The following is a 280,984-nucleotide window of genomic DNA, read 5'->3' as shown; positions in this document are numbered from 1 at the left end:
GCTACTTAGTTGATGGTGAGTCCCTCCATCATAACAAAAGGCCAAGTACAGTTCCAAGCACAGTTCCCATAATCAGGGTAATAACAATTTATTCTTCCTGCCCCAATAACAGAGACACTGGGGATCCCACAGCAGCCAAAGTGACCATTTGGGCAGCTATGGCCTCATTCTAGGCAGGGTGGGTGTGCCTATGCAAATGAGATCGGCCCCTAAAGTTCTTTTCCACAACTTGCCACACCTCACCACCAGATGTCAGGGTGGAGCTCATCCTGACACTGCTTACACTTACATTAAAGAAATCCACTCCACCTTGGTTTAGGAGAGAGACCACTGATTGACCAATAAGAATCTGGTGTTGCAGATCCCCATTGTGCAATTATATTTTCTTCTCCATTGTACGTACAGCTTTTATTTTGGTGAGTTTTGCACACAGATGCAGAAATGTGGACTTGCGCAGCCGCTGCTCATGAGCCCAAGCCTTCATTGTTGCAGAAGATTTTTGCCCTTGGGAAGGATGTAAGATGACACCATATAATACACTTACTGAATATTTGTGAATCAGCTTCTACACACAAGCAATGACATGTGAACATGGGATTGTAAGGGCTGGATTCACAGGCAAGATAAATGCAGCAAAAGGCAATCCTAAAATTTGTGAACTGTTATGAGACTTCACATAGACAAATAGTGATGAGACTCTTTTAAATACTCAAAATGTGTGACGCAGAGTTTGATGGAATGTAGGGAAATTATTTCACTGCATCAAGTCTCCTGTAGCAGTAAAGTAGCACCGGGGCAGCAGGTTTTTATATTTTTTGGTGGCATCCAGAAAAGGTCCAAGGGAGTTTTGCTGTGGGAGGGGGCTTGGGGTCAGTACCAGGTTTACAATGGTGCCAATGGCACCGTGGCACGAGGCTCACCCTGGGAAGGGGCCCATTACAGACCCCTCTAACCCATCCACATAGCCAGGTCTGGCCCCTCGCCTGGGGCAGTCCAGCACACAGGCCTTGCTGTGTGAGCAGCTCTCAGCCAGCAGGTTCCACTCGCCTGAGGGGGCTCATCACCCAGCAGCTGGGGGCCACCATGCAGGCTCAGCAGGGCTGCTGGCCACGGGGCCAATGGGTGTGGGTGGGCTCGGTGGGATCTCGGGAGCCATGTCCCAGGGATCTGCCCAGCTCTCCAGCACCGCTCTAGCTCTGATCTGTCTCCGCTGCCTGGGACCTCTGGGGCCCCACCTGCCTCCCCAGGGAAGAGCCACCTGGGACTGGTGCAGAGGCTGGGCCAGTCTCAGCCAGTCACAGGGGACAGTGTGGGGGGCTCAGCTGGGTGGGTCCTGCCAGGCATGTGGGTCCTGAGGAAGCCTGGCCCGGGCAGGCTCCTGCTCCAGCCTGGCTGATTGCACCACTCCCAAGGGGCCGGAGTTATCCTGCCCCGGGACCAGCTCTGGCTGCGCTGCCAGCTCAGCCTGGCAGACACAGTCACCTCCCATCAGGGCCGGTTATTGTGGCAGGGGGTCAGGGTATGGGAGAGTAGGTCTTTAATGGGTCTGGGGGGGTGCTGGGCAGTGGGGAGATCTGTGTGTCAGGGTGCTGGGAAGTTTGGGGGGTCAGCGCAGGACACTGTACAGTTGGGAGGGGGCACTGGGCAGTGAGGGGATCTGTGGGGGGGCTCTGGGCAGGGAGGTGCAGGGTGCTGTGCAGTTGTTGGAGGGCTGTGGGGGGTGTTCGGCTAGGGGGGAACTGGGCAGTGAGAGGAGCTGTGGGGGAGTTCCGGGGGGGGGGACTGTGCTGGGCATAGTGGTCTGTAGGAGGGCACTGGGCATGGGGGTTTGTGGGGTCTCTGGGTGGTGTGGCACTGGGCGTAGACGGGCCCCTTCCCAGTGGTGTGGCACTGAGTCAGAGGGTGCTGGCAGGGGGGTAGCATGGTGCAGCATGGGCCTGCCCCCAAGAAGAAGAAGCATGATGGCAGCCCAGGGCCGGGCTGGCCAGTGTGTGTCTGGCAGCTCCCGGTTTGTAAACAGTGCCCTTGTACTGGGCGGGGTGGAGTGGGGCTGTCCCTGCCGTGCCATGACCCATCTCCCATGGCCCCCGGCCAGCCCCTCGCTGCCCCCCTACCCCATGTGCCCGTTGCCCCCATGGGGGCCCACAAAAGGTTAATCCAGCCCTTTTTGGGGTGCAGGCTCTGGGATGGAGTTGGGGTGCAGGAGGGTTGCAGGCTATGGGGAGTCTGAGTGAGGGGTGCAGGCTCTGACCTGGGGCAGAGTCTGAGGGCGGGCGCGTCTGTACGCGATTGCACCGCAGTCTGCCTCCCGGCCGGAGCAGGAACACAGCCCCGCAGCCCGATACAAGCCAGGAGCTGCGGTGCCTGAGCACTGACAGTCTCGGGATTGGGCGGCCTGGGCCTTTAGGAGCCCGGCCCCGGGAACCCGCCCTCTGCGCCGGGGCTGACATGCAGCGTCCTGGGGGCAGAGCGAAAAAAGCCTCTGCTCCCCCCCCCGCCCACGATTTGCGAGCACAGCAGGTGGCTCATCCCACGGGGTCACTGTCCCCCCCCTCCCCAAAAGGGGGTTTTGTCCCCCCACAGGGTCTGGCAGCCTCCCCCCGGGCTTAACCCCGGCTCCCACCCCCGATTTTCCCCCTTCAGCCCCTCTGCTGCCGCTACCTACAGTAGCTTGATCCCCGCCAGTAAATGTTTTGCCCCTGCCCAGATCCTGACCCCCCCCGCCGCGATTTGCCCCCCTTAATCCTTTTCAACCCCTCCAAAGGGGAGGCAGCGAGAGGACAGCGGCAACCGCGAAGGTTACTGGGCATGCTCAGTTCGGGAATGGGGCGAGGGAGCCGTTTGTGCGCGGTGCAGGGCGCGCTGCAGGCCGGCCGGCCCGCCGGGGCTCTCACTCCCCCTCCCCTCCTCCGGCCCTGAGTCCGGAACCATGCTCCTGCGACTCCGCCCGGACCCCATTGGGTGCGACACCCCAACCCCGTCGAGGCCGCTTCCGGCGGAAGGAACGCGAGGCCATTGCGCCCGCCGCGCCCCTGCTTCAAGCGCGGGCTGACCCGCGGCCGCCGCGAGACTCGCACAGCAGCGCGTGCCCGTCCGCTGCGCCCCGCCTTTCCCGTTGGCCGCGGGGGATGCCGTACGAGCCGCGGAGCCGCCTGGTGGCGGAGCTGCTGCTGCAGGCGGATGAGGGAGCTGGCAGCATCCTGTGCCTCTGTTCCCGGGCCTTTGTGGAGTGAGTACGGGCCCCTCCCCCGGACCTCAGCTCCCTGGGGCGGGCCTGGGGGCGCTGGCCTGGTGGTTAGCGCTAATGCAGGGACTGTCTCTTTCCATGGGGTGGGTCTCTCCCTGTGCACCGGGGGGATCAGGGCTTCGCCTCTCTAGTGGGGTTACGAGAAATGTCAGGTCAGCAGGGGAGATACCTGTGTGCTCCAAAGCAGGGCTGGGCATTGGACCCGTCCAAAAATAATTGGTCAATAGACTGGCCAAACAGTGGTCCAGTATTTTCAGTGTGTCGAAAATGATAAAATATTTTAAATTGCTGTCATATAACAACAGTAACAAAAAGAGCAAGATCAAGTCTACAAAATTAAGTTGACCTATGTTACATTGATGTACAGGTACTGCAGTAATTACATTGTTTTTGCATGGTTTCAGAGTAACAGCCGTGTTAGTCTGTATTCGTAAAAAGAAAAAAGAAAAGGAGTACTTGTGGCACCTTAGAGACTAACCAGTTTATTTGAGCATGAGCTTTCGTGAGCTACAGCTCACTTCATCGGATGCATGCTCCTTGTGTTGGCGGTGCATGTCCTCACTAGGAGCGGTTACCAATTTAACTGTCAATGTAGGGCATTGTGGGATGGCTTCTGAAAGGCCACAACAGTCAATCTAAGCAAAGTAGTGTCTACACTGACGCTGCGTCAATCTAACTACACAGACTTCAGCACTATGCTTAAGTTATTAAGTTGGTGTGATGGGCAAGTTACATCGGTGGGAGCTATATTTTAGTGTATACACTTAGGTCAACGTAAACTCTGTAATGTAGACCAGAGCCAAGTCTTTTTGGTCTCCAATAGGCTCCGCCTTACTACAAACAGCAAGTTATTTAACTGTTTCAGAGTAGCAGCCGTGTTAGTCTGTATTCGCAAAAAGAAAAGGAGTACTAGTGGTATGCATCCGATGAAGTGAGCTGTAGCTCACAAAAGCTTATGCTCAAATAAATTGGTTAGTCTCTAAGGTGCCACTAGTACTCTTTTTTTTTTATTTATTTAACTGTGTTATTTTAACTCAGAAAAATCTCCAAAAAGAAAATAATTTCTTTACAAATGAAAGAATAATTATTATTTGCATTTTAGTCATGTTAGGTGGCATACAAATGAGAATATTATTCAAGACTGAGCAGTGTCAAAGAAAAATAAAATTTAAGCAGCAATAAAACAAACACCTAGCAACTATAAAAGAAAAAAGTCATTTTTAAATGCACGTATGCTAGGTAGGCAGCTGGTCAACTCTTCAAGCATCCTTCTTTTTTTAATCTTAATTTTCTTTGTCAACTTCAGCGGCTTCGTCTATATCTTTGTCCTCATCATTGCATTCATCGGTATCTCCTTCTTCCTCTTTATCTGATGAATATTGAGTCAACTTTTCATCTACATTTTATTCTCCAATCTTACATTGTGATATGTTGTCACCAGCTTCCCAGAAAGAGGATGTCTTCAGTTTCTGGGTTTTGAATGGATGGTTCCCCAAATGGACCAGTTTTGTTTTGCACATGCAGTAATATATGTATGTGTTAAGAAAATCTGCCATTATAGCTATAGTGCAAGGAGGACACAGCCCTTTCCACCACAATTGAAGGAGATTTGATTCCATGTTATTTTATGACTGAATGGGCTACCTTTTGCTTTATACTTTCTTACCTGTACATTTGACTATCCTTTACAATTTGCAGAAGCCACTATGAGGTCACCAGTTGAAACAAAGTAATCATCAGTAAGGTCTTGGCCCTGGAAGCAAAGGTCAAAAAGCTAGGCAGCGTTATCTGTGGGAATGATCACTTGATTTTTCTGTTTTTTTTTTTTTTTTTTTCCCTTCAGCTTTTGTAAGTAGACTGTGTTTTCCCAAATATGTTCTTAAGGAACTCATTCTTGGCATCAGACAACATAGCACTATTTTCCATATTCGGAGACTGCTGAATTGGAATTAATTTGCAAACTGGATACAATTAACTTAGGCTTGAGTAAAGACTGTGAGTGGATGTGTCATTACACAAAGTAAAACTATTTCCCCTCCCTCGCCCCTCCCCCAACCTCCCCCCCCCCCCCCCCCGTTCATGACACATTCTTGTCAACTGCTGGAAATGGCCCACCTTAATTATCACTACAAAAGGTCGTCGTCCGTCTCTCTCCCCCCCCCCCCCCGCTCTCCTGTTGGCAATAGCTCACCTTACCTGACCACTCTTGTTACAGTGTGTAAGGTAACACCCATTGTTTCATGTTCTCTGTGTATATAAAATCTCCCCACTGTATTTTCCACTGAATGCATCCGATGAAGTGAGCTGTAACTCACGAAAGCTTACGCTCAAATAAATTTGTTCGTCTCTAAGGTGTCACAAGTACTCCTTTTCTTTTTGCGAATACAGACAAACAGCTGCTACTCTGAAACCTGTCATCTTATAGGCAGCACATCAGTAACATAGAATGTTTGTATTCTCATTTATCAACTAAAAGTCCAAGCAGCTTTCATGTTACTCTGTTGTAGGTCACAACCAAGATAACCTTCCATGGATTCAATTTATTGATTATATTTTTAAACTGGTTAGCGATATATTGGGCTGTGTGGGGTGATGCTCAGTTGTTTACTGGAATGAGTAAACACTTGTTGTGGAGTTGTTATCATGAAGGTGATGACATCCTTATTACAAATATTGCTCCAGACACTAGAGACCTGTGAGGAGCTTTTGCTATAAAACCAACTTTCTCTTCCTCACATAATTCTCTTTGACATTCAGAAGACTGCCTGCACGCTGCTTCCTAATAGGTACTTTGTAAATTGGACACTATTTATGAAAAAATTCTAGTATATAACGATCTTTATATTTATGCCATTTCATATGGACATCCAGCAAACATACAGTGAAATTTATTTTTCTGGTCATGGGACATTCTACCCAAAAATCTCTTGATACCAGTTTGATGAACATTGGAAGACTTTCCGTTCATCACACGTTCTTGTCAACTGCTGGAAATGGAGTGGAAGTTTCTGATGCTGAAGCAGATGAGGTAGCAAAATTCTTATTAGAAGATGAAATGAAATTAGCTTCACTTTCATTGTCACTTATATCACTGTCTTCATCAAAAGATTCCATGCTTAATGATGGTGCTGCCGAAGACAAAGCAGAAGGAGAATGCACAGAAGAAAACCAAATTTTGATGCAGGCCAGTTTTCCTTTTTTTTTGTTGTTTGACTGCAATAATCTATCTTTGACAGCAGCTAGACATATACCACAAGAATTCAACAAATGTTTCCCCATTCTACCTACATGTGTCACATACTCAGAAAACCAGAGATTGCACTTAACCTTGGCAGTTGTTGCATGTTCATGTCTATTAAAATAAAATGTCCCTGCAAATGATTTTGGCTTCCCCTGACTCTGCATAATAGATTATCAGGTATCTCTTAGAACTGAATGGCTATGCTTAGATTGAAATCTATTTCTAACTCCTGCTGTTCTAGAAGATTCCAGACAATCGAAATGTTTTTGGGCATGCTGCCCTCTCCCTCCTAGGACCTTTGCAGATTCTCAGATCCCATGGAGAGCAGATGGCCTCTCCTCCCCACAGCAAACATAAGGGACTCATAAGCAGCAGTTGGAGGAGGAATAGAGCAGGATTTCAGGAAGGGAGGGGCCTCTGCAGAGATGTGATGTCAACACTCCTCATTAGCATAAAGCGTTTTATATTCTCAGCAAGATTTGTGTGGGAGGGCTTATGAAGGATTTTTGTTGAGGGGAGAAATGGGGGGTTATTTACATGGGCGTTTGGTGTGGGTGGGGAAAGTGTTCTGGGGGGGCTTAATAGCTGTGATACTTTAGTTAAGGAAGAGGCTTAATGGCTGCGCATCTTTTCTCTGTGTTGGAAGAGGAGGTTTAATGACTATGAACGTGCTTCTTCCTCCCCTACTCCCTTCTAAGTTAACTTCTGTATATTTGTCTGGTCAGTTTAAATCATAAGCTCTTCAGGGAAGAGCCAGAGTCTTAACTTGTTTAGTGTGCTGTCTGAAACGCCACGTACATTGATGACGTTGTGTACAAATAAAGATATCCGTATGTACAATGTTTGTTAAGATTCCAGCCAATCAAGCTCAGCTTTCCCCCAGTTTACCTTTTTCACCAACAGATAGCTGTAAGCTGGCGTGGCTGTCCTTCGGCATCCACATATGGCAGGGGGAGATGGGGCGTGCCTCCTCGCAGTTTAGGTCAATTAGAGCCTTCTCCGAGCACAGGAAAAAAGGGGGGAATTAGCAGTTCTCAAGGGTCCTGTCCTTCAAATGGAGTGGGGTCATAAATAGTCTGGGCTCTAGCCTGTAACCAGGCAGAGCGGCAACAGTCTCTTTGCCCAGCCATTAAGGAGGGTGGGGCAGCAACCACCCAAGGCTCTGGCCTGCAATCAGGCAGATCTGTAGTACCAGCCCAGTGTAGGGGCTCAGGTACGGGGTGAGTGTCACATGCAGTCTGTGGGGGCTCAGGTATGGGGTGAGCTGGGGAGCACAGGCCTCCTGGCCTACAGAGGGGGAGTACTGCCACCCCAGTGGTAGGATGGTAGGAGGGACATGGGCTTGCCCAACTCCACTGTGTCCCAACCCAGGGCCCTGTCAACGGTGGAGCAGTCCGCCACTGGGTCAGCAGGGATCCGCCTATGACACACTAACCTGATCTGAGTCTCGCTCTCCACCAGGCTACTGCCTAGTTCCCCTCCATTGCATCCTTCTCTTCCCCATCTGGCATACCTGTGTCCAGGGGTCATTCTCAGTCTCCCCGGGATACACTGCCAGGGTTAGCCGTAGCAGTTCCTCCACGTCAAGAACGTTGCGGGTCCCTGGAACAGCAGCAGCGGTTCTGCTTGGTGCTCCACGCCAGCAGTGGGGAAGAAATATCCGTCTCCTCCAGCAGCTCCCTCCTAACTGAGCTGCAGGGCTGGCCTTTTACATTTCCCCTTCCTGTCCTGCCCCTCTGTGTCTGGCTTGCAGGTCGTGGCCCTCCTGATTCAGCCCACCAGGTGGCTTGCGGTGCTCCTTCCATGTCCACCTCTGAGGGGGGGCCACACCTCCTCGCTACAGTGGCCTTAACAAGTGAGTGATCAAGACTAAGGCTGTCAAGCGATTAAAAAAATTAATCACACGATTAATCGCACTGTTAAACAATCATAGAATACCATTTAAATATTTTTGAATGTTTTCTACATTTTCAAATATGGTGATTTCAATTACAACACAGAATACTAAGTGTATAGCGCTCACTTAATATTTATTTCTGATTACAAGTATTTGCACTGTAAAAAAACAAAAGAAATAGTATTTTTCAGTTCGCCTAATATGAGTACTGAAGTGCAATCTCTTTATCATGAAAGTTTTGAATGTCAAATTATGTACAAAAAAACTTGCATTCAAAAATAAAACAGTGTAAAAATTTAGAGCCTGCAAGTCCAGTTCTACTTCTTGTTCAGCGAATCGCTCAAACAAGTTTGTTTACGTTTACATTTGCAGGCGTTAATGCTACCCGCTTCTTGTTTACAATGTTACCTGAAAGTGAGAACAGGCATTTGCATGGCGTTTTTGTAGCCAGCATTGCAAGGTATTTACGTGCCAGAGATGCTAAACATTCATATCCCCTTCATGCTTTGGCCACCATTCCAGAGGACATGCTTCCATGCTGATGGTGCTTGGAAGCAAAAAAAGACGTTAATTCAGTTTCTGACTGAATGCCCTGGGGGGAGAATTGTATGTCTCCTGCTCTGTTTTACCCGCATTCTGCCATATATTTCCCTTTTTATAGTAGTCTCGGAAGATGACCCAGCACATGTTGATTTTAAGAACACTTTCACTGCAGAGTTCACAAAATGCAAGGAAAGTACCAACGTGAGATTTCTAAAGATAGCTACAGCATTCGACCCAGGGTTTAAGAATCTGAAGTGCCTTCCAAAATCTGTGTGGGACAAGGTGTGGAGCTTGCTTTCAGATGTCTTAAAAGAGCAACACTCCCGTGCGAAAACTAGAGAACCCAAACCACCAAAAAAGAAAACCAACCACCTGCCGGTGGCATCTGACTCAGATAATGAAAATGAACATGCGTCAGTCTGCACTGCTTTGGACTGCTGTTGAGCAGAACCCGTCATCAGCATGGACACATGTCTTCTGGAATGGTGGTTGAAGCATAAAGGGACATGTGAATCTTTAGCGCATCTGGCACGTAAATATCTTGTGACTCCGGCTACAACAGTGGCATGAGAGCACCTGTTCTCACTTTCTGGTGATATTGTAAATAAGAAGAGGGCAGCATTATCTTCTGTAAATGTGAACAAACTTGTTTTGTCTTAGTGATTGGCTGAACAAAAAGTAGGACTGAGTGGACTTGTAGGCTCTGAAGTTTTACATTGTTTTGTTTTTGAGTGCAGATATGTAACAAAAAAAATGTACATTTGTAAGTTCACTTTTACGACAAAGAGATTACATTATAGTACTTGTTTGAGGTGAATTGAAAAATACTATTTCTTTTATCATTTTTACAGTGCAGATATTTGTAAGCAAAAATAATATACACTTTGATTTCAGTTACAAGGCAGAATACAATATATATGAAATGTAGAAAAACATCCAAAATATTTAATACATTTCAATTGGTATTTTATTGTTTGACAGTGCAATTAAAACTGTGATTAATTTTGATTGATTTTTGTTGAGTGAGTTAACTGCGATTAATCGACAGCCCTAATCAAGACATTTGTCGGCTTGCTAACAGCACCGTCATGCAATCAAAAGCGTAGTCTGCCACCTACATCAGGGCATTTGTGCTGGAAGATCTGACAATATTTGACTGGTCAAATAGTAGGCAGCCAAGTGACTGCTCAGTTGACCATCTTGACAAGCCTACTGTGAAATGCAAGCAAGGCAGGATGATGCTAGCGATGAGCTTGGCATTGTGTTAGCGGCATTGGGGGTGACAAGGCATATTCCACTCAGCACCCTCTCAGAAGAAATCTGAGCACTTGGGCCCTGATACTGCCATAAATGACCACTGATCTTGCAAGGGGCACCCCAGGAACAGTTGATTGCAGGATTGGGGCATTCGGTTTTCCCTCTATCTAGTAGGTGGAGGAGGCCCTTATTTCTCAGTCAGTCTTTATAGCTTCTTAGCAGCTGCATTTCCTGTCCATCTTGTTCTTGCTGATTTATTCTGAGATTCATCAGTGGTGTTGCCTTTTCATGGTGGTTGTGTTTTTCTGTTTCTTTTTATGCCCTTGATAATGATGATGTGTTTTAATGTTTGGGGTTTTTTCATTTGTTTTATAGGGATCGAAAATTATACAAATTAGGACTAAAGGGGTTTTATGGTAAAGAAGACTATGACAGTACAGGTAAAGTATGCTTGATAATTAAAGACACCAGGGTTGATTTTAGTTCAAGTGGCTAAAATAATTACTAATTATGTATTAAATATGTGCTTTGTGGTAATATGTGTAATTATGTGGACATGTGATTACATTAGTTATTCAGGGTGCGGTAATGCTGTATAGTTACTAACCCATAATCATACTAATTTCTCATCCATTTCTTAGTGCTTTTGCCAAAGAGGGCCTTTCCGGCATAAGGATAACATAATTATTCCTAAAATGTACATTGTGTTCTGGCAACTGTTACTTCCTCTGCTCTGATTGGCTACCATCCTTAGCACTCCCCATCAAGATGCCTACATGAACATGATTCCCTTGACATCTGATTGCCTCCTTACTATCCTGTCACTCCTACCTGGCCTAAATACTAAATATTTTGTAAAGAAAAAGCTCTGCCTAGAGAGGAGGCGAAACTTTCCACACACGTTGAAAAAGAGCAACAAAGTGGAGATTGAAAGAACTTGGAGTTGTCAGAGTGCTGGGGTCAGAAGTGGAGGCAGTCGTATTTCTTTTAGGTATATGGATGAGTTCTGGGGTCAGTCACCAACCAAAGCATAGAGGTGAAAGGAGAGAGAGCACATTTTAGTAGATGAACTTGAAGATGATCCTTGTTATCTGCATAATAAATATACTCTGGGCTAAGAAACTGATTTTTTTTAAATGCTTAAGAATCAATTTTTGCTACAGAATTACAAATGTCTGCATTTAGCCAGCCTCATTAATATGCAGTGCCTACTTTGGCAATTATTTTTGTAGCTCTAAACATATTTGTAATTATGTCAATTTTTTTAAATGTAAAGACTGAGAGAAGAGCAAATGGTGAATTGATAGCTGGCTATATCCTTTTTGAGGTGATTTAGTGACATTCTTGGCACACCGTGTTTTGTAAAATTGCATGATCTTTGTTAACCCATTTACGGTACATTTGTAAAGTTACTGACCATCTCCCATGGTTTAATGCAGCGGCTCCCAAACTTGTTCTGCCACTTGTGCAGGGAAAGCCCCTGCCGGGCCGGGCTGCTTTGTTTAGCCTGCCGCGTCCGCAGGATTCGGCCGATCGCGGCTCCCACTAGCTGCGGTTTGCTGCTCCAGGCCAACGGGAGCTGTTGGAAGCGGTGTGGGCCGAGGGACGTACTGGCTGCTGCTTCCAGCAGCTCCCATTGGCCTGGAGCAGCAAACCGCAGCCAGTGGGAGCCGCTGTGAATTGCACCCACAATTCTGTGTCCCCACTCCATTCATGCTTTTTCCTGGGAATTTATTTTGAGTGCAGTTCATTTCAGGGGCAACAGAGGCCCTTATTCTGTTATAATTAATTGAAATAATTACATCATTCAAAAGTTCAGAATTCATGTATGTATTTCTTGGCTGCTGTGTTAAAAAAAAAAATCAACAAAAAACCCTACATACCCTGCAGATATGTAGTCACTTCAGATGAGTTGGAGATAATTCGTTTTGCTGCAGTGATCAACTACAGCAAGAGATGGAGAGGGCTGTGCCTACTAAGCAGCTTTCAAATGTTGTTATAGAATGTAACTGGGGAAAGAAACTTGAGGTGCAGATCTCCTGATTCTGCATCAGAAAGATACAGAGCAGAGCTGGGTAGGATTGAAACCAATTTATGAAATTTTGAATTAATATCACTTGTTTATAGGAGAGGAGCAAATAGAGGAAGAGAAGGAGGGGAATCATCATCCCAATGTGACAAAAAACTCAAACAACAATCATTCTTTGGGCCTGGAAGAGGATGAACTGGACTCAGAGGCTGAACTCATGAGGAGTATGGGATTACCACTTCAGTTTGGAGGACTGTCAGCTCACAAGGAATTTGTGGTAAACCCCAGTTTGCTGTGCTTTTTATGCATCTTTGTATTTCCAGACTCTGAGCTAAGAAAGTAAATTGAACGCTGTGTGTGTGTGCGTGTGTATCTGTGTGTTTCTGCATACATGTGAAGAAGCTGGTCCACAGAGCAAGTTGTAGGATTAGGAACTGATTAATTTCTTGAATGAACAAATTTGTGAATAAACTGATCAAAACACAATATTAAAAACAGTGGTACACAAACTGTGGGACAAAGGAATTGAATGGGAAATGAATACACACTACTATTAATTTATAGAACACTGGTAAGAGTGGTGCTTTATAAAGTGCATGTTAAAATAAAGTATGGTATGAGGGCTGTGAAGGAAGTAACTTCAGTGAAAGATGGGTATTCGTTCTCTGGAACCAACTTCTCAGTGGTTCAGCTTTTGCCTCTGAAGTGGCCATATACAATCTGAAGAGCAGGTTTGAGTTTCAGTAACTCTCATGTTTGACTTTTTTCAGATTCATAATAGAAAAGTTTGGTTCTAAAATATAGGTACTTCCAAAGATGCTTGTGTGTGTATATATAACAGGACCATTAGGTAACTCTGGATGTCTTTTATCCAGCAGGCATTAAGAAAAAATGAGCAAGGTTTCCTTTGCAAAACTTGGATCACAGCATTTCAGTTCTAGCTGAACTTTGACAGCAACTGAAAATGGGTTTCCAGTTTAACAACTTGAATACTGCTTGTTCTTTTGAAAGTCTCAGCCACTGATGCAAATGAACTTTGAAGCTCCTTTCCTCAGCAGTACAAAGCTGAGTGAAGCTGACTGTGATTCAGAAATAAGTTTGGGGGTGTACTTCTGTGTAGGATAAGTTTTTTGTGTAGCTGTTGGCCCTGGTAAGTTGTACTCAATGTAAAAGAGGATTATTCTCTTCCCATTTTACTGCCAAATTAATAGTTTCATGGATTTAGCCAAAGATCCACTGTCAGGCACCAGTGAAACAATTTCTTGATCTCTGTTGATGGCTTTTAAAAATGACTACAGGCCAAATTCACTGCTTATGTAAACAAGCATTCCTGCACCAAGTTGGCCATCTTATTACCTTTTTCCTCCTGTTAGTTGTTTCCCTGTCTCTTCTCCTTCACCATTAGATAGCTTTGTCAAGTTTGCCTTGTATTTTGGGCAGCATGTGAAAGGGTTATTTGCTGTGGCAGGAGTTCATTTCTTCCCCTGCTCTCCTCCAAAAGCTCCCTTAGTATCTTCTACCAGTAATCTCATGAGTAAGACTACGATTTTGTCATGGATATTTTTAATAATAGTAATGGACAGGACGGGCAATAAACATGGAAGCCATGACCTGTCCCTGACTTTCACTAAAAATATCCATGACAAAATGGGGAGGGAGAAGGGTCCAGCACCCTGCCCCACTGCATGCAGCGGGGGCAGGGAGCTGTGGCTCCCCTGCCCAGTGGCTGGGAGCTAGGAGTGATCCCTGACTGCGGGGTTGGGAGCCGGGGCAGGGGTTGGGGGAGGGGTGATCCTCCACTACCTTTGAAGGGCTGGGAGCTCCGGGATCCCCCACTCCCTGCAGTGACTGGGAACTGCAGGATCCCCCACCGCCCGCCGAGGCTGGGAGCTACGAGGGAATCCCCTGTCGCCCTGCAGGGCTGGGAGTTGGGGGGGAGGCCGCCACCCGTGGCAGCTGGGAGCTGCGGAGGGTCCCCCATGGCAACAGTGGCTGGGCTGCTGCAGGGGCTCAATGTCACAGAGGTTGTGGAAAGTCACAGAATCTGTGACTTCTGCGACCTCCATGACCTACTCATAGCTTTACTCATGAGGGAAAAAATACTTCTGAGTAATGAGTGGAGGGCAGAAGCAGGAATGTCCCTGAAGACAGAAGAAGGAGGAAAGAATAAATTCTTCCTTGTGAGTTACTTGGTTCTGGGCATTTTTTAAAAACACATTTTATTTCTTTTTTATTTTTAGGCATCAGAAAATTCCAGAAAGAGAAATAAGATAGTGAAGAAGAAGAAGAAAAAGTTGCAGCAAAAGCACTTGAATGAGATCATGCGGGAAACCTGGAAAGAAGATTGTGAAGACCATAACCAGTCTTTTTCAGATGATCCAGCTTTATATACAGAACGAACTGAGGAGAAAAAAACATGCCAGCTTCTGAATGAGGACAACTGTGAAAATAGAGATTGCCCTATTAATGATGCTTTACCCAGTGAGCTGAAAGAGAAATGGGAAAAATATTGGAGTGAGTATGGAGAAGGTCTTCTGTGGCAAAGTTGGCTGGAGAAGCACATGGAAGTAGAATTGTCTGAGAATGCACCTACTTCTGAGCCTTGGAACTCTCCTGACACCAAGGAAAAGTGGAAGCAGCATTATAACGAAATATACTGGTATTACTGGGAACAGTTTCAGTACTGGGCAAGTCAAGGATGGACTGTTGACAGCCCACATAATGATGGCACCGAAATCAATGCGTATAAACTCGAAACAGGTCTGCCAGGAGAAGTAGACTGTGTTAGTACAGATGCTGTATCTCATCAAGTGCTGGACTCAGAACTTTCTTCTTATCCTCCCTCCACCATCAGTTGTAAAGAAAACCCTAGCTCATGTGATGAGCACCACAATGAAATCCTCTCTGGGATTAGTAACATAAATCTGGATTTGGAGGAAGTGGAGGAGAGCAAATTAACCCTAACAGTAATTCATGGTGGCCATCAAATTCTGAGTTCCACCAGTAGTACAAGGCAGTGTCCTTGTGTTTCTAGCCAGAAGGAATCATGCAATGGAGGAACCACGGAAAGTGCATCTTCTGGAAATAAAAGCACAAACCAATCAGGTCCGTGTAGGATTTGCTAATATTGATTCTGGTAATATTCCTCCAGATGTGTGTGTATCTCTGGATGTACTAGAGAAGTGGTGGGATAGCAGTATTAATGCTTCCTTATTTTAGGTCTGTCTGCTATGCAGCTGCTATACTATCCATATACGGGAAAAGCTGTATTATCTGGCACTTTACAAACCAGAAAGCTCTATAAACCGGCATTTCAGGAGGAGGTGTGGGGCACGGGCTCTGGGAGGAGTTTGGGTGCAGGAGGAGTTTCGGGGTGCCAGATCTGGGAACTCCCACCCTCTTAGTTAACTGGAATTTTTGGCTTACTGGCACCCCCCCCCCCATTTCCCCAACATGCTATATAACAAAACTTTTACTGTAAAAACACAGACCAATTGGCTTCCCCCTAGTATATATCTCACTCAGTAGGTTGGAGTAAATAGAACAGAAATAGATGTTTTAATAAATCTGGCCTGTGAAAGATCAATTTTGAAGGAAAGTCCTAATAAACATACAATCCTTTCTTCACTCCATCTTCTCATATCTGCCCCAAAATGCTGTACCTGAAAATTTGGGTTTTGTTTGATTCAATGTATGTAATATCACAAGGCAGCTGTCTGCTTACTGCACTATAAACTATTAGCTATGAACAAATCAAGTTGGTGGTACTATATAAGCCAGGTGGGCAAACTATGGCCCGTGGGCCACATCTGACCCGTCAAACCATTTAATCTGGTCCTCAGCTCCAGCCAGGGAGCGGGGTCAGGGGCTTACCCCGCTCCACGTGGCTCCCAGGAAACAGCTGGCATGACCCCCCCCCCTTCCAGCTCCTACGTAATACACAGAGGCGTGGCCAAGCGGCTCTGTGCGCTGCCCCATCTGCAGGCACCGCCCCCGCAGCTGCCGTTGGCTGTGGTTCCTGGCCAATGGGAGCTGCAAGGGCGGTGCCTGCAGACAGGGCAGAGCTGCGTGGCCGCACCTCGGAGCTGGAGGTGGGACATGCTTCCGGGAGCTGCTTGCGGTAAGCACCGCCTAGAGCCTGCACACCTGAGACCCCCCCAAACCTCCTGCCCCAGCCCTGATCCCCCTCCCACTCTCCGAACCCCTCGGTCCCAGCCTGGAGCCCCCTCCTGCACCCCAAACCTCCAGCCCCACCCCAGAGCCCTCACCCCCGCAACCCGGAGCCCCCTCTCACACCCTGAACTCCTCATTTCTGGCCCCACTCCAGAGCCCGCACTCCCAGCCAGAGCCCTCACCCCCTCCCGCACCCCGACCCCCGATTTTGTGAGCATTCATGGCCTGTCGTACAATTTCCATATCCTGATGTGGCCCTTAGGCCAAAAAGTTTGCCAACCCCTGATATAAGCCATAGTTGACCAACACTGACTAGTGGAAATGCCAATTTATTTTGTAATATTGTCATGGACTACAACCAAAGTAGGGGTGATATATCGCATTGGGAGAGTGAAGCTACTTGTCACTGCTGGTGCTGGGAGGATTAGCTTGGAAGAGGGATGTGCTGATCGCTGGAAGATGCAGTATTGTCTGGCAGCTGAGACAGAATGCTGAGAGCTGATTCCAACTTTCTAGCATTCATGTGTCTTGGAGTGTAGGGAAAGTATCCCTTTTCCTTCTTCCGCCATTACTTCTGCCTGCCTGCACTCCCCAGAGGCAGCCCATATAACCCTTTTGTACTGCTCTGTGTTTTCTTCTGCTTAAGAGGAAGGGTGGAATATGCAAGAGCAGCCATGGCTGAGGTGTTAGGAGAAACACCTGTATTATGCACTGCTGAGGAGTGTAGATAGCGGATAGATTTTCCCCCTTCTCCTGGCAGCTTCACAGAAACACCAGAGGCAGGAGCTTGGAGCCAACTCTCAGCAGCCTCCCCTCTCTCTCCTTTCCTTCTGAATGCCCTCTATTCACCTTAAATTGCTGCCCCCAGCCTTGGGACTGCCAGTGGGTTGTTTGAGTGTTGCTGTGAGTTCTTTAGCCAATGTCACTGCACTATCCTTGCAGACTTGCTCTCAACCATTAAGATGAGACATGGGATGAAAATCCTAACTTATTAACTTGCAGTTATTTTTTAAAAAGGACAGGGAAGCCACGTGGGGATTGTCCTGTATAGACTTTTCATATATGGAAACCTTTGAGTCTTTAACATTGATGTTGCCAAATATGTAAAGGTCCTTTGAAACAGCAGAGGAAACATAGCTGTTGGTATGTTGAGACTTAAGGTGGAGAAAAGCAAAGGTACATGTGGTTTGGTAATCACTTGTTTGTCAGACTCAAGTACATAATAGTGTACTTTTTTAAAAAAAAAAAAACCTCCAAAATATTTAGTTTTTTGTAGACTGGAGAAGAAATGATTGGACAAACAAAAACAGTGCTGTTTTTATGCCTCTTTAGATTCACAGGAGCCATCTAGACCAAATTCAAATGACAAAAGAGGATCGCACAACAATGATAAGAAAGAAGACGAAGAAGAGGAAGAGCCACCTGAGTATAAACATGCAAAAGTCAAGAGAAGGCAAGTAATAAATTAGTTTTTTCTATTTCTAAAATCTGTTTCTGTGTGTTCCTCTGTATTAGAACGGCTCCTAGCACAATCGGGCACTGATCCCTGATTGGATCTGTTGGCTATTCCTGCAATGCAAATAATAATAATTGGCTTTCCTACCTCCTTACCTTCCCATCTGAGAGCATGGAGCTTTCATGTTGGTTAGAGGTCTCTCTTTCTTTATTCCAAGGAAAGAATTTAGAGCCCTGACTTCCAAACTCTAGGAGAGGTGTATATACACACTTATCACCAGATTGCTAAATTGGATGGGGTGCACCTTCTGTTAAGAATGGACTTGTTTTATTTGTAATTGGCATAAAAACCTGCTTTTTTATTTTGGGGGATGGTGAGAGAAGGAATGGGAACAGTATTAAGTAGTTACTAGTTTAGGTGGTGATGCTGATGTGTTAGTGTCATTCTAGTAGCATAAGAACAAGAAATGCTTATGCCTTGAGGTAGAAAAAGCCTATTGTCTCCATTCATATGGACAGATCGCACTTGTCTAGCTTGTGACTTGGAGGATATAAATGGAAAGGTCACTGTGTGTGATACTTACTGATGTGTATATTAAAACTTCATTAATACTTGGGTTTCTTCATGATGTAGCCTTTAAAACCCAGAAGATGAGAGTACAGGCTGTGGAGTCAGCCAGAGTTAATGGGAATTTTCCTCTCTTAGTAGGAACTGTAATAAAAATGGTGACTTTTTATAGAAAGTAACCGACGTCTGGGTTTCTTTATAGCCATGAACTGGATGCAGATGAAAATCCTGTTGCGGATCCTGAGGAAACCTGTTCTCTTCTGGGATTCAAGCATGGTACAGGACAAAAGTAATGACTTATAAGCAAATTCAGTGTCCCTCCCCCCACCCCCCGAAAATTAGCTCCTTTTACGCACTAGTTGCCCCATACCTGTTGTTTTCAAGTGTACCAGCAATCTCTGTTCCTTTTGACTGTTAAGTTATTTGAAAGTTATTTTGAAAATTAGTGTTTGTGCTTAATAAAACTATAGGTTTGTCTTTGGGTGATTGTAGGAGTGGAAAGGAGGGATGCAAAGTGTTAAAGGTGAATTAGAGAATAATAAAAGTGCTTTGAAGTGAAGGTAACAAATAACAAAGGTTTAAATTAGATGGCATCCTAAAGTATAACTCCTTTTTTGTTAAAATGCTTGTGGTTTTATAAATATGAATTAGTCTCTTAAATTCTCTGGTCCTGAGGGCTCTAATTGTTAATCAGCTTTTAAAAGTTGGTGTCTAGTTAGGAGCCAGATAGGAACTTATAGCGGCTTCATTATATTAGGACAAAGCCACTGTCCTGTTGATGCAGATGTTGACAGTGTTTTCATGATTAAATAAAACAGTTTCCATTGGCTCATGGCATGGTCTACAAACTTGGGGGGAGGATGTTTTAGTTTGGCTCCATCCAGTATGGAATCCATTTTACTTGGCTCTGGGGCTGCTGTAAGATAAGGTGTCACTAACACACACTGTGTAATATGCAAATATTTTCATTTTATGGGGAGATCTGGATAGTTAAATTTGTATTTAGGCTGAAAAGCGTAATTTTAAGATAATGTTTGGCCTGTCAACACTGACAGTCTCTCTCAAACATTTCATAACAGCTGAATCCCACATATTTAAACTTCTGTTCTTAATCCATTCTTTTTGATTGCAGATATGGGGGAATTTCAAACTTTAGCTGCAGAAAGGTCCAGTATCTGGACAAAAATGCAAAGCTCAAATCCCAGTTCTTGGACATGCGCAAACCAGTGAAGAGAAAAAACAAACACCTCTTCTTCACAGAAGAGTCAGAAATGTTGTCTTGCCAAAAAAGTAAAACTTTGAGTAAGGTATAAGTATTTCTTATACGTTTATTTATTAGCACTGTTATAGCAAAGCGCCCTAACCGCAGTATCATAGATGTATCCGTGTTTTTTCTGATAACTATTATTGAACTGTGAAAATGGGAGTGTTTAGGCCAGTAAAAATCAAATGAATACACGTTATTAAGCATCAACCTGTGTCTCTTTATTGCTTACACATCTTTCTTTAGTCAAAAGCACTCTAGTCAGGAAGCATATCAAAACAGTGAAAAACTCTTCACTGAGTTGTTTTGAAGAATGTCACTTTTTAAGAATGTCATCTTAACAGCCATCTTATATAAACAGCTTTCGTTACCTCTATATTCCTCATTTGTTCAGTAATGTGTATATATGTTTATATATATATATATATATATATATATAGACCAGTGGTGGGCAACCTGCAGCCCGCGGGCCAGACGCAGCCCATCAGAGTAATCTGATTGTGGGCCACGAGATATTTTGCTGATGTTGACCATCCGCAGGCACTGCTCCCCCCTCAGCTCCCAATGGCCGTGGTTCTCTGTTCCCAGCCAATGGGAGCTGTGGGAAGCGGTGCCTGCAGGTGAAGGGGCCGCAGGGACATGCTGGCTGCCACCTCTCACAGCTCCCATTGGCCGGAAACAGAGAACTGTGACCGCTGGGAGCTCTGGGGGGCGGTCCCTGCGGACGGTCAACGTCAGCAAAATGTCTCGCAGCCCACAGTCGGATTACCCTGATGGGCTGGATGCGTTGCCCACCACTGCTGTAGACCACTGAATTACCTGCATTTTTAAATGCATGTGTTTTGCATTTTGAAACACATGCATTAACAGTGAGGAAAAAATATTTCTATGCTATAATGAATTGTATACACCAGCATAACTTTTATATTGCACATAAAAATACCCCGAAAAAACTTTTTCCATTCTCCTGTCCATCACCAGGACATTTGCTATATCGTTGCTGTGATCACCCAAATCATTGATTTAGGTTTCAGCCAGACTGAACAGAAGCTACTAGATTGTTCACTATTGTAGACTGTAGCCATTGATGTTTAGTCATCACTTTTTCTCCCTTGTTATATTATTTTGATAACTTCAGTATTCTTGTTGGGTTTGTTTACCTGTACTTACTTTAATGTAATCTCAACCTTAACTCTATTTTAACAGATTTTTTGCCTTGGAATTTGTAACCTATTTAGAGAAACTTGTTTACAAGTGATTTTTCTAGTTAACAACCTCCTTTTTAAGATCTGTTATCTCACGTTCTTCTAGGGCTCACAGGATTTCCAACTCTCCTATTGCAAAATTTATTTTCTAGTACTGGTGGTTAGTGGTGTGTTGGACCTTAAACTTGTCACTAAACTCACTGATCTAAGACTGAGTATTGCCCACCCTGCACCTGAGGCTAGTGTAATTCTAGGGAAAATTCCACTTTGGTGGGATTAAGAAAGAAATATGTGGCTATTTGAAAATAGCTATATACTTCCTAAGGTTTACATGAGGGGGGCTGTCTCCTGCTGAGGTAAGCCCAGTCTTGCAAAGACAATAGCAGTAATGTTAAGGTTAACCATATGTGGAGATCTTTGAAGGATCAGGGCTCCAACTGTTAACATTAGATAAGGTGTTCTGGTAGTTTTTTACCAGGGCATTTCACATTGAAGATTTCTCTCTTTAGAAGAGAGAGAGAGAAGAAACTTATTTTGATGGAATTTCCTACTACGCACAGCCTTCCCTAGGTACAATTGAGCAGATGAGGCAGCTAACATGGAGCTAATTTACATGCACTTTGTAGCCTTCTTAAATGCAGTTCACAGGATGAGACAAGTTAACTAAAAAGCTGTAAATTTGGCCTACACATGCCAGCAAGTTTTTTATACTATATTTTCATCTGTAATGAATTCTGTGAAATTGGATTATTGTACTACTTATATTAATTAATTGCATGGATTTTGTCTCTTGCATACACAGAGAATGCGTATCTAAAGTTGTAAAGGAAAATGTGTATTATTATGTAGTATCTGAAGAATTAATCTGATCATATATTGATTCATTGGCCCAAAGAAGCAGTTTTCACATTCACTTTTAACTGTGCAAACTTAACATTTTCAACAGTTTTTTTTTTTAGGGTAAATAATACGTTAATATGAACTATTGCTATATCAGTGGAAGAGACTTTTAAACTATTGGTTCTCAACCAGGGGTACGTGTACCCTTGGGGGTATGCAGAGGTCTTCCAGGGGGTACATCAACTCATCTAGATATTTACCTAGTTTTACAACAGGCTACATAAAAAGCACTAGCGAAGTCAGTACAAACTAAAATTTCATACAGACAATGACTTGTTTATACTGGTCTGTATTGTATACACCAAAAAGCAAGTACAATATTTATATTCTAGTTGATTAATATTATAATTATATGGTAAAAATAAGAAAGTTTTTCATTAATAGTGTTCTGTGACACTGTATTTTTACGTCAGATTTTTGTAAGCAAGTAGCTTTTAAGTGAGGTGAAACTTGGGGGTACACAAGACAAATCAGACTTCTGAAAGGGGTGCAGTAGCCTGGAAAGGTTGAGAGCCACTGTTTTAAACTACCTTGTTTCATCGTATGATGGTGCAATCTAATTATTTGTGATACTTGACCATTCCAGGTAGAGAAGTTCCTAAGACAGGTTAGTGAACCTATGGAGGAGACTATGTCCCAGGAATCCTTTGCTCAGGATAAGGTGCAGGGCTACGCTACAAGCAGTGACTCAGAGGAACAGGAAAGTTCACAAAGTAATAATTTCAGTGCGAAAAAGCATGACCCGCTATCTTCCAGAATTGTTAGTTATGAACTTGGAACAAATAACCTTGAAGAAGAGGAGAAGGAAGATGCAACAGCAAGTGGCTCTATCTCTCAGAGCTCAGGAAGACAGGAATGTCATTCTGGACGACAGCTAGTTGCTCTGGATATTCCAGATTATCTTCAAGTAGAAACAGAAAGTGTGAGTCAAGGTACGTACAGTTTTTAATAACTGGAGGCAAATTGGTTATAAACTTTATCCTGTAAGGTTTCTTTACCAAGCTATTTGTCATTTTATATTTACTTAATGAAACTTACTATATTCTTAAATTTTTCAGTCAAAATCTTGCAAACTGAGATTTGGTTTGTGCAGTGCAGGTGAAGATGGCTTTGGCATTTTTTCTGAATAAATTCTGACCTTGCCACTGTTTTTAATAATGATTCTTTGGGGCTTGTTTTAATGAACAGCGGTTCGTCAATCTTCTTTACTCCCAGTGAACTCCCTCATTGCATTTGCATTGTTTCAGTAGTGAGGCAGAGTCCTTAGTAGGGATTGATTCAATTAAAAAAGAAATGTCTGGACTGTCAGAGTTTGGATTCTTGGATATGTTATTGCACTGAGCCTCAAGGAACATATAATGTGTCAATACTAACATTACTTTATTTTCTAGAAAAAAAATAATCCAGTATTTTATGAGCCTTTTTTTTTTATTTATTTAACACTTACTATACTCCAAAGGAATAGGATTACTGAGGATTTCATATACATTCCATTATTTCTGTGATTGTAGTTTTACTTATTTTAATATAAAATTGGTATTACATAATTCTTCTGTGTAAATCAGCTTTGATTCCTGGTTTAAATACAAAGCATAATTCAGTTGCTTATATTTGGTCACTAAATTGCCCTTTGATTTGGTTAACAGTTGTTAATTATGCAATGTCAACTATCTTGCCATCTGCTGAAAAGAATGGTAAATCTGCTGAGATTCACCCCTTGGCCAGTTAACCAGTCAGCCTAACAGTTAAGTCAGGGAAATAAGTACAGGAACCAAGCAGCCAAGGTAACTAGACTTGACACTGGGGAGCAGGAGGATTTGACACTGTGGCAGGGTGGTGCTCCAACTGTAAATTCACCCCAAGTTCCTAATGCCACTCTGAGCTCTCATTCTCTTCCGTTTGCCCTGCCAATCCAAACCTTCCACAAGATACTTCATCAGTATTCCCCTTTCTGTCTTAATAATAGGTTTGTGGCCTAGTTATATCTGTACTGCAAATTTGGTATGGAACCACTGCAGCCTGCACAAACATAACCATGAGTGTCTCTAGCTCAAGTTACCAACACACAGAATCCTGCAAATGACCCCATATGGAATCCAGCAGCGTGCTTAGATAGTGTTATAATTGTTGCCGTATATCTACTTGCATACTACAGCCCGCACCCTTGGAATGAGGGATTTCTGGAATGATGCTAACTTTGTAATTTGGTGTTTTCAGTTGTAGCTGAACCAACCGAAAGAAGAAATCCCCAAAAGAAGAAAAACAAGAAGAAAAAAAAGAACAGAAGCACACCACCATCTTTACCTGCTGAGATTGCTGCTGATCCTGAGCTGACCAAATACTGGGCACAGCGTTACAGACTGTTTTCTCGGTTTGATGAGGGGATTAAATTAGATAGAGGTATGTTATTAGCTGAAGCACGCAAACATTGCAGCGTAAAGGTATTTAAACCTGCACTTTCATCATCTGATAAGAAACAACAAAGCAGAAGTGAATAATAATTTACATCATTGTGGAATGTATGAACAAATTTATAGTGAGCTGGTGCAGATTAGCATAGCTCATTGATTTCAGTAGAGCTATGTTGATCTCTGCTGAGGATCTGCCACATATGTCAGACCTGATCTTTTCTGAAAATTGTGCTGCCTGTAATTATACCATATTCTGTTTGGTTAATTTGTGTCAGCAGTGGTCTTCAGAAATCAGATGGCAAAAGGTGTAATCTGTATATGGCCAAATAAACTTCCGATGTTGAAATATGTTGATTACATGTCATGTTTGCATAGTAAATGCTCTAAATTTAGTCAGTTGCTAAAATACAGCTTTACGTAGATCAGTATGGGTTCTCCAAGGGAAGAAGTCATAAATTTGCAGAAAGACTAGTGATTGTAAAACAACTTCTTGTGGTTTTTTTATCATCTTATTTCAAGCAGTCCCCATTTTCAAGCAGTCCCCATGTAAATATAAGGAGAAATATTAGGCATACGGAACTTCAGTTATAAAGATCCATGTTCTGTCTTCTCTGCCATTTTATTTCAGCTCTGTTTCAATTTTAACAGAAATTCTGGGTGTGTTTGTAACAGAATGGCATTGTTGTGACTGAAGTGTAAACCATATCTTTTCATCACAGTCTTGTAGGGCTTGATCCTATAAGGTGCTGAGCATTTTGGCTCAATCTAGCACTGAAGTACATGTTTAGCTGTAATTACATGAGTAGGCTGACTTTAGTGGGACTACTCCTGGACTTAAAGTAACCCACTGTATCGAATTAGTATTCAGAACCTTACAGGATCAACCCCATAATACCCTAGTAAAATGCATGGTACCAAAGTTGCTGGGCTTAATTTAATGTTCAGCCTCTGTTTAGTTCTTTTGAATGATTGATTTTGGAAACAATTGACAAATTTTCTCTCCATCCCTTCCCACACTGCCTCCATCAGAGGGTTGGTTTTCTGTTACACCTGAGAAGATTGCTAAGCATATTGCAAGCCGTGTCAGGCAGTCCTTCAACTGTGATATAGTAGTGGATGCGTTCTGTGGAGTTGGAGGAAATGCTATTCAGTTTGCCTTGGCATCAAAAAGAGGTAATAATCTGTTTGTATAACGTGATTTCCCCACCCCATCCCCTGTTCTCTCTGCAAGTAGTCTTGATACTGGCTTTCTACATGTGTTTTACCTTATTCATTATGTTCTACTGCGATATAGCCTATTGATGAATTTTTTTACTCCAGCATAAGCATGTCATAGTTTATATATTTGAAAAAAACAGGGCTGCTCTTGTATTTCTGCCGGGCATATTTTAATCAGTTTATTTTAGCCAAAGATGATCACTTGTTGCATTATTCAAAGTTATTTTATTTATCACGTGGTCTAGTAAAATAGCTAACCTGTATGATGTGTATATCCCAATCCCAAGTAGACTCCCATAGCTCTGTAGGGATTGGGCTGGGATGATTTAATATAAAAACAAATAACACAGGGGCTACAATACTGATTAAAATTAAAATGAATAATACAAATTAATGATGACCCTCCATTTTTTATTTGAATGAAGCTGCTGCAAAATTTCCAGTCTCCCACATCAGAGTGATACAGAATCTAAGGAATTTGCTCCAGAAGTTAGCTCCATCTTGTAACAGACTTCCTGGGACAATGCCTGTGACAAACTAAGGGGCATCGTTGACTGGCTCTGAGCAAAATGCCATCTAGTCTTCCCTAGCCAAAAAGAGCTGAAAAGAATTTGGGAGGAAAATGCTCTTCACTCTAACAAGTTAAGAAAAACAATGTATAAGATATGTTCACAAGAATAGTTTTTCTCAAGAAATCATTTATCAGGTTTAATAATTCCACAGTCCCCAAGAATCTTTTAGGTTTTTTTTATTCAGTTGATCTGATTCTGATGAGGCCCAGAAAGTTAAGCTAATCAGCAATGTATGTGTCAGGAGAACAGCTTACAGCTTCTTGTTTCCATGACAACTGTGCAGTATGCAATTGTATGCCACTTATAAGCACATTACATATGGAGTATAAAATACTGCCAGTAATAGGAGCACATGCTGGTGCAGCTGAACCAGTTGCTGCAAAGTAATGTTAATCTAAAATTAGCATATTTTTACATTGCTAATCTATTGCTACTGCACTAATGAAGTGAAAGCAACTTCTTCAGTGAAAACATATAATACTCAATATTCCACTCCATGGAATCTGTCACTAAACATTCATGGGTGTGAAGCAGATTCATATTCTAGTGCTGAATATTTTCTGGGGAAGGCAGGTGATGATGTGATCTATGCTAAATTTGGCAGCTCACGTTCAGTTATTTCTGTAACAATTCTTTTCATCTAAACTTAGTTTTTTTCTTTATATTTTGTGGCTGAGTTTTGTGTAAATGTTTATACTATATCAGGTGCGCACAGTTTCAGTTTACTTTTCAGAAGAGTTATTGATTAGTGTCATCTCTTGCAGCCTGTCTTTCATTTATTCTTGGGGTAAGATCAGCTGCCAGCCAAGTAGTTTGAGCCATGTATCCTAAGGGGTTTTGCTGGTGTCAAGGAAAGGAGTCTTTGCCCTCCCAGAATGCATTACCTACCAGGGCTCCAGCCCAGTGTTGAGTTGGTGGATCAACATAGTAGCAGATGCACAGTTCCAAATACCCCAGGTCAGGAATGCACAGGGAGCCATTGCAGGACTGGGCTTCACAGCATGCAGGGTATATACAACCACAGCCGGCTTTCCCAAATCTCACCTGCTTTCCCTCCTTCATACAGTGTGAAACTCTACTGTTTCTGCAGTGTCTGGGAAGCTCTGCTTTGCAGTGTTGGAGGGTAAGAATTTGCCCCTTTGAGGAAATAGTTTGGTGTGCTTTAGCAACAAGATTGAGATAATTGGCTGTTGGTATATGACAAAAGGTATACATATTTATAGAAGTCACGATTGGGAACACAAAATTAGTGGGTTTATAAATGCGTTCTGCACCTGAGAACTACAATATAGCACCTTAACCAAAGGAACATCTTGTTTTGGCAAGCAATATGGACATCTGTCAGCTTGTGTGTTTCATAGTGTTAATTCTTTTTCCTTTCACCTTATTTTCAGTGATTGCGATCGATATTGACCCTGTTAAGATCAGTCTTGCCTGCAATAATGCAGAAGTGTATGGAGTAGCCGATCAGATAGACTTCATATGTGGAGACTTCATGCTGCTGGCTTCTCATATAAAAGCAGATGTTGTGTTCCTCAGCCCCCCGTGGGGGGGTCCTGACTACGCCACGGCAGAAATCTTTGATGTTAGAACAATGATATCGCCTGATGGATATCCTTTGAAAGTCGTATGTTCACAGCAATAGCTCTCACACATTAACAAGAGCTTCACTTCTTTTAGCAGGATAAAACAATGTAGGATTCTTTGGCTCTGTCTTGTTCTGTTGATAGTTTGGGCTCTTTTGAACTTGATTTGGAATTGCAGGTGCACAGCACTCTTGAAAATCAGGCCTTAGATGTGTGAGGTTGGATACCCAAAACTGAGGTGCTCAGAATTAGTGGACACACTTACGAAATTTGGTCCTTGGTGACTTGCCCATGCAGAGAGTAGTGTTAGAGCTGAGGTTAATGCTCAGGAGCACCTAGGTTCAAGATCGGTGTGCAGTGGATGTAGATCACGTGTCTCCAAAAATGATCAAAAACAGTTGTTGATGTCGCTTTTGATTTTTTTTTCTTCTTTCAGTTAAAAAAAAAAAATTATGAAGTATATTTGTTTGAAAACATGATCTTGTTGCTTTGGATTTTTCATATGTTCCCTGCCTCTGTTTTCTTCCTTGAGGCCATGATCTTAAGTGACATGATCTTCTTCACATTAATCAGTTGCGGTGTTGCAACCAGAGGATTATGGGACAGATTTTTTCTCCTTCATTAACAGAGGATTTGGTCTTATGGATTCAAATGAGGAGTAAGCAGCAGGAACATATGAAGACTCTTAAGCAACTATTGTCTTTTTCTCATGCAAATGTACTTAATTATTAAAAATAAAAAAAAACCGAGTGGGTGAGAGTAGGCAAAGTTGTCTGAAAAGCAGACTTCTATTTCAAAAAAATTAATGAGACTGTGGTAGGTCTTTAAATCAGTGCATCACTGTTAATGACATTTGTCATGCTGATAATAAAACCAAGATATTCTTAGTATTTTGCTTTGTTTTGATATCCGGCTTTTTGGCAAACAAGAAAACTTTTTTTCATGTAGGCAGCAATGCATAAAGCATGTGATAAGACCCATCTGCAGGCTATAGAAATACATCAGCTTTCTAAATTATAGTAAAAAGCCCCCAAACAAACATAGTGCCCTAATTACCTATCTGCATGTTTATTAGGTGATATGATTTGTATCAGATTTTTAAAAATACAGGCAATCTTTAATTAAATATAAATAAACTATACATCTATTCTTAAGATATTTTGTTCAAAATTGAAAAAAATAACCTGTTTTAAAAGTGTAAAACAGATAAATTCTGTTTTAAAAGCTAGAATTTCTACTAGTGTTTCCCCATTTATAAATTATTTATAAAACATTCATCGAGTACTCCTGAGCTCCTTTCTAGTGTATTAAAATATTTCATATCAAAATATAAATTGATGTAACCAGACAACTTTCCCTAACTCAAAAAATTACCTACAAAAACACATGGGCTGTGTTTCAGAGTTAGTTACCTATTTTCTTATTGTTTTATGAAAAGTACATCCTATTTATTTAGAATATTTTTCCAGACTGTCTAAAACATAGCAGATGACTGTATCCTAGGAAACCAATCAATAGCACAAAGCAGTCTTATTGTTACTGGATCATTTCTGTACTGATATTTTGTGGCATCCTGGTGGCCTCTTGGTAACTTTATATTGAATGTGTGTGTGTGTATAACTTTAAATTTATCTTTTATATATGCGTGATTAATTAGAAGGATCAAGCCAGAATATGGGATAGAAAATAGCCAGCAAACGAAAAATGTGCCACAGTTTTAACAGGTACTATTTTCATTTTAAGAAACCATTTTAGTGAAACACTGACACATGAAACACTTCATAACATCTGGGCAAATTTATGGAATGTGAGGAGTTTATCCATTTTGGTAGTGCTAGGTCTGACATTTCAAAAGAGTATCTAATGCGTAGCACCAATAGACTAATTAGAAGAATGTAATGTCTCTAATCACTAGTTTGGGGATATTCTAACATAGCAAATGAACCCATGTGAAGCTTTTATTTTTTCCTTTATTGGTCTCTACATTTGAAATTTTCAAGCTGTCCCAGAAGATCACAAACAACATTGTGTATTTCCTGCCACGCAATGCTGACATTGACCAGGTAGGTTATCGTTCACAAGCAGCTTTCAGAAGCAACTTTGCTGATATAAATTGATTTTTGTAACCTTATTCAAATGAATCAGTTGTTGTAGTACAGGCCTATAGTTGATAACTTTTACCTTTACAACATATCTTAACATATTGGGAAACTGGATAGTGAATAACTCATGTCAGTTTGTTTTTCCTTACTGCATTCTAGAACAACAGTACGTTACTCTCTCAATTTTGTGTGCCGCTCTCCTCCAAACTCCTCTATGCTTCTGTCAGGGTGTGTAACTAATGCTTCTTCATATCAGTCAAACCAGTTATAGCATGTGTCTTTAACCAGCGCTGGACTTGAGGAGAGTTGTTGAATAATAAAGCTCAGTATTCAGATTTTCAGTACATAAAGAAAGCTGAAGAAAATCATTATACATCCTGGAATACCAACTTGAGTAGTGTCTTAGGTAATGTACAAAGTAAACATGTTTTGGGCTCTAGAATATCAGTGTGCTGCTAGAAGCAGAGCTGACATTAGTTACCTATGCAATTGCTTGTTCACATATAGGAAGCTCGTGAACATAAATGACTAGATGATCCAGAGATATGAAAGATCATATAAACAAAATACTTGTTCTACCAGCGTACACTTACTACAGGAATTTTCATTATTAAATTATGTCATGTGCAATGTGAAATTCATTGGCTATTATGAAGTGAGCTGTAGCTCATGAAAGCTTATGCTCAAATAAATTGGTTAGTCTCTAAGGTGCCACAAGTACTCCTTTTCTTTTTGCGAATACAGACTAACACGGCTGTTACTCTGAAACCTGTAAAGTGGAACAGTTATTGTCAGTATTAGTAGAAGCGAAATAACCCCTTTTGGTTGGGATATACTAATAACATTTGGTAAATTGGTATAGTGGATGTTCTGCACTGTATCTCTTCCAAATGATTGACTTAATCTCCTCTCCTTACAGTATGCGTTAATCTATACAGAATTTGTAGTTTAAGGCCAGAAGGGACCACTGTGATCTAGCCTGACCACTTGCATAACACAGGCCATAGAACCATCCTGAATAAATTCCTGTTTCAAGTCCAATAGCTGTGGTTGAACTAGAAAAATATCCAGTCTTGATTTTAAAATCTCCAGTGATGGAGAATCCACCACAGTCCTTGGTAAATCTTTCCAGTGGTTGATTATCATCACTATTAAAAATGTGCACCTTATTTCCAGGTTGAATTTGTCTAGCTTCAGCTTCCAGCCATTGGATCTTCTATATCTTTGTCTGCTAGATTGAAGAGCCCTTTGTTATCAAATTTCTGTTCCCCATTTAGATACTTGTAGATTGGCCAAGTCATCCTTTAACCTTCTTTTTCTTTGTTAGACTCAAGGATCTCAGCCTATTTAGTATATCACTATAAAGCGTGTTTTCCAGTCCTTTAATCATTCTTGTGGCTCTTCTCTGAAACCTCTCCAGTTTTTCAGCATCCTTCTAGAATTGTGGACACCAGGAGTGGACACACTATTTCAATAGTGGTTATACCAGTGCCAAATACAGAGGTAATATAATATCTTTACTTCTACTCCATATTCCCCTGTTTACACGTCCCAGGTTCACTTTAGCCCTTTTGGCCATAACATCACACTGGGAGTTCGTATTCAGCTGATTATCCACCATGACCCCCAAGTCTTCTTTAATCACTGTTTCACAGGATAAAGTCCTCTTATCTTGTACATATGGCCTGCATTCTTTTTGCCTTGATATAGACCTAACATTTGGCCCTACTGAATGCATGTTGTTTGCTTGCACCCAATTTAGCAAGTGATTCAGATTGCTGAGTATTAGTGACCTGTCCTGTTCATTATTTACCATTCCTGCAATCTTTTGTGTCATCTGCAAACTATCAGTGGTTTTGTTTTCTTCCAAATCACTTATACAAATGTCAAGTAGTGTTGCACCAAGAACCGATCCCTGTAGGACCCCACTAAAAAAATACCCTCTTGATGATAATTCCCAGTTTAGCTACATTTTGAGATGTTAATCAATTTTTAACCAATTTAATATGTGCCATATTGATATTGTAGCATTCTAGTTTCTGAATTTAAGTTCAGTGCTGTACCAAGTCAAATAACTTACAGAAGTTTATTACATCAATGCAGTAACCTTTATCAACCAAACGTGTAATTTCATCAAAGAGAGATTTTTGTCAAGTTAGATCTTGTCAAGTTAGTTCTCCATCACTGGAAATTTTGATTCAAGATTGGATGTTTTACTAAAAGATACGTGTATCATAGAATATCAGGGTTGGAAGGGAACTTAGGAGGTCATCTAGTCCAACTCCCTGTTCAAAGCAGGACCAAGAATTGAAACAAGAATTGTTTTGTGGAAATCCTGTAGCTTGTGTTACCCAGCTCAGACTAGGTGATCACAATGATTCCTTCTGGTCTCGAAATCTATGAATCATAATAGAAGTCTTGGGCAGAGTCAGGAAAAGAACCCAGCCCTCTTCTGTCTCACTTTACTGCCTTAACCACAAGAGAACGTCCATACTCTTCTTAGAACTTTGTCTCATTCACTGTCCATCCTGTGCACTGAATGAGGCATGCCTGCTGTAGAACAGATAGTTTTTAACTACATCCTCATATACTATTATGATGCATGGTGGCTGAACCATTTGAGCTGAAACTTTAAACTAAAATCTTCATCTTGAGGCAAAGAGCAAGCACGGAAAACTTCTGCCTGAAAAATTAATCTTTGGCAGAGTTTTATGAGCAGTTGAAAATGGAATCATATAGTGTTAGGCTCCCTCATCAATAAGCAATCACTACCAGCTCTGTCTGTAATGTGAAAAGGTGTTTGGTAAGTGTGACCCAAGGTGCCTAGGGTAGCCCACACTGAAAAAGGTCAGGCTGCAAAAAGGAGAGTAGATTCTCCTAAAGCTGGTGGTTAACACTGTAATTAGATTCACCAATCAATCACAAACTGTGCTCCTGATCTCCCACACTGGTTATCAAGAAGCTGAAAAAAAGAAATTAGCCCCCTTTATTGCATTCCAGTTTCTGACTTCCAGTCAGCAAATAGGTCCAGCAAAGTGAGAAGTTATTTAGAACTCTATTCTAAACTGTATTTAAAACTATACAAAATGTTCTTCCGATCCCCAGAGGGCCAGCCACATTACCAGATCAATACTAGTTTGGATCTTACCCAGAATACCACTCTGCCAGCCAATCCTTTAGTATCTAAAACAAAGGCTTATTAGAAAAGAAAAGAACAAGAAGAGAGTTGTTAAATGGTCAAAGCAATCAGAGAAGCAGGATGGAAGACAAAATGGAGGTGATGCAACTGCCTTTTTGTACAAGCCACATGGCAAAGGATATATCCTCTGTCCCAAACACAAGCTCACAGCACATGGGCATGGAAAAGTTCTTGGGAGTCCCCTGTCCACAGACATGTCCAAACATGTCCTGCTGACTTAAAGGCATAGCCCCTGGCTTCTCTCAATGGGTTCATTAATACACCTGATTACCCTTGATGGGCCATCAAACGGGCTAGATAGTGCTGATGCCAGTTTGTCTGAGGGTGTCACCCAGAAACACAGCACAGGTTTGAGATGCAGATATATTACATGTATTTATAACTCATGATACAAAGATGATACATACATATAAACAAGATTATCATACTTAGCAAATCATAACTTTGCCACTGATACCTTACATGGCATATCTTGTAAGATTCATTGCAATTTTAGAATATTAGTATCAATAATATAAATGACAAGGAGTCCGGTGGCACCTTAAAGACTAACAGATTTATTTGAGCGTAAGCTTTCGTGGGTAAAAACCTCACTTCTTCAGATGCGTGGAGTGCAAGTTATAGATGCAGACATAAATATACTGACACATGAAGAGAAGGGAGTTACCTCACAAGTGAGTAATGAGCCAGCCACTCCCAGTCCCTATTCAAGCCCAAATTAATGGTGTTAAATTTGCAAATGAATTCTAGTTCTGCTGTTTCTCTTTGAAGTCTGTTTCTGAAGTTTTTTTTGTTCAAGTATAGCTACTTTCAAATCTGTTATAGAACGTCCAGGAAGATTGAAGCGTTCTCCCACTGGCTTTTGTGTGTTACCATTCCTGATGTCCAATTTGTGACCATTTATTCTTTTATGTAGGGACTGTCCGGTTTGGCCAGTGTACATGGCAGGGGGGCATTGTTGGCACATGATGGCATATATAACATTAGTAGACATGCAGGTGAATGAGCCTCTGATGGTGTGGCTGATGTGGTTGGGTCCTCTGATGGTGTCACGAGAGTAGATATGGGGACAGAGTAGGCAAAAAGGTTTGCTACAGGGATTGGTTCCTGGGTTAGTGTTTCTGTGGTGTGGTGTGTAGTTGCTGGTGAGTATTTGCTTCAGGTTGGGGGGCTGTCTGTAAGCGAGGACTGGCCTGTCTCCCAAGGTCTGTGAGAGTGAGGGATAGGTTGTAGATAGTTGATAATGTGCTGGAGAAGTTTTAGCTGGGGACTGTACATGATGGCCAGTGGTGTTCTGTTATTTTCCTTGTGGGGCCTGTCCTGTAGTAGGTGACTTCTGGGTACCCGTCTTGCTCTGTCAATCTGTTTCCTCACTTCCCCAGGTGGGTATTGTAGTTTAAGAATGCTTGATAAAGATCTTGTAGGTGTTTGTCTCTGTCTGAGGGATTGGAGCAAATGCGGTTGTATCTTAGAGGTTGGCTGTAGACAATGGATCGTGTGACGTGTCCTGGATGGAAGCTGGAAGCATGTAAGTAAGTATAGCGGTCAGTAGGTTTCCGGTATAGGGTGGTGTTTATGTGACCATCACTTATTTGCACTGTAGTGTCCAGGAAGTGGATCTTTTGTGTGGATTGGTCTAGGCTGAGGTTGATGGTGGGATGGAAATTGTTGAAATCTAGGTGGAATTCTTCAAGGGCCTCCTTCCCGTGGCCATATGATGAAGATGTCATTAATGGAGCAGAAGTAGAGGAGGGGCGCTAGGGGACGAGAGCTGAGGAAGCGTTGCTCTAAGTCAGCCATAAAGATGTTGGCATACTGTGGGGCCATGCGGGTACCCATAGCAGTGCCACTGACTTGAAGGTATAAGTTGTCCTGAAATCTGAAATGGTTGTGGGTGAGGACAAAGTCACAAAGCTCAGCCACCAGGTGTGCCGTGGCCTCATCAGGGATACTGTTCTTGACAGCTTGTAGTCCATCCTCATGTGGAATATTGGTATAAGGAGCTTCTACATCCATGGTGGCCAGGATGGTGTTTTCAGAAAGATCACCAATGCATTGTAGTTTCCTCAGAAAATTGGTGATGTCTTGAAGATAGCTAAGAGTGCTGGTAGCGCAGGGTCTAAGAAGAGAGTCCAAATAGTTAGATAATCCTGCTGTAAGAGTGCCGATGCCTGAAATGATGGGAGGTCCAGGGTTTCCAGGTTTATGGATCTTGGGTAGCAGATAAAATACCCCTGGTCGGGGCTCTAGGGCTGTATCCGTGTAGATTTGTTCCCGTGCTGTAGCAGGGAGTTTCTTGAGCAGATGGTATAGTTTCTTTTGGTACTCCTCAGTGGGGTCAGAGGATAGTGGCCTGTAGAATGTGGTGTTGAAGAGTTGCCTGGCAGCCTCCTGTTCATAATCCGACCTGTTCATGATGACTACAGCACTTCCTTTGTCAGCCCCTTTTATTATAATATCAGAGTTGTTTCTGAGGCTATGGATGGCGTTGCATTCTGTACGGCTGAGGTTATGGGGCAAATGGTGCTGGCTGTTCACAATTTCAGCCTGTACACGTCTGCAAAAGCACTCTATGTAGAAGTCCAGTCTGTCATTTCGATCGTCCGGAGGAGTCCACGCAGAATTCTTCTTGTAGTGTTGGTAGGAGGGTTCCTGTGGGTCAGTGCATTGGTCAGTGGTGTGTTGAAAATATTCCTTAAGTCGGAGACGAAAGTAGGCTTCCAGATCACTGCAGAATTCTATCATGTTTGTGGGGGTGGTGGGGCAGAAAGAGAGTCCCCGAGATGGGACAGACTCTTCCGCTGGGCTAAGTGTGTGGTTGGATAGATAACAATATTGTTAGGTGAGCTGAGGGTAGCCCCCTGTGGCCCCCTCAGTTGTGTAGGCCCCTGTGGTGTGTAGGAGTTTAGATAGTTTACTGTCTCAGATAGCTTACTGTTTCAGAAACAGACTTCAAAGAGAAACAGCAGAACTAAAATTCATTTGCAAATTTAACACCATTAATTTGGGCTTGAATAGCGACTGGGAGTGGCTGGCTCATTACAGAAGCAGCTTTGCCTCTTCTGGAATTGACACCTCCTCATCTGTTGTTGGGAGTGGACTACACCAGCCTGATCGAATTGGCCCTATCAGCACTGGTTCTCCACTTGTGAGGTAACTCCCTTCTCTTCATGTGTCAGTATATTTATGTCTGCATCTGTAACTTTCACTCCATGCATCTGAAGAAGTGAGGTTTTTACCCACAAAAGCTTATGCTCAAATAAATCTGTAGTCTTTAAGGTGCCACCGGACTCCTTGTTGTTTTTGTGGATACAGACTAACACAGCTATCCCCTGATACTCAATAATATAAATGGTCACCCATATTCCATACATTATCAGAGTAAGTACTAATGCAGAAGGATTATTCCGGAAGAATTGTGCCCATCCCAGTTTATAAACAGCAGGGTGTTTAGAATGTTTTGTTCAGGATATAAGAAGACAAACAAATTATTTTTAGTTTTCATTCCTTCTTCCCCTCACTATTACTTAAATAACATTACGTTTGTTTAGTGCTGGAGTGTACAAGGTGGCAAAACACAAAAAAGCAAAAGAAGTAGAATAGGCAGTCCCATCCCCCAGAGAACTTCTAATGAGATTTATCATACAGGATCAGGCCACTGGTCCTTCAAGTCTGGTATCTTGCCTACAGGAGCAGCCAATTTCTAATTTTATTTATTAACTGGAGGGGGGTGGAAAAATCCATAATGTACCAAGCCAATTTGTGCTATGTTGTATATGGCAGGGCAATTCCTAAATGATCCCAATGGAGGTCAGTTACACCCTGAATTATAAGATTTTATTACCTCTATATTACGATGAGCAATTACAGACATTGTTATTGGCCATATAACTATTCATCTCCTTTTTGGTTCCACCTACAATATCTGGCTCTGCAACCTGTGATGTTCATTCTGTGTGGAATTCACAGTGTGCAGCATAAAGTGTTTCTTTTTATTCATTTTTAAATTTAGTCTGCCATTAATCTTTAATTTAGTGCTTGTTTTATGTGAAGGCTTGGAAGGATTAGGTTTTTACTGGTAAATATCTATGAACATCGATTTCACTGTACGCATACAAACTGATGAGATATTTCTGTTGATAATCAAAATTTAGGCAATGTAAGAAAAATGCTGCTTGAGAAGTTAGAGTTTAATGTAAGGCTATTTACTTTGTCATCATCATGTCAACATATACAATTTGTGTTTTACGTTATAAAGCTTCAGCTTTTTGAATCTCAACATCTGTTGTTATTCTATAATTATTCTTATCCTGATTGTCTGCCCTCCCATAATTTCCCACAACTGTGAAAATTTAAAATTGATAACAATAAAAGCTAAAAATAATGTGTCAATTATTTTTAAAAATTGAATTCTATCAAGGCCATTTGTGTGACATCTGTAATTAGGAAGCACTAGTGTATATATACTACTGTATCCCTTGATAATCTTTCATAATCTTGTTGCTGTTCAAAAAAGAAAAAGGAGAAAAATGCAAGAACAGATGTTTGACATTATATTTGTAGAAATGGAAAATGCTTCACTTCTCTCTCTTACCATTTGGGAAGGTTATCTTCCATATATGCACCTAGAATTAATACTCCTTATCAAATCTTCTCCATGTGCTGGCCAGTGTAGTAAACGTCCTTACCCTAGATGGCTATTTGGAGCCTACTGCCCTAGTAGATGGCAGGTAGAAACTTCCAATATAAGCAGTATCACAGCATGAAACAAGAAGCGGGAGAGGAAGTACAAAAAAGCTCAAAGGGAATCTTTGCATAGGATCGCTCATTTGATGAATGAGAGTGGTCAGTTCTTCAGTGCCCTAGCACTGTCACACGTTGACACTGTCTGCCGTGTTAGCCATGCACAAGACTGTAGAGTATTAAAATATCTGGAGGCTAAAAGAGGCAGATTAATGAAATAAGATGAAATGCATGGGCGGCTAGTGACTCGACTGTTGGGGGAGGCTAGCCCCCAGCCCCTCCCCTTGTGCCCAATGCCCTGTCCCTCCCCATCTGCCCCTCTCTTCTGCCCTTCCCTGTGTCACAGGAGCCCAGAGCACCCCCACTGCGGCCCCCAGCACTGGGCGGACAGGGGGCAAGGCCCTAGTCCCGGTGCGCTGGGCAACAGTGCTATGGGCCCTGCCTATGATACCCACTGCCCATGGTCAAATGTTACTTTTGAGGAGAATAAAGATGGGGAAAACAAATAGTTGTGTTGGGGAAACTCTGATTTGGACGTTTTAAACAATATTGGGTGACTAGATTGTCTGACCTTCTAGGTTTGCAAAGAAAACTTTAAAAAGCTAAGTTTGATTCGTACAAATTCTTTACAGACTTTTTTTTTAAGATTTGTGTTTTCCAGAGTCAGAAAAAGGTGTGGTTTTAATTTGGTAGCTCTCATATTATTTTATAATAATAATTTAGGCATTTAGGTGCCAAAATTTCTTTTGAGAATGGAAGTTAGGCTCCTAAATCACTTAGGAGTTGCAACACTAAATGCCACAGCGCCTAAATACTTCTAAAAATCTGGGCCGTAGCCCCTAGTTTAGACAGTGTACTACACCTTCAAAAGCATTTTGTGTGTCTATAGTCAACCTTAGGGAAGAGCTGATACACTTTTCCCCCAGTCTATAGTCAAGTGTTTGGGCCTTGTCTACAGACAAATTGCACTGATTGAACTAAGCTGATTTTAGTTAAATTTGATTTAGTTAAAGGTGCAAACCCCTGAGCAAATATACTTTTTCTGATGTATCCAGTTTTAAACCTATATAGCTTGCACCTGTAAACTTACCAATGCAGACTAAACCAATATAAACCAGGTGTAACCATGGTGCAACTTTTCCTATGTCTACACGGGGGGAAGAGGGTATTTTTCTTTTTACAACTAGATAGCCGTGTTGCTGGAAAATCCTAGTACAGATAAAGCAAGTGGTAAGTTTATTTTGCTCTAGCTGGTCAGGTTGAACTCCAGGTTCATTTCTAGGATTCATCTTGACCAGCTACATTGAGGTAAAACTGACACTTTCCTTTTCTATACTAGCTGTGTGTTTAATAAAAAAAAAAAAAACCCAAACCCTTAGCCTAGTGTCGATGGGACTGCCTTTGTGTGCTGAGTAGGCCTTACTGGTAAAACCCTTTGCCTTAAATTTGGGGCTTGTCTACACTACTGCTTAAGTTGATGTGTGAAAAAGCTACCCCTCTGAGCAACGTAAGTGGACTTAAAGCGGCATCCACACCGCGCTGTGTCGACAGGAGATGCTTTCCCACTGATCGCTTCCGTCTCTCATTGAGGTGGAGTAATTATGCCTAGGGCTCCGTGTCTTGTCCTGGAAGTTGCGGAAGTCACGGATTCCATGACTTTCCGAGACCTCTATGACTTTTGCAGGGGCCAGTTTGGCTGATCCCAGGGCACAGCCACACCAGCCACTGCTCTAGCGGCCCCCGACAGCAGTCCCGGGGTAGCCAGATCATCCGCAGTCCCCAGCCGGCTGGAGCAGCTGTGATCCACTGGCCCTGGCAGCTGGTGCGACTGGCCCTGCGCCCCCACCCCTGCAGCGATGCCCCACTCCCTGCAGCAGCCCCCCTGCCCACTCCATCCCAAAATTTAGTCTCAGGTGTTTTTAGTAAAAGTCATGGACAGGTCACAGGCTGTGAATTTTTGTTTATCGCCCATGACATGTCCATGACTTTTACTAAAAACACCTGTGACTAAATCATAGCCTTAATTATGCCGATAGGAGAGCACTCTCCCATCGGTATAGCGTGTCTTCCACAGACACGCTACAGTGGAGTACACTAGCCCTAGGTAAGGTGCAATTTATCAAATTGTTTCTCTTCTGTTAATTCTTCTATCTCTAGAGGGAGCAGTATTATTAATAAAACATGGGGAAAAGTGTTAAAGAAATTTACAAGAAGCTTCAAATCAGCGGCACTGCTATGGGTACCCACATGGCCCCACAGTATGCCAACATTTTTATGGCTGACTTAGAGCAATGCTTCCTCAGCTCTCGTCCCCTAATGCCCCTACTGTACTGGCACTACATTGATGACATCTTTATCATCTGGACCCATGGAAAAGAAGTCCTTGAGGAATCCCACCATCAACCTCAGCCTGGACCAGTCCACACAAGAGATCCACTTCCTGGACACTACGGTGCTAGTAAGCGATGGTCACATAAACACCACCCTATACCAAAAACCTACTGACCGCTATTCCTACCTACATGCCTCCAGCTTTCATCCAGACCACACGATCCATTGTCTACAGCCAAGTTCTACGATACAACCGCATTTGCTCCAACCCTTCAGACAGAGACAAACACCTACAAGATCTCTATCAAGCATTCTTACAACTTCAGTACCCACCTGCTGAAGTGAAGAAACAGATTGACAGAGCCAGAAGAGTACCCAGAAGTCACCTACTACAGGACAGGACCAACAAAGAAAATAACAGAACGCCACTAGCCGTCACCTTCAGCTCCCAACTAAAACCTCTCCAACGCATCATCAAGGATCTACAACCTATCCTGAAGGACGATCCATCACTCTCACACATCTTGGGAGACAGGCCAGTCCTTGCTTACAGACAGCCCCCCAACCTGAAGCAAATACTCACCAGCAACCACACACCACACAACAGAACCATTAACCCAGGAACCTATCCTTGCAACAAAGCCCATTGCCAACTGTGTCCACATATCTATTCAGGGGACACCATCATAGGGCCTAATCACATCAGCCACACTATCAGAGGCTCGTTCACCTGCACATCTACCAATGTGATATATGCCATCATGTGCCAGCAATGCCCCTCTGCCATGTACATTAGTCAAACTGGACAGTCTCTATGTAAAAGAATAAATGGACACAAATCAGACGTCAAGAATTATAACATTCAAAAACCAGTTGGAGAATACTTCAATCTCTTTGGTCACTCGATTACAGACCTAAAAGTGGCAATTCTTCAACAAAAAAACTTCAAAAACAGACTCCAATGAGAGACTGCTGAATTGGAATTAATTTGCAAACTGGATACAATTAACTTAGGCTTGAATAGAGACTGGGAGTGGATGGGTCTTTGCACAAAGTAAAACTATTTCCCCTTGTTTATTCCCCTCCACCCCCACCGTTCCTCAGACTGTTCTTGTCAACTGCTAGAAATGGCCCACCTTGATTATCACTACAAAAGGTTCCCTCCCCCGCTCTCCTGCTGGTAATAGCTCACCTTAAGTGATCACTCTCGTTACAGTGTGTATGGTAACACCCATTGTTTCATGTTCTCTATGTATGTAAATCTCCCCACTGTATTTTCCACTGAATGCATCCGATGAAGTGAGCTGTAGCTCACGAAAGCTTATGCTCAAATAAATTTGTTAGTCTCTAAGGTGCCACAAGTACTCCTTTTCTTTTTACAAGAAACTGTTTTGCTTTTTTTAAATCCCATCAAATTTGCCTGCCTATGATTGTGATCTTTTGTTACAAGAATAATTTTTCATGTGTTGCATTTTTAGGTCAAATTGAAGATGAACAGCCCCAGTAAAATATGAAAGACCTGTTTTTAACTTTTTTTTAAAAAAGATTCTATTTATGCTAATTATAAATCTTAATTTCCTTGTTTTTAAGCACTCTTTTAGGGCTGTCGATTAATTGCAGTTAACTCATACGATTAACTCAAAAGAATTAATCGCAGTTTTAATCGCACTGTTAAACAGTAGAATACCAATAGAAATTTATTAAATATTTGGATGTTTTTCTGGCCTTTTATATATATTGTATTCTATGTTGCAATTGAAATCAAAGAGTATATTATTTTTGATTACAAATATTTGCATTGTAAAAATGATAAAAGAAATATTATTTTTCAATTCATACAAGTACTGTAGTGCAATATCTTTGTCCTGAAAGTGCAACTTACAAATCTAAATTTTTTTTGTTACATAACTGCACTCAAAACCAAAACAATGTAAAACTTCAGAGTCTACAAGTGACTGAACTTCTTCGGGGACAATTGTATGTCCCCTGCTCTGTTTTATCCGCATTCTATATATTTCATGTTATAGCAGTCTTGGGTGATGACCCAGAACATGTTGTTCATTTTAAGAACACTGTCACTGTAGATTTGACAAACACAAAGAAGGTACCAAGGTGAGATTTCTAAAGGTAGCTACAGCACTCGACCCAAGTTTAACAATCTTCCAAATCTGAGAGGGATGAAGTGTGGAGCATGCTTTCAGAAGTCTGAAAAGAACAACACTCCAATGTAGAAACTACAGAACCTGAACCACCAAAAAAGAAAATCAGTCTTCTGCTGATGGCATCTGACTCAGATAATGAAAATGAACATGCGTCAGTATGCACTGCTTTGGATGTTAATTGAGCAGGACAGCATGGACGCATGTTCCCAGGAATGGTGGTTCAAGCATGAAGGGACATATGAATCTTTAGCGCATGTGGCACGTAAATATCTTGCGACGCTGGCTACAACAGTGCCATGAGAACGCCTGTTCTCACTTTCAGGAGACATTGTAAACAAGAAGTGGGTAGCATTATCTCCTGCAAATGTAAACAAACTTGTTTGTCTGAGCAATTGGCTGTACTTCAAGAAGTAGGACTGAGTGAACTTGTAGGCTCTAAAGTTTTTTACATTGTTTTATTTTTGAATGCAGGTTTTTTTGTACATAATTCTACATTTTAAAGTTTTTAACTTTCATGATAAAGAGATTGCACTACAGGTGACTTGAAAAATACTATTTTTGTTTTTTTTACAGTGCAAATACTTGTAATCAGAAATAAATATAAAGTGAGCACTGTACACTTTGTATTCTGTGTGGTAATTGAAATCAATATATTTGAAAATGTAGAAAACATCCAAAAATATTTAAATAAATGGTATTCTATTGTTTAACAGCGCGATTAATCACGATTTATTTTTTTAATTGTTTGACAGCCCTACACTCTGTATGTGTGACATACTTCATGGTGCTGAATCTCCTTGCATCACGATTTTAATGCACCGAGTATATTTTCTCTTTGAAAATACTAGTTCTGGATTTTTTTTTTTAAAAAGTATCAAAACTATCAATCAAACGATTTAACAAGACTTGGATTGAGAGATCACTTTAATTGGCTGCTAGTTGTACGTTTACATACCGTAGCACAAAATCTCAGCTGGAAAAACTCTTCCGGAGAAACAGGTTTAAAAAAAAGGATGAGAGTCACAGCTTCAAAGAGACTTCCTTGTTCTCTTTAGGGTATTTGTTTTGTTTGTTTTTACAGTTTCCAAAATCAAGCACAGTGGAAACTCTGTGAACATTCAGATAGTTGAAGAACCCCACTGACTTCTTCTGGTGACTTGTTCACTTACGGTGTTTTTTCAAATCAAGTAGTAAAACCATCAGGATCAGGGAGCAGAACTTGCCCCTAAGGTAGTAGTGCTGGCTCTTTTCATAGCTTGTTTTTTCTTTAGGGGATTTTGCTACTCTCTCTTGAAATATTGCAACCTTTTATACTTGCTGAGAAAGAGCATATTGTTGAGCATATTGTACTTGTAGGGGGAATTCTGTGCCAAAAAATTAAAAATTCTGCACACTATATTTGAAAATTCTGCATATTGTATTTGTGACAATAACACAATATAATTATGCCAGTTACAATTATTTTGGTAATTTATTTCAAAATATCTGTCCGCAAGTATGTCTGTACCAGAATCTTCTTTTTTTGTCTGCATTGTTAGTTTTTTTTGACAAACAGATTCCTGATTATGCATATTAATATAGAACTTTGTATAATTCATTTAAAAAAACGCCCTCCTCATATGTTCTATTGAGATTCTGCATGTGACACCTCTGATTAAAACTGTAGGATTTTTAACCTGGCAAAAAGAAAGCGAATTGGAATAGCTTAATAAAACAATGGGAGAACACCTAGTGCAAATCATCCACAGTTGGTAAAATTGGCTTTCCAATTCAAGTATCAACTTACTTAATATGATTTTTTTTACCAGCCTACCCAATCTTGATAGAGGCTAATTACCAAGAAACTTGTGAAATTTGGATTATCACTAGCCACTCTGACCCTGGTTAATTAGCTTCCATGATACTGTATTCTGAGCATTTGAGTATCCTATTTTTAATTTTAAAAATAATGAAATCACAACAAGGTCAGTAGTTATGAATGAATATTTACTTTAGAAAAAACATTTTTTTCCTTTTAGCAAAAAGACAGTTTATAATGGTGTGTTACCATGAATTGTCCTTATTTCTTAACACGGTCTGTTTTCAGTTCTGTAAATAGGGCATGCAATTATAAAACAATTAAAAACAACTGTTACAAAGTGCCCTTAGTCCAGTAAACAATTTTCACAGGTTAAAAACAATTGTGTCAAGTTTTATAAGAGTATTTATTTTTGGCAGCCTCCGTTTTTGGGTGCTCAGCTTGAGATCTTGAAATCTGATTTTCAGAAAGTGCTAAGCATCCGCCTTCTGAAAATTGGGTCCCTTTAAGGCAAATGTTCTCCAACTGTGTCCCGCCAGGGGTGGAGCGGAATATATTCTGGGGGCAGGGGCGTGAGAAGTGTTGGGGGGGGAAAACGTACGGCGCACATTTTACCCAAAGCAATGAATAATTAGCTAAGCTGATTCGTCCAAACATATCAGGTCCTTAGATGGTGCTGTGCATTTGACTCTAGATGGGCTGTGCATTTTGATGGATTTCTGTTAAGCTTGCACAGCATTATACAAAGTTATCGCCATCTATATGTTAAGCCATTTGCTAGGATGTAGTGCGAACATTTAATCGTAAGTATCAACGGCAATCGTAGTTTTGCTTTTCCTCTTATTACAATGGATGATTGGCACTGTTTGAATTAATGCCTTACTGTTTTTAATATTTAGTGAGAGTTGCATGTTGATTTTTTGTTTTATCTGCATATGTACTTACGTGGTGGGGGGATAAACTATTACAGACACAAAGAAGGGGGGCATTTGAGAACCACTGCTTTAAGGTGTTTCAAATTGGGTACCCAAAATCACTAGTCCCTTTGGAAAATCTTGGTCTCAGCATACAATAATTAACCTGCTGTAAATTGTCTCCCTATCACTGGATTTTATTCAGCCAACTCTGTATTTTTTCAGCAAAGGTGATTGCAATCTGTAACTGTCAAGACTAATGACAATTCTGGGTTAACAACCATGAAAGCACCCTTGTTCTTCCCACCAAGCAAACTTTCATTGGCCGTCTAAAGTAATCGGCACTGATTCTTTTCAACATGAAAATGTTACAGGGGTGGGAGAAGGAGCAGGATTCTTTTCAGAAAGCATCAGTAATAATGATTTCCCATTTTGCCCTTCTTTGTTACGAAAGGTGAGGGTGAAGGTGATAGGGAGACAATTTACAGCAGGTTAATTATTGTATGCTGAGACCAAGATTTTCCAAAGGGACTAGTGATTTTGGGTACCTCAACAATTAGACCTGAACAACCTGATAAAAGCCAAGAAGGAAGTGTTATGTGGGGGGAGGAGGACATGACTAGCTGAATCTAGAATGAAGACACTCCTTAGAGAGAGGGAGACCTCCTCTCCTTTTAGGGCCCTAGCAAAGAAGGGCTGAAAGAAACAGAGGTTAAAACTGTGATGTTGCACTGTACTGGGGCTGGTGAATGGGTTTAGAATAAAATGCAGCCTACATACAAGAAGAAAGTGGGTCAGTTTCTGGGGCATCAGGACAGAGCGTGGCCCTGTCACAGACGGGCAAAACCCACTTACCCCATTATTCCCTTCTAGACTACATGTTTTTTTCTGAAGATGGTGACAGCTGCAGAGATGTTAAGGCAAACTACAGAGGGAGCAAGACCACAGAAGGAATGGGAGGGCACTAGGAGTTGCCAAGGAAGTAAGGAATTACAAACAGATGTGGAAAATATCTGGATAAATTAGCTTTCTATACAGCTTAAAAGATAGCAAAGTTACACAAAGTTAGTTGGGAAAATGGCTTTTGTGTGGAAAATCCATCTGTGGCTTAACCTTTACAGAGGAATATACTAAATCCTAACAGACGAATGCTGAGAAAACTTATCTTCTAACTACCAACTAAACAGCTCTAATAGAGAGCTTTGTGAAACAATCTAATGATTTAACATAAATCAGCATTCGTACACTGCTTTATCAGGTTGTTCAGGTCTAATTGTTGAGGTCTAATTAGTTCCTTACCTCCCTAGCCTCTCCTTCTGATTAGCTAATTATGCAATCAGCAATTACTGGGGGAACCAATTCAGGCTACAGTGATCAGAGTGCTGACCCACCTGTCACATCTCAGCACTCTGTCACACCACCAAGTCAGTCTTAACTGGCTTTAGAGTGCACTGCTTCGAATAGTGCAGAGTCTACACTCTCACTGCATTGACCAAAGTAGGTTGACCATTTGGTTTGAAAAAATAAAATTAGGTGGTTTGTTCTCTTGCAAAAGCAGCAGGGTGCTTTGCACAAATTTTCAGATGAGGTCTTTCACCTGTGTTGTTATCCTAATAAGCCAAATAAATCAAGATAGTATTGAGCTTCTATTTGATATGTTAAGACGAGGCAATACAGGATATAGTGGTATTGTTAAAACCTTTCCAGTAACTCTACAAATAAAATATCTTAATATTGTTCAAACAAAAAGGAAACTAGTAAAAACTTATTTGAGAATCAAAGTGGGTTCCAGACAGACAAATATCTATGTAAATCGAGTAAACGTGTGGTTTCAGAGGGAAAACGCTTCTATGTTAAATTGTAAGGCCAGAATGTCACTCTTTCCTGGGGTTCTGAAGGGTTTCTCGTATGTTGCCTTTGTGCTGATGATTCATATTGTTCACTAAAGATCTTCTGAAGCTTCTTAACTTGCTATTCACTATTTACATTGTAAGATATTTGCACCAGCAGTTTATCAGTAAATACTGAAGTAACTAAAGAACAGTGGTGTAAAATATTCATCAAGAGGAGGGTGGACTTTTGCTTTTAAGCATGAAGAGAGCCTATTTTAATGTCTATATCAGTGGCTTCCCAGTGCAATTTTAACAGAACTTTGGCTTCCATAAACTGAAACGTAATTTTTTTTATTAAGGAGAAAGGTCTTTTCCTGTTAGTTGCCACAAAAACATTCATCAAAATTTATTCTCTTCAGCTGACTTTTTTTTTTTTTTTTTGGTACAGCATTTTAGTTTACTATTATAGAAGAAAAGGAGCAGTGCTACTTTTTGTTTTATTTGGGTAACATCTAATGACTTTCTTGTGCTTTAGCTTTTAGCACTTAAGCAAATCTCATTTCTCTTTAACTCTGCTTTATAAAAAGTATTAAACGTCACAAGCAATAGGATAAGGTGAGGAAAAATGAACACAAGAGACTTTACTGGAAGGGGAGCTATTAATTGCTGACTTGTTGGCCAAATAAATCATAATTATGTAAAGCTGACAGACCCAACAAAATATTCATGTTTGGAATAATAACCAGAACAGCATGACAAAAATTGTCAGGATGATGGTTTATAAAATGGCTGCAGATAAGTTATTACTCAGTGGCTGCACAGGAGTTCCCTCTGAATTTAAGGAAAAGATTTAGGCAAACTGCCCAGGGATATCAGCTAAAGTCTCTTGTGCAAAATAAAATCCAATTCTGTTTCATTAAACATGCAGTGAAAGCAGGATTTCTTTTACAAACATAAGCCAAGACTGTAGCTGTCCACAAATTTCAGTCCACATTTTCCATGGCAACATTAACATCTAAAGCATGAAATATCAAATTCTAGGCATGCACCCACTGCATTTTTTCATAGAATATTTTTCCATAGAGTTTAAGTCGAGAAAGGACCATCAGATCATTTTGTATGACCACCCGGTATATCACAAGCTATTATATTTCCTCCATATACCCCTATATTAAGCCCAAAGGGTTTTCTTAGAATAAGGCATTTCAGTCCTCAGGATACTAAACTGGCAGAGAACAGGACAGACTAAAGTATCACCAATGCTTGAGGCCCCTGTAATGACAGGAACTTGATTAGGTGAGATATGTCTGCATGATCCCAGCGGCCAACCTCACTCCACAATGCAAGGGAAGGAGGAGAAACTCCCAAGGGCCCTGCTAGTCCTTCCCAACCTAAATCTGGCAATCAGTATGTGAGCAAGACTCACCATCCAGGCATCTAGAAAGAGGAATTTCTGAACCACCTCAAGAGCACTGGTCCATCCAAATGGTGTCCTGTCTTCAGTTGTGGCCAATCTCTGATGCCTCAGAGGAAGGGGAGAACAAGTAAACCCAGAACACACCTAGCCAGTTATGCGTTGGAGAAAAAAATTCCTTCCTGACCCCTGCAGACAACCAGCTGAAGCCTGAAGCATGAGATTTGATTATAGTCTATCTCATGACATACAAGGCATAGAAAAGAATGTTGTGTAATTTAACCCAGCTTTCAGATGTTATATGACATGCATTTCTATCTCTGAAGCCTTGTGATGAGTTGGTCCTTAAAACTGCTGCTGATCCCCTTTGGTTAGCAATGCTTTTTAGACAAGGTCCAAGACTAAGACATAGCAAAGCCTGACTCTCTGACCTATATAGAGAAATATTTCTTATAACTTCCCTTCTGAATAGTTAAAGGCAAAGAGTGAGAGTGAGATCTTATGTTAATTTGAATGTGCTGTGAATGGCACAGTAGAAGAACTTAGATTCATAGATTTTGCCAGGTAACTATACTTACTGTACTTTGCTTTTAAAATGTGTCTCATCTATAAAACAAACTCAGGTGCTCTAGTATTTAATGAAGACTCAAGACAAAATAGAATCACAGGATCAGTTCTGGATTTCAAACTTGCTAAATTTCAAGGTGCTTGGATCTGAGATTTTGGTTTGGGCTTATCTCAGTTTTTAAATAACACCAGAGTTTTGAGGGGTTTTCATACACTGTTGTTATTCTTCATTGGGTCTTTAAAGTATTTACATGAAAAATGCTCCCTGCAAGGATGGTGAGTAATTGGAACTTGGTTGTGTTCTGTGTAAAGCCCAAAGCAGTTAAAGAATATTAACTTTCCTTAGCAGGTTAGGATTTTTGTTAGTTTCTAGATTGTTAGAATATTAATTTTTAATTTGCTATCTACATATTGTATAAAGTGACATGGCTGCCATAGCACTGTTGTAAGATTCTTGTAAAATGGCAGTGTGAGCAATCAAAGAAGTTGGGCATTTTAGGGGAGTCTATGCATCGTAAGTCCAGCTAGTGGAGGAAATTGATGCCTAGATTAGCTGCTTTAAGGAATTTAGGTCGGAAGAAAGTACGAGAAAAAGAGGAGGACAGAGAAACATTCCATGCTGGATCGTGTACTCTCAGCATATATAGTAAGTTTGCACATTACCTTAATTGCTAACCTAAAAAGAGCCATACTTTTTAATCATTATCTAAGATAATGTAGCTATCCAGATCTACTTTCCTGCTCATATTTCCTTTTTCACATCCCATTATATTATATTTAAAATCTAACTAGAGTAGAAAGGAGAAGTGTCAAAAAATTGTTTTGTTTTGTTTTTAAAATAATTTTATTAAGAATCATAGGAGGTGCATGTTGATATTTCTAAGAATAATGGAAGACGAAAGAACAGAATGTTTTGAAATAACCAAGGGGGGAATAGGGATTGAGGAAGGCAGTGATTGCAGTTTTTAAAAGCATTTGTCAATTAGTGTGTAGTTAGTCTTGTGTAATGCTGGGTTTTTTTGGTTTTTTTTCCCCCCTATAACTGTCAGGGTTCATTGAACCCTGCTGATTTAGAATTGCCAGCAAGTATCTTGTACATAATTAGATCTCCAGTAATTTGTACGTGAACATAATTGGAAAATGTTCTTAGATTTTTTTTTCCTGCACGCAGGTTGTTCCATATGAGTCGGCAGCACCTCTGTACTGAATTCTGTTTGTTTCTCTGGACCTCCCCTCAACAAAAAGAAGGTTGAGGAATTAGCATAGAGTGTAGATGAGCAGGCAACCTGTGTAGTTCATGGCAATCTGGAATCCTGAGACTTTTATACTACATTTTGTTTAATTTCCCTATATTGCTTATACTTGTATATTTAATTGGCTTCAAGGAACCTTGTCACACTTTGTTTAAAGTATTTTTAGTGATTGACTGAAATTGTAACTGTACTCATCCTGGATCTAATACTATGAAAATATAAATAGCCACACACACTGTAATTGTTCAAATGTGCTTCAGTACGTGTTGCCTTTCTTCAATGCTTATGTCCTGCATTTCAGCTAAGTCCGACATTTTATTTTTCTTTATTTAGTTGTGTAGTTTCCATTTGCTTTATTAGGAAGCTGGAAAAATTGAGGAAATCAGTCCATTCTTTATCTTTATCAGACATTTTGATTAAATGCTTCTGTTGTTTAGTAGGAATTCATTAGTCATGCACAGAAACATTTCATGCTGCAAATTCTATTCCTAGTGTGCTGAAATTTATATTGAAATGCCTTTTTGCTGGCATTGTGTAGGTACCTGCTCTCATACTGAGTAGTCTTGTCCAAAATATTGATGTAATAACTTAAACAAATCTAATTACAAAACATATGTATTCCAACAATTTTTAAGGGGGTGATTATTGCTTTTTCTTAAACAGAATTCTTAAAGAAGAGTAGCACAAAACTAACATCCTTAAATTTGTTTTGCCCTTAGATGTTAACAACTTTGCCATTAAAATTTCAAGTAAGAAAAAATAAGTCAGAACATTTAATATTCCTGACCACTTGCCAAATTCAGATTCTTGTGCTATTTATAAATACCTCAGTCAGCTTCTGTTTTTTTGCCTTAAGTATTCGGTTGCATTTTGACAAGAACAGTGTTTTTTCTTATTAACATTAAACTGTGGGATGAAAAAGCTTTTAAGGCTTTTGTTTTTGTCTGCTGCTGTAAGAAAGAAAATAAATGTGTTTCAGATTAATATGTGATAATTATTGATTTCCATAAAAAAGTTCAAAGTAGAATTTAAATTAATGTTATTTCTTCTCTATTACAGTAGCTGTTTTTTTACTAATACAAAAATAAGAGGAAGTTCAGCATGTTTAAATATAAACTCATGTATAAGTCTCAAAGGAGTTTAGAAGAGGTAACAGTGCATACTTAACTTTGCATTTTAGCAGCTGCTGCCATGGACTTCTTGGTCTAAAGGTCAGTTAAAATCTACTGCAGGCTTGTAGTTCATGACCTTAAAATTTTAGTCAGCATAGAATCACTTTGTACATTTGCTTTCTTGGGAGCAATTTGAATGCAAAACTGATGCAAAGACAACAAAGTGTATCAGATTGGGTGCCACCCAGTCGTTTAACAGCTGCAGACAGACTGCAGCACATGTGTGGAAGCACATTGAAATCAAGGAGGCCTTGCATCCACACAACTGCCTGCCCGTGCACATTGCCAGATCAGGGTCTTAAAGGGTACCTTTTCTTTTTTTCTTTAAAGATACATTTTCAGTTACGTTCCCTATATTTTTTCTTTCCTTCTTGTGGTAGTCCATCCCATGTACAGCTGTAATAAACAAGTATTTCCTATTGCTCACACTTGGCACACTGTAAATATGAAGTAGGAAGAACACAATTACTGAATGCTATAGTCATAGAATGAGAGTACCTGCTGCAATAAGTTCTCTTTGCTAAGTGTCCTGTAAATATTGCTTTAAAATTAGTGGAGCATTAAGGATGTTCAAAGCATAGTAACTGAACATCAGTAGATTCAGTAGACATTTTGCCATTGACTTCAGTGGGGCCAGGATTTCTATCTGGAACATTTAGCAGCAGTTAATTTGCTAACTGTTTTATTCTAAACATTGTGTGAGACCTTTTTAAAAAAAAAAAAAAGTGTCTAGTTAAGGGCTTTTTTGTGACACATTTTTCTCATCCCCTATTTTTTCTTGAGCAGTCAACTCCCGTGCCATCTTTCATCCTTTCCTTGATTAAAATTTAGCTCTCATAATCTACAAAAATTATGGGATTTTGGTGCCTTCCTGTTGCTGTTTGCTGCAAGTGAGATGGGCAAGCTGCAGTGCTCTCAAAACTGAGGGTCCTGTACCCCAGGATTAACATTTCTGGTAACCACTTTTAAATAACACTGAAGTGTGAAACAATAGCAAGCATTTTTCCACATATGTAGTCCTACTGTTTTAATAGCTATGAAGGAGGAAGATTTTTCAGAGGCACAAATGGCACATAGACACTAATCAGCCATTGTTTTGTTTGTTTGTTTTACATGTTTAAGGAGGGATTTTTTCACTGTTACCAAGAAGTGTGTCCCCGTTTTAATAGTAGCAAAGAAAACACTTTTGATTGTTTGGTTATGTGGAGATGAATGAAAGACGTGTTTTGAAATTGCTTGTTTTTCTGGGAGTAGACGATTTGTTTTTATTCTTTTTAGGTTGCTTCCTTGGCTGGACCAGGAGGGCAAGTTGAAATAGAACAAAATTTTCTCAATAACAAATTGAAGACAATAACTGTTTATTTTGGTGACCTAATCAGACAAGATGTATCCTGAACTCAGTGCATATATACCTAAGTAAGAAATGGATCACGGTGTTCTAGACTTCCTAATAATATAGACTTGATTTCCCTTTGTCTCTAATTGATGGCTTTGGTTAAATTTCTTCTGTTTAATTTTTTTCTCCTTCCTTTTTTTGTTTAGAGAAATATGTTTTCATCCTGTTCATTGCAAATATGTCAATAAAATACTTTTATAATAAGATTTTCGACATTGATATATTTCTTTAATTAAAATAACAAAATGAAACTTTAGTAGTTTTCATTACCAAAGATCTTATTGTAAATCTAGGGAAAGCTGCCTTCAGAATAATACATGTCACAATACCAGTCTAAGAGGAAAACTGTCCTCTAACTCGGCTTCCCCTTCTGAGGTGTTTGCAGTGGCTGTGGCCCCTGCAGGCTTCAGAGAGAAAAGCCATAAGCACAAGGAAAGGTCTGTGTCTTACTCCCTCTTATTGAATGTCTCATTGGGGAGCTCAGCTGGCTCTGTGGGCAGAATGTGGTCCCAAGCCAGGTAGGGTTGGCTTGGCCTCCTGCCCTGGGAAGGGAAAGAGGCAAGCAGGATTGGAAATGAACTGGTTCCAGGGCAAACAACCCCCCTCACCCATCTCTGAGGGGAGAGAATCTAGAAGGGCAGTGTGCCAGATGGAAGGTTGCACCTGAGTCCCTATAGACCACATCAGCAGCCACATTCTGTGGAGCTCAGCCATCTACTCCCCCTTCCCTCAGGCTGTAGATGGAGGGCACTGGACACCCCATGGGACACTGCCAGTGCCAGGAAGTGTGGTAAGGGGCCTTTGGGCCCAGCTCCCTCTCCTTGCTACCACTTCTATATCAGACCTTCAGGATCTCTATTGATATACCTGAGGCCTCTAGGAGAAACGCAGACCCATGTGGCCCCCGTACAGTAGAAGGGGGTAGAATCGCTGACGATTTGATTCTTGAACACCAGTATCTTCCCTGAAAGATCCCAAGGGGACCTTGTTGGGGAGAGAAGACAACAAATCCAGCTTCTTTCAGGGCAGGGGATTGCCATCCATTTATTTTTCTGAAGGAATGTCTGAGCCAAATGTTGCTTCTCTCTCAGAAGCAAGATCATAGGGACTGTGACACACAAACCCATTTGTGTTCACTACTCTGTGTCCGCAACTCTTGTCAGGCCCAACATACTCACTACACATGCCACACTGTTGTCATCATCTATATCTAAAAAGATGTCATGTAAGGCAGTGGTTCTCAACCCAGGAGAGAACTCAGGACTGGGAGGGTGTTGGTATCACCCTGCAAGCTGGTGGAAGTCGGGGTGAGGCCATTGTGCTGTGTGCACACGGCTGGTGTCAGGGCTCTGAACCAAAGCTGTGCAGCACAGAGGCACCCAGGGTTCCACAGCAGACAGTGGCAAAACCCCTTCCTAGTCTGGGTTGAACCCCAGGATGTCACAGGAACAAATTCCAGAAAGACTAAATCAACGCTGGTTCCTTTGTTCACCTTCATGTAGTGCAACGTGGTAGATAATTCTCCATGAATAGTCCCCCTGCTCATCTTAGAGTGCAGTATGGCAGATTAACAGAGAGAAGACTAAGCAAGAGATCTGTGCTAATTCCACTGGGTTCACAAGATTAGCTGTGTATAGTACATTAGTAGATCGTCCGCAGGTAACACAAGTCAGTGCTAGGGGAATTTTGGATAGCTATTGCAAAAAGCTTTATAGCCAACATAAAGAGAGAAAACCTCAGTTAAGTCTAGTCTACACTATCAATAGGAGCATATCTTGGTGTCTCTGAAAAGAAGGGGGGAGCTAAGAAGTTGCCAGAAATATGAATATTAGCAAGCGAAAGTTGCAGAGAAGAAACACCAGTGTACTAAAGTTAGGATCAAACCCAGCAAATTAAGACTACTCAATAAGATCAAAAGCTTTCTCTTCCAGAGGAAGTGCAGCTGCTGAAGCAGACATTTTTACACAATACAGATATCATTACTGAAAGTGCTTGTGCCATCAGTTTGTTTCTTAAATCAACCTAATCACTGGATATTGAACGTTATCACTGTGAGATGGGGCGGCTGCCCCTCACTGGTATGTAAGGGGTTAAAGCCACTCTGGGGAGGCTGTGCAGGAGGCAGCCAATAAGGAAAACGCTTGTAATGCCAGCCAATTAGGAGAAGGTTTATTGGAGGAGTCAGTCAGGGCCAGGCTGGCTCGTATAAGAAGGGGCTACTGAGCAAAGCGGAGTTTTGAGGGAGGAGGACGGGCTGCTTAGGGGGCTGGAGCACCATGGAAAGAGGAGCGCTGGGCAGGGTGGCAGAGTATCTGAAAGCTCCAGGTTGATGGCTGCCAGACTGAGGCCCTGACACAAGGGCAGAGGAGCTGCTAGGGCTGTGGGGGAAGTGGCTCAGGGAAGGAGACAGTGGAGTTGGAGGAGGGGCAGTACTTGGCTGCTGGCTATAGAGTCCCTGGGTCAGGGCCCGGAGTAGTTGTTGGGCCCGGGCTCCCCATTTCTCCCCCCCGCCCGCCCCGGGCACTGAGGAGAGTGGCCAGTGCATGGACTGCAGTCTGCCACTGAGATGAGTGGCTAGAACCTGAACTGCAGTCTGCCACTGAGGCAAGTGGTTGGGCTGAGGCCTGTCAGTCTCCCGGAGGGGGGAAAGAACCGAGTGGGACACAGCCGGAGGGCTGTGTCCAGAAAAGGACAACATAGTCCGGGGAGTGACGTGGGTCCTGGACGAGAGATAGGAGTGACAACGGGCGAGACACCATCACCAGAGGAGGGCGCACTGGCAACCCCGAGCCAATTCCCAGGTTGACCAGCAGGAGGATCCACTGTGGTGAGTCAAACCCAGTTACACACTGTCTATTTTAGATATGAAACTAAGAAAAACTGATGTGTAGTTGCAATTGGTGTGATTTTTTTTTTCCACTAAGGCCAGGCCCAAAGCCTCATCCTAGTGCCCAATCTGAGTAAGGGGGGATGTGCACTGGGAGGTTGTGGGAGGAAATGCTCAGCAACAGCTACCACAGTGCCTTGGCATTTCTACCTCGCTTGCCTTGCCCACTTCCACCAAGCTCTGTATAGTATCACAGATGACAAATGGGTTCTAGAGATCCATAAGTCATGACTACCCAGTCCAAGTTTCTGTCCTTTCCTCTTTCCCTATCCCTCTTTTCAGAGACCTGCTGGATCTCCCCTTTGAGCCTCTCTCAGAATGCTGTTTGTGCTACCTCACCCTTAATATGGTCTTTGTGGGCGCCATAGCGAGGCGAGTGAGCAAGCTTCAGGCACTCACGGCTGAACCTCTCCATACATAATGTTTCACAAGGACCTGGTCATAGGAAGAGGTCTCAATAAGTTTTTGTTCACATATAGTCTTAGAGTTCCATTTGAACAAATCAATTAATGTACCTGTCTTCCCTAAATCTCCTGCTGTGCTGGAGAGAAGAAACTGCACTCACTGGATGTTCCCAGAAACTTACTTTATTATATCAATAGAACTGAACTTTTCAGACTTGTCTCCTCATCTATTTCTAGCTTTAGGTGGCCAAACAAAAGTTCAGCCTCCTTCATCACAGAGAATATCCAAGTGGATAACTCGCTGTATCTTGACTCATCAGTTGCCTAGTGTACCTCTCCCGCAGAATATTAACGTGCACTTTACAAGTGCTCAGGCAACAGCCACCAACTACTTCAAGAATGTGCCAATATCTGAGAGATGCAAGGTGGCAATAAGGAGTAAACCACTGACCTTTGTCAAGCTCTATGACTTGGACGTAGCTTCCAGACCAGATGCCAAGTTCAGGAGAGCAGTATTGTCAGCTGTTCGACTGATGCAGCTAAAGGTTCTTATTCCCACCATCCAGAGGGGATGCTTGCTTGCCAGTCATCTACAGTGGGATCCACAATGAATCATACTATAGGATAAATAACTCTTTCTTCTTCAAGTAACTTTTAAAAAAAAAAAAAACCAAGGAGGAATCCGGTGGCACCTTAAAGACTAACCGATTTATTTGGGCATAAGCTTTTGTGGGTAAAAAACTCAGTTCTTCAGATGCAAGATGTGGTTCTTTAAGATGATGTTGTCCAGGTAGATCCCAGGACCTACCCTCTCCCCTACTTTCAGAGTCTTCAGCAAACACGGGCTTTAAATTGTGAGGGAAATGGGGAAGGGTTCTGCTCTTTATGCCCTTAATCCGGGAGCACCAAGCGATGTCCATGAGCCCTCACAGACCTCACTTGGTGCTCCTGGATAAGGAGCATAAAGAGGAATGCTATTCAGAATACTCCAATCTGATGCTAATGAGCCTCATGTGGACCCAGAGTGGAAACCACCCTGACGACAACATCTCGAAGAAGATTTACTGTTGGGTAAATAACCGCTGTATCATGTGTCAGGGGTTTTAGATTTACCTGGAAATAATTTGCTAGCAGTTCACCAGCCTAGTTTGTATCTGAATGTTTTTTTGACATTACTCTATAAAGAGGGGGGAAAGAACTGTGAGAGAAGCTGGAGTTGTATGGCTATTTAAAGGTGAACTGTCACGCAAAAAAATAAAAATTTGGGGGCAAGTATTCTCTTTTTGTACAGTGCCTTGCACAATAGATTCCTGGTCCATGCCCATGCAAACAGGGCTGACGTGACCTTTGGATATATAAACAGGGGAGTAGTGACTAGGAGTAGGGAGGTGATTTTTACCTCTTTATACAGCACTGGTGAAACCAGACTGGAATGTCTGGTATCCGCATTTGAAAAAATTGACACAGGCACAGAAAATAGCCACAAAAATGATTTGAGAGACTTAAAGAGCTCAATCTGTTTAGTTTATCAAAACAGATTGAGGTCAGTTAATTACAGTGTAAAAGTAGTTTGACAGTGAGAAAATACTGGGTCCTAAAGGGCTCTTTAATCTAGTGGTGAAGGCATAATTAGAACGTATGGCTGAAAGGGCCAATGCTCCTAGATTCGGACTTTGTGTAATACAAAAACCCATACTCCTTACAGTGAAAGCCACAAGATCAGACATCACCACCTCCCAGATTCATTTGGCAGCCAGAGCCACCTCTCCACAAAGCCATTATTTGCCTCCTCTCCTCTCGGAACAAAAGCACCTCCTTATTGGATTCCCTTCCACTATCACTTGTTTCCTTGTGTCTTTCTGCACTAGTTCTTTATAGACCTGCCATCAGCCTCTCTGTCTCTACTAGCTCTTCCCCTTTCCTTCTCAAAATTATCGCTTCTGACAGCCCCATCACCCCTTCTGAATAAGTCACACTTGGCCTGTCCTCACTTGCTAATTCTCATCCAATCTGCATCCTGTTGCTCCACAGGAAGGTTATGGGGAACGTGGTCTTTGTCCACCTCTCTGACCACATGAAGAACATTTGAATCAAGAGAGGATGAATTCTGGCCAGAATGCTTGTTCACTTCCTAAAACAACTAATGCAGTTCCCAGGGGATCCAGAATGATACAGCTGGACGGATCTTTCAATAATGGATCTAAATTTGTATTCGCTAGATTCCTATCAAGCTCAGAATCAAATTCAAAATTGCTTTCCTCTGTTTAAAAACTAAAATTTGCTTCAGTCTACCTCTGACTTTATATCCCTCTCAATCCCCACACCCTCCTTTTATTTTGACCACCTCCCTTTCCTTTCCCTGTGATTCTCTCTCTCTACCCTCTAAGTACTGAGGTTGGGGTGGGGGAATAGACTTGAGATTCATATTTAGTCTGAACTAATTCACCTAATTGATAGTTTTCGTCTGTCTAGTTCAGGCATTTCTAACATGCCTGTCACTGGGATATCTTAGTGCTGTACAGTGTACTAGAGAGATGGATTTTCAGGGGCTAGCAAATTTTAGATTTCTATTTCCAAATGCAACTAGTTTAAAACACTGTAAAAATGCAGCTAATATACATTATTCCTGATTAAGGACTGTAGTAAGCCAGCCAGACTCAGTACTGCTCCATGCTTTGGTTTGGAATGGGGCTCTAAACCCCATCACACACACTCCCCCTCAGCTCCAGAGTTGCAGACGCACTTTTGTTGACAGACCTCTCCCCATCTCATGAAAAGAAAATGTCAGTTTCAGCTTGATGTGCTTTGAAGTGGAACAATTGCAGAGACCAGTACCACCACATGATTCAGGAGTTGTGATCTTTTATGGACTGTAGCCATCATAGGGGTGAATGGACAATTGCTAGCCAGAACAGGTAGAAATGTAGGTAGAAATGTAGGGCCTCTGCAGCCCACTTTACAGATAGGGTCTCCTTCTTGATAATCAAATGCGCAACTTCCCATGGGAACAATTTCCTGCTAAGATATAGGACAGAATGTTCCTCTCCTCCCACTTCTTGTGACAGTATGGGTCCAAGACTGACAAATTCATCTGTTTGCGAAATAAAAGGGCTTGAGAAGTCAGGGTGAAACAAAACAAGTTCCTGGATCAGTGGCTCTTGTAATACCTGGAAGGCTTTGTCACAGGCTTCAGTCCAGAGGATCTTCCTTGATTAAACGTCTTTCTCCAGAGGCAGCAATCAGGCAAAGTCAGGGATGATCCACCTACGGTTTCCTGCTAGCCCCAGAAGCAGCACACTTGTTTCTATGTAGCAGGGAATCGAGCATTCTGACAAAGCCTTCACCTTTCCCACCAGTGGGCATAAACCCCCCCCCTCCCCGCTTTCCTCCCCCGTCCCCCTCCCCCACGCACTGTTTCTCAGGTAGTTCACAGTTGGCCAAACAACGTTTAGCAGGGTTGGCTGTCAGTCATAGAATCATAGAATATCAGGGTTGGAAGGGACCTCAGGAGGTCATCTAGTCCAACCCCCTGCTCAAAGCAGGACCAATCCCCAATTAAATCATCCCAGCCAGGGCTTTGTCAAGCCTGACCTTAAAAACTTCTAAGGAAGGAGATTCTACCACCTCCCTAGGTAACACATTCCAGTGTTTCACCACCCTCCTAGTGAAAAAGTTTTTCCTAATATCCAACCTAAACCTCCCCCACTGCAACTTGAGACCATTACTCCTTGTCCTGTCCTCTTCTACCACTGAGAATAGTCTAGACCCATCCTCTCTGGAACCACCTCTCAGGTAGTTGAAAGCAGCTATCAAATCCCCCCTCATTCTTCTCTTCTGCAGACTAAACAATCCCAGTTCCCTCAGCCTCTCCTCATAAGTCATGTGTTCCAGACCCTTAATCATTTTTGTTGCCCTTTGCTGGACTCTCTCCAATTTATCCACATCCTTCTTGTAGTGTGGGGCCCAAAACTGGACACAGTACTCCAGATGAGGCCTCACCAATGTCGAATAGAGGGGGACGATCACGTCCCTCGATCTGCTCGCTATGCCCCTACTTATACATCCCAAAATGCCATTGGCCTTCTTGGCAACAAGGGCACACTGCTGACTCATATCCAGCTTCTCGTCCACTGTCACCCCTAGGTCCTTTTCCGCAGAACTGCTGCCTAGCCATTCGGTCCCTAGTCTGTAGCGGTGCATTGGGTTCTTTCGTCCTAAGTGCAGGACCCTGCACTTATCCTTATTGAACCTCATCAGATTTCTTTTGGCCCAATCCTCCAATTTGTCTAGGTCCCTCTGTATCCTATCCCTGCCCTCCAGCGTATCTATCACTCCTCCTAGTTTAGTATCATCCGCAAATTTGCTGAGAGTGCAATCCACACCATCCTCCAGATCATTTATGAAGATATTGAACAAAACCGGCCCCAGGACCAACCTCTGGGGCACTCCACTTGACACCGGCTGCCAACTAGACATGGAGCCATTGATCACTACCCGTTGAGCCCGACAATCTAGCCAACTTTCTACCCACCTTATAGTGCATTCATCCAGCCCATACTTCTTTAACTTGCTGACAAGAATACTGTGGGAGACCGTGTCAAAAGCTTTGCTAAAGTCAAGAAACAATACATCCACTGCTTTCCCTTCATCCAGAGAACCAATAATCTCATCATAGAAGTCCTGCTACCTGGGATGCCTATAGGACCACTGTGAGACGTCTCAGGTCATCCCCCCAGGTCTCACTATAAATGACAAATATAATTGAAATAAGTGGCCATGTACTGCCTGTGTGTTCATAATACTTTTTCCATTAACCTCCGGAACATAGTGGCGGCCCCATGCAGACCAAAAGGCATGGTTGTAAACTGGAATAAACCCATGGATGTATAGAAGGCAATCTCCTGGGATTTGAGGGTCAGGGGGATCTTGGTCAGATTGAGAGTGGATATATACCTGGTGGCTTCCAACCTATCCAGCAAGTCATTGACACATGGCATGGAATAAACGAACTTGGATACTGTGTTCACTTTTCAAAAGTCAATGCAAAACCTTGTTGAACTGTTTGGTTTGGACACCAGTACTATCGGACTTCACTGCTTCCTTTGTGACTCCTTGACAGTAACCTGGGTCAACATATTCTGCAGTTCCTGCCACACCGTTTCCCACATTCTTCCATGCTTTTCATCCTGGTTTGGTTTTTATATGGTGAGACACCAGGTGAGGCCAACCTTGGGTTGCGGAAAATATGGACGGGAAGGTGCTGAGGAGTTGATGTATCTTCTGGTCCTGCTCCCGTAGTAATGCTTATCTGATTGTTATTGTCTCTGGGTGGGGAACCATCATAGCCTGGGGGCTGAGCTCAAGAGGGAATGGAATGGCAAGGAGTCCCTCCTGCTCTTTCCACACTTTCAGCAGGTTAACATGATATATTTGAGCAGTGTGATGCTGTATGGAATATGGGTGACCATTTATGATATTGTTGATACCAATATTATAAAATTGCAAGGAATATGACCAGAGGTATACCATGTAAGGTATCTGAAAATGTTATGATTTGCCAAGTATGATGATTTGTTTATATGTTTGTATCACCTTGTATTGTGAGTTATAGATATGTATGGTATATCTGTATTTCCAAACTTGTGCTGTGCATCTGGGTGACACCCCTAGACAGACTGTCATCAGCACTGCCTAGCCTGTTCAATGGCCCATCAAGGGTCATCAACTGTACAATGGACCCATTGAAAGGAACCGGGGATACCGCTTATGAGTTAGCAAGGCATGTAGTATGCCTGTGAACAGAGAATCTAAGGCTTTTCCATGCCATGTGCTGTGAATCATGTGTTTGGGACACAGGAAGTTCAAGCCATATGGCAAAAGGAATATAAAGGAAAGCTGCATCTTCTCCATTTTTGTCTTCATTCCTGCTTCTAACCTCTAGAGTAACTTTTCTATAAACAAAAAGAAAAGGAGGACTTGTGGCACCTTAGAGACTAACAAATTTATTTGAGCATAAGCTTTCGTGACAAGTGGCAATTCTTCAACAAAAAAACTTCAAAAACAGACTCCAACGAGAGACTGCTGAATTGGAATTAATTTGCAAACTGGATACAATTAACTTAGGCTTGAATAAAGACTGTATTTTCCACTGAATTCATCCGATGAAGTGAGCTGTAGCTCACGAAAGCTTATGTTCAAATAAATTTGTTAGTCTCTAAGGTGCCACAAGTCCTCCTTTTCTTTTTGCGGATACAGACTAACATGGCTGCTACTCTGAAACCTTTCTATAAACGAAGCTCTGAACAAAGGACTCAATGACCCATTCTAGTTGTGGATGTGTTCCAGAGGGACTTTCAAGCCAGCAAACTCACCAATAGTGCTAAGAACCTGACTCTCCCTCAACCCCTAACAGGTATTCTCTGACCGTTGTCTGACTACACCCCCAAATCTATTAAACTTTGCATTCTGACCCCCATTAACCTGCAGTGAGACCCATTTTGGGGGGGAAGGGGAGGGGTCCCTTCTTGAGGAGTCTAGATTCCACCTCCCAGACCTGCCCTGAATTGCAGTCCATGTATAGGGAATCCCATTGGAAGTGGCCCAGTTGTCCACACATGAGGCAATTGCCAGACAGTGTAGGGCCTCTGTTGCTTGTCTCCTTCATTGAACGGTGTTCCTGTGAAAGTGCCTCTAACCAGGCTGGAGCCTCCCTCCTGTTTCATCTCTCTGTGGGGTTGAACTCCCAAGGGCAGACTCTGCTCAGTTGGCCAACCTTGGATTGGGAAGCCAGGTTTCTCTTGCACCTCCCCTTCTTGCCCTTCTCTGCATTGGCCATGGTTGAGCTAGGGCTCCCCTTTGGTATTTCTCGAACCAGGTCTGGCAGACTGCATGTAATTTTGTTAGTGTCACTGCCTTTGGAAGACTCTATGGTTGGTGTCACACCACCAACTTCCATACTCTGGGTGGGAGAATTTAGAGAAACTGCTCCAGCTCGACTCTTTTTGCCACCTGCCCCCTTCTTTTTTCTTTCTTTTTTTTTTTCTTCAGGCCAGAGCCACCACCAGCAATGTTCCTTTAGAGTTTGGGCTACCACCCTGGGTCAAGCTCTGGCCAAAAATCTCCCCCACCGGAACCTCTGGGAATGGGCCTCACCTGAAATGCCAAAAGCAACTGGGATGGCCACCTTTGAGTAGGAAATACTCCTGTGTTGCTGTCACATCAAGACTTTGGTATACAGTCTGAGCCATCCCTCTGAGATATGGGCAAATCAGGACCGTCCAGCTCTCCACCAGCCAACGGTCTCTAGTGTTACTAGGAACTCTTTGGGCTCAGCATCTGGTCCCATATTGTTTCAAAGGGAGGTCTGGAGCCAGGCTGATGTTAGTTGCTCTCACTGGCAGATTAGCAGCAGGCTTTGGGGCTGCAGCAGCGTCACCTGCTGCTCCCTCGGTTGTGTTGCCAACTACCTAATAAGCTTGCTGCTGTTGTTGCTGCTGAGCCTGTTCCTTTTGTTGCATTGCCAGTTGTTGCAGTAACCAAGTCTGTTGTTGCTGCAGATTCTCCACAACCCATTTCAGCAATGTGTCAAGATCCAGCTCTACAACCCCCTTCACTTTTTATTCACATGCCTCAGGCTCCCTTCAGGCCCGAGGACACCCGCTTGAATTCTCCATCAATTTTGTACTGGTGGAGTTTGATAGCTAGCTGGCTTAGTGGTCAGGCAGTGGTTTCATATTTCTTTTCAGTCTGTCCATCCTGGAGGGCACCCTACTAAGTCATATACAGGGGGCCTCAGTCTCTCCTGTGTGTCCCCTCTTTCTCTCAAGACAGGGGCAGCATGGGGGACCCAGGCCCTCCCACTCCACCAGATCCCGACCCAGGACCCTGTTCCCAGTATCCAGACTGCTCATTGGTCCATGCTTTGTCTGCCAGAGGACAACACCATCCCATTCTTTGGGGCCTCTTGTAGGTTCTTGACACCAAAGAAGTGTGGGAGGAAATATGGACCACTGCTCCCAGAGTGGCCTTACCAAGGCTGCAGTTGCTCTGCTACAACTCCAGGCATCAGCTGCCTGGTGCAGCCTGTAACTCTTTCCTCCCTCTGACTCGGCTTCCAGTGCCCTTTTCAAACTGCCCCTCCACCGGGAGCATGTTCAGCAGCTAGGGAGGGGCGGTGCCTCCCTGACCCAGTACCATGACATGCCTTCCTCTGGGTTAGTGTGTGATCCGTAAACCCCATCACATGGACAAAATTTATTTCTCACAATGTTTCCTTAATTACTACCTCATTGTCTTGACTGCAGGAGTTTGGAGTTGGGGAACAATCGCATGATCTATCAGCTAGCAGTAACACTGGTATCTGTTGAAGTAAATCAGAGTTGTGTAGCATAGTAAAGTCTGCCACTAGGATCTGGGATTATGATTATATAATTGGAAATCCGAGCTAAATGTAAACAAAACAATGGTATCTTTGCAATTGTGTGTCAGGTTCGGAAAGTCTATAGTACATTGTTTAAACATTTTTATAATTTAAAATCAAATGACAGGAATAAATGCTGTAAAACAGTATTTGGGACTTATATTAGCTACATTAATTTTTTACTTGTCAAATGCATTAAGATGTCAAGTAATATATTCAGCTAAGTGAAGGGTATAATCTATTCATACAGTGTGCAAGTACGTGCAAGGATGATACTGTACAAAGTCAGTCAGGTGCAGAACCCTCAGAACTCCTCAAATAGCCATATAATTTTTCCACCAACCCTCTCCCCTTTTCTAGGCCATGGCCACCTAGAAAAGGACCTAATCTGGTGTTATGGGGTCTTGAAAAAGACAACTAAATTTGTCTGTAACTGCAGGACATTATTTTAATTTACTAATAAAAGAGCTAGGATATTGACCTCAGAGGTTTACAAAGACGTGGCCAAATCCTAAGCTATGGCCAAGCAGTGGTCAGGGAAGCTGAGGAGGCAGGAGCAAAGATGTCCTTTGCATACCCTAATCCTGGTCTGGTTTCCATCATAAAGAAGAGGTGCTCTTCCTTATGCTGGCTTTCAAAGACACCCCTGCCCCACCCCACCCCAAGCTGTTCCAGCAGCTAAGAATTGCAATGGCCATGCCTGTTCTCCTCAACCCTACTCTGACACAGGTGACTAGAAAGGATAGGCGGTGTTCTAGGAGGAGCTATAGCAATTCTACTCCACCCAAGGATTACCCCTAAACTGGGGGGTTGCCCAGTGACCTGCAGAGCTGAGGCAGTGCAAAACAGCTGTAGTAATGTAGAGTAAGATCTGGCCATTTGACTATTCTTCCTGTTAACCTGGCAGTTACACAAAAATTCAGGGTTATCTTTAACATTTACTCTTCTTTTAACAAATATACCAATAGTGGTGTTGTCTACCGGTTATATCTGGTCTCTGGGGAGCAGGGCTCCTGGCTCTGCAATCAGCTCTTTAGCTGCCTTTGTACAAGTCAGACACAAATAAATTTTCAAATGCCTTCCTTCTGGCAATCAGTGGAGGTTTTGGCCAGCCACTCTGTGGTGCTCTGAAAATGGGGAGTTTTAAAGCAGTTCTAGATACCTGTGTTTATTGAAAATCTGCTGTACTGTATGCATGCTATGTGGGTGTGCAACTTCAAAAACTCACCAGTATATGGTTTTGTGGTCTTCTGACAGGTCATTCTCCTTCTCCCTAACTGTTACAAGTCCTTCTCCTCCCCTTCCAAAGTCACCCCAGATAATACAACAGCTTTCTCATGGGGACACCTGTGGTCTATGGGGACAGCACAATGAACTCATCAGCACCTGGATGGAAAGAAATTCCTCATAAACAGGGGCTGTAAGGTGGTAATAAAGCACTTTCCCCCTTCTTTGTCCTAACGCTGTAAAGGCAGAATGTGCAGTACAGAGAAGGATGCTTCTCTGCATTTATACTACAGATTGATATACTTTGAATAAATTACCCTTGTCACATCTTAGGACACTGCCATCTAGACCTCTGAGGGCTTGTCGCATTTTTGTGCCAGGACAACCAGCCGTTCTTATTCTGGTAAATAGCTTTTGTCCCCACTCAGCTTAAATGTGAAACAGTCATGGCTTGAGAGCAGGACAGGTCCCAATGGCTTAATTATCTTGTACCAGGTGCCATGACCTAGACAGCTGACATGTAGGGCAAAGGTGGTAATGAACTGCATGCTGAATTCTTGATATATAAGTACTTCAAATGAAACTCTCCTCAGAAAAGGTTAAATGCAGAAAGCCTTGCCCAGTGATGCCACAAGAGCTGACTACAGCAATCACACCTGGATAGGGGATTGTGTGGGTTACGCACTCTCTGGCCCAGATGTAGACTCAGAGAACCCATTTCCAGTGGACATTAGTTATCACTGAGCCTATATGTGGAGTTGCTTTTTACTGTAGAGCAGCTGGACCAGTGGAAGGGGGTATGTTATGTTCCTGGCAAACAAATAGTTAATTACAACTCAGGCTCACACAGATGCTCCTGGGAGGGGTCAAGAAAACAAGTGTTTCAAGAGCAGGAAGTTGGAGGTTTCCTGGGAGAAGGCCAAGAGCCTGGGTAAGAAACCTTGTGCTGGGAAATAGTCCTTCAATTGTTTTTTTATTATGCAATTCTCCCTGAGAATGGGACCAACCTTGTTTTTATGCTGAATTGCAATTTACAAGGGATTAATGCCCCAAGCATTCACCACAAGTACAGCTAGTGAAGCCTCATGTAATGAACACTTTCCATGTGACTATGCCATGCGACTTATGGCACAGGGCTTTCCCCTATGAGTGTATGGGGGGCAGGCAGGATGCAGAAACAAATTGTATTGTGAGAGCAGGACACAGAGACCCAGCCTAGAAGGAGCTGCTTGCTGGCTAAAGCTGAACACAGTGGTGCCTGGGCTGGAGCGAAGAATCCAAGATGATTTTGTAATCTCAGCTGTGCCTGGTTTAGTGAAGTGAACTTTAGAAGTGACTATCAGTTTGATCACCATGAACCATGTAGTTTTCTAAGAGATACATTTGAACCAAACAGTGTAGCCAGCTGGGAACTTGTGAACAGAAATAAGCTGCAATGAGGATATAAGGCCCTGGTGAAGAAACTCCAAGTGTCAGGAATGAGAAGGTGTAGCTCTGCCTGCTGAGTCTCCTGGCAGCCTGTGAGCACAGCTGAGCTGCAGCAGGGGCTCCTGATTGATGACACTGCCTGACTGGTAGAGGGAGTCCACAACTACTGTTCTCTCACTATTCAATACGTACACCTGCAGCTGTGCTCTCCTGTGGGCCTGCCTTGCTCTAGTCCTGATCCTGGTTTGTTTGTAGCCTTGCTCCTGTTCTGCTCAGTCTGCTCCAGCTCTGATTCCAGAATCCAACTCTGACCCCTGACTTTGGTTCCTGACTCTGGCTCTGGTTACTGGCTGCCTGGCTCTTGCGCCAGTCACTAGGCCTAACAGCCCATATCCTGGTTTGTGACACCAAGGACCAATGCTGACCACCCTACCAGTCAACTGGTTGGATGAAGAATGAAAACAACTAGCCTGCATGGGTCAAACAGATTATTTAAAATTCCTCGCTACTTTGTAATTCAGATGTTTATAGAGGAAAGTGCAGATTATTCTGCTAGAATGATACAACCTTTGAGGGGAAAGATTGGGGGCAGGAGCGTATTTGGACCACTTTAAAGTGGTTGCTTTTATTTTTGGAGGCTGCCATCTTGTACAGCACTCTTAATTTGCAGCTATAAACTGATGCCAGTGTCATCTTCTAATAACTTAAACAAAACACTGGACACAATCCACACTGCTGGGGGTGGAGAGAGTGTATATGTGTCTCCTGCAGTTTTTTTGACAGGTTGCCTTTTGCTTTAGATCATTCGTGAAGTCATTTAATCTCCGTCAGCAGTGTTAGCTATTTGTGGCTACAAAATAGCAAGAGGCAAAGTCAGCATCACTACCAATTATATAACAAAGCTTATCACAGGAAAACAGTGTCATAGTTCAATGTCAGTCATATATTCAATAAAAAACAGCAGTGAGTGACTCACAAAAGTAGATGTAAATAACACACAAATTACAGCAAACTATTCTTATTCACTCCTGGGAAGGAAAATACAGAATAGGGTGAAAGCTTTTAAAATATTAATATATTTAATGACCTGTTACAGAAATCTGATTATTCTACCTTGATGTCAGTGGACTTATATCAGGGATGATTCTGGCTCAATATGCATATTCTAGTAGCTAAAAAGAGTGCTCTGATTCTTTCACCCAAAGGCTCCAGACTTGCCACACTCTTGCAAATGCTGATACCAGGCATTAAATTATGCTGGATATAGCAGGTGATTACATGTCTAGTTTGGGTTTTCACATAAAACCTACGGCTGTTATGTTTAAGTGCTATGGCAGCTAATGCCCCATCTCCACCCTTTTCTGACTGGGGTAGATCCCTGGGTGTTCGTGTGCGTTGTCCAACGTGAATAATTATTCCTATGTCTGTGCGTGCTTGGAGCAGGAGTGGGGGAGAGAGGGGAGCTTTGGAGTGATGCCAATGAGGTGGAGATTTTACACATGATTCAGAAAAGAAATTATGCAACCAAATTTAGATGATTAACAAAGAAATGGAGCAAGTAGGACAAAACTGTTTTGAAGTGATAAATTAGCATTACATGTTAAGCTGCTTGCACATCTGGGCTGATGAGTACAACAGGGGTGGGTAGTGTACCATTATGCTCAGGAGAAGCCAATCACATGGCCTGATATATTCAATGTATGTATGTGGCTGATGGCCAACCAGTCTGTTTACCCATCAGTCCAAAGAATACTATAAACGTGACCAATGTCAACCAGTTGGCCACTCAGGAAGGACAGATTGGGAGCGCAAAGTGTAAAAACATTGCTCGTGGAAATAAATGGACAGCTAGTTTGTTCACAGCCAGAAAATCACAACCTTGTGTGAGGCTACAGAAATATTGACTATGTGGAACCACATATGCTAGTCTCCTCAGCCAAATCAAAGGTCAATAGTAGGTGCTGATCTCCATTACTGCAGCATAAATACAGAGTAACTCACTGGGCCTGATTTTTGAGTCTTACCAAACTGCACTTACTGCAGGACCAACAGAAGAAGTTGGAGGAGGGCAAAACTGGCTTTATACCTATGAGCCTGGGTACCTAGGGCCGCACTCATTAGAAATGCCAAGGTCAGGCAGGCTGCAAAAGGAAAAGCAGATACTCCCAAGGCTTGTGGATAACACTGATGTTAATCTCCGCAACCAGTCACAAACTGTGCTTCTGATTCTGCACACTGGTTATCAAGAAGCCAAAAAAAGAAATCACACAGTCCCCTTTATTACATTCTTGTTCTCTAGCACCCAATCAGCACCTAGGTTCAGTAAAGTGAGAAGTTACTTAAAAAAACTTTGCTTACGTATACAAAATGTTCTTCTGACCCCAAAGGGTCATCCATGTTACCAGATCAGTATAGGTTTGGATCTTACCCAAATACCAGGCTGCCAGCCAATTCTTCAATGCCTACAACTAAAAGTTTATTATAAAGAAAGAACAAGAAGAGAGAAGTTAAATGGTAAAGCAATCACATATAAACAACGATTCGAAGTCCATGTATCAGGTTCTTAGCAATATTGGTGAATTTGTTGGCTTGAAGAAAGTCCCTCTGGAACACATCCACAGCTTGGATGGGTCATTCAGTCCTTTGTTCAGAGCTTCGTTTGTAGAAAGATTACTCCAGAAGTAAGAAGCAGGGCTGAAGACAAAATGGAGATGATGCAGTTGCCTTTTATATTCCTTTTGCTATGTGGCTTGTACTTCCTTTGCTCCAGACACAAGCTGTCCAGCACATGGCATGGAAAAACCTTAGAGTTCTGTCCAGATGCATGCTCCTACGTAACAGTAGGGTTCATTGTACAGTTGATGTCCCTTCATGGCCCATCAAGTAGGCCTAGTGCTGATGCCAATCTGTCTGGGGGTGTCACCCAGAAACACAGCATAAGTTTGGAAATAAAGATATACTGTATATATCTATAACTCATAATACAAAGGTGGTACAAACATATAAACAAGATCATCATATTTGGCAAATCATAACATTTCCATAGATATCTTACATGGCATACCTGGTCAGATTCCTTGCAATTTTACAATATTGGTATTCCTAATATTCTAAAGGTTTCAGAGTAACAGCCATGTTAGTCTGTATTCGCAAAAAGAAAAGGAATACTTGTGGCACCTTAGAGACTAACCAATTTATTTGAGCATAAGCTTTTGTGAGCTACAGCTCACTTCATCGGATGCATCTGATGAAGTGAGCTGTAGCTCACGGAAGCTTATGCTCAAATAAATTGGTTAGTCTCTAAGGTGCCACAAGTACTCCTTTTCTTTTTGCTAATATTCTAAAGTGTCCCCCAGATTCCATACAGGATCACATCATCATCCTGGCAGCTTCTAGTTTTTTGGGGGTTGGTTGGAGGCAGGTTCAGCCCATGCATTAAGTTCCAGCACCCAATGATGGCTCTGCCTGGGGCTATTCCAGGAGTTGGAAATACTGGAATACAGTGGATGCGGCCGGAGCACCTTTGTAAGCCCTATGACCACAGGGAAAGGAAAGCTGAGAGGATGGGTGGTACAGAACTGTTCTACTCTACCTATAGATTACTCTTGGGGAAAGGGGGACTCCCACGTAGCTGTTCAAGCTGACTTCCTGGCTGCTTTGCATTGCTGGTAAATTACTCTAGACTTTCATCCGTGCAGTGGAGATCAGAATCCATCTACAGAAACTGATAGGGCCAGGTTCCGAGCTTCTTGTGTCCTAAGCAGGATTTATTGGTCTCTCATCTGTGCCCAGAGGAGATGGGAGAAGCCTGAGAGCCCTTACAAGCATCTTAATGGGACATCAAGTTAGTGTCATGTGCTCATAAAGGCAGATTCTGGACAGTTTATAGATTATAATTACTTGGAACAAGAACAAGTTTCACATTTTTACTTCAAACAGGAAACAGTCTGGATAGTCTCTTCATTTTACTTGCTTCACTCCATACCTCTTAGCTAGCCCTGACCTAACCTTGACTGCTTTTCCTAGTCGAGGCACACCCATGTGGGGTTAGGTTTTCCCTCCCTAATCTAAATTTACTTTAAATGTGTGTGTGACATGAGTATGTTGCATGTAGACACTCACCTTGCTATGCTCATGTTTAATTCCCAAGACTACCTAAGATTTATGTATGCGGTAAGGAGAAAATAGATTCATTAGTGTCAGACCAGACTACTGACTGATATCAGAAGAGACCTGTAGTCTCTCTCAGGTCAGAGTGAAACTATCAAATATGCTTACTTTGTATTTGTGTTGATGTAACATCTAGAATCTCCCATCAGAATTAGTGGTCCATGCTCCCATGTGTACAAACACTGCCCCTGCCCTGATGGGTTCTAGGGTTGCCAATTCTGGTTGGACAAATTCCTGGAGGTTTAATCTCATGACATAATATTTAATGGAATATTAATCTTTAATTCCTGGAGACTCGGCAACCCTAATTAGCCTAAAATAGCAGCATGAATCACATTCAAGGCTAACATGCAACTCAGAGGGTAAACCTGTGTATACCATTCAAGACAACTGGTGATCTGTTCTTTGTGTGATATCTTAATCCAGCAACATAAAAAGTTCTGATTTAGTTGTGGATGGTAGAATGAGCTAATTAGAATATCATCATCATAGAGTTGCAGCCCGTCTCACCAGGTCTGGGTTTGGTTTATAGTGTTTTGACCAGTGATTCATATTATGGTGAGCAGATGCCTGTTGTGCAGTGAAGAATCACCTACGGGGAGTTTGTCATGTTTTTTAATGCCTTCTGTAACGGAGCTCTTTAAATGACGCTTGAGTGCGGAAATTTGTCAGGGTTCTGGATTAGTGGAAAGGTTTTATGTACAGATTAGTGCAGTGAAGGAGCTCAGTCTTCTAGTGGGTGGTTTTTGTTTTTATTAAAATTTGGTTTGGATCAGATAGTGTAAATAATTGGTATTCTGAGTTTACTTCTGCAGCTTGAGATCCATTCAGTTGCCTGTATAAGCAGTTGGGGCTGGTTACCACAGGCGTAAAGCTTTTAGGTCTCTTCCCTAAATAGTCTATAGTGTCCCAATTTTTAATTCATTGCATCCCATAGAGATCCATTTCTATCTTGTCTCTTCTGCTACTTATTGTTGACAATAGTCTTGGTGATTCGTTTACTATTTTATCTTCCATCCATTAACACATTTTTACACTATTTTTCTGTGTATTTGAAATAACACTTTCATTTCAGTGAAGAAGTGGTTACCAGCCATTGTGCCAATTCAGCCTCTTGTGAGGTGGTGCTGAGCTTACTCTAACCTGCTTTAACGAGAAGCTCCTGTGCTGGGCCCTCATGCAATAATATTCCATTTTCTAGTCAGATGTGAATGCATTACACAATGCATCTTAGCCTACTCCAAATCCCAGTAGGGTAAGTATGAGAGACTTCAGCTAATTGTCAGACTGGTGCTAAGCAATCTAAAATGTACTATAGTTAGCACTTAAGTAAATGGAATGGAAATGGTGAGCCCTGGGCTAGCATGTCTGAACTCTTAACTGAAAAAGCACAAGATCAAATCCACACAGACACACCCCTGGAACCCCGACCTGGGATATTCTATCTACTACCCAAGATCCATAAACCTGGAAATCCTGGGCGCCCCATCATCTCAGGCATTGGCACCCTGACAGCAGGATTGTCTGGCTATGTAGACTCCCTCCTCAGGCCCTATGCTACCAGCACTCCCAGCTACCTTCGAGACACCACTGACTTCCTGAGGAAACTACAATCCATCGGTGATCTTCCTGATAACCCCATCCTGGCCACTATGGATGTAGAAGCCCTCTACACCAACATTCCACACAAAGATGGACTACAAGCCGTCAAGAACACTATCCCCGATAATGTCACGGCTAACCTGGTGGCTGAACTTTGTGACTTTGTCCTTACCCATAACTATTTTACATTTGGGGACAATGTATACCTTCAGATCAGCAGCACTGCTATGGGTACCCGCATGGCCCCACAGTATGCCAACGTTTTTATGGCTGATTTAGAACAATGCTTCCTCAGCTCTCGTCCCCTAACCCCCTACTCTACTTGCGTTATATTGATGACATCTTCATCATCTGGACCCATGGAAAAGAAGCCCTTGAGGAATTCCACCATGATTTCAACAATTTCCATCCCACCATCAACCTCAGCCTGGTCCAGTCCACACAAGAGATCCACTTCCTGGACACTACAGTGCTAATAAACAATGGTCACATAAACACCACCCTATACCGGAAACCTACTGACCGCTATTCCTACCTACATGCCTCCAGCTTTCACCCTGACCACACCACACGATCCATCGTCTACAGCCAAGCTCTGCGATACAACCGCATTTGCTCCAACCCCTCAGACAGAGACAAACACCTACAAGATCTCTATCAAGCATTCTTACAACTACAATACCCACCTGCGGAAGTGAAGAAACAGATTGATAGAGCCAGAAGAGTTCCCAGAAGTCACCTACTACAGGACAGGCCTAACAAAGAAAATAACAGAACGCCACTAGCTGTCACCTTCAGCCCCCAACTAAAACCCCTCCAACGCATTATTAAGGATCTACAACCTATCCTGAAGGATGACCCAACACTCTCACAAATCTTGGGAGACAGGCCAGTCCTTGCCTACAGACAGCCCCCCAACCTGAAGCGAATACTCACCAACAACCACATACCACACAACAGAACCACTAACCCAGGAACCTATCCTTGCAACAAAGCCCGTTGCCAACTGTGCCCACATATCTATTCAGCGGACACCATCACAGGGCCTAACAACATCAGCCACACTATCAGAGGCTCATTCACCTGCACATCCACCAATGTGATATATGCCATCATGTGCCAGCAATGCCCCTCTGCCATGTACATTGGTCAAACTGGACAGTCTCTACGTAAAAGAATAAATGGACACAAATCAGATGTCAAGAATTATAACATTCATAAACCAGTCGGAGAACACTTCAATCTCTCTGGTCACGCAATCACAGACATGAAGGTCGCTATCTTACAGCAAAAAAACTTCAAATCCAGACTCCAGCGAGAAACTGCTGAATTGGAATTCATTTGCAAATTGGATACTATTAATTTAGGCTTAAATAGAGACTGGGAGTGGCTAAGTCATTATGCAAGGTAGCCTATTTCCCCTTGTTTTTTCCTACCCCCCCCCCCCCAGACGTTCTGGTTATACTTGGATTTATGCTGGAAATGGCCCACCTTGATTGTCATGCACATTGTGGGGAGAGAGGTCAGTTTGGATGAGCTATTGCCAGCAGGAGAGTGAGTTTGTGTGTGGGGGCGGGGGGGGGGTGGTGAGAAAACCTGGATTTGTGCTGGAAATGGCCCACCTTGATTATCATACACATTGTAAAGAGAGTGGTCACTTTGGATGGGCTATTACCAGCAGGAGAGTGAGTTTGTGGGGGGGGGCGGAGGGTGAGAAAACCTGGATTTGTGCTGGAAATGGCCCAACTTGATGATCACTTTAGATAAGCTATTACCAGCAGGAGAGTGGGGTGGGAGGAGGTATTGTTTCATGGTCTCTGTGTATATAATGTCTTCTGCAGTTTCCACAGTATGCATCCGATGAAGTGAGCTGTAGCTCACGAAAGCTCATGCTCAAATAAATTGGTTAGTCTCTAAGGTGCCACAAGTACTCCTTTTCTTTTTGCGAATACAGACTAACACGGCTGTTACTCTGAAACCTGTTAACTGATACAGTTGCTTGAAAAGACTGTATTTGGCAAACATAAGAGTAGGCAAGATACAGTGTGAGATGGCTGGGGAAACATTGTACTAGTCAACACACATTTGGGTATAAACACCAAGGATGGAGAGGATTTATTCAGTGTGCAGTGTAGTAGTAGAAGAATGGAACTAGGAAAATAAAAATGTATCTGACCAGCAGGAAAAATGTATTGTATTGTGCTGGGGAATGGCTTCCAAAGAGAAGATGTCCTATCACTTGGGGAATCCAAAAAATAGACTAAACCAAGCACTAGCAAATGTTTTGTAGGGAACATTCCTGCTTTGGTCCTGGAGAGATGGATTGTGTGGTGTGTTTTGTTTTGTTTTAAACAGTCTCCAGGGGAGGCTGTATGTGCATTTTATTACCATCTCCTATATGTGCATAGGGGATACATTTCTATAGGGCCTCTAAATTATGATGTAGTCCTGCCCTATTTAATTAGATTGGGGTAATGCACTTTTTACAGGGCTATACCTTGAGACTGTTCACAAGCTGAAGCTAATGCAGAATGATGCAGCCTCCTCTTAAGTAGAGTTCCATTTGCAGAGCATGTTAGACCAGTGCTCCTTGACCAGCACTGCTTTCCAGTAAGCTTCCTATAGAATTCAAGGGCTTGGTTTTGACCTCCAAAGTCATAAATGATTGTGATGTGATATCCTGCCAGATTGCCTGTCTCCCAATGATATACTGAACAGAGCTGGAGGTCCCTCAGGAAATAGGAGGGAGCTGCTGGCAAGATATTCTCTGCAAGGTGTCCTCAAGTTTCGAACTTGCTCCCCACCCTTGGTTTGCTAGAGCCCAGGTTAGTTAAGCTTTGCAGCGTGCCCGGAAGATTATCTCTGCTGAGAAGGGTGTGGCTAGAGCTAGATATACTTAGGGGCTTTTGTTTATGTGGTGTGTTAATTTATGGGACAGGCACCCAAAGCACTAGGTGGATGCTTATTTTTAAAAATGTGAAGTAATAGTAAATAGTACGTAACCGCTATGGCATTCTGGGAAGCCCAGAAGAAGAGCTCTGTGTAAGCTCAAAACTTGTCTCTCTCACCAACAGAAGTTGGTCCAATAAAAGATATTACCTCACCCACCCAGTCTCTCTAAGGATAAGCTCAACACTTCTTCCCATGTTTGGCTGTTCTTAGGAGTCCTCCCTCAGGGCTGCTCAACCCACACCTGAGCCCAGCAAATTGCTCCCATCCCTCACTTATAAGCAGGTGGCACATGCCTCAGTGAGTCAACAGAAGCCTTTTAACTCTCTTCCAGCAGGAGCCACAGTTGTTACCCAAGTTATATTTCCCGAAAACACTACCAGGCGGTTACCCAGCTACAATTTCAGTTGTTATCCGTATCGATCTAATGAACAATATGATGCGGGGGGAGGGGAAAAGATTTAATTAAAATGTTTCTGTATCACTGAGGAGGATTTCTTTCACTATTATATATAGCTCAGTGTTTTGCAATTGTACTTTGAAAGTTTTGAGTGGAAACTTATACAGTACGTGCTGTTTTTCCTAGCAGTGAGTCAATAGGCAATGCCTGCTGGTTTTATTACTCTGTGGAGTAAGGAGCGCTGAATTTTGCCCTGCTGTGAAACACTCCATATCTTCTGACCGGCAGCAATAATCCCTTGCTAGGTTGCTGTATCATTTGTAAGTGCTTGTGCCCATTGTGGTTTCTGAAAAACAAGCTAATGGGGAATCATCAAACTTTTCATGTACGCAAAACAAACCTATAGTCTGGGTATGAGACGTTTCAGCCCATGAGGTAAATTGTCTGGAAAGGGCCTGAAAAGAGGAAGACTGACTGAGTCTTAACTGTAGTACTGTTACATTGCAGAGTACTTTTTGTATAAGAATGGCTTTTTTTAAAAAAAACCCCAATATCGTATGAGAGTGGCAGCAAGATCTAGTGCCCAGGGCACTGGACGAGCAGTCAGGAGAATGGGTTTCTAGTCTTGGTTCTGCCACTGACCTGCATGTGACCTTAGACAAGTCACTTCACCTCTCTGTGCACCTCTTTGTCCTCCTGCCTTTTGTCTATTTAGACTGTAATCTCATTGTCTCATATTGTTTTGTCCAATGCCTAGCATAATGATCAGGGTTAGGGTTTATTATAATACAACTAATTAACATGCTATAACACACAAAATTACGTTGACCACAATGACAAATGTTAACATAGTGATTGCTATGTAAGATGTCTCCGATAATTTGATTATTTTAAGAGTAAGTCATCATTTGTGTATGCCCAAGTCCATAGGAGGGGTGATATCAGTAATACAAGGGCATAGCCAGGGAAAAAATAGACTATGTTCAAATTGTAACTAAAAATTACAGGGGAAGAGGGCAGCACCTTGTCAGCAAATATGCTAGCATGGAAGATATGTATGTGGATTCAGTGGATAGCAGCTCCTGCATATTGGTTATGCAGAGGCAGCAGCCACTATTCCAGCTCACAGGATGGATTAGCAGCCACACAGGAGTTGCAGTGAAACCCCATAGCCCTCCGCACAGACTAAGGGAGTAGATTCTGAGCCATTAGTTTCTTAGCTAAAGTTCATTTACAAGTGCTTCATGCTTGTTATTAGGGTTGTGAAACTCACTCTGGAAGAAGAGGACAGGAGTAACTGATGACTATTTCAGCAAAGTTTCCCCTCTATTCCATCTCCTCATCAAAATCTTTGTTGCCCTGATATAATGCTTTCAGCACCTGAGGTGAATGGTGAATGCATGTTATATCATTTAAATGAAAGAAGTAATGGGCCAGCTCCTTCATTCCTTGCTCACTTAAAACTCCCATTAACTTCAATGAAAGTTTTGGGTGTATGAGAAATGCTGGCTCAGTTTAAGCAGATGTTAGCCACAGTGATATTCAAGGATATGCATTGAGCACTATATCTGAGGGGAGGATAAAGACCCCTGTGACACAAACCCAAAAATTAATTACTGCCAGCTGTATTTCTGGTTACTCTCTCCAGTGTCAAATGCTACTATTCTGAAGAAATGCTGCCATCCAGTAATAATATGCAGCATTGAGTGCTAAAATAATTCAGCCTGTCCAGCAGATATTATTCATAGTTTATTGACTTGTGCAGGAAAGCCATGGATGCTAGTTTTCCATGCAGTGATGGGCAGGCTTTATGGCAGGTTGGAAAAGAAACCATGTGACTTGCCATCCTCATGTGTTCTGCAGCCCCCTATGCTTGGTCAGTCAGTCACCTAAGACTGAGTTGAGTGAGTTTATGAAAGGAGGTGACATGACAGCCCTGAAAACTGATCTACACTTAAAGCATGGATGGGGCAGTGTAAGCTTCATACGTGCCTGAACTATGGTTTGCATAGGAAACACTAGTAGGGAATGAAGTCCATTCTAGGTCCATTCAATCCTTGTCATCTCTGTCAAGAAGGGTGGTAGTTGTAGTGATGGTTTTATGATATGGACCTTTGTATTGAACTACACTGAGATCATCAGTTGCTTCCATATAAGCCGCTAAACAGCCATGAAACTGCAACTACTTCTGGTTGCTATTGACCCGAGCAGGATTTGAACTGGTGACCCACAGGTAAAAGAGACATGCTCCCATTAGTAACCCAGAACACTTCCAGCCTGCTCTACTCACAGGAATTACTCCTCCCTGAACAATAACTTACAAGTACATAATGCCTTTCATTCAAAAGGTCCTCAAGTGTTTTACTGTTTGTGCACGATCAACACTACTGTGGGGAAGGGGTGCAACCAACTAGCGCACACCATCCTGCCCAACACTAGGAAAAAGACTTTGGCTAAACATACTGGGGCACCGATCCTACCCTCACAAATAGAGCTGGTCAGCATGTGGGTAGTTATACAGACAAATTTGACTTTGCAGCAAAAAATTGTGGCTGACAACCAACCAATTTTTCAGAAATGGTTCTGAAATTTTCAAAAATTTAGAAATGCTGCTGTGGCGCCTCATGGAAGTTGTAGTTTGGGTGTCTCATGTGCCATGATGAACCAAGGTCTCCTCTCTTGCCGAGCTGCTTTGGTTCATCGTGGGAGTGAGATGAGCACAATGCACCATGGGAGATGTAATCCAGCTGGGGAGCCCAGCCCACAGAGAAGAATGGGGGTGTGAGGCATCCCAATCACGTGTGTGTAGCATTTCCCCAACAGCAGCCAGTTGGGAGGGGAGCGAATAACAGGGGGATGCAGAAAAAGGTGGAGGAAGGAGGGAGGGAGAGAAGAAACAAAATCCCAGTCTTCCTACAGTCATGTACAATCTCCCTCAAACCTCTGGCTAGCACTCTTCAGCTTTGTTGCTGACTACGAGGTGCCCTTCCATTAGTTTCCCTCTGAATGCAACTGCAAAGGAGTTTAGAGGTGCTTACAGGTCTATTAATGTGGGTATTACTCACTGCTGTATTCATTTTCTTCTTTAAAAAATAAAGTCTCTCTATTAAAACAAAGACCAGGCTAACCCTTTAGTACAGGGGTGGGCAAACTTTTTGGCCTGAGGGCCACATTGGGGTTCTGAAACTGTGTGGAGGGCTGAATAGGGAAGGCTGTGCCTCCCTAAACAGCCTGGCCCCCACCCCCTCTCACTTCCTGCCCCCTGACTGCCCCCCCTCAGAACCCCCGACGCATCCAACCCCCCCTGCTCATTGGCCCCGACCACCCCCTGCCCCCTATTGAACCCCCCCTGCTCCCTGTCCCCTGAGTGCCCCCACCCCTATCCACACCCCTGCCCCCTAACAGGCCCCTGGGGACTCCCATGCCTTTCCAACTGCCCCCTGTCCCCTGACTGCCCCCCGGATCCCCCTAACCCTTATCCAACCCCCCCCACACTCCCTGCCCCCTTACCATGCTGCTCAGAGCACCAGGACTGGCAGGCACGCCATCACGCAGTCTAGAGCACTGGGGCAGGCTGGCAGCTCTCGCAGCTGCACTGCCTGGCAGGAGCTCACAGCCCCGCTGCCCAGAGCGCTGGCAGCACAGCGAGCTGAGGCTGCGGGGGGAGGGGGGACAGCAGGGGAGGGGATGGGGCTAGCCTCTGTGGCTGGGAACTCAAGGGCCGAGCAGGACAGTCCCGCAGGCCGGATGTGGCCTGCAGGTCGTAGTTTGCCCACCTCTGCTTTAGTAAGTTACAGATAAAGAGTACATAATTTGCCAATGTTCTTTTTCCCAATCTGGACGTCATAGTTTGCTTTCAGAGGATGCATGTAACTGGGGCTTTGGAAGACACAGATGTATGTCATGATATTATTCTGGGTTATCATAAAGTATGTTGTTCAAGGCATAACCAATTCCCGTACTCTTTCCTCATACCGCACTAGCTTTAGGACTTCTCCAGTTAGTGAAGTTTTGTATTTTAAAACTTGAATATTTCATATTTTCAGGAAGAAATTTTAAAAGGAAACACACACAATAGTTTCCGATCATCAGGTTTTTTGGGTGAGTCATGCGCCTGCCTAGCTAGATAAATGCACAGGACATCCTGTAGCTGTTGTACAGTTTTTCTTTAACTTCTAACACTTAAAAAAAACCCAAACAAACAAAAAAAAAACCACACACACAACACAAATAGTGAATCAAGGCAGAGATAAGGGCAATGGAATTACACTACCCACACCAGGCTTGTGCACACTTCTCCACTTGAATCTCCTCCCGAGAGGAGGAGGTCAGTCAACCCTGTGTTGTGGCTGTACCACCCCAGTCCCTGCACCCATGCAGCGCATTCCAGGAATCTGCATGTGTGTCGTGTGGGGACTAGGGTGACCAGACAGCAAGTGTGAAGAATCAGGACCGGGGCAGGTAATAGGAGCCTACATAAGAAAAAGACCCAAAAATCGGGACTGTCCCTATAAAATCGGGACATCTGGTCACCCTAGTGGGGACAGGGACATTTATATGTGGTGTCTCCCTGGAAAGCAACAGAGAATCCAAAGACAAATGCAGCCGGAGGGAGATGAGAGAAGCTGTGTTCACTTTTCTGTGCCCTCCCCCTGCTGCTGAACTGTGGAAGAGATTTCAGAGACAACCAAAGGGAAGGGAGTCCGCAGCTGTATTTCTTTCCTGGAGTTCTGCGGGCAAGGAACTAATAAGAGGTCAGAGGGCCCCTGAGGACATGTGGAAGCATAAGATGTCTCTGCCAATGGTTCAATCCCCTGGCAGATCTTGTCAAGTGAGGTGGGGGGAATCCATGGATTTATAGAATCATAGAAATGTAGGACTTGAAAGAGACCTCTCAAGGTCCCTTTAGAGGCTAAGCTCCTTGTTTGTTCTGTATGAGGAAGAGAGAGTCCCTATCCCTGTAGGAGATTCTGCAGGAGATTCTGTGAAGGGGATGTCAGAGTTTTCCATCTACCTAGGCCTTTCTCTTGATGCTGATATAGGGATAAAGCCAACCAGACCACCAGTAAAAATGAATGAAACAAGATATTGTCTCATGCACTCAATGGAGGAGGGGGGAAGGGCAAACTCTAAGAATTTCATCCACATACCTGGTTTATGTAGACATAACAGAGGAAGGAGAAAATATCAAAACACCCTGATAAGATGGCATATGATGAACTAGTCAGAGATTTTTGTAATAGATTTGAGGCACAAGTAGCTTTCATTTATGTATAACACAATGTCAAAAAATTAGAAAATCTGTCTCATAAATAAAATGGTGACTTAAGAGGGGCAATTACAGACGAGAGTCTAACTATAAAGACTTTTTCTCCATGCCATCTACTTGTATCACTGCTGTGAATGTTACTGTCAAAGAACACCTGGAATCTGTCATCTTAATATGCAGTTTAAATGCCTCCTCTCTCAAGTGGTGGTGTGCCCACCTTTGGGTTACAGGAAAGAGTATCCATAGGTGGGAATGATTGTTTCCCAGTACGTTCAGGGAGAGATGTTGTGTGTAACATGTGTTCTTGTCTGTTGGGCTTTATTGATAAGTGGCTGTTTTATCTTGAATCTTGGGCGGAGGAGAGGGCAGGATTCATCCAAAAATACCATCATATCAATAGCTGTTGATTTGTTAACAGTTTGCCAAGCCACCGCTTGTCTCTGCCATGATGCCTACAAGTCACTCATGGGCCCTGGTTGGCCGCTTGTAAGCCAGTGGTCTGAGTGAGCTCTCGCTTGCCATCTATTGAACTGTCATATTCCTAGACCAGGAGTTCTCTGGGGCAGGGATTCTTTGTTTTTACTGTTTGTACAGTGTCTAGTACAATGGGGCCCTGACTGAGACCTCAAGGTTCTACCGCAGTAATAAAAGATATGTGGAAAAGGAGTTTTAAACAGATTATCTTGAGTGAGTGATACTGGTTTCCTAACTTCTCACTAACAAAAGAGGATCCACTGAGGAATTTCCTTCTGGCCATACTACAGCCTCCCTCAGAGACTTTGCCCCTCTCTGCTTTTCTTCTCATTCCCTTTGTTCATCTACCACCAACCTCCATCCAGTCCCCTCATACTGTTGGGTCATAGTCTTCTATCTGGGACAGCCTTGTATCAGCTTCATTGTCTCTGCCTCTCTTCAAATCTCATCTTAAAATTTACCTTTCTATTCCCTCTTAATTTTTCCGCACACTATTGTTAACCCTCTGTGTTTGTTCTGTAAAGTCTTGTGAAAGACACTAAAGGAAAAACTTGTACCATATTTCAGATGGTATTTTTTCATAAGATTACTTATGCAGCTGACTGTAAATGTTTTATTGGTTACTGTAATAGCACTTTTATAATGCTTTCATCATTTAATAGGTCTAATCACACAAATCATTAATTCTCTTTATACATCAGAGATCACCTAACAAAACTAGTTTAGGAATGTGTTTATGAACAAAAGATTCAGATTGTATGCAGTGATGACCTGACAGTAATCTAATTGGTTCACAAAAAATAAGCATGTTTCCTTGTTCCTTAAGTAAAAAAGCTTTTAAAAGTTGTCATGCATGTCACACACAATTCAGTTTTTTTTGTTTTTTTTTTTAAAAAGCGTATGCTGTGATGGGCTTCTCACAGCTGTTACAGTTCTTCTAGAAAGACACCATTCTTCAGTGCACCTAGAATATACAGAAGCACATCATGCATGCAGTATGCACAGAACTTCAGGTGTTTATTCCTTCATAATTTTATGGATTGTTTTTGTGTAACATATATGCTAATATATACATTGCTAGGGCTACTGCTTAGTCCAGTTCAGTATTCACAAACAGTTATTACCACCTGATGGTTGGTTGGCTTATGTGAAATAAGCTGTCACTGCTCAGGTCCCAGGTGTCAATGCAAACCACCATCACGACTGGCAGCTTTGTTAACAGTCTAAGCAGAGAGGCCAACAGCATAGAGACTGAACTGTACTCTTGTACCAAGAGATGGCCCCAACATGAGGCATCTCAGTGGAGAAGCTTGGAGCTTCACTCTCCAGGACTGTTAATCCAACATCATTCATAAGTAGGTATTCAGATTTGGCTTCCATTTTGTGGAATTCTTCCAAATGCTGTTCGCTTCTGCAGAGTGTCCAGTCAAGCTCAACTAGTCCCTGACCAAACCTGTTAGCATTGGTGTAGGAGTGCACAGGCCCCCTGTCTGGAGAACTCTATGCTATCACCGTTGAGCCCTTTATCCATTTCCTTTGCAAGAGGATGGTGGGATTGGTGCTCTGAAAAGCAGACTTGCAGGTGGTCCTGTAAGCATGTAGGCCAATGACATGATCCCTGTGGCCCAGGAACAGGGAGACTGGGATCAGGTGGAGGCTTGCAATGTATTTACAGGGCTCCTCCACCAAACCTCTGAGCTGTCTATCTTTATTCCAGACCCTGAAAGTTTATTTCAACAACCAAGCACATGGTGGCTACTGGGAGGAAGACCCAACTTCCTGCACAGGTGGTGGAGGTTGTCTTAGTGCACCAGAAGTTGGTCCTTGCTGATGTTACATAAATGAGAGACCCCCAGGTCTCTGGCAGGCAGGAGTGGGTGGACCCTATGGTGCTTGCCCAGTGCGTGGGGTTGTCCACCCACCCCATGTACCACATGGTTTGTTCCAGAGGTGAAAACTGCCCTACCTCTCCTGCTTTTCACGAGTGAGTCCTGCAAGAAGGTGCTTCCTGCCAGCCCTGTGCTATGAGCCCTCCTGACCACCCTAGCCAGCTTAATGATAGTCTGCACCATACCTAGATACTATCTCTAGGTGCTCAGACCCCAGGCAGTGCATTTCCTTGTCTTCATGTCCCACCCTGATATCAAGTGGTGGGATGTTCTACCACCTGTGAGGGTGAGGAACCCTGGTGGGCCATCCCCTATTCCACCCTGGTACCTCAATGAGCTAGGGATATTAGTTAGCAGCTCCTGCATGGAGTGAGGAACATGCTTCATGTGGCTGGCACAGTTCAAATGTCCCCAAAACCTCTCCTTTTTTCAGAACGAAGGAGACCCTGGCATATGCTTGTCACCAGTGCACTATGTTGCAGCTCCTCTAGAACCTCCTGTTGAGGCTGTAGGTGCACTTTTCCCCATGTCTTCATTTGAGCACCCCTCATTTATGTACCACAAAGTTATGCAACCTCCTCCTGGCACTGGCTGCCAAGATGGACATATCACTATCCGTTTAGGAGGAGGAAGCTCTGCAACTCCTATGTATCCAGGCAAAGTTCCTCTGGGCAGTGTCCACTGATTCGTTGGATTCCTTCCTGGAGCAGTGAGTTCTGTTTGGGGTTCTCTGCTTGGTATCTCCATCCAATAACCTCATTTTGGATTTACAACCTGCATTCCCATACCTGTGTGTTTCATTTATTGTCCCCTGTAAACACATGGCCTCCTCCCAGGCACTCCCTTGTGGCTCCAGGGAAGCCCTGAAAGTGACTCTGTGCCTCAGTTTCCCTCTTCATTCTTCAAATAAACTCAGTACAATCTTCCCAGTCTCCAGCCTCACTCCAGTCCCTCTAGCTGAGGTCTTGCTCTGCCCTGTTTCCTTTGCTGTTTTTTAGGATTCTAGCTTCTGCCTGGAGACATCATCAGGATCAGCCCTCCATCATTTGCCCAGCCTTCTCTGGCCCTCCAGCCAGCAGGTATTTCGTTCTGCTGCTTTCAGCACTTTCTGGCCAGGGCTCTCTGGCCTGGGGCAGTTTGTGGGTGACCTCTTGACTGTCTTCACCATTCCGATCTGGCTCCACTGGTCAACCAGGGAACTCACCGCTCTCTCCTTCAGGGGCATCCCCTCCCTGAAGCTCTGAGCCCAGCCCAGCTTTTCTCTTCCTCTGAGCTCTCTTTACTTTCTCCCTTGCTAGACTCTGCACTCTGAACTCTCATTTACAATTCCCAGGGGTGCCTCCTCATTACACCAAACTAGGGTTCATCTGGATTGCAATAGGAGTGCTGAACCCGATTTCATGTAATGGGCCAGCTACCCTGTTCCATTCCCCATTCTAATTCCTGTGGGCCCTCCCACCACCACCTCCTAAGATTTAAACAGGCCAACATCATTAATAATAAAATACCTAGCTCCCATATAGCACTTTTATCAGTAGCTCTCAAAGCACTTCACAATCTTTAATGTAATTATCCTCACACACCTGTGTGAGGTAGGGAAGTGAAATGGGGATAATAGCACAGGTGGGGAACTAAGGCCCAGGAAGGCTAAGTGATTTGCCCAACGTCATAAAGGAAGTCTGGGGTAGAGCAGGGACTCTAAAATCCTAGGCTTGTCCACTAACCACTTACCCATACTTTCTCATTCACAAGTGCTAAAATCACAAAAACTTTGAAAAAAAAAATCACCCAAGAATTCAAGTATAGCAAACGCTCTCATTAGGTACATCTTGATCTTTCTTTAAACAAATAGGGTTACCCTTGTTTGCGTGCCTTACAGGATATGATTCTAAGTTACCATAGCTGTGTGATCACTAGAATTAGTCAATACTGGACTCTTGCCAAAACTGCAATTAGTAATTCCCTTTCAAGAACTCATGCTTTGTTGAGTAAAGCAAGGGTATAGTTGTTTGGCGTTCAGTCTTTAACTGCAACACAGATATTTTGCTCTGGCAGGAACCAACCACAGCAAATGTTAAACCCCTGTAATTAATGGTGTCCCTTTTCGTATGCTGTACCTTAATTGTACCCTTACATGAAAACATAATTGACATTTCCTTATTAGAACAATGAATTTAATCATTTACTAAAGGGCAACTTTGGACATCAAGGCCATGTTTCCAAAAATATTTTTCAGACCCAAAAGAGCTGGGTGGAATTTGCACATGGCAGGACATGTCCTGTGCACAGGCTGACAACAGCAGCAGGGCCTGATTAAAGGCTTGACTTCACACCAAACATCCTGTTTGTTGCTCTTACCATATTGGGTGCTGTTGCTGTGTGATAGATTTCTCCACTTGTCCAATCACTAACTGCAGATCAGCTAGGAGTCAATGGAACTTCTGCTTCTACTGTAAAGTGGGTGACTAGTGGGTATCAGAAGAAGCCAATGAGCAATTGCAGCACATTGTGCATTAGTGACACCCTGATCAGAAGCCTTGTATGGGACCCACTTTGATCCTAACTTGGGGCTAAGCGGAACATATCTGCTGCTGATTGATGGCAATTGGCGGCAAAAGGGATGAATGAGGGTTGAACATGGAAAGGGAGAAAGGAAAACTTATTTAGGAAGTGGCCTGGGGGAGGGCCAAAGTAGATTATGTAGCACAAAGGGCACCCAGGAGAAAAATGGCGTGAGGATGAAGTGGACCGGGGGGGAGACAGAAGGAATCGATTGTCACGAAGACGTAAAAGGTTGAGGAGGATGGGACAAGGGGAAAGAAAAGTTAATTTGAAGCAAAACAGACCCTGAAACCTAAGGAAGCAAGATTGGCATGTGCAGAAGAAGAAAGTGTGGGGGAAGAACAAAATAAAGGAGCCACAGTAGGCCAGCTTCATCCCTGTTGTAACTCTACTATAATGTATGAGTTAAACCAGTGAAGAATTTGGCCCACTAAGTGTCCTGCTGAGTCATTTTGCAGGGATAGCATCAACCTGGATCTTCTTGAAAATGGCTAATCCTACAGGGTGTGTGACGAGAGGTTATACAGTCTAGTCATAAGATCTGATACAGATGTTTTCATTCAGCCTTTTTTCCTCTCTTACAGATGTAAGCAGAGTCAGGATGAGCTCCACCCTGATATCTGGTGGTGAGGTGTGGCAAGTTGTGGAAAAGAACTTCAGGGGCCGATCTCATTTGCATAGGCACACCCACCCCGCCTAGAATGAGGCCATAGCTGCCCAAATGGTCACTGTTATTGGGGCAGGAAGAATAAATTGTTATTACCCTGATTATGGGAATCAAGGATAGTGGAACTGTACTTGGCCTTTTGTTATGATGGAGGAACTCACCATCAACTAAGTAGCACTCGCTAGGCAAGGGACATGGGTTCCAAAACTGTGAATTGAGAGAGTCTGGAGACAGGTATTAGTACCTGGGGGTGTGGGCCTGAAACATCAATTGCACCTCTGTCTCGCTCCACTGTGGAATGTCAGAGCTAATTTTGGGTCTATTAAGAGTCTAGCCACAGTTACTGTGCTGAATTCACTTTGGCCTTATGGTGCACCAGCACTAAGGCTCCCACTACTACAAACTGAAATCACTAAAGAGCTAAAATTACTAAGAGCTGAAATCACTGAGCACTGTGTCAAGTAGTGGGGAGCTTGAAGATCTAGAGTGCAGTGGAGCCATTCATGGAAGGGCTGGTGGAGCAGTTCATGGGATGGCGGGAGATGCTTGTGTGATGCGGAGCGGAGCAGTTCGTGGGACGGCTGGCAGAGCAGAGCGGCTTGTGGAGTGGATCAGAGTGAAGCCCTGTGGAGCTGCGGGACAGTCAGCTTCAGGTCACATAAGGTGCCCCTTGCCTCTTCCCCCCCTCACACATGCACATTTTTACCCAGACTGGGGAGTAACACTCTGCAGATGAACTTTTGAACTCTGGGGCTGGACTTTTGGGGTTGTTGGACTTTTTGGACTTTGGGTGATTTTTGGATTGCTGGACTCAAGAGACATTTGGGTTGTGGGACTCAAGAACCCGAGGGAAAGGACATGGCCCAATTTGCTGGGGTGGGTCTTTGCTCATGGTTTGGTTGATGAACCCTAGTTGTGGTGTTTTCCAATTTAATGCTGATGTCGTTTACCTCATGTTATTAAAGAGTCTCTGCTACATCGAGACTCTGTGCTTGCGAGAGGGGAAGTATTGCCTCTTGGAGGCGCCCAGGGGTGTGTGTAAGATTTTCCCAGGTCACTGGGTGGGGGCTTGAGCCAGTTTTGCATTTGCTTTGATGAGAGGGAACCCCTGTGTACTGAACCCAGCCCTTGCTGCTATCAACTCGGCCTGGCAGAAGATAGTTACATTAGGTAACGCTCTGAGTAACTTAACATGTATGCCATAATGAATGACAAACAGATGTGGTAGTGGCATGGAGGAACACCCAAGATCTGATTCCTTAGCCTTCTGTATTGCAGCAGACATGGTCATGAGCTGGTTATGTGGCTGCTTGTCTATTTACTAGCAAACTTTAAAGAATTGTGAGCCACATGGGATGTGCAGAAGGCAGCCCTACCACTGAGTGGCACAACTGTCACTTGGCAGTTCCTTGGTTGTCAGCGTTGTTTAACAGTAGCTGTCACTACTACAGTAGTAATAAATTTCTTCTACTGCAGTGGGAGCATTGTGAACTATTCCTCTGATCGTGAGCTTGACAGATCCACTGGTTGTTGCTCAGTGACGCCCTCAGCATGCTTGACAGATACTGATTTGACACTTCAAGGCATGCAGCTACTTCAGAGGTCCAGTTACATCTATCCTTGACAACATTTTGCATTTATGCAAAGATGGTGGGAAAGTATAGTGACGCTTTGCGCAACATCACTGAGCTACGGGACATCATGTATGACAGTGTGAGCAGTCTGCACGTCATTTTCCAAGGCCTCTGATTTTTTAAAAAACAAACAACTTTTGTGTAACTATTCACCAGTCCAGCCAGTGACAGAATTTCTGGGATTCTTCAACAGTTTTCCTCTGTTACTTTATAACTCAGCCAAGCAGATATTTACCATGAACAATAGGCTGCAGATTACAAGATACAAGACATCTGTTATTTTTCTGACTAATCAGTGTGTTTATTATAATAAACTGGAGAAAATGTCAGATATTGATCAGTCCTATAATCTACATCCAAATCAAGGTACGTTTAATAGAAGTCATTTATAAATCCAAGAGAAGAGTAAAAATATTCATAACTTTTAAAATATTCTTTCCGGGCTAAAGCCACAGTTGAAGGGTAGACTAACGGTCTGACTGCAGTGTTTATGAAACCAAGAAATATGAAAACAGGTGAGGCCAGATTCTCTGGCCCGCTTTACCCCATTCAAGTTCCTCCTGAGACCCAAAAAGGATGGAGTCTAGCCCTAACTCATTTGCTGGGGATATCATGCATGTTGGGGGAGTCTCTCATGGGTGTAGTCATGCTAGCCAGCTTCTATGCTAACCTCCCTGAAGCTCTCTGCCAGATGGCTTTGATGGGAAGTCGAGAGGTAGGGAGGAGTAGTGGGTGGAGCAGTGCCCTGACTATACTAAGTGGGAATATAGTCCTTTAGGGTCCTTTGCCTGCTGGTACAAATTAGAGCAGCTCCCAGGCCAAAGAATGGCCCCTTGATGCTACCCCTGTGTTCAGCAGAGAATCTGGCTCACGGTAATATTATCTGTTCACTTTTAGCAGAACCTGTAGAATTGGAAAAACTTAGGCAAACTAGATTAGCCAAGAGGTTTTAGTTTATTTGAAATGTACATAATGCATATGACACTTTCTGGTACAAGTTTTCAAAGATGGGCCCAAACATTTTATGCTCAAAAAAATGAATGTCTGGCCATGAAACCCCACAGCTGCATGTACAGCAGTATCAGTGTTCCCCACAATTTCATATCTACCCTTGGCATATGTGGGGTTTTGCACAGTGCATTTGTGGACACCCTGGTTACACTTTGGAATATTTGATCCTTTGAGTTTAACTCTTTTTATAATGAGTAAAAGGATTTACAAAAAGGAGGGCAGGAAATCTGCTGGTGGGTTATGCCATTAACTTCATCCCGGTAGTGTGAAATGTGTGACCTCTTTGTGGAAAGCTGGAATGAATTGAATCTAACTTTAAAATATGGTCCACAGAGAGAGCAAGTCAGCATATTTGCCAGTTAGAAATCTCTGTATAGCAGAAATTAATTTAGTTGCTCAAGTATCTCTTGGAGTATGAAGAAGTCACACTTCTTCGACAAAGGCCTCAAACTGGAAAATAAGGAGTTATTTTTATCTTGTAACCCTTCTGCCAGGTGGAGTAACAAAGGCAAGGTTCAGTATCTAGGGGTTCATCTTTACAACCACAAAACAGAACCTGTTTGAGCCCCCACCTAGTATTCTGGGAAAACTAAACACATGTACAGACACACACACACACACACACAAGCACCTCTAAGAGGCAGTACTCCCCCAGTTGCAAGCACTGAGTCTCTGTCTAGTAAAGAGAACTTTTTTAATAAAAAGGAACCCAGCATTAACTTGGGAAAACACCACAAACATGATTTGAAAGTGTATGATCATGTGAAATCACTCACCACAGAGTCCATTGGGCAGTGTCCTTTGCCTCTGTTTCTCACCTTGCCGTGTGAAACTTTGACAACAAATGTTCCTTTAACATATTACTCCCCTCTCCCTCCACTGCACCCCACTCACAGTTGCTGTCCTGGGTCAGTGAAGACCCAGAGTTCAGAGGTGCAGTCACTTGCCCTCCCACTGCAGAGTGTTGAGCGATGCCTCAGCTGCTGTGCCGTTCACTCTACCACCACACTCTGCTTCTGCTGTCTTCCTGCTGCAACATCATATTCTGAGATGCCACCACTTAACCCAGCTCTGGGTGATTTCAGAGGGTAGTGGGGAACCTCACTGCTAGTGCAGGTTGTTTCATTTTAACACTGTCCCACAGCAAGTCTAAGACTCACTGTCACTTGGTTGCCAGTGACTTCAACTCTAGTGATTGCTGAATAAAACAAGGAGACTCAAATGAGTCTAATCAGCTCTGTCTTTAAACATTGGAAAGGGAACAGTCAAATGGTGTCAGAGCCCATACCACCAGGTAGGAACAGCTGTCCCAACTCTCTCTGGGATTTGGCATCCCTACGGCCCTTGCTTAGCGAGTGAGGTTCCTTTTAGGGGGAATCCCTCAATCAGGACAGGCTAAGTACAGTTCTGCTGTCCTTTACTCATAAAAATAAGGATAATATTTCATTACCCCTGCATTCAACACTAAAGTGACTTGTAACCCAATACCAGCCAAAACTGATCAATTTGGCAAAGCAGCTCTCTCTGCTGCATACATAAGCTATTTAGGAGTGTTTATGCAAATATGGTCTATTCCTAAAGTCCTTTCACACACCACCACCACCACCCCAGCTCAGAGATGTCAGGGAGAGCTCACTCAGACCCTGCTTACATCTTTATTATGCACATCATGAGTGACATGTGCATACCCTTCAGATACAGTTAGTTTCCTCTGTTTCTTAGACAGAATTATATTCATGTGAACCGAGAAACACATGAATCCACTTCTCAGTTTCTAATGGATCCCAGGTGTGGCATCAATTTTCCTTTATTATTATTTTTTTTATGGTATTCCTGTTCTACCAAAGACTCTTCAGTTAATCTGACATGCCTGGAAAAAGGCTAGTCATATGTACTGTAGGGTGTGTGCAGGCAGCTTCCTCTTTCTCTAGGTCTATTTCACTAGTGCTATGCCACCAAAGCCTAGCTCATGGCAAGCTCTTTTAAAGCTGGTTGCCAGTGCTGGAAGGATTTACTTCAGATAACCAACAGGCTATCCACTCACTTTGGAGCTGGAAGAAATAAACAATGAAGAATTCCTGGCCAACAAAAAAGATGGGGGAAGTTGAATCCAATATTAAACATACCCACAAAATCACAATCTAACCAAGAAGCTAGCTGTTTCTCAAACCTCAGAACTAGGGACTCTCCAGGTAAGCATTTTTTTATTAGGGAGGAGTGGTACAAGGGTCACTAGAATTAACTAGAATGAAGGGTAAATTTAGGATGTGCATTAGGAACATTTCAATACAATGAGATCTAATAGGCTGTGGATTAGTCCCACCATTGTCTTTGGGAAAGATGCCAACTTTTCCTGCTTTAACTGTGTAGAGTGTATATAATTTTAGTCTGTCTGATGTTCAAAAAGAGATTGAGTCAATATATAGATTTTTTTTCCTCCCTGAAGTATTTAAAAATGGAGTCATTTTAACTTCTTAGAGCAGTGGTCCAGAATATGAACTAGTAGGCTGCAAATTTCCATTAAAAATAATCAAAGACATTTTAGAATAAAGGGAGTACAAATTAACAGCTAGAAAATTAACGTGTTTGTACTCCTAACCTTTTAAAAACAGCTAAATAGATTCCCTCCCCACCACTACCAATTTTTACCCAGAAAAAAATCTCTGATAGTGACTGCAGAATATCCATGCAAGTATGTGTATGTATATGTTATCCCCATAGTGTTCAAGCTTGAAAATAACATTTCTTTACTAGATTATTTTTCCCTTTTCTGTTTTCTTGCTTCTCAAAAATCTCCTCTGTCATATCAACAGCACATTTAGGAATAGTATTTGTAAATGGTCTTGTGCTTTTTGGTAGTTGGATGGCCTCCTCTAAGACATCCACACCAAAATGTTTGTCATGGAAGAAAAAAATGCCAAAATACATTGCTCTTGCCTCTTATCTTTTGTCTTAAGAGGGGGGAGAAAAAGAAATCTTGGGGAAAGACTGGATTTTTTTAAATTGAAATCCAGAAGACATTTTCTACCAGACTATGAAAACTGATAGAGTATAAAACAGGTTAACAATCTGGACCTAAACTACTTGATAATTCTTCAATTAAAAATAAAACTAAGAGAAATAATGGAACCATTAACCATGCAAATAGTGGAATTTCTATAGGAAAAAACGTTCCCACTTGTTGGCACTGTTGGACTCAGATTTCAAACCCCTAGCTCAGTCTCCCACTCTCCAAACCCATACATTTTAATGTACCTTTTTATTGAAGCCCAATCCACACATTGAGCTATGCAAGTACTCTGCCTTTCATTTAATAGCATGTTTTAACTGTCGTCCTTACATTTTCGTGTGCTCTGCATTGCTTCTGACTGCCTGTACTCCTATGAAGACCTTTCAATCTTTGCACTTTTGTTCAATACAATGATTTTCCCTCCTTTTTAAATTAAAGGACGAACCAGTCTAAGTGATCTCCCTCAAATTATTGCTTTGCCTATTCCACATATGATACTATCACTAATATCCTATGTGTTATTCAGTTTTCCATATTCAAGGACACCTGCAGAAGGCCCTCAGATATTCTGGTGATAGAGGGGCCATATAAGACCTTAGATAGACCTTTTCATTTTTTTTGCCTGTGTTCAGGTTCTATATTGTCCAGTACGTTCCTTCTTTTTCTTCCCGGCAGTGTGTACATTAGCCCATAAAGCGACATAATGTGGACAATAATAAAATCACTATCCCCTTTTTTCATACCTTATATAAATGTTTACAGTCTGGGGGCTTAATCCAAAGTCTATGGGAGTCTTACCAGTGACATCCATGGGCTTTGGATCAGGCCATCAAAACATAAAATCTATTCTGGAAAACGAAAAGCGACTCCTCAAATATGACAGTCTTTCTCTCCAGCATTTCAGTGATAGATTTGGGGTATCTCTTTTCATGTTTTCCGACCTACACAAGTTGTTCTATTATTTAGACTTTTTGACTAGTTTTAGATGGGAGACCCAATTAAAGTCCACCGTCACCGATAAAATGCCCCTGAGATGCAGAGCGGACCTGAACAAAAACATTATTAATGTGTTTTCATGTGATGAATATGTTTGTATATGCAGTTTCTTGCCTAGCTATAGTTCCTGAGATAGGTATGCAACTACCTTCTTTATCAGATAGGAACTCTATTACTTGACCTGGGAAGATTTTTCTGCTAAGGATAACCACACGTCTGTTTACTTTTCTTACAAAACACGGAATATATATCCCAAATCCAACCCCTTTTCATGTTAGTCAAATCTTCTTGAAAAGATGTTTCTTGTTGATAGAATCATGGAAACATAGGGGCTAGAAGGGTCCTCAAGAGGTCATCTAGTCGAGCCCCCTGCACCGAGGCAGGATAAAATATCCCTAGATCATTCCCGATAGGTGTTTGTCTAACTTATTCTTTAAAATGACAGGGATTCCACAACCACCCTTCCGTTGATGCCACTGTAGCATAGATGCTGCCTAGAGCGCCCTAGCTGTGCTGCTGCAGTGTAGACATACCCTGAGTGGCAGTATAGATGTCAGGGATAAACATCGGCCCCAATTTTGAGTTTCTGCATTCTAAGTGAAGGAGAGGAGACAAAGGTGGCTTTAAGCTACCTGTATTTCAGCATCATTTGGGGACTGATTTGGAGCTGCTTTAACTTTATGCTCAGACTGTTATAGCCTTCTAGGGACCAAGCAACAGAAAATAGCTGGCGCTCAATGTGGTCTAAATACATCCCCTCTCGTTGGTGCTTCCTGTTGGCTGGGTGTGATGCTGCAAGCTGTCCTGCCCCAGGCACCTCCCATAGGTTGTTGACCTCACTAGATGGATCTTCAGTGCTTCAGCCCTCTGGCCAAGTCACACAGTCTAAAATGGATTAACCATTCCAGGGTAGCAAAAGTCCCACAAACTGTCAGCCCTCACCAGGGTCTTCACCCTTTAAATCCAGCTCTGTGCTTGGGCTTCTAAAGGAGATTTGTCCCCTTCTTGGGGTTTAGACCACTTACCCAGCAGCTGGTGAGGGAACCCCGGCCTGCCCACTACTCCAGGTCCCAACCTAGGGACCCTATAACAACAGCCATGTACCACTGCCTCCAGTTCACTGCTGCTATTCCCTGGGCCTTTTCCCACATAGCCCCTTTCTCTTCACCCTTACTTCAGGGCTGTGTCTCTCAGATCCTCCTCACGGAACGCAAGTGCCATGAGAACCTGTCTTCCAGGTCTCTGTCAAGCACCTCTGACTAGCAGTGAGCACTTCCTTGCTCCTCTCATCCCAGCCAGACACTGACATGCTCAGCCCCTGCAGCTCCTTTTATCTGAGCCTGTTGGCCTCTGAATGGCTGCTTCTATACAGCCTCTCTAGGCAGGCCTGACAGACCCACCTTAGCTGCTCCTTTCTTGGGGCACAGTGTGGTAGGATCATGGGGCCTCCAGCAGGAGGCCTCAAAGGGCCTGGTACACCCTGTCACAACCCCTCCCTCCAATTCCCTACCCTGACACACACACGCACACACAGCCTGTGGCTAAGGACTGTGTCATAGACTGGCATGGACTTGCTCCTCCAACTGTGTACACCAGCAGGTAGGCCCCAGGCTCAAGCTGTGGAGCTAACAATAGTGTAGTTGTTTGGGGTCTGTGTTCAGCCTCCAACCTGAGCCCAAACAACTACACTGCTATTCTATAGCTCTGCAGCCCCTGGCTGGTGAGCCTGAGTCAGCTGACCCAGGCCAGCCATCCCTGTGCTGCAGGTCTTTTATTGCAGTATAGATGTACCCCTGGAGGCTACTCCACCTAGAGTTGAGGGATGAACAGGCCCTTAGCTAGCTTTAAAATTGGAGAACTGCAAAGAAGGCATAAAGGTACCTTTGCTTCACCTTGTGTCCTGCACCTAATACTGCTCGGCTACTCCCAAGATTTGGGCCTGCTGTAGTCAATACCCCAATTTAGTGCTCTGCTTGAGAATTCAAAGTCAGAATTTCAGACCACTTTTAATATTATTTAATCTTTTGTGCTCGGAAGTTGTTTGCTCAGTAAGTAGACTTATGCCTTTCTCCACTTTTAGAGTTTGAGTTGCAGCTTCTGGATTTCTTGTCCAGACCTCCCTGCTTGGGGCTTGATAGTCTCTAGGGGCTGATTCCACATCAGAGCAGTCTTCTAGTGAATCCTAATTAAAAATTGGTAATTGTACCTTTGGGTTCCTTTCCAAGCCTGTTTCCTGTACATTTTAGAAATTGCCATGTTTAAATGTTTGGCAGGGTTGATGGTGGATTTCTGGTGCCCATCATCAGAGTCCTTTACCTTACTGGGACATGTGACCTCCCTCTCAGATCTTTCAATATATTTTTAATTTCTTATTAATAAATAAGAGCCTATTATGGGAGCAGGAGTTTCTCCTCATGCCGATGAAGAAAACAGATTAGGTCTCTGACCAGTGTTGGACATAACAAGCAGAATCATGGTCAAAACAGAAATGTTTCCATCCTATTACCCACCATAGCCTCCGCTTACATTTTCCCCTTCAGATTCATAAGACGTTGGAGCAGGGATTGCCATTTACTATATGTTTGAACAGCACCTAGAACAATGCGGTCCTCTCCTGGTTAGTCTCTAGCTATTACTGCAATATTCATGTTTAATAGTGTTAACAGTTTTCAGAGTAACAGCTGTGTTAGTCTGTATTCGCAAAAAGAAAAGGAGTACTTGTGGCACCTTAGAGACTAACCAATTTATTTGAGCATAAGCTTTCGTGAGCTACAGCTCACTTCATCGGATGCAAAGTGTTAACAGTGCTGCTCTGCTCAGTCATACCTCACAAGTTTCCCTGGCTCAGGAGGGACAGTCTTACACTTAGTAAAATATTTAACTTGCATTCCTTCTAAACTCTCCCAGACTCCTTATGTGCTCCGGGGGAGCTAAAATAGTTTATTATCCACCAGGTGAGAAAGGGAATAGGAGAAACTGCCTGGACTTTCCTTACTGCCCCCTCCCCCCAGGTGTGTGCCGCCTCCCCTAATTTAATAGGTAGAAAGAGGGAGGGAAATAGATGGTTGTGACGGTCTCTAAGAGCAGAGTACGCCCTCCTCCTCCCATTAGCCAGAGGAAGGGAGGGTTGAGGGCTGTTCTAGTTAAAATGAAACCAGCCAACAGCAATGATCTTCCTCCTCCTGAAATCCCATTCTCATCTATCTCATCTGCTGGTGGAAATCTCTCTGGGGATCTTGTTTGTGTCTCTGCTTCAGCCCCTCCTATGAAACCCTCCCCCATTGTTTTGATTTATTAATCAAAAGCTGAACAATACTTTTTATTTTTATTAAAAATTCTCCCTTCTCTCCCCCCCCCCATACCCTTTACTGATATTTATGCAAATCTCCTAATACCAGGAAGTAAACTGAAAACTCTCAGCCAACCCACTGAAACCAACCGAAGTTCCTTTTCTGCAGTGCACAGGGGTGGCCTCAGGCAGACTATAGGCTTGGCTGCTCTGGAGTCTCTCTTTCTCTCCCAGCTACAAAATCCTGTGGTCTTCAAAAAAATCAACGTGTAGCTTTTCCTCTTCCCGAGGATAATCCGCTAATTTAATTCTGAACTACACCCTGGCTCCTACCCCAACTCTGTGGCTGAAGTAACTGTGGAGTTTACTTGCTGCTTCCAAAGTTTCACGCTCAGGGAAGTAAGTGTCTTTCTTTTGTCTCCTAATTTGGAAGTGGCTACTGTGTCCAGCGGTAATTTCTGTGATCCTTTCAAGGCAGTGGGAAATGTAGGGAACAGCCCTGTGCTGGCAGGGTACGGATTAATAAGACTTCCTCTTTAATTCATACAAATCGTGGGCTTCCGACATTCCTAGAGTTTGTCGGAGTGAACTAGTGCTTCTCTCTGGTGATTCTTGGAACCTTTTTGGCAGCTGTCCCCGTTGCTTTGGTAACAGTTTGCTTACAGTTTTTTCCCACCTGGATTTACCTTGCGGGTCAGAGGGAATAGACACTTGTTCATAATAGACATTTGTTTGTCTGTTGCATAAATAGCTTGTCGCAGGAGGCTGGGTTTTAGTTACGTTGTTAGCTCTCCTATAACACGCTGTCTTTAATTACATTAGGAGAGTGGTCACTTTGGATAAGCTGTTACCAGCAGGAGAGTGAGTTGGGGGGGGGGGGGTGAGAAAACCTGGATTTGTGCTGGAAATGGCCCAACTTGATTATCATACACATTGTAAGGAGAGTGGTCACTTTAGATAAGCTATTACCAACAGGAGAGTGGGGTGGGAGGAGGTATTTTTTCATGCTTTGTGTGTATATAATAAGATCTTCTACACTTTCCGTAGTATGCATCCGATGAAGTGAGCTGTAGCTCACGAAAGCTTATGCTCAAATAAATTGGTTAGTCTCTAAGGTGCCACAAGTACTCCTTTTCTTTTTGCCAATACAGACTAACACGGCTGTTACTCTGAAACCTGTCATTAGAATTTTTGAGATTTAACCTCCCCTACTGGTATACTAATCATTTTAGGGAAAGCTAATCTATAAATACATGTTGACATCTTCCTCTGGTCTCCCTTGCCCCCTAAAAATGAAAAGAGAAAACCCAAAGTTTTCAGGCAGGAGAAAGAAGGGGCTGGTTGAGTGCATTCTAGAATTATTAGTGAATTAGCTAAAGGGTGATTGATTTGTCCGGTCATGGAACCTGATCTCTCTAATTAACTGAAGTGAACAAGAAATATTAAGGTTTCAGAGTAGTAGCCGTGTTAGTCTGTATCCGCAAACTCACGAAAGCTTATGCTCAAATAAATTTGTTAGTCTCTAAGGTGCCACAAGTCCTCCTTTTCTTTTTGAAGAAATATTAAATGAACCTTGTGTTAAGGATATAGCCAGTTCAAAAGAGGAAGTGTGACACTAATGGGCAGCTTGTGTTTCTGCCCCTTCAGTGAACAGTTCTTTGAACCTCAGATACAATTTATAGTACATTAGTTAAAAGGAAGTGAGAGTTCTTTTCAGCCTGGTTAGCTTTTCCTTTAGCCCAAGGGAAGGTGTGTAGCTGCAGTCTAAGCTTTCCTGTATGGTTCAGCTTTTAAGGAAATACAGCAATTTATTTGAGAAGACTTTAGAAAGGGATTATATGTGATGGTTTGTTATGATCTTCAAGGCTATATTGATTATTCAGCCAATCTTGATTATTCCTAATTAAAAACAAACAAAAAAGCCGGAATGCCAGAAAGAATGTAGCATTACACAATGCATTTTTTCTTAGTCACTCTCACAAGCTAAGACAATAGACTTGATTTAACTAAGAGAGAAAATATGGCCTCTGGATATTCTGTGTTTAAACTCTGGATTTTAAACCTACAAGTGTACAGTAATTTCTGGAGCATCTTCAAATTAAAACTGCTTCCTCTTAGCTAGATATTAAAGTGTGCTCCTGCTTTGAAAAAAAATGAAAATGGTATTGTGACGTTCCATGTTTAGGTTTCAGAGTAACAGCCGTGTTAGTCTGTATTCGCAAAAAGAAAAGGAGTACTTGTGGCACCTTAGAGACCAACCAATTTATTTGAGCATAAGCTTCCCTGAGCTACAGCTCACTTCATCACTTCATTCCATGTTTAGTGTCTCTCACTGGTTTCCAGTCCAAGTCTGCTCAGTTTCTAAAGTAAAAAGATTTTTTTTTTTTAAACTGCCATACCTGCAAATTCTGTCTAGAATCTGAAAGTCCAGCTGGTTCCTTCTCGGTCAAACATCCTCAATATTCTGCAGTTAGAATTTAGTTGACAGTCCCTGTTTTTTTCTCAAGCAAGAATAAAATTCAGCTCAGTAGTCAAAATTAGTTTGTCATTAAAGTAAGCAGGTATATCTCTGAATACACACAGGGAACAAAAAAGTTGAAGTAGAAGTTGCTATTTTTACTTTCATTTTTCACAATGGAAGAGCACTTTAGATATTTTTTTTTCAGCCAAAAACTAAACAAACACTCTTCTCTCCCACACTCCCTGCAAATCCCCCATCCCACCCACCACAAATTGAGGGGGAACTTTTTACCCTTGTACAGTATGATTCCTGCACGACCCCTGGAATGCCTGAACGCTGGCTGCAAATGGTTGTAATGTAATATCTGGTGGTAGATAAATTGTGGAACACTTGCCAAATGATTATAAAGAAATCTGCAAAGAGAACTGTTTTAACAAAATAAAGATTAAATTGTGTTGGGGAGCCTAATTTTCAAGAAGGGTTAATCAAATTGCTTTAATGTGAATCTTTCCTGTTCTAGTACTGGATGCAGAGCAGATGTGATGGTTTTATACGTTTAATAAAGTGGGGACTTCACATCTTTATAATAAATAGTGACAACATTACAGCAATAGATTGGAAGAGCCAAATAATTTTTGCAGTAAAAGTAGAAACAGGATGAAAGTCTCACTGATGAAGTGGGTTTTAGCCCACGAAAGCTTATGCTCAGAAAAATTTGTTAGTCTCTAAGGTGCCACAAGTACTCCTCGTTCTTTTCCTTGATAATGCTATCTAACATGAGTGTACGGAATCACAGGAGACAATTAAAATTCATGGATTCTGCAGCCAATAGGTTTCACATTCTGTTGACCTATTTCAAGATTAATATCTTGTATCCAATGCCAGCTTTGTAAGTTACATAATAGTTAGAAAGTTTTCTTGATTTAATAGGATAAAGATTTCTTTCATCAAGAAACTGTTGAGATAATGTCTTACTGCAATGATGATGTATAACAAGCATTTTAGCAACTACTGTAATTTGGTAGATGTGAAGTGGTTCTGCTTTTCCTGTGTATTCCTCTGGGTAAGCAAGACTTTTTGTTGTAAAGGTGCCCAAAGAATTGCAGAAAGGCCTTTTTAACAATATTTTGGTCACTAAAATCATTCAATGACTGTTTTTGTTGATAGCGCTTTTGACTACAATGATACATCACCTGCTAATACTAGGCATTTTATACTCTAGTAGCATTCCTGTTTTCAGGTCTGCTTCACCTTGTCTAAACTATTGGATGGATTTTCTACACATCTACAAATCTTTGTGCATTTATTAATTTATATATACTTTCCCCATAAAACATTGCATCCCCCTTCTCTCTCTCTCTCTTTCTCTCTAGAAATGAGGCACCGTGTTCTGTGACCCTATCAGCTCTCATAAGCTTAACAGCAGCATGCTTGATCAGTTTTTGTAAGGGAAACTTTATAGCTTACCCAGGTCCTTCAGAAAGTGATACGGATATTTCAGTTGGGAGATTTGTCCCTGAATCAGAACTTAATTGATGACCCAAGATTGAATTAGAGGCTGCTGCCATCTCTTGAATGACACAAAACTAAGGTCCTCCTGGCCACCTGTGGCCATTAAAGATTACATAGCACAATTCTCAAGACAAGAGGCATTGCACTTGGTGTCCTGGCTAAAGTGCAACTTGGGTAGTAGCATCCTACGTAAAGTTACCCTTAGTTTTATTAGATAATGTACTCTTCATGTCTTTTCACATGGCAACGCTGCACTAGGGTTGTGGGGAGTTAAACAGCTAATCCCAGAAGTAATTGCATTTTTGTGGTAGAAAAGAAGTGTGTGTTTCCGTACTTCATTTTGAGTATTTAAGTGTTTTGATCTCTAGGCTGAGAAGGTACTCACTTTGGGCCAGATTGCTGGATCATATTAAAGAAGTTCTGTATTAAAATCACAAATGAGTTTGATTCCCCATAGTTTAAATTCCAGGGTATTACTAATTAAGAGGTCTCTTGGTTTTTGGTACTGTTTCTCTCCCTCTATGTGTTAAACTTGCAAGCTGCTAATTGCATTAGTACATTCTAAGACAGAGTCTGTTCTCAAAGCAATTCTTTGTAATAACAACTACTCACACAGAGAGAGACTCAAAACAATACTCTGTAACAACAAAAACAGCACCCAGAGACCCCCCGCCTTTTTGTTGTATTCATCTTGCTTTGTTAACAATTGTGATTAAAATAGAGATAGAGGATGTATGTGGATGGATGCTTGGTGTGGATAATAACTGAATGATCAGGGAGGTGCCAGCCTAAGAATTCAGTGTCCATCGGCTGAAGAAGGCGTCAAGTGGAAATAACCAGAGGTCCCCCGGAGGGCAGACTGGAATCCACCCAACAGCCTCAAGGATGGGAGAACCAAAGAACAAGATAACATCTAGCAGCACGGAGCCATCAGGAATGTGCTATGTGCTGATTGATTCAGCAACAGCATGGTGAAGCAATTCCCATAGACTGGCACAGGAAGAAATTCCTATAAAAATGGACTCTAGAAAGTGAGAACTTTGGGGTCTGATTCTGCAAACCAACTTCTAGGAGCATCAGATGAGCATCTGACAAGGCCCTGCTCCCTCCTCACATCCAGGCCACCTGGCCAGTGGCTTGGCATGAGCAACTCTAAGGCTGGTAACTATGATAACAACCTTGCAGAACCTGTGTGTGTGTGTATGAATGAATGTGTGAATAAATATGAGATTGAATGGAATGTTATAGCTATAACTAACTGCTTACTATGATTCTTTCTGTATTCACAATAAATGTGGTATTTTGCCTTTTGCCCTTTAATAAGATCCTGCTGGTTTTTGTTGGTATAACATTTTGGTGGAGAATTGCGAAAGGGGGAATATTGGTAAAAAACCTCAGTTATTGTAAATATTGGTGTGCACACCGCCAGCTCTATTGAGCTAGGCATTTCTATTAGGTTAACCAGACCTGCTGGCCTCCGGGAACGTAGCAAGGGAAAAGCGCATAGATTAAGCTATGATTTCAGAATCTAGGCTGTGTCACTTGCTAAGTAATACCAGGAGTGACAAAGAGACTGAAATATCCATGTTAAGATGTTTAAAAGAAAATAGGGTAAGCCAGTACCAGAGGGAGGAATGGAGTCAGAAGGAACTCCAACCTCACCTTTTGTTAAAGAAATTACACCTTTTAAACAAATCCTTCAAAAATTTGGGCACAGTCCTTGGACTAAACAAGCCATAGCTGATGCCTGCACAATTTCGGACCTAGAGGGTAGATTGGCTCAGTATATCCTCATAGACAAACCTTCTAGAGCTGCCAAAAGAGAGCAGCAATTTGGTTATTGTGGGAGGCATGTAAGGATTCTTACCTCCGCTTGTCTTCATGTAAAGAGGAAAAGGCACAAACAGAAAAGGGAGCAGACAATTGGAAGGTGCTGGCTACAAATACCCAAAGTCTGCTGAAAATAGTGAAAGAGGCACTCCAGGAATACAAAAAGAGTGGAAAAAGTTAACTCTGCAGAGGTTGGAGGGACGCAGGTAAAGGGGGAGAAGGTCCTATGTACGGCACCCCCAGGCATAATTACAAAGAGAAAAGAGAGTAAAAAAAAAAAAAGTTAACTCTGCAGAGGCTGGAGGGAATTAAGCAGCTAAACTTTGTGAAAATGTTAAAAAGGAAAAGTGTTAGAGCATTCTTGGTTTCTTTGCAACCATTCTGAAGGAAAAATGGGCCCTTTTCCAAAGGAATATCTGTAAATTAGCCAGGCAAAAATAAACTATCTGATTAAAATCATTTGACTGGACAATTTAGTCAAATTTGCTAAAAGAACATAAGAGGGTTCTATTGGAACTTAACTGCCTCAAATGTATAAAGGGAATGTAAGATGTAAAAAACAGAGCAGTGTGGAAGGGATGTTAAGGAAAAGAAAATGTGTATGTATCTATCTGTGTGTGTGTAAATATGTAAAGTTCTAAGGACCAATTGGTTTTGTTTTTGTTTTAAATAATGCCACTAAAAATCCATTTGACTCTTTAATTCAAAGTTGCAAAACTGACAGACCTTTTTGCTAGGCACAGGTAATTAGTGTTGTTTGGCCTTGGGATTTGGCATTTAACCCTTAAAAGGTAACTCAATGCTTTACAAAATTTAAAATGTTTTTAAGTTGTGGCTGCAGCAAGGCAGTCAAAATCAGAAGAATAGAAAAAAAAATTCTGGATTCTTTTTGTTTGTTTTTTTTTGTTTGTTTTTTTGTAACAAAATAGCAGATGAGAGTTGTAGTAAAAAAAAAATTAAAAAAGACAGTGCCCCTCTGAAGCAACAGCAGGGGTGAGGTGCACAAAACAAAAAGAAGCAATGTTAGAAACACTGAGTCTTAAAATGGCTGAGTAATCAGACTGTCACTTTGATAAAGGTACATGAAAACTCTAAGCAAAAAAAGAAATAGTTACACCTTATGTAAAAATTGATATGGATAATGTTATAAAAGTTAAACTATGGAAGGAATGTGCATTTGCCCCAGAACATGTGCAGGGTATATTGTAGAAGGGGCAAAAGAAACGCAAACATACCATGCTACTTAATTAAAATGCTATTAGGGCGCCAAAGGGAGCCATAATAGGTTGGGTTTTCTTTTTCAGATTGCTGTGTGTTTTGGAAGCAGAAGTTAAAAGTAATCAAAACTCTGGTGAAAGTTGATTGTGTCCCTTTTAAGATACAGTCTCTGAGCTGCTGATGGCTTTAAATCCAAAAGCAGGAAGTGTCTGTGAAAATGCAAATTATCTAAATGATGAAGGAAGGAAAGAACTAGCAGCACAAAGGAGCTGCAGATAAAGGACATACCTAGTCAGCAAACAAATTGTCGAAATAAAAGGCATGGGATAACACGATAAATTTAATGATAAGTACCCCTGTAACAACGTATAGTGTGTATGATTTTTGGAAAAACCCTTTAAGGTCATATGGTAATGATGCTTCTCAGCTATTACCTGTAAATAAACTTAAAGCTTAACACAGCAGGAAAAACATTATAAACTTGGTCTGCTGTATAAGAAGGAAAACTGAGGTACCCCACCTCAGGGATTTAATGACTAAACAGTGGGATAATTTCCCCATAACCCTTAAAAGATAAAAGCCATTGAAACCTGGCCTGCCTATAGAACAAAAACAGGAAAATGTGCGGGCAATTCCTGTTTTGCTGCAATCAGCAAGGGTATTTGTAAAAGAAATATTTTAAGCAATAATCTGCCACCCCAAAAGGGGTAGAAACATGTTCTTTTTGTCTTTCAGAAAATCAGGAAAAGCTGATGCCAGCTGAAGAGCAACCCAATACCATGAATCTACTGTCACAATAGAAATTGTGTTTTGAGTTCTATGTTTTGTCTTGTTGCTAGCACAGTTGTGTGTTTTAAAAAAAAAAAAAAACTAAAGACCTGCAGGTCATTAAAAATAAATTAAGCTCTCTGTCCCAGCTACAGGACAGCCTGATACAAAAACAAGTACATGCCAATGTAGACTTGGTCCAAATTGGTCTGGGTAACCTAAAAGCCCGATGGAATCTTTGGAAATGGCTTAATACTACCACATGGCTTATGCATAACAAAAAAAAAAAAATTAGAAATAGGAAACTACACAGCCATAGCTATGGGATGCACTGAAATGCAGATACTTGCCCTAGCTACTTTGGAACATGAAATGTTCTGGGTCATATTGGGAAATATTAAAGGTTTGATGCATTTGTTGAAACAAAGAAAGAGATCATTGTTTGACACTTATCAATATGAATGGATGCAATACGTTTCCAGTATTGTAAAACCAGACTTGTTAATGGGAGAAATTGTTGTCAAAATTGCACACCAACAGCCCCTGGAGGCAAAGGTATTGAAGGTTAGCCCACGCCCCATATTACACATGGGATCTTTCTGGCTACCCTGGACCTCGAGCCAGTGGGCTGGGCAGGGAGGGAAGCTATTGGACACTAGAGGTTGTACCGAATGGACTCCTCAAAAGTGGGTGTGCCTCACCTTGCCTGTTGCCCCAGAACCTTGTAGTAAAGATACATCACTAGGATCATGTATGTGGCATGAATTGGAATCACAAACTCAAATTGCCTCACAGTACCTTCTCTTGAATAGGCTACATAGAAAGTGACACTGACGATTATAAATCTTAGTGTCAAAAGGGGGATTATGTTGGATCATATTAAAGAAGTTCTGTATTAAAATCACAAATGAGTTTGATTCCCCATAGTTTAAATTCCAGGGTATTACTAATTAAGAGGTCTCTTGGTTTTTGGTACTGTTTCTCTCCCTCTATGTGTTAAACTTGCAAGCTGCTAATTGCGTTAGTACATTCTAAGACAGTCTGTTCTCAAAGCAATTCTTTGTAATAACTACTCACACAGAGAGAGACTCAAAACAATACTCTGTAACAACAAAAACAGCACCCAGAGACTCCCCGCCTTTTTGTTGTATTCATCTTGCTTTGTTAACAATTGTGATTAAAATAGAGATAGAGGATGTATGTGGATGGATGCTTGGTGTGGATAATATCTGAATGATCAGGGAGGTGCCAGCCTAAGAATCCAGTGTCCATCGGCTGAAGAAGGCGTCAAGTGGAAATAACCAGAGGACCCCCGGAGGGCAGACTGGAATCCACCCAACAGCCTCAAGGATGGGAGAACCAAAGAACAAGATAACATCTAGCAGCACGGAGCCGTCAGGAATGTGCTATGTGCTGATTGATTCAGCAACAGCATGATGAAGCAATTCCCATAGACTGGCATAGGAAGAAATTCCTATAAAAATGGACTCTAGAAAGTGAGAACTTTGGGGTCTGATTCTGCAAACCAACTTCCAGGAGCATCAGATGAGCATATGACAAGGCCCTGCTCCCTCCTCATGTCCAGGCCACCTGGCCAGTGGCTTGGCATGAGCAACTCTAAGGCTGGTAACTATGATAACAACCTTGCAGAACCTGTGTGTGTATGAATGTGTGAATAAATATGAGATTGAATGGAATGTTATAGCTATAACTAACTGCTTACTATGATTCTTTCGGAATTCACAATAAATGTGGTATTTTGCCTTTTCCCCTTTAATAAGATCCTGCTGGTTTTTGTTTTTATTGGTATATCAAGATACCCACCTCTGCTGAGGTACTATGTGGAAGACAGCAAGCACCTTTCCCCTCTTTGTGTGGCCTGTGTAAGGGCCAGACATAATTGTAGCCCCTTTGCTCAGGGAAACTCAGGGTCTGCTCCCTCTTTTTTTTTTTTTTTTCCTATGTGAGTTCCTATGAAGCTGGGCCAGTGCAGCTGGTGGGCAGGCAAAGGGTGATGGTGGGAAGGAGGAGGGGGTGTAAATGCCACCTAATGCAAGGGTCAGACAGGATTTCTTGCAGCAGCCCCTCCTGAGGTAGCATGGCTCTATGCTGCCCCCAACATGAGACCGTGCCTTGATGGTATCAATGAGCCCCAACTTCGTGTGAGATGGTGTTGCTATAAAGTAGAATAAAAAGAAAATCCATAGGGTGCGTTTTGTAGAATTCCTGCTGATGACTTGTGCTCATAGTGTAGATATTTCCATGAAAAAGTGCTGAGCACTTGTTTGAAACATTATGCTAGAGAGATCTATTCTTCATCTCTGTTTGAGGACTTTCAGATACCCATAACCCCAGGCCAGGTCGTGCCTTTAGATGATGATAGCCACATGGAGTGGGAAGGAAGCTCCCCAAGAATTCCTTCATGGGGCTTTTTCCTGTGTTCTTCAGTCAGGAGAAGGGAAGGTCTGGCCCCACAAATCCTGCAGATCTCACAGGATTCATGTGGAATGGGCTAGACTTCCACTTGAGGCCAAGGAATCAAGTAGTATAAATGTATTTAAGCACAACCTTAAAAAGAAACCAAAAAACACTCTGTATGAAATTGCTACTGGCCCTTTAGGCTTTTGAGTAACTAGCTGCCCTTTTGTGAAACAGTAGGGATGGGTGTGTGTGTGTGGTTTTTGTGTGTGTGTGCTGATCATGCTCCTGACGCCATCAGTGACTGCAAGGTTTTTCCCCACACGAGAGTTTCTACCCTTCTCCAAAACATAGTTATGTATTTAGGGATATAGCTGGCAAACACCTTCCAGACAAGATAAGATCAGAAGCAGACCACGGCCCAGTGAACTATATAAATTATTTTTAACAACATACAAGTTTTTAGATCAACCCCACTGATGCAACTGTCAGTACCCATACACCATGTAGTAACCTATTAACTATTTCAAAAATGTTTTAATTTCTATCAACAAAATTCCAATGACGGCATTGAACACTCTTAGTTAAATTGTTCTTCAGAGAAGGATGGGAAATGCAGTGATCTTTTTAGCCTCATTCAAATATGCTTCCGTTAAATTTGATGTCTAAAGCTGCAATTTCCTGTGGGGAGTCTGTCTCAACAATCCTCAGCACCTTTCCTTAAGATTACTATCCTGGCATAAATATAGAGGCAGAATCAGTTTTGTGTGGTGTTTGTATGATAGATATGAGAGCTGCTTGGTCTGATATTCATAATGAACCTCTATTTAATGTCCAGGCCTAAAGAACTACTCATAGGGATCAGGATGCTAGATACATTACAGTGGGAAATATCCTCTACCCTGGAGGATAGAGATGACATTTTGACAGAAGCACTTGGTGGGGAGAGATGTTGTTATGAGAGTACAGCCAAATTCAATGTTCGGGGGAGGAGGAGGAGAACAGCACTATTTGAACAGCACATAGACCTTCAACCTATGTATCCTATGCGTTAGGACTGTATTGTCTGTCTTATTTAGACTGCAAGCACCTGGGATAACTATAATGTATTCCTTTGTACAGCACTGAGTACCTCATCGTACACTGTTCCAGGTACAATGACAACTCCCAGTCTAAGCAACATGTCCTCCTGCCCCTGAGGCCTTTGGTGCACATAATCAGTGGTGACCTGGAGCCAGTTCGCACCGGTTTGCGCGAACCAATTGTTAAATTTAGAAGCCAGTTTAGAACCGGTTGTTAAAGGGTTGGGCAAACTCTGGCTTGCAGGACCGTCCTGTCCAGCCCGCCTGAGCTCCCGTTTGGGGAGGCTCCCCTTGAGAATCCCTTTTTACTAACCCGGCAGCGCTCCGGGTCTTCGGCGGCACTTCGGCAGCGGGTCCCTCAGTGCCGCCGAAGACCCGGAGCGAGTGAAGGAACCGGTTCTTGAGATTTTGGCAGCTCATCACTGGACATAATGTAAGGTCAACACTGCTCTTCCTGTCTAAGCTGTGGGTGATATACTAAAAAACTCTCACCTACTTTGCTCAGTTACATTTTCAAGTTCTATTTTTCTTTTATACGTTCTTTTGATTGAGCCTATTGTCTCAGTGACAATAACAATTGGATTTTTTAGTTCTTCTAAAGAACACCAGTTACAGTGTAGACATGTGAAATATTGAGCTGAACCATGCTACAGTACATACTAGGAATTAGTGTGCATGGTACATTTGCACTCCGAGCTTGGCATTTTCTGTAATGTTTGTTTACATTATTCACATCAGTTTATTTACAATTCAGACTTGATATACGTATAAAGGGGACTGATTATATCTTGAAAATGTGTTTTCCATCTTCTTTATTGTTTAGTGGAAAGCAATTCAGGGCCTTCAGCAAATGTACATATTGGCACAGCAACCCTATTGTTCATATATTCTGGTGTGTGGGGTTTTCATTGTGTACTTTTATTGCTTTTTACATCTTATTCATTGTTTGGTACAGGCACACCCATGTAGACCTGTTTGATCAATAGACTTTTGACCATGCTTCATATGTTAAAGACTTTTGTATTAGACAAAAGAAAAGGAGTACTTGTGGCACCTTAGAGACTAACCAGTTTATTTGAGCATGAGCTTTCGTGAGCTACAGCTCACTTCATCGGATGCATAGCATATCGTGGAAACTGCAGAAGACATTATATACACACAGAGACCATGAAACAAAACTTCCTCCCACCCCACTGTCCTGCTGCTAACAGCTTATCTAAAGTGATCATCAAGGAAGGTGAGAATACCTGGATTTGTGCTGGAAATGACCTTCCTTGATGATCACTTTAGATAAGCTGTTACCAGCAGGACAGTGGGGTGGGAGGAAGTTTTGTTTCATGGTCTCTGTGTGTATATAATGTCTTCTGCAGTTTCCACGATATGCTATGCATCCGATGAAGTGAGCTGTAGCTCACGAAAGCTCATGCTCAAATAAACTGGTTAGTCTCTAAGGTGCCACAAGTACTCCTTTTCTTTTTTCTTTTTACGAATACAGACTAACACGGCTGTTACTCTGAAACCTGTATTAGACAAATGCTGGAACAATATGGTTCTGCAGAAGATAATGTAGAAATATAGTCTTTTCCCCTCCATATACTGTCGTATGTGACTGCATTATGGCCTTCCAACAAAATAAATACTAAGGAGCAACAAGCGCCATTCCCATGGATACGTGTATCATTAATTTATAAAGGTGAAGTTTGTAAATCCACAGATCTGTATTACTGCTGCTTTTGATTCCAATTGTTCAGATTAGATCTTGGTACAGAAAATATTCAAGCATAAGTTTTCCAGTGGTATAAAATTGAATGGGAAAAGATGACAATAAAACTAATATATCTAGCACATTTATCTGACGTGGAAATTCTCAAACCATACCATCTGCAGGACCCGGAGAATCATGGAGATTATGCCCTTAAGGTCCAAATGGAAGGGACTGTACTAGGCTGGAGCAGCCCCTACAGCTTAGCAGACTGGGAGTGGCCTGGCCAGCCCTTTTGGGTAATAGGTTGAGTGCTTTTGTGTAACAATGATTCATGTATGAGAGGAAAGGAGATGGAGAATATAGTTTAAGAGGATTGCCGGGATCTGAGTCTTTGTCATTGAGGAAGTGAAAATTCCTTTGGTAAATACTCAGGAAGGGGAGGGAGGAGAAAGAGGAAGTTCGTCATTTGGATGCTTGGGGCTCAGCTGTTTCAATACAAATTGCAAAAATGATTTGAATCTGCAGACAGCATGGTAACACCACATGCAAATGAAATTCAAAATAGGCTTTTGAAACTGCAAAATACCAAGGAACTTCTAAACTCTAGGCAGAGGCTAGACAGTCGTTCTTATAGCGCTGGAGGGGTATTTTGTTTCCCCCTTTGCTTCTCAGTGCGTCCCCTGCTCTTTACGCTTTGTTTTTGTCGTCATTCTGTGCTCTCCATCTTCTTTTTCCTCATTCTGACCTTGCAAGCAGTATGGCAGCTCTTCTTCTCTCTGTCATATCAGTTTCCCCACATTGCCTGAAAAATATGATCGAAGCAGGGAGACAAGCACCGATCTGGGAAGCATTAGCATACGTTAAGCAGAAAGGGGAACCCATCTATTCTTGGTGCTTGGCAGTCCACTCTGACTAGTTTTCAGCACAGTGGCTGAAAGGAGAGGGGTTGAGTGGCAGTGTGCGGCATTCCCATGCTGCTGGCAGGGCCGGGGGAAGCAGTGATCAGCAGTGTTATCACTAAGGCTGATGAAATGCATTTGCCTTGCTGTAGAACTTGTGACAGAAGCGGTGTGCTGTAGTGGAACTCTCTATCCTCTCTGCCACGGTACCTATCAATACTGCTTGCTGAGCATCCTTAATGCTGTGCTGCTTTGAGTCTTTTTATTAGTTGATTTGATTTTTTTTTTCTTGAAAAACTACAACGCCCTTTTGCTTTTACCCAGCTGTAGCAGTAACCTCATTCTGCTGTCTCTCTTGGTGTTTTTTATTTTTAAGCTCTTTCGCCATTCCGGGTGTGTTGTTTTTCTTTCCCATCTGACTTGATCCTTTATCCTCTTAGGGCCTGCCTACAGTACAGGTAACTCATCTGACACAGTTACAAGAGCTCTTGATTTATACCCCACACTTCAGCTTCCCCCCCCCCCCAAAAAAAAACCTTATCGACCATGTTTGTAGGTTAACGCATCTACCATACTGCCTTATTCTATGTGTATCACACCTGTGCAGCTATTCCAAAGTGCCTCAGAAGGAGCTAGGGGGCCTGAAGGATGTTTCATCTTGTGTAACCCTGCACTCTAAGACAGCCTAAGGAGAAAGGGGGACCAAGCAAACCAGTGACACAGCCGTGATAAAGAGGTCCTAGTGACGCTGCAAGCAGACTGTGCACTGCGCCTGTTAGAGAAAGGTAGCTATGTGCCATTCTAGCCACTAGCAAGAGCAAAACACTTCCAACAGGGTATTAACTATGTTGTGTGTAGGCACAAGCTATCTTTGGAGCCAACCGTAGCCTGGACTATTTATAAGTTGTTAAAAACTGTGTGCAGACAGACAAGGCTTTGTCCAATGTCCGCTGCCTCTCCTATTTCCCTCCTGTTGCTTCCCCCTTCAGGAGTTGCTCTGGTAAGTTTTGCTTCACTTGTTCACAGTAGATTCTGTCCTCTGGGCAAAGTGAAACTTACCAAAGCTGGTAATTGCACTGTGAAGTCAGCTGCTGTTTTACAGAGCCAGCACCCTGAGAAGCTGTTACTGGGAAGGGGAAAGAGAGGAAGAGCAGCAACAAGCCGAAAAAGCACTGACATGTGAGGGAGCTGGAGAAAGGTGTCTTCTATGAGACGCTTCTGCTTCAGTGGGGGAGGTTAGCATATCTGGCTGCATTATTCATTATTTTTATTACCAGAGTGCCTAGGAGACATGGTGGTGGGCCAGAACCCCATTGTGCTAGGCACTGTACAAACACAGAACAAATAGGTGCAAAACTAAGCATAACTGAATTAAGCAAGAAAATTTGAAATAAACATTAGACTTTTCTGTGACAATAATGACGTGGGCTGTATTTGACAATGTACAGCAGAGTTTTCAAATAAATTGGAGAAATGTGTAACTTTATTTTCACTTTAAATTGACCTGATTTTTTAAAAAACATTATTTTTTTTAATGCAAGTTTTAATGTTCTAAAACCAGACTGAATTATAAAAGTTATTCTAATGGAAGTCCACCCGACCCTTCACTGCTCGGTGATAATGTATAAGTCACTGGAAAGAATGCAGGGCAAACTCTTGCTCTGTGTTGCTTAAAATCTTGCTCTAAATTGCTAGGGGCACTGAGTGGAGTAAATGGGCAGAAGGAGTCTCTTCTGCCCCAATGGCACCTGCACATAAACAGGGAGAGCTTTCAGGTGAGTGCTCCCCATAGCCTTGTTATGCCCCTACTAGTGCTCCGCAGTCCTGTCACATAACAAAAAGAAAAGGAGGACTTGTGGCACCTTAGAGACTAACCAATTTATCTGAGCATAAGCTTTCGTGAGCTACAGCTCACTTCATCGGATGCTTATGCTCAAATAAATTTGTTAGTCACTAAGGTGCCACAAATACTCCTTTTCTTTTTGCGAATACAGACTAACACGGCTGCTACTCTGAAACCTGTCTCATAACAGAATCCTAGAAGGAGCCACTTTCTTCTAACATTGAATATGGAATGTTTTTAATAATAATGAAATTGGTGTTATTCCTATCACTAGTCTGTCTCTCTGCTTCTGCCTAGAAACTTCCCCAGTCCTGCCTAGCTTCTTGGTACAGATTTAAAGAAACAGTAGGTATAGGCCTGGCCTACACTTAAAAGTTAGGTTGACTTCACTGTGGTGCTCAGTGATATTTAAATATCACATCTCTGAGCGCCATAGCTTCGCTGACCTAACTCCCAGTGTACATATCGTTAGCCAATAGAAGAATTCTTTCATTGTCTGCTCAGAGAGGTTACCTACAGGGATGGAAAAACTCCTTCCATTACTTTAGGAAGCATCTATGCTACAGAGCAGCGTGGTCACTGCAGTGCCGGTAATTTGGATACGGCCATATTCTGAAAGAGGCATGTTAGGCTTGCTTGGAGGCATGATCAGGTCATTTTTTCCAATGTGTGCGCAGACGGGCAGCCGATGGCTCGTGGACTGGCACTGGTCTGCAGACCACCACTTCGAGTAGCACTGCTCTAGGGTGTCCAGGATCACTTTTCCTGCACATGGCCTCTCCTCCAAATCATGGAGTATGTGTGTCTGTCTCTCCGCACTCCTCCTCCCTCCCCTGCCCCGGGCAGCCAGCTTTTTTCTTCCTTGGTCCTGCAATCAAAAATGACCCCTCTGCTACAAAAGCATGCCCCTTTTGTTGTTCTTCCCTGCCCAAAGCCTCCTGTGTCTTTTTAAACCAGCATTGTCACCTCTCTCCCTTTCGTTCCCCTGTTAGGTATTTTTCACTCTCCACTCCCCACTTTCTGCAGATAAACTTGGTTTTCCAGCTCAGGCACCCTTCTTAGCATATCCATTGTTTGGGCAGTGCCTAATTGTTAAGGTTAATGTCTTCTTTTGTTTGTTCTGTATCTTCTTCCAGATAGGGTGGGCGATATGTGTTAAGGGACCTTATTAGCTTATAACTGACTACATACTGAGGCAGTTAATGACAGAGCGATTTCATAAAATTAGAATTAATGAATTGTATGTAGACAGAGTCCTCAAATTGTCATATTTCCTACTCTCTACTCTATATTGGATCGCTCACTGGGGCCAATATGAATTTTGTACAGAGACCAATACTGCATCCGATGAAGTGAGCTGTAGCTCACGAAAGCTTATGCTCAAATACATATGTTAGTCGCTAAGGTGCCACAATTACTCCTTTTCTTTTTGCGGATACAGACTAACACGGCTGCTACTCTGAAACCTGCCTTTACATAGTAACTAAACTTTTATTTATTATTTGTTCGGTATCTTATTGTCACACTCGGTAAGAAATTCTGCTCCCCTTTAGGCCACCACTATTTCTGCCCATTGTTTCTCCACCTTCCCCATCTTCCTTTATCTGTTTCTCTCCCTCTGTCTTGTTATGTATCTAACCTGTTCTTCCTTCTACATTTCCTTCCCAGCAGCAACCCCAATTCTGATTCTTGTGATACAGCTATAAAATTCACTCTCTTTATATACCCTTGCAATGCAAACTTGAGGATTAAGCCTGCAAACACCACGGAGCCTACTTTACTACTTAAGGCCAGGCTCCTGCAATTTGTTGTGGGTAGGCAGACTGCAACTCCCACATCAAGCCCCATCACCGTCAACGGCGCTCCATGTCCGTGGGTCATTCTGCCCAGTTGTAATGAATTGCAGGACTGGGCCGAAGACAATGGGACTATTGGTGGGAATAAGTGATTGCAGGAATAGGCCCTTGAGCATGAAAAAGAATCAGAATCACTACAAACTATTACAATTGCATTGAAACCAATCATCATAGCTTGTGAAAATGGAAATAAAAATATTCAAAGACTGAAAACAAGAAATGGCCAGTCACATTCAAAATCATAACAGTGGAATATTAAGGCTGATTCATATAAAATCCATCTGACATATGAGTGTTCCAGTTTCTGCAAATGGGAAAAGATTTAGCATCTTCCAATGCAAGAGAGAAACACATGTGTGACCATTAAATTGCATCCTGAATCTGGCTGGAGAGAGTTCCATGTAATTCAGAACTGTATTTCAGAACCCTTTATTTTAACCTAGCAAAACTTCATGTGTGTAGTTTTAAGCCTTTTGCAAAAACCAAGTTTTGTGCTAGGCTGCCAGACTTGAGGCATCAACAATTTGCTGTCCTCTTAACCCACCTTTGTGGCTATGTAATAATAAAACTTGGCACTTAACATAGTTTTGCAAACATTAATCACCATAAAATACTGGAGGTACTATGTCTAGTGATTGGAACATGGGACTGAGTCACAGCTCTTGGATTTTATTTCTAGCTCTGCTAATGACTCCATATGTGAACATGTACTTCACCCTTTTGTGCCTTCATTTGCCTGACTGGAAAGGGTGCAATAATACTTACTCCCCTGAGGATGGCTGTGAGAGTTAGGAGTAAAACCAGCTGCCTCTTTCTTCCTTCACCACCACCACCTTGGAAGGCTCTTGTGCAGTGGAGATGGTGTGGGAGGGTTGCTGTCCGCCTGTCAGCACATCTCACCACCACCTGCCTGGGCATTGCTTTGCCGGAGAGGGTGGAGCTGGGTATGGGTGGGAGATATGCAGGCAGTGTGCACATTCATTCTTAAATCCCAACTCTTAAAGAATTTCAGGGGTTTTGTTTTAATATTTTGTCTACATCTTCCAATTCATGTAGTCCTTTGTCTCATTTGGCTACATTTGTACTGGTGGCTGAGACAACTTCCAAAAGATTGCTACAGCTTACTTAGCTGAGATAAACAAGTTATCAACCTAAGCAGGCTACTGTTTCATGCTTTCAAGGGATTATTATAAACACAGTTTAAAGTTGTGCAAAAAAAAAAAAAAGAGTTGTTTATAAATTAACTCCCCCCAAAAGTCATACCATGGAGCTCAATCTTCCTCCAACAGAATTCAAGGGGGGTTTTGCCATTGACATCAATGGGGGTGAGTTCAGGTGCCTCTAACTTGACAGCTTGCACAGTTAATCAATACTCTGTTTTTACATTATCAGTAACTAAACTTTCATACAGACAGAATGGGAAAGTAAGCAATTTTTCAGTAATAGTGTGCTGTGACACATTTGTGTTTTTATGTCTGATTTTTGTAACCAAGAAGTTTTTAAGCGAGGTGAAACTCGGGGTATGCAAGACAAATCAGACTCCTGAAAGGGGTACATGGTCTGGAAAGATTGAGAACCACTGATATAGAAGAATAGTTTATTGCTACTGGTATTTCATGAAGTTCTCTCAAGTTCTACAGAATACCACAGTGCCTTAAGGCCCATAAATTGTGATTTCTGTTGCCAGTTTCTCACAATGATTTGTTTAAACATTTAAAAAAAAATAAAAATTCAGGACCATCTTGTGAACCCCTTACTCCCATTGGTGAGCATTTATATGCATAAATCTCAGTGTGACTTCTTGTATGTTTAGGTGTTCACCAATAGGAGTAAGGTATTTGCAATTTGTTTCTAAACTTTAACCCACTGATACAACTAGATTCCAATCTGGATAATCCAGTGCCAGGAATTTACTCTTCAATTTCAGTTGGAAATGGAGTTTTCAACCTAATCAGTTGTGAAATATTGTTGTGTGCCACTAAATACCGCTTTATTTCACTTCAATGTTGGATGCATTTTAGTGGTGGGGAAAGTGATTCCATGTGTGTAAAATATAGTTTTTATGGCACTTTAAATCTGTAAATTGCTTTGGGATCCTTCCTAAACGTCGTTAGTATGATGATACAATTTTGTTTTTACCAGTGGTCTATTTTATCTGATCCCTTTTGAAGATTTGGCTAAAGTTGTTAATTCTGTTATGACAAATTAATACCTTATTTCCCCTTCCTTCTTCTTCTTCAAGAACATTAAATACAAAGGAAAAAAGTAAAAAAAGGTGTAATTGCCTAGGGACTGGTGAAATTGATTCATTGGTGATATTGATTCAAAATCCTGGAGGATGCAGTTCAGGCAAAGAATTGCAATAAAATAAAGTGTTACCACATCAGAAAACAGATGTTAGCTTATCATAAAACACAAGTTTAATATTGGTGCCAGAAATGACGACATAAAGCTGGAACATGTTCCTAATTCTTTAAGTCCATAATTCATAAAATCCATTATGTAATTCTTTACGAATTTCTATAATGTTAACAACATGGCAACCTCTCTGTGGAGAGATGTTATTTTAATATTTTATTAAAAGAAACAAGGAAAAGCTGAATTTATGGTTCATATAAATTCAGTTGTCCTTCCCTTTAATTAAAGCTACTTTTATTTCATTTCCAAATAATCTTTCCATCTTTCAAATTGTAGTAATGACATGATTATAGGTCCTATTTAATACTCCTTGTTTATGTTTTGCCTGGGTAAGGAATGATATCAGGTCAAGTTTCTAACGAGTCTAGACAAAAGGTGAGAGGGATTTATGGAAAGCCAAAGGAGTTTTGCCTGGGAAGGAGTTTTCTTTAGGTCCTTGTAAGAGTTACTTCCACGTAGAGATGGTCTTGTTGTTGTTGATTTCTATTATGGTAGTGCCTTAGTGTCCTAACCAAGATCGGGATCCGATTTTGCTTGGTACTATATAAACATAAAGTACATGTATGAGTAAACTGCAGTCAAGAGGTGTGAGTGCAGAACTTGTAGAAATACCCAAGCTTGCTTTGATCAAAACTAATTCAAGTAGCAATAGCAGCATGGGCAGAGGTCACTTGTGTACATATTGAGGGTCCTGGGTGGATGGGCTAGCGTGTGGAGCCACTTCACTGCTATTGTTACTCAAGCTAGTTTTGATCTAGCTAGATCAAAGATTGCTCAGGTATGCCTACAAATGCTGCAATCACACCACCCAGTTGCACAGTAGCGGGGAGAAAGTCCCTGTCCCAAAGAAGAACTGTAATTTTAGATGCAAAGCCCTCTTAATAATTAGTGTCCCAAATGTGTGCATGGCTTCTTAGTAGCGTCCCTTACATCCAAGACATAGTTGGAAAACTAAGTCAGTCTTTGAAATGAAAATCATTTATTTTATTGCGTGTTGAATGAATTGTGAGCACTATAGTGCGCACATCTTTGCTGCTTTGTGTGTGATAGAGGTCTTCTGGTTTATAAATAGAAATGATACAGTTTATTATATTTCACTTCCTGATTCACTAATGAATAATTCCCTGTCAATGCTATGTTCCCATGAACTGTTCTTTGCTCTGTTCCTTTTTAACTGCTAAAAACTCCAATTTCAGCAATCCTCAGTTGTCTTCCTCTGTGCAACATTGCTCAACTCCAGGTTATGCAAGTTTTAAAAAAATATTTAGCAGTCCAGTGGCTCCTTTTACCTTAGTAACACAGTGAAGGACAACCTTCCACTGTAAATATTTGATTAGGCTTTTTATGAGCAAATGAGTGATTTGTTAAGAATTATAAGACTATAGCTTGAATCTTTGTTTTCTACACTTAGCTTTATCCATATGCTCCATGCTGTCTGGAAATACATAGTAAATTATCAGAGGGGTAGCGGTGTTAGTCTGTATCCACAAAAACAGTGAGGAGTCCAGTGGCATTTTAAAGACTAACAGATTTATTTGGGCATAAGCTTTCGTGGGTAAAAACCTCCACTTCTTCAGATGCACAGTAACTTATGGTCCCTGCCCCAGACAGCTTACAATAAAAAGGCCCTATCTTGTTCCCAATGAAGTCAGTGTGAATTTTCCATGTGCACAGGATTGAACCATAAATGAAATGATACTGTCGAATAAACAGGAAGAAATTTGGTCTGCAATCTGTGCATATATCATTGGGAGATCATCATGGAAAAGTGAAGTGTTTAGATATTGTAGTGATGGGTTTTATGCAAGTATCAAATGATCTAATAGATTTGTAATTTTAAAGGTGCATAACATGGGAATTTTGGATTTTGACTTGAGTGTAAGCAAGTTTAAGAAAATCCCATGGTACCTTCATAACTTATTTCTCAACCTATATAATCCTTTACTTTGATGGAGTTACACTAGGAATTAATATGTCTCATTGTTTTTGGCTGGCTCCAAATATATACATATTAAAATATAATTTGGCTTTATCTCATTTTTCCCAGATAAAGATTAGGAAAAGTGCAAGAATTCTAGAAATGTTGTTATCAGAAGAGAGACCAGGTACAGTAATGGACTTCAGAAAGACTCTAACTCTCACTAAGGTTGCCAAGTGTTTGGTTTTTGACCGGAAAGTCCAGTTGAAAAGGGAACCTGGCAGTGTCTGGTCACCATGGGGCAGAGGGAGGCACCGGGTCATTAACCTGCACCAACTCCTGCTGAGCCGGCGCCGCCATCTCCTACCTGCAGGCAGGCGCAGCTCCCGCGCCAGTCCTGGAGCAGATGGAGTCCTGCTGGGGGTTGGGGGAGAGGGAAGAGGTGGAGACGATCCAGTGACAAGTGGGGTGGGGGAAAGCAGCGAGTGATGGGGAGGGGGGAAGAGGAGTGGGTGGGGGGCAGGGCCTGGGGAAGATGCAGAGCAGGGGCGGGGCCTTGGGATGAAGAGGTGGGGTGGAAAGGCAGGGCCTCAGGGGGTCTGGTTTTCAGCCACTAGAAAGTTGGCAACCCTACTTCTCATGTCAGGGGGACTGATGTCACAGGCAAAAGATTCTTGGGACCAATTCAGATCTCATGTAAAATGGTGCAAATTCATTAATTTCAAGGGAGCAGCCCATATTTGCACCAAGTCTGAGTACGGGGCTCTGCCTGGTAAAGTCTGAGTAGAGTTCAGCCTTCACTAACACTTCACATGTTGAATGGACTGCTTGTGGGGCGGGGGAAGCGGAGGAGGGGAGAAGCGTGATATGGAAATACAGTGCCCTTTAGTGTAATGTTCTGTGGTGCATGTGTGTCTGCCAGGTAAGGGATTGGATTAAAATGAGGAGGGAATATGAGGGTGGTGGGCTGGGCCAATAAGAATGAATTAAATAAAGAGGGGATTAAAATAGATGAGACTGGAAGTGAATAATATATGCATAAGGATTTCAGCAGAAAGTCAGTCAATGTTCCAGAGGCAATGTTCTGAAAACTAGTGTAAAAGGGAGATGTAGGAAAGGAAACAAGGTTTGGGTGAAGATTGACTCAAAGATTTCTGGGCTTGGGTGCCCAGGGAACGTCCTGAGTTAATGAGAATGGAATCAGAAACATGCAGTAGGCCAAAAATCCTTTTTATGGGCCATGGTGGAATATAGAATCATAGAAATGAAGGGCTGGAAAGGACCTTGAGAAATCATCTAGTCCAGCCCCCCGCGCTGAGGCAGGACCAAGTCAAGTTAGGCTGGGCAAACACCTGTCAGGGATGGTCTATCTCCAGTGATTCCACAATCTCTATTGGAAGCCTATTTCAGAACTTAACCACCGTTTTAGTCAGAAAGTTTTTCCTAATATCCAGCCTAAATCTCCCTTTCTGCATATTAAGCCTATTACTTGTTCTCCATGTCCGCTGAAGGTAGGACAAGAATTGATCACAGTCCTCTTTATAACAGCCCTTAATACAGGGTGGGCAAACTTTTTGGCCTGACGGCCACATCAGGATTCCAAAACTGTATGGAGGACCGGGTAGGGAAGGCTGTGCCTCCCCAAACAGCCTGGTCCCCGCCCCCTCCCACTTCCCACCCCCTGACTGCCCACCTCAGAACTCCCGACCCATCCAACCCCCCCTGTTCTTTGTCCCCCTGATCGCCCCCTCCCGGGACCCCCTGTCCCAACAGCTCCCCCTAGGATCCCACCTTCTATCCAACCCCTCCTGCTCCCTGTCCCCTGATTGCCCTGACCCCTATCCACACCCCTGCCCCCTGACAGGCCCCCCAGGACTCCCATGTCTATCCAACCACTCCCTGTCTCCTGACTGCCCCCCGGAACCCCCTGCCCCTTATCCAACCCTCCCGCTCCTCACCCCCTTACCATGCTGCTCAGAGTACCAGGACTGGCAGCCACACCACCTGGCTGGAGCCAGCCATGCCGCTGCGCAGTCTAGAGCACCGGGGCAGGCCGGCGGCTCTCGCAGCTGCACTGCCCGGCAGGAGCTCGCAGCCCCGCCACCTAGAGTGCTGGCAGCATGGCTAGCTGAGGCTGCGGGGAGAGGGGACAGCAGGGGAGGGGCCGGGGGCTAGCATCCCTGGCCTGGAGCTCAAGAGCCAGGCATGATGGTCCCACGGGCCGGATGTGGCCCGCTGGCTGTAGTTTGCCCACCTCTGTCTTAATATATATGAAGACTGTTGTCAGCTCCCTCATCAGTCTTCTCAAGACTAAACTTGCCATTTTTTAACCTTTCCTCATACGTCAGGTTTTCTAAGCCTTTTATCATTTTTTGTTGTCCTCCTCTGGATTTCCTACAGTTTGTCCACATCTTTCCTAAAGTGTGGTGCCAAGAATTGGACACAGTACTCCAGCTGAGGACTCCCCAGTGCCAAGTAGAGCAGGACAATTACCTCCTGTGTCTTACATAGGATACTCCTGTTAATACACCCCAGAATATTAGCCTTTTCCACAAATGCACCACATCGTTGACTCATATTCATCAGATGCTTTTCCAGAAGGACTACTACATAGCCAGTTATTCCCCATTTTGTAGTTGTACATTTTATTCCCCCCCCCCCGCCCCAGTGGAGTACTTTGCAATGTCTTTATTGAATTTCATCTTGTTGAATTGAAACACATTCTCCAATTTGTCAAGGTCCTTTTGAATTCGAATCCTGTCCTCCTCCAAAGTTCTTGCAAGCCCTCTCAGCTTGGTGTCATCTGCATATTTTATAAGCATACTCTTTATTACCCAAGTCATTAATGAAAATATAGAATAGTAACAGACTCGGGACTGACACCTGCGGGACCCCACTGGAGAGAGATTCCCAGTTTGACAGAGAACTATTCATAACTACTCTTTGAGTGTGGTCTTTCAACCAGTTGCATACTCACCTTACAGTAACTTAATCTAGACTGCATTTCCCTAGTTTGCTTATGAGAATGTCATGTGGGATTGTGTGAAAATCTTTACTAAAATCAAGGACATCACAACTACTGCTTCCCCCATCATTCATTAGGCCAGTAACCCTGTCAAAGAAGGAAATTAGGTTGGTTTGGCATCGTTTGCTCTTGACAAATCCATGCTGGCTATTCCTTATAACCCTATTATCCTCTAGGTGTTTACAAATTGTGTGTTTAACAGTTTGTTCCAGTATCTTTCCAGGGATCAAAGTTAGGCTGATTGGTCTATAATTTCCTGGGTCGTCTTTGTTCCCCTTTTTAAAGATAGGTACTATGTTTGTTTGCTCTTCTCTTGTCCTCACGGACCTCACCCATTTTCCATGAGTTCTCAAAGATAATTGCTAACATTTTTGAGATTGCTTCAGCTAGCTCCTCAAGTACCCTAGGATGAATTTCATCACACCCTGCCAATTTGAATACATCTAAATATTCTTTAACCTGTTCTTTTCCTATTTTGGCTTGTGTTCCTTCCCTCTTCTTGTTAATATTAATTGTGTTGAGTATCTGGTCACCATTAACCCTTTTTTGCGAAGGCAAGCAAAATAGGCATTAAATGTCTCCATCTTCTTGATGTAATCTATTATTAGCTTTCCTTCTGTGCTAAGTAGAGGACCTACACTTTCCTTCATCTTTCTCTTGCTCATAACATATTTAAAGAACATCTTCTTGCACCTTTTATGGGAACTGGCTTGAATAAAACAAAAACCTAAATGTTTTTTAAGATTTGAATTCATGAACCCCCAAATTTACTCCCTCCCTATGGCCCCCCCACTCTACTAACATTCGTTCTTACCGTTGTGTTAGGCAGCAGGTTTAAAAGTATGCTGCCGGATCCAAGTAAATCTATGCTGAGCCCTAGTGCCTTGATTTAAATTTTTCTGTTGTGTTCTCTGGAGGCAGATATGCTACAGACTGCATCAAGTGACAGTGTACCAGAAGTGTGATACTTTTAGGGCCCTCAAAGATGGAAGTGAGCCCTTACTGTGGAGTTGGTCCTTATAACACAGGCAGGAGAGAGCTGCAGTACTGAAAAACAGGGTCCTAGAAATACTCTGGTAAGAGGAAGTGGTCTTTGCTAGGCTGGACAGGAGAAAAAAGGTCACATGAACTGAATTTCCAAACCTTTTAAGGTTTTCCCATCACTACTTTTGCCTAGAAAAGGAGGCTTCAATATTTGAATAAATCTCTTTTAGATGGTTATGATGGAGACACCAAGAAAACAAGGGTCATCACTGGAAAATTTTAAATCGTGATTGGTTTTTTTCAGAAAGACATACTCTAGTTCAAACTTGAATTAATTCAGGGAAGTCCTCTAGCCTGTTTTTATACAGGAGGTCAGCCTGGGGAGGCAACTGGTCCAGTAGTCTTGAAGCCCTGGGCTCCCAGGCCCGGAGGCAGTCTGTATGGCAGGGCTGCCCAAGAGCCCTAGACCCTGGAAGCCCATTGCAGGACTTCCAGGCTCCCAACTCTGTGGCAGAAAGGAGTTCCAAGCTCTGTGCTGCGGAACAAGGAGCCTTCATTCCGAGAACCCAGTTCTGGCTAGAGCCAATTCTCCCTAGGCTTTTGGGACTTCAAGGCACCTGGACGCACTGCAGGGAGCCAGAAAGCCCTGGCATGGTGAGGCTACCTGGAAATATGAATCCTGGAAACCTGGAGGACCCTGGCTCCAGTGCAGTATGAATGGTGGGGCTCTCAAGCAGCACGCCACGTGGGCTGGCAGGGAACCAGGCAGATTTCTGACCGAAACCTTCCCGTGATTCACTAAAATTCATTGAATCTGATTTGCTTTCATGAGACATTTTGGGTTTAATGAACCAGCATTTTCCAAGAAAATTTTGTTTTGTTAGGAAATTTCCAACCAGCTCTATGTCTGGCCTTATAAACTCTGAAAAGAGAACAGAACAATCAGTGTAAAAAGCCACACTGAGAGAAAGTGGGATGAAAGTGGGAAAAGACTAGAGAGAGAGAGAGAGAGAGAGATTTTGTTTTCAGCTTTCTAAGGGTATACTAATACAATTTAAAATTATAAAAAGATGCACTTACCTGTCACTTTAATTTAACCTTTTTGGAATGTGCAGGTGAAAAATAGGTTGTTTTCAATTCTAGATTCAGAGTTCTAAATGCAAAGCATTGCCCAATGATGACTTTTTGGATCTTGGATTTTAAAAAAACAACAACATTGTTCCTTCACAGCAGATTGCACAGTTAAGATATGAAATATAATTCACAAAAACAAATATTTTAGTCTCCTGCAACAGGCAGGCAGTAGAAATAACTGTTTAGATGATTATAACTTTAAACAATAAAGAGTTATCCTACCATCTGTAAAGCTTGCAATGACATATAAATGTCTTGTTTGTACAGTAAGTATCCATATAAATAGACATTTATTAAGAGTTATCTATATCTTATCACAGCTTTGGGATTGTTTAGTCAGCTCCTTGAATAGTTACTATTAGGCAGTTTGCATACTGTATGTTAGTGCATTTACTAATTGGAGGATATTAATTTTATAACAACTTTTAAAAAGCTATTATAAAAATATTTTAGTCAGTTTATACAAAGATTAAACTAAAACCACTCTAAGTGATTGAAAAATGTGTTGGGATTTGAGAAGCATTTTAGTAAAAAGTGATTGGTTAAGAAAAGCCCAGGCATTCAAGTTGATTTAGGAAACAGTTGTTAACTCACAGCATAATTAATATGTATAACAAACATCACTAGAAGAGGCAACCATAAAAATATTGAAAAATGTGTAAGATATAGATGACTGAGATAGATAAGCACTTAGAGGAAGCAAAATATCACAGGCTACAGATGCGGTAGTGGATGGACCTGTAATGGTCATGTGATCTTCCACTATGAGTATTAGGCTAAAATATTTGTGGTTTTAGTTAAATTACATTGCTGGTACTGAAGCAAAAGGCAGATAGAACAGCTGTGTTTGTCAGAAGGACAGCAGCTTTTAAAATCCAAACAAGCACATTGTAGGCAGTTTCTGGTCCCTGATATCTGCTTGAAATCAAAGAGAAAGCTAAGCAAAGAGAAGAGATAAAATATTACTGGACTGAGATGATATGCTGGCAGATGATAATTGTCTTGAATTCTTTTTGAATCCTACATCTTTGCAGGCATCAAAAGAAAGGTTGGTGATTATGAAACAACCTGTTGTTAGAGGAAGCTCATAGTTATCTTTGATGTGTGTTTGAAAGAGAGCAGTCATGTCTTTTAACTTAATTTTACCTTTTAGGCCACGTAATAAAATCAGATGCTTTTATTCAATGATAATTTAAGTCAAATTACTTAATTAGGTATCTGCTTATAGAAGTTATCCTCTCTTATATAGTTTCTTCTTATCTACATGTGCAGCATCTTTCATGTCTAGAAAAGTGGACAGGAAAATTGATTAAAAGCACTGATGAAAAGTAACATCTCACCTATTGTAAAACATTGTGGGAATGAGAAACGTCTGTAAAGGGATTGAAAGTATTTCCTTTGTTGTACAAGTGATTCTTATCTCAGAAGAACAAATACTCTAATCTGTAACAATGTTGTACTTCTGAACAGCTGAAAGCTTATCAAATTCTCCTTTTAATACCAGGAAAAAAGCACTTGCCTCTCACAAAAGATTAAATTTACCTGATGTGCATTGAGGTAAATGGGGAAAAAAGTCATGCAAATAAACATTTTACACTAAATGCAATATTCATGCATAAATCCACTTTCCCCATACTTTCTACAGAAATATACTATAACTTAAGAAATAGATACGCTTCATTCATTACATATTTCACTACTTTTTGAGTAATGTATTTTTACTGGGGTTGACTGTTTATATTTTAAGAGTTAAAAGGTAATTGCATAGTATCAATATTTTAAAATTCATCACTTTTAGCATATGGCTGGTCAAAATTTATCTTACAATGTCTGCTGTTAAGATTAGCTTTATGGAGTTTTTATTCTCATGCCATTCTAAGGACCTTCCTGCTCAGGTGCAAGAAGTCTCTTTGCTTTCAATGTATAATGTTTATCAGCTATAACATCTTGTTTAAAATTCCTATCTCAGCATCTTTACCATTTTAAATGTCTTGAACTCCATACGCAGTGATGCATAAAATACTGGGAATACCCATGGAAGTACATGATCCCAAGGCCGTGGGAGAATTCATAGAAACTCTAATTTCACCGTTATAGTATCAGAATAAAATACAATAAGTGGTAAAATTCCTAACATGTCTTTAATATTTTTCAGTTGCTTTATGTGAAATGAGGTTTTCAGAATCTTCATACACTTAATTAGAAATCCTGTGAATTAATTTGCCTGAAAGTTAAACGAGCACTTCATTTACCTTAATCTTAATTTTTCAACTGCTTCTTTAGAAAGATTTGAGAGACTAATTAATAAAGGACAGGTAAAGGGCTCAATCCTATAAGGAATTGAAATCCAGATCCACAAAGGTATATAGGCTCCTAACTTCCATTGGACTGGAATTCTTTTGTGGATCTGGCCCAGGGTACCCCTAACTCCCACTGAAATCAATGGGAGTGAAGAGTGCTTAGCGCCTCTTCGGAGGCGATTAGTATCTTGCAGAATTGGACCCTCAATCTGTAACACATTTGTGTTCTAGTTTATCATTGCTAAAAGAATGAGGAGTACTTGTGGCACCTTAGAGACTAACAAATTTATTTGGGCATAAGCTTTCGTGGGCTAAAACCCACTTCATTGGATGCATGCAGTGGAAAATACAGCAGGAAGATAGATATACACAGAGAACATGAGAAAATGGGTGTTGCCATACCAACTATAACAAGACTAATCAATTAAGGTGGGCTATTATCAGCAGGAGAAAAAAATCTTTTGTAGTGATAATCAGGATGGCCCATTTCCAACAGTTGACAAGAAGGTGAGAGTAACAGTCGGGGAAAAATTAGCATGGGGAAATAGTTTTTACTTTGTTTAATGACCCATCCACTCCCAGTCTTTATTCAAGCCTAATTTAATGGTGTCCAGTCTGCAAATTAATTCCAATTCTGCAGTTTCTCATTCGAGTCCGTTTTTGAAGTTTTTTTTGTTGGAGTATTGCGTCTTTTAGGTCTGTAACTGAGTGACCAGAGAGGTTGAAGTCTTCTCTGACTGATTTTTGAATGTTATAATTCTTGATGTCTGATTTGTGTCCATTTTAAAAAAAAAGAAAAGAATAAAGCTTATGCCCAAATAAATTTGTTAGTCTCTATAACAAACAAGTACTCCTCGTTCTTTTGGCTGATACAGACTAACATGGCTACCACTCTGAATCTTATTGTTGCTATGAGTTTAATCTTGGATGATGTATCTGAAGTATATGTTACTAGGTGGCTGAAATTTAGTTGTGTGTGCAAAATATTCATCAAATGCTTTTACTGTCACCATTGTGAATGACACAATTACAACTAATGTTAACATCCTTTTTTAACTTTTGGGGGGATGGATCTTCAATCTCTCTTCTTTCCCCCTCCCACCATAACATATATTTAAGGTCCCTGCATTACATTAATCCTTTCCATCTCCAGTGCATATAAGGCTCTGAACTGGGAGTCAGGGTTTATTTTCCCTGCTCTGCCACTGATTAGTCTTTTTTAAATCAGTGGGTCTACTCACCTGCTTAAAGTTAGGGCATGTGCTTGACTACTTTCATGCCAGTTTTTTATAAGTCTTCAACTTCAGGTTGTGGTTTTGTAGGTGCAAAATTGTGGGCACGGGTGTTAGTTAACATGACTGAATACCCGATTTATTCTGGGTGCAATCAAGTAGTTAGATATCTAATAATCAGATATGCACACACAAACGCCAGCTTGCCTACCCATCTGCATGTTTGTCATGTTCAAAAGTGCAAGTGAGTTTTGTATGCCCACAATTAATTGTGCCTGAAAACTTGGAGGGTGTTCTTAAATTTTGAAATCCTAAAAGCTTCTGTTAGTGTCTCAAATGAAAGACGATGTGTGTATATATATACACCATATGGAATTGGAGATTGGGGGGATTTCCAGTGGAGTTTTCACAAAGCAAAAATGAAAGCATTAGAGGTTTCCTGTTATAAGAAAAGATTCCAACAGAAATGCGGTCTCTCCACCTTACACTGGTGAGTGGAAATGCTGCAATCATTGATATGCCAGAACTGAAAACTGCACTCACTTTTCTTGTGGAATGAGGGCCCTTGGGCATTTTTGTTTTTAATGTAAGAGAACACAAGTGACTAGGTGCTTTGGAGATCAATGAGCTCTCAATTGGTCACTGAACTTAATGGTGCAATGACCAGTGAGTTTATTCATGGACACCCAAACTTTGATATCAAAGGGCCACATCTAATTTCCACAAAACAGGGCAGACTGCAGCTACCCTCATCTTTAATGTAGAGGAAGAGGTGCAGCCCACAGAGACTATAGGTCCCAACATCAGGGCTGGCTCCAGGCAGCAGCGTTCCAAGCAGGTGCTTGGGGCGGCAGTTAGAAAGGGGCAGCAGTGTTTCCACGGCAGCGGCAATTCGGCGGCAGCTCCTCTGCCCCGCCGGCCGTGGCGGCAATTCGGCGGCAGCTTCTCCCATTTGCCGTCCGCAGCGGCACTTTTTTCCACTGCTTGGGACGGCAAAAACTGTAGAGCCGGCCCTGCCCAACGTGCAGTGCTCCATCTTGACCTGGGTGGAAGGCTACAACTGGTGGGAGCATAACCTGTTGTGCTGTATTCCGTGAGGGCTGCCTCTCAGGCCAGGTCTACCCTTGATAGCTGTATTGGTATAACTATGTTGGTTAGGGGTGTGATTCTTATTATAAAAATACATAAGCCCTATTGTGGATGCAGTTATACCACTGTAAAAGTGCCTTATAGGATATGGTGCCCTTGTGGTATGGAACAGTTATGGCACCTTTACACTGATATAACTGTATCCACACTAGGAGAGTTGTATCTCTTTAACCATATCAGTATTGTTAAAGAGGCACAACTTTCTAGTGTGGACAAGGCCTCTGTACTAAAGATGTGGGCAGACACGAGACCTGGTGTAGAATTCAATGGGCTGCTTCAGCTCCTCAGGCTGTGCTTTGGCCACCCCTGGTTTACTTGCATCTGTCGGTGCCCCAATCCCATGTCATAAGGCTGTTTGACATGTAAACACTTCTTTTTGGTGTCTTCAAGGCAAGTCCTGTGACAAATAAAGATAGTTACTGCCCTACAAAGGAGGAAGATAATTTGTTGCAGGTGCTTTCTCAAGAAATGCGTAATTACTTGGGTCGATTAGCAGTTGGGTTCCAGTTACGTAGATACTAGCAGCGGTACCCAGACCGTCCTATCTTGAACTGACATAAGGACTACCTTGATACAGAACGTATTGGGGGAACTCCTAAAGCAGTGGTTCCCAACCACAGGTACATGTATCAATACTGATGCTTGAAGCTTTTGTAATTGATGCTCAGCTATTGTGAATGGAAAGAAAATTTTTGTTACATAGTCAGATGATTGCATGAAAAGCTACTTGGTTATATAATAACACATTTTTGTTTAATACCTTTTTATTCCAACAGGAAATATGGGATGTATAAAATCAAAAAGAAAAGAGACTCTGCATGGAGATGGGCTAGATTTGAAGAACCAACCAGTACGTAAAACTGAACGAACTATTTATGTGAGGGATCCAACGTCCAATAAACAGCAGAGGCCAGTAAGTAGATAGTCTCAGGGGAGAATTCCAATAGCAAGATCAAAGCATGACTGGCATGATTTAAATTTAAATAAAAAACGCATGTAGAACCTAAAATTAATCATTTTTGTCTACAATTTTGCTTTGTAGTGCTGTGCAACCTTACCGTCAAAGGGTATGCCATATTTTAAAAAGCCCTTGGCGGTTTATTTCTTTGTAAATATTGGCTCTGCCTTCTTTTTATAGAGAGAAAATACTCCCTGATGTGATACGTTTGATGCTTTAAAGGAATGCTGAGTGACTCTGAGGAAGTCTGAAATAGTTTAGAAATAGTTCTAAAAGCAACAATATCTTAGAAGCGTTTTGCACTTTTAAGCTCATAAGAATTGTAGAGCGTCAGAATTTCTTTATAAAAGCACCACCTCTTCGTTTTTAACGTGTAGTTCTGCACTGATAAGGAGTGCACTGTTGCATGTAGTTCTAGTACAGCAAACCTTGACTTCTCACCTCTCTCCATAAGCATATATGGACTGAAGGGCAGCAGAATGGATGCAATTCTGCTGTATAGGGCAGAGCAAGCCCATTGAAAACCCCTGTGTGCTGTGGAGCAGTGCTCTATCCACAGTAGTGAAGGCAGGCCACTGGTGTAACTCATGGGTCTGCTACCATGCAGGTCCACTAGTAAAACCCCGCTCCTGAGTAGGGGGAAACACAGCATCGCCTGCCAAGTATTTCTGCAGCCAGGAGGGGGAAGGATGCCATGAAATCTCCTGTGCAAAACCCTACAAGACGATCTTGTATAGAGGAGAAGATATGGACCTATATGCATTTTTCACCCTAAATTGGCAAAATATAAGGCTTGTTACCGTCTGGATAAAAATGAAATAATTCCTTTTTCTCAGTTGCTTAGTCAGCAGTAAACATGTTTCCCTACATCTCCACTCAGTTGGCCAGATCCTCAGCTGGTGTCAACTGGCAGAATTCTCAGTAAAGCTATGCTGATTTATACCAGCCGGGGTCTTGACCAGGTGTGTTTTATGAATGAAATCTCATGGACAGCAACACTGGAAAATTGCAGGCATAAGAAAATCAGATTCTGCAATTTTTAAATCGTTACATTTTTTTGGATTCCCCCCACCCCCCTCCAGAATCAACTAAAAGTAAATATTTTTTATAGGGCTGTCAAGCGATTAAAAAAATTAATTGCGATTAATCACAGTTTTTATCACACTGTTAAACAATAAATTTTTGGTGGTTTTCTATATTTCAAATATAGGTGTGGGGCTCTGTCCTGGGGCTTCTGCCCCCCGCCGACAATGCCTGCCTCCCTGCTAAGTATGCGATCAAGGCATTAAAAAAAGTAATGCAATAATTTTTGTTTTCAGTTAATTGCAGGCGTTAACTGTAATTAATTGACAGCCCTAATATTATTTTTAGCTTTCTGAGGGCAGCTCCTCACACTGATAATTATTGCTCTGTCGGCCTGCTAAAGTAGCTTTGTCAAAGGTCAGTGCAGCAACAGCAAAGCTGTGAATTTTCCACTTCACTTTTCAGCTTGGTGCGGTGTGAGCTGATAAGTTCAAAGTCTAGTTGGGACTTCTTCAATGTTTACTTTATCATTTGCCTTTAAAATTGCCCAGGAAAAATAGCCACATGCTTCTTTTTAATTAAAGTTTTGTGGATATTGTCTTAGAAATATTTAAGATGACGCCACACCAGCTGAAGAATCTTTTATATATTATGTACTGTGCATATAATATATATAATCATAGTGATTTACAACTGCTTAATTAACAAATATTTTGTTGTAGGGGAATACAGAAATGCACCTTTTACCAGGGCAGAGATTCTGTAAAGAAGGTATGTTTCCATAAGAACGTTAACAACTTGTGATAGCCGTATACGAACAAATATAATAGTAAGAATGTCACTTGGCTTTCTGCATTAATAGACGCGGAGGAGCATGGGGACATTGTAGTAGCCTTGTATCCTTATGATGGAATTCATGAAGATGACTTGTCCTTCAAGAAAGGAGAAAAAATGAAAGTTCTTGAGGAGTAAGTATAGCAGTGTTGGCTGTACTGTACGTTTTCTCTGGATATCACTACATCCCTATATAGATGTTGTTTCTCTCTCTCACACACACGCACGGACACACGCACGCGCGTGCGCGCACACACACACACACACACCCACACACACACACACGCTCTCAAACTAAAGGAAAAAAGCTCCTTTCCATGTGAAAGTGAAACTGGGTCCTTCCTCCCAGCCCCTGTAACACTTGGGCAGTTGATTGGGTGAGGGTTGTAGTAGTTTGCTCTGAAGCTGACCCTCTAAAGTTTCTGAGATAACTGAATTTCAGAGAAAAATGCTGTGTTTTCCCCTCCAGCCCAGCCAGGGTCCTCAGCAGCACCACAGAAGTAGCTGAATAACCTTTCATTATATTTTGTTTGCATGTTGTGATTACTGTTGTTGTTTTGTGTTTCAGGCTTGGAGAATGGTGGAGAGCTAAATCTCTCTCAACAAAGAAAGAAGGCTTCATTCCAAGTAACTATGTAGCAAAAGTAAACACCTTGGAAACAGAAGAGTATGTTCTTCTATATTTCAGTGCATTTGAAACTTTCTTTTCCACCCTGTTGCATATCCTTGGGGGTAGAGAGAAAAAACCCTAACTCTTTCAAAATACTTTTCAGGTGGTTCTTCAAAGATATAACCAGGAAAGATGCAGAGAGACAGCTTCTAGCACCAGGAAACAATCCTGGAGCATTCCTTATCAGAGAAAGTGAAACATTAAAAGGTAGGCAATGGATTACTTTGGGATTGATACCAGAGTTAAAAATGAACTCATGATCAAGAGCTGAAGTTGGCCCAATATGTTATGTTGTTTGCTACATATATCAGTGAATTCAGTTAGACTGTGGGAAAGTCTCCAAAGGAAGTGAAGGAGTCCTATGGCTTAACACTTAAAACCTACCCAGAAAATATAGAATAGAAATAGAGAATGTACTGTGAGAAATGATCCTATATAGGCAAAGAGAGTGGATGAACTAGGAGGTCTTTTCCCTTCTGAACATCTGTGATACTGTGACTCCTAGGATGGGTTAGATGATAACTTTAAATGTGAATAACAGTTGTCCTGTTCTGTAAAGCTCTTGAGATATCAAATCTTACAAATACAGGTTTTATAGTACACTTGTGGCACCCGGGGGTTTGCACTGTAGGTAGAAAATCAAACTATATTTTTATAACAGAAGCCATTATTTATACTGAGAAGACTAATGGAGACACCAGACTAGAATTTTCAAAGGAACCTGAGAAAGTTAGGCACCAACATCTCATTGATGCATCTAGTCCAATATGTTGACTCCAACAGTGACAGTACCAGATCCTTCAGAGAAAGATGCAAGAATCCCTGCGATGGACAGTTATGAATAACCTGCCAATAGGGCGTAGGCCTGGCTTGATTTGAGTAATTAAATGTGGAGGCGGCTTCATTTTTTTGGAAGACAGGATTAGGGAGGTAACTAGATTAGCAGACTGAAAATGGAATGCTTGTGCTAAAATAAGTAAATGGGTCAGTAAGCTAAAAGACAACATCTGAGCTAGCTAAGATTAGAGGGAGAACACCCAGGGCACCATTTGCTGAGAACAGGATAACAATGGACAAGAGAAGTTGGGAGCATAAAGATGAGGTAAAGAGTAAAGTCGAACATGGGTAGCGCATGGACAGAGCATTCTGCACTGGGATTGGTTCCTGCAAAGTAACCAAGCCAGTCCCAAAACATGTAATGCAATATACAGTGAATGTAGCGCAATTTCTGAATGTATATAAAGACAGGGAGTTTGTGTAATTTGGATTTATGGTATGCCATATACCCACTCCCTACGCTTATGCCCGATCAATTCAAGTGTTGTTCATGTGCCAATAAAGAAACCTCAGTGACAAGTCTGGAGTCAAGCTGAGTTCCTGGATACATGTGGATCTTGTGATTCTTCCCTTCTGCGTGCCCCAAACCCCCTCCTCGCTAGCCTATTCGCAGCATCCAGGGGCTTAAGGCACACTGATTCCTTGTACTCGCCCTCTGCCAGGGTGAATTTCAGCCTGTATATCAATTAGTGAGGTTGGGCTAATCCTGCAGTTGCTTCTGCACATGGTCCCACTGAAGTCAATGGGGCTATGCCCAGGAATAGGAATAGCCATGTAACCGTCTGCACAACTGAGCCTCAGTTTGTCAGAATATTACCAAAAAAGAAAGAGAGAAAATTAGTGTGAGTATCTCCATTGGTACTGAAGCAGAAAAGTCTGACAGAAAATTAGCTTTCTGGGTAAATTTGGTACCAGCAACAGAGCCTGCAGTTGCTAACTTCTTCATGCCAATCATTTGGGATGATTGCAGAATGCTTTTTGAAGTAAATAGTGGACAAGAGAAGCAGGGGGAAAATTTACATGTTTGTTGCATATATTAATATTGAACTACAGCAATGTGTGCAATATAGGTGTCCTATCTACTAAACAACATCTTTGCACTGTTTGTCCACAGGCAGTTATTCTCTCTCCATCAGGGACCATGATCCACAGCATGGTGATGTTATTAAGCACTACAAAATAAGGAGTCTAGACAATGGAGGATATTACATCTCTCCAAGGATAACATTTTCCACCATCAACGATATGATCAAACATTACCAAAGTAAGTTAAATCAGTCAGTGGCTTGCTTATTGGATATTAGGCGTTGTTTTCATTAAAGCAAATAATCAAAATGCTTTTCTTGTTCTATTTCAAGTCTTTCCACATTTTTTGTAAAAAATCCAAGCACTGAGAATTGTAGCAAGATATAATATTAGCCTTGATTCTGACCTCTGATATGCCTGTGTAAATGAAGAGTAACTCCATACAAGTCAATGTCAATGTTACACCAGTGTGAAACTGGTACTAGAGAATAATCAGGCCCACTGTGAATAAGTGCTGTTTTTGTAAGTGTAAACCGATATATGTGGACATTATGATATGCTGGAATTCTAAATATTTCTTATACATAAATGTCTTCCAGGATCGTATCTGGTGATTTATATGAAAAAAAAATCAACACTGTAATTTTCTTGTGCCAACAATGACATTTTTTGTGAGTGACTTTATGTTGGGAATGCAAAATTCCCGTTGACTTCAAAGGGAGCAGGAATTGGGTCTATAAACAGTAACCTCTTATAAAAATGTCTACAGCTGCTCATTGAATACAAAATTTCCATTGCCTATACCTTCTTGGGGTCAGGAAAAGGAGATTTGGGGCCATTTTGTAGCTGAAAAAAATACAAGGTTGAGATTTTCAAAGCCAGACTGGAGGTTTAGCCACACGATTTCGATTAATTTTAATTTATGATGTGTTGTAAATCCCCTGCACTGACTGGAAAATCTCAACCCTACTTAATTACATTTATTTTTTCTTTGTAACTGTGCAGTGACTGGAGAAGTAATTATTATCTATTTAGTGTGTCTGGGTGGGTGGCTACTGTATAATTTAAGAGCTGCGTAGAAATGTAACAAAATACTAGGCTCAATCCTGATATTTATTGAAGACCAGTGGCATCTTTTCCATTATCTAGATTTCACGGGATTGGAGCCAATATTTCCTCTAAAGGGAAAAGAGAAAAAACATCAGCATCCTTCACCAAACAGAACTTAGCTTACAAAATACTACAGGTGTAGATTACTTGTCTACAGCTTGGCTCGATGCCTTTTGGTATGAAACACCTCACAAACTAAATAAATCACTCTTTTTAAACTGACTGAGCCAACACACTGTGTTCATTTAATGTCATCAGAGAGATGCTACTATAGCGAAAACTCTCCCATCTTAGAAGGCAGCATGGTTTAGTGGCCTGAACATAGGACTCAAATCAAGAAATTCCTGAGTTCTAGCCATAGCTCTGCTATTGACCCTCTTTTGTGAAATTGTGCAAGTTACATAGTTTCAAACTCAAATGCCTAAAATTAGGCACCTTAATAAGTGAGTCTGTGCTTTAGAAATGCCGAAGTCAATGGAAGTGGCACGTACTCAGAACTTCTCCTGATTTGGATCACATACTTTACTAATAAGATTTTCTTTTTCTTAAGCAGTATTTCCAATTCTGTCTTCATTAACATACTTTCAGCAGTTAGAACATACATTTTATTTACCTTGGCACTATTTATCTTAGTGCACTGTTGAAGTGAGAAAAGCAAATCTAATGACGATATGAGCAATAACAATCTCTTTGCATCTGCAGATATATGGCATCTAATGCAGATCGCACATGTTATAAATTGGCTCTAGAATTCAAGAAATTCTAAATCCCAGTATGGAAAGTTAAAAATAGCATGAAGGTGATTGTGAAGTTGGTGCCAGTCGGCAGTTGCACATACTTTACTGTAGACACGTAAATGTAATGTAATTACAAAATGTAATGGATTTTCTACTTGGTTTTTCTTTTGAAAAATAGAGCAGTCAGATGGTTTATGCAGAAAGCTGGAAAAAGCATGTGTTAGTCCAAAACCCCAAAAACCTTGGGATAAAGATGCCTGGGAGATTGCACGGGAATCAATTAAATTACTGAAGAAACTTGGAGCTGGTCAGTTTGGAGAAGTTTGGATGGGTAAGTTTACCAGCCTTTGGTTTGCTTAGCGCTTTGAAAAGGATCTTTAAATATTCAAAATGTCACTGAAATATAAATATATACAGTGCAGTTTCAAGGATCCAGATTCATCCCTGGTGTTGTTACTTAGATTTCATTGGAGTAACATCAGGGATGAATTTGGCCCAATATATATATATTTGCAATCAGCATATTAAGTCCCAGAAAATGCCCTCTCATGGGGAAAACCAGTGGGAGCGGTAGGGTGGGCAGTCAAGCTCCTTGTAGAATTTTCTCTGATAGCTTTTGTGGGGAGTGAGTTCCCCTATGGAAGAAACTGTGGTTTGACTCTCAGAATTCATGGGTCTCACAGGATCTGCCAGACCCTTCTGTACTGCCTCTTGATCCACAGTGGTTCCCCCTGGTTCCCTGTCAGCACACATGTAGGAATTATGCTGATTGCTTCCCTTGCAGGTAGAGATCCCTGGAACTCTGCCCTAAAGCCTTACACTGTAGGGCTATGCAGATTATGTGTCGTACCCACTGTCAGGCTTTTTTTTTTTTTTTTTTTTTTTTAAAGCCGTGGTGCAATAGTTTTCCACTATAAGGGCAGTTCTACAGGAGAAAAGGTTTGCCAGTATAGCTCTAACGGCAAACCCTCCTAGTAAAGAAACAGCTCATACTGGCGGGGGTGGGAGTGACTTTGCTGATACAGCTTGTACCGACTTCCCAAGTGAAATAAGCTATACCATCAGAATAACTTTTATGTCAGTATAATTGCATCTACACTATGGCTTCTGCCAGCATAGAAATGCCCCCCCCCCCAAATCACATTCCTAACCAACATTCCTGGCAAAAGTTTCTAGTATGGACCTGTCCTGAGCCTCAGGTCCTTGATGTGTGTTATGACTTTGCTCTTCTTTCTTCCTCTTCCTCTAAATTCTAGTGTTATTCATAAGTAGGGCCCTGTGTAAATCACCGTTTATATATTTTTGAAAATTCACTACAGCGTAAATAGGAAAGTATTGGATTTCACAGAGTTTGCGCTTTGTCAGTTTCAAGGAGGGAAAGTAATATTCTGTGCAGTGGTGTTGTAGCTGTGTTGGTCCCAGGATATTAGAAAGACAAGGTGGGTACGGTATTATCTTTTTATTGGACCAACTTCTATTGGTGAGAGAGACACGCTTTTGAGCTTGTCTCTCTCACCAGTAGAAGTTGGCCAAGCTCAAAAGCGTGTCTCTCTCACCAATAGAAGTTGGTCCAATAAAAAGATAATGCCTCACCCACCTTGCCGCAAGTAACGTTAGTCAATTTCAAGTCAGTGCACACAGCACTCCATTCTTCCACACATGTGCACAGCACTGTAAGCTAAGGTAGCTTTTTAGACTTTCTTGTAGACATTTTCCTTTTATTTATATGATATATAAAATCACTGTTGGGGAGCATTTTCACGATTTCTGCACCCTCCATGAAATCATCATTTCAACAGGGCTATATTCATAAGGGCCTCCCATTGACACCAATGGGACTCTTTTAGCTTTATAAACTACATGATACCTCAGGTTTGGTCCAACACGTTTTGCTAGATGTCTCTACCTTTACAAAATACTCTCTTAAAATCAGGGTAAAGGTGTTTATTTGAACACTTGAAATACGAAACAAAATGTGTGTTAGTGAATAATGTGCAAAGCTTCAGCATCTCTTGGTAAAGAGAAGATTGGAAAGTAGCACATAGGAATTGTCATACTGGATCAGAACCAGTGATCTGTTTAGTCCAGTATCCTGTCTCTGGCTTTGGCAAGTACTGTCTGCTGCTCAGGAAGGTGTAGAAACTCTGCAGTAGGCAGATGTTAGAGTAATTAGCTCCGGTATTGTTTCATCTTGGTCTCCAAAAGTTAGAATGTCCTGAAGACCCAAAAGCATGAAGTTTACTATCCCTTCGAAAAAATGTTTAGCATTAATTATGATAACCCTAGTTGTTATTGTTATCCATCTAAATATACAGTTCTTTTTGTTCTTGGCTTCAACGACTTCCTGTGGCAATGAGTTCCACCGTCTAATTACACGTATGTGAAGAGTATTTACTTTTGTCAGTTCTGAATTTTCCACCTTTTAAATTTCATTGTATGTTCCCTTGCTTTTGTGTTATGAGAACAGAAGTTCCTGATCTACCGTCTCTATGCCATTCATTATTTTATATACTTATGTCCCTTCTTATTCATCTCCCTTTGGAGGAAAATCAATCCAGTCTTTCAGTCTTGATGTCCCTAATGCTACTCCTCACCCTTCTCTGAATCTCCTCTTCACTTTCATAGGTCATCTTTAAAGAATAAACATTTTCACGTTTTTAAATAATAAGACACAGTAGGCAATGCATTTCTGAGCAATGAAAGCTAGTCGGGAGGTACAAAGCTAGTCAGGAGGAACAAAGAGTGACTCTAGCCACCCAAAAAAGCATGACAGTCTCATAGGAACACACTATTTGGAATACTGTTGTTTTGAAATGGTATGTGTATATATAAAAGTAAAGATCTAGATCTGTATATTGCCATGGGTGTGGCATCCTTGATAATTAAACAGAAAGGTCTAATTCAGTGATAAATTTAATCTTTGACTATAAAACATACTACTTGCGCTCTGCTTATATAACTGAATTATACGTTATGACTGAATGCAGCTTTTATCTTCCCCCATGAGAAGAAGCTTGAGAAGGCCTCTAGCTGTGAGGCTCATGAGTGATGCTTACTCACTAGTTAAGACAAGGGTCAGCCATTGTGCATTTTTTCCCTGTGTAATACACCAGGTCAATAAATATTGTGACTGACCGTGAACTGCTATAGAAAAGTCAGTGTGGTATGTTGTCATCTGTTGAAATTGCAGCTAATTTCAGGAAGCTACTAGTTCTGCATACACATGCACAAAAATTAAAAGGGGGTGTTTCTGGTTCAAGATGTTTCCTCTTGTTTATGTGATGATCTTGACATGGGCTAAACATTTTCCTCTGTGGATTGTTATTACATTATGTGGGAAATTACTGTACTGTGAAATTGAGTAGCGTGTTTCCTCTCACTCTCTGCATCTTTTCTGAAGCAAGAGAAGCTGATTTGCATGGTGGGGATCCTTTCTGAACAAGTGTGATTAATCTTAGAACTGAAGACATGGTAGCTGGAAAAGACCTATTAGGTCACCTAGCCCAGGCCCATGCCAGGACAGGATTGTACTAAGCACCACAACCTCATTTATTAATAGTCAGCTCCTTAATGCTTCCCTTAGTTTGGAAATAAGATGGTTATATTCTCTGAATGATAAATTACTTCTGCCTTTATGGGACAAAGATGATTCTTTTAAGCAATATTATGTACCAGGTACAAACCACAATCGATAGTTTGATTTCTGAAGAACTTTCTGTTAGTAGAAGGAATGTAACTAGTTTTATAGTTACAAAAGGGTGGGAAGGAAGAGGGGTGTGTGAGAGAGAGAGAGGGAGATCACATCTGCTAGCAGCAGTGTTGTTATGGGTCTGTCAGCATCTCTTTGTTTCATTTTTATTCGAGAGTTTATAGTTCAGTCGTAAACATTCCTGGAGGGTTTGAAACTTGGTGTAAAAGGCTTCATCTGTGATTTCTTTTGGGTTTAAAAGAAGTTGGCTTGACTCGTAGGACAACTCAAAACACACAGGGGATCTGGCTATATCTCCTTTTGAATATGTACATGGAGCGGTGCCCTTTGCTCTCTTTGTATGCCTGTGCGGGGAATAGGTAGAACTCTGTTGTTTGTGCACCAGTAGTGCTAACCACCCCAATGTTTGCATGGCTGAGCTGGGTGTGGAGGTGGAGTTGCTGTTCCACTTCCCCACTACAGTGGTTAGGAGATGTCGACTGATGTTGAGGGAAGTGCATGCTATACGCATTGAAAGGAAGCAGAGGAGTCATTGCTCACTGTGCTCCCGGCCAGTGCCCAAGAAGTATTCTACCTGTTTCAGCCGCTATATAGCCTGAGATGTTCTGTGGTTTCAAGACAACCTTTACTTCTGTAACTCAGAGTAGGCTCTGAAGATACAATTTTGCAGGCAATTATTGTTTTGGAGCAGGGAATGAAAGGGCATATTGTACCGGTTAATTCACTAATCTTTCATCTCTGGTTTTGGAGATCTGTTTTGAAAATCCCTTCTATTTATAATGGACATCACAAATCCATATTACAATTTGCTATGATTGAATGTGTGCAAAAGTGTAGTGGAAGTTTGGCCGCCCAAGACCTTGCTCCAGCCAAAATGATCATTCTCTGGGCCATATTTAGTCCTGAAGTAAATATGTGCTACTCCACTAACTTCAGTGGGATTGCATTCTCACATGTAGAGAAGTGTGTAGCCCTCTCATGTAAATGGATTGGCAAATTCCCCATTCCTACATGTCATTTCCAGCTCCACATTTCATTTTAAAAAGCATTAACTGTATGCTGAGTTACTACTCTCCACCATACAACTGACCAAGATTTTTAGAGTGTTGCGTTAGTGCATTTGTACAACAGTTGCATTGACATGATAGATCTAACCAGCACTATAGAACAGTGTGTCCATGTTTTATGCATTATTGTCCCCAGGTATTTACTGACATGAGTCATAACATACTCTGGCATTAATAATTAAGTGAAAGCTCTCAGTTAGGCTAAGAGAAAAGTTAACATAAAAGGAGTCCTGATGGTTTATTTTATTAATGAGACACATTGTTCTTGCATCTCAGGTGTAAAGGTTTCTTGGGTTTGAGGTAGTCTGGATGAGAGTGTCTGTCTGTAATATTGCACTCTTTTTAGTATCTTTTTATACAACTATTAAAGAAGGGAATGGAAAATTTCTTACTGATAATTTCCTTTCTGCTAGTAGCATTTCCCGCAATTCTGGGTATCTAGGTTGCTCTCCTCTCTCTGAAGCTCAGCGAGACAGATCAGTGTTTTGACACTCCACAGTCTGGCCATGCTCATTTGCTCCTGCTTGCTATTGTATGAGTTATTCCCAAGTTGTAAAATATGTATATCATTATTAATGAATTTCCAGAGATAATGAAATAACTAAGTATAGGCGGCAAAGAGTCCTGTGGCACCTTTTAGACTAACAGACATATTGGAGCATAAGCTTCCGTGGGCGAATACCCACTTCGTCAGATGCAGTAACTAAGTATACTAGACCAGGGAAGGTGGTCATACGGTAATGATTCCACTTACATCTGACCCTTGCCTTTATAAGCCATCCAGAGTGGGTTGAAGATGCTGCTAGCAAAAAGGAAAGGATCAGTAAGCAAGTTACCATTCTGCAATCCAGTGTCTCCACTGTTTCTGGACATCTGGGAAGTAGCGAGCAGTGAACAGATGTAGAAAGGGTTATGAACCAAAAGTCTCGTAGGAAAGCAGCCTCGTAGGAAAGCAGTACCCCCCCTTTTTCTGAGCTTGCTCAAGAGTCTCTAATATTTCTGGACCATCACCTGCAGCATGTTCCCATGAAAGAAGACCTCTGCAGAAGATAGAAGATCCACCTTGTAGAGCTTGCCTAATGAAGGTGTTAGCTGTAGACCAAATGGCTGCTTTGCAACTTTCCAAAGTGGACGCACTTGCTCTTTCCGCTCTGGAGGTTAAGTATGTCATCAGGTGCTCCTTGATTCCTTATGGGACAGGAACCTCTGATTTTAGGCTTCCACCTAGCGATGGAAGACTTGCTCTGAGTCCCTGGCATTTTGTGTGGAAGGACACAAATAGGGAGCCCGATCTTCTCATGGATTCTGTATGCTTCAGAGATTTTCAACACTCTTTTGGTGTCTAAGATGTCCCACACCTTTCCAGTTGGACAGAATGAAGGATGCACAACCTCTTACGAAGTGTGGGAGGAGGAACTTACCTTGGGAAGAAAGGATTCTGGTGTGTTGAACGCCACCTTGTCCTCTTCAAACATGCAGTATGGCTCCTGTATAGATGAGGCTGCCAGCTCCAACACTCACCTGGGGGACATGCCAGCTACTAAGAAACAAATCTTAATGGTTAAATAAAAGACTGACCCTGAAGTCAGAAGCTCAAAGGGATAACTAGTCAGGGCCCTCAAAGCTGGAGGAAGGTCCCATTTCAGAAAGAGAGGCCTGACCACTTGTCTGGCTAATTGTACTGCTCAGAGGAATGGGATTACCTGTGGATTGTCTGCCAGGGAGCCCAAGGATCCTGCAGATAGCATGCTAATAAGGGCAGACACTTGACATACATCAGTGCTGGGCTGAAGGCCTCTGTCTATGCTTTCTTGAAGAAAGTCCAGAATGGTTGAAATTCCTGGATTTCTGGGATTTCCATTGTACTCTTTGGCACCAGTAGTTGAATCTGGACCAGAAATAGGAGTATGCTCTTAATATCAGTATTCTCCTAGACTAAAACAATATCTTAATAACTATGGAGGACAGACTGAATCCTTCTAGCGTTTCCCTCTGGTCAGCCAGGCTATTAGTTGAAGCCGTTTTAGGTACAGGTGAAAGATGACCTTGTGAGAGGATGTCCGGTCTCCATGGACACTGGAGTGGGGGCTCCAGGGTCATCTCTGTCAGGTCTGAGAACCAAGGACTCCTTGGCCAATGAGGAGTTATCAGTAAAGTAGGCTCTGTGGCCAACTATGCAATAAGGCATCTGTCTCCATGGATCTGGGGTCTGCCTTCCTTGTGAAGTATTTTTGCCTTTTTGTATTCATACAATTTGGAAACAGGTTGATTTGAAGGGGGGCCAAATGTCTGAAGGGTGAAATCAAAAACCTCCTGATTCAGGTACCACTCAGAGTTGTTGACCCTGACCTGAATCAGTGGCCCTGTGCACTGCTGACTGTGATGGGGCTCTGATCAGGATGTTGCCCAGGAAAAGGTGCAGATGAGTCCCCATGCAATCTGAGTTTGGCTATTACCACCTACAACCTCTTTGTAAGAACCTGGGTGGGGAGACAGGGGCAGGCTGAATGGGAGTGTTGGGAATTGATAATGTTTCCTGCTGTAGATGAACCTCAAAAGTCTGCAGTGGCATGGGAATGTAGAGATTGTATCAGCTAGGTCTACTGAAGTCAAGAGGTCCCCCTGGAGCCAGGATGACACCACAGAGGCCAGGATCTCCAACCAAAACTTAATTGTCTTCATCCACTTGTGGAGTCTTTTGAGGTTGGGAATGACTCTCATACCCACTGTGTGCTTCTGTACAATGAAGAAGATGGAGTAGAACCAGAGAATCTCTCTTCTGAGGGAACACACTCTCACTCCCACATCCAGAAGATATTTTGTTCTGTATCAGGCTATGTGGTTTTTGGCATTGTAGGAGCTGGGTGACTGGAATAAGATCAAATCAGATCAGATGGAGCCCGCAGCTCAAGGAAGTATCCCAGGCTCATTGTTTCCCTGACCTACTTGTCTGTGGTCAATGGAAACCCTTCCCTGAGGAAATTGGAAATCCTGCCCACTAGCTCCAACTCAGGTAGAAGCCTATGTGATCTTTAACATAAAGTGGATTTTGCGGGGTGGGGCTGAGGTCCCTCTGGACTTCCCCCAGACCTCAGCTCTACTGTATTCCCTCAGAGAATCTGTTGCCTCTGTGCTGGTATCTCTGTGAAGATGAGGAGAGAAAGCAGCACCTCTCTGTGAAGGCTGATCTATATTCTCTACTGAGGGCCTTTAGTGGGGAAGGGAGAGACTGTTTTGCAACACTGCCGGCCTCCATCTTTTCTCCAAAAAAGGAGGGAGCCTGTGAATTTGGCTGAGCACAGGACGTGTTTAGAGCGAGTATCCACCTTCCAGGGTCAGAGCCATAGGTGGCGCCTGGCTACTGAGTCACAAGCCATGGCTCAGGTTGAGAATCTCATTGCATCCATTCTGGCTCAGGCTGAGAATCTCATTGCATCCATTGAGGCATCAGCTACAAATGTTATTGCTAGGGAGAATTTTTTTTTTTTTAAAGTGGAGCCAAAGTCAGGGTGATCTCTGTCCTTGAGGCTGTGAGATCTTCCAGCCAGGAAAGAGATGCTCCTGCAAAGCAGGTAGCTGCCAGGGATGCTCAGAGGGTGGTGGAGGAGGTTTCAAAGCCCTTTTTGAGAGTGGCCTCCATCTTTCTGTATGTGGGGTCTTTAGGGTACAACTCTCCTTCTGAGTGAATAACCGTATCGCTGGGGAGGGAGGTTACTTTGGTGTCTCAGCAATGGAGCCCTTTGGCTGCTGAATGTTACAGAGCCTGAGGTCACACTCGCTAATAGCTTGCCCTTATCAGGCTTGTCCATTCATTCCTAATCGGTTCCTCAAGGAGGAAGAAGGGGTATTGCAGCCTGAGGGGAGGATTTTGAGAAGAGAAATATGAGGCTTACTCTCAGGAGCCTGCTCGGGTTTCACAGTCAGACAGTTCACCTTCCTCAGTGCGGGGGAGCAAAAGGATGTGGCGGAATCGAAGGACTAGTATCTCTGGATTTTTTTTTGTACTTTTTAGCTATTTTAATGTTTTTTAACCTTTAATAGGACACTTTGGGAATATAGAAGTTCTGCTGTGGCTTTGGTGAGACCTTTTTGTGGCTTGCCTTCCTTTAGGCCTGGAACCCTCTCGAGAGGTCTGTCTGAGAATCCTCCCAGTGCTCCCATTCCCCCCCAGGATTGCAGGGGAGAGGACGTCCTTGTTCTTGGGAGAGAGAGAGGCAGGCTGATTAGAAGCCCTATTTCTTTCCTCAGGGTGCACAGGACCAACTTTAAGATGTGGCAGGGTGGGGGAGACAGGTGGTTGTGCAAGCCTCTCCTCTTTGTTCTGCAGAGATTCCCTGGGACTTACCTGACTCGAGTGGTCAGGGTCCTCCTCGCTTTTGGAGCCTCTTCCTCCTCCACACTGGGGTACTTGGTCCTTTTTTTCCCGGTGGGAGTTGCCGCCTCAGTGGGTCGCAGACCTCTGCCTGTCCGACTTGCAGCCCCAGGACCTAACACAGTTAGACACTGACGACTGGGTGCAGGCTGGCATAATTCACCCTCTGCTGAGCTTGGGAAGGCTCCCATGTAGAGAGAATTGGTTGAATTTGACTCAATGCTTTCTTGACCACTCCGCCATGCCTGTAAGGGGCGGAGGAACCAGCAGGAAAATGCTGCAGCGGAGGCTTAGGGAGTGTTAAATCCTTGAGGGGTTAGCCGACTCCGGGAGGAGGAGGAAGGCTGAGAAGGAAGAACACTTCTCCCCACTGCCCAGAAAATGGGCAGAAAATTTAAAACAGAAGGAGTAAGGACAGGAGCAAAAGGAACCACGCTGTGGGCTGCTGTGAAGGCAGAGAATCTGGCCGCAAGCAGAAGCTGAGGGGGCATGGCTATACATCAAAACACTGATCTACCTCTGTGTGCTGCTGAGAGGAGAGCAGCCCAGGTGTCCAGAATTGTGGGAAGTGCTGGGCTGCAGAAAATAAGCTGAGCCACAAAAATACCTTCACTAAAATGAAGGATTCTAAAAATGTACCAGCAAAACTTGTTGGCACAACTGATGAAGCAGTATATAATTTCCCGTTTTACATGCACAGATGTGGGATTTTGCAGGCACCAATGGATGTGTTTGCAAATATCACGGGGCATTTTTACAATTTACACACATGCTGAAATTTTATCACATAGGGTCTGACTTAAACTTTAAAAAGGAATTAAGTTTGGAGTTAAAGCAGGAATTTCATTTATCCATCTCCTTTATATCTGTTTACTGAAGGTAGCTAAAAAGAGTGGGTGATCACTCATATCCTATCACAATAGCAGGACACCCTGGGGTGTTTGGTAGACCTTGAGCCCGATGAACTTCCGTCAGTGAAGACAGTGGAGGAGGGCCCACGGTAGCAGAAAGTCTGCTGGGGGTGGGGGAGAGGAGGCGTTTCCAGTAACCCGGGTTGTGGCTGGGGAGGAAGTGGCATGATTAAGCTAATTCCCATTACAACCTCTGCCAGAGGAATTCCTTTGCAGCCTCTGCTGGACATTAAATCTGCTGTCACCTGGGGCAGGTCCTAAGGAAAGGGAAAAGTAGAAATGCCACCTGTCCACCCTCACTGTATACACATAAAGGTTTATGCAAATTCAGGTTGTCTGTGCAGATAGAGCACAGCTTCAGAGCAGCCAAAACTATTATGTAAACGGTAGAACCAGGAAATTATTATTATTATTTATTATTTGTACTGCGGTAGTGCCTAGCAACTCTAGTCATGGACCAGGACTCCATTGTGCTAGGCATTGTGCAAACACAGAACACATAGACAGTCCCTGCTCAACTTGATGTCACTGACTTGTACAGACCCAAACCTGAAGTCCCTGTGTAATCCACCATTCAGTGTGTATGTGTGTCACATTCTGTGCCAGCTACATAGATAACGGGGGCTGGTAAGCTGCCTTGCAGTGAGTCAAGAGCCTGAGTACCAGTCTCAGGGCAGACTGTTAGGAAGCAGGGCACAACCCCAAATTGGTTGTGAGTTCTATACTTAGATTTTACCAACCAATTATCAAATGCATAAATGTCAATATTACCTTACAGTATGGGCTACAGCTGCTATAAGTGAGATTATTGCATGCAACAATTCACCAGCTTTCAATATAGTCTAAACACAGTCTGATAATTCTAATACCTATTTAACAATACTAACACACAGGTGAGCCAGACTGATTCCAGCTGTGTATCTGTTAGTGTTCAGTCGAGACGTGGGGATCTTGGCATGAGCTGGGACCTGGTCTGCCAGCCTTGCATGGGCCTGCTGCAGCTGCCAGCTAGTGACATGGTCCTTTAGCTCAAATCCTAAAGACTTATGCTCTTAACTTGTGGGAACCTAATTCAGTCCTCAGCAATGACCAAGTTGATGGTCATTGCACTTAGGGAAAAATCTCTTCAGGATTCAACCTGTCAGAAGTGAGGCGGCTTCATGCATTATACACCCACTGGATTTGAAAGGCTTTTTGCCTGAGTAAGGAATACACAATTGGACCCAAGCACATTCTGAGATAGGAACATGAAGTCTGGTTATCGCCACACTTCTCTTTCATCTGGTTTGCTCTGCTCTATTTGAGAAAACAAGTGATTTTTCTCTCCATATTTAATACAGGGCTATAGAGGACCTACTGGACAAATAACTGGCCTTGCTTTTTATTGCCTTGGTCAGGCTTTTGTTTGTTCTGTCACCACAATAGGATTATGCTAAAACAGACTTTATTTATTCAGGGAGGTACTGAAGTCAAAGAAGCATAGAAATGTAGGGCCAGAAGGGACCTCTAGAGGCACTGAGGCAGGACCAAATGTATCTAAACCATCCCTGCCAGGTGTTTCTCTAACCTGTTCTTAAAATCCTCCAATGATGGGGATTCTCCAGTCTCCTTTCAAAGCCTGTTCCAGAGTTTAACTACCCTTAATAGTTAGAAAGCTTTTCAGAATATCTTTCCTAAATCTTCCTTGCTACAGATTAAGACCTTTCTTCTTGTCCTGCCTTCGGTAGACATGGAGAGCAATTGATCACCACCCTATTTATAGCAGCCCTTAACATATTTGAAGGCTATCAGATTCCCCCTCAGTCTTCTTTTCTCAAGGCTAAACAATGCCCACTTTTTAAAACCTTTCCTCATAGTTCAGGTTTTCTAAACTCTTTGTCGGTTTTTTAGCTCTCTTCTGGACTCCCTCCAATTTGTCCACATCTTTCCTAGAGTGTGGTGCCCAGAACTGGACAGAGTATGCCAGTAGAGGACTCCACCACAGCTGAGTAGAGTGGGACATTACCAACTATGTTTTACCTACGACACTCCTGTAGATATTAGCCTTTTTTCTTGCAACTGCATCACATTGTTGACTCGTAATTGATCTGTGATCCACTATAACCCCCAGATCCTTTTAACAGTATTACTGCCTACCCAGTTATTTCCCATTTTGTAGTTATGCATTTGATTTTTTTTTCTTTCTAAGTGTAGTACTTTGCACTTACCTTTATTGGATTTTATCGTGTTGATTTCAGATCACTTCTCCATTTTGTGATAATTGTTTTGAATCCTAATCCTATCCTCTAAAGTGATTGCCATGTTTGTTTCAATATAGCAGAAATTGTTAAAATACAGCATTATCCTCTTTTAGCTGAGAAGAATATTTAAGACCAATTTTCCTAAATGTAAGGGGACTGTTGCCCCCTTACTAACATTCAGTGGGGGTGTTTTAGTTGCTAGCTCCCAGTACTAAAAAGGGGGAAGGGTTGATGGGGAATCAGGACCCTGAGACTGGCAGCCCCCAGGTACAATGGGGAGAGGCCAATGCTCCAGGTCAGCCTGAATGACAGGGCAGGCAGGCTAATCAGGGAGTCAGGAGGCCAGGGAGGTCCCGTCCTCCGTGTGATCTGGATTTGCCTGGGTCAGACAGAGTGGGGCCGAGCTGAGCTGGGGAGCAGAGCTGTGCCAGATCCAGAGAGAGCAGACCCTGTCCTGGGAGCAGAGCTGCAGCCCCAAAGCCAGAGGCACAGCCCAGAGAGAGCAGACTTGCCCTGGGAGGAGAGCTGCAGCAACCAGAGCCAGAGGGGCCAGAGAAGCAGCCCAGGAAGCAGGTCAGTGCTGGGAGCAGAGTCACAGAAGCAGCCTGCAGAGCAGACCTGTCCTGGGAGCAGAGCTGCAGCAACCAGAGCCAGAGGGGCCAAAGAAGCAGCCCAGGGAGCTGGAGGCAGAGCAGCAGCAGCAGTGCAGAGACAGAGTGGTGGAGCTGGGGCTGGAGCAGTCCGGAGCTGGGTGCGGTGAGCAGCCGGGGAGAGCGAGGGGGACCCTGGGCAGCGGGCCCAGCACAGGGAGACACCTCAGCCAAGAGGCTCTGCAGGCCAGGCTTGGATCATAACCCCAACAGGGCAGGGGCGACACTGGGAAGAAGGGTCCTACCACTTAGAGCCTGAGAGCGTGTGGCCACCACCAGAGCAAGTGTCCAACCCACAGCATCCCTGCAGCACAGCCAGGGCCTGAGAAGGGGTCCTGGGACTTACAAGGAACAGACTGTGAACGGCCCTGACGTTCCAGAGACACTGTTTGTGATGTTCCCTGCCACAGAGTGGGTTGATGTGTTTCCTTTAACCTTTCCCATTTTTCCTTATTCTTTTTAAAATTAATTGTTGATTAAATAACTTGCATTTGCTTTAACTTGTATGTAATGGTCAGTCGGTCAGAGAAGTGCCCAGTGCAGAGAGAGTACCCCGGATTGGGGATACCCTAGCCCCTATCCTAGGCGACCGCAGCAGGGTTGGAGGTCGAGCCCCCGAGGAATCCTGGGCCCAGCCTTGTTGGGGTTACGAGGTTTCTGCCAGAGAGGAGAGTGGAAGGGGAGCCCTCAAGGGCAGGGAGGCCACTGGGTAAAGGAAGTGGGAGCGAGGACTCAGATCCTTTCGCTAGCCCACTTCACTGGGGTAGTGCAGAAGCCAGAAAAGTTCCCCACAATAGCGGGACTATTCCCCCGCTTACATAAAGATGGAGCCATGTGCCTGCACATCTAATGGAAGAATTTGACCCTTAATTACATTAACAGGTCATCTTGAAGTGCTTGTTTCATGTTTTTTGACTGCTGTTCAAAAGACAGTCTTTCCTATAATCTCAAGTGAACTTTTTTATACAATGTGACAGGCCTTAAGCCTGCTTTCAGAGTTCCTTTTTTGTTCTCTGGAGCGGAGGGGAGAGACGATGTGGTGGTTAGGGCATTAGCTTAGGACTTCGGAGATGTCGGTTCAATTCCTTGCTCTGCCACAAACTTCCTTTGTGCCCTATTGCAAGTAAACTTAGCCTCCCTGTGCCTTAGTTCCCCATCTGTAAAACAGAGATAATCGTACTTCACAGGAGTGCTGTGAGGACAAATACACATTCGAGTGTGAGGTGCTCAAACACTACCATAATGTAAGGACCTCAGATAGATAGATAGACTAAGGAACCCTGACTAAACACACACCCTGGAAAAAGCAGGGCTTTCCTAGATTCAGACAGTGCATGTTAGAAAACTAAACAAAAGTCTAAATAGGAAAAAATATCTTTCAATATAGATTACCTGTCGTCAAGTCCCCTAATGAAAATAAGCTTATACCTTGTGGTGGAAGAGTCAAAAAATTGTTCAGGTGTTTGTCAGGAACAAGGATTTGGCTCTGGGAGTGTGAAGGGAAATACCCATTGACTTCAATGGAAGCAGAATAAGGGCTTGGCTACACTTGCGAGTTACAACGCAATAAAGGAGCTCCGGGCGCACTAGCTCACTACCTGTCCACACTGGAAAGGCACGTAGAGTGCTCTGACTCCACGGCTAGAGCACTGCTGGTACTCCACCTCGGCGAGTGGAATAACATTTGCTGCGCCCCCGCTGGAGTGCCGCGGCGCCAGTGTGAACGAGGTGTTGCATTACTCCGCTGTGATCAGCCTCCGGAAACATCCCATAGTCCCCTTAAGTCAAGTGGCCACTCTTCTCATTGTTTTTGAATCACTACAGGAATGCGGATATGCCCTTTCAAAGCTCCATTTCTGACAGCCCGCTGCTTATCTGCTCCGAGACAAAACAAGCCATTTGTGTGGAATGCTGTGTGTGAGAGAGAGAGAGACAGGCGGGGGCGGAGGGGCCTGCTGCCTTCTGAACTTACAAGACGGCATGCTGACATGCTCTCAGCCCCCCAAAAACCCACTCTCTCTCCCCCCACATACACACTCCCTGTCACACTCCACTCCACCCCACCCCACCCCCCATTTGAAAAGCACGTTGCAGTCACCTGCATGCTGGGATAGCTGCCCGTAATGCACCACTCCCAAAGCTGCTGCAAGTGCCGCAAATGTGGCCACGCCAGCTGTCAGTGTGGACAGACTGCAGCGCTTTCCCTACTGCGCTCTCCAAAGGCTGGTTTAACTCAAAGCGCTCCACATCTGCAAGTGTAGCCACGCCCTAAGAAAGAGCCTTTTCTATGTGCAACTACTGCATACGTTCCATGTTCTCTGTGTATATAAAATCTCCCCACTCTATTTTCCACTGAATGCATCCGATGAAGTGAGCTGTAGCTCACGAAAGCTTATGCTCTAATAAATTTGTTAGTCTCTAAGGTGCCACAAGTCCTCCTTTTCTTTTTACGGATACAGACTAACACGGCTGCTACTCTGAATACTGCATATGTAGTAGTTGATTTTACAAGATTGCAGTCATATATATGAAATCAGAGCCTGTTGTAAAATGAATACACAGCATGAGGACAGTCATTATTAGTGTATATTACAGTGCTGATTTTAAGTTTACACTCTGAAGTACTTGGGATGAAGCCACATAACCGTCAATACATAGAATTAAATATTTTTATTGAATCCCTGCACTAGAATTTGGCATTCACACCTCAAGTGACACAAAGAACTAGTGGAGATTAATGACCTTTAATTTTAGTACAAATATTGGGCCCCTTAAAATAGAATGGCTTAAATTCTGGCTCCTTCAAAGTAAATGAAGAAACTGCCATTGATTTCAATTGGGTGAAAATTTTATCCAAATTCTCAGTGATATTTTTGAAGCTTTGTTCTTTCCTCCTGCCCTTTCAAATAGTGGACATTCTGGAGTAGGATTTCAGCTTTAGGCACACACAGTTGGACAGGCAGATTTGCAGGCACACTAATTGAATATCTTTGCCTGCCCATGGCTTTGCAATTTGTGCACAAATATTAGATGTTCACACTCATAAGTGAGGTATGCACTTCAGTGTAAGTACATAGTTGCTCATGTCTAACTTCACAAATCTGGCTTCTTAAGGGTTTTTATATTAATTATTCTGTGTACTAATAACTTGTATTTTCAGAGCAAATGAAAGTCTCATGTTACTACCCACACATGCTATATAATGAAATTACTGCTTTATCTCATACTGAAAATGTTAAATGAAATGAAAACTTAAAAAAAAAAATTGTAGTACCCAATTGAGAAGTGATACATAAAATGGTGTCAGATCTCCTTAGATTAATTTTGCCCCTCTTACACTCAGATTCTCCTGGATTTACTTACTTTACTTACACATTCCCCAAATGTAGAGAGTCTAAGTGCATGTTAACTTATATAAGAAGGAACCAGTTAAAGATGTAAGGTGAAGTAGCCCCCACCTCCTTTAACGTTCACTTTCTTGTGGCTCGTCACTGTGCAAAACAGACTGAGGGCCTGTCTACACAGTGAGTTAGTGTGCTGCAGGTCAGGGTGAATCAACAGCACACCACTTTGCTGCGCACTAATTTGCCACATAAACGCCACACCAGTGCATTAAAAGTCCTGGAGTATGGCTTAGTGTGGAAAGCGCAGAGTTAGTACATGGGAAGCTAGTGCACTGCAGATTTACATAATGGCTTTCCATGAACTAACTCACCATGTAGACAAGCTCTGATTTACAGTCACTCTACTAATGTGTAAGGGAGTTTAAGTAGAGATTAAGGAGTTGCTGACTTTCAGGTAGACACACAAACTGTGTTGAAATTGTGCAAATTGTTGTTGGGTAGAGAAATGTAGCTGGTGTGCCGAGTCATGAAAGTTTACCTCTTCCTGTACATGTTTTTTCAGTGTTGAAATATTAGATTGCATCACAAAGAGATGTGGTCTGGTTTTATTAGTGCACTTGTGTTAAGAATGGCATGTTTAGAAGGAGACTTTATTTATCTCACTTCAGTAAAAATTAAATAACACAGGCTTTTAAAGATTGCTACACCTGAATAAAATATTACTTTATCACTAAAGTTTATGTATTAAGAATATTATACATTGATTCCATCAGAAAATATTCCTTTATCTTCCTTATCCATGTACTAATCTTTGTACATTGATATATGGGTAATTAGCATATTTCATGAAATCTCAGTTCAATACGTCATATACTTATTTTATACCAAATTATTTCTCCAACTGATGCTGTCTGTACATTTTTAATGCAGTAGTAGTACTAGGAAGGGCAGCACTGATACTGAATTAAGGCAAAGCGCTGTCTGGCCTTAATATAGGTTTGCAGGGAGGCTTGTTAGGACTTTCCCTTTATTCTTGGGCGTTAACATACTTTTAAAGTAATTAAGGAAAGCAAAATCCCCCCACATCCTGGGCAAAAGATCACCTGACAAGCAATAATGCAGTCTTAAACCTTTACCTGAGTGCTACAGTGTTTCACTCCTGACACATAATTTTAAAAATGTATTTGGTCACACAGGAGGTTCTATTTCTGAATCGTTTATAAGGGGTTAATAAGCAATTAATAAATATTATAAACATGTCTCAGGTATGAGTAATCTTCTTATAGGGACATAAGTTAAAGATGCGATTAGAAAGTTATAAGCAAGCTAGTGACCTGCTGAATTCTATAACAGTTAGTTAGACATTCATTAAACTAGGGATCGGCAACCTTTGGCACATGGCCCGTCGGGGAAAGCTGCTGGTGGGCCAGGCCGGTTTGTTTACCTGCAGCGTTCGCAGGTTCGGCAGATCGCAGTTCCCACTGGCCACGGTTCACTGCTCCAGGCCAATGGGGGCTGCAGGAAGCGGCGGCCAGCACGTTCCTCGGCCCGCGCTGCTTCCCGCAGCCCCCATTGGCCGGGAACGGTGAACCGCAGCCAGTGGGAACCGCGATCAGCCGAACCTGAGGACGCTGCAGGTAAACAAACCAGCCTGGCCCGCCAGCGGCTTTCCCTGATGGGCCGCGTGCCGAAGGTTGCCGATCCCTGCAATTAAACTATCTATTGATCATTTATTTACCTTTTATGAACTATTTATAAATGAAACCTTAATATAGAGAGTGATCATTTTATTTTTAATTTGATTTTTCAGGTAAATGACTTGCAAAAATAGATCATTGCACATTAACAGACCCTCTCTCCATACATCGATATGTCTTGTTGCAAAACATGGTATGATTATACTACAAGTAATTTAATTGTGCTGTGTCTGGACACTTCTCACCAGGTTTATACCATTCATGAAGTCCAGCCTGGTTTATGAGCTCTCCTAACAGTCAATGCGCTGTGCTGAATGAGTTCTGTGCCATAATAATCCCTTCCTTTTTAGGTTACTATAATAATAGTACAAAAGTGGCTGTGAAGACTCTGAAGCCTGGAACTATGTCTGTGCAAGCATTCATGGAGGAAGCCAACCTCATGAAAACACTTCAGCATGACAAGTTAGTGAGGCTGTATGCTGTAGTCAGCAAAGAGGAACCTATCTATATTATAACAGAATTCATGGCAAAAGGTGAGAGTTGTTGGACTCTGTGAGCACATCTTAATAAAATGTCAAATCAATCCCTAGTAACAAAAAAGGGGAGAAATAATTGTGTTAATTTTATATTAAATGATCAAGTACTTGTTCCCATGGTATAAGAACTAGGGGCCACCAAATGAAATTAATGGTAGCAGGTTTAAAACAAATAAAAGGAAGTTCTTCACTCAGCGCACAGTCAACCTGTGGAACTCCTTGCCTGAGGAGGTTGTGAAGGCTAGGACTATAACAGGGTTTAAAAGAGAACTGGATAAATTCATGGAGGTTAAGTCCATTAATGGCTATTAGCCAGGATGGGTAAGGAATGGTGTCCCTAGCCTCTGTTTGTCAGAGGGTGGAGATGGATGGCAGGAGAGAGATCACTAGATCATTACCTGTTAGGTTCACTCCCTCTGGGGCACCTGGCATTGGCCACTGTCGGTAGACAGGATACTGGGCTGGATGGACCTATGGTGTGACCCGGTATGGCCATTCTTATGTTCTTATCTACCTTAAGAGAGGACAAGAGTTTTCATTTTATGCTTATGTTGTGTTTTAAGGTGCATCGTTTTAGAAATCTCTGAAGAGCTCTAAAAATCTTTTAACAAATAATAAACATATCACTTATAATATCTCGATGACTTTGCATTATGCATCCAATACTCATGTTTTCTGCCAAAGTGGGTGAACGCTTTGAACCATATGCTGCAATCCCGCAGTTAAATTCATGAAACGTCCTGTTGACTGCCCCTACAGGAAGGAGTACTGTACCATGCTTTTATGAATAATTACTGCACAATGCTAGTCAGGGCTGCAGAATCAAGTCCTGTGTAAACAGATATTTTAGTTGTGTTTTACTACCATAAGGCTCAGCTTCCTTTGAGTTAGACATGCTTTTTGTGACTTTTTAAAATTTTGTCCTTGATAATTGTGGGTGATACTCTGAGGGCAACTTTGCTGATATTCCTTAGAACGGGAAAAAATCAATCACTCAAATAAAAAAAAAAGACTTAAACAATGTTGAACTCAGGAGAAGCTTGACTTTTTAGTTTTGCACCTCAGAAAGCTGCATAGTTGATCAACTCAGCTATTGGATCAGCATTGTTGTTATCGCATGTAAAGAACCATATAACTAATTGTGGCAGACTTAAAAATATGTTAAAACAAAACATAGACCGCTAAAGCTCAAGCATGCGGAAGGTAGTGAGGCTGGCTATAGACTTATTACTTTATTTTACTTGTGAACTGTACTGATTTATTCTTTCTGCATTGAAACAGGCAGTCTGCTGGATTTTCTGAAGAGTGATGAAGGAAGTAAATTACTGCTTCCAAAACTAATTGACTTCTCAGCTCAGGTAAATGGTTATAATATAAAGAAAACTAAGAAGCATTTAGTGTCTTGGAGGCTGAACCTCATATCAGGCACTGCTGAAAAAATCTGTTGTTGTAACAGTGGACTTCCAAGACTTTTTGGTGTAATGAAATAATGTTCAGAGCGATTTTTGTGGGAGATAGAAAAAGAATAGATATTTCACAGAGTGTGTGTATGATTAAGCCTACACGTTAACGTTAGTATGTCAGTTTTGTTGTCAGTGATATGTCTAGTTTGTTTGCAGAAGGGAGGATTGTTTTCAGTTCTAGCAGATACGTGTAAGGGGGTAGTACTAGTTCCATATATTACATGCATTTGCAAATCTTTAAAATAGGGCTAATGCATTCTTTTTCACCTTCCCTTGAGCTGAGTCAGCTGGTAAAGAAATTCTGTTAAGTGTAATAGATCACTTTCAAACTGATTTTGGAGTAATTTTGTTCGATAACTGAAATGTATGAAGGATGGTTCAGAATACCAACCCCTGATTTACTAAACCAACTGGCAGCCCCCAGGTACAAACGATACATGGGATACCTTGTGCATTGTGGGTAAAACTTTCAAAAGCACCAAAATTACTTAAGAGCCAAAAATCCCACTGAAAAGTCAATAGGGCTTATGCTCTTCATGTTTTGAATGTTTTAACATGTGCTACTAACTTACAATAGTTGTTTGCTTCTGGTAGGGTATTGTTTTTTATGAGTGTTAGACTGGTACAGACTCTTTATTTTGTAGCTTGCTGTACTGATTTGTTACAAGGCATGAGGAAAGGCAGTAGAAATATTAAATAATGTAATACAGTATTGGTAATGACAATCAAAAGTTTAATGTAGCCAGTATATAAATACATATGATTTGGGCTTATCATGGATACCCAGACTGGTACAAGCCAATGCAGTGAAGCCATTAAGTTGTAGGCCCCAAGCTTAAAACAGACCCGTGTTTGGGACTGCCTTACTCCACAACCATTGGTCCAACGTGGCTGCAGGTTTGCTAGCTTCTCTGAACTATCCGTGGAAGTCTCTTTGGGGTAATTTCAAGGAAAAACTATTCAGGTATGAGTTATATATTTATACTTAGACTTTATAGATAGAAAGGGACGTATAGAGACAGAAAATAATAAAATGAAAAACTGGAAAACTATAATGTAGATGGGAAAATGTACTATAAAATACATATACTCTATGGGAGAGGAAAAATATGTGAATTGGTAAGGCTATCAGAGACACAAATGCAAACATCAAACCCCATGTGAACTTATAATCTGCCAAAAAAACCAATGCAATTTTGGACTGCATGTGCAAAGGCATTGGATGATGGACTGGATAGGTTCTGGTGTATTAGAGTTCTGGTGTATTTGGAATATTGTGTTCAGTTCTGGGCACCACCTTATCAGTAATTTAGGGCCTGGAAAAATTGATTTATGGTGAGGAAAGATCTAAAAAGCTAATTATGTACAGCTTGGCTAAGCAACTACTAAGGTGGTGGGACAATGATAACTGTTTACAAATAACTGAAGAGTGAAAACACCTGTGGGGATGAACACTTAAACCTTGATCTTGCAACGAGTTCCATGAGAGTTGATCCCCGGACCCAAGCAGAGCCCCATTGAAGTCTGGGCCTCAGAGATTCAGTGCCTTATTTACCCTCCCACCAAATAGAACTAGGTGTAAAGATTAAATTTTTAAAAAGGAAAATTCAGGGAGAATATTGGGAAAAACCTCTTGAAACTGAGATGTGGAACAGCCTCGGAATGGATGTGCAGGAAACTCTTTCGGGACTTTTAATACTGCAGTGAACAAAGCACTAGAGCAGTGGGTCTCAAACTTTTGTACTGGTGACCCATTTCACACAGCAAGCCTCTGAGTGCGACCCCCCCCCCCCGATAAATTAAACATACTTTTTTATGTATTTAACACCATTATAAATGCTGAAGGCAAAGCGGGGTTTAGGGTGGAGGCTTGACAGCTCGTGACCTCCCCCCATGTAATAACCTTGCGACCCCCTGAGGGGTCCCGAACCGCAGTTTGAGGACCCCTGACCTAAAGAAATGTACAATAAGGATCGGTACCTGGAATATGGAAAGGATGATGGACTATTTCTAACGCTAACTTGTTGATTAAAGTCCTTTAATAAAAATCATCATTCTTTAGGGCCTAAGACAGACATACTTTATTTTCAAACTGTGTTGTTCACCTTCTAAGATATTCAGCTTTAAATAATGGTAACTTCACAGCAAACCTGTCAGTAAATCTAGTGGTACAAACTCAGGTATCAAGAACACAGACTGTACTAAGAATGGAGGGGTATGAAAAACATGTTTAATAAATTTTTCAGGATGTGCCTGGCTTGTGCATTAGCTTATGCTTCCGGCATTGATTCATATCTCCATGCTTATCCTGAGCGAAAAGAAATTGAAAAGCTGTGTCTCAACATAAATAAATAAAAGGAAATTCCCATTCAACTGCTTAAGCCAAGACCAGCACATTTTGCTTTGGTTGACACAGACTTGAACTATGTGTGACAGTCAAATTCACACCACTCTGGCAGGCTCTGTGCCAGCTTATTCCAGCTTCTCAGGAAAAAAAGAAAAAGCAGCAATAACATGAGGTTTTCTCTGTGCTTGTACAGTCACTTTGCTGTTGCATCATGTTGACATTTGTCACAAACGCACAGCTCTTGGGGGGGGGGTACTGTTTTGTGAATACCCTAAAATAGCTGTGTGTGTGTGTGTGTGTGTGTGTACACAAACTATTTGAGAGAACCAGCGCTCATTGCAGAATAACAAATTAACCAAGGGCTTATGGTGCAACAGGAAGAGAGTAAACAGGAAGCATCCAGAGGAATGGTCGTGGTGATCTGAAATGGTCTGTCAGATAGTGGGGTTTAAGAAAGAGAGAGGATGTGGTCATTGTGACCGACCGACAGCACAAAAATAGATACAGCACTTAATGGCCCTTAAAACCAAACACTTAGTTTAGCATTATTTGGTGTAAATTGAGTTGGCATTTCCATCACAAGCCCCACTTTCAGGGCTTTATAACCCTGCAAGTTTAATTCACAGTTGTTCAGGGAAAAAATCTTCAATCATTGAAAGGAATGATTTAGATCTACAGAGGTTATAGTGTTTTGGTTGTTTCAGATTCTTTTTAAAACGGAACAAAAACATCTATCTAAAATAGGCCTAACTTTAATAGCTGGCATCTTTCAAGCAAACAGTTAAATTCACACCTGCTGTAATTGTACTGAAGCCAGTGGAATCACATCAAGGATTAGTTTAGCCAGCAGACCTTGGTTTGGGTTGTTGCCCTTGGATTTTTGATTGTTGTTTTAAATGGAACATTGGGCTTTCGCTGTAGGAGACCTGAGCTGAAATTCTGGCTTGGCTCACATGTACAATTATTTTGATCTCTAAACCTAGAGCCTAATAATACAACCATAATTCTGCTGCTTTGTTAGCAGAGCATATAAGTTCATTGAACCACCCCCAAATAATAATAGCTAAACACATATTTCATAGTACACGCATGCCCAGTGCACCTTTGTTTTAGTGGTCACCTGTAGACTTCAGGAAACTTTCTGCTGCCTATCCTTAGCACACACATTTAAAACAGTCATTTCTTTGTCAAATAAAAAAATGAAATGAAAAAGAAACAACAAGCAACTTTGCAACTCTTCACTGAGAACTAAGTCATACAAAGTTTAAATCTTTAGTCGCTTTTGCTTTAGCTTTGCCTAAAGAAAATTTATTAGAAATTTTTAAAATGGGAAAATTTTACCTTCACCCTCTGGAAGGGTGCTGTCCATGTTCCAGGTTGTGGGGGTGATGGGGTTGTTTGAGGAGGATGGAGGGAGGAGGTGGGGAAATCACCTTTTGCTACAGTCCAATCACAGAGATTTTTTGGCCTTTAAGGATGAATGTCATGAGTGTGTGAAACCAGAGTGTTTTGTTATAAAGGCATCTGTTTTTCAATTTTACCTACAACTGATGCTACTAAGCACCAACATCAAAACAGGGTACAAAGAAAAGGAGGACTTGTGGCACCTTAGAGACTAACAGATTTATTTGAGCATAAGCTTTCGTGAGCTACAGCTCACTTCATCAGATGCATGCAGTGGAAAATACAGTAGAGGGATTTTATATATACAGAGAAGATGAAACAATGAGTGTTACCATACACACTGTAACGAGAGTAATCAGGTATGGTGAGCTATTACCAGCAGGAGAGGGAAAAAAAGGGTACAGAGTCTTTTGTTGAATTCAGCAATATAGAACTGGGCACCAAAGATGTAGAGTATGCCAGAAAGGATGTTTGGAATAATAATGGAGAACCAAAAATCAGAACTGAATTGTCTTTCACAGATTCCCTTGCTAGCTTCTTGTTATACCACTATTTGTCTTGCACAGCTAGTAACACATCAGCTGACAATTTCCTTATTCTGGTGCTCAGTCGCTAATGCAATTTACAAGAAGTACCACCTCCTGTAAACTCTTCTGCTTGTCAGCAATGTTATTGAGCAATTCCAAGGTGCCGTACATTCTTTAGTCTCCATTCATCAGTTTGGAAACTGTACATATTCCACCACCTCCTTTTGCAAGCTATGCTAGCAAAGCTTGTTAATATAACAGTCCGAAGCTAATCAGCATGCAGAATGTTTATGCTCTCCTGTCTCCATTCACAGCTGACAACCGCTCCCCGCATAGCAATGTTAACTAGCACAGCTAACAAGCTCTATTTGCTTCATTAGTGGATCTTATGCTTGATCCTAAGCTAATGGGCTCCTGAAGCTGCCAGGTGATGACATTTCCCTAGTTTCAGAGCTCACATGTGCTTGTGTTTACAAGCTCCATAACCTCTTGCTCCAAAGCTAGTGACCCAGTGTACTTTATAATCTCCTTCGGCTTCAAGAGCTAAGTTTCCAAATTCCTTTAACCATTTACTGCAGTTAGCTAACTGCATACACATACAGCATCCATCTTTAACTGCATAGATAACTCTTAACAGAATTCCTACTGAATGTGCTGGGTCCTCCATTTTGAAATGTTCAAAGCATTGTTATTGTAACAATAATCTTATTCAGACCTGTTTAACCACCCAGTTCGAGTTTGTAAATTCATTGTTCTATGCAGTGTAATTGTAGCTGTGTTGGTCCCAGGATTTGAGAGAGACATGGTGATGAGACGATATCTTTTATTGAACCAACTTCTGTTCATGAGAGACACAAACCAAAAATCTCCAAAATCTTGGGTCAATGTTCTAACCCTTTTTCAGTAGGAATAAAATAAAATAAACCGGAAGAGACATGTAGCAATTATTTTGTCATCACTCTTATCCAGCATTAGAGGTCTCAGGTTTTTTTTTTTTTTTTTTTCCTGTTCCTTTTTTTTGGTGGATAACATTACATTCTGGTAAATGATTGCCCAACAAACTACTCTGTTTCATCTTCCTTAGTTTTGTGTGGGTGTTTTGCTCTGTTTAGAATACAAAGCAGCTGACCAAAGCTAGAAGAATACAGCGCAGCCTTCCCTGCCCATGTTTTTGCTCACCTCTTTAACATAAACATTGATACAAAATGAAAATAAATATTATAAAAGGCCTCTTTAATAAGTTGTAAAAACCAAAACAAACCTGGAGTACGTTTCTGAAGAGCTGTAGACTGCCATCATTGTTCACCATGCTGCTAACCAATTAACATCTTGGTCACACCAGGATTAAATCTTAATTATTTTTTTTACATAAATTAAGTCCACTTGATCACTATTTCTTCCATTGGCTAGACATTTGTGACCAGAATCCCAGGGCAGCCAGCTGAGGTCCCTCAATTCTGCACAGAACTGCACAGAATGGGGCAGGCAATCCCCAAAAATGGTGGATATTCCAATCCTTAGATTTACCAAGCCAGCACAAAACAGTTTCTATAGTACCTCACTGGTTTCTCAGAAGTCAACAACACAGTTCCCTTAAAGTAACCCAGCCTCAGACCTCCACCTAGACACCCAAGTCAGGTATGAGGGGGATTTCTGAAAATCTTATTAATCATATAGAAAAGGTTCTACCAATCCCAAAGGATCAGATACATTACCTCCCAGGGTAATGAATATTCCAGACCTTTACCAAATACACGCTTACAGCCAATTCTTATTAACTAAACTAAAATTTATTTAAAAAGAAAAGGGAGAGAGAGTTGGTTAAAAGAACAGTATACATACAGACATGAGTCAATCTTGAGATTCAGATTCATAACAGAGATGGAGAGCTTTGTAGATGCAAAGAGTTCTTTCAGAAATAGTCTATACGTTATAGTCCAATGTTTGTATTCAGGGTGGTCCAGTCAGAACTGGGATCTCAGTCTTTATGGCTTGGCTTAGGCTTCTGCTGTGTGAAATCTCAAGCAGATCTGAGATAAAAAGGAGTGGGACCCAAAGGTCTTTTATACAATTCCAGGCCTTCTTTGACAGGTCGGAGTCCTTAGTTGAACAATAGGCACCCATGTGGACTTTGAAGTGTGCCCAGGTCCTAAGCATAGCTGGTAATTATTCACACAGATCAACATAAGGCAATTGCCTGTTTTTCCACCATTGGCAGATGATTTGCTGTACATTTCAAAGAGAGATGAATACAGCGATATCCTATATTTACAGTTCATTTAAATGTTAAAATGTTCTTTTGATCTCTGAATTGACAGAATAATGCATAGACATGGAGCGTTTGATTACATTTTTCAGAATGGTAGCCTGAATTACCTTGTTGACCTCTACCAATATATATGTAAATACACAAAAACACAAACATTATCTCCCCATACGTTTGTAAGGGTTGAATTTGAGTCATTTATCCTGCAGGATGCTTAACCCTTTCTGGTCATGCATCACAACATTACTTAAAGGAATCTGGTTGTGGTTAATTCTAGGCTAATAAAAATCCCATTTAGTGTGATCAGTACCATGCCCCTTCACTAAAGGCCCTTCAGGACTGGAGGGTGCTCTTAGAACAAGATAATGATTCTCTTCCTCCCAACCCCCCAGCCCAAAATAGAACTCTTCCAGAGTTATACCACAAACAGTTTAAACCTCAGGTTTCAGAGTAACAGCTCATGAAAGCTCATGCTCAAATAAATTGGTTAGTCTCTAAGGTGCCACAAGTCCTCCTGTTCTTTTTAGTTTAAACCTCAAAATCCAGCTGCGCTATTGGCTTTTTTTACAACCTAGACACACCAGATTCTCCCTGTGTAGTGTGGCTGCTTTGCACTGCCCTGTCAGTTCACTCAGACCCTGAAGTTTGGTATATCTGTCCCAGGAGTATGACCCCAGTTTAAGGGTGTCTCTAGTAGTATACAACTGACAATGGCTTTTATGACAGGTTTCAGAGTAGCAGCCCTGTTAGTCTGTATCGGCAAAAAGAACAGGAGGACTTGTGGCACCTTAGAGACTAACCCATTTATTTGAGCATAAGCTTTCGTGAGCTACAGCACCACTCTTCTCCCTGCTGCAACATAGTAGGGATAAGGGAATATGGCTGGGATGCCCCAATTCAATACTGATCCCCAGCTCTGTCTTCAGACTCTCAGAGCAGCTCTTTGGTTACTCTGTCTCTGCAGAATCAGGATAATGTACAGCGGATAGTTAAGCCATCTTTACCCACACATTCCTGACTTGCAATCTATACAGTTTGACAGTAGCAGAGGATAAGAACCTTAATTTTAAACTTTTTTTAAAAAGCCGTTTATTAAATCTAAGAGGGAGAATTTAAAGGCTCATCTGAAAGATGAGGTTCACATAGGTGCAGTGGCTGATTAAGGTGCTTGACTACAATCTTGTAGGTCAGGGGTTTGAGTCTTGCTTGATCTCATACTAAAAAGCCAGCTCAGGTTCATTCATGCAGCTGCAAATGGGTACCTCATCCATAGGGCAGTCAAAAGCAGTTGGGCATGATCCTGGCCACATTGCTCCCTTGTGTACCCTTGGCTATGAAACTGACATGTCTTAAGAGTGTCAGCCTGAAGACCCATTGACTTGGGGGAACTTTGAAGTGAAACAACAATACTGAGCCCAATCAAACACAGTTTGGTAACACCAGGAATTCATATTTTTTACATACAGCCTAGAAACAAAAAAGGAGCATGTGTTTAACATGCCATTAAATGCACATTCTCTGTAAGTTAACATGCCACAGACAGCATTGCAAACCATGCTGAAATCACATGTTAGAGAAAACACTACTGCTAAAAAGATTATATACCTTTCTGGAAAGGAAACCATAAGAACAGAAAGAGGACTGTGTGTGAATTGAAACACAGCGCAATCAGGGCTCCGAGGTTCTTCAGTCTTGTCTGCTCTTTCATGCTACTTGCTCCAGCAACATTCAGTACTGTCTGGTTTATCTACCATTATCTTTCAGCAGTCATTTTATTTAGCACTCGTAATAGTGCTTTTCATTTTGAAACTGCTCTACATACACTTACTAATTAATTTTCCACAACACCCCTGTGGCTGACTCAAGCATCTTCCCAGTTTTACAGAGGAGGGAACTGAGACAGAGATTACAGTATGAAGCTAGTCTAAGATCACAAAACAAATCAGTGGCAGAGCTGAGAAAAGAATGCTGGCTCCCAGTCCTATGCAATGTTGAGCCTGATTTACTGTGTACTTTTCTATGTAGCTTTACAGTAGGGAGGCTGATTTATGGAATGGTTTATTTCTGCCACGGGATGCTGGATTGTTCAACATTCTGATGCTATGTACATAGTTTTACTGTTTGGAGATTGGATTTTATTTTTAAAAAAAATATTGTCCTGGAAGCCTGGCAATAATTATTTAAAGGGGGGGAATATTATTTGTTTAATAATCATAGTCATGCAGTATATGTGGAAAGTGTGGAAGTACTCCATATCCTAACTAGGGTTGCCAACCCTCCAGGATTGTCCCGGAATTAAAGATTGTCATGTGATGAAACCTCCAGGAATATGTCCAACCAAAATTGGCAACCCTACCTACCATATAGGCAATAAAATCAAAACCAAAACCAACCTCATAGTCCTATCTAGAGTTTGCATGTAGCTGAACAACAGCTGTTTGGCTGCTGATTTTTGTGTGTAAACTATCTTTACGTGAGTGGGCGAGAGTGACTTCATTTTCCCTTTTCATGCTCATTACTTGATTTTTACATATAACTCCCATGGTTTGTCAATGAAACTCAGTTTATTATTATTATTATTATTATTTATTGGAATATACAGTTTTTTCAATGCTTGTGGAATCTCCTGTTTAGTGGTTGAACCTCTGTGTCACCCCCTCCTGTGGACAATGGATTATGCCACATCTGAGCATTGTTTATTTGTGTAAAAGTATAAACCATTTTTCAGTTAGTTTGCTTCTCGCCCTCTCTTTACTCCTGGGGGAATTCTCCGCCAAAAAATTAAAAATTCTGCACACAATATTTTAAAATTCTGCAAAACTCTGCATATTTTATTTGTCAAAATAATACAATATAATCATGCCAGTTTCAATTAATTTGGTAATTTATTTCAAAATACCTGTCAGCAACTATGTCTGTAACAACAGACAACAAAAAAGATTCAGGAAATGTTTTTTTTTTTTGACAAATAGATTCCTTACTAGGCATATTAAAACAGAACTCTTAGTAATAATTCATTTAAATTACAGTACAGAAATGTATTTCCCTCACTTCTCAAAAGCAGTGCTCTAAGGCTTGGGGAAGTCCAGAGTAATGGAGGAGTTGATGGAGAGGGAAATAATTGCTGGGAAGGAGTCTGGATGCATGCATGATTTGTGCATGGTTTTTGAACTTCCACGTGATTCAGTGCAGACAAAAGATTGTCCTGAAATGTCATGGAAAAAGAGTAATTTTGAGTTCAAAATTGTTCAAAATGTATGGATTCTTTTTTTTTTTAAATAAAGGGCCAGATCCTCAGCTGGTGTAAATCAGCCCTATTGATGTCAAAGGATCTGGCCCCAATATTTTATTGTGTTTTCTTTTCTTTTCTTTTTTAAGTTCCTTCCTACAGCTTTACTGGGATATTGCAGGCAGGCTTGTGGAAGTACATATAAAAATTAAAAGTCCCCATCACAGTCTGTATCCCACAGAGTTGTCCTGTTCACTATGCCACATTGACCGTTCCTGTTAATGTGTGCAGGGGAATGATAGGAAAGTTGATTCCTTCAGTGACATTGGTGCACTTTTCTGCCTGTCAGCTGAGTTACTGTCAAACCAGATAAAACTGACATCAGTACCAATTATAGTTTGCTCTCTGCTTCCTCCCAAAACCCAATTAATCCAACTTTGTGTGGGGCTAGGGGCACAGAATTCACTATCCCAACTTATGGCCAGCCTGTAGGTTTCCGAAAAAGATCCTTTGCAGCAAGTAGTGCAAGCTATAGCAGCTACTCCTTTCATGTTATTTGTGGATATGAAAAATTCTCACACATGCATTCTGTTCATCGCAAAATATTGGTAAAAATCCTTTTTTTTGGTTCAGCATGAGAACCTTTATTTCTGTTTTACAACTGAAACTGCACACACTTGTATGAAAGAAGCAGCACTGCAGCAGTACATTGGTTTATAAGAGAATGCTCACAGGGTGGGGTGGGGGGGAAATGCTGTTATTTTTCCATTGCCTGCCCCCAAAAAGAGGAACAAAGAGCGTGCAGTTGCTGTTATAAATGCTTGCCAATGCACTTGGCTTGCCTGTCAGGGACTTTTTTATGAGATTAGCAGAAGTGTCTAATTTTTTTTTTTTTTTTAATTAGAGTCAGATGCTCTGTCTGGCACAAAATGGAGCAAGCTCCTGTACACCTGTGGCAGTGCAAGGGCAGCCACACAACATGCAGACTGGTGCTAACTTTCCAGCACTGACAAGGAGACCGCTAATGCATGGGTGGATTGGGGTTGGAAAAAGTTTCCTATGTTCTCTTCCTACCCCAGCATACCCACAGAACAGACAGCCGTGTTTTCCCCATACAATAGGAAGGGTATTCTAACATACCATCCATAGGAATTTTGGAATAGCAGTATCAGAGCAGATTAGTCTGTATAGTCCGGGCTCCTTGTTCGGCAGCGGCTTTCCAAGTGTGCAAGTTTTATTGTCCTCTACAGCAACTAGGACAAACTTTGGTGGTGTACGAGTATCTCACCCTGTGTTTTCACAGACCATTTTAAAAATGAAGTAATGATCTTGGCAAATTCTGAAAAATCATCTCTGATAACTGCCAAAATATTTACCACTTTTAATTTGGTTTGGATAGTTATGAAACAAAATTACTATTTTTTTCTTTGTTTACCTATGAAATTAGGGTACATAAGAGCAGGGTTTTGCCAAACATTCCTAGTGTATGAACAGATGCATACAGTAAATGGGAATAAGCACAAAGCTAGTTGACGTCTGTATGATAATTTTCTTGAAAATGTTCAAATTTGTATTAGATATTATATTAGCAACCTGTGGAACTCTTTGCCAGAGGATGTTGTGAAGGCCAAGACTATAATAGGGTCCAAAAAAGAACGAGATAAATTCATGGAGGATAGGTCCATCAATGGCTATCAGCCAAGATGGGCAGGGATGGTATCCCTAGCCTCTGTTTGCCAGAAGCTGGGAATGGGTGACATGGGATGGATCACTTGATGATTACCTGTTCTGTTCATTCCCTCTGAAGCACCTGGCATTGGCCACTGTCGGAAGACAGGATACTAGATGGACCATTGGTCTGACCCAGTATGGCCATTCTTATATTCTTATAATTTGCAGTTTTGCTTACACTTTAAAGTCTGGTTTCAGAGTAACAGCCGTGTTAGTCTGTATTCGCAAAAAGAAAAGGAGTACTTGTGGCACCTTAGAGACTAACCAATTTATTTGAGCATAAGCTTTCGTGAGCTACAGCTCCGATGAAGTGAGCTGTAGCTCACGAAAGCTTATGCTCAAATAAATTGGTTAGTCTCTAAGGTGCCACAAGTACTCCTTTACTTTAAAGTCTGCTTTCTTGCTTAATCTCCCATTTAAAAGGGACACTTTGTAATAGGAAATCCATACAAAGCTTTTATTTATTTATTAATCCTATTCCATTTTATTATTTGAACATGTTAATTTATCACCAGTTTTTCAATAGGGAATATTTGGGGAAGAAATCTCACAACATAATTTTAATATTTCTTTATTAGTATGAAGGCCCTGATTCAGGAAGGCTCCTAAACACATGCCTAACTGAATTCAGTGGGACTTAGCATATGCTTAAATTCTCTGCCCAATCAGGGACTGTAACTGGATGTGGCTGTGGAGGCTCCAATCCTGCACACACTTATTCACACAAGCAGTCCTTTTGGAATCACTGAGCTGTCTATTGTGAGTGAAGATTTGCAGGATTGGCCCGTACGCTGAAAGCTTTTCTGGGCAGGGACTTTGCCCCCATATATATGTAAAATGCTCAACACATAGTTGATGCTATAATCATTAACGAAGGGGTCCTGATGTGGTAAAGGAGAAGAGCTCATAGTTGCTCAGGATGGTACAGTGTGCTGCAAAAATACCAAAAATGAAAGCACTACTCTTTTTACAGATTGCAGAAGGAATGGCATACATAGAAAGGAAAAACTATATTCATAGAGATCTGAGAGCAGCTAACGTTCTGGTTTCGGAGTCACTGATGTGCAAAATTGCTGATTTTGGACTAGCCAGAGTAATTGAAGATAATGAATATACAGCACGGGAAGGTATGTATTCATGTATATTTTTCAGCTCTGTAAAACTCATTCTGTTAAGAGCCACAGATTTAGGCATTTGTTTAACATAAAAATGAGAAGCACATAGCACAGTGTGAAAAATGCCAGAATAATTTGTTAAATACGGTGTTCTAATGACAAAGCTGTTCTTAAAAATTACTCTGTCCCCTCATTCCAGATTGTTCAAACTAGAAAGTTTATGAAAAGTAGTTTGTACCTGCTTTAAGCAACACAATAAATTTTACAAATCAAACTAATTAACTGTTCGGCATAACATAGCAAAGCTTTTCACCTTGTTGAATTAGACAATGAACTGAGTTTTTCTTAATTGCTAAGAGAAAATGTTAGTATTCGTTTTATCCTCAAATGCATAAATGAGACATGCTTGAACATCCTTTCCACAATAGAGGTGGTAAGTAGAAGTGAGAGGATTTTAAAATATGGTTAGATTCGCTCTGCACCAGCTTGCTTGTGTAACATAGTTGGACATGAAACAAAGGATTAAATCAATTAAACATTATATTGGAGGTGTAGACCTGCCTAATTCTGCATTTCTTACAAAGGCAAAACTGCTAGGGAAGTCAAGATTCTATATATGGAGTGGAGTTAGTTAGGGGTAATGACAGCGATGCAAACTATTTGAGTGGCACAACCATTACATGAAAACTCTCATCTTTTGATTCTGAACTGATAAATGTAGGGGACAACAGAGCATAGACACTGGTGGGTTGAAAAGTGATGTGTAATTTTTATTTTTTCCTTCTAAATTTGTAAGTAAATGTAGTTGTGAAAGGTGTTGGGCTGACAACACAACAGAATGAAGTCTTCAGTTCACTCATGCAGGAATAGCATTTCATGCCTGCGAAAAGTTTTCCCCACACTATCATTCCAGTTGGTCTGAAACAACCTCTGGGGTGAGAGAATAGATTAGTTCAATCTCGTGCCCATTCAGGGTGGGATTGTAAAAGGAAACTAAGGAAGTTAAATACTGAGTTCCTGACTCCCTTAGGTTCCTTTGAAAATCCCAAATTCGATTCTTAACTTCTCTGAGACTTCCAGGAGACACACAGGGTGTGTGAGAGTACATCGTGGTGGCTCCATCTGAGCCAGCTTATAGTACATCTGTACAGTGCTTCGTTTGCAATGAAAGAGGTGCTAGGACTCAAGCAATTTTTTTACATTCATAACTGATGCAGCAAGCCCAGAAGTGCCGGGGCTATGAACTGCCAAGCCTAGAGGTGCCAGGGCTCAGCCCTGGCACAAATTAAGCACTGCATCTGTACAATAACTCTTGGACAGGAAGAGGAGCTAGTACCTTCTGAGTCCCCTAAGATAAAGACAGGATTTTGTACTAAATGCTCACTGTATACCCTATACTTAATGGAAATAATAGGTGAGTCTATAAGATATGTTAGTAGTTATATTTTTCAAGCAACATATGTACTTGGTTAATTGAGAATGTATTGTTTCTTAGGTGCAAAATTCCCTATTAAATGGACAGCACCAGAAGCAATTAACTTTGGTTCCTTTACTATTAAGTCTGACGTGTGGTCCTTTGGAATTCTTCTGAATGAAATTGTTACCTTTGGAAAAATCCCTTATCCAGGTATGGACATTTGTTTATATATCATTACATGGTATTCATATTTTGATGCTCTTTTGAAGAGTCACAGAAAATAGTTAACTGAGGGGGGGAAAGTGAATCTCTTACAATAATGGCAGCATTGTGGATCTGAAGGGTGCATACTGCAGGCTAGATCAAAGAATTTTGAAAACTCTCAGCCATTTTATATGTACCTAACACTGCATGCAACTTTGTGGGAGCTTTAAATCAGCAAGTTATGTGTAATCTAAAATACAAACCCTGCACTGGTTTATGTACTCCAATGACGTTAAAATACAAACCCTGCACTGGTTTATGTACTCCAGTGACGTTAAAATACAAACCCTGCACTGGTTTATGTACTCCAATGATGTTAAAATTGTCGTAAATGCTGACTTCCAGTAACTGTCACTAAGCCTGATTTCCCAAAGCTCACTTCACATGGTTTAATGATCGACTAGACCGGTGATATTACACGTTCTAAGACTGTGTATCACTGCTATTTGTGAGTAATGAAATGTTGCTCCTGAAGAGGTGGAATTTCAAATGAAACCAACTAAGCAATTTTGCTGTTACATAAACAGCCATAATATTTTGTCAGCATTAGACGCTACAAAAGAACAGGAAAGCGGAATCTAGAGAAGTGCTGATTTCCCATTGGAATATTGGCACTTCGGTGATAAGGTAGCTGGGACATAAGGCTACGCGGGAGGTTTCTTACATTAGGCAGACCTCATTAAGCAACCTAATGTTGATCTGTTTTTCTTTGAAGATATTTTTACAGGAAAATGCATTAGTTACGTAGTTTCCCTGGGTTAAGCAAACAGAAAAACCTTGTATAAAGGTGTTAAATAGATAGATATGACTAACAAAAACCTTCGTTAACGCACAATGAAGGTTGCCTTGTGGTACCTCATGCCTTTCCAGAACGTCAAGCACAGCAAAACTCAAAACAGCTGAAAACCAGGAAATAAAGAGTGAAAGTAATGGTGACGCTAACACAGCCTTAACTCTCCACTCTGGAGCTGGCAGGAGCCACTGGGAATTATTTGCATGCACAGCAGCTCTGTTCATGGCGTTGGTCTAGCTGTGTGGCATGGTGGCAGGATTAGTTGGACCAACTTGTGTGATTGTGATATGAGAAGACCGGGGGGGAGGGGGGAACACGGCGGCTATTTTTGTGTGGGAGCAGTTAAGCTTTGCTCCCTGTCCTCTTCCCAGTGTGAAAAGAGGTGCCTTGAGAGATCCAGTATGCCTCATTTCAGCAATGGGCTATGTAGCTTATGCCAATAGTGGGGCAGAAGTGTCTTCTCGCCTTGGGGACAGTGAGGTGGGGTACGAGCATGGTCTGTGGGTAAATGGAAGTATAGTATGAGATGGCATCCTGTGTATAAGGGTGAAGGGGCTGTAAAATTTAGCAGAGGTAGGGTTGTTTATGTGGCGTGGGCTGTGTTTGAGTAAAGGGCAGGCGTAGGTAGCTCTTCTTCAGTACATCACACCTCAGCAAATAGAAGGTGTTAGGCTCTATCTCACATGGTGACGTGCCTTGTCCCCTGAGTGTTCTGCACTATCTACAAAAGCAGAGTGCAAGTATAAATGGTATGGGTGTATCGGGGAGGATCTCAAAGAGGGCAGAGTTAAGGTTGCATTAGCACAGACTGTATTTCCTGGTTTTCAAAGGTTTAAATTTGTGTTATTTTCAGGGTTTCTAGATTCTGGTACACAGACAGGGAGCAGGGAGAGGGGTTCAGACCATGCCCCGGAGAGGCAGGGCCCCCAGATCCCAGTGCACACACAGGGGCAGGGAAAAGGTCTCAGACCACCCAGAAGGGCAAGCCCAGGAGGGGCCAGGGAGAGAGTGGCAGGACCCCTCCGGTCCTGGCACATAGATGGGGAGGGGGGCAGAGGGAGGCGCTAGGGGCCCCTCCGAATCCCGGCATACACAGCAGGGAAGAATGTGAGGCTGACAGCCCCCTTTCTCCTAATCCTCCCACTGCCACCTATTGTCATGTCCCAAATCCTACTGTCCATCCCCACCCTGACCTGAGCCCGCAAGCCCCACTCCCTCCCCTTGCTGCAGCCCTAAACACCCCTACCTCATTCCACTCTGCTCTTCTACCCCTTAATCTCCTCTCATCTCCCTGCACTCCCTACATCCCCTGCACTGTGCAGCAAATGTATGTGTCATTTCTTTTGGAAAATAGTATGATCCACTTCTGAATGATCTGCTGTAGTCCGATTATATTTCCCGGAAGTTAAAAACAAAAAACCAAGAACTGTCACTGTGCAGAAGCACATAGCAGCAACATGCCTACAGATCTTCCTCAGACTTCTGCCAAGGGTACAGTCTGAAGTTACAGTGCTGGGGTTTAGCTCAGGTTCTAGGTCCACCGGAGGTCTCCTCGAGCCATCAAGGTCATGTGAGACCAGGCTGGCTGGAAACTCTCTTGCCTAGTCTTTTTCTGTACGTGTACATTGCAGTCTGTTTGGCCTGCGAGTGTTTGTTGTTCCATTCTAGAAAGCTAGACTCTTCCTTTAATAATGTTTTCAGTATTGCTTCCCCAAAGGGGAAGTGGATGCCATGCACTAACTGAGATAAATTGTTCAGTGAGCGAGAGCCGCTGGGGGGATGACCAGAGCCATGGTTTGAGCCCCAGGTGTGTGCAAAAAAAAAACCAACAAAAAAACCTGGTAGAATCTGTAGACTTTATGAAATGCTTTTTTCCCCAAAGGGCTGTATCGAGGGAGCCCCTTGCTCAAATGACCCCACATATGGACCATTTCCCTACCCTGTAGCTCCATGAGGCACAGGAAATTTCAAACCAATCTAAGTAAGCAAGCAGAGTTTAGAACACTTAGAAAAGTCAGCCTTTAAACAGGAAGAGGTTCTCAGCCTTAACTATAGCTGAACTGGTGCTCCACCACAATATATAATTATTCATCTATTTCCCCTGGCTCATGCATCATTTATCAACTCCCACAAGCACTCCAGGAAGCAGAATGCCATCGTGTAAATACACACTGAGCTTCACCTTTTGAGGTTCTGAAGAGTTCACTTAAGAATCACCCATCTTCCTGAGGGAAAGTTGGGAAGTTTAACCACACTCCTATGTACCCACCATCTGCACTTACTGGATGGTATAGTTTTGAGGAAGAAGAATCCTAGAGGCCTTCCATCTTCCTTCTTAATATATCCCAGGGTAGTTGACAGCTGCAGATACCCATTCAAGCACAGGAGTTCCCAGCAATGCCTTCTGCTAGGTCCTACAGCTCTGGCTGTTCAAACTCTGAAAACACTCAAAGCACCACTGTACAAGCACTTCGGAGCTTTGCGTCCCAGACTGCGTGAAGCTTCAAAGGGCTAGAACAGGGAGTTCAAGCCCCGCTGGGCTAGAATGGTGGGAGCAGGCCTGCCATCCCCAACTCCATTAGGGGGGCCAGACTTTCCAGTTGCTCCTCTAATGAGAAAGAGGGGACGGGTGAGTCTCCATCAGATTAGAATAGGGGGAAAATGTACTGACCAGGTCACCTCCAGAAAAGGTAGAGCGAATGTAGGTATGTTCAGTGCTCCTGAAGACTCTGATCCAGCAAACCACTTAAGCACATGAGTGGTCCCATTGAAGTCAAGAAGTACTGAAGTCAGTGGGACTGTTCACATGCTTAAAGTTAATCATGTTTAAATGCTTTGTTAAATAAGGGCCTGAATATGTGAATGGGTAGCAGGCCCAGCAGACACCCACTCAACATACTAGCGTGAGTTAATCAACCATTAGGCGCCACTTCCTCAAGAAAGTATCAGGTGGAAGTTGTGTGTGGTTGGACGATTTGTGGTATCCTCCCTAAAGCTGAGGTAGTCTGATACATATGTTTATCATAACTGAACCCAAACGCTTAACATTTTGAGGGTCACCCAATTTACCTATCCGTGAGTATCGTGAAGTTTGCTATTAAGATGAATTATAATTGTGAAATGTAAAAGGAGTGCCTGGGTTTGTGCAGAGATATTAAAAGAAAAACCTAGAACCTCATAAAAAATGTGTTTAAAAGTTTCGCAACAAATTCTATTTTCCATCTTTACCTCCATAAAAGCAGTGCCATGCTGCCATTTATGCTTTGTTCCAGGAAAATATGTGGAGTATATTGACAGTACAGTACAGCGTTCCACCCGTTTGATTTTAAACTAGTGAGAGAAAAGGTGTCCTTTGAGAAAAGTCTGGACAATATCCTCCCCGAGGACTTTTTTTGTTTTGTTTTGTTTTTTTTAAAATACCTAACACCCAGTGCAGTCTGATGCATCCCACTGGAAAAATAGTAATTCTTTGCAGGTATTTTTATGAGCTACATAGATAATTCATATATGTCAGGGATGAATTAATTGTTGCCAGAGATTGGAAGGGGAACTCCAACCCTTACATCACACTGTTGGCAGGTTTTAAAAGGCTCCCAAGAGCTTTCTCCAGCACAAATCTGCACAAACTGGTGTGTGTGTGTGTGTGTATATATATATATATAATAATCTTTGTTTCATTTGAAGAATTGAAAATACAAAATCTCCTGGTTTATATTGAAAATGTGATATGAAGAGCCAGCATGTAACCAAAATAACTGTGGGACCGGCAAACAACTGCGAAAACACAGCTTAGCACATTAGTTGGGTTGGATCAAGTCTAGGATATAACACTCCAGGAAGAAAAGTACGTCCTAACTTTGTCCTACCAATATTTAGTAGCCAGGCAAAGATAATCCCTCAAGAGTAGAAATAATAAATAGTATAAAATAAATAAATAAACATAATCAGCTCTAGTAAGAATACCTTACAACATTTTTTTACTAATAGTTGAAAACTAGCTAACTAAATCTAAGGTCTTATATGCAGTCAGTTTAAAGCTCTGTGAGATGGTTTGAATTATATTTGACAAGGGGTTAACACCAGTGTGAAGAGAGCATAAACATACAATTTGGCAGAAAGCATTTCCAGTCAAGAAAACTGAGTTTTTATGAACTCTGTTTCTAAGTTCAATGGCTATTTTTCTTCCTGATAATCTTGAAGTGATTAGTGGGACTTATAGTTACAGAAACTATTTTGAAATATAAAATGCAAATATCTGATTTTGTAGGCAAACAATTTGAACCAGTTGTTGAGAAACTAATTTCCAGCTGATCGTACAATATGTCAAATATTGGATACATTCAATGGCATCATCTGCTCTCTATTACACGTACCTCCTTTCAGATCTAGATTCTCCCTCCATACCTGTGGTCAGTTACTCCTAACAATCACCAATACTGGATGTTAGTAAAATAAGAGGGCTCAACATAAGGAATTGGTTCTGCATCCTGCCAAGTTTAACGGCTAACGTTTGTTAGCACTGCCTCAGACTCATAAGTTAGCATCCTGTATAAGATTATGACCCGTGTAAGAGATGTGCATTCAGGATGAATTTCAATTAAGTAATATATGGTTCTGGTGAAACTGTTCATTAAGAAACAGTCTACCCATAACAGTGTCTTGGAAAATTAGAGACACACTGCTACTCCTTTATATCTTTAACTTATACCAGAATATATGACAACCAATCAAGCTGTATAGCTGGGAAATATTATTTATTCAGTATACACATTTGTGTACGTGCTCATGTTGTGTCTTGGCACGTGTACTTAAAATGTGTCATTAATAAATGTTGATTAAAAGAAAGAACTCCCCATTATTCTCTTGAAAACTAGAAATCATGTTTACAGGTGGGCTTTTCACAAATTGGCTGAAGCACAAAATGGGCGTATTTGCCCCATGCATTCAGAATGTAGCAGAACAGTAAAGGTGCAGGGCTTGATCTGGCAAAATGCTGAGCATTCTAGCCCTGATCCAGCAAAGCACTTAAGTACATGAACATTCCCATTCAATGGCACGATTCACTGCTTAAAAATAGGAACACACTTACGTGCTTTTTGGGATTAGAGCCAGAGTGCTTAACACCCGGCAGGATGAAGCCCCTGGTGAGCAACTGTTGTTCTTGTGCACTGACGCTCATCAGATAACATTATTAAATCGACAGAAATAAAGTCATTGTAATAGAGCATCGGAGCATTCTGCATGGAAGATAAATGTCTCATTGACTTGCTCTCTACTTGTATTTTCCGTAAGCGCCTTGACCTTTGCTCTGCATTTGTGTAGCAGCAAGAGACTCTTGTCCTATGACGACATCCAATTTCACTGATAGTCTCAAAAGCAAGTGCATTTGCACTAGTGTAACTGGGACCATTTCAATGCTTTTCACCATATGGAAAAGTGAATGCAAATATTAAACATGGGCCCAAATGAAGAGTTCTGATCCAGATCCAGATTTCATAGCTGAGATCTATTTTTGTGCTGGACTGAAACCAAAACCCTGGATCCAAACATCTCTGAAATTTGGAAATGTTTGGATCTGGATCTGAATTTTCCGACTCAGGCCCATTTCCAGTGTTAATATTTAAGAAATTATTTGCAGGGAATTAAAATATAAATGTTAAAAAATATAAGAACTCACCTTACAGGCCTGTAAGAGAGGACAACCACGACTGTTTCTTTTAAAAGGAAAAAGCACTGGCTTATTCATCCAATAAGGTACTGGATATTATAACTGTCATTTATATAGACATTTTGAATATAAAAAACAAAGTTGCCAATGCAGTTGTAGAGTGCCTGCACAGCTTCCACTACCTTTTAGGACACTACGTCCTGCTTTCCTAGTGTATGTTGACTCACTTTATGGAGATAAATGGATTTACCTCCTCTCTGCCCCTTTTTGAGACAGTATGGACCCCACAGACACATGGAGAGAGCAGACCCTGTTTTCCATGCATCCACAGAGAACTAGGCATAATTTGGTCCTCCGTTAGCAAAATAAAGCCTCAAACTCCCCTCCATATTCTCATTTGAGCATATTTCCTTTGTTCTGTCTGGTTGTCCCCAGCAGCCTTGCTGCAGTGCCCTTCCTGTAGTTTAGAGACCAAACAAGTGGTTTCCTTTATTTCTAATACTACTGTCGTAAATAAGCTGGCAAAATGTACTGTTGAATACAATGTAACGCTATCCCTTCCACCTAATGAATGTGTTAATCTCTGAAATGTGCTTAGCTTTGTTCACCTCGGAAAGATCCACTTCATTCACATTCAGATCTGCCATTTGATGGTATGATTTACCGACACGCTGTTAACTACTCCCCCTCTTGGTGATCAAAAAAAGGAACTTTTTATTGGCTGCATTCTGATCGGCTACACCAGAATAACTCAATTGGTTCTAATGCAATTACTTCAGAAATGCACTGGTGATCTGAATCTGGCCCTGTACACGTTATTAGCTAACTTTTGAGTGCACTTTGATGGTTCCCCTTGCCTAGTCAGGCTGCTTTTTTCCCTTGCATTTCAGAGATGATTTTCTTCTAAGCTTATGCAGAATACAAAATAAAGCATCTGAATCTTGTTCTCCTTTTGATGTGATAGGAAAAGCAGCTTCTGCCCAGAATGCTGTGGGTATAATGCGCCTAACAGTTCTCATTAGTTCTGTGAAAGTCACTGCTCTATCATCCAGATTCCTAATGCTACATTTGGCATAAGAACATAAGAAAGGCCACACTGGGTCAGACCAAAGATCCATCCAGCCCAGTGTCCTGTCTACCGACAGTGGCCAATGCCAGATGCCCCAGAGGGAGTGAACCTAACAGGTAATGATCAAGTGAACTCTCTCCTGCCATCCATCTCCACCCTCTGACAAACAGAGGCTAGGGACACCATTCCTTACCCATCCTGGCTAATAGCCATTAATGGACTTAACCTCCATGAATTTATCCAGTTCTCTTTTAAACCCTGTTATAGTCCTAGTCTTCACAACCTCCTCAGGCAAGGAGTTCCACAGGTTGACTGTGCGCTGAGTGAAGAACTTCCTTTTATTTGTTTTAAACCTGCTACCCATTAATTTCATTTGGTGGCCCATAGTTCTTATATTATGGGAACAAGTAAATAACTTTTCCTTATTCACTTTCTCCACACCACTCATGATTTTATGTACCTCTATCATATCCCCCCTTAGTCTCCTCTTTTCGAAGCTGAAAAGTCCTACCCTCTTTAATCTCTCCTCATATGGGACCCGTTCCAAACCCCTAATCATTTTAGTTGCCCTTTTCTGAACCTTTTCTAAGGCCAGTATATCTTTTTTGAGATGAGGGGACCACATCTGTACGCAGTATTCTAGATGTGAGCGTACCCTGGATTTATATAAGATCAATAAGATAGTCTCCGTCTTATTCTCTATCCCTTTTTTAATGATTCCTAACATGCCATTTGCTTTTTTGACTGCCGCTGCACACTGCATGGACGTCTTCAGAGAACTATCCACGATGACTCCCAAGATCTTTCTTCTGATTAGTTGTAGCTAAATTAGCCCCCATCATAGTGTATGTATGGTTGGGGTTATTTTTTCCAATGTGCATTACTTTACATTTATCCACATTAAATTTCATTTGCCATTTTGTTGGCCAATCACTTAGTTTTGTGAGATATTTTTTGAAGTTCTTCACAGTCTGCTTTGGTCTTAACTATCTTGAGCAGTTTAGTATCATCTGCAAACTTTGCCACCTCACTCCAGATCATTTATGAATAAGTTGAATAGGATTGGTCCTAGGACTGACGTTTGGGGACCACCACTAGTTACCCCTCTCCATTCTGAAAATTTACCAGTTATTCCTACCCTTTGTTCCTTGTCTTTTAACCAGTTCTCAATCCATGAAAGGATCTTCCCTCTTATCCCATGACAACTTAATTTATGTAAGAGCCTTTGGTGAGGGACCTTGTCAAAGGCTTTCTGGAAATCTAAGTACACTATGTCCACTGGATCCCCCTTGTCCACGTTTGTTGACCCCCCTCAAAGAACTCTAATAGATTAGTCAGACATGATCTCCCTCTCCAGAAACCATGTTGACTTTTGCGCAACAATTTATGTTCTTCTATGTGTCTGACAACTTTATTCTTTGCTATTGTTTCGACTAATTTGCCCGGTACTGACGTTAGACTTATCGGTCTGTAATTGCCAGGATCACCTCTAGAGGCATTACATTAGCTATCTTCCAGTCATTGGGTACAGTAGCTGATTTAAAGGACAGATTACAAACCATAGGTAATAGTTCCTCAATTTCACATTTGAGTTCTTTCAGAACTCTTGGGTGAATGCCATCTGGTCCCAGTGACTTGTTACTGTGAAGTTTCTCAATTAATTCCAAAACCTCCTCTAGTGACCCTTCAATCTGTGACAATTCCTCAGATTTGTTACCTACAAAAGATGGCTCAGGTTTGGGAATCTCCGTAACATCCTCAGCCGTGAAGACTGAAGCAAAGAATTCATTTAGTTTCTCTGTGATGACTTTATCGTCTTTAAGTGCTCCTTTTGTATCTCGATTTTCCAGGGGCCCCACTGGTTGTTTAGCAGGCTTCCTGCTTCTGGTGTACTTAAAAAACATTTTGTTATTACCTTTTGAGTTTTTGTGTAGCTATTCTTCAAACTCCTTTTTGGCTTTTCTTATTACATTTTTACATTTAATTTGGCAGTGTTTATGCTCCTTTCTGTTTACCTCACTAGGATTTGACTTCCACTTTTTAAAAGATGCCTTTTTATCTCTCACTGCTTCTTTTACATGGTTGTTAAGCCACAGTGGCTCTTTTTTAGTTCTTTCACTGTGTTTTTTTTAATTTGGGGTATACGTTTAAGTTGCACTTCTATTATGGTGTCTTTGAAAAGTGTCCATGCAGCTTGCAGAGATTTCACTCTAGTCATTGTACCTTTTAATGTAACTAACCTCCTCATTTTTGCATAGTTCCCCTTTCTGAAATTAAATGCCACAGTGTTGGCCTGCTTAAGTGTTCTTCCCACCACAGAAATGTTAAATGTTATTATATTATGGTCACTATTTCCAAGCGGTCCTGTTATAGTTACCTCTTGGACCAGATCCTGCGCTCCACTCAGGACTAGATTGAGAGTTGCCTCTTCCCTTGTGGGTTCCTGTGCCAGCTGCTCCAAGAAGTAGTCATTTAAAGTATCGAGAAATTTTGTGTCTGCATTTCATCCTGAGGTGACATGTACCCAGTCAATATGGGGAAAATTGAAATCCCCCACTATTATTGAGATTTTTATTTTGATAGCCTCTCTAATCTCCCTTAGCATTTCATCGTCACTATCACTGTCCTGGTCAGGTGGTCGATAATAGATCCCTACTGTTATATTCTTATTAGAGCATGGATTTACTATCCACAGAGATTCTATTTTTATTTCATTTGATTCTACATTTTCTTTCACATATAGTGCCACTCCCCCCTACCCCCACCCCCGCACGACCTGTTCTGTCCTTCCGATATATTTTGTACCCATTCCATGTGGCCATTCTCTCTCCTCTATCGGACTAGTTTACAGCTCCTGGAAGCCTTCCTCAGGTGTCACAATTTTCACAACAGGCTTTGGTTATTTTGTGGTTTTAGGGAAAGAGGGGCAGCTGTAAGTCTGAGGGAAGATGGAAGCATTCCCTGAAAGCTCTTCTCCCAGCTTCTCTGGATTTATCCAGCTTCCCCCTTGCTTTGCTTTGCTTCCCTGTAGGCTGTATAATGGAGAGAATGACAGAGACTGTTTGTATTTGGAGGAGCAGAGGCAATTATTCATTATCCTATGCTCTGAATGAAGCACATGGTAGAGAGTGAATGATCTTGTAGTTAAGATGCCAGACAGGCACTCAGAAGATCTGGGTTCAATTATCAGTTTCATCACAGATTGCTTGTGTGTGACTTTGGCCAAAGCATTTGATCGCACTCTGCTTCAGTTCCCCTTCTGATGAGAATACTACCTTTCTCTCAGCTGATGTCTAGCAACTCTTCAGTAGTTACAGGTCACAGCAGACTTTCTGTTCACGGCTGATTTTTCTAAGTACTCTAAAATCCCCATACATAGGCAGATTGCCTTGAAACTTACTGTGCCCCAGCAGGGGTAGGAGTAGTGTGTGGCACAAGTTTGGGGTCATTTGCCCAAGAGGTTCCGAATATACAGGTCTCCTCCCAACATAATCTGTTATAAAACTGCCCTTACGTGCCCACAGCTTAAGTGCAAAGGAGAGAGGGAACATGAAGTATCTGGTACCAGGATACCACTCTAAAAATCCATTAATAAAAAACTTGGCTGTTTTGCTTGGTTCTGTAGTGTGCCAGTGTAGTCGCTGCTTTGGTTCCTATCAGCTGGTGCTGTCTACCCACCACCGATTTTGTTATGGACTCTCCTACCTCTACATGAGATGAAGGCTACTGGCATTCTTCATACCTGCAGGAGTTACACAAAGGCACTTACAACAGAGCTGGAACTTGAATCCAGGTCCTTTTATCTGACAGTCCCAAGCCTCAGTCTTTGTACTGCACTGTCTTTTGAAGTACATGTGTGAAACTAGTCACATATGCTAGACTATTAGCATAGAAACGGTGTGTAATGAAAGGGTCAGGGACAATAGAAAGAGCTGGACGTGTGATTAAAGGAATGGGCTAGGATGCGAGACCTAGGGTCTGTTCCAGCCTCCACTGTGATGGTCAGCAAGTCACAAAAACCATATAATTAGATGGTAGCTACTTTCAGAGCCGTACCTTCAATGCTGAGAGGCGTAGGCTGAAGGATGGTGTTTTTTTTTTTAGCTAAACCATTAGTTTGGAATTGAGCAGCCCTTGGTTCTAGTCTTGTGCAACTTTGTCCAAGATTCCTCAATTCCCCAGTAAGCTCAATTCCCTTGAGCTTACTGCAGGTTGCTTACAGTTCAGGAGACAATTTGGGCAAGTTTAGCATTGAGACTTTTGAGGCTCTTAGAGAGAGCCCTTAGTCTCACTCACCCTGTCGTCTGCAGTTGGAAAAGTAGCAGGAAGAGCCATAGCGGGATGTCTGGGGAGGCTGCAGGGTGGGGGAGCCATTTTGTGTTTGTGTAACATAGTTCCCTAGGTTGGATCTATGACTCTCCTGAGTTGTAGAGTGAAGGGGAAAGCAAGCTCTGCAAGTCACTTTCCTCACCCCCAAATGGCAGCTTCTTGAAGGACATATGTAGTGCCATGCCCCATGCATAAAGCCTTAAAGGAGGGGGGCAAAAAATAGGTGCCTGGCAGGCAGGTGGAGCTTGAGCCAGAAAGGAGAGCTGAGAGTAGGGAAATGCTGCATGCCATCATTTTGGGAAATCATGCATTCACAGATCTGACCCTTAAAAGAGCTAGGGGAATATTTTTTGGAGACACTCTATGCCTAGGAGCCAGTGGTGTGCTTGATGTGATCATTTAGATTACATCTCTGCACTTCCTGAGCAGTAGATGTGAGGAGAAAGAGAACCCTGCAATCTCTTTCCCAAAACCTGCTGCACCCTACACAGACATGGGGGATCTGAGTGTGGGTAGGGTTGGTGCCCTGATGGGAAAGGGTACAGAGCTCCCCTTGTCCCCCACCCTACCTCTTTGTGGGAGAAAAGATTATGCCAGTAAGGGAGAGGCATGGCTAGACTCCCCTTCATATCTATTGGTACCTCCAACTATGGGACCCTGAGGAGTACCTAGTCCTCTTACTCAGTCATGCTCCCCTCAGTAATTCCATTTTCTCAAATTCCAAGGGAAATCCACATGCAAGACTTAGTTAAGCCTTGTGCCCTGTCAGCCTAAGGGAGCAGAGGGTGGTTCTGCGAAGTCTAGAGCATTGTCTTTGAGACATTCCACAACGGGAGAGCTCTGAGTGCAGGGGTTCAGCCATACCCTGTGGTCTTCCAGATTGGGGTAGTTTAATTCCCAAAATAAAATGTCAATCCAGCCACAGGGGGAGATAAGGCTTTGCGGTGACCTTAATTCTGCCCCTTTACACATAGCAACTGAGACTAAAAGTATCTCACCCTCCCTAACTCAACCTACCATTTAGTATAGCCCAGACAAATTCTGACTCAGCACTTCCACTCAGCCAGTTCAGATGACCCTTGGTGTAGCAAACAGGGAAGTTCTGTGGCCTGGGGTATGCAGCACAAGGACTGGATGAGTACCAGCAGCACTGCAGAGCTTAGCAACTGTGAACTGCTCTGTGCAGTACAGGCCTTTGTTCAGTAGACACTGAGGAGAAAAGAATAAGGTACTGTGATCTCCCTCATGCACAGAGGTTAAGGTTATATCAAAGTGTCACCTTAAAAAGATTTTATCATTCACTGCTCTGCAGGAGTCACTTATATTTGGGACTTATATTTGTGGGATAATACCCTGGTATCAAATTCCAAAATTATGTCCATTAGAGAACTCCACCAGAGTTCTCCTGTGATGATACGGTCCTGTGTGGTAGAAGGGAGTTCACCCCTACCCACCTCAGTTCCTTCTCCCACTCTTGAGCCTCCTGCTGTTATACAGAATGCTGAAGCACAGGGGAAGGTGGGCAGCTTATGTGAATGCAAAGAACAGTTACAAGTTAGTAACCTTTTTCTGCTCTAAAAGCCTCTCTGCATTCCCACTTGAGCAGCTGGAGAGTAGGCAAGAAATTCTTAGCTAAATACCAACTGTAGCACCAGATTCCTATATTGGGCCTTGAACCACAATGGTTAGGGAGACTTATGGAGGGTACAGCAGCTCTCCTAACCTGAGTCTTTAAACCAGGGACTAGTAGTTTGCTAGGTAAGACTTAACAGCATTCAACATTTCCTATTCCAATGAGGTTGTTTGGCAGTTGGGTCTCACTATTTGTAAAACAGGGGAAGAAATGATAATTTAAGAGCAGCAACGGACAGATGTCACAAGGGGAACTTAGAGGCTTATGTCCCCCAGTTAGGCACCAGTGGCATTCACAACATCTCTGTCCAGCTGCTGTGCAACACTGTACACACAAGTGTCCAGTGTTAAGTCACTGGGGGAGCCAGACCTACATAGAGTGTCCTAAGTCTTGACACCAAACAAACAGCTCACTTAGGCTTAGACAGATCTAAGTTAATACCAGGATTCACATGCTAAGCATGTCTCTTGCCTTTGGCCACGATCTAGGAGGCATGCTTTAAGTAGAAGAAGGGGGGCCCTGTTTATAATCTTTAACCCAGTGACAAAAGCACTCATCCAGGTTGTGGGAATCTCAGTTTCAACTGCATGATCTGCTTGAAGCGGAGAAGGGATTTGAAGAGTGCCCTATTCAGTGGGTTACAGTATAATTTGCCACCGTGTATAACTTAAACAAACAAGGGCCCTGGAAATTGAGCTTCCCATGAAAGTGCCCTCCACACTTGGCTACAGAATCCCTCCTACTTGGCAGCCTAAATCTTCCTTGTGAATCCCACCCCAAACCTTTAGCAGCTAAAGACCAAGCACCTATAAGGCATGGAGATGAAGTTCCCTGGAGTTGAATAAGGTTGCCAGAAAAAAAACACAGATTGAGAAAGGTGGATATCAGACTACCTTAATCATGAAGAGACTTTTGTATGATGGTTTATAATGCTAAAGAGGTAGAGTGACCATCGAGCCCTAAATTCACTCATCTTCAGAACAGATGTAATTGCTAGGAGGAAAGTTATTTTGATTAAAGTGCTTGAGAAGTTCAAGCCAGAGGCTCATAAGGGTCCAGTAACTTTGTTAGGGCAAGACTGAGGTCCCATGATGGCTAGTGGGACTATCTGTGCCAAAGGGGGGCCCTAATGCTAGCACTGAGGTCATTGCTGGTCTTGCAGCTTTCAAAAAGGGTTTTCAAGGATTCCTGTATGTAAGGCTACATAAGTAACTGAAGGTGGCTGTGCGTCTCTTTCCATGAGGCGTGGGTTTGAGGTGAGAAGAGGTCTGGTGTCCTGAGGTAGAGTGAGGTAGCCTCCAAGTACAAAGAAGTTGAAGGTACCCTGAAGTGGTTTCAAACTGGAACCAGAGGACCAGGTACAGGCAGTGGAAAAAGTATGTATGTAGCAGGGTGCCTAGCAGCCTGACTAGGGGGTGGAAATCTACCCAAGTTGAAGGTGTCATTAGGATCCAAACCAGTGAGACCAAGTTTGTCAGCATTGAGCATCCAGTTCTGAAGAAGTACAGAGATGAAATTACAGTGGTGCTGTTTGGGAGGCCCCGTGGGTCTGGGTGTACAGAAGAGAGAGAATGTAAAACAGAAGAAACACCTCCTCTGGGGAAATGTGTTCTTATTACACAATTAGACATCTAGTCTGGTGATGAGGTACTAAGAAAGGCAGCTTCAGAATTGGTGCGTCAGTACTAGGTGAGGAGTAGGCACTCTGGTTACTACCCGTGGCACCAAGGCTTCTGAACTTTAAAAGGCTGGGCCAGTTTGTTCTTCAAGGTGGCTTTAGATTTAACCAATACCAGATTGTGCAGGGTGAGGGATTGTCTCGCAGATTAGGGCTAGAGATTCTCACTGAGCCCATAGTCAAAGGTGGTGCTAAGACCAGACTGCTTGCATATTTATACCTGCCTCTGGAAATTTCCACTACATGCATCCCACGAAGTGGGTATTCACCCACAAAAGCTTATGCGCCAAAACATCTGTTAGTCTATAAGGTGCCACAGGACTCTTTGCCACTTTTACAGATCCAGACTAACACAGCTAGTCCTCTGATACACAGGACCCAAGAGATACTTTACCAGTCTGGTAAGAGAAGCTCTGCACAGAGGCTGGTGTTGGTATCATCAATGGGCCCAATGGAAGATCAGTCTGTAGGCAGAGGAGCCTCTCCCCCCTTTAGGTGCAGGGAGTAAAGGTGTCTCAAAAACAGTACATAAGATTACTGAGTGATCTAAACATGGGATTCTGTCTCCAGTATTATCAATAGGTAAGAGGTGTACCTCTTGAAGGCCTTAGGAGTTTCAGGCTGGACATAATCCAGGAAAAGGACTAAAGTCTCCTGGGACAGTGGAAAGGCTGCTTACACTGAACTAGACTATGATACTCTAAGCTATTTACAAAGCCGAAAGCTAGGCTTGAGAAAATATAGGCCCGAGGACACAAATATGTATTCCCTTCACTTTCTGGAAGGAGCAATGGCCATGGAGGGCAAGGGGTGTATTCCTTATGTGGAATACTATACCTCCCTTGTGAAAGAGATTGCATGACACAGCTTTTCAAAATAGTTACAGAGCCTGACATGTCACAGTGCACAAGTTGTGAATATAGAGAGGGCCTTGAGGCAGAAGCCTCTATTTCCTGGTTTTCCAACATTTGGATTTTTGGAATTTAACTCATGTTCTGGCAAGGCATGAGGAACAGAGAGCACTAGCTACAACCTTAACTCTACATTAAAGGGTTTTTGCATGTGAGTTTATATTTAAGCTCTGTCATACTATGTATATGCACAGCATTATTTGCTAGCTTTAATTAAAAAAAGTAAAGCTTGCATTGCCCCACTTAGATTAATTAATTTAGTATGAGTTTTTGGGGGTGTGGAGTAACAGCAAAACAAGGTGCTCTACTCTGATCATTGACACAAAAATCTGTTTCTAAAAATCATTTTTGTTTTAGGTATGAGTAATGCTGATGTGATGGTTGCTCTTCAGCGTGGGTACCGCATGCCACGCACAGAAACCTGTCCTGCGGAGCTTTATGATATTATGAAAACATGCTGGAAAGATAAAGCAGAAGAGAGGCCAACATTTGATTATTTACAGAGTGTGCTAGATGATTTCTACACAGCAACAGAAGGGCAGTATCAACAGCAGCCATAGAACAAAGAAACTTTTCTAGTTGGCATAGACTATTGTTCGGACAAACTGGGCAGACCAGTTATTTCATGTATTTGGATATCCTAACAAATTGTGGCTTCTGAAACTGGAGGCTGAAATTCCACAGGAAGAATCATTCTGCCTAGAAATAAACCATTTCTCCATGGTTAATTTAATTTGAATGATCACTCTGCTTACAGTTAGAGTTCTCTTTAGATATCTTTTTATTTGCCTAAACAAACATCCAAACAAGACAAGCTTTGAAAACAAAGTACAGTCTCACCCATACAAACTTACAAAGCATTTGCAGCTGCAAACAGAAGAAGTTGGGGAAATCCCTAAATGATAGCGTGCCTTACAAGAAAATGTAAGAAGGCTGAAGATAAATATGAACTTATGAAGGAAAAGTTAAAGAATTTCTGCTCCCAAATTAGCTTTTTGCAAGATAGCACATCATGAAAATCATGCTTTGTATTTGTATAGCCTCTGGTTATTTTAGATCAGTATCTGGAGAACTGTATCTTGTTGCAAGATTAATATTTAGGATGTAATCATCCCCTTGAAGAGGGTTAAAGGTAATTTTTTTACACTTAATTATCTTTGGCATTTATGCACAGCTCAAGCATTTACACTGTTAAGGTTTGAAAAAAGTGTCTTTTACAGGCATCAAGGTAAGAATCAGACCTGAGATATTGTGAAACTGCATTATAAAACGGTGTAATTATTGTGCTAGATATGTCAGAAAAGACAGCATATTGTCTTGCTCTGCATATAAAGCACCGTGAATTTAAGCCTGGAACCACCTGCTCAAAATTCATTTTTTCCCCCGGGTTAAGTCAGTGGCAAATCTCCCCTGTATTTTGAAGGGAGCAGGATCTGGCCCTCAGTAGTCTGAAACACTGTGATCCATCTATTACCCATGAAAATGCTTTCTATAAGTATCTTAATAGGAATTTTAGAGTGATTCAGTAATATATTCCTAATGTTTCAATTAATTGAACTGAAAGCCATTTTAAAGATTAGCCAAAATGAATGTTTTTAAATGCACCACACCTTATAAGCAACTAATCAGTGAAATTACACTTGAGTGAGTGTTAGCACCCTGGTTCTGCTTTTCAGTACGTAATTACTACTAATTCATAACCAACAGTTAAAAACATGACTGATTTACTTGTTACATAGTTGGTGTTCTTAATGTATATTCTGTTAGAATCCAGATGTATTAACAAAACTGTATTTAAACCAATTCTCAGTCATGAAGTGAATTATCAAGTTGAGTATGTTTTAGTTATCAAAAATCATAACCAGCGCAGTTACAATGTGACTGCCTGTTTGTCCTCCTTTGTATTAAAAAAAAAAAAAAAGTCTGGGCTGTTCTTACAACCAAAACCATTTATGGTAAAGGGTACTTACGGAAGCTTTAAAAAAAGAGGCTAACTACTGGTGAGGCTTTAGTGTACCTGCAGTCCAAACAAAGGGAGCAGTATAAACATCCATTGCTTTTCTTTTTTAGTAAAGCATAGCAGGTTTCTGAAAGAAGGAAGTCAGTCAATGTGCAGATTAACCACCACAGACTGTAAATATTTTTACTGTATGGTGATTTTTTTATTTTAATAAACAAACTCTTTAAATTTAAACTTGTACCATAGTAGTTTGTCCTGCAAATTACAGTAAGTAGCCACTTTATAGGCCAGGCTGACAGTTTTCTGTGTACAAGGAATGCAGGATCAGACCGTGTCAGTGTTCAGATGTTAACCAAAAGAACTATTTTCGTTTTGTATAGCATCACTTAATCTTGCCTTTTATACCCATTCATCTCAGGAGGAGCAGTTCAGAAATCTCAAGACAGCCATTTCACTGCTGAATATTTTAGCAGAAATATCCAGCTCAGTGGTTCTTATCCTACAATTCTGAACTACCCACCTCAGTAGTCAATTCCAAAATAGCTGCCAAAACCTCAATCTTCTACAGTGCCACTAGGCACCACTGTGTACTGAAACATTTAGGAAAGCCTGAACACTTTCAAAATTTAAGTTAGCATTTGGAAATGCTAAGTCATCGTAGTTGCAGGAAAAGTCTAGGAGCCATACACTGGATCAAATTCATTATGTGTTTGTAGAGCTAGTGCAGCATTGAGAAATGCAGGTGTGATGAACTGTACCCTGTTACTTGTTCAAATGTAGGTGAAAGATGGAAGCATGTTTGGTTTAACTTAAGCCATATTTTATGTAATGTTGGGGGGAGGGAGAATATCTAAACTGAAATCTGTGACTGGGATTTATCAAGGTTCCTATTCATGTTATCAGATTACTGTAATAAACCAAAGTATTTAAAATGAGAACCTCCATTTATTATCCTCATTTCTGATCTTGTCTTGAGTGCCAGTGATGGACATAAAGGTGGTCTGGCTGGATATTCAGTTTAAGGACTGAGCTAGAGCTTGATCCAGATGGTGTTCAAGCTACCAAAAGGCTGTTTCTTTGGAATTTGCCATGGTTGTGATGAGTCCATTTATAAACCAGTGGATACCTGTTTTGATAGGACAAATAACCCCATTGGATATTGCTTTTCGGGAGAGTAACTCGTGCTTCCTAGATCAGAAAATCCCAATTCCTAGTGAATATATGAAGTCCCTGAGTACACATTAGTGTGAGTTTTAATAGACTGAAACACTCACTTAACCAGTTAGGAGTATTTGGTACTGACAAAGGGAAGAGGAAATTTTGAGACCAGGGCTTTGAATTACAGGAATATGATCATCTGAGTGTTGCAATAGTAATGCTGCTCCATCTAGTGTTTCACAATGTTAGTGACAACCTCTGACTCCAGTCTGGTCTACGCTTTAAAAAACATAGGTCAACAATTACAGCGTTCAGGGGTGTGAAAAATCCACACCCCTGACCACCATAGCTATGCCAACCTAGCCCCAGTGTAGATGCAGCTACATTGAGAAAAGAATGCCTCTCTACCTAGCTACTGCTACGTGAGAACAGAGTTCTTACAGCAATGAAAAATAAACTCACTATAGGCAGCCTCTATAGTACAGGATTATGCCACTCTAGTCCCTGTAAATATGGCCTCAGTCAGGAGGTGGGTTTTTTGAGCTGTATAAACTTCAACACCTCTAATCTTTGTACTCCAAAGATACAGGCTGCTAGGTTTTGCAAGCCCAGGTTTCTCTGACCACAAGAATGCACACCACCCACCTAACTCTCCAACTATTCAACTTCCCTTGCTTGAAACCCCATTTCATGATTTAACTGTAATGTATTGCTTAATTCCTACATAATCAACCTGCTGCATAATTTAGCAACTCAGATAATACATCCATAGTTAGGGGGTATGGCTAAATCCCAAATCAACACTTTTACATCCACCACCATCCCCACTGACACCAAAATATCACTTTGATCATTGCTAGTTTTCTGTGTGGCACTGCTTGAAAACTGAGAACTTGCCAAAAAACCTCTTACCTGACTCAAGGGTTCCTATACATAGCTGTGTAATGCTGACAGTATAGCACAACAAAATCAGCCACCATTAAACCATGCAAAGGCAATTGCTCAACTCCTACAACCTTGTGACTGGCACACATTTCTGAAGTAGTTATTCTATTATCTGGCTAAAACAACCAACTATTTCTGGTTATAATCACCATGCAGTCCCAGCCCCACTGAATTTCTAGACAAAGTTTTCTTTTAAGATGAGGTACTGGCTCTCTTGCTCCTAAAAACTTTGATTTCAAGTGCATCATACTTCAATAGAAACAAAAGTTAAGACACAGGGACTTGCGGGACAAATCAATTATCTGATGATCTAATCACCGTTTAACACCAAATCTTAAAGTGATCTAATATGTAATTGACTTGAAAAAAACCAAGCTTTATTAGAAGTACATTTTAAGAAGTCTACTGCATACACAATTCAATGAGGGATTTTCAAATAGACACATTCCTTTCCAAACCAAGACAATCATGATTATGACAGAAGCATTTAAAATGAACAGTGGCTCCTTACCACTCCATCATCTGACTATCACTAAATGAAATCTTAGTACCAACTCTCTCATTTTAATTCCACAGTAAACTGACATCAAGTATAAGATTACTAGTTCAATTCAAATCAAGCAGAAGATTAGCTGTGAGGAAGCCAGCTCCTCTACAAACAATATCTACTAGCTAATGAAACAGTGAAAGTGAACAAGCTGTTTGGTCGAGCGCAAATGCCATTTTGAGTGTTGGAAGTGTAAAAAGAAACAAGGAAAGTAAAAGACAGGAATGTACCACTAACCTTGACACAAGGCACCCATTCTCCTGCAATGTGGAAATCCATACCTGCTGTATTTCCACAGCAGATCTCCACACCAACAGTTACACAAGAATCCCAATTTAGGTTTACATTTACATGTCTTCTTTAGTTATTAAAGAAGACACTGACAGAAGGAAAGTTGTCATTCCTATTAATAGCTTATCCTCCCAGTTACATTGATGGTAAGGCTGTATCTATACTAGCCTTTTTTCCTCCACCCAAATTCCAACTGTTGCTAACATCAGTTCAAAATTACAGCTGATGGGCCTTGTCAATACAGACATGTTAATGCAGCAAGGATGAGAGTTATTCTTTTACTTTACGTGCAAAAATAGCTTGTTTTCTTGACATGGTTGGAGTGTCTTCAGATTTCCCCAAGGTTTTGCCAACAGGTGTTTTAGAAGTGACTGCTACTGTAGACTTTAGATTAGCAAACAAGCCTCTCTTGGGTTTTTGCTCCTTAAGCTCTTCTGAATACAAGTGCTTTTTCCTCTCATCTAGTTCTTCTTGCAGAAGAGACACTGTAGCTTCAAGCTCAAGGACACGTTTAGCCCAGTTCTGAAGACCTCTCATCTCTTGTTCCTATGGAATTGTTAAACCACATTAGATAAATGAAAACTAGTGGATGGTACTATTATTTTGTTCATTTTCTTCCAAGTAAAATTTAGACTGAGATCAGTGTGTTATATTAGTAGAACTGTGCAAATACATGGATTTCTTTTGGTTTGCTGGCAATCTTAAGAACAGCCATAATAGGTCAGACCAATGGTCCATCTAACCCAGTATCCTGATTGGCCAGGTGCTTCGGAAGGAATGAACAGAACAGGCAATAGAGGGACTCATCCCCTCTTGTCCACTCCTAGCTTCTGGAAGTCAGAGGCTCAGACTGCCCAGAGCATAGGTTGCATCCCTGACCAGCTTGGCTAATGGCTATTGAAGGACCTATCCCTCATGAACTTATCTAATTCTTTTTTGAATCCCTTTATAGTTTTGGCCTATACAACATCCCCTGGCAACGAGTTCCACGGGTTGACTGTGGTATGTAAAGAAGTACTTCCTTATGTTTGTTTTCAACTTGCTGCCTATTAATGTCATTGGGTGACTGCTGGTTGTTATGGGAAAAACTTCTTTACTCAACTTTTCTACACGGTTCACGATTTTATAGACCGCTATCGTATCCCTGCTTAGTTGTCTCTTTTCCAAGCTGAAGTCAGTGTTTTTAATCTCTCCTCTATGGAAGCTGTTCCTTATCCTTAATTTTTGTTGCTCTTCTCAGTACTTTTTCCAGTTCTAATATATCTTTTTTTGAGATGGGGGTACCAAACTACACACACTATTAAAGGTTTGAGTGTACCATGGATTTATATAGTTAATTGATATTTGCCTTATCTATACAACCCTTTGCTAATGGTTCCTAACATGGTTAGCTTTTTTGATTGCCACTGCACACTGAGTGGATGTTTTCAGAGAACTATTCACGACTTCCAGATCTTTCCTGAGTGAGGATCTAAGTTATCTGTTATCACAACTCTCCATACAAAATGGTGTTCTTCAAAATGCAAAGTAATGCACATATCAACACTGAATTTCATCTGCCATTTTGTTGCCCACTCACCCAGTCTAGTGAGATCTCTTCGCAGTCTGCTTTGAATTTACAAAATTACTCAAGATACGGGTAAATAGTTTGCAGACTCTTTTCCAGATCATTTAGGAATATGCTGAACAGCACTGGTCCCAGTACAGATCTCTAGGGGATCATGCTATTTACCTCTCTCCATTCTGAGAATGGACTATTTATTTTTGGTCTTTTAACCAATTACTGATCCATGAGAGGACCTTCCCTCCTATCCCAGCACAGCTTACTGTACTTAAGAGCCTTTGGTGAGGGACCTTGCCAAAGGCTTTCTGAAAGTCTTAGTACACTGTAACCACGTTTGCTGACCCCCTCAAAATTCTAATAGCTTTCTGAGGCATGACTTCCCTTTACAAATAGTGTTCTTTGGTTTCTGATAATTTGGTTCTTCCCTATAGTTTCAACCATTTGCCTATCAGACAAAATATTTTGTCTGACCCAAAACACTGTACGTTTAAGGTTTAAAAAAAGGAAGGAAGTCTTAAACAGCTCTGGAGGAAAACATTCTGATTTTTTTCGTATTAAAAAAGTGTCAAAATGAATGATTTTTCAAGTTGTGTTTCCCCCTCCACAAATTATTTGGAAAAAAAACCACCATGAATTTACAAAGTGTTTCAGTATTGCCAAATCTGCATTTTTACTAAAGAAGTTTTGGCTGAAAAATTTTCCCTAGCTCTACTGTATAGACAATTATATTTGAAGAAAAATGGGCAAAGGCCATTAGCCAAAGTTTAAGTTAAAGTTTTGAGACATTAAACTACATGGTCACAAGCGCATGCAATACCGCCTCAAACGAAATAGAGCAAGATGCCGGAATACCACATCTGGGATGCTAATTAACTTCAGTTTCCAATTTAGGTCTATATTTGACCCATTAAGACAAGAAACTCAAAATATTGGGGGAAGTAAGTGTCACAGGATCTTTACTCCTTAGCTACTCACCTGCTCCTGTTTCAATTTCAAACCTAGAGTCAATTCTCTCCACAGCAACTAATTACAACATAATTCTGTTTGACTTTAGCCTGGAATAAGAAATCAAGGAGAAGTTCCTGTTTTTATGTAAGTATTCAAGTAGTAAGAAAGGGGAAGGTAGTTTTCAAAGTGTTTTCCATGTGGCATAAACCAGTCCTCAAGTTCAACCCAGGTTGTTACTATTTAAATTGGCTATTGAATGGTCAAAAAGCGCATTACTGGGCCCATTCTAATTCCTACATAGCAGATATTTGACCACAGAGAACCACAATGGCATCAAAATTGGTCAATGATGAAGTGTGGGTGGGGCAGCTTGCAATATTTCATTTAAGTGCTCTACATCATCCTGTAGAAAGCGGACCCTCTTGTGTGTACTCCAAACTTTAAGATAAAGTCTCCCAGTGTCTGACAAGCTTTGAGCTCAGTAATTCAAGCTTTGAAATAGTCATACATCCTCCCCCTTTATGCTGATGACTGAGCCCCTACAGCAGATTCACATTCTGAAGAACACAAAAAGTCTTAAGAACAAACAATTTCTGGATCTTATGGTTTAACAAAAGCCTTTTAAATGTGAACTGATGTCTCCAAATCCTAGAATAAAAACTGAAGGGACTGAGCTACCCCAGTGAAATGAATGGGCTATAAACTCAAGGCCAGTGCATGCAAATTATGTAATTTAATGTTCACATGGGCTAAAAGCAAAAAGCTCAGTAGTCCTAGAAGTACCTTGCATTGTTTTTATCTGTCCCTTCCAAATCCAGAGGCCAAAATTCAAAGGTAACCATATTAATTTAGTTGCTATCCAAAGAACATATTCTATTCTTTGTTTAAGCCTCATTGTTAGTGGGAGAGTCACTGCAACTAGAATAAGGCCTTAATTGAAGATCTAGTCCAGAGGCCCTAGTTAGATATAATTTAGTCCCTTCCATAGGAAAGACACCATTGCTTAAAGCTAATATTCTTATGTTTCACAGTAATCAGCATCAGTGTACAGGTGTTCTGCTGAGGTCTAGCAAGCAACAATGGGTTATATTTGGGATTCAAGAAGCGCTCTCTGAATACTGCATCTTTTACTTATATTTGAAAGTTGCTAGTTTCTAACTAATAATGTTTTATAAAATCATTTCAAATGCAGTCAGATTTACAGTACAGAGTCCTCTAGTTTTCCATATCTACTCCCCTCTACACAAGTCAAACAAAATAAACCTTTTTATACATTACCAGTTTAAAGAATATAAACACAGGGGTTTGACACAAACCCATAGTACAAGAAGTGTCCTGTATGGTCAATTCATATCCTAAAGAACACAAGAGATTCAGCCAGCAGCCAACTCAAGGACAAGCTTTATGCTAGCACTAAAAGGAACAAGAACCAAAAATAAAATTGCTATCTCCTATTCAGAAATAGCCTTGTAAAACCATCAGCTACACTAACAATTCATTTAAAGGTAGTTTCAATACTTGTTTGACAAACCTTGAGCATCACCACGTGTGTCAGTCGATTGTTTTCCTCAGTTGCTTTTCTGCAGACTTCATTCGCTTCTTGTAAGGTTTCATTTAATTTTTGTATTTTAAACTTTAGAGATTTTATAAGCTGCACAAAACAATACTAAAGTAAGAAATCCTTGAAAGTTTTAAGGGTATATACCCTTAAATTCATGGAGAGGTAGTTAAACATTTGATAGTGTTATTAGTATTCCACAGTAACAGGCCATTAAGACCCCGGAATGTAAAAGTGGTCCCATGGTAGAACAATGGAATTTTACAAGTACAACCAGCACATATTAAAATTGTTGGATCAGATGCACCGCAGAAATAAGCAGTTGCCATTCCACTAAAGACAGGAGAGTTGTGATCACTTACACCAGTAGTAAGAATGGAAGGAAGGACCACAGACTGCTCCTGGAATAACCTCACATGCTGGGCAAGGGGCAGTTTAAAGCCTACTTTCTCTCCCCACCCCCAACAGTGTTCTATTGATTGTGTTTGACTAGTTGTGAACTATCTGAGCAGGAGCACAGTTGAGATAGAGGCCCAACCTGCTAATCAAAAGAGGTTTTGAGAATTAGTGCCCCCAGCTGTATGTACTCCACTACAAAAAAAAAACAAAACAAAAAACCTCCACTATTAAGCTAGTTCTCTAACGGGCTTTGAAGTTATAAATACTTATATTAAAAAAATCCTTGTGCTCACTATGTTAAATGGGCAAATGTGGGAGGGGGAAAACTATGCAAGGTAAGAGCTGAGCCACTGAGTAGGAATGTAGGAGAGAAGTGAAGCAGGATAGAAGAGTGGGATTTTCAGGAGAATGAGTAATTCCTTTAGGCTGCCCCCACTGCCTGAAGTCCCAGGCTGCCACTGCAGCAATAGCTTTCTGCTCTTTTAGCCATTTTAAATTTGAAATGCTGAACAACTCACAATTAAAGTTTTTACACTAGAAAGCAAGTTTCATTTTCAGGCCAAAAAGTTGAAATTGGCTTCAGGGCCAGAACTCGCTGCTGAGATTCTGGAGACTGGGTATAAGATGAGTTACTAGTCCAGGGACTTTAAATTAAAGCTAGTAAAATATAGTAAGTTTCTTACAAAAGTAAAAATGTCTTGTTTTCAGCAGAAATTAACAAACATTTCTCAACTATGAGTATGTTTATTACAGCTGGCCTACTCCAGGGTGTGAATTAGTAAGCAACTGGTGCACATTATGAACAGTTGAAGGAATTCTGCTTTGGGGTCATGCTTAAACATATGAGGCACATACCAGTAAGCCTAATGCACACCCTGGATATTACAGCAATGAGCCATTTATGTCCCACTTCCAGATCTGCACTCCATCCAGAAAACAGCTTCGGCAACAAAGTAGTTGCACCTTAAAGACTAACAGATTTGTTTGGGCATAAGCTTTTGTAGACAAATAAATCTGTCAGTCTTTAAGGTGCCACCGGACTCCTCGTCGTTTTTGTGGATACAGACTAACACTACTACCCCTCTGATACAAAAAGAAAATGAAGGACTGCTTTTTTAAAAAGGCACTGATCTGAAATTCAGGATCTGTGCTGTTACCTGGCTTCGTTGGGCAAGTTACTTAATCTACGCCTCTGCTCCTCATCTCTAAAATGTGGGGCAATAAATTATTTCCTACCTCAAAGGATTGTTGAATAAAGTGTTTGTGAGGCATCCTGATCCTAGGCCAGATTTTTTGCTGATTCTAGTTTCACTGCATCCCATTAGAGATCACATATAACTGTCACTACAAGAGGACATTCAAACCAGTGACAAGCCAGAATGTAAGAGCGCCCAATTCCCAGTTTAGGCACCAAAGAAAACTCAGCATATTGGGTAGGAGCACTTTTGAAAGCTTTTCCCCAGTTGAGAGTGTTCTATTGCTGAGCACTTGAAGATCTGGCCCTTACAGGGTAGAGCCCTCAATCACCAAAACAATCCCCCACTCATCCAAGTCTAGGACAAGATAGAGAAATTTACCTCATCTTTCTCATTGCACTGTCTCTGCAATACATCTGTAGTGCTCTGCAACTCCTTATATTTAAGATCTGCAGATGATAAAGAGAGAGTTAAGCTGGTTTATACTCTACAACAAGAGCATACTGGGAGAATATTAGATGCTTACCTGATTTCACTTTGTCCTCTGCAGTCAACATATCTGAATTTGGGATTCCCAAAGCCAACAATCCATCTGACCGCTCTACAAATTTTTGTTGCAACTCTGATATTTTCCTATCTCTGTCCTGAACAAAGAAAGGCACACTGATATTTATGTAAAGAGAATAGACACCTTTGACTAAAAGATTGGTCTTTAACCAAGTTTACTACTGCAAATGTTGATCATATTGAACATTCCTTTATTTTGGAAATAGTTGCCAATTGAAGGTTTACTTTTAAAGTTAGTCTTACTGAATCTTCTCTAGAAATTTGTGCCACACTCTTGCCAAGGCAGTTGTGTATTCCACTTAAGAATGTGCACGCTCAGCGTGCCAGAGCTGGAGACTTGCCTAGCAATACTTGTAGAGCAGGGGTTCTCAGTCTTTCTCTGAGCACCCCCCTCCCACATGCCATAGAAACTCCACAGCCCACCTGTGCCACAAAAAACTGCTTTTCTGCAAATCCAGTAGATTAAGAGCCAGGGCTGTCATTATGGGGTAGCAAGCAGGGCAACTGCCCGGGACCCCATGAAGTTAAGTTGCTTGGGCTTTGGCGTCAGCCCCAAGCGGCAGGGCTCTGGCTTCAGCTTTCTGCCATGGGTCCCAGTGAGTCTAACATTGGCCCTGCTCTCTGGTCTATTTTGGTGGACCCCATGAAACCCGCTCAGGGCCCCGCAGGAAGCCCCAGAACCCTGGTTGAGAACTGCTGCTGTAGAGGGCTCATGCTTCTTACCTGTAACCCCTCCCCTCACTATATGAGGTGGCACCATCCTGACCCCCCCCTCATCTCCTTTGCACCAAAAGCTGCTGAAAGGACACTGATGCGGAGGAGCCAGAGCGTGGGTCGTGGAAAACATGTTTGCATCACATCTCGAAGAACCACAATTACAGTAAGTAACAATTTCTTCTCTGAGTGGGTGCAGATGTGTATTCCACTTAGGTGACTCGCAAGCAATACCCCTATCTAGAGGCCGGGATCAGAGTCTACTGCAATTGGGACTGCAGGACCGCCCTTCCGAGGCCTGCATCCACTCTGGAAGATGTGGTCATAGCATAATGGTCTGTAAACATATGTATAGACAACCGCATGACCGCCCTGCAAATGACCAGTATGGAAATGCCACTGAGAAATGCTATTTATGTGTGTCTTGTGCTCTTGTGGAGCGAGCCTGTATCTGCTGAGGTGTAGCTGAAGCTCTCTCACATGTAGCCTTGATATAGGAGCTTATTCATCTAGAGCAGGGATCTCAAACTCAATTGACCACGAGGGCCACATGAGGACTAGTACATTGGCCCAAGAGCTGCATCACTAACTCCCCTCCTCTGCCCCCAGCCACGCCCCCACTCCACCCCTTCTATGAGGCCCCAGCTCTTCTCACCCTCCCCCACCCCCATTCCAACCCCTTCCCCCAAGTCCCCACCCTACCTCTTCTCTGCCTCCTCCCCTGAGCACGCGGCTCCCTGCTCCTCCCGGAAAGTGCTAAGCACCACCAAACAGCTGTTTGCCTACCTCCAGGCACTTCCCACCGCCAGAGGAGCAGGGACATGGCCCGCATGAGGGGGGAAGGACACGAGGAGAAGGGGTGGCAGGGGAGGGGAGCTTGGCAGCCACAGGAAATAACTCGGGGGGGGGGGGAGGAGCAGCTTGGCGGGCTGCAGCAAATAACTCCACGGGCTGAGTGTTTGAGACCCCTGCTCTAGAGATAGTCTATGAAGAGACCACTTGCCCCCTTGTGGTCCACATATGACATGAACTGGTGAGAGGAAATACAACACTCTTTAGTTCTATCTAGCCTTTTATGTAGACATTGCTTGACATCCAGAGTATGGAGGAGCTCTTCTGGGGAAGAGCATGGATTAGGGGGAAAAAACCCACAGGTAAATACACTGTCTGATTTAGATCAAACAGAAACCACCTTGGATAAAAACTTTGGGTGAGGTCACAGCATTACCTTGTCCTTGGAAAATAGCGTGAGCGTGCTCAGCCACGAGGTCCTGCAACTCGGACACCCTTCTTACCGAAATAATGGCGGACTGGAGGGGCAGCAGCCAAGACGCAAGGGGTTCAAACGGAGGGCCAAATAGAACTGCTAGAACAATGTTTAGGTCCGAATAGGGAACCAGTTCTCAGAGGGAACCAGAGGATGTAAGCAGAAAAGCCTCTTCAGTTATTTCCAATGCCATGCTGACGAGATTTCTCATTTCCCTTGAAATCAGGGGAATGGAACCCTGATATCACTGCCAAATGCACTCTCAGAAAACTGAGGACAAGGCCTGATTTTTGAAGATGTAGCAGGTATTCCAAGATGTTTCTCGATGGAAGCCAGTCAGCTGGGTCCCAAAGGTCACGGACCATACTGAGAATCTTTTCCACTTGGCTAAGTAGGCTGTCCTAGTGGAGGACTTCCAACTGTTGAGTAGGACTTGCTGGACAGCTGCTGAGCACTGCTCCTCTTCATTCAACCATGTAGTAGCCAGGCCATAAGGTGCAGGAAGCGGAATGCAGGATTGAGGGTGCAGCCATGGTCCTGAGTGAGCATGTCAGGATGGAGAGAAACAGTATGGGAGGCTGAGTCAACAGAGCAAGGAGGTCTGAGACCCAGCATCGTATCTGCCACACTGGAGCAAAGAGGATGAACTTGACCCGATCCACCTTCAGCTTGAGGATGGCCTGCAGAATTATCAGAATTTGGGGGGGGTGAGAGGGAAGGTATACAGAAGAGCCGAATACCAGCTGCCGTGAAAGACACTGGAGACTGAGGCCCCCCTGGGAGAAAAACCAAGAGGTGACACCTTTGTTTTCCCTCATCACAAACTGGTCAATCATGGGAATGACCCAGAGAACACTCTCCCTCAGCAACCACTCATGGCTCAGGGAAAAAACCCTACTGAGATAGTCCATAGACAATTTTGCACCTCCAGCAAATGGACTGCGACCAGAGTGATGACTTCTTTGATGCACAATTGCCACAGCTTGATCACTTTCAGACAGAGTAACCTGGAATGCACTTCTTGCTTGTTCACATAGCACATTGCAGTATTGTTGGTGACTGTGTGAACCATCAAGCGTCTGATGTGGTCCCAGAAGGCATGACATGCATTGTGGATGGCCCAAAGTTTAACATGTTGATGTGGAGTGAGGCTCCACCCTCAGTGAATCCAAATGCACCCTCCAACCTAGAAGGGAAGCATCAGTAACCACTGACTTGGTCGAAGAGGGCCAAGTGAAGGGGACTTCTGGGCACACACTGTGTGGGGACTCCCACGAATACAAGGAATCCAGGACTAGTGGAGGACAACAAACCTACCTGTCCAGAGAATGCAGGGAAGGGCAGTAAACCATCCTGAGCCACATCTGAAGAAGGCAACGATGCAACTTGGCACACTGTTCAAGTGGACATGCGGCCCAACAGGCTCGGACACAGGCGGACTGTCATAAATGGCTGAGACGGCAAACTGAGGCAGGCCTGATGAAATGCCTAGAAGCAGTTGGTTGGCAGGAATACCTTCAACCTTGTGTAATCTAAGAGGCCCCAATTAACTATTTGTTGAGTAGAAGTCAAGGTTGCCTTTGCAGTGTTTAAAATGAGTCCCAGACTGTGAGCAAGCTAAATGTGATGTCAATGTGGGTAAGAACCTCCTCTCTGGAGCCAGCCTTCAGTAACCAATCAAGGTATCAGAAGATGTGGATTCCTTTCCTCCTGAGATATGCCAAGATCACTGCCATGCATTTGGTGAAAACTCGGGAGGCAGAAGAGAGGCTGAATGGGAGGACCATATACTGAAAGTGGTGGTCTCCTACCACAACGTAGAAACTTCCTGTGGCTCAGCAGAATGGACAGTGTCTTCAAAGTCCAGGGCAGCAAACCAGTCATTTTGAGAGGAGGAAAGCCAACTGTGGGAGGATAGCCAATAGAGTGACCATGCAGAATCTCAAGTACTTAATGAATTTGTTGTGGCTACGAAGGTCAAGAATGGGTCTCATTCCGCCTTTGGATTTCGGTATCAGGAGTAAAAAACACAGCTCCAGTGTTCCTGTGGAACCTCCATCGCGCCCAACTTCAGAGAGCTGACCTACTTGATGAGCAGTGTCTTGTGAGAGGGGTTCCTGACCAGGGACAGGAAAGGAGAGTTGGAGGGGGACATTGAGAGGAACAGGATTGCATAGCCCAATCCAAAGTATCTAGGACACAGCTGTCGGAGGTAATACAGTCCCAAACGTTATTAAAAGTGCACCAGGGCTTTGGTCAAAGGAGTCAAAAACAGGTGCTTGGTCTGAGCTGAGGGAGGGCATGTTAACTGCCTGAAGCTCAAGCCCAACTGCTTCCTCCTGTGGGATCTATCTTCCTTTCTAGGGTAGTCCTGTTTCAGGAGAAAAGATTGTGCAAGGGAATGCTGCAGGTGACATTGTTGCTGCTGCTGAGCCCCATAATGGCATCTTTGCCTGTTCACTTCCAAGGACCTCAAGGTAGCCCTGAAGGAGTGCAAAGACTGAGTGCCTCAGTCTTATCCAAGAACAAGACTCTTCAGTCAACGGGCAAGTCCTTGATGGTTTGGTGGCTATCCAGACTGATTCCAAAGTTCTGCAGCCAGAAAACCTTCCTTAGTTACCACCAAGGCCATAACCCTGGCCAGGGTGCCTGCAACTTCAAGGGTGCGCTGCAGGAATGTTTTGGCCACCAAGCAGCCTTCCACAAAACACACCTGGAACTCCTCAAGCAAGGCCTCTGACAACTGGTCCTCAACTTTAGCCATGACTGACCAACTGAGGAAGTCGTACTGGGCCAGCAAAGTTCATTGATTTGCAATCCTCATCTGCAAGGGCGATTAGGTAGAGTGGCTGGATCTTCTGGACAGGAAGATCTAGGAGTCTGTCCTTGAGAGTAGACTTGAAATTTCCTGGCCAGGTCCTGTCATTTATCACTGGTACAACAAGGGAATTGGGGTCCAGATGGAAAAAGAACCCCCTCAAATCCCTGAATGGGAACAAAGTAGCACTTTTCCACAAGTTTTGCCACCAGCAGTACTGAGGCCAGGATACTCCACAGGGCTCTTGCAAGCTTAAGGAGCACATCACTGATCAGGAGGACCATTCTCCTGGGGATGGTGGGCTACAAAACATTCACCAGTTTGCACATGTTCTCTTGGAGGAACGCCACCTGGATGCCCAGTGGTGTGGTTACATGGTGTAACGGTCTTGGTATGCCTTAAAGTCCTCTGGAATAGGAGAGGACAAACGAGGAAGCACAGCATCGTCTGGCAATGAGGACGAAGGTCTTGGGTGAGCCAAAATTGTCTCTTGTTCCCAGGAAGACACATCCAGGAGGAAGGATGCCATCCGCTCCAAAGACAAGATGGCGGCTTTGGATCAACCACAAGCAACCACTGTCACCTGGTGGGTGACTTGTCTTGAAGTGGGATGAAGAATGGGATCTCCGCAAATAAGGAGTGTCTTACTGAGTCCAAGGCCATTGATAGGGTATTGGTGGCCAGGAACCTCCATCCCAGCCACGAGGTACCTGCCAACCTGGGAGCCATACTGGTCCATTGGCATCCCCTGGAGTTGACTGGTTGATGCAGAGCAGGAGGATGACAACTGACTCTGAATCAGAGCACCGGGTTCTCAGCAACATGGGGGGAGAGAGACCCAAGGGGGCCAAACATTGGTCCGATTCATCCATTGCCCAGAACAAGGTGGGAATCTGGGCCCCTGATGAAGGCAGTACAGAGCATGCTAGTGCCAAAGGGAACATTGGTTCCGATGAAAACAGCCGTACTGGAGCATATGAATGCACAAAACGTCAAAGGTGGTGAAAGCTGCCATGAGAGCACTTGCAGCATGGTAGGGCTGAAGAGAGTGCTGGTGCTGAGGACCCCCACACCAATTCCAGTACCAGCTCCATCCCCACCACAGGAAGGGGAGCATCTAGATGCAGTGGCCAGGGACATGGAGGTTCAGTGGCTCGCTACAGTGGAGGTGGCGCAACCCTAGGAAAGTCCTGGACCAACAGTGAAAGCAGGACCAAAAGGCAGAGGTGGTGTGTGGAGGCCTGGTACACCGACAACATGGACAAAATTGGTACTGACATCTCCCTTGTTGGTACAGATGCAACAGATGCCTTAAGACTGGAGCCAGAATCAATGGTATCGGGTTTCTGCATTTCCCACCTAGTACCAGGGAAGGGTCAGAGGTATTTGTGCTATCCTTCCTGCCAGAACTGACCCTGTGCTAGTCTGAACTTTTCCAAGGGGAGGCAAAGGAGTCCCCGCAAGACCTCTTCCTCAGCACCAATGACAGAACAGCTTCTCTGTCTTTTTGGCAGGGCACCTGCCCCAGAATGAGGCATGGCAGTGCTCTGAGTCTGAGGGGGGCCTTGGTACCAGATCAGGCCACATGGCCTATTCAAGCAGGTGCTGCTTGAGGCACACCACCTAAGTCCACTTCTGAAACAGTATACAGATTGAATAGTGCTCTTAAGGTGTGCCTCATCGAAACAAAGCAAGCAACTGTTGTGGGGATTGCTATTGAGGATCGCTCCTCCACACTAAGGACAGCGTTTAAACCCCAGTGAGGGCATCAGCAGGGAACACTAAACTAGGCATGAGATTGTGAGCCTTCAACCACAGGTGGTGAGAAGGAACTGCACTGGGATAGGCAAGGTGCCATCTCAGATAGCCAGGGAAGGAGCCAGAGCATGAGTGCTACCCCTCTACAGGTATTGCTAGGCAAAAGGCTCTGGCTTGCTGGACATGTACACACCTAGAGTGGAATACATGTCTGCATCTACTTGAAGAATGTGTAATTTAGTGTGGGATACAGCTACTAAAAGACTCAAAAGTCTAGACTCTTGAGTATAGACTCAAGAGCCTTTTGGGTTTTATTCAAAATTTTGATTTCTCACCACAAAACTACCAACCTCCTGACCATCAACTGCTTCCCTCTGGACCTTCAGAATTAAGAGCTGCTACGAGGGCTATCCCTCTCACTCACCATGTCTCCTCTCTGCTTTTCCTCCACACAAACTCCCCCTCAAAGATTGAAGTCTTGCTCCCACCCTCTACCTCCTTGCAAGTTGTGGGATCCCATCTTAGCTCCTGGCTTCTATGCCATCACTCTCCTACCCCAGTCCTTTGTGTTGCTACCTTCCTCCTCCAGTTATTCTAGGTCTTTCCTCCTGACGCAGCTTGATCAAATCCACATTCCCTCCAGTTATAACGAAGTCCTCACACACCCACAGAATTGATGTCTGGGTGGAGTGCGCAGGTAGTGTTTCCGCACACAACAGGGCTCATTGGTGTTAGCCATGTAGAGTGTCTACGCTGCAATAATACACGCACAGCTGGCTTGTGCCAACTAACTCAGGCTTGTGGGGCCTGGGCTACGGGGCTAGAAAACTCTAGTGCAGACATTCAGGCTCAGGCTGGAGGGTCCTAAAGCCCAAGCTCCAGCTGTAATGTCTACACTGCAATTTTATAGCCCTGCAGTCCAAGTCTGCCAACATGGGCGAGCCACAGGTGTTTTATTGCTGTGTAGACATACCCACAGCCAGAGTTCCCAGAGAAGCTATTAGCATAGAAACAGTATCAGAAGGAGCCTGTGACACCCTACTAGCACAATATGACCATGTATTCACAGCATCAATGAGCTGAGCTACCTCAAAAGTTATTTTGGTGGCTTAGTTTACAATGTTACAATTAGAGGGAGAATTCCTGGAGGATACCTTTAAGGAAAGGCAATGTTACATAGGCTGACAATTTAAGGACACTACATACACTGCAATTAAAAAACCAAATGAAGTCTACCTCAACTTTCTCTTGTTCAGCTACAAACTCTTCTATTGGAACATAGTGGTCTTCAACTTGTTCCATTGCACACAAATATGCATGTTTCTTTATAGCTTCCTTATACATTTCAAATGTATTCTCCAACTTTTCCTCATAACTTTCTCTCACATCTTCCAAGCGTTTACTGAGAATGATAAATCAAGTTAGCTTGAGTGCTTCATTTACAGGATTTTACAAGAGTCAAAGCGTTAATATTTCAAAACTACATGTGAAACCTAGAAAGAGTTGGACAAAGTTTCAAAGTAAATAAAAATCATGAGGTTAAATGGGAGACTAGCAGAAGAAATGTACACTACTTTAAGTTCTACTTTTTAAGCTTGCAGTAATTTCACTTAGTCCTTGAGGGACAGTCTTGTCAGATTCTATTTTTCAGTATCAGAAAAATAATTCATTCAAGTTAATCTATAGTACTAGAACATTGTAAATTAAGTAAGAGAGAAATCAAGAGATGCCAAAAAAAGTGTTGTTTCTGACTCCTGTGCTGTCTAGATATTAATGCTAGCAAGGACTTTCTGAGCTACTTGCAATGGTGCTATAATGCAAGTCTGTGGGACAACTGTATATGCAACAGGAAGGGTTATGTGTATATTTAATGCTGGAAGTCAGTCAAGTTTGGTTGGTCTAGTTTTCTATAGTACTTTGGTTTGGCAACAGATATTTGCTAGTCCAGGAAAGCAAAAAGCATGCTAGGTCACTGCTTTGATCTCTCATTCAGCTGATGCAGTCACAGTACACACCAACTGGCAAGACTGAAAAAGGCTCAGAGGTATTTATATGGTCCCCATTACGGTGAGGCACTCTAATACTGCAATCTTTACTGGATTTATACTCACACCACCACAGAGATTGGGAAATGCTATTATCCCCCATTGTACAGTGGCAGAACTGAAGCACAGCAAGCCTAAAGTCACACAAGAAGCTAGTGGAGGAGAAGGCAATTGAACCTGGGGCTCCCAATCCCAAGCTAGCACTCTAAATACTTGGCCATCCCTCCTCTCCTTAATATCTAGGCTCAAGCCCAGAGGTGGGCAAACTACCGCCTGCGGGCCACATCCAGCCCACAGGACCCTCCTGCCCAGCCCCTGAGCTCCTGGTCCAGGAGGCTAGTCCCTGCCCCCTCCCTTGCTGTTCCCCCTCCACCGCAGTCTCAGCATGCCACACCACCGGTGCAACGCTCTGGGCAGCCGGGCAGTGCAGTTGCAGAGCTGTGGCCTGACCCGGTGCTCCAGGCAGCGCGGCTGTAGTGCCGCCAGCCACCGGTGCTCCAGGCAGCACGGTAAGGGGACAAGGGGGGGTTGCATAGAGGGCAGGGTAGTTTGGGGGTGGTCAGGGGACAGGGGGTGAGAAGCAAGGCAGTGGGGGTTGGATAGGAGGCAGGGACTGGGCCATGCCTGGCTGTTTGGGGAGACAGCCTCCCCTAACCGGTCCTCCATACAATTTTGGAAGCTTGATGTGGCCCTCAGGCCAAACAAGTTTACCCGCCCCTGCTCAAGCCCCTTTGAGATTGAACTCCTATGAATTTGATCCACTTTTAAACTTGAGCCCATCCAAAATTTAGGTCTTATTTTGGCATATAAGTGCAGTTTGAGGAACCAGCATAAGCTATACTGGTATAAGCACTTCTATGCCAGTATAAAATGCATCTACATCAGGAAGGTATTGCTGGTTTAACTGTGTAGATTAACCGACCACCCTCATGCTCCAAACATAATTACGTTGATAGATTTAAGTTTAAACCAAGACTTAGATGGGCTATCCCAGCCTTAATTTTTTTTTTGGAGGGGGTGGGGGGGGAAAAACACAGCAAGTTTCCATCAATACACAGTGACAGACCTGACACATTAACACTACTGTAAGACGTGTCTAACCAATTGTCTCCAATTTTACTACACTACAGTACAATAAAATTTCTGTGGTATTCCTATTAGGCTCACCTTGGTGCCAATCACGTAAAATACAGGGGTGAGGGACACAATCCCATTGTGATTTTTGCAATTTTTTTTAGAACTCCCTTGTTTTTCCAGGGGACGCCTCCCAAGAAAAGATGCAAAAAATGCTACAGGTAATTTCAGGTTTCTTTAGTAGTGTGCAGATGTCTACCATCTCAGTGAATGCTTGATTTCTGTGTTTAGTCACCTGCCAGAGAGGCCATGGTCTATCATGACTAGCCTCTTAAAATGTCAGACAACTCTGCTTTAGTGGAGCAGAAGCAGAAGCTGAATGAAAATGAATAGCAGAAACAAGATGAGATAACTAAGCAGATGATTTGTCTTGCCATACAAGTGCTTCTACTACCTAACATAAGAGGTGGTCAGAGAAGAGCTGGACAGGGCAAGACTATTTTTCCATGAAGTATTTGAAAGCAGTCTCCCACTGGCCGTGGTTCGCCGCTCCCACTGGCCACAGTTCACCGCTCCAGGCCAATGGGGGTTGCGGGAAGGGCAGCCAGCACATCCCTTGGCCCGCGCTGCTTCCCACAGTCCCCCATTGGCCAGGAGCGGCGAACCGCGGCCAGTGGGAGCCGCAATCGGCCAAACCTGCGGACACAGCAGGTAAACAAACTGGCCCGGCCCAGCCCGGCCGGGGCTTTCCCGGCACAAGCAGCGGACTGGCTTTGAGAACCACTGCCCTATGTCACATGCAATAGCATTTGAAATACCTATCAACTTTCTAGGGATTGGTTCAATAACTTGGGGATCTGCAGTTACCACAACCATTGCTCAGAACCAGCTCTATGTTGTGTGTGCAGTCACATTATCTTAGCCACCAAGAAGGCAGTAATGGTTCGTGGAGCTGGCAAAAAAGCCACACAAAAGATAGAAAATGTAGTGTGCTTACAAAGGTGTTCTGCCACTTGTGTAGCCATTTGTATTCTACAGCAGTCTAGCAGAGCATCCTCAGGAGGTACTAAGTGTGTGTGATTAGACCCATCATTCTTACCTGATCTGGTAGATTCTCATGTATGGGAAAGTCAGAATGAGATCCTCCAGTAATTTCAGGTTAACCATAGAATAAATTCAGTGTTGCATGCAGAGGGCATTACCACCACCTTTTTTGGGGGGGAAGCATGCAACGGTAGTCTGATCACTGAGACATTTTCTAGTCTTTTCCTCTTGGGAACAATAGAAGAAGAGCTTTAGAGTTGGCCAGTCATTATTAGCTTCCTCTCTAAATGGCGTATGCATGAAATGTTCCTATTCTATATCATGTTATATAGTTTTGATGGTGTCATCGCTTACCTCCAGGTTTCCTCCGTTTCCAACAGTTGTTGAAACATGGCTTCTGCCATCTCTTTACGTATCTGCACCTCAAGAAGTAGTTTACTCTGCCTTTCTGCAACTAGCGTCTCCTTCAGGTTCTCAGTAGTTTTCAAGAGCTCCTGCATTTAAAATACTTCACTTCAGAAACCACTTCAGGAGTAACAACACGCATTTCAAATTTAAAAAAAAAAAAAAAAAAAAAGGGTTATTTACCAGGCAATGGTGTTCATAAAAGCCATCTCTACCTGTTCACTATGGAACATGAAACTCCATCTCATGTTGGTTTTCCTATTGAAATACCTCAGTTCTGTTGAAACCTAATTATGTGCCCAAGAAAAGGATTTTGAGCCTACTCCCACTGAAGTCAATGGGAAAACTGATATTTACTTCAATGATTATATCTTGATCCTACTAAATAACTCAGTTAAGTCTTTCCACATTTTGGGATCACCTCCAGAGTTTCCTGCTCCATGGGCTGGAAAGCAATACAGAGATATAAAATTGGGCTACTGAGAGTGGATCAGTTCAGAAGTGAACAATTTGAGTATTGATTTGCAGCAGCAATCACTAGTATTTAGCAATCTAGACAATTGTTAAGTTGTACACCATGATAGATCAGTTAGACAAGAATGAATCTGGCATGAGACACAAGGACAGTGTTTTGTTTTGTTTTTTTTAAAACAGAATGTTCTTTCAAACCAGTAGATGAGAGTTTGTTAGCCATGTCATAGCTTAATGAAATGGACACAATTCTCCACTTGGATAATTTAAATAGATTAAAGGTTGCTTTATGATACTAAATTATTAAAAGCTTTACTACCAAGTGACTAACAGAAGTTGACTGTTTGTGAATGACCAGGAAGTTGGCTACAGAATAGTAAAAATCAGAGCCAATAGAAACAGGTTGCATTTCTTGCACATTTTAGTTTAAGCAGTTTCTAGCGTTCAAAAGAAAAGGTTGAAGAGAAACCTCAAATTTGAAAACATTTACTGCAGAAACAACTCTTCCCAGTTTGGCATTTTCTGTTTTCACCTTGGTATTTAATTGCTAAAAGATGCTAGATTCACAGACAATAAGGCCAGAAGGGACCACTATGATCACCTAGTTCAGTGATACTCAGACCTCAGTGCTTCAGGAGCCAAATAAGCCATCAGCATTGCCCAAAAGACCCACAGTAGTGTGAATTCGTTGTTTCATTTACTATAGTACTATATACTCATATTTAAACAGTATGACAGGGAAATATTTAGTTTATATATTATTCTCACAGCAAAGTGACTGACCAAGGATTATTTTATCAATTACAATTAGTTAACATAGTTAAAGCATCCCGATTGGTTGTTAATTAAATCAGTGTTTTCATATCATGTGCTACAAAGAGCTGTAGACGACACATTAAAGAGCCACTTGCAGCTTGCAAGCTTCAGTCAGAATCACAGACCTAGTCCAACCTACTGAAACCACAGGCTATACAATTATTCCCAGAAGTTGAATTAGTTTGCCTTTTAGAATGGCATCTAATCTCATTTTTAAAAAGGAGATAGAAAGTCTACCACTTCCTCAGATAAGGTGTCCCAATATTTAATTTCTACTGAAATTACTACTGGAATACTGCATCTTATTTCAAGGTTGAGTATGTCTAATTTCAACTTCCAGCCATTGATCTTATGTCTTTATCAGCATGACTGACAAGCCTCCTCTATCAGAGATCTTTTTAAATGTTTACATACCTATACACAGTGACCTTCTCTTCAATAAGATGAATAGACTGAGCACCTTCAGCCTCACATCAATAAGGCTTGTATTCCAGCCCCGGCTCATTTTTATAGCTCTCATTTAACCTCTCTCCAACAGGTCCACAACCTTCTTGAAGTGTGGACACTGGGACTGTAGACAGTATTCTAACAACTGTCTTACCAACCCTGTACACAGAGGCAAGATCACTTCCTCATTTCTACTTGATAATCTCCCACCCACCCCCGTTTGTTTTTAAACTACAACCAAGGATTACGATAGCCCTTTTAGCCACAACATTGTTCTGAGAGCTCACGTGGAGTCTTAGCTACAATGATTCTTAAATCCGCATAAGTCCCTGCTTTCCAAGACAGTCTCCCATCGGTACAGCCTGCATTCTTTGTTCCTAGGATGTAGTGCCTTGCATTTGGCTGTATTAAAATGCATTTTCTGGGTTTGTGACCATTTAACCAGACAATTCAAATCACTAACACTAATCTAGCTTCATTTATTACGCCACTAATCTTTGCTACCAACGTTTGCATAGGACAGATTTTCTCTCATCTAAACAGATTCTAAAAATATATTGACAAGTGTTGGACCAATAACCAACCAACCATTTGGGGATGCTGCAACTAATGGCCCTGTTCAAGGACCTCTCCACATTAACCACCTTCATTTTGAGATCTGTCAGTTAGCCAATTTTTAAATCCATCTAATGTGGGCGCTGTGAATTCCATATAATGCAATTTTTAATCAAGATGCCATGGAGTACTAAGTAAAATGGATTGGAGAAATCTAGGTATTTCTTTTAATCAACCAGACCTGTAATTGTTTAAAAAGGTTACAGGTCTGGACAAGACCTATTCTCCATAAAACCATATGAACTGGAATAATATTTTTAGCCTCTAATTATTAATGGAGTTTCAGATTAACTGTTCTATTATTTTGCCCAAGACTGAGGTCTTGCTAACCAGTCTAGAGTTCCCTGGGTCATCCCTTTTACTCTTTAACAACTGGAATCATGTTGGCAGACCTTCAAACCTTTGGAATTTCTCCAGTTTTCCAAAATTTGTTAAAAATTAACATTATGGTTCAGAGAGCTCCTCAGCTAGTTCTTTTAAGACTCTTGGAGGTAAGTTATTTTCAAATCAACAGACCCAGTGTTTAATTTTAGCAGATGTTACCTCAGATCCTGTTAAAGATAGCAAGCCTTCTATTCCAACCACATCATATAGGATGGATACATGCTCCTGCATTTATATGATGATTTGTATATACAAAGCAAGTTACAGACATTAACCTTATTCCCATCACGTAAGATGAGTTTGTGAAAGTGATCTGCAAAGGTTTTAAAGACATGTTTGTAAAGTTCCCCAGGAGGAAAAGGGTAGCTGTTTAAAAATAATTGGTGCTGTCTTTTTTTTTTTTTATTAAAACTTACTGCTTCCTTACTTTCCTGCTTAGATATTGCATCAGATTTACATCACAATCCGAGAAGGGTTTAAAGAGGCATCCCAATCTAAATATTCACTTCCTCAGCTTTTCCTTTTGACCTGAAATTTCTAATGCTTACCCTCATTTCTATTCTACTTAGCCATCTTAAAGCTAGGCTGGGCCATCCTACCATCTCACAGCATGTGAAAATTACACTGAGCAGAAACCCAAGCGTTTCAGATTAGGCAACTTGTCCCTTCTCCTCTTATTTGAATATACTGACTAAAATATACTGTGGTATACATGACTGATTAGATTTTAACTACCTCATGGGTCATGATGGTGATGTCCACTTCCTCTTCAGAGGAGATATTGATATCTTCATCAGGAAATTCTTCAGCAGATATGTTGGCATCAAAATGTACTATAGGCTTGCCATCCTTCCCAACCAGTTTTGGGGCAAAATATCCAAAGGTTTGGGGGTGGATTGTCTGAATAACCTGAAAAATAGTCATAAAATTTTATGTACTATGGAGGAAATGGCATTTCTTTCTGATATTAATATAAAGGAGCTATGTTAACAAACCTTCCATCTAGCAAAGAATCTGTTAAAATACATATACTTTTAAGACAAACTTAAGATTGTCCCTCAGTTTTTATTTAATAAAACAAGATCTTCCTTATTTTCAGACTTGCTATGGTTAGTTATCTAAGCAGAGATTCAGAAAAAATTTGAGAATTTTAACTTTTGGCACTTTTTCCCTGGCACTGAATGACCAAGAGCAATTAATTGCCTAGCATGGTTATTGCCTCATGTGGGATGTAACTGAGAGGTTCAGGTATCCACCCTGATGGGCAAGATGAAGATTGAGTCATGGGACTTAGATCAGAGAAGCTCAGGGGATTCTGACAGACAAGTTCTATCCATCCAGAGATGGAAGAAGCATGTACTATGGAGGGAACTCAAACAGGGAAAGCTCTACATTGAGAGCACTGTCAGAAGCCCTGACTTAGGAGCTCTAACAGTTTGAGTGTAATAGAGTTTTACATTTAAAAGTGGGTTTACAGCCCCAAACTAGAAAGAAGATTCTCTTTCCATCAAATAAATAGCTCCCTCATGAGAGCAGCAGGAAATGGACAGCAAGAGGCAGCCCAGCAACTGATTCTGCGGGGCAGCTGTCAGGAAGAAATAGGAAAGCAAACAGAGCAGGGTAAGATCAAATACCATCCAAAATCCTGCATTAGTGATGAGGCAGGGAGGATAGGAACTAGCAACCATCTATGCAGGGTGGAAATTGGTCGGGGGGTGGGGAGGAAGAGTGAGAGCAAGAGAGAGCACGCGCATGTGCGCCAGCCACTCCCAAAGAAAGTAAAGATTGTTTCGGATATTGGTTATAAGATACTAGAGATTGCCTCTTCTTACTGCATCTCTTGAAGCTGCTGTTAAAAAGCTTTGGGACAAATGGTCAGCTTGTGCAACAAACTTACACATTCATAACTTGTGCATGCACATGATGTGGGATTACAATTTAATTATTTGCATGTACACAGGTAGCATAACATGGCCAACACTCTGTCTGGTCACACTAGGTAACTGTACTTCGTTTAGTGCATACTAATATAATTCTGCACACCTGACTGAAAAGCCACAATTTCAAGAAGATTACGACTATTAAAAACAAGCAACAGCACTTTATATGTAGGAAGTAGTATGGTATTTTATAAGCCCATAAGAGACAAGGCAGTTGTGCTTCAAATCAAGAAGCACAGAGACTATGTGATCAGGAGTTTCAATATATAGTCAATCTAGGCAATTTATAAGTTAAGTGTAAGAATGCTTCAAGAAGTAGACTTCTACTTACCTGTTTGGCTGTAGCAGAAAATTTCATTAAGTGTAATGTCTCACTGTGAGTGGAGGCACACTGATTAATGTTGACAATCATACAAGCTTTGCCTTTACCACAGAAGAATGGTTGAAATAGACGAGTGAGTTTACTCTCTCTGAATGGAATATAGCTGTGTTTCACACTTAAAGAGAAAATTGTACAATTTCCATGAAGGAAACAGAGTTGAAACATCACGTACATAGCTGACCAATAACTTTTCTAGATCCACTCTTTGAGGAAAGGTTTCAGAGTAACAGCCGTGTTAGTCTGTATTCACAAAAAGAAAAGGAGTACTTGTGGCACCTTAGAGACTAACCAATTTATTTGAGCATAAGCTTTCGTGAGCTACAGCTCACTTCATCGGATGCATACTGTGGAAAGTGTAGAAGATCTTTTTATACACACAAAGCATGAAAAAATACCTCCCCCCACCCCACTCTCCTGCTGGCAATAGCTTATCTAAAGTGATCACTCTCCTTACAATGTGTATGATAATCAAGGTGGGCCATTTCCAGCACAAATCCAGGGTTTAACAAGAATGTCTGGGGGGGGGGGGGGGGGAGGGGTAGGAAAAAACAAGGGGAAATAGGCTTGAATAGAGACTGGGAGCGGCTAAGTCATTATGCAAGGTAACCTAAAGTTAATTGTACCCAATTTGCAAATGAATTCCAATTCAGCAGTCTCTCACTGGAGTCTGGATTTGAAGTTTTTTTGTTGTAATATCGCAACTTTCATGTCTGTAATCGCGTGACCAGAGAGATTGAAGTGTTCTCCGACTGGTTTATGAATGTTATAATTCTTGACATCTGATTTGTGTCCGTTTATTCTTTTATGTAGAGACTGTCCAGTTTGACCAATGTACATGGCAGAGGGGCATTGCTGGCACATGATGGCATATATCACATTGGTAGATGTGCAGGTGAGCGAGCCTCTGATTGTGTGGCTGATGTTATTAGGCCCTGTGATGGTGTCCCCTGAATAGATATGTGGGCACAGTTGGCAACAGGCTTTGTTGCAAGGATAGGTTCCTGGGTTAGTGGTTCTGTTGTGTGGTATGTGGTTGCTGGTGAGTATTTGCTTCAGGTTGGGGGGCTGTCTGTAGGCAAGGACTGGCCTGTCTCCCAAGATTTGAGAGAGTGTTGGGTCATCCTTCAGGATAGGTTGTAGATCCTTAATAATGCGTTGGAGGGGTTTTAGTTGGGGGCTGAAGGTGACAGCTAGTGGCGTTCTGTTATTTTCTTTGTTAGGCCTGTCCTGTAGTAGGTGACTTCTGGGAACTCTTCTGGTTCTATCAATCTGTTTCTTCACTTCCGCAGGTGGGTATTGTAGTTGTAAGAATGCTTGATAGAGATCTTGTAGGTGTTTGTCCCTGTCTGAGGGGTTGGAGCAAGTGCGGTTGTATCGCAGAGCTTGGCTGTAGACGATGGATCGTGTGGTGTGGTCAGGGTGAAAGCTGGAGGCATGTAGGTAGGAATAGCGGTCAGTAGGTTTCTGGTATAGGGTGGTGTTTATGTGACCATCGTTTATTAGCACTGTAGTGTCCAGGAAGTGGATCTCTTGTGTGGACTGGACCAGGCTGAGGTTGATGGTGGGATGCAAATTGTTGAAATCATGGTGGAATTCTTCAAGGGCTTCTTTTCCATGGGTCCAGATGATGAAGATGTCATCAATATAGCGCAAGTAGAGTAGGGGCGTTAGGGGATGAGAGCTGAGGAAGCGTTCTTCTAAGTCAGCCATAAAAATGTTGGCATACTGTGGGGCCATGCGGGTACCCATAGCAGTGCCGCTGATTTGAAGGTATACATTGTCCCCAAATGTAAAATAGTTATGGGTAAGGACAAAGTCACAAAGTTCAGCCACCAGGTTAGCCGTGACATTATCGGGGATAGTGTTCTTGACGGCTTGTAGTCCATCTTTGTGTGGAATGTTGGTGTAGAGGGCTTCTACATCCATAGTGGCCAGGATGGGGTTATCAGGAAGATCACTGATGGATTGTAGTTTCCTCAGGAAGCCAGTGGTGTCTCAAAGATAGCTGGGAGTGCTGGTAGCGTAGGGCCTGAGGAGGGAGTCTACATAGCCAGACAATCCTGCTGTCAGGGTGCCAATGCCTGAGATAATAGGGCGCCCAGGATTTCCAGGTTTATGGATCTTGGGTAGTAGATAGAATATCCCAGGTCGGGGTTCCAGGGGTGTGTCTGTGCAGATTTGATCTTGTGCTTTTTCAGGGAGTTTCTTGAGCAAATGCTGTAGTTTCTTTCGGTAACTCTCAGTGGGATCGGAGGGTAATGGCTTGTAGAAAGTGGTGTTGGAGAGCTGCCGAGCAGCCTCTTGTTCATATTCCGACCTATTCATGATCACAACAGCACCTCCTTTGTCAGCCTTTTTGATTATGAAGTCAGAGTTGTTTCTGAGTCTGTGGATGGCATTGCGTTCCGTACGGCTGAGGTTATGGGGCAAGTGATGCTGCTTTTCCACAATTTCAGCCCGTGCACGTTGGCGGAAGCACTCTATGTAGAAGTCCAGTCTGCTGTCTCGACCTTCAGGAGGAGTCCACCTAAAATCCTTTTTTGTAGTGTTGGTAGGGAGGTCTCTGAATTAGTATGTTGTTCAGAGGTATGTTGGAAATTATTCCTTGAGTCGGAGACGTCGAAAATCGGATTCTAGGTCACCACAGAACTGTATCATGTTTGTGGGAGTGGAGGGGCAGAAGGAGAGGCCCCGAGATAGCCCAGCAGAAGCAGCTGTCCTAAGAGTATAGTTGGATAAGGTTAACAATATTGCTGGGTGGGTTGAGGGAACCATTGCTGTGGCCCCTTGTGGCATGTAGTAGTTTAGAAAGTTTAGTGTCCTTTTTCTTTTGTAGAGAAGCAAAGTGTGTGTTGTAAATGGCTTGTCTAGTTTTAGTAAAGTCCAGCCACGAGGAAGTTTGTGTGGAAGGTTTTTTTTTTATGAGAGTATCCATTTTTGAGAGCTCATTCTTTATCTTTCCCTGTTTGCTGTAGAGGATGTTGATCAGGTGGTTCCGCAGTTTCTTTGAGAGCGTGTGGCACAAGCTGTCAGCATAGTTTGTGTGGTATATAGATTGTAATGGATTTTTTACCTTCAGTCCTTTTGGTACGATGTCCATCTGTTTGCATTTGGAAAGGAGGATGATGTCTGTCTGTATCTGTACAAGTTTTTTCATGCAGTTGATAGATTTCCACTCCATTTGTGCTGGAAATGGCCCAACTTGATTATTATACACATTGTAAGGAGAGTGATCACTTTAGATAAGCTATTGCCAGCAGGAGAGTGGGGTGGGGGGGAGGTATTTTTTCATGCTTTGTGTGTGTATAAAAAGATCTTCTACACTTTCCACAGTATGCATCCAATGAAGTGAGCTGTAGCTCACGAAAGCTTATGCTCAAATAAATTGGTTAGTCTCTAAGGTGCCACAAGTACTCCTTTTCTCTTTGAGGAAACATACGCACTTTTCCATAAGAACACCCAAATTTGAATGTAACGTCCCTATCCAACAAAGCTGAACATATTCCCAAATACTGTCCAAGGAAAGAGATATTTTAAAAAAAAAGTCAAGAAAAAAAGAATATGGACAACAAATCTGTATTTTTGGACAAGTTCATACCAGTCACAAAAAGGAGATACTTGAAGAAATCTCATGCAGAGTAGAGTCTATTTCTGAACTCTCAAATGAGTCTACTTGCACAGATGGAGAAAAAAATCTGCACTTATGAGAGATATTGGTTGCTCACAGAATAAAAAGAGAGTCACTGGTTTTGCAATTTCATGTCTTTTCTACCATACTCCCACATACAATAGTTTTTCCCACAGGAAAAGAAGAAGAATTAAATGTGTTATCATAGTGATGTTTTCAATAAACATATTGCTAAATGTACACGTTAAGTGAACCATTGTCCAAGTTTGCAAAATCACTACCCAAAGCTGTGCACTGCATGGTTAGTCTTTTAGCTGAACTAAAACTCAAGTTATTATTATAGGTCTTCTCACTTACGTAGGATTCTGATTCTGCTTCAGTGCTGCAATGCATTTCCCAAGAATAAAAAGAGAATTATTAATATTTCCTGCTTCTTTTAGTCTGTCTCCAAAAGCTTGTGTCTTATTGCACCGTTCAGACCCAGCCAAGTCACAGAGAGACAATCTAAATGAAAGAATTAGTCAGCAATATAAATATTGTACAAATTAAGTACAATTTTTAATACTGTTTATTTTCAGATATGTTGGTGTGACATTTCTGGACACACATCTTAGATGTGAACTATAGAGTACCTTCTTTCTATTGTTTGATTCTTCAGTGGCTTTTGCAAACAGAAGGTAAGAAACATGGTTTTGTACAAAGCCTTCCCTTCAATACAAAGTCCAGACTAGGGCATCAGATAATTAAGGCTGTGAGTTTGTCAGATTCCATGACCTCTGTGACTTCTGCAGAAGCCAGTGCAGCTTGCCTGGGGGCCGCCTGAGAAGCTCAGGCAAGCCCTGGGCCAGCTGCACTGGCCACTGCCGGGGCAGTCTCAGGCCACCACCCCCCTTTCTCCCTCCCCAGCAGCAACAGGAGTTTGGGTGCACGTGGGAGGGAGCTCACGGCTGAGGTGAGGACTCTAGACAGCGCTTACCTTGGGAGGCTTGTGAAGTGGCGACATGTCCCTCCCTCAACTGCTAGCTCTGCATGCTGCCTCCGCCTTCAGGCACCATTCCTGCAGGTCCCATTGGTGGCAGTTGGGATGGGGTCAGCACGCGGAGCTAGGAGCTGAGGGAGCCTGGGAGGGATGTTGCTGCTTCCAGGGAGCCACACAGGGAGCCTGCCAGCCCCGCCAACCCCTGCCATTCCCCCCCAACCAGGGCATGCTGTGTGCCCCTCCCCCACCCCAAGCCACCCCCACACCCAAGATTTAGTCAGATATATAGTACAAGTGATGGACAGGTCATGGGCTGTGAATTTTTGTTTCCTGCTCATGACTTACTAAAAATACCCATGACTAAAATATAGTCTTACTCATAATACAGCTATAGTTAAACACATTGCAACAGCTTAAATACTGACATTAGTATTTCCATATTCCATGGAGAGATAGTTAAGCCAATGTCATAATCCTTATTTTAAAATACATAGCTATAGCTGGATACTTTTTGGATGCAGAGTAGTTCGTTTCTGCAGTTTCCAACATCTGTTTAGAGGACAGGAGTTCCCCACAGGTTGACTTTTACAGCCAAGTGTCAACACTTAGCACATAATGAAACTTTTGTCATCAAAGTTTGGATTAGGCCATTGGTTTGCCTCCACATGGCCCACCAGAATACTTAGAAATATTTGTGCCAGGATAAACATTTAAAAAAAAAAAACTTGCATTATGAGGACATTTAGGTTGCAAAGTCAAGTACTCAAAAGTTGTGATGTGCCGAAATGCAGACTGCCCATGCAACCTAAGCCTATGTAGATTTTAGCCCTTTACATGTATATGTTTAATTACATGATCACATACTATCTCCACAAGATCCCTACCTCATTCAATACACAAGATGGGTGCTGCTCAGGGAATGAGGCAGTTGTTCAATATCATTCAGTTGATGATCTTACCTTATTTACTGTAGACTAACCAAAGTGTGCAGGCAAATACAGACCACCTCATAGGGCAGTTCTCACCATAATATCAGAGTGCCTCACAAAATGTCAGTGCTCTTATCTCATTGGAGATGAATTTTTTATCTTCCCCACTTAGAAAAATAAGAAACTGACTCACTGGCAGAGCCATGATTTCAAATCATAACATCGTGACTCAACTCATATTCATGCCTCCAGATCACGCTGCCTTACTGCCTGGGAACCCACAGCTAACAACTTCAGCTGAAGGTCTGAGTGCTCAGAACTTCTGCCTATCAGGCCCCAGGTGGCTCAAAAGAGGTGCCCAGAGAAAGAGGAACATGATTAGTGGCACTTGCCAAAATTTTGTCTTAAAGGACTTCCTCAGTAACACATGAACTATGGCAGAAGCAGGTCTCTCGTTTGGCCTTCACCCGCCTTAAATCACACGATCATTCTTTTACCTTCCTGAAGTCCTCCATTTTGTTCTTTTCACTCCTACCAACTTCTAGTGGAAGGGGGAAAGGGATCCTATAGACATCTTCTTTCACTACACAACCCTGATTCAGTCCCTGAGCACTGTCCATTCTGTGCACTGCAGGAAGGAGGAGTCCTGTGGGGAAAACAAGTTAGTATGCGTATAATACATATGATCACAAGCAGGCTGAATTAAGGTTGACCAAGCAACCTACCATTCCACAACTTTCAAGAGCTTGACTCTGCCACCTAAGCATTCTTTTAAACAATGTAGTTTCCTAGGTTTAAAAGGAAATACATAAAGCAGTAAAAACAAGATAACACTCATCTGCTCGAGATCATGCATCATTGGTAGAGTCTGGACTCTGAACCTTCTGCAGTGTAGCGCAGTTTGAGGTGCGAGACTCACTATATTATACAAACAGCATCAAAAGGCAGTTACCATTAGGGGAGGCTTGATGGGGTCACATACCGAGTTGGGGGACACAGCCAAGCCTAGCTCCCCCTACAGAAGATGGGAAGCTCCTTCCCCACATGAGGCCCCCAAGGAAGGGGTTATCAGGGGAAGATCGTCTTGCTCTCCTCACTCCCAGAGAGGCTATTGCCATCTGGGGTTCCCTGACCAGTACATTCTATTGTTGCATTGGGAATGGCTTGGGCCCACCATTAGATTAGAATATTCGTGTTCAGTTATTTCAATAGGCTACCAAAAGTTTCCTGGCTACAGATGGAAAGTGGCAATTTTCATAAGTTTCTCTCAACCATATCTTAATGGAATGTAATGGGACCAATAAAGCCAGCTTTCTGTACTCAGGACGTTTTCCCCTTACCAAGTTTTAAAGGTCTGCTGCAAACATGGCTCTGAAATACTCAAAGGTCAGAGAACAATTTATAATTCAGTGTTAGGCAACTTAGACATACGTTTAACTACTAGCACGCCCATAATAATTAATTTTATTGTAGAATTAGGAAGTAAGACACTTACTCTGAAACTCCAAGAATACGAGGCTCAGCCTCATCACTTAGTCTTAGTAGTCTGATAGAAAATATGCTGTGACTAGTAGGGAGACAAACAAGTTTTCGTTATCAACAATCTGACTTCAGATTATTATGTTCAACTTTACCTAGTATTTTGGTTTTTACAAGTTGAGTGGGGTTAATAGAAAATTAAGGGTCAGACAAAATAAAAGTTAAGGAGCATATTTGTAATGCATTAATTTGAACAGCCAATAAAAGTTGATACAGTGTTTAATACCATTAAAAACCAAAAGGTAAAGAGAAACAAATAGAGGTTACTTGAAGTGCGGGAGTTAAGGACGGGATTTTAATTAGCTGCTTTTGGGGGCGGGGGGGATGATTTTCATGATTCACACAGGCTGTTTGGCTTAAGCAGCATAAAGAAATTTACAGACCCATGACAGGTTCATTTTTGGATCCCTGAACACAAGAACTTCAGACAGAAACTCCCTGAAAATAGGGGGAGTGGATTTAGAAGGGGGAAGGAGGAGGAGGAGGAGGAGGAGGAATCTGTCAGTCTGATAATTCACCCTGGTTTCTAGCATATGCATCATTTATTGTTCAGTTTACCCAATATTCTGTAAGGTTTTAATATCACAAGAAAATCTTAAGTCAACCCCCTCAGAAAGAACCAGCCTTTAGTGCTCTGGCAGTTATACTCGGGCTGTCAGACCAAAAGAGGGAAGCAAAATTTCAGAGAGTTAAGAATGTTCTGCTCCCAATTTCTCCTGCACAGTCTGAGCACTCCAGTTAATCTCTAAGTAGTTTGGCAGAAAGGCACTCCAATAGTCAAATCACAATTCCTGAAGGAATTAGTTTTGGTGTGTACAGGCAATGAATTACACTCAGAAATTAACTGAAGTCAGTATTCTCTGGAACACCAGTGTAACTGTTCCATGTATGAAGTTCTGCTAAGAAAGCAGATAGCTTTGTTCTGCATTAGTTTAAGTGGTGTTCAAGTGTAGCCTTCCTCTGTAGGTGGCTACAGGCTGTCACTGTTCAACAGGAAAGATCACAATCTCTTGTTGAAAACAGACTGAAAAAAATCCTTGGGAAACAGACAAATGGACATCAGGCAGCAGAGGATAAAAAACCCTCCCAAGTTATAAAACTGAGTAACAAGTGGGCACACCTTTTCAATACAAGATCCTCTGCCTTTTTCCCCTTACTTCCGCTTAATCCAATATTATCTCAGTCTTTTCTGGACTGAATTATAACCAGCTAGCTGTTATCCATAGAGACTAAATGGAAAGCTGAATTGCAATATTCTAGTCTGGCAAAATGTAGACAGCTGAGCATCAGCATATAAAGGTTGTACTGCAGGTTAAATTTGGTCTCTGGCCCTGCACACATGGAACAAGTGGGATGACAAGGAAATCCTGAGAAACCCCAGCTGGAGACAAGTAGTTGCCCAGTTCTATCTTTGAGACCAAAGAAAAAACAGCCATTCCAATCCTGTTCCATTTATCCTTTACCAAGATCTGCTGATCTATCATCTCAATCAACTTTATTGATCTAATTAAATTAACATGGATGCATTTGATCTATTTCACAGAAATTAATGAGACCAGTGCAATTTCTGTACCATAACCAGGCTTAAGAGACTGAAGGAGGTAAAGAAAACAAGGACTCCAATTATTGGCAGATTTTTTTTTGCCATAATCTTCTCAGTTTTCCCCCTGAAAAAGTGACAGGTTTGATACACTGGCAAGTATACAATCAAGCAGAGTCTTAAGCAATCAACTAATAATTGCTCTTTTCAGAAGTGCTTTCAAAGTGGTATAATTTAATTATTTCAGTTTAACAAAAAAAACTAAAGTACAAGGACATATCTATAGTTACAGGCAGCAAACCTTCTACTTGAGTGCTGGTTCATTCTAGTGCAAGCCAAGCTTCGGTTCTTGTTTCCTATTTTTAGTATTTTGCAAGCCTCTTCCGTACTCTGAACATTGATCCACTTTAAGTCTGCAGAAAGAGACTTGTTTACAAATACATCAAGTCATTAATATTTGTATAGGACAACCAAAGTCACAAAAGTAATGTCATTACCTTTTATATAAGAGTTTCCTCCTTGATCTTCACAGATTCTTAGAACTTTGCGTTTTTGATTTTTTGATATAGCCAATACATCCATAAGATCATACACATACTCATTATAAATTTCACAGAAGGAAACCCACACTGAAGACTGCGTTCTCTGATGCTTAGTCCCACCAGTGTCAAGTAAAACAGAGTCCTCCACTGTTAAAGATGATTAAAAAAAAATGTTACCCAAGTGCCTTATCAGCGAGTCTGAAATTGTTCAGTAGCCTCAGAAATTCAAATGGCAGAAAGTCCCTATTAAACAATTTTGTGCATAAAATTTAAGCTTTGTTACTTCTCCCAATTTTTTGCATACACCTAATTAACACAAATGCATGAACACACTTGACAGATTAGTCCCAAATATTTAACATTGCCCATCAAATCTACAACTCAAAAACAGACTTGCAAATACTTCCTGGTTTTCCTATTTTCTCCTCTTACGCCAACCACCAACTTGATGTTTCTAGCCACAAGTTTGACCAAACCTTTTTTTGCCTAGCAAACTAAGCCACTACTTAAATGTGGCAAAGATATCAAAGAGGATTTTAAATTTGTTATTTCTCTTCTACATTTTCACACTTTGAAAGTGAGTTAAATCTCTAAAGCTTAGACTTTTCAAAGAATTTTCTACTGGCTGCCAATTACAAGAATCTCTGCTTCCACTCCCTCCATTCTTAAAACAATTGCAGCAGACACCTTCATTTTTCCCCATGAATTCAAGTGTATTTTACCTAGCGGGTCAGAAGGCAGACTTGAAGTACAGCTGCTAGAAGACACAGATTCCAAGGTACATAATGAAGCACTCTGAATTATAGATTTCGAAGTATCTTCTATGTCCTTGAGAAAATAAAAAGTTGTTGTAGCCAAGTTAACATATGATCATAGTTGAAGAAATAGTGCAACAGTGACAATGTTATGCTGGGCTTGTCTTCACCTCCAATACTAGTTTTTGAAAGAGGTTATTTAATTACAATCTACAAAAACAATTCAGAAAGATCATAACTGTAGTTTTTGCAAGAAGAAGAAAACTAGCCATGAAGCAAAATCAGAGTAGAACTCTTGAGTTAAGCTAAAATTTATATTCAAAGTCATGATTTCTTGGCTCCTTGCTGGCAGCCACTGTTTTTACTAGAAGTTTTACATTTGCAACAGTAGCGAGGCTAGAATCAGATTGCCACAGCCTCTTTTCTTAAATATTGGGCCCACCTGCTCCCCCACGCCAACAACTTATCTTTGGCATGCTGAATGGAGCTCCAGGCATCGCCTTCTGTAGGAGCAGGATTTTATATTTGTACTATAAAGAATTAATGTATGATTTGATCATCCTGCCAGCCACCCTTTTTGAATAGCAGAAAGGAATGACCCTCTGGGACATTGGCAGAAACGCATCTGACAGACTGCCAGTGTCTGTACTGATGTTAAGGCAGGGACAGACCAGAACAGTCCTTATGACTGATTATAGTCACTCTTGTTTTAAGATAAGATTTTACTACAGTATTTACTGTAAGGTCTTGCTTTTTGTATGCATTGCAAACTAAGTTGTGTAAGGTTCTTTTGCAATCCCTTTAGTAATCATATAATCCTTTCCAAAATGTTATCTTGTCTGAAGGTCTCTGTAAAAGACTGTTTGTGTGAATGAGGAATGTATGCATCAGGAAAAGACAAGTTGTGAAGGCCATTGTTAAAGTCAGATGGTCAAGGAAGGAGGAGTAAAGAAATTTAAGGACACCAGCGAACCATCAACTTGCATCCATAAAGTGAGGAAGGGCAGATTGACGACCCCGAGGTGGAGCCTGGCACCCCTAAAGACAAGACAATTGATTAAATCGAAACTAGGACAGGATGACCCTCTCGGAGGTGTTTTAGAATGTTAACAATAAGATAACACCAATTAAGGAGTAACCGGTCACAAACTGACACAGCAAAATCCATAGACTTCAACAGAGAGAAAAAAAAAAAAGACTAAGAACAGGGTACTTCACCATGGGACTTTGGGTTCATCTTGCCACAACTCCAGAAGCATTGGATAGTGACTCACAGAGCCCCTCTGCAACAAATCTGACTGGCCACTAGATTGATCCAGGCTCTGGACTGGTAACTATAAACATCAACTGGCAGGAGTGTGAGTGAAAGTCATATGCTAACTGCTGTATTCTCAATAAATGCGGCGTATTGCCTTTTTCCCTAAAAAAGATCGTGTGCGCTTCTTATAAGTATAAGACTTCCCTTCCCACAGTTATATTTCCTCCTCCTCCTATTTTGACCCTGCGTCAACCATTCTTCAGTCAATATTTCACATAGATGGGAGTACACAGGTAAGTATATATAGACTAATTGCTGTTAAAATATGAAAGCTTCCTCTACATGTTCAAGAGTTAAGTACCAGAACAGAACTTCAGATTCTGATTTCTCACATGAATAGTATAATTTGTCACTATTGGGAAAGTCAGAGGTGTTTCATCTAACAAAACGTGAACCGTGAACTCTTTCAGTTGTAAACCAATAAGCAAAGTGCAAATTTACTTGAAAAAGGTAAAGATGTCCACTTGTTTAAACAAAGGGGGGGGGGGTGTTTAGGTTATATAAAAAACCTACCTGAATGGAATTTAAGTATAAGACTGTAGACAAAGTGAAGCAATACTCTTAATAAAGTAGTTAGAGATTGGATGGTTCGGGGCCATCTAGATATACATGTCAACCTAAGATGGAACTATAAGGACTTCAGAAACAAAAGCTTCACCAATAACAAACTAGATAATCTAGTGGTCCCTTCTGGCCTTTAACTACATGAACAGGACAAGTGCCTTGAATATACCTGCTTTGAACATAGCAATATTACAAATTTGAGATGTTACCAGAACTTGATCAATCTCAGTGTTTTCAAACTGTGGGTCATGACCCAGTGCTGGGTCGCAGAATGTAAGGCACTGGGTTGCGGCGGCTCTGCTCAGCACTGCCAACGGGGTGTCAGAAGTCCTGGCGGCAGTGCTGCCAGGTTAATGTAGGCTAGTCCCTAGTTAATGTAGGCTAATACACACTGTGCCCCAGAAGCAGCCAGTAGCAGGTCAGCTCCTAGGCGGAAGGGGCAGGGCGCCCACAGGGCTCTGTGCGCTGACCCCGCCCCAAGCACCAGCTCCACACAGGCTGGGGGGAGCGGTGGCTATGGGTGAGAGCCACACAGAGCTGCTTGTGTACCTCTGCCTAGGAGCCGGACCTGCTACTAGCTGCTTCTGGGGCATAGTGCGGTCTGCAGTGCAAGGACAGGCAGGAAGCCTGCCTTAGCACCCCCACTGCACAGCTGACCGGGAGCCGCCTGAGGAAAGCCCATGCCCGAACCCTGTGCCTCAATCCCCTGCCCCAACCTTGAGCCCCCCAAACCCAGAGCCCCTTCCTGCACCCCAACCCCCATCCCAAACCCCAGAGCCTGTACCCCCAAGCCCAGACCCTCTCATTCCCAGCCCCATCCCTCACCCCAACCCCCTCATCCCCAGCTCTGCTAGGTCACAGGCATCAACAATTTTCTTCAACTGGGTCACCAGAAAAGAAGCTTGAAAACCACTGATCAATATAAAAGGGATCTGTCAAATGTAGATTTCAAAATTACCCCAAATTTCATCTGGCTAGATCCAAAATTAGGCTTCAAAAAACAAAAAGCTGGCTCTGCTGTCATTAAAGTCCCACAGCTTGTTCAGATTTTTCCAAAGTAGTATATCCAAACACCTCTCTTCCTCTGTCCTCCACATACTTGTTTGCATTATAATCATGAAAAGCAACCTTCCCATAGACCACTAAAACTCCATAGTAACAGAAGGAACGAAGCCTTTGCAATTCAGAGAGAAGTTCAGAAGGTTTTGCTGTATGCACTAAAATATAAGACAGATGCAAGTAGTCAGGTTACCATTTATCTGCTATTCATAAAAGACATCCTCATCAAGTTCATTTATGAGCTCTCTTGACTGTTATGGCAGCTTTGGAATTGTAACATTATAATAGCTGGTTTTCCTTCCTAATTCTTTTATAAGTTTCAGTTTTGCTAACACCAGAATGCTTGAAAGCCTTATGACAAGAATTCAGAGTGGAGTCATTGTTCATACTACCATAGTGCCTAGGAACCCAAGTCATCAACTAGGACTCCACTGTGATAGCAGCAGTATAAAACACAAGATAGCCCCTTCCCCAAAGATCTTACAATCTGTCCAAGTATAAGACAAGAGACCACAGATAGATATGGGAGCCAGAGGCATCAACTTTCTAATGTGCCATAGGGGGGTCCCTATGGCACATTAGGCCCCACCCCTGCATCTCTGCCCTCCCCCAAGAGCACCTCACCCTCACTCCTCCCCCTCCCCCCAGCACACCGTGGAATAGCTGATCCACTGTGGGCAGGAGATGCTGGGAGGGATTTGGCTGCTCATGGGTGCTTAGCACCCATCATTTCCCCCCCCATGGGTGCTCTAGTCCTGGAGCATCCACAGAGTCAGCACCTATGAGGGGAGCACAAGGAAGCAGTAAGACAATACCGCTTGTCTGACAGGAAGTGGTACCAGTGGCCTAACTGCAGTTAATTTTTTGCAGGCATCATGGCAAAGAGATTTAAGGAGGGGTTTGTAGGATAGTGTAGTTTTGCAGAGATTTATGAGGAGCTCCTCCCAACCATGAAGATTAGCATGGGAGAAAGCACAAAGGTGCTTCTTTGAAAACTTAACAGGTGGGCAATCATGGCTGGCACGGGCCAATCAGAGGCACAAATCAACATCTTGATAGCAAAGGACTGAGACACAGTGGGGGATAGGCCACAAATGGCCTCGAAAGTGAAGACAGCAACTTAGATTTGAGGATATAAAGAGGAAACATGATCAAAGCAACGAGCTAGGAGAAGGTTCTTTGCAGCAACGTTCTGAACAAATGAGTGGGTCAAAATTGCATTCGTAAAGGTAGAGGAAAGGATGTTGCTGTAATTAAGATGTGAGAGGACAGCCTGGACAAGAGTTTTAGCTGGGTAGATGTAAAAGAAAGGCTGTATCTTAGAGATGTTATACAGAAAGAATCTGAAAGACTTAGATATATCCTGGATGTGAGGACCTACAGAGATCTGAATCATAGAGGATACCCAGATTACAAGACTGAGTGACAGGTAGGATGGTGGTGTTGTCCAGTGACTCACAAAAAGAGCTGGGGGGGGGAGGGGGAGAGAAGATGGGAAGAGATTAAGAACTCTGTTATAGCCATTCTGTGCTTCAGCAGATGGCTAGGTGTTCATGAGATGTCGTCAGATATGCTTACATTTTAGTTTGGACTGGTCCGGTGTAGAGTAGAAGATCTGTGAACTGTCAGCATTGAGATGGTAGTTGAATCTTGGTCAACAGTTTTGTTCTACATTTGAGTGTACCTGCTAATACACAGTTTTAATCTCTCACCCTTCCTTTTCCATAAAAAAAAAAGTCTGACGTTCTAGTTCCATAGCATCCAAATCACTACAGCCATTCAAGCAGAGATCAATGAAGCAGACAACAGTTTAACTGATGGAAAGTTTGGGTAGTATAGACAATATCCTCAGAATAAGGTACAGGAGGCTGGTCAAGTTTAAGGAACAAACGAAAGCCTTTCAAATAACAATCTCTAGAAAAGGAATGGTTAAGTGTTTAATTTTTTACTTCTGGTGGAATTCTCCACCACTGTGCATGTGCAGAATTTATGTTCCCCACAGAAAAATGACTTTGATGGGGAAGCCACAACAGCAGTCATGCGACCCTCCCCAGCAGTAAGTTTCAGGTGCCCAGGGCAGCCACCAGAGAGGTAAGTCACTGTGGGACAAGAGACAGGACTGGGGAAGACCTGGCTGGAAGCTCCTAGTCTGGGCTGGGCAGGGCAGGACTTCTTCCCCTACATGGCAGCCAGGTCCAGGTCAGACCCACCCCCAGATTTTTCCCCCTGGCTGCAGGAAGCTCTGCAAACCACACACACACACCCACGCACCCCTCAGCTGCAGGTGGAGGGATCCCTGTACAGGGAGCTGCTCCCCTATCTGCCAATCCTCATGCATCCAGACCCGCTCATACCCAGATCCTCCCGCTGAGTCTCACCGCCCCCACCGCACTCAGAATCCCCCCAATGAGCCCCACTCCTCCTCCACTTGGACCACCCCGATGAGCCACCCACACCCAGATCCCCAAACAGCTGCACCTGGATCCTCACCCCACTGAGTCCCACTCCTCCAGCATCTGGACCCCCTCCCCCCCCACACCCAGACCCTTCCCCTCGGCTGACCCCCAACTGCCTTCACCTGGACCCCCCTGCAGAGTCCCATTACCACTGCACCCAAAAAACCCCTACAAGCCCCTGGTGCATCCAGATCCCCTCTGCACCCAGATCCTCCACTGAGCTGCCCACACCCAGATTGCCCTGCACAGAACTCTCTCAACCCACACCTGGATCCCCCCCACACTTGAATCCTACATTGCTGAGCCTGCCTGCCCACACCTGGTGCACCTGGCATGGAGGGGCATGGCCCTGGGGTGTTTCTGGGGCAGGCCCAGTTCTTGCACTGTGACAGAGTTGGGTGCAGCCTCACTGCTGAGTCCGTGTCCCGGGGGAGGGGGGGAAGCTGCAATGATCTCCCACCTCTGTGCAGCCAGTGGCCTGTGGTCGCCAATGCCATGCTGGAAGCCTCCATATTTGACAAATAAAATTTTCAGAATTTTAAAATATTATGTGCAGAATGCCCTCAGGAATAAAACTTTTTCTACTAATCCTACCTGGAAAAAGTTCCGATGATGTCAATTTTCAGTAGTACAAGACTCCCACTAATGATTTAGTACTTCTTTGACACCTGTCTTTCACTGACCTTTTCTTCTAGGTCTTTCACATTTTTTCATTTGAGGTTCTCTGATCTCTATTTAACATTTTATTAAATCCGATTTGGATCCATCAAGCTTAGATTTGCAGGATTTGAATGAGCTGCTAGAATAATTTCTGTTCTCATTTGTTGAGAAATGAGTCTCTGATAGTTAACTGGACTATTCCAAAAGCGGTCATGGCTATTGGAGACAATGGAAAGGACAGTTGGGAGGGAAGATAACCCCCTAAACCACCTCACTAATCCCATAGCCATCCAGATATATTTCAGCACAGGACACATTGGGCTGAACATAATAGATTTTTAAAATGGAAGAGTAGGAGTGTACATTTTGGGTTTATCAGACTGAGTATTCTTAACACATATCAAAGAGAAAATTTTGAAATGCACCAATCTGGGAGCTTAGACTCCCCACTGAAATTTCATTGGGACTAGGATACTTTTGAAATTTATTTCTTTACCCACAATAAATTTCTATTCCTTACATAAAACCTTAGTCATGCTGGAACGGAATCATTTTGGTAGCCTGATTTCAGCTTCACACAGATTGAGAGCAGCGACCAAATTTGTACACTTTTTTTATTCAAGGTACATTACAGCCAGACAACTCATCTGAGAAGAAGGAGATCAAGGTTCTATAGATGTTATCTTGGGAAGAATTACACAATAAACTGGAAATGACCCTCAACAGCATAACATTAGCAGGTTTCAAACTAATGTTATAATATTTTTCACTTCTGTTTCCCCTGTCTGTAGCAGACTTAGTTTCCACAAAGTTCTCATTAAAAAGGTTTAACCTATGCTGCACGTATGACCTGCTGCTCTTATTCTTAAAAGTCTCCATATCTTAATTGACACTACAGAGCCTACACAAATTTGACAATGGAATTCACTACAGCAGAACCTTGTAAAAAAGTACTAAGCACTTTTTTCTTTTTTTTAAAATTAAAGGGAAGATTTAGATGTTAACTTAAGTAACAAGGAAGTATTTGGTTACTGACCTCTTTCAGAGAAGCAAGAACAGCAGCTTTTATAGTTCCCTCTTGTTTAACCTGGGTCACATCTAGCTTCTTTACATCATTGCTTAAGTATGGTTTCAAGTTCATTTTCAGATATTGTCTTCCTCTTATGTGGTGAAAGATCATATCAAGAGAACGAGGCAAAATACCACCATCTTTTGGAGAACCTGTGAAGAAAAGTAAGTGTATTATATGTAGTTAGTCTCACGTAAAGTGTTAACTGGATTTTATGAAAGTAGTAACATTTGCTTTTGTTACCTTGAATAGTGTATGTTTTGCCTGCATTAGTAACCCCATAGGTAAACACTAGTCCATTTGCTCCATCAATGTAAGCTTTTATTATCTCTTTCATTGTGCCTTCAAAAAAGTCACTTTGAGTAGTTTCTGGACCAAAGACCTAACCAAAAAAAGAACAAGAATTTTCAAATGACATCTGGAGCAGCTGAAAAATGGATTACTAAATGGTACAAAGAACTTTTGTTTATACCATTCACTGTTGAATAATAAGGGTAAGTTAGTTGTACAGAGAAAGTTGAACAAACTGTATCAGCTTCATTGTCTGGATCCCCTATAACTGATCACAAGTTTCTGTTTTGGCTTCATGTCATGCATGTTTAATTCCAGCGACTGAGATAAATGCAGGCTCACATTTATTTCTGACCACCATTCAACTGGCAAGAACCAAGAATAGCCTGAGCTCCTCATCACATGCCAAGTATCCTGGAAGAAGAATCACCTATACTTGTATTGCAGGATAGGAGGGAGCCATATAGAAATGTGCATCTACAATTCAAAAAATTACTCAGAGAAAGACCAAGTCTTAAATATGAAGCTATTCAACAGGTTATGCAAACCACTCTCCTGATACTGGGAGAACAGAAGCTCCTGTTGTCCTTGCTGGATTTTGCATTCGTGTGTCAAGAAAAGAAAAACTAGGCATCAGGTTTGAAAGGGATAAGCCATAAAGCTTCCATCTTCTCGATTGGAAGATATACCTTTCTAGATGCCAGTTTTAAGTAACACACTCCTACAATACCTATATACGCAATTGTGATTGAGAGGGATAGTGAAACCACAAAAATTTATGTGGTCACACTATTTTCTTGTGCTATGTTGTTTCATATAAAGTTGCCTGCAAGAAGCTTTTGTAAACACCATCTAATCAAAGAAAGCAATACGATTACTACATACATTTCCTTCTCTCGTCTAATTAGCATGTGTGTGAAAATATACCCTTCCTGATGAATTAACAGTGAATATCAGTCCTATACATTGTGTTTTGTTTCAAAGGCAGTTGAGAAGATACCACAAGTAATTCAAATTTGAAAGGTCATAGTTAACAAGTTATACAAACAGAAACACTTTCACTATAACTAAAAATGGAAGAACAAGCCACAACTTTGATTTCCTATAGGGTAAAACTGCTTTCTTAGTAAAGATCATGGCACGAAAGTTAGCCTACCTTAGTGAAGGTGAACTGGTGTACAGACTGTCCAATCCCCTTTTCACTGTTTTTCATCGTAAAGGATTCTTTGGGTGCCTGTAGAGTTACTGTTTCTGGATTTTCAATAATTACACAGTCCTAAAGCAAAGACATAGAAGTTCTTCTTTCTAAAATAGCTTTCCAGACGTGCACACCTTTGTCTACCAGAGCTTCAACATTGTAAAAAAAATATTTAAGAGGTGCATTAAAACTTTAATGGGACACTAATATAAGATTTGGACCAAAACATGGGCTTTGTAAAAGGTACACTTTTACAATACCCAAGACCATTAAAAATGTTGCCAGGATCCCCTCCTCCCACTCCTATTTGCAACACACTCCGAACACCTGTAGAGTTTGCAACCCAAGCTTTGCAGTATCGTACTCATGCAAGAGAGCCTGCAAACAAGATGTATTAGAAACTGACTAGTTTTCTCCATATTTTGTTTCTGGACAAAATGTAAACTATGAACTGCCTAAATAGAGCGTAAACTGGATTTGAAGAGTTTCAGTTTGAATGTATGGTGTTATTTGTAACCTAGGAAACTTCTAGAGTTTACACGATTTAACTTCTGCCTCTTAAGTACTATAAAACCATAACATAATCCATTTGATTACTGTGGTAGTTAGAGCTGGGCAAATTATTTTTTGATTCACTGGCAATTCTTAAAATTTAGGTTCAACCCAAATTGAAATCAATTTTGTTCTTAATTCTTGGTAAATTGCAAGTCAATAAAAAAAGTTGCCTTTCAGGTTGAATAAATGTTTTGTTCAACCTAACCTAACTTACTTTAAAAGATTAAATGAAGCACTCGATTCACAGGAGGAAATGGTAGTGCTCATATACCCAGTAGTCTAGTGGTTACAGCACACAGCTAGGATGTGGGAGTCCCAAATTCAAATCCCTAATCTGGAGCAGGGACTTGAAGTCAATCTCCCCGCTGAGGGCCCTAACCAGCGGGCTACTGGCTATTTTGGTTTGGCTCTTGATCTCTCCTGTTGAAGCTGTTCCACTTTGTATAAATAATTCAATATTCATTGGAGCAGGAACTTGAACATGGATCTCCCACCTCCCAGGTAAATGCCCTAACCACTGGTACAAAAGCGGTGGGAGGGCCTAAGTAACCATATGAATCTAGACCAGAACTTTTTTGGGGGTCCAAAACTATTTTACAAGTTTCTCAAAATAGTTTCAGACAACCCAAAATAAAATATTTTGGCAAATAAAATATTTGTACAGAGAATTTCACCCAGCTCAAGTGGCAAGAGCACCTTACGTCTGCTCCATCAGTCATGAAGTCATTACCTTGTGTAACACGCAAGCCATGCAATATTACCATCTATTTTCCTAGAACCTGGACAAGTTTTACTGGTGCACAGCAGATATTTATTTTCTCTGTGTTCAGCCTTTAAGTTACCTGTCACATATTTTACTTTAATATGTGAAAAAACTGATGGATTAAGGGTCAGACTTTGTACAGATGCCACATTCAGAACAGTTTATTGGACAAAATTTAATACGCTAATCTTGTTCTGGTTTGGCTTTCCACATTTATCAAATCTGTACTGTAGGAATCAGTGAGACAGTAAAGACTGATAAGTAGCATATTTCTAGGAGATGGAATTGTCACTTCTGAGGCACTCAACTTTAATAGTGAGGAAAAGTGCTGTCTATAGGTTACAAAATTTAGAAACTGAAAACTTACAGAAGCTTTTTCTATTTTAGAATTCTTGAGATGAAATGCAAGTGTTTTCCACGGACGACAAAAAATAAGTCATTTATGGACAACAACTAACCTGAGATTCATTGCTTTCAAGTTCTGCTTTAGAGAAGGGTCTGACTCTCAAGTAGACTTTCAAAGGTTGATATATCTGCTCATTTGAAAAAATATATATATATAGTTAAGTCTGTAGGCCAAAGACTCAGGATTCCAGAGTTTTTGTTTTTACCTGCTTATATCTCTGATGTTTTTCCCCACACCACACAATTCCATCTCATGCTACCCACATTACTGTGACTTTTGTACTAGTATCCTTCCATTTATCTTCATGTCTTCTCCAAGCTGTCCCTTATGCCTAGAACTCTTGCTGTGCTGAACTATCCACCCCTTTTCATTTAAATTCTTTAAAATGTCTATTTCACACAGCCAGCCCAATGTTAATCCACCAACAGCACATTTTATATATATATTTTACAAAAAACTGAACTGCTTCCACCTTCTAGTCACTCTGCAAAGTGTATCTAAGTTGTGTTGCTTGTATAACAAATGGAAAGTCCATACTCCAGTTTTATATGGTTCAAGGCACACTACTGAGGCTCAGTAAAAAAAGAACACCTTGCGCCTATCGCCAAGCCACAAACCCTTTTATCGTCCCTTCAGAAACAGTCATAGAGGAAGCCTTCTTGGTTGCTGAAGTCAGGGATGTTTCCTAGCTGCTGCTAGCTCCCCTCCTAGCTACTAAAAGGAAAAAATAACCCAACTGGGTCTCCCCACTGTTCTCTATTAGACAGAGGGATCCCTATAATCCTTCCCTTCCCACCCAGCCTGTCTATTTAGTACCTTTCATTACCACAACTCTTCAGACTACTCCTTTCATCATCACTCTGCCAAAAAGGCAGAATGGATAGAGTGATGACCAAGAGGTACTGAAGCAGTAGACCTGTTGCTGTAGGATAGCATGACCAGTAGAAAAAAACCCTACAAGGCCAGATCTTGGCATAATGCAATAGTTATATTACAAAGTTAAAAGGCTTGCAGGTAAAGTGCAAGAGTGTAAAACAGTTTGGTTCTCATGGTAAGAGTAAGCTAGTAATAAGAACACTAGTTTGAACTGGGCATACTCCAGATGGGTGTTGTGCAAACTTCCACGTGTACTTCTGCACTACCCTGCAATCCTTTAGTTCCTCAAATGCTTAAGACAAACATTGTAAGTACCGGTTAAAATGTTAATTTGCTGCAGGACATGATTTGTTTTTAAGTAAAGGGAAAAGGAAACAGACTTGGAAAAAGGGAGGGAGTTCACAATACAGAGAAACTTGTTATTGAGTTGTTGCTACTTAAATGCAAAGACATCATTAGAAGAAATTATTACAAACACACCCCCACCTCCTGCTGCTGTTCATCAGCATTAGGTATGACTGACAACTCCATGGGTGAGGTTTTACCCATTAAGTCCTCATAACAGGTGAAGTCCAAGACACCAGATCCTGCTGAGGATGCATAGCTTCCCTCCTCATAGTCCATTCTCTTATCCTGTTCACATAGAGAGGAATAAGAAACAAAACACACATGCTCTCACATGCAAATGGTGGAGAGTATGCAAGAAACAAGGCTTTTAAGTTAAAAAAAAAAAATATATATATATATATATATATACACACACACACACCCCTCCTGGGGGGGGGGGGGGAGGGAGGGAGATCTAAAGACATGACCCCCAAAAAACTTGTAGTTATTTACTCTTTAAAAATGCTCTGCAATGTGAAAAACATCTTTAAAACTGCAGATAGCATGAAAAAAAGTCTGCAGGAAATCCAAAACATTTACTATCTACAGTACCAGACCAGTGACATGGGCAGTCCTGTAAATAGGTACATCTGAAAAGGATAGTTAGCACCTCTATCATTCCCTTTCCTTTGTAGCTATCAAAAGGCATCCAAAGTGTTGTGACTCACAAGGTGAGGGTGCTCAGCACCCTAACAAGATCAAACTCAAACTCTGCCCGCCTCTTACCCCTATGCAGGGCTCCCACTGACTGCAGCTAGAGAACACATAGCACTAGGATGCAAGGGGCAGAGTTTGGCCCTAATGAACAGAGGCATAAGTCTCTATAGAACCTAGGGTGATCAGATGTCCCGATTTTATAGAGGTAGTCCCGATATCTGGGGGTTTTTCTTAGACAGGCTCCTATTATCCCCCACCCCCTGTCCCGGTTTTTCCACACTTGCTGTCTGGTCACCCTATTAGAGCCCCCTCTGTCCCCACTGACAGAGGGGAAGCAGAGGCAGTGTCTTCCCCAGGGGCCCAGTGAATCAGTGGCAGAGCCAGGAACTGCACCCAGAGCCCCGCTGCCCAGCAGCTGCCTATGGCAGAGGGAGAGCAGCTGTCCACCGAGTCTAGGTGAGAGGACGGAGCGGCCCACGGCCGGGGTCCGCCTCATCACAGGCACAGGCTGGAGGCGCCCGAGGAGCTACTAGCTTCTCCCTCAGCCGCCCCCGGGAGAGCGGCGGGGCTGGCGGCTGGGGGCTCAGAGCGGAAGGCCCGCGGGAAAGCCGCAAGCACCAGGCAGCAGCAGCAGCCACCGCAGCCTCTCCCGAGCCCGGCTCCCGACGCAAGGGAGGGGGTCAGGCCGCGCGGGGGAAGGGGAGGTGCGCCCGCTCTCAGAGTCGGGGCGGTGCCAACCCTTCCCACGCACCACCTGAGGAGAGACCGCTAGCGCCAGCTGAGCGTCGCGCGCAGCTCGCCTGCTTTCCAGCCTTACACTCCAGCCCCCCCACCGCTCACGCGCTCCAACCAGCACTTGCCTGCATCTGCCCCCACCCGCCGCCCTTTTTAGCGCGCGCGATGCCAGCGCCTCCCCTGATTGGCCGCGGGCCCGGCCCCGTGCGCAGAAGGAGGTGCGTGTGGGAGGGGGGGAGTCCCGCCGGCGCTGCCGCCTGGGGGGGGTGGCTCGTTTTACACTTGCCAGCGACAACCCCGTTGTGACGGTTGGGGACTGGGGTGGCGCTAAGCACCCGGACGCCCCCGGGCTGGGCTTCCAGTCACCGGTTCCTCTTTCCAGGGCTGACGGGGGGAGGGGGCAATTGTACCGGCCCGAGCTCGGGGGGAACGTCTGTAACGTGGGTGTAGTGGGGGGAGGGGGGCATTAGGTACCCGCCCCTAATGGCCCTCCAGGGCCTGCCTGGGACTGATGGATCCGCGGCTCGGACGGACCGGGGGGGCTGAGCTCGCCGTTCACATGGGCACAGCATGGGCGGCGGCAGCAGCACCCGGCCGTTTCCCACCCGTGGAGTCACCCCCGCCAGGGCACCGCTTCCGGACGGGACTATCATTTGTCTCCATCCTGCCTCGGCGGGCCTCGCTAGCGCGGCTACCAGCAAGGGGCAGCAGCAGCTGGGACTCGAACTGCGACCGCCACTCAGCTCACCGGGGATAGCATCAAACGCTCCTGCAAAGCGACAGCCAGACCGTGCCAAAGCGGGCTGGGGTTAAGCCGCTCACCCACTCACGTAGAGAGCCGGTGGGTGTCCGGCAGAGGGCACTGGCATACCAGCCAACCCTTCGTAAAGGAAACGTGAGGTTGAGAAGCCTGGAGCTTCCCAGCCATTGTTTTGAAACAGTCTGGTTAAACCTGCATTTTTACCCAGAAAAAGAATTAAGATTAAATCCAGACTGGTTGATTATGAGATAGTGGCAGCAATATTGTGGTTGCAGGAAGGCTGGGGAAGTCATTGTTAAAATGCAGGACTATTGATAGAGACTACTACTCTTTGTGCCTGGGTCTGTCACTGAGTCTGTGGCCTGGTCTACCCTACCCAGTCAGGTTGATCATGTTTGGAGGTTCTAGCAGGGGAGGGCAGCTACAGTATACCCTTGACAAAGAACAGTACTCCTCTGTCTGGGAGGTTGTCCTCTTCGACCCTGCAGCTTTAGAAAGGATGCACATGGAGCGGTGAGGGAGGAAGGGGACACCAGCCTAGCCAGCCAGATCAGCTGAATACACCCTAGCGATCACTGGGGTGACACATTGCAGCCAGATCACCCTCACATGTAAGGCAGCTTACCTTGACCTATGCGACAGTGTTCTTCCCACCAATTTAACTCCCCCGCTACACCAACCCACTTCCACAAGAGGGTTAGGCTGATGTAGTTAGGTCAATGCAGTGTCCATGTAGACATTGCATTGCTTACATTGCATGTTGCTGCCTTTGGCAGCCTGAGCCCCGCTGCCCAGGGCAGACAGCTCAGCTTGTCAAACTGAGGGTGAAAGGGCTCCAGCTGTCAGTCTTGGGTGGTGGGGCTCTGGCTGTTGGCTTAGGGCAGTGGGACTCCAGCTGTCAGCCTAGGCTGTGGGGCTCTGGCTGTCAGTGCCCCATAATGCCCCACTTAAGTTGGTGCAAGTGTTCCTGATGAGGATGTGCACTGTGGTGGCTGTAGGACAACCTAACTTTAGTCAATTTAATTTTGTAGTGTAGACATGCCCTGACCCACACTGAAAGAACTATTACATAGGAAGCAGAGCCTCAGAGCAAGCAGGTAGCTTTAATTTCAATACTGTTCAGCATTTTCATCAGTGATATATTATGGCTGATAGAATTTGCAAATGACAAAGATTGGTAAAGTGGTAAATGATGACAGGATAGCCATTTAGGTCATTCTAATTGCTTGGTAAGCCAGGCCCATTCAAAGAAAATGTGTTTTAACACAGCCACATGCAGTTATATATCTCTAAGGAATGCAGAGCATATCTACAGAATGGGGGATTGTATCCTGGAAATCAGTGACTCTGAAAAGGATTTAAAAATCACAGTGGACAAGTACCTCAGCATAAGCGCTACCTGTGATGCTGTGCACAAAAAGGACTAATGCAATGCTAGGCTGTATAAACAGGTGAGTAGGAACAGTAGAGGTGATTTTACCTCTGTATATAATTCTAGTATCCATTTTTTAAATGGAAAAAAACTGAAGCTGCATAAAAGGCACAAAAAGTTTTTGAGGACAGAGTGCCTTACTGTGAGATTTAAAGAGCTCAACATGTTTGGCTTATCAAAAAACCTGAGAAAGGACTTGAAAGTACTAACATGCTACACTCAAGGGCAGAAGACACCAGGCACTAAAGGACTCTTTAATCTAGCAGAGAAAAGTATAACAAGAACCACTGGCAGGAAGCTGAAACCAGACAAATTCAAATTAGAAATTAAGCACAAAATGTTAACAGCAAAGAAAATATTTTAACAATAAAGGTAAGTGGTGGATTCTCCATCTCTTGATGGCTTCATATCGAGCCTGGATACCTTTCTGGAAGATATATTATAACCAAACAGTAGTTAGTGGGCTGAATACAAGGATAACTGGGTGAAATTTAATGACTTGTGATATAGGAGCACAACTCAATCATCTAGCAGTCTTCTGTGGCCTTAAACTCTGTCAACTTATCTATGTTTCAGTATATTCTTCTGTAAAATTTGTTGATTAATTCTTGTATTTCACAAGAGCTTCTCATAGCAAAACTATTGTCTTTTGGTAAAATGCTTTGAAAACTTCTCATAAAAGGTGCTATAAAAGTGCAAATAATCATTAAAAAGCCATTCATCGGCCAATCTAGAAATGTTTTACAACATAAATTGGATGGTCTAACATCTTGCAGCTGGAGTTGGGCTTTTATAAAATACTGAAGTATACATAATGAGTAGCTATTTCCACAACCACTTAGTTTAGGAATAGATAGCTCACTATTCTCATCCATCACAGAAACCTGTAAATTGGTGTCATTTAGGAGAATCATTGTAGAAGACTGAATTAGCTGTAAGGGATAAAGTATTTCTGAATATATACTGATTGGCATAATTGGATTCTGTAGAATTTTAAATTTTTGTTCTTAGAGGACAACATGTAATGAATTACAGTGACAGCTCATTTAGTTGGTTTATGGTGGTCAAAGCACATTGTTGTCCCCCCATCTCTCTAAGACACTTCACTACTAGGTTGCTTGACTACTTCATTCAGTGTTCAGTATTAGTTACAGGAAGAAGGGAAAAATATTTAGAAATGTTTTCTAACAGTCTGATTAGGTATATAGTATATTTCACATAGTCAGAAATACTGTGTATCAGAAAGGAATTGAAGTTTGAAGACACTAGGTGAAGCCCAGTCTATTCTCCAAGCATCAAAAATGCCTATTCCTGCAGGAATTTGAGTTCACAGAGCAACAGGCCCTCAAGAGTACACTAGAGTGGTGATGTGAACATATCTGCAAGAAATAAAATAGTCAAGCATTTCTTTCAGTCCTTCCTTAACTGAATTATACTGGGGATTGAAATATCAGGTCCTTCCTTCTCTTGAAGATTACTGCAAGATCTTTGAAGGCCCTTAAAGGATATACAAACCAAAAATTGGACCCGTGCCCTTTCATTGCTTTATACACAACTACACTAGGAATTCAGGTTCCATCTAACTTGGAAGACTTAGGCCAGGTCTATGCTAAAGACTTATATCAGTGTAACTAGGTTGCTCAGGGGGGGTGAAAAATCCACACCCCCGAGTGATGTAATTACACCAACCTAACCCCCCTATGCAGACAGTGCTACATCCATGGGGGAGCTTCTTCTGTTAACATAGCTGCTGCCTCTTGGGGAGGTAGATTAACTACACAAATGGGAGCTCTCCCGAATTGAATTAATTTGCAAACTGGATACAATTAACTTAAGCTTGAATAAAGACTGGGAGTGGATGTGTCATTACACAAGTAAAACTGTTTCCCTGTGTTTATTTCCCCTCTCCGCCCTGTTCCTCACACGTTCTTGTCAACTGCTGGAAATGGTTGATTATCACTACAAGAGGTCCGCCCCCCGCTCTCCTGCTGGTAATAGCTCACCTTACCTGATTACTCTTGTTACAGTGTGTATGGTAACACCCACTGTTTCATGTTCTCTGTGTATATAAATCTCCCCACTCTATTTTCCACTACATGCATCCAATGAAGTGAGCTGTAACTCACAAAAGTTTATGCTTAAATAAATTTGTTAGTTTCCAAAGTGCCACAAGTACTCCTTTTCTTTTTGCGGATACAGACTAATACAGTTGCTACTCTGAAACCGTCAGCATAGTAGCTTCTTTAGTGAAGCGCTGCACTGGTGCAGTTGCACCGCTGCACCTGAAGACAAGCCCCAAGACTAGTGAAATACAAGAGAAAGTTACACTTGGGAGGGGAGGGGTTTTTTTTAGTCAGCCTGTTTAAAAATTAACAGCTATTTAACTTCAATGCTGAATTCACATTTGAGATTAAAGGTGTTTGTTAACTAGTCAATATGCTCACTGTTTCAAATAAAGTCTCACAATAAGTATCCCCAGGACCTCTTGGTCTTCTTTAACAAGCATGATTTTAAAAAAAGTTTATCCTCTCTTTATACATCATAAAGGAGCAAACTAAAAGGGATTTGAGCCTTTGCAGTTCACTGTTAAACCAGACTTTATCTGCGAAAAGTGACTGACTACCGCCTATAACAGTGGTCCCCAATGTGGAGCCTGCGGGTGCCATGGCGCCCGCTGGGGCATTTATGTGCACCCACCGCCAGGGGCGGCGCCAAGGAACAAAGGAGAGGAGCGCATCCGCCGGAGAACATGCCGCCACACTCTTCTGAAGGCACGAATGTGCTCTTGGCCACAGAAAGGCTGGGGACCACTGGCCTATAAGAAGTTCCAGGCAAATAAAATTCACTATGAAAAATGATCTTTCCTTATTTTCATGTTCCTTTAGGGTTTAATGGTTATTTGAAACATTATATCACACTGCACTCCCTTCTTCAAAATACATTAAAGCAGTTCTATATTAATGGTAAACAAGAAAATAACATAACATTCATCTCTACTGAAGTCTTGGCCAACCATTCCCCTCTAAAGGCCTAGATTCTTGATTGTTATGCCACTTTGTTTCGGTTCTTTATTCATGAAAGAATCATGATTCTAGTCAAGATTCTATTTCACAAAAACACAAAGCAACAGTAAAAAAATTACAAATCAACTTTTATTAAAGTAGATGACAGGCATTTAGGCATCAGCAATAGTAACTTCAACTTCTACACCTGGTTCAATACTGATAGAAGTGATCTGCTTAACAATCTCAGAGGGACTGTGTAAGTCAATGAGACGCTTGTGGATACGCATCTGGAAACGATCCCAGGTCTTAGAACCTTCACCACAAGGTGTTTTCCTAGTAGTGATTCGCAGAGTCTGTAACAGAAAGTGGAATAGTAACCAATAAATGAAGACAGATTTATGCAGAGGTTTTGACTAGAATCAAAAACTTTCTATAGTTCTAATGTAATTAAAATATTGCTTGCAGTATTTTTTACATAGTTGTCAAAAATTAGCTCTACTTATCTTAGTGGCCACTATTCACCTCCTTTTCATAGCTGGCCAAGGAGTCTTAAGTCAAAAGAGAGGAATGCAGGTAGGAAGCAGGTCAAAATCCTCTTCCGCCTTTCTCTTCAGCATGTTTTGTATTAAACAATTGAGTCATATGTTTATGCCAGCTACTAATCCATTAACTGGTTAGAGTTTAAATATATTCAATCCAGTTTAATCAGATTGCACTCCTTCTCAATTTTACTATTTGTAATTTACAAATAAAATCTTGGAGAATTAATCATGGTTTTCCTGCCACCTAAGCCGTAAGTACCTTAGTAGGCATGCGAACAGGTCCCTTCACTTTTAGATTCTTTTCTTTGGCACCTCTGATCAAGTCAGCACAGACTGTAAAAGAATACACAACTGTTTACAAAAGGTTTTTTTTAATTGAACTAGATATTCCACTTCACATAAAATGTTGGCTCAGAATAGCGTAAATAATAATCATAGTAATTCAGTTTACAATTTATCCTCATGGCCAACTACATATGGAATAAACTGCTCATCCCAGAATTAGTAAGGTCACTTGTAATTTTACTTTTTAGGCCTGTCCATAATGGCATTTAGACAGTGTTAGATTAAACTCTTAGTCTTTATATAGTTAAACTAAAGTGGTTTAAACACATTTTGCTTTGAGAGCATGGACCAGGCATAGCTATTTTAGGAGAGTGTTTACAACACATAGCCAAAACATTGTTCAAGAGAGTTCATAGTTAAACAGTTCGGCTAGTATGGATAAAGTAAGCATTTAAAGCAGGTTAAAGTAACAAGTTTATTCCATAGTTTACTTTATGTCACTGGCAGAGTAGGTCAATGGCTGTGGTAAAGAATTTTAAACACAATTCACAACTTATAGACTAATAACCTGTCAATTAGGGAAGTTGCCAGCTGAAGTTATGTTTTGAAACATTTGAGACTTCAAATCACAAGCAACCCTAAAAAAGAAAAGTGTTACTTACCCTTCTCAAGGGACTTTACATTGCGACTCGTCAAGGTAATTCTAATTCGGTGAATTGCTACTTCCTGTTCCACAGGTGCTTTGCCACTATCTTTAAATGCCTGAAACATTAACATTATGAATATTAGAAACTAGAGCCAAACTGGTCAATATTGTATGTATGCCCCTTAAAGCATTCTACCTTCACTAAAATTGAGAACATTAGATATGTCTGTAACTACAGTTTTTATAACTTTTATTAGAGTCCATATCAAAAGGATTCTGAATGGGGGGAAGGGTAAGAATCCAGTTTCAGAGACAGCATTTTGTACAGTTACTCTAACAATTATGCATCTTGGAAAATATCAGAAACACCCCACTGACTTGTGTCTTTATGGAACATGCCATCTAGCCACCTCCAAAATAAATACTTTAATCATATAGGGCAAGTCTACACTAAAAAATTAAGTTGATGTAAGTTATGTTGTCATACAGCCACCACAGTAATTGAATTGGTTTTACAAGTACACACTATGCTCCTTGTGTCAGTCGTGCATGTCCTCACAGGAGCTCTTGCACAGATTTAACTGCTACTGTGGGGGATTGTGGGATGGTTTCTGAAAGGTAGCAGGTCTATATAGTGTCTACGCTGACCTTGCATCAACCTAACTACATAAACTTAAGGGCTATGCCTCTCATGGAGGTGGAGTTATTAAATGGATGTAGTGGGCAAGTTACATTGAGGGGAGCTTTATTTTAGTGTAGACAGAGTAAGCTGCCTTACATCTACTTAACTCTGGAGCATAGACCAGGCCTAGTATGTAGTGTTGTGTCAGTCTGATTATTAGAAAGACAAAGGGTGTGAGAGACAAGGTTTTGAGTTATACAGAGCTCTTCCTTGGGTCTGGGAAGGGTACTCAGTGTTACAACTAAATATAAGATCAAACAGATAGCTCTGAGTACCCTTCCCAGACCTGAAGAGCTCTGTGTACCATGAGGGCTCGTCTCTTTCGCCAATAGAGGTTGGTACAATAAAGATATTACCCCCCCACACCTTGTCTCTTTAAGCATGTAGAGACATACAAATCTGTAATACAGTTTAACCAGTGTTTGTTTCACAGCAAGAATTCAAAAAGAAAAATGCCAGTATCATAGGCGTAATGCAGGTAGGCGATAAACAACAAAGAGGTGTGTGATCAACAAATCACAGATGTGCATCTATCAGGAGACTGATTTAAATTCATTTGGGAAATGACAACTACACTAGTATACTTGCTCTGACTTCTTATGAAATAGCAAATAAAATGAATAATTAAGTAACAATAAAGAAAGAACAATCTAATGTATAACTTCTGCAATGTGCTACTTAGAGAGATCAGAAAGACAATCCCTGTATTAAGTGATTTAGGTCAACAGTATATAAGTATTTTATTGCTGCTCTTGTATTTTATTATACGTGGCAGGCACCCTTTCTTTTGACGGTAATACATACTAGGATTTTTTTTAAAGTACTTGTATCTGTTTTGCAAATAGCACTGTGTTGTAATCCCATTAATGATATAAAGTTTAACAGCTAATGAAAGAGGGGTCCAAGGGCAGCAGAGGTACACCACATAGGATCGCCAATTTAATTTGTAAGAGCTATTTAGGTTTGACTCTTTGGCTTTCTAGAGTAGATAAAACTACAGGGGAAACAAGATACAGCCACAGAAAGATGTTTTCGTGATTTCCCGAGAATCCAACCCTTCCCCTCCCCGCAACTGGCCGCGTTTTGCATGGAGGGGCAGAGGTGGCGACGCTCAGGGTGCAGCACAGACGCAGCCTGTTTGAGGGAGGCCGTTTCCCCAGCGCTGGGGTGGCTACTGGCCAAAGCGGGCAGGAGCGAGACATGTGAGGGAACGTCCCCGAAACCCCCAGCTACAAACTGCCCCAGCCGCTCCCTCGCCGCCGGGCAGCGTCTCCCCCCGCTTCCTTCGCTGCCGCTGGGGTCTTGCCAGCCCGCCACTTCTGTCGGGGTCAGCACCGGTAGAGGAGAAAGGCCCCGATGTAACAAACGACAGCGAGGCCGGGAGCCGCCGCCCCGCGGGGCTCGGGCGAGCCGACAGGCAGGGAGCACGCGGCGAGTAGAGGCCTGGCAGAGCGCTAGCAGCCGCGCGGCAGTGGGGAAGCGCCACGCGCCCTTCCCCGGCCCGCTCACCATGGCTGCACAGAGTCCTCCTGACCGACTTATTCCCGGGCGGGCGCGGCGCGGCCCAGTGAACAGCGGTGAGTCAGGAGCGCGGCGAGCAGCAGCGGCTGCGGCGGCGTCACTCACAGCAGAGGCAGAGGGGCGGGCGCGCGGCGCTTATATAGCAGCGCTCCATACGGGCATCGCGCGACCGCTGACGCCAGCCAGGGCCGCGCCGCGCCGCCCCGCCCCGCCCCTGCCTGGCGCTGGGGTCAGGCAGGCTGTAGCAGCGAGTGGGTCGGGTGGGGGCTGTGCAGCCAGCCTGCCGAGCCGAGCAGCAAGGCTGCCAGGGCATAATAAAGCCTGAGCCTGGGCGGGAGTTGTACCGCGTGTGCCAGCCGAACCCAGCGCACCTGCGCGCCCCTGAGCTCGGCCTCCCCCCCCGAGCCCCCCTGCTCGCCACCTCTCCACCCGGGGCTGAGGGGATGGAGGCGACTCTTAGCTGGCAGCCCTAGGGTCGATGGTGGTGGCCGCAGCCAGACTCGAGCCTGCGCAGGCAGGGCTGTGTTTGTGACAAAAATCTGTAACGGCTGGGGGTGGTCAGGCCTCGAAGAGATACGTGCCGAGAGGCTCAGCGCCTGTTTTCAAAAGGAAAATTACCGAATTTAACTGAACACATGAATGTTTGGGGTGATGTGTAATTAGCGTTGTCACTCGGGGTTCTCAAAGGATTGCTGTTGCAGCATCGCCTCAAGCAATTGATTTCTCCTAACTTAAAGCAAGGATGGAAAGATAAAAAGGTTGAAAAACACCTCAGCCACTCACACTGACTTTGTTTGCCAGCGAAAAGTCTGTGGTAGGAGCTACTTCAAACTGACAGTTTTTAAATACAATTGGTCAACTTTTCAATTTTAAAAGGCCAAATCCTGCCCCCTTTGCCCAGCCTCAGCATTTCAATTTTGTGCTGTGGGTGGCCGCAGAGGCAGGAGGATATATCCCCCCCCAACACACACACAGTACAAGAGCAGCAAGTACCCCACTGTCAGCCTTTGTACCAATCCTCACAGGGTAGATACAGCACCACAGTGGTTCCTTTAGCTTGAAATGTGTAGGCCCTTGCAAGATGGCAGTCTAAAATTGTTAAGATCTGGACTTTGAAAGTAGTAATTATAGCCAAAAATAATTCATTAAAAAGTCTCCATAATTTAAAGTAACATTCTTTAAATGAAAGAACACTAGGCAAATATTATTTGTTTGTGTGACAGTAATGCCTAATGCCCAAGTTGTGGATCAAGGCCCTTGGGCTAAGTGCTGTTCAATCACATAGCAAAGAAGCAGACCCTGCCCCAGAGCGCTTACAATCATTTTAAATTCCATTCTTGATTAATAGAGTTGGCTGTTGTAGGAACTAAGTTGCTTTAAATGGAGATGAACCTGTTCCTGTCTATTCATGCAAGGTATTTATATTATAGCCACTACTATAGTATCTAGGAGCAAAAAAGAAACTTCAGTTAGCATCGCGTTAAAGCCCTGCTGGACCCTGCTCCCTTTAGTCTTGGATTTATCCACTTATACTTGATTTTTTTTTGGGGGGGGGGGGGTCACCTTTCCCTTTTAGTATCCTTTTGCGTCTGATATTGTAAGAAGATTTCTACTAAAACAAGAGTTCTGTGGTAAGATTGGAAGTTGGTTAGGCTGAGGCTCCGCAGGCTCTTACTCATGTACAAATACTTACTACTAAGAGTACTCAAGCTTCTGAAAACCTCACTATGGGCCTTGGCGGTTTCATCCTCCTTGATAAGTATAATCATGGCAAGTCATAAATTCATGGATTTTTAAGGCCTGAAGAGACCATTGTGATCATCTACTCTGACCTGCATAACACAGACCATAGGACTGCATAACAGCATACTTCCTTTAATTAATTCCTGCTTCAAGATCAATAGCTGTGGTTCAACTAGAGCAGAGCTGCCTAACCTGCAGACTGTACATGACCCACCAAAGCATTTCTTAAGGCCCACAGCCTGCTTCAACATAGTATACTAACAACCAATTCATTAGGATTGTGTTGTCACGTTTACATCATTTTAGTTTACACGTGTGTGTAAAAAGACAATACAGTTTCTATGTACAATCTAAATACATATGAAACAAGCTGAATTTAAAATATAAATCAATCTAGGTGACTTTAAATCTTATTAAAGTTGTTTGACTCACCCAAGGTTGTGCTTAGGTTTATGTGGCCCTCCTACGTAATGAGGTTGGGCACCACTGAACTAGAGCACATTGTTTAAAGAAACATTGAGTCTTGATTTTAAAGTTTCCAGTGATAGAGTAACAACATTTGCTATTTTATTCCAATGGTTAATTATCCTCCCTTAAAAAATTGCACCTTATTTTGGTATGAATTTGTCGAGCTTCAACTAAGTTGGATCTTGTGATACCTTTTTATACTGATTTCAGAGTAACAGCCGTGTTAGTCTGTATTCGCAAAAAGAAAAGGGGTACTTGTGGCACCTTAGAGACTAACACATTTATCTGAGCATGAGCTTTCGAGAGCTACAGCTCACTTCATCGGATGCATACTGTGGAAACTGCAGAAGACATTATATACACAGAGACCATGAAACAATACCTCCTCCCACCCCACTCTCCTGCTGGTAATGGCTTATCTAAAGTGATCATCAAGTTGGGCCATTTCCAGCACAAATCCAGGTTTTCTCACCCTCCGCCCCCCCCCCCACACAAACTCACTCTCCTGCTGGTAATAGTCCATCCAAAGTGACCACTCTCTTTACAATGTGTATGAAAATCAAGGTGGGCCATTTCCAGCACAAATCCAGGTTTTCTCACCCCCCCCCCCAAAAAAAAAAAAAAAAAACACACACACAAACTCACTCTCCTGCTGGTAATAGCTCATCCAAAGTAACCACTCTCCCCCCATGCACATTGTAGGGAGAGTGGTTACTTTGGATAAGCTATTACCAGCAGGAGAGTGAGTGTTTGTGTGTGTGTGTGTGTGTGTGTGTGTGTGTGTGTGTGTGTGTGTTTTTTTTTTGGGGGGGGGGGTGAGAAAACCTGGATTTGTGCTGGAAATGGCCCACCTTGATTTTCATACACATTGTGAGGAGAGTGGTCACTTTGGATGGGCTATTACCAGCAGGAGAGTGAGTTGGGGGAGGACCAAGAAAAGGACATAAGCCATTCAGCAAGCCAGGTGTTGTTCGAAACTCAGCGAGAGTCAAGCCAGCTTGCTGGGTGAGCACTGATGAGCCTGATAACATGAAAGGGAGCTCAGCTAAATGTATAGATGTACTGTTCCTGATGAGCAATTTTTTTAACCTTTTTGTTGCCCAAAACCTCCCCTCCCTCTCGCCACCTACTCTTCTTCTTTTTAAAAATGACACCCATCCTATCCATGATTTAGGTAACTTGTAAAATGTTAGAAAATTTTTAAAAAATATGGTAGTCCAAGTTACACAGCCTGCATTAGATCACTGTCCTGTGGTTGGCAAGAGGTGGCATCTGCTTCTCCATGTTAAGCTAGCCAGGAGGCCAGGCAAAGTATTTTGCGTAGCTCAACAGGGGTGCTCCTTGTATCCTCTTGAACAAACTCAATGAAACTTTCATGGAGCTACTTTGCAGCCCTCTCCCAAATATTCTGAAGGATGACTGCCTTGTTTCTTCCCCTGTGATAGAGGAAGAAACCATTCTGCCACACCATTCTGCCATTAATTTTGCACACACCATTTCAACGGGCTAGCGGCATACGAGCTGAGGCAGCTTCATGATGTCAGTGGCAGCTGTGTCCTCTGGGCCTTTATCAAACTCAGAAGTGAGATATCAGCCAAAATCACCACTGCCTATAAAAATATTCTCAATATTCACTCCATTTTCCCATTACTGACACGGAGGGGCACCCAACGTCTAAACCTTCCACGCAACAGTCCTCCACGACTCCCAGTAGTCCATACGCACCATTGCTTGAGCTGCAAATTTATGTAACAAGGGGCTCTGAAACTAAAGTGAAAAATATCATTTCTCATTAAAGGTCTTTTTAGGAATAGTGTAAGGGAGTTTAAGGCATCTTTTACTTTCTGTTGTGACTGTAAATCTAATGCTGTATCTGTTTGTTTTAATCAGCAGCCTCTGGCATGGTGGCCTTAAGAGATGCCCCTTCTACGCCTGCTGAACTTTTGACCTTGATCAGGTGAAGAAAGAAGCAGATCAGGAAGGATATGTTCTGTGAGATCCTCCAGTCCTGTACAGCTGCTGATCGCGAGCACAGGGATTGGAGGGGCCGAATGGCCAAAAGTAGGGGGAAGAACCAGGAATGGACAGAGTGGTTACTGAAGGAACGACAAAGGAACAGAGAGGACATAATAACTTTGCTTAAGCAACACACACAGATGTTGCCGAAAATTATTGCGCTAACTACCCCAAGGCTTCGTACATAGCAGCCTTTCCGACTCATGGAAAACTCCATTTGCTGCTTCCTGTACCCACAGAATCACAGGTTGCAGCATGACATGAACCCTTTCCTCTAATCACTCTGTGGTAAGGGAAAATAAGGACAACCATGACTTAAAAACAAGTAGTACACTGTAGTGTAACATGAATGAAACATTGTAATATGTTTTTAATATGCAATTATGTTAATTGTTTACTTATTTTTTATAAGTTTGGGTCAGCCTCTTACAGTACTTCTGTATTTACACTTTAGCTTTATTTCCTGTTTACATTCACCCAATAAAGTTCTGTTTTTGAAATTTACAGTATATTTGTTTGTACCAAGCATAAATGCCACATTACAACATTAATAAGGGGAGTCAATAACCCTTGACCGTACAATGAACATATTCAAGGTCTGTGCACCCAAAGGCACACTAGTTCAGAAAAGTATCACACAACACTGCTATGGCGAACTATAAAATAACATGTTAACAGCCTCCTCAACCATATAGCTCCATCACTGGCTATTTTAATAGCCCTGTCTGCCTGTTCAAATTCAGCAGAGGGCCAGTCCACCTCTCCCCTGCTGGAAGCCTTTTCCCCTTTGCCTCAGAAATATTATGTAATACAGAACATGCAGCAATAATGATAGGAATGTTTGCCTCACTGAAATCAAACCTAGCCATTAAATATCCCCACTGAGCTTTAAATATACCAAAAGCACGTTCAACAGTCATCCTGCACCTGCTGAGCTGTATTTAAATCTTTCCTTGGGTCTGTTGAGGTAGCCAATGTAGAATTTCAAGAGACAAAGGAGCAAGGAGTAGACAGTGTCCCCCAGAATCACTATGAGTCAGGGAAAAATATCCCTGCTAGCAGCCTTTGGAAAAATCCTATGTTCTTGCAGATGCAAGCATCATGCATCTTCCTTGACCAGCCCACACTGAGCCACTAGCACTTGCGTAACATGGAAAAAGGTACCCTTTGGTTTAGATACTCACTGGCAAGATGGGTTGGTGCCTCCAGCTCAGCTCAGGCTGCTGCTCTCTTTAGCTATGCCCTACTGTGGCTCAGGCAGCTCCAGCTCACATGGAGGATAGGCCCCCAGGCTCCTCACTCCCTCATTGGCATGCCTACCCAGTCAATCAGGCTGACCTGGAGCTTTGGCATCTCTCCATTGGCCCTGGAATCAGGATCCTGATGACAATTCCTCCTTCCCTTTCCTTTTGGTATTCGATGAGGGTCAAACAAACAAACCCATTAAATTTCAGTAAGTGACCTTCGAAGACAGCCTGCTGCCTTTTTCACCATCTGGCGTTTTTGTGACCTCGATCACAAGCTTTGGGTAAAGAGTTATAGTCCCATGTTGAAGTGACAAATCACAGTAGTTTGGTCTTTAATACTAAGCAATATAATTCCCTGGCCCGTCAGACATGGAAGAAGGTATTTCTTGATAACCAAAGTGCCTACCTCTCAAGAAGTAGCCCAAGGCATCTTAAGGACTAGATGGCTAATGCTTTCAACAGAGTACCTCAATCGAGTGTCTCATCTAGCTTCTCTCAGTTGTTTCCCTCATCCTATCAACTTCACTTCCCCATTTCCTGCACTTACTTGAACCAGTTTTTTTTTCTGGTCCTGAACATTTTTTCAGGACTGGGACGTGTGAAAGTGCTGTCTGTGGCTGAGGAGAGGGAGATTTCAGATGAGGTGTCATGAGGACATTGGTGCTACTGGAACATTAGAGCAGCATATTGGTGGCATCTCACACTTACCTACCATGTAGATGTTAATAAAAAGAAAGGGGAAAGGTTGTACTCTGAGTTTCAACATATCATACCCTTGAGGAAGAACAGTAAGTACTTTTCCTAACTCTTTGGAATCTGGTTGAGAGGAGAAATTGAAGCCAGGTCAATGATGCTCCACCTTTTGTGACCTATATTACTCACACTGTGGCTTGACAGAAGCAGGACTAGTAAAAGGTCAGGTAAAGCTTAGGACTCAGAAGAAAACAAGATGTGTTGGTGTTCAAGCTCTGATCAGAAACAGGAACTAAATTGAAGAAATCATTACCCGGAACAGCTGGCCGGATCAACAATGTAGCATGAAAATGATCCAAGAGGCATCAAATATTAAGAAGTTTGAGTTTCAAAGGGCTTACCCATTTCTCTCTGAAAAGTTAATGTAGCAAAGAAGCAGCTGTAGTCTACCATTTAAATTAAGAGGTTGTGGTTAGGAAAAAAAGCAACTAGAGAGTCTGTACTGTGGTCTCACACACCAGTGCAGTTAAGAGCTTCTGGATCTGTATAGCACAGTTCCTAAAGGTTTTCTTTGACTTACACTTAATCTTACCACAGTAGTTCAGAAAATGCATACTTAATAAAAGCATATTTTCTACATTCTCATGCACACAACATACAGATAGTTCTGTTTCTACAACATAAAAGAACATGGATTATTTAGCATCCGATGACACGTATCAATGTATTTCCCCCCTTTTACTTTACCATTTAAACTACCATTTTAGTTGTCCTGCAAACAAGAACTAAAAGAAACACTTATGCCTTCCAATTCCACACATGCATGCCCCCACCTGATGACAACAGGAGTTCCATCCACAAAACAGGGTGAAATGTTGGGTTTGCACATTTATCACTGAAAGAGAAGTTATCATTGTTTTAAGGGCTTGGAAGACTGTGGTCATGCAAATAGAGCTGATCCTGAAGTATGTGTAGAAAGCAGTTTGGGGCATGATAACCACTTACTGCCATATAAAAAAGCGTTGCTCACTCTTGCTCCTCTTTTTTATTTTTTGCAAGCCTAATGATATTTATTTGTCTTGATGAGCTAGCTCTTGGAGTCATGTGACTACATAATTTCGTAAAAGCTTTAATTTTAAAAAAATTTCTAACCCCCATGGCTGCAGGGAAAAAATTTGGAACCTGATGACTCAAAAACCAGTAAGAAAATAAAAACTGAAAGTATTAGTCTCATGATCTTTGAATGCTTGCATATGGCAATGCTACATTAACTGTGAACCAGGACAGTCAGTTTCCACGTGTAAGATGAGGAAACTGCACAGGAGGTTATAAAACTTACTCCCCCACCTTTAGCAGCCTGGTGCAGATCCTAGGACCAGTTCCTGGAAAGACTTGCACACATTTAACTTTACATACTACAGGTAGTCCCAACGAAACAGAGCCTATTCATAGTGCATAAAGTGAAGCACATGTATGTCTTTGCAGAATCGAGGCTCTGCTCTGGCTACTTTTCCATCTGGAACTTCAGGCAGTACTGCAGCTGCTGTGCTGCTCTAGTGGAGTGTAGTTGAGGCTCAGTTCTTTGATGTTCTCTTGAGAGAAATTGCTGTGAAGGTGTGTCCTCCAGTTATAGGGTGGGGTATATATTGATCTTTGGGTTGATGCAACCTCTGTTCTCATTGCCATTCCCATTTTGAAACAGTTTGGAGATGGCTTTATATGCTGTGTGAACCATTCAGTTTCCCTGTCAAGGGAAGAGGGGGGTCTCCCATACACTCCCCCTCCCCGCACCTTTCCTCCTCCTGGAATTTAGGAGGCACTGTCTCCCAGCTGTGGTCCCTCAACACCCTGCTGTAAGTCACTGGCCACTGAACCAAACCGTAAACCCTCTATATAATGGAAGCTACTTCAAGCTAGAGGGTGCAGCAGCACCCCTAGTTCCAGCATCTATCTGGCTGGGGTTGTGGGGAGCTGAACCTTACTTAAGCCTCCTTATATTTCTGAAGTTTTAGTTTTGTTTTCTGCACAGAGAAATCTTCTAACTTCTTAAAAGAAAAATAAAACAAATGAAACTATGACAGGCAACCATCTCCGGGCATCTCCTTGTAGCACTACATGGCTCTGCAGGTGCAGTGCTCTCAGCTCCCTGTTGGTTCTTATAAGAATTTACTGTCAGGCCAGAACACTAAAAAATCCCCTCCCCATCCACACTCTTTGTGAGGTCCATTTATTAAGACTCTTATGGTATTTCAAGTTAGCCCTTAGTGCCTCAAGTCCAACCTTTATTCCCCTTGAATCAGGGATCCCCTTGAGTCACTGTCCTTTGTCTGGGCCTGTGTGATGCTTTGGGTAGGTTTCCCCTACTTGAATCAGTAGAGCAGGACAGGTAATGGACTTTTTCATTCCCTGGCACTTCCAGGGGGAAAAAGGTTTTGTTTTGGATCAAACGAAAAATAAAATTTTTATCAAATCAAAAAAGTCAACTTTTTTTTGAATGAGGTCAAATAAAATAAGAACTCAACGTTTAGTTTTTATTTTGGGCTTTTTAACAAAAGTAAAGGAGAACTAGGTTTACGACATGCAGCAGGCGGAGGGGTGCCCCCCCTTATAACTTAGCCCAGTGGTTAGGGCATCTCTGTGGGAGGCCTGGGTTCAATTTCTTTGTCAGGATTACTGGCTTAGTGGATAGGGGAGAAGCAGTAGATCTGATATCTTGATTTTAGTGAGGGTTTTGACACAATCCCACATGACAGTCTCATAAGCAAACTAGAGAAAATATGGTGAGTGTGCAAGCGGTTGGAAGACCACAGTCAAAGAGTAGTTATCAAGAGTTCATTGGCAAACTGGGAGAGCATATTTAATGGGGTCCTACAGGAGTCAGTGTAGGGTATGCTTATAAAATTTGCAAATGACACCAAGGGGGGGGCGGGTTTGCAAGCACTTTGGAGGACAGGATTAGAATTCAAAAGGACCTTAAATTGGAGAATTAGTCTGAAATCAACAAGTGCAAAGAACTTCACTTAGGAAGAAAAAACAATGAAAACACGTATCTACAGCATACAGGAATAACTGGCTAGGTGAAAAGGATCTGTGGGTTATAGTGGATCACAACTTATATTTAAGTCAACAATACGGTGCAGTTGCCAAAAAAAAAAAAAAAAGGGGGAGGAGGCAGCACTAATATTCCAGGGTATATTAACAGAAGTGTCATCTATATAAGACAAGAAGTAATTGTCCTTTCTACTCAGCAGTGGTGAGGCCTCAGCTGGAATACTGGATACAGTTATGGGTACCCCCCCTTTAGAAAAAGATGTGGAAAAACTGGAGTCCAGAGGAGAGTAGCAAAAATGGTGAAAGGTTTAGAAACCTGACCTATGAGGAAAGGTTAAAAAAAAAAGCTAAGGCATGTTTAGTCTTGAGAAAAGATAACCGAGGGGGGAAACCTCGTAACAGTCTTCAACTATCTTAAGGGACCTTATAAAGAAGAATTTGATCAACTTTTCTCCTTGTTCACTGTAGGTAGGACAAGAAGTAATGGGCTTAATCTGCAGCAAGGGAGATTTAGGTTAGAGAGGAGGAAAAACTCTCACTATAACAATAGTTAAGCACTGGAATAGGCTTCTAGAGGTGGTTGTGGGATCCCCATCATTGGAGGTTTCTAAGAACAGGTTGGAGAAACACCTGTCAGAGCCAACTAGGTTTATTCCATCCTGCCTCAGCACAGGCAGCTAGACTTGATGACTTCTTGATGTCCCTTCTTTCCCTACATTTCTATGATTCTATGAATTCCCCCCTTTATCTGATAAGAGAAAGAGATTTGAACTTAAGGGTCCCAAAATTGCAGGAGTGGCTTAGCCACTGAGCTAGTCTGGTAGAGTTCTTTTTCAATCTCCCCAGTGCACTTGTTTCACTTTCTGTACACAGTCATGGATCTAGGGATGAGAACCACTTCCAAAAGCCAGACACTCTTACTCTCTTTCCCTGGCCCACATGACTAGTTCTTGACATTCTGAATTACTATGAATTGCAGTGAATAGTCATGTGGGCCAGAGAAAGAAAGAATGACACCCTAGCTATCCAGGTTCACAGTGCATTATCTGGGCTCATGAAGGTACAACATTTTCACTCCACCTGCCATGGCCACCTCAGGATTTGAGCCCATGACCTCCTGCATTAGGCGCAAGAAGCCATACCCCTATGCCACCAGCAGCAAAACTTTAGGTAAGCTTAATTTTTGAGTAAATAGAAGTTTGCTGCTGGTTTAATAAGACAAATAAAATGCTTAAGAGTTCTATGGAATACCCATTCTTATAGTTACCCCAGTTTCTATTTAACAGGGTACAAGATAGAATAACCAGGACAGTTTGCAGTTCTCTAGTAATTTCTTTTTGCCATATTCCTGTCTGCTCAATACACGTAAGTAAGCAGTATTTTAATAAGGCTTTAGTGTATGAGAGATGAATAATCTATTAGTATGCCACCAGCAATACCTGGAAACTGCATTTTTCAATCTGGATGTTTGTCTCATCACTACGTTGCTGAGACAATTATCAGAGGATTTTTGTATCTCTTCTTATTTTCATCATATTATAACCCTAATAAACATGGCCACAAAAATATTTTTTTTCTGAGCAGGCAATTTTAGAGATACAGACAGACACTCAATATTTATTTATTTTATGGTCTCCTAGAGCTTTCAAATAGGATTTTCTTCCCCTGGAGTCTTCTCAGTTCTGACTCCTTTAAAAAGGAGGCTTCCCTCTCCCCAGACAAATTCAAAAGAAAAAAAAATACAAGTCTAATCTTACAAAAATCTCACGATTCCTTATTTTAGTCTGTCTACTTTTTCCCTAGTAAACCCACGTTTTCTTTAAAAAAAAGAAAGGCGGTAAGGAATATTCATGTTCCACAATAACCTTCCACTAGCTGTGACTGATCTAAGACTCTCCTCAGAGACCACCCAGAGTGTACTTCATTTTTTCATTGACCTCCTTTCTGAAAACTTCCTGCAGGCATATTTCCTGTTCAAAAGAGGAGTCCCTTGGGTGCTCACATGTAGACCTGCTTTAAATATATTCCTGTTAAAAGATTCCAACTATGAGAAGAATTCTCTAGTTTTGTTCTTAAAGGCAAATATGCCTACTAGGCCATGTAAGGATACAAAGCTTAAGTCACCTTTTCAGATGGAAGTAGAACTTTGTAACTCTTAAAGTCTTTCTTTATATACAATTCCAGCTGATCTTTGTTACAACACTAATGCAGATGCCAATTTTCACACTTCCATGTAAATACACCACTTGGTATATTTTCCCCCAAACAAAATTGATTGATGCATTCACAACTGTTAGTTCCAGTCATACCCACTGTACTTCTGCTTCATAGAAGGAACACAGGCAGGTGCATCCCCTAAAGTAGTGAGCTGCACAGCATCTTAAAGTGAAACCCACATGTGGTACAGTTAGGGTCTGTAAAACATGCAACTAACTTATGATTGGATACCCCCAAAGGAACTATAGCACATGATGATTTTTCCTTAGTCACCATGTACTAACAAAGCCAGTTTGTTGGTTTTATCTTAGACTGCAAGCTTTTTGGGGCATGAAAGATTATCGATAGAAGGCATCATGTAAATTATAGCACTTTACCAATAAAAAGTTGTAAACTATTTTAAAAGATTGTGTTTCTCTTAAGAGGAAGAGATACATTTAGGTTTAAAGTGTTTGTCTAAGCTTAAGATGACAAGATCCATTAGCACAAAAGAGTAGTCACAGCCGTGACTGGGGAAAGGAAGAGAAAAAAAATACACAGTGGTAGATCTCCGAGGGATTCATAATGGAATACAGAGCCTTCCACCATTCTGCCCAGTAGTGACAAAAAGCTATTACTATCTGATGGCAGTTAGGTGACCTGCCTGAAGCAAGTCTGTGATCTCAGTCCAATCCCCAGTAGAAATGAGTCCAAGGAACCTAGCTTGTTGGAAGGTTTGCATGAGTACCTGACTCTGCCCAATGGAAATGTACCTGCCCCACCCACATAACAGAAATTGCAATTTTAAAATTGCATTTAAGAACCATTCTGAACATACACTTCCAATAAGAGTGTTGCTGGCTCGCGCCACCCTGTGTGACCTGGACAATTTTTTTTTTTTTAAATGCTGCTTGTAACTGTAGCAGTTAAACATTTTACTTTTTCAAAGTTCAGTACAAGCATGACATATTAAAACCTAAAGACTGTGTTTTCCAACAAAAGAATGTCTAAGTTTTAATCCTTGTTAATAGGACTGGTTTTATTTAGTAAATTAAGAAAACCCTTTAATTCTCACTTCATTCACTTTATTTGCAGAAGTGACATAACCAGGTGTGTTTCTGGTGAGGTCTCAGAGACTGGTTCTTGGACCTATGCTATTTAACATTGTTATCAATGACCTGGAAGACAAAATTCATCACTGAAAGTTTGTAGAGGAGAAAAAATTAATAATGAAGACAGGCCACTGATGTAGACCGATCCGGATCACTTGTTACACTGGATGCAAACAATATACATTTCAGCAGGGTTAAATGCAAGTATATACATCTAGGAACAAAGACTGTAGGCCATACTCACAGGATGGGAAACTTTATTCTGAGAAGAAGTGACTCTGAAAAGGATTTGGGGGTTGTGGTGGATAATCAGCTGAACAGGACCTCCCAGTGCAACGCTGTGGCCAAAAAGGTTAACACAATCTTGGATCCATAAACAGGGGAATCTCAAGTAACAGTAGAAAGATAATTTTACCTCTGTATTTGGCCCTGGTGTGACCACTGCTGGAAGCCTTTGTTCAGTTCTGATGTCCACAATTCTCCAGAAGGATGTTGATAAATTGGAGAGGGTTCAGAGAAGAGCCACAAGAATGAGTAAAGGATTAGAAGACATGCCTTATAATGATAAACTAAATAGATTGAGCTCCTTGAGTTTAACAAAGAGAAGGTTTTGGGGGTAACAATTACAGTCTCTAAGTACCTACACGAGGAACAAAGATTTGATAATGGACTCTTCAATCTAGCAGAGAAAGGTTTAACACAACCCAATGGCTGGAAATTGAAGCTAGACATATTCAGACAGGAAATAAGGTGTAAATTTTTTAACGATGAGGATAATTAACCATTGGAAGAATTTATCAAGGGTTGTGGTGGCTTAAAAATTGCCAGAGATGGAAAATCCAAGATTAAAAAAAAACACTGCATAAACCTAACGATATGCTTTAGGAGTAATTTTGGGAAAGTTCTATGGCTTGTGTTATACAGCAGATCAGACTAGATCTAGCCTTGGAATCTATTAGTTTTATTACTTTATATTGGTTACATACTTCAGTGATATGCCAGCAGATGGCTGCCAGCTGAATCTCTCTGCAGTGACACATTCAAACCCACAAACTAGGTGGTTTTGTTTTTTTTTTTTAAAAAAAAATTCATTTTCACTGTGCTTTAAACTAAACCACTGGAGAAAACATGCAAGGACAAGAAATTAAACAAGATACCCAAATATTCCTAACTATATTTTATTACATATTTTGCTACCAAAACCAGCTACTGTAAGAAAGCAGTTCCCATTTTATAAAGCCTCCATTTTTAAACTCATCTTTTCAACTGAAGTTTTCCATGTTTGTCTCTGAAGGTATTTGTTGTTGTTGAAAGTTTAAGCATAAGTTTTTGAACTAAGCAGGAGGGAAAAATATCTAAAGTAAATACGTCAGATTATATAATATTTCTCAGAACCTTTAGTCCCCTTCTCAGGGGAATAGCTTCTTAACAGCTGAACATTTCCAACTTATGTACTTCATTCTTCATGGCCCTAGCACATGTGCAATAGAACAGTCTGTTAAGTTATGAAATATGCAGTTAGCACCACATGTATTGCACCAGTGGCTCTCAACCTTTCCAGACTACCGTACCCCTTTCAAGAGTCTGATCTGTCTTGCATACCCCCAAGTTTCACCTCACTTAAAAACTACTTGCTTACAAAAATCAGACAGCACAAATACAAAAGTGTCACAGCACACTTACTGAAAAATTGCTTACTCTCTCATTTTTACCATGTAATAAAATAAATCAACTGGAATATAAATATTGTACTTACATTTCAGTGTATAGTATACAGAGCAGTATAAACAAGTCATTGTATGAAATTTTAGTTTGTACTGACTTCGCTAGTGCTTTCTATGTAGCCTGTTGTAAAACTAGGCAAATATTTAGATGAGCTGATTTACCCCCTGGAAGACCTCTGTGAACCCCGAGGGGTACAGGTACCCCTGGTTGAGAACCACTTCACTGCACAAACAAGTGCAGCCATTTAACTCCTTAGCAGAACATTTGGTCCATTTTGCTCCTTGTCAGGCTGGGCTGCTTAACAACTCAGGAATGTGTTCTGGGAAATGTAGGGTCTACAGTTGCTTTCCGTATCAAAATACTCCAGGTCTTAGATGGAACACTGGGTTAGGAGCCAGTAGACTTTTTATTCCCACTTCTTGCCTGAACTGAAACAAACCAACCCCTATTTCACCATGAGGAGGGATAACAGAAGCACAGAGGTGTTGAGATGTGTCCAAGATTACATAGGATATTTATGGCAGAAACAGCTGAAATAATTTGCCTTTGAACATTTTATAAATAAAATATTCATTGTTACCCCACACTATCCCCATTATATTTCCAGTTATAATGGAAGAGTTAAAATGAGAAACCAGTACCATGATCCTGCATAAATTTTTGTTCAAGCTTAACTTTAAGCATGCAAGTAGTCCAACTGAACTCTCAAATGATATGGAACTTTACAGAACAAAAACATGGTGCCTACCCTAAAGAGTTGATGCCTAAACTTTGTTTGTAAACATGAGAGCTCCAGCAATAGCTAAGAAGAGCAAGTCAAAGTAATACAAAGTGACAAAATTCATTGTATTCAGCATTGTTGTAGCCCTGTTGGCCCCAAGGTATTAGAGAGACAAGGTGGGTGAGGTAATATATTTTATTGGACCAATTTCTGTTGGTGAGAGACACAAGCTATTACTATGTGATGGCAGTTAGGTGACTTACCTGAAGCAAGTTAGTGATCTCAGTCCAATCCCCAGTAGAAAGGAGAGCAATATCTCACCAACAGAAGTTGGCCCAATAAAAGATATTGCCTTACCCAACTTGTATCTCAAATTCACTGTAGACACTCCATTTCCAATTTGATCTCTTCTTCCATTCTCATTCCCCTTACATGTTTTGTCACTGCAGTTCAAGATAACCCATGGAGTAGCAATCTTTTCCTTCTGGTCACTTGACTGATCAAGTTAACTGCCGAAATCTGGACTATTTCCAAGCTCTAAAGGGCCGATTCAAAAAGGAAAATTAGAGATGTTTAAGACTGAAGAGTTTTCATTTTGATCCAACACACTTCCAGAGCACTTCTGACTGGTTCGGTCACATATGCTTGGATCTCATTTTCCACATATAATGGTTGTTGAGGCTTCAATTTGACAGCACCAGGATTAAACAAAATCTGTTTCTTAATTACATCATGACTCTTTCTAAAAAGTTTCAGTGGAAAATTTTCTATTAATCCAATGTTCTGCTTAGTCTTTCTATCCTAGAGCAGCTCTGCTTTGCAGATCTTTACACTAAATTACTTGATCAGAAAATTCTACAAAGCACACTCATATTGACCATTTTCTTCATATATAGAGATATTCATTGACATTAGGGATATATTACAGCTAAAGACACATGAGTTTGTCCAATTACAGGACAAAATTGGAAACAAGTTCCATAGAGAGTCTGTGAAGTGGTATTAAGATTTTGGCCCCTGTGGAATCCAGGGTTACCAAACAAGTGTACAATGTCTATTGTAATTAAGGTTTCAGAGTAACAGCCGTGTTAGTCTGTATTCGCAAAAAGAAAAGGAGTACTTGTGGCACCTTAGAGACTAACCAATTTATTTGAGCATGAGCTTTCGTGAGCTACAGCATCCGATGAAGTGAGCTGTAGCTCATGAAAGCTTATGCTCAAATAAATTGGTTAGTCTCTAAGGTGCCACAAGTACTCCTTTTCTTATTGTAATTAAGACATCTGACTAAATTTAATTGCTGTTAGCATGCCAGAATTAAGTGAAAGGCTATTGTTATATCCCCAATTTATTGTTAATTATGTATTGATAATTTTGGTGCATGGCTTGGGAAGTGGATTATCGCAACAAAAGTGTTTTAAATGATCTTCTATCCACTGGACATAGCAAGATGGATATAGCAAGATGTGGACAAAGGAGATAGAGCCCCACAGAGACAAAAGGGTATTTGGTAAAGTAGGGTGGGAGTGGACGGTTTCCAAAAATGAAAAGAATCTAACACAACTTTTAGCTGTTTACATTCAAACAAACAATACAAGTCTCAAACACAGCCCACTGAAACATGTATCCTGCCACAGGATGTCAGAGACAAAGTTGCAGTTGCATCATTTTGTGGTCATGGTACAGTTGTTCACACCAACATAGAGACAGCAATAGAGGAAAATCCCCTTGAATGATCAAAAGTCAAACTGCTATAAACCACTCCCAAGTTTCTACAAAAGCTAGTAAAGCCCTTTTAAGTGACCAGTGGCAGCCTCCAGGAAGTGAAAGGTTGGATTGAGTCACCATATGGCCTCACCTCTCTGGCAAATTGAGAATACCACCATCCTCCCTGTTGACCAAGCCCATAATTCCAGAGTCATCTCAGACTCCTTTCCCCGTGCATCCGTACCGTGTCCGAATCTTGTCACTTCATTCATAAGATTTCTAATATCTATCAGATCCATCTTTCTTTCTGTTCAGGCAGCCACAGAGTTTGTCCAGCCCCTTCATCGTCTTGTCTCTGATTTCTTTTCCCACACTGACTTGGAATAGGCTGCTTAAGGTCTGAATGGTTTTTGTTTTTCAACTTGATTCCTATACACCCTGGACACTTCATTCTGTTTAGACAAGTCTTAAAAAAAAATAGTGAACATTTGTACGGTGCCTAGTGCAACAGAGCCCCACTCCTGATATAAACAAATCAGAAGCTACTGTAATACAAGTTGAGATCCATTAGTCTAATGGTGTTCTTCTGCATTCAGAACACTAGGTGTCACTTTCTTAAAATTTTATGTCTGCAGACCATTAGTCCCACATGTGGATAGTTTGGTGGAGATCATATTCTAAATTAGGTTTTACATTAATGCACTCTGGTCGGCATGTTTTCAAGACAGCCAATTGACTCAATATGGTAAACCCATGTTAAAATTCATAAGACAATCCCAGTTTATAAGATACGAGTTGTACAGTATTATAGGGCAAGCCACAGTGATCATGGTACACTGTAAATTGCCACACAAAACTTCCATAAAGCATGTTTTGAAGGAAACAAGAAGCATGAAGAAAAACCAATTTACCTTTACGATTTTCCTTCAGTATGCTTTTCAAAGCCCTCCTTACTTAAAAAACCATTTAAAATATTTAGGGGTACCTTTTAAATATGTTCATTCTGTGATCAACAAACTACAGACATTTTCATATTGAAGACTAGAATTTCCATCTCAAAATTCACAATTACAAGACTTCATGAGACATGAACAGATCAGTCATTTTCTGACTTGTGATACATTAATCCTTTAAGGAATGGAGATGAGTGAGAAAAAACAAAATTGGACTGAACCACCACTTCTTTCTTCCAAAAATGAGACAAAGGGAAGAGCTGAAAAAGTACAAACTATAGCAGTCTAGTCTTCATAGTTCTAAATAAGAATTACATTTTGGACAACTAGTGTGGTAATCATCAGTTACAGTGACACCGATCAAGGCTCCATTATGCTAGGCACTCTGCAGACACAGTTAAAGACAGTCTCTGCCCCAGAGAGCTTACAGTGTAGATTATGACAAGACACAACAGATAGATAAGATGAAGGGGAGAGAACAGTAAAGCAAGCAAATGAGTGTGATAATCTAGTGGTAGTAGTTTCTCAATTAGAATATCATCACTAAAAATGTTAATGTTGTTAGGGCATCTTTTTCCCCAGCTGTTCTAAATGTCTTCCTTAGTGCCAAAACAACCCTAAGTATTCAAAAGCTGAGAGTCAGGCCCCCAAGTCATAAGTTTGGCTTTTAAAATGTTGGGAATCTTATTTCCTTTCAGTTTTTTGAGCCTTTAGGGTTTACATTATCCAGGTTCTTTCTGCAGCATGGTGACTAGAAACTCTTTTTAAATGTGTGAAAGCTCCGATGACTCCAGAGGCTGGTGCTTTAAGTAAACCATAAAATACAGATAGATTCACCATAACAGCGGGCAATGCTGCATCTTTTTCTTAACCCAATACACTTGCTAATACAGCATTTGTAGAGTCCGTTTCTTACTTTTAAAAGCTTAGACTGATGAAAAACCCACCTTATTTCATTGTGAGATTGCTAAACAGGGACACAAGCTACACGATATCTTTAGTCCTAACCCATTTCACATAAAATGAGGCAACATTTGGGGAAGTGGAGGAAGAGAGATTTCAATTATCCTCAATGTTTCATTGTTCTCTGTACATCTACTCATAGGATGTAGGATCAATATCTGTTTGGGGAAATTAGGAATGAAAAGGAAGACCACTAATATGCAAATACAGGAAATTTCTTTGAGGCAATTTAAAATGCTGCCCCAATCGCACATTTTGGGAATAGTTAGCCAGATTATTACAGGACTCCCATCACTCTAGTTTGAGGCATTTTTAAAATTCCTTTTAAAAAAAAGAGATGACAATGAGGACTTCATACACCTTTATACTTCACCCCTCAAAAACCAGAGTTTGAAACAGACTAGAAGCCCAGATTCATTCTCTAGTTTCTCCTGAGCAAGGCAGGGCAGAGCCCAGTCCCAGGACAGCAAACTCATTTCAGACAGTCTTACCTCCATTCTTTTCTTCAACACTGACCAAGCTGGGTTTAATCACTTTATTTATAGAAATTTCACAACAGGTAGTTTTTTTTTTTTAAACCCTTTGGAAGAAACAAGGGTCAGATCCACAACACATTAATGCAGCCACACACACTAAAAAAGGAGAAAAGTCAGCAATAAAAGAGGGGGGGGGGGGAGAAAAAGAAAAAGACACTGCAGAACCTGCTACATTGCTACAGTCTATCCTGCAGGGAGTGGAGGCTTTGAAGAAGCAGGTCTGCGCTGGGACGCTCCTCTGCATCAGATCTCCAGCAGCTGCAAATGACAGTCTCAAGTCTTCGGCCCAAGGCAGACTCGGAGAAGACTGCAGCAGCCAGAGATGGACGTAAGTTATAGGCCACCACGGCATAGAGCACATATTGGCGCTCACCCAAATAAGGCTGCTCGCGGGACACCATTTGCCATAAGGTGATAGCAAAAGAGTAGATGTCTGCTTTGGGGGTGACCTTCTCCCCTTTGAGGAGCTCAGGGGCACGGTGGGTATATGTGCCCCCCTGCTGGTAAAGCTGGGGACCTGGGGACACACTATCTTCCAGCTTTTGGGAGCACCCAAAGTCTCCAATCTTACACACACCCTGCTCGGTGATTAACACATTAGCAGGCTTCAGGTCCAGGTGCACAATACTCTGTGAGTGGAGGAAGGCTAAGCCAGTCACAATGTCAGAGCAATAACCCAGGGACTCAGCTATGCTTAGGGGTTCTCTGCCACATCCACCCCCATCATCCTCTCCCTTTCCCTGCAGGCAGCTAGTGCCATAGATGACATGGTGCAGGGTAGTGCAGCCTGCATATTCCATTATTATGCTGCCCAGGCTGTCTTGGCTGGCAGGGGCACATGTGCTGGCAGCTACAACACGTACCACATTGTCATGGTGTAGGCAGGCCACATTCAGCTCAGCCCAGAAACTTTGCCGTGATGCCAGCCGGTTCTTGCTGCACTTCTTCACCTGTTTCACAGCCACTGTCTCCCCATGGTAGGTGGCCTTGTAGACAGACCCAAAGCCCCCAGAGCCCAGGGGCTGTAGTAGACACAATTGATCCCAGTCTATAGAGCACCAGGCCAGGCGTGGAGGCAGCCGACGAGCCCTCGGTGAAGGAGTTCCCCCTAAGAAGAGTTTTCCACCTTTTCCAGGGACTGCCAAGGGACTACTGCAGGGCCGCAGGTCCACAGAGGGGGAAAACTCCAGGGGCAGGAGACGATTAAGAGGGATAGGGGATGGCATAGTGAGTTGAGAATAAGAACAAGGACTGCATTAATAATAACAAACAAAGACAGGCTGAGAGCCTCCTGAAAAAGAGGAGCTGAGTAGTTTTTTTCCAGAGCCTCTTTTATGCTCTCTCTGTCTCTCCAAATGAGCTGCATCTGTCACCAGGTAGCTGAACCGCAATCAGTTTCAGCTGCAAACATTTTTCTCCAACACTGAAAGCAAACTGCACTTAAATCAAGGCTTTTAAAGAAAGCTCCTTGATACAAATGGGGTTTAGGCTAAAATATGTTAACTCACTTTACGGGATACTTGCCTTTTGTATCATTTCTCATCACAGGATAAAATGTTATTTAAAGAATCCCCAACTGAATGTCATTAGAAAATATTCCAAGAGTAAATGGACCACAGTGATCAAGTAAAATATTTCACTGTAGGCAAGAATGATAGTCACCATGTGCATTAAATACCTCACAGCTGTTACTGGCGGAAGCAGTTGAAACTGAGAAAGCTAATATTGATTAGCTTAAAGAACATGAGTACTTGTGGCACCTTAGAGACTAAAAAATGTCTCTAAGGTGCTACAAGTACTCCTGTTCTTTTTGCGGATACAGACTAACACGGCTGCTACTCTAAAACCATTGATTAGTTTATTAAGAGAATGATTAGTTGCCACCTAAATATAACTGGTACAAAACAAAATTACTTGGATGCCCAAGTCAGTACAGAGAGAGACAAGGATAATATCTGGGTAAAAGCAAAATGTTGTGATGTTTCATCTATTTATAAGTAGTAAATAATAAATGAATAGTAATTCCCTCTAGTTCCCCCATAACATTTCACCCCACCCAGTCAGCTCAGTGGGATGATAAATGTTTTATTTCTAGATCCTGTGTAGTAAATAAGTTGGAGAAGTTACTGTAGCTGCTCTAGCAGGAAAATAAAACAACAATACCTACCCAGAATTATAGTTAATAAATACAATAAAATGAACAAAAAACTATAATTCAAAAAGAAAGAAAAAATTATTTCTCTTAGGATACAGTTGTGCTGGCTCTGTGTCCTTGGGCACAAAGTCAGGAACGCCTCAAGCTCAAAGTTCTGGAACCACTGGTTTTAGCACAAGGCATCTTATATGCCCTGGAGTGCATGAAAGCATCTACAGTTCCCTTGGGACTTTAGTGGGTGAAGGTGTTCCAATGGGTAGCTATGACAAACAGGGCCAAATATTCTGCAGTGCCTTGGTACTTTGAGTCTCTTGCTCTCATTTCTTCAGAGCATTTTGTGTCAACTGTTTCTGTTCTAGACACCAGCTATATTCATTGATGCATTGGGACTTCTAGGGCCAGATTTCCAAAGGGATTTAGGTGCCTAAAGTTGCAGATAGGTACCTAGTGGGATTTTCAAAGTGACTAGGTGCCTAACTCCCATTGGCTTAAATTGGAATTATGCGACTAGGTGTTTTTGGAAATCCCACTAGGCTCCTATCTCCATCTTCAGGTATGTAAATACCTATGAAAGTCTAGCCCCTAGTTCTTAGCACCTACTTCCTTCAAGTGCTAGCTCCTGCTTCCTCCGAGTTGGACCTTGGCCTGCACTAACTCTGTTGACTGTTCCTGCTCTGACAGTTGTGGTTTTTGTGACCCTTTTTTCTTTTCAGGATGCACAGGAAACAGCCTAGTGGCTTCAAGGGACATTCCAAGTGTGGTGAGACTATGCCCCTCTCAGACAGGTACACCAGTACCAGCATTCTCTCCCTGAGAAAGGACCATGACTGCGTTCACAGATGTCCCTGTGAGCAGTCGGGTCCAGGAGGGAATGCTTGATATCCCTATTGGCCTCCTCCGACCCTGTCTGAACCCTGGAGTAACCAGCCAAGCTGGTCTCAAAGACTTCAGTCTCTGGCAACCCGCAAATGAGACACAGCTTAGTGCTGAGACTGCATGGGTGCTGCCTGCATCAGCGTTAGTCTGTCAGGAGAGAGATCTGATTTTGGAACATCCTAGTTTCAAGTATCGAGCAAACTTGTGGAATTTGGACCAGAGGTGAATGAGAATGCTGTTATCTCCCAGCTCTATGGAGTGGCAGATTCCCACTGGGAACAGGTCAGTTGGGAGGAATTTAGACAAACAGGTTGGGATGGCACAATATGGGTTTTTATCATGTTAGTTAGACAGAAAAGAGCCAGGGATGAATTAGGATCTTCCAGCATCTGTTGTCCCAGATAGAACTTGCCTGGGACAAAGCACCCCAGTGGCTTCCTCCCCCACACTCTCCCACCTTCTTCTGATGAGAGCCTAGCAGCAGGAGGAGCTTTGAGGTGGCTTGAGGCTACTGTGCTCAGTGCTCTTTCTAGTCCAGAATCAGGATGCAGACAGTAAGCCAGGGCCTGCCAGGGCGCCCCCACTACCAGGGCAGGCCTTACCATGAGGCGAACTGAGGCGGATGCCTCAGGTGCCAGACTGTGGGGGAGGGGCGGGCACTAGGACCCAGAGTGTAGAAAATTGTGTCTGCTGCTGGTGCATATGTATTCTCTCTGCTCTAGATGGACAGAGACGGTGGAGTGCTGTGCTGGAGGAAGGAGGGCACAAGGGACATAACCGGCAGGCAGGAGGAAAGGTGAGAGGGAATAACAGAAAGGAGGAGCTGCAGGGAAAGAGAGGAGGAGGAGCCTCTTATGGACCTCTCTAGCACCCCCAGGAGCCTGGACTGATTAACACCAGCTTCTCAGGGAGCTTCCTGTTTCCTGCTGCTTCCCTGAACCCATTGAGGAGAACAGGCAGTCAACTGAAGTAGTAGGAGCCAGTTAGGCCCTTAAGATGCTGATATCTTCCCTCACTCAGGCCCGGCTACGAGCCTGCTTATTTGTCCCCTTCAATTGAGTGTTGAGAGTCACTATAGCTTGCACAAAACAGCAGTCATGAGTGAAAGAAGAAAATGCCCCTCTGGGGCAGCATTCAGAAAAGAAAGAAAGCAAAGGAAGCTTTTCTATCTAAGCAGGAAGGAGCTCTCCTGAGATACATAAACACAAATGTTCCGGCCCCAGTGAGGATGTGAGTGGTGAGGAGATGCCTGATCTTCCCGTTAGAGTGCAGGTGACCTGGCAGCTACTGCAGCATCCATATCTCCATCTCAAATGGCTGTAACCATGCACATTCCTGAAGAAAAGTGTAGATCAGAGAAGAGTGTGGTGGAAGCACAAGAAACGGCTTCTGCTGAGTTTAGTTCCTTAAGTCTAGATGATCCAGGACTGTGGACCCACTTGAGCAGTAGCCTGAGGGACTTCCTTGTACTTCATGGGCCACAGCAAGTGAAAAACTTCATGTTACCCAAAGACAATGAAAATAGAAGTTTCCATCCAACACATTACTGGTGTGAAATCCCCAATGGTGACAAAGTGGAGAGGCCATGGCTTATGTACTCAAAAACCCAGAATGCTGCGTACTGTTTTTGTTGCAGACTCTTCCAGTCTAATGTTCCAGCCACATTGGGTTCTATAGGAACAAAGGACTGGAAAAATCTGGCTAGAAATCTGGCATGCCATGAGAAGGCAGCAAATCACCAGAGAGCATTCCATAGGTGGAAAGAGCTTGAGACGAGACTAAGGTTAAAGGCCACCAGAGATGATCAGCATCAAGAGAAGATTGCATCAGAGTCTCTTTACTGGCAAAATGTTCTGAAAAGGCTCATTGCCATTGTGAGAATGCTTGCTACCCAGAACCTAGCACTGCATGGCACTTCAGATTAGCTGTGCCAAACAATGGAAACTTCCTTAAAATTGTGGAGCTGATGGCTGAGTTTGATGCTGTACTCCAGGAGCATCTAAGAAGAGTCACCACCCAAGAAATGTACACACCCCACTACCTTGGAAAAACAATTCAAAATGAGATCATGCAGTTACTGGCAACAAAAGTCAAACAGAAGATTGTGGCAGATCTGAAGTCAACAAGATATTACTCTGTTATTCTGGACTGCACACTTGACATCAGCCATACGGAACAAATGACTTTAATGGTGCGTTTTGTAACATCAGCAGAACCTAGTAAAAATGTCCCTGCAATGGTGACTGTCAGAGAGCATTTTCTAGACTTTAGTGACATTGATGCTACTACATGAGCTGGTATGACAAATGTGCTTCTTAAAAAGCTGGAATATACGGGAATTGCGATAGCTGACATGAGAGGTCAGAGGTACGATAATGGTGCCAACATGAGAGGAAAGAACAGAGGAGTGCAGACATGGATCCGAGAGTTAAACCCTCGAGCTTTTTTTGTCCCATGCAGTTCTCATTCATTCAACTTGGTGGTCAGTGATACAGCATCAGCTTCTAGTGAGGCTGCTGAATTTTTTAATGTAATTCAAAGCATCTATATACTTTTCTCCGCATCCACTCATCGATGGCAAATTTTGAAGTAACATCTGGAAACATCCTCTCTGACACTGAAACCACTGACTGCCACATGATGGGAAAGTTGAGTGGAGGCGATAAAGCCTATCAAACACCAAACTGGGAAGATAGATGATGCCATAGTTGTCATTATGGAGGATAATGGTATGACAGGAACTGTTCGTGGGAGAACAGTGGCAGTGGGAAATGGAATCATCAGAAACATACGTAACTTTGAATTTCTGTGTGGCTTAGTGTTGTGGCATGACATACTGTTTGAAATAAACGTTGTAAGCAAGAGACTCTGAGGTGTTGACCTTGATAAATCTGGAGCAATGGAACAACTGGACAAAGCAAAGTCATACCTACAGTCTTACCCGTCAGATGAGGGATTTCAAAACGTTCTGAAGAGTGCACAGAAGTTGGCAGAGGAACTTCACACAAGCTATTTTCCCATCCATTCAGGAATACAAGAGTCACCCAAGAAGAAGACATTTTGATTACGAGGCACAGGGTAATCCCATAAGAGACCCCAAACAACAATTCAAAGTTGAATTCTTTAACCAGGTGCTAGATTGTGCAATACAGTCAGTTGAAAAACGTTTCATGCAGCTCAAGAAACACAGCAGTATATTTGGGATGTTGTACGAAATTCCCAAACTCCTTGCTGTACCTGAAGAAGACCTACACCAGCAATGCAGGGCACTAGAGACAATGTTGACACCTGATGACATGCGCAATTGATGCGAGTGATTTAGGTGATTAACTGAAAGCCCTTTCAAGATACATTTCAGCAGGATCAACTCCAAAGCCTGTTCTGGAATATATGTGCACAGATAAGATGGCCACCCTCTTTCCAAATGCTTTTGTTGCTCTGCGCATACTTCTAACACTTCCTGTAACAGTTGCCAGTGGAGAATGCAGATTCTCTAAGCTGAAGTTAATAAAAACACATCTACGCTCCACAATGACACAGGAGAGGCTGGTCGGCCTTGCAACCATTTCAATAGAACATGAGCTGGCCCAGACTGTGGACCTTCAGCAGGAAGCAGTTCAAATCTTTGCAACCAAGAAGGCACGGAAAGCACCACTTTGATATTCAAACAGATAAAAATGCCAGTGTTTACTATGCAGACAAGAAAAGTTAACTTTCAAACGCCTGAACAGCAAATGTAAGTGTTACTTAAAATTTTTGAACAAGGCATTTTAAGTTGTTAGTTCTCCTTTATTGGGGTAGGTAGCAGAGCAGTACCATGAGAGGAGTAGAACAGGAAGAAGGCAGAATAGAGACCTTTCAAAGTTTTGGCCCAAGCAAGGGGGCATGGGAGCGTCATTTGAGCTCCCTGACTCAGGTGCCAAAATGTTGTGGACCAGCCCTGCCCACTACCCACTGGTCCCAGCAGCAGCTACCCAAGAACACTGGCCCCAATGTCACCTTCCCAGGGATGCTGGGTCCCAATGCACATCTTCTATATGGAAACCCAGCAGCAGAAGGAGCCCTGGGGTAGCCTGAAAGCCACAGCTCCCTGTGTAGCCAAGTAACCACTGCCAACAGTGAGAGTGGATGCTTCACCTTCCTTTCCCCAGCAGCATCCTGGTGTCATCATCATTTTATGCTTGCTGGCTGACAGACTTATTGGTTGTTCAGCTCCATCCCTCTCTGATTCCCACTCTATTCACTGTGATTCCTCCCACTCCCTCACCTCTGTGCTTATCTTCTTCCCTTCTTTCCCTCCCCCCCTTTTCTATCACCCCATCAATACTCTATTCCCTTCCGCCCTCCCAGGCTCTCTCCCCCTTTTCTTCCTTACCTTTTGGTGCTTGCATAGTCCACCCCCTTTCCTCTATTCCTATCCCACCAAGTCCCCCACCCCCAATATCTTATTTTTAATCCTATTTTCATAACATAAAACTGATAGTAAAACCACAACAAACATGCCCATTTCCTCTGGGTATGGAGATCACTATTGTCTTCCATGCCTTTGCCATCTTGAAACAGGCTCTCTGAGGAGCAATGTATTAAATCCAGCCAGCCACTGAAGCTGATGTGAAAACTTGGTGGTTCACTTGTTGAGAATCATGGATCAGCATATAACACCAGTGTGCCACATTCTGCAGATCTCTATTAGCTTCTAAATAGACTTCAAGGTGTTAGTTATGACCTATAATGGCCTAAATGGTCTGCCTGTTTGTGAAATTACCCCTCGCCCCGTGCCCTGCTGCCACACTTGTGGTCAGCAAAGTCTCTTGAGCTCATTATAAAAGATAGGAGGCTGGGTGCACAGTGATCTCAGGGGGGGAGTTGCCTTAACTTGGGACTTTCATTCAAAATATCCTGAAGCTATGGCCTGCTGGTGAGAGGGTGGAGTGTGAGGGGGGAATGGGAATGTGGTTTTTGTTAGGGAATAACCAATGATAATAGTATCAGTGGCACCTTAGAGCAATGGTTCTATGCTTTTATTTGTGTTTAAATCAAAATAAAATAAACAACAGCAAACAAATCAACCCCCCCTAGGAATATTTATTCGACCCCTAAAGCAAAGTCAAGACCCTGTAAGTATACCCCTTCTCCTCCTCTTCCCCTAGCCCACTTCCTTTGGGTTTGTTTTCACTTGTCTCATGCTGTGTTTATTTACACTGTAAACGCTTCAGGGCAGGGACACAGAAGTGCCAGAACTAGGGATGTGGGGGATGCTGCCACACCCCCTGGCTTGAAGTGGTTTCCATTATATACAGCGTTCACAGTTTGGTTCAATGGCTCTCAGCAAACCCACTATAAAAATTGTTCCAGCAACCCTGTAGGAACTTGTATTTTATTTGTCTGTAAAGTAGCAGACTTTGGGTGCAATTCATAAATTAGGCAGTAAGGCATGTTAAGTTACCTTCTGGGTGTCCAGGTAGTGAATGTCACCTCCTGGGCAGGTACTGATTTTAGCCAAACTGAGGAGATAAGGTGGAAGAGATGTGGCACAGTAAATAGAGGAGTCTATAATGTAGGCAGGAGACTTTAATTAATTAATTACTATTTTTCTCTTATGGCAGCCCCTACCGGCTCTAGTAATGTATCACAGTCCCACTGTGCTGTTACCTGTACAGACAATCCCTACTTTAGGTTCTCAGGAGACTTTGGCATCTTTTAGGTGGGTGAAACCTGTTTGCTACGGATGCTTTCCAGCAGACTAAGACAGGCTCTTGAATGCTGGATGGGAGGTTTGGGGGGTTATATCGAGGAATATTTAAATTAAGAACATTTTCTTCCTCAAGAATGAGGATTTCCCCTCTCTTGTGAGTTCTTCCACTCCTCTTTGTCCTCTCCTCCCACCCCCACATTTCTGTTTTTCAGAGGTACTGAGCAGCCACACCGTGTTGACCTCAAAGGTCACTACAGGCACTCAGCACCTGTAAAAAAAAAAAAAAAAAAAAAGTCAAGCTTCTGGTTTTTGTGCCAGGAAAGTATTAGACTGAAGAACAGGAGGAATAACTTAAAGGGCACCATCAACTGGAATTTCTTTAAATCAACTCATTTAAACACATTCCACTTTCTGATTAAGCACCTTTCAAATAGTACACCCTATTTTTTTCTTTTAAAAGTCCTTTTCAAAATAATTTTATAAGAGATTTTCTGCTTGGATGTTGATGGTTCAAGTTCTTTTCCCCTCCACTCACTTCTTTGATTTGCGGTCATCTTCAGTGTAACTTGTAACAGCAATGTTAGACAATTATGATTTCCACATTGATGATGTCCGTTCGTCCCCAAAACATGAACACACAGAGAAAGCAAACTGCATTCTTCTCTCGGTGTTCATTGCATTAGATTTTGGTAATGAAAGGGTATACGCTAAAGTTCTTTAGGTCCCCAAATGTATCTTCCCTTGAGGAAACTAAATCCTATGCATGACAGCAGTTGCTGGGGGGTAGAGGAAGCAGGGAATGTGGAGGGATACTTGGTCTCTTACGGTCTGAATGTAATTAAAGCAGAATTTTTTAGAAAGAGAACCGACTTTTAATAGCTTTGATTTTCATATAACACAGTAACATTGCACAATACATTACACAGCACATTACTGAAGAGTGTCTTTTTTATACTTAGCATCCAAACCCCTCCATTGTTTGGGCCCAGTTACCCAAGTACAGAAGAGAGAAAGAGATTACACCCACATGAATGTGCCTATCTATTCAACCATTTTCTATATCTGGTGGCATGATCCTTATTGACCAGAAGGGGGAGCACACCCCTTTATTTAATAAAATTCCTAGTACAGCAGTTCTACTGTATCCAATGCAATTCCTCCAAAGGAGCCTTTCATAGCAACCTATGTCACCACTTTAGTGCACGTGAAGAGGAAGCACAACCAGATCACTAACATGGCTTCTCTTTCTAGACTCGTGCAAAGAGAGAGGAAGCTTCATCAACTGCAAAGCATCAGCGGACGTTGTGGGCACAATTCAGCTTTAAACTCTTAAAGTGTCATTAGGAACAAATACATAACAAGGGATTTTTAAAACAGGGTTTCATGGTTTATCTTTAAAATGACAATATTGCAATATATGTCCTGTTTTATGAAAGCTGCAATATAATATGGGTGAAATCATCTATGGCAAAAAATATTTACATCTGGAAGATCAACCCTTAGTTAAGTGCAATATTTCTACAAAAAGTAACAAATGATACTGCGTTTGGGGCACACCCAAGCCTCCCTTACGAGTTGGGGAGAGTTCCAGTGCAAAAGGAATGCAGGATCAGCCCCCGTGAACATTGCTGTTTGCCCTCAGTCATATCTAAGGACATGTTTATATTTGTTATTACAATTAAATTCTGACAATGTGCCTGTTGCTGTACAAGAGAAAAAACAAATCACCACAGTCCCTGCTTGAAAGGGCTTACAGTCTAAACAACAGACCCAGATAAGACATGACACTCTAGGGAATCCATAGGGAGTTATTAGCAAACATTTTTTAAAAAATAATCAATTGTTCCCTTTCTTTAGGTGGAGTTGGAATTTGATTAATGTGCACTAGTGTTTGTGGGTGTAGAGATGTGTGCGCTTTAGATGAGTATGAAATACTTTGGGCCTCAAATGTGAAAACAAATACAAAACTGACATTTAGAATTGATTTTACCTCAGAGAATTTAACTGTGTATAAAGAAAAGGAGTACTTGTGGCACCTTAGAGACTAACAAATTTATTCAAGCTACAGCTCACTTCATCGGAGTAGCTCACGAAAGCTTATGCTCAAATAAAGTTGTTAGTCTCCAAGGTGCCACTAGTACTCCTTTTCTTTTTGCGAATACTAACATGGCTGCTACTCCGAAACCTGTAACTGTGTATAGTTAGTTGTATTTCCCCACCCCCACCCCCAAGAACTCTCTCTGCATTTCTAATACATGCAACCCTATAGTATCTAGTTGCTGTATAACTTCCAAGAAGAGATTTATAAAGAGAGGTTTCTACTAAAAAGCTTTAAAATCATGCAAAATGATTCAGATTTATCTCCTTAGGACTTGAATTAGGGTTGCCAACTTTGTATTTGTAGAAAACTGAACACCCTTGCCTGCCCCTTCTCTGAGGCCCCACCCCACCCCTTCTCCAAGGCCCTGCCCTTGCTCCTGCTCAATCCACCCCCCCCCCCACTTGCTCATTTTCAGCCAGCTGGGGCAGGGGGTTGGGGTGCGTGGGGGTGAGGGCTCCTGCTGCGGGTGCAGGCTCTGGGTTGGGGCTGGGGAATTTGGGGTGCAGGAGGAGGCTCAGGGCTGGGGTGGGAGTTGGGGTGCAGGAGGGGATGAGGGCTCTGGCTGGGGTGCAGGCTCTGGGGTGAAGCTGGAGATTAGGGGGTTGGGGTGCTGGAGAGGGCTCCAGGCTGGGGCAGGGGGTTGGGCATGAGAGGGGGTGGGGGTGCGGGCTCCGGGTGGTGCTTACTTCAGGTGGCTCCCAGGAAGCGGCAACATCTCCCTCTAGCTCCTACATGGAGGTGTGACCACGTGGCTCTGCGTGCTGCCCATGCCTACAGACACCGCCCCCTCAGCTCCCATTGGCCACGGTTCCTGGCCAATGGGAGCTGCTAAGCTGGTGCTGGGGCAGAGCATGGAGCCCCCGTGGCTGCCCCTCCACCTAGGAGCCAGAGGGAGATGCTGGCAGCTTCCTGGGAGTTGCATGGAGCTGGGTAGGAAGCCTGCCTGTGCCGACAATTGGACTTTTAACAGGCCGGTCAGCAGTGCTGACTGGAGCTGCCAGGGTCCCTTTTTGACCGGGCATTCTGCTCGGAAACCAGACACTTGGCAACCCTATCTTGAATTGCAGTTCTACTATGAAATTCTTTTGTAAAAATGTCTGTAAGTTTCTATATTTGTGATTCAATTATTTCTATATCAAATTTGCTCAGTTTACAATTCAAAATACTTTTTTTCTGTCAGTCCTTGCATCCTCAGTCTGGCATTTGAAAGTCAAGCCATGTTCTTTCTGATTCACGTATCATTATCCTTAATAAAGATTTTACAGTCCAAATACTGCCCTCAGTTACACCTATGCAAGCTCATGGTTCTCAGATTGTACATTCATTTATATTCATGAAATTTTTTTGCCATCAGTAGGATTGCAAAAGTGTAACTGATGGCATAATTTGAGGACAATGGAGATACACAGGTTGTCTTGCAATTGAACAATTATAATTGTTATCAAATTCCGATGATGAACACGAGCCAGTTCAGTATTCCAGAGCTTGGGTGCTTCTGCAGGACAGATGGGACGGAGAAGCAAATAGTCAATCATTTCAAGTAGTTGCATGTGAATCTGAATGCGCTCAATAAGCACATCTGCTACAGCTGTCACTACTGTATTTTTTAACAACCCTACTTGGTTTTTTAAAATCCAAAGTGGATGTTTTTCAAAAACTCATGCTCTTGTTCAAACAGAAATTAATACAGGGATGTCCTATGACCTGTGTTGTACATTAGGTCAGACTAGATGATCCCAACTGGGCTTACAATTCGTGAGTCATATTTATTGGGCCTGACTTTCAGTCATGTTGCCTAATAGATGTCTGTTTGGCTCTCTCTCTCTTTGTGGCACTAAATGAACACTGGGCTCACAGAAGGTTGATCCAACCCAGGTTATTCTTGGGAGCTGATGACCCTTTTTAGTCATCATCTCCTCCAAGCCTGAGAATGGAAGAACATAAGAACACTATCATTAATGTTCAAAAGATGACTACAACATAGAATATTTTGCAGACCACTGCAAGAAAAAATTACTAGCTCTTTTGTGTTGTAACTATCTCATAGGTGACCTTGACATACATTTAGCTAGCCCTTTGCTTTTCTACATTTCTAAATAATTTATGTGCCACCCTGCCATGGATTGCACACTGGTCAGATTCTGTGGAGACAAGCCACAATAGCGTCAAAGCCTGTTAACGGTATGAAGATGGTATGATGTGAAATATGGACATTGTATGGCAGACAAATTCAGGTAACTGTACTGGAAGATTTAACTGCTAGCCCAATGCAAATATTTGATAATTGACTCCTCAGTGTAGCAGACAAAGGTATAACTAGATCTAATGGGTACAAGTCAAAACTGGACAAATTCAGACCAGAAAGAACATGTAAATGTTTAGCGGTGAAGGTAATTAACGCTTTGCTTATGGTGGATTCAACATCATTGGAAATTTTAAAATAGAGATTGGATGTTTTTCTAAAAGATCTGCTCTAGTTCAGACAGGAGTTATTTCAGGGCAGTTCTAAGGTCTGTGATACACAAGTCACACTAGATGATCCCTTCTGGCCTTAGAATTTATGGCCCAGATCCTCCAACGTATTTAGGCACCTAACTCTCACTGAAATTAACGTCAGTGAGACACCTAAATACCTTGGAAAGCTAATTAATAGCCCATGGGTCCCCTACTTTTCCAATAGGGCAGCTGAGGAATAAAGGGTAATGCTGGATTTTGAAGCTTGCAGTTTAGGGGTAGGATCATGGTTTTCCACAGAGCTGAGTAAACATGGCACACACACTACAATGGGCTTGGGAATGATGTCAACAGGCTTCCATCACTTAGTGACTGCTCCTTGTCCTAATACAACAGTAATAATGGTGGTGATTGGGATCTGAAAATGTATTGCAGGTGAGAGGATGTTGGGTACTAATGAACAGTCATCCAGGCCTACCATCTTCCATAGGTCTATGAACAACCATGAACACAGGTCCATCTCCTGCTTCAGTTCCAGCACTGTGTCTATATCACAGACAGTGAGCAGGATGGCTCCCTTTAATAAATGGTAAAAAGTATTTTGGGATGTCCTCTTGCAAAGAGATGGGGAGGTAGGAACACTGGCTAATCCCATAATACATTACTGGCATGACAAGCATTCCCCTGAAGTGTAAAAAAAAAAAAAAAAAAGAGAGCTTTTAGGCATCAGTCAGAGGTAGGTAAACGTGCCCAGCCTAGGACTTCAGTGAGTTTGGGGTTTTATTCCACGGCTACTTCTCTTTAGTGTCCATTACATTAGTGTTCAACTGAAGTACAGTCCTCTGCCCTGGCATATTTTGCTGGTCTGTTCCCACTTTAAAATTGAACACTGATTCTATGAGAAAAGGGAGAGAAATGATCTTACCTATAACAATATCATGTAATGTCCCTTATTCTTAATTTAGTTATAAAAGCAATAAGCCAGAAGGTGGGCTTATGTTCAAAGTCACTACCTGAAGAACTTTCATGCTGAAATTGTATCCGTCAAAACATGTAAGGGTCTGACAGGTACCTTCTTGTCAGGACTCAGTACACTCTACAAGTAGTTGCCATCTCTCAGACAAATCAAATATTTGTGGGAAACTCTTCAGCCTGCTTGGAAACCATATGTAGAGTCTTAATCCGTGTGAATCTTTGGCTGTCTCACCCAGCTTGGACTTGTAAAAAACAAAAACCAACCACCATTTATATTTTTAATTAAAAAAACAAAACAAAAAAACCTCAACAACATAGCTGGTGATAAATTACTTTTCCAGGGTTGGTCTGTATGCATGGTGAATTTTTTTAAAAGTTTGTGCAAGCAGTTCTAAATTTATATATATATACACTATGACAATGGTGTGTATAACATCTTCTAGTACCCTGTACTACTCGGTGTATATCAGAGTCCACAGAAGTGATTTATATGAAAAGGACACACTAATACCATTTTTACACAACATAGTATAGATTAAGTATAACAGTTTAGAGCAGTAATACTGAGCCTGAAGCTCTTGAGCTGCAACTGGCTCTTTAATGTGTCTCCTGCGACTCTTTGCAGCACAATATTAAAACACTGTGTGATTTCATTATTAACCAATCAGGATACTTTTACTATGTTATTAACCAATTGTAGTTGATAAAATATTTGGTCAGTCATTTCGTGTGAGAATTTATATACACACACAGACACACACAGAAAATGAATTCACACTACTGTAGCTCTTTTGGGTAATATTAACCCCTAATTTGGCTCCTGAACCACTGAGGTCTGAGTATCACTGGTTTAAAGTAATACTGAAAGTTAGTGGCATATATACCCCACCCAGGAGTAATGCAACAATGTGGTGTGGTCTCCCTAACATGTTTCAATCTATGTTAACCACCAGAAACCACTTACATTTTTAGTTAAGTATTTTCACAATTAACTGTTTTATAACATGGACTGCATCAAAAGAAGGCTCGGCTGCAGGTTGAAAAGAAACTGTAGAGTGACTGGCTGTTGATTACATTTTAAAAATATAAAAAGAAAAAAGAAAAGGAGTACTTGTGGCACCTTAGAGACTAACCAGTTTATTTGAGCATGAGCTTTCGTGAGCTACAGCTCACTTCATCGGATGCATAGCATATTGTGGAAACTGCAGAAGACATTATATACACACAGAGACCATGAAACAAAACTTCCTCCCACCCCACTGTCCTGCTCGTAACAGCTTATCTAAAGTGATCATCAAGGAGGGCCATTTCCAGCACAAATCCAGGTTTTCTCACCCTTCCCCCCCCCCCCCCCCACAGACGCAGGGAAGGGTGAGAAAACCTGGATTTGTGCTGGAAATGGCCCTCCTTGATGATCACTTTAGATAAGCTGTTACGAGCAGGACAGTGGGGTGGGAGGAAGTTTTGTTTCATGGTCTCTGTGTGTATATAATGTCTTCTGCAGTTTCCACAATATGCTATGCATCCGATGAAGTGAGCTGTAGCTCACGAAAGCTCATGCTCAAATAAACTGGTTAGTCTCTAAGGTGCCACAAGTACTCCTTTTCTTTTTTCTTTTTACGAATACAGACTAACACGGCTGTTACTCTGAAACCTGTCATTTTAAAAATATGCATCACAGAATTCATCTTCCCAATTTAAATCCTTGAAGACGTAGTGAACCATTATGCCATTGAATTAATAGAATTATGCACAAATTAAACATTTAGAAGATGCTACACATCTATCTAAAGCTATAGGGAACATCTGATATTGCTTTACTGATATAGGCTAAAGATCATGAAGAGACTGGATTGTAATGCACATGCACAAGGGGGCAACCTTGCCATTGTTACTTCTTGACTTGAATATATAATTGTACATCCTGAATATTCTGTTTTATTACAGAACATGCCCACGAGGCACAGGGTGACCAGATGTCCCATTTTTAAAGGGACAGTCCCGTTTTGGGGGACTTTTTCTTATATACGTGCCTATTAGTCCCCACTCCCTGTCCCGTTTTTTCACAGTTGCTATCTGGTAACCCTAACTAGGCAGAACTATTTTATTTTGGAATCAAAATATTAAATACTTAAAACTTACTAGGTTTCCCTTGCTTTTATCATTCTTTCCTTTTATCATCCTTCACACTTTTCCTTTTCTTCTGTTATATATCCTGGTGTCTATCCCTCTGCTTTTCTACCCTTTTCCATTCTCCCCATCCAAAGAATATTTTTTCTTCCTTCTTATACTTACTTTCAATTTCTTTCCCTGAGCTTCTCATCTCAATCTCTTCCTCCTTTCGTTCCTTTCCCCTCATCTTCTCTAACTCCCCACATCCCAAAACCCACTAACTCTCCATAGTCCCAAACCACCCTATCTATCTCCATGACACTCCACCACCCCAGGTCCATTT

General features: G+C 42.3%; 5 protein-coding genes and 1 non-coding gene across 12 annotated transcripts; 2 read left to right on the top strand and 4 right to left on the bottom strand.

Annotated features, from left to right (window-relative positions):
- Positions 1–2,988: 2,988 nt before the first annotated feature.
- On the top strand, positions 2,989–52,655 carry TGS1 (trimethylguanosine synthase 1). 6 transcript variants are annotated; one of them, XM_074944361.1, is made up of 14 exons: positions 2,989–3,229; positions 10,561–10,625; positions 12,313–12,491; positions 14,455–15,319; positions 17,720–17,840; positions 18,613–18,699; positions 19,543–19,717; positions 22,366–22,711; positions 23,997–24,179; positions 25,220–25,363; positions 27,375–27,593; positions 29,553–29,629; positions 51,062–51,092; positions 52,332–52,655. In XM_074944361.1, the coding sequence occupies exons 1-14, from the start codon at positions 3,129–3,131 to the stop codon at positions 52,364–52,366; spliced, it is 2,628 nt and encodes an 875-aa protein (XP_074800462.1). In that variant the 5' UTR covers positions 2,989–3,128; the 3' UTR covers positions 52,367–52,655. The 6 variants fall into 6 exon arrangements, with proteins under 6 accessions (XP_074800462.1, XP_074800466.1, XP_074800461.1 ...); XM_074944365.1 differs by lacking the exon at positions 51,062–51,092 and adding an exon at positions 6,355–6,431; XM_074944360.1 differs by lacking the exon at positions 51,062–51,092.
- A 44,238-nt stretch (positions 52,656–96,893) lies between these two features.
- Positions 96,894–188,139, top strand: LYN (LYN proto-oncogene, Src family tyrosine kinase). 2 transcript variants are annotated; one of them, XM_074944359.1, is made up of 13 exons: positions 96,894–97,135; positions 129,265–129,338; positions 131,192–131,240; positions 131,332–131,437; positions 131,872–131,970; positions 132,077–132,180; positions 133,925–134,074; positions 135,862–136,014; positions 154,024–154,206; positions 155,491–155,567; positions 168,150–168,303; positions 169,787–169,918; positions 186,411–188,139. In XM_074944359.1, exons 2-13 carry the CDS (start codon positions 129,270–129,272, stop codon positions 186,611–186,613), a joined length of 1,479 nt encoding a protein of 492 aa, XP_074800460.1. In that variant the 5' UTR covers positions 96,894–97,135; positions 129,265–129,269; the 3' UTR covers positions 186,614–188,139. The 2 variants fall into 2 exon arrangements, with proteins under 2 accessions (XP_074800460.1, XP_074800459.1); XM_074944358.1 differs by having other exon boundaries at positions 129,265–129,401.
- A 2,386-nt stretch (positions 188,140–190,525) lies between these two features.
- On the bottom strand, positions 190,526–237,070 carry LOC141982353 (kinesin-like protein KIF20A). The gene is made up of 19 exons (XM_074944357.1): positions 237,021–237,070; positions 234,980–235,126; positions 233,670–233,744; positions 231,852–231,971; positions 230,648–230,786; positions 230,372–230,556; positions 223,246–223,351; positions 222,479–222,670; positions 222,283–222,394; positions 220,398–220,469; positions 217,352–217,498; positions 213,316–213,481; positions 211,780–211,953; positions 208,261–208,400; positions 204,980–205,145; positions 197,146–197,263; positions 197,001–197,068; positions 194,998–195,117; positions 190,526–191,500 (listed from the first exon to the last, which is right to left on the bottom strand). Exons 1-19 carry the CDS (start codon positions 237,030–237,032, stop codon positions 191,225–191,227), a joined length of 2,535 nt encoding a protein of 844 aa, XP_074800458.1. The 5' UTR covers positions 237,033–237,070; the 3' UTR covers positions 190,526–191,224.
- A 4,528-nt stretch (positions 237,071–241,598) lies between these two features.
- On the bottom strand, positions 241,599–245,282 carry RPS20 (ribosomal protein S20). Its single transcript, XM_074943092.1, has 4 exons — positions 245,134–245,282; positions 242,959–243,058; positions 242,271–242,344; positions 241,599–241,822 (listed from the first exon to the last, which is right to left on the bottom strand). Exons 1-4 carry the CDS (start codon positions 245,134–245,136, stop codon positions 241,640–241,642), a joined length of 360 nt encoding a protein of 119 aa, XP_074799193.1. The 5' UTR covers positions 245,137–245,282; the 3' UTR covers positions 241,599–241,639.
- On the bottom strand, positions 242,416–242,480 carry LOC141983593 (small nucleolar RNA U54). Its single transcript, XR_012638431.1, has one exon. It is a non-coding gene; the product is annotated as a small nucleolar RNA U54 (small nucleolar RNA).
- Positions 245,283–264,449: 19,167 nt separating the features above from the next.
- MOS (MOS proto-oncogene, serine/threonine kinase) lies at positions 264,450–265,499 on the bottom strand. The gene has a single exon (XM_074943091.1). It carries the CDS (start codon positions 265,497–265,499, stop codon positions 264,450–264,452), a length of 1,050 nt encoding a protein of 349 aa, XP_074799192.1.
- Positions 265,500–280,984: the final 15,485 nt, after the last annotated feature.

This window comes from Natator depressus, chromosome 2 (assembly GCF_965152275.1).
Source record: "Natator depressus isolate rNatDep1 chromosome 2, rNatDep2.hap1, whole genome shotgun sequence".
NCBI lineage: Eukaryota > Metazoa > Chordata > Testudines > Cheloniidae > Natator > Natator depressus.
Note: the sequence above shows the minus strand (reverse complement) of the source record. Positions and strands in the feature narration are given on the sequence as shown.

Excerpts from the sequence above, each read along its gene's own strand:
- LYN (XM_074944358.1), top strand. The coding sequence starts at position 129,270 with ATGGGATGTATAAAATCAAAAAGAAAAGAGACTCTGCATGGAGATGGG. Across the intron at positions 134,075-135,861 it reads TATGATCAAACATTACCAAA|AGCAGTCAGATGGTTTATGC; the intron begins GTAAGTTAAATC and ends TTTGAAAAATAG. Across the intron at positions 136,015-154,023 it reads GTTTGGAGAAGTTTGGATGG|GTTACTATAATAATAGTACA; the intron begins GTAAGTTTACCA and ends CTTCCTTTTTAG.
- MOS (XM_074943091.1), bottom strand. The coding sequence starts at position 265,499 with ATGCCATCCCCTATCCCTCTTAATCGTCTCCTGCCCCTGGAGTTTTCC.
- LOC141982353 (XM_074944357.1), bottom strand. Across the intron at positions 233,745-234,979 it reads CTGATGAACAGCAGCAGGAG|ATATATCAACCTTTGAAAGT; the intron begins GTGGGGGTGTGT and ends TCAAATGAGCAG. Across the intron at positions 191,501-194,997 it reads CACACGTGGTGATGCTCAAG|GAACAAGAGATGAGAGGTCT; the intron begins GTTTGTCAAACA and ends ACAATTCCATAG.
- RPS20 (XM_074943092.1), bottom strand. Across the intron at positions 242,345-242,958 it reads TGTAAAGTCCCTTGAGAAGG|TCTGTGCTGACTTGATCAGA; the intron begins GTAAGTAACACT and ends ATTCTTTTACAG. Across the intron at positions 241,823-242,270 it reads CTGTTCGCATGCCTACTAAG|ACTCTGCGAATCACTACTAG; the intron begins GTACTTACGGCT and ends TTTCTGTTACAG.
- TGS1 (XM_074944360.1), top strand. The coding sequence starts at position 3,129 with ATGCCGTACGAGCCGCGGAGCCGCCTGGTGGCGGAGCTGCTGCTGCAG. Across the intron at positions 10,626-12,312 it reads AGAAGACTATGACAGTACAG|GAGAGGAGCAAATAGAGGAA; the intron begins GTAAAGTATGCT and ends ACTTGTTTATAG. Across the intron at positions 29,630-52,331 it reads GCAATGCTGACATTGACCAG|GTTGCTTCCTTGGCTGGACC; the intron begins GTAGGTTATCGT and ends TATTCTTTTTAG.